The sequence below is a fragment of the Python bivittatus genome, unplaced genomic scaffold (assembly GCF_059951505.1).
Source record: "Python bivittatus isolate LINGU-HERP-01145 unplaced genomic scaffold, Pbiv_v1 ctg000690_np1212, whole genome shotgun sequence".
Lineage (NCBI taxonomy): Eukaryota > Metazoa > Chordata > Lepidosauria > Squamata > Pythonidae > Python > Python bivittatus.
The window spans coordinates 12,904,154-13,192,511 of NW_028277096.1; positions in this window are offsets into that span (position 1 = coordinate 12,904,154).

Sequence of the window (288,358 nt, forward strand, 5' to 3'; positions counted from 1 at the left end):
ACTTACCCCTCAAGTAACCTGTGTAGTGAAAAAGTAAATCCATGTAAAAATCTGCTTAATTAAACCCCACTAACTCTGATTGATCTATGTGTTCATTATATTCATCCTGATGATCCAGATAGTCCTTGCTTAACAACCACAACTGGGACCAGCAACTCCATCGCTAAGTGACAGTCATTAAGTGAAACATCACATGACTGCACCAGACTTACAATGACACAATGTCATTAAGCCAATCATCCGCAGTTGTTAAGCGAAACATCACGTGACCACAATTTACAGTTTTACTGCTTGTTGGAAACTGGTCGTGAAGTGTGCAAATGGCAATTATGTGACTGTGGGAGGCTGTGAAGGTCATAAATGCCCGCTGGTTACAAAACGCTTGAATCTTGATCACATGACTGTGGGGACACTGTGACGGTCATTAAGTACAAGGACACTGATGGTTGTTAAGTACAAAGGTCATAAAGTTACTTTTTCAGCGCCATTGTAACTTCAAACAGTTGCTAAACAGGGCAGTCATTAAGTGAGGACTACCCGTAAACCCTACATTTAAGGCTTCTAAAAAGATAAGTCTACTTCATGTTGATTCTGACTCCTGGTAACTTCACAGACATCTCTGTCATTTTCTTGGAAGGCTATGGAAGTGATTGGCCAGTTCCTTCTCCCAGAATTTTTATTTTCCTTCTCAGTCTAGTCTACGGCCCTTGGATTTCCTGGTGGCCTCCCATCCAACCATAGAGAAAATCTATCTGTGTGTCTGCTAATGGTTGACATGGACCTGATGGCACATAATCACTCATGCACTAACCAAGCCCAGCCCTTCTTCAGAAGACTTCTAAACAAGTCTTCTGAGACCAGCTAGCTGAGTTTGCTGCTTCTAGTGTGTTGTAAAAATATGTTACTGGCAAATCAAAATCTGCTCTTTCCCAGTTTGTAAGAAAAAAGTGCTGCTGTTACCCATTACCCCCAGCAGAGGGCACTGTTGCTTCATGTAAATCCTCATTGCTACCTTGAATGAATATGTCATTCCATTCCGCCCCCCCAACCTTTCAGTTTTTGCCAAGCTTTCTTTTCAGCTAGACAAGAGTTGTTGCTTTGTTAGAAGGAGCCCCAGGCAGCTTGGAAACTGCAGAGGGAGAACTTTGTGGTTTCAGAGGAGGTCCGGCGTTGTCCTTGGAGGACACGCTTCTATTCAAAACCCATATACTCTTTCCGTGGATTTCTCTGGTGCCAGTGCCAGTCAAGCAAGGTGGGGACCATCTAGATCCCCGGGAGGGTGGCAGGGAAATGCTCTTCCACAGGGCAGAGTGGTGATGGAGAAGGCACATCTTCTGAGCCCCATCAGGTGACACTGAATGATGGGAGCCAGATCTTATCAGATGGGCAGAAGTCATTGGAGAAGGTGGTGCTACAAATAGCCCTTTAATTCGTGGCTTTCCTGGCTGGGGAATTCTGGGCATCGAAGTCCACACATCTTAAAGTTGTCGAGGTTGAGAAACACTGACCTAGGGGTTTAACCTGCTCACATAAGCAGAGGTATCTGGGGAGGAGGTCAAGAAAGTCAAAATGTCAGCCGCAACTATGTGATCAAAGTCCTGCCCTTTATCAATGCATATAAACAAGGGGGTGGGGACTCGGTCACCATCTTGACTTTTTTGACCCTCCGTGGACAGGGGTGCACATGAGGTTTGAAAGAGTTTTGAGGAGCAAAGGTTGATTTCCAGTGATCGCCAGTGCCCCATTTCTACAGACTTTCATAGTTTAGCCTCAAAGGTTTGCAGGCCCATGCTGGAGTGTGTGTGGAAATGGTTTTTTTGTTTTAAAGAAAATATTACAATACATTTCTATTTGCTGCATGCTGCTGTGATGGCTTTTGCAGAAAGGGTGTTGAAGAACAGGATGAAAAATCAAATATGTGGATACAAGCTGTTAAAGATTTTAGGCAGCAGTTGTGGCAAACTGTGGTCCAAAGCAGGCGAGGTGACAATATTGTGTGTGTGTGTGTGTGTGTGATCCAAAATATTTAGATTGGTGGGCTCATGAGAGATTTTAAACTAAATGGATGTGCTGAGCCCATCAGACAAGATGTACCTATTAGTTGCTTTTTTTATTCTGCTAAACACACAAAAATGTAATTCGACCAATTTCAGTGTTTTGTTGCCACATTTCACCAGCATGATCTGGGGTGGCTGTTGGGGTGTAGGGCCTACCCACGGGATCCCTGCGCGACTTCTGGAGGCTGCTCATCCTGGGCTGTGGCCTATGGTCTCCCCTGCTGCGTGGGAAATGCAAACTCCAGGCCAGGTTTGACCGCCATGTGGATTTCCCAGTTCCCTTTCCTGTACTCCTTGGCACGTGTTCCAAGCAGGACGCCACCTCTGCGTATTTTGCCCATGCCTCTCTGCTCTTGCGTGGATTGGCATGATTATAAGCTGCCCATTCATGTCCTTCCTCCTCCCCTATGTTCCAGAAGTGCCCTGGAAATCATGAAAAGTTAATGCCCATTGACGACCAGAATTGATTTCCAATTTCCTGTGGAATGGCTCTATCGCTGCTTCTGAACTCAGGCAGTTTGGCATATGGTACGGCTACCGAAGGCTGCAGATCACTGTGACGGGGCCGCATATATGCATAGCATGTGGATTTTTGGCAAGATCTTGAAAGAGATTCTTATAAAACTTCGTAGCAGCCCCATGCTTTCGGTCAGCCCCGTGCTTTCGGTCAGTTCAGTATAAAGTGTGTTTATCTACAGAGATTAGAAGTACAAAGGAACCCTTAATTTAATGGAATAATTGATCGGGGAAGAGGGTGTCCACTTTTTGAGAACGTCCATTGAATTCCAAAGGAAGGTGTTGCAGGGACTGGTGTCATGTAAGTCAATTACATCATTGTATAATTACGGGGGCACATTTGCGTAATGACGTCATCGTGTTAATGACATAAATTGCAGTGGAAGTTTGGTCCGCTGCGTACTGCTTGAAGCCAGAGGCCTGCAAGAATGCAAATAAAAACAATACCAGGAATACAGATATTGATTTCCCAGCTTCTTACCATTCAACCATGAATATTTATTAATTCAATTTAGTGCAGTCAAAGTGATGAGCCTGTAATTAATATAGTGCTTTTCCAGCAGAAGAATGCCAACGTGTTCCCTCCGAGCTTTTGTTCTATAACGACTTCACTCTTACGGCAGATCCGCACTTCCTGGTTACTCCAGCGTGAACACAAGTCACTGGAGTTTCTTGCAGTGTCCAAATGAATAATACTTTGTCATGGGGAAGTGCTGGGGGACCAGTCCCCCCCTTCCCCATAATGGCATGTGGGAAAGACCTTGGGAGATGGGGCCCAGAGATGCTGCCAAGGGAGTGGTCAGATAAGAGGCAGCATAGCCCGCAGCTGGACAGTGGGTGAGTCAAGAGGCTCAGAAGAGAATCCCTCCCCTAGTTTCTCAGGCTGTAAAGGAGACAGAGGAGAATTGTCCTTTCAGACTTGCAAGATTCTGTCTATGTAGCTTTACAATAAAGTAGAATTAGCTCACCTGGTTGTGATTCCTCTCTGGTACCCCGTGAGGCCGACATCAATCTTGCAAGCCTCAAAGTACAATTATCCCCCCCCCCCCGTCTCCTTTACAGCCTGAGAAACTAGGGAGGGTCTCTTCTGAGCCTCTTATCACATCCATAATCTAGCTGCGGGCTCTGCTGTCTCTTATCTGACCGTTCCTTGGCAGTCTCTCTTTGCCCAGTCTCCCAAGGGCTTTCCCACATGCCATTACATTCCCCACCAGTTCTCACAAACCTTTCGTCCTTTCTCTTTGCAATATGTGCAAACGTATTGAGCTTTATCTGTTCATAAAACTATTGAAACAATACAACTGTCCCTGAAGATAAAGCATGGATATCATTTTGTCGATATCATGACAAAAAAAATTCCACGCTAGCTTATAGGGCAGAAAGTGACTTAGGACAGCTTACAATAATAAAAATGCTAAAAGGATCACTGTGGCATTTAACTTCTGAGGTTTCATGTTTCATACCCTTTTTTTAAAAAAAAATTATTTAAATTATATGCAATGCATTCCGTGATAAGTGGGATCGATGTGTTGTAAATGAATAAACTGTACAAGAAAAATACTATAAGGTATCAGTAAAACCTGCAAACCTGCACAGTAAAGGCATCATGATAAAACATGACCAAATCTTACAAAATATAATAATAAAACCATGTTTAAAATTGCCTGCTGTTTACAACTTCTTGCCATGATATTAAAATCAGTGCCATCTAAAACCCAGAACAAGCAACGAGGCTCCGTTCAGGGGAAGATGAGAAAATGAATCGATCTTACGGGCTTCTTAAAAGTTGGCAGGGAAAGGCCTGATGCATAAGTATTCACAGCGTGCATGTGTGTTGTGTGCGTGTGTGAAAGAGAGAGTCACAGACCTCATTGTGCAAATGACACAGATTATGGACTGTGCATATGGAATGGAGTGTGTGTTTCCCTGTGTGTTGCAGAGGGATGTGGTAGGCTGGCCCCTCTGGCTCCCTTATGTAGGGTACCCTAAACCCCACAATCCCTACCCTTTCACACACTCCTTGGGGGATCCTCTCTGGCAGGAGGCTAGTATGCCCTCTCTTTCGGAGAAATTCCACTCTGTCTCTTGACGCAGAAGGTGGCGTTTCCAGCTTTCGGTAGGGAAGCAAAGTGGCTGTCATTTGCCAGAGGCCAATTTTGCTGTCAGAATTAGGGAACTAATTCCAGAAGAATATACAAGTCTGTTATTAGGTACATTAAAGTTAAGGAACTGAGGGTTGAAGGCAAAAGGAGAGGAGGAAAAAGAAAATAGAAGTCCTGCAAGCATCTCATAGTGGTTAATCTTCCAGGCAGAAACACACATGCACACATGTGTCTGCACATACATATACACACATACATATACACACAGAGGTAGACTAAAATAGGACTAAGGATGGGCTTGCTTGCTCCTCCCTCCCTCCGTCCCTCCCTCCCTCCTCTATTAATATGGCCACTCATCTACCGAGAGATTCTGGATGGTGGACAGATTAAAATGCAACAAAGTCATGAAGCGCTACATAAAAAATAATGAGTTGAGGCCTATCTCACAAGCATACACCTGCATACATTACATACACCTGCATACACCTTTGTCCACCTCAGAGCTCCATTAACACACTGGCCCCAGTGCCTGGGGGCATAGTTAGATCTTCATGGTCTTCCAGTAAAGCCAGCTGAGCCAGCCCAGTCTGCATCTCAGAGGAGAGGCTGTTCCACAAGATGGGTGGCATGGCAGAGAAGACCCACTTCCTGCATTCCATCAGGTGACACTGCTTCACCATGCCAACCCTGCCAGATCTGGTGTGATGGGTAGAAACTGTTGGGGAAAGGCAGTCCTTCAAGTAACCTGGCCCCATGCTATCTGGAACTTTAAAGGTGACAACCAGCATGTTGAATTGTACCCGGAAGCCTGCTAGGAGTGTAGAGAGTAAGGAAGATGACCTTGATGCAAATATGCAAGAACCATTACCTAGGCAAAGGCAGCTGAAACATCTTCTAAGCCCTGAGAAATGAGATAACATTCGGAAGCGTCTTAGGCAGAGCCTCCTTGATTCACCTGAGTATAAGAGAGGGAGGGAGGGAGAGAAGCACAACACAATCAGACTTGCAAGGTTCTGTTCTTATAGCCAATCTCCATAAAAATAGTTCCAGTCTTCCTGTGGAGTTGATTTCCTGGTCTGGTCTACCTCGTGGGGCTGACAGGAGCCTGAGCAGCAGAGTTACGTGGGCATAGTGTGGAGTGCCCAATACTGCACTTGCTGCTCTACTGTATTCTGGACCAGCTGAGATGTCCTCTTCAAGGACAACCCCACGTAGAGCATGTTGGAGTAGTCTGGAGGTGATTAAGGTATGAGTGACCATGAGCTGTGCTTTCTGATCTAGAAACGGGTGCAACTGGCACTCCAGATGAATTGTGCAAAGGCTTTCCTGCTGTGGTTGGCTCCTGTTTTTTGAACAGGAGCTGTAATTGCAGGAGAAGCTCCACGTGAAGCACCACTCTGCCTGGGGGAGCGTAATCCCACTCAGAATCAACGGTGGAAGATCCCTGGATCCAGAGGACCCTAAAACCCAGATCTCAGATCAATCCAGAAAACCAGTTAAGCAAAAATCCTATTCCACATCTGTCTCCACTGTGTCCTATGGCTACATTCTTCTGATTCTCTAACCCTTCTCTAGGCTGGGACAGTTTTCATTCTTGACTGAAGACAGCCTGGGAAGAGATGCCCTTTTCTTGTGATAGACTCCAAAAGAACGAAGGCAAAACTGAGTTTCTCCTGCTCCTGATGGGTTCTTTAGAGTTTTATTTGGGCTCTGTTTAATCCTTCGGAGCTGGTGATGAGTTACAACCCCATCTAAAACCAGCTGTCTTAGACCTCTGTTTTCCTTTCCCTAAAATATGGATTACATTTCCATTTACCACCCTAAATGGCTGGTGGATGCTGGCTCATTCTTGGGTGGACCATGGATCTGTCTGGAGCTCTCTTCCTGATTGCTGCTGTTTGCACAAATATTTCAGGCAAGTCTTCTCCATTTGCATTTTTTCAAAAAAACGTCCTGGTTTGGTACCCCTTCTAATTAAAGCCAGGAGACATTTCCTGTAACTGATATTCTACTGGGGCAACTCCATCAAATCAGGGTGATCTTAAGCCTTGGGATTGTTCTGGGAATTGGGGGCCTGAAGAGACTTCCTTCCCCACCCAGTGCTATTTTCCCTCTGACTGTTCTTCACCTGACCGGGAATTCACTCAGTATGATATGCTAATGGATAGGGAGGATTAAAGGTGACAGTTTCAATCGTTCGGTCCTGTCAGATACATGCATGTTAAATGGTGCTTTGGAGTACTTCTCTTCTAAAGTTTCTGATCAAAGCGAATGAACCAGACATTACCCACAGGCCCAACATAATGATGGGAGAAATGGATTCGATTAATTCTGTATTCTGGTCACATACTGCTTCCACGCATATCTTTCTTCTCTCATTTTGGTGCTTGCAAACCAAGGATTAGTACAGTTATTGATGAACACTGCTGTTCTAAGGCAGTCTATTTGGAAAACTGAAGTCTTAAAACATTGTAGTTCAGTTTTCTTAAAGGATATAGAAATTATAACGCTGTAATGTAATTATATGTACTGTATATAAAAGCTGAACTAAATTAATGATGAAATCTTTGCAAAGCTAAGAAAAAGAAAAATATATTAAAAACAAACATAAGAACATAACCATCTTGTCCAGCAGTTTGTCCTCACAATGGCCAACAATCTGCACGAGGAAGCCCGCTAGCGTCCCAGCAGATGGCCTTCAGAAGCAGTCCCACCGCCATCAAGGCTAATTGTAACACTATGATGAGAGGGGGGAAAAAACAGAAAAAAGAAAAGAAGTGAAAAAAACTAAAAATAAAACTAAAGCAGGGTACAAATCTGTCAGCCCTTTAAGGTAGGCCAGGGCAGGAAACAGACACTACAAAAACTCTAGAACTCTATTGTTATAGGGTGTAATAACAGCATCTTGAAACCTGACTGCATTTCCCCTTCCCTCCCTCTTATACCAAAGACAGTCAAAGTGGGGCAATCTTGAGTTTCTTTCTCACATCTTCCTGTTTTCTCAGGCTAAGTTCATGTATTTATTTGATTGATTGATTGATTGATCATATTTATATAGCCACCCCTCTCACAAAAGAGTGACTCTGGGCATGTACAACACTCAATTAAAAACCCATAAATACATATAAAAACAATAATTGAAACTATAAAACCTATAAAAAACACACAAAACAGGAGGGGATAAAATTAATAAGGGAGCCATTGCAAAATCTCCCTGGTCCCCTGGGAGCCTCAGGCCTGGTCACATAGCCAGGTCTTGAAGGACCTGAAGAATGTTAAGAGGGATGGAGCTAATCTCGCTTCTGGGAGAAGAGAAGGCCAAATGTAATTCTCTGGCAGACGGGACCCACAGTATGCCTTCTCTGCCAGACCTGATGGGACGAGCAGTTGTAATGAGGGAGAGGCAGTCCCTCAGGTAACCCGGCCCCATGCCATGAAGAGCTTTAAAGATCAAAACCAGCACCTTGAATTGGACCCAGAGGCAAACTGGCAACCAGTGCAGCTTGCGGAGTAGGGGTGTAACGTGTACTGCCCTAGGGGCACACATAACTGCGTGTGCCACTGCATTTTGCACCTGCTGAAGCTTCCAGATACTCTTCAAGGGCAGCCTCATGTAGAGCACATTACAGGAATCCAGACTGGGGGTGACTAGGGCATGAATGACAGCGAGTAGGTCCCTCTGATCTAGGAATGGGCACAACTGGCACACAACCTGAAGCTGTGCAAAGGCCCTCCTAGCCACGACTGCCACCTGCTCTTTGAGCAGGAGCCGTGAGTCCAGGAGGACCCCCTGATTGCACACAGGGTCTGTCTGGGGCAGTGCAACCCCTTCCATCCCCAAAGATGGCATAGCCCTAGCACCAGAAGGCCCCAAAACCCAAAGCCACTCCATCTTGCCAGGGTTCAGCTGAAGCTGATGTTGTTCCCCATCCAGACCCTCACAGCCTCCAGGCACCAAGATAAGACATTCACAGCATCACTTAATTCGCCAGGGGCAGAGATGATGGATGAGCTCACCCAGTGGCCTCATGTAGATGTTAAATTGGAGGGGGGAGGGCATTGAACCTTGTGGCGCCCCACATAACAGCCAGGAGTTTAACCAGCCAGGAGGGGCATGGATCTAAAGAGCAGGTGGCTGAGCTCACAGCCCCAAGGACTCTGTCCACTTCCTCAGGTCCAACAGATATTGCTAATGACATCTGCATACCTTCTCCCAGGTCATCTCTGTGCTCCTCTACACTTACTCACAGGTTATCACTGGAAAAATGTTGTCACCTCTTTTTTCTCAGTGAAGGTACGACCTCAGTGAGGTAGTAACTCACTCTACATAACTATAATAAGAAAAAAGCATGCTCTTTCTCCCCTAATCGGTATTATTTTAATGTTATGCAGATGAATCCTGATTGACTTGGAATGCTCTGACGTCAGAGCCTCTGAAAGCTTCTATTGGCTTCCTTCTGGCACATAGATCACAATAGAACACTGTAATTCTGTTTCCCATTCTTTGTCAGCTGTTATTTGTTAATCTTTCCATCCCAATTTAATGTTGGAAAGAAATTATCGGAAGGGTTTCAAGACTTGATCTATCCATCTGTCTATCAGCAGTAGAATTCTCCAAAACTGGAACCGAAGGGGGTCAAATTTGGTGTGATAGGAGAAGGTAGCAAATGTTAGAAGATGGAGTGGATCTGGCTGAGGGTTGTAGAGAAAAAGAAAAAATCAGAAAAATTTCCCAGTTCATCCTTTATGGGAAAAGCAGTTGGGCTAGAACTTGGTGATAATTATCATTATTTATTTATTTATCTTATCATATGTATGCTGCCAAATCACTCACAACAAAATGAAACACAATAAAGCTGGCATGACAAAGAAAAACAATTGCAATAAAACATCCACAGTAAGAAAAATAGAAAATAAAATTAACCCCTAGCTCTAATAACACCAGCACCCAAAAACAACTCTAAAATAAAAACCAATAATAGCAATAACCATAATATGACTGCTCCATTCGATGCCCCACTTCTTCTTCCTTCCCAATCAGCTCCCCTAGAAGAGAGCTATTTTGAAGGGGTTAGAAAGATTTGAAAAAAATGGGCTCTGCATGCTTCCCCACCTTGTCTTAAGAATGACCTGCATAGAGATCTTTTTGAGACCAGAGAACAAGTGAATGGCAGTTTGAGGGCTGGGATAAATGGTTTGGTGGGCCTGGAGGCACTTGGTAATGTGTCCATGGGCTGGTGGTGGCAATGTTTGGGGGAGGTGAATTTATCGAGTTTTTAAAAAATGCTGGTGGTGGGCTACAGCACTCTGTGGGCCATAGGATATGCTGGCCTGGTCTAAAATCATTTTAACAATATGGTGGATTTCAGCCCCAAGTGAGTTATTGTTCCAATTCCACCTCCAACAGGAAAGTTATTGCAACCAACAATATTAAGTGTGCTCAGAGATATCCAATATTCTTGAAATAGAACTTCAGGTGGTATTACCCTCATTTTAAGAAAGAAATATCCCCAGCTAATATAAAGCGGCCTTCTATTAATTTATAAGAACAGGGCATTTTTGTTCAAAATCCTAAAGGTCACATAGTTTATATCAATGCCAATAATTTCCTTCAGCTTCTTATAAAATAGATTACGCACTGAGGAGCCTCTGTTGATTCTTCCAAACCCTCTAAGAATGGTGGAACTTTAAAAGTAGCAAGGACATTACTAACCCCACAGTGTTCAAATAAGTTGAGTAAACTGGACATAAATATTGTGAAGTAAATCAAACTTGGTTTTAAGTTCTACAACACTTTTAAAATCAGCTTAAAACCCCTTTTTAAAAACACTTTAATTAGAATAGAGTTGTGAGAAGCCCAGTGTACTACCCCTACAAAAGATAGATGTTCTACACTTGTAAGCTTTTCATGGGCAAAAGAGTAAAAATTATATCTGTGACCCAGTATATTCTATATGTCTTTTGCACCAATAAGTGTAAGTACTGAAACTCATTCCCAAACATGAGTGAATCCCCATAATTGCCAGTATTTCAGTATGATCTAATAATAGCTTTCAAGCTGAATTCAAAGAGGAATCTATACAGGACTACTAAAACTCTCATTCTGTTTATCTGTATGTCTGTACCCTCAAATTAGCCCAAACAGTGCATTGTACCACAACAATTTTTAAATCAAGGTACCTAAATTCACTAATTTGAAGAATGCATAAAAAATCTGGGACCCATTACTCCTGTGGAATTGAAATTTCCATGATGTTCAGACCAGTTCTATTCGCAAAGTTGTGGCCATTGCAGTGTCCCCATGGTCACGTGATTGTGATTTCTGACACTCCCTGCTGGCTTCCCACAAGGAAAGTCAATGGGGAAGCCAGCAGGAAGTCGGAAGTTGCTCCTGCTACCATTGCTTTTTTGCCCACCTGTGGTTGTTCTGTTTATCTGTTTAGGTAAGTAAATATTGACTTATTACTGAAGTTTGTTTGCCAGTACAATTATTTTCTTATTTATGATATATACTCTTCTTAGATGATCACAGGACCATCCAGCATTAGGGTAACAAAATATAGTCAGACTGAAATTTAATGTTCATTCTGGTCACATCAGACTGCACTACCTTTCTCTCAAAGGATGACCGATTGGGTCACAGGGTTGTCTAGTTAGAGCAGGGTTTCTCAACCTTGGCAGCTTGAAGATGTGTGGACTTCAATTCCCAGAATTCTCCTCAGGAAGGCAGATTCTGAGTTTTAGGAAGAAAACTCCCTAATGATACAAACAGAAATAGTGGATCTTGGCTCCACCTGGCAGATCATCATCCATGCTAGCTCCTCTTGAGAGGCCACATTAACAGGCCTCCTTCCTAGGGCCTCCTCCCTATTTGGAATCAGCCAAGAAGGAGAGAATCGTTGGTGTTCCTGATCCTCCTTATTTTTCTAAGCCTTGGCTGAACAGCAGAAAGCCTTGGTCTTTCATCTCGTCAGTTTGTATATCCACTTACAAAACTACTTTTTTTTTTTTTTAAATTCTTGAGACAGCCCAGTCTAGCCTCAAGTAAGGTAGGGCATCCACATATCTTCAACAGCTGGACAATTCTGCTGCAGATCCTCCTGACCGCTTCCAGACAAGATGTTTCTTTCCATGCAAGAATAACCTCAGAATGGTTGTATTTCATTTGCAACTATTCAAGAAGGGTGGGCTTTCTAAGTCATCTCCCCTCTTCTACCTCCACATGCATCCATGCCAACGTCCTTGTTTTTAATACACTAGAGTGGATGAGAGCTCTTGAACCTCCTCCACATTCTCCTTCGAATTGATGAGCCACCAGGCTAACCCAAACCCTTCCTGTTTCCAAAGCAACTTGTCCCAAGTCTGAAACTTAAACAATAGAAGATTCGTTTAAAGCAAAATAATAAACCATCTCTCTTGCCAGTCTAACTCTGTCACAGCAAAGATGGAAATCAAGAGTGACACACCATGAATAAACAATCCCCAAAGGTATAGTCGGCAGCTATAATTTTATCAAAGGATTTGTGGTGAATATAAACAGAAAATGCAGACTGCAATAACGGCCACAGTGTTTTCTCAATGGCAGGTTGTGTTTTATTGATGGTTATAATTCTAGCCATTCAGCAGTACCAATACAGGCAAATGTTTTAACCACAGGATAAAGATCAGTTGTTACTTGTCCCCAATCTGGTCTGTTTGCTGGGAGGAGTGACGCGCTTCCCCCTCTCATCCATCCAACCCACCTTCAACACCCCAGGCTAGCCCACATGGTGGCAGAACACAGAAATATAACCTAAGCATGTAAAAAACAGTGTGCATTGCATGTCTTAGATATCAGGCACATCACCCCATCACAGTTATAATTTAAAGAAAGGCCATTGTTCACTTGCAGAGCATATGTTGTGCACAGAGATGATTGAAGATCTTTGGTTCATCACCGGTATCTTCAGGTAGAGCTGGGGACACCTCTTTCTGAAATATTTTAACTGCATTTAACTAGTTGATGCAGAACACCAAAAAATCTGACTCATAAGACTCATAAGACTCTTTCCTATACTTTTATTTACATCGAACTCCAACCTTGATTTACATTTTAAGAGAAATATATTATATAAATTAATTCTTTCACACTATGTTGAATGAATTTTAATGATATTAAATAACCGTGAGAGGGGTCGATTGTCCTGGCATAATTCATGAAAGGGAAGGTGGATTTACAGTAATTCTCTACCTTTTTAGGCTAATGATTTTCTGAGTTTTTGTTGTTGGATGGAAAAAGGAGTTTTAGGATCTAACAGTGTTTCTCAACCTTGGCAACTTGAAGATATGTGGACTACAACTCCCAGAAGACCATTGAAACACAAGGGAGAGGGTCCCCCCCCCAGATACTTGCACTCTGGAATGATAACATATTTATTGATTGATTTGATTTGAAGGCTGCCTGATTCCCAGATAACTCTGGCAGCTTACAAGGAGGTAAGGAAATAATGCAATAGAAAAAAGAAGCATACACATCCAGAAAACACCCCCCCCAACAAAATAACTGTCAGGGACTTGGCAATCATCCTCATCCTGGACCTGGGAGCAAAGCTATATAGATCTCTGCTGTGCCAGAGGGCAGGTGACATGACAGAGAAGGGGTGTTTCCTGGGTCCTGGCAGATGACATTGTTTAATTGAGGGGGCTTGCAGTGTGCCCACCTTGCCTGATCTTACTGAGTAGGCAGAAACATGAAGATAGCCAATCCTTCAAACAGTCAGGCCCTATGCCATGAAGGACTTTTTAAGATGAAAACTGGCACCTTGCATGGCACCCAGAAACCAAATGGCAACCAGTGCAGCATGCCAAGTAGTGATGACACATGGGCGTGTTGTGGCATGCCCACAACTGCCTGTGCTGCCATGCTCTGGACCAGCTGTGGCTTCTGTATATTCTTCAAGGGCGGCCCCATGTAGAACACATTGCAGTAGCCCATTTGTGAAGTGACAAGTACAAGATTTGGACCTTTTTCTGTGACCTTCTTCTTGACTTTCATTCAGATACTTGAAAAATATTATATGAACCCCTCAGTGTTTTTTCCTCTCAGTGTTAAATAAACCAAGTTCTGTCAGCCTGTTCTTGTAAGTCATAGTTTCTAGTCCCCCAAAGATCCTCATAGCCCTTTCCCACACCTATTCCAGTTTCTCCAAATCCTTTTTAAGATCTGGTACCCAAAATTGAGGTGGGGCCTGATCAACATAAAGTGGAACAGTTGGTAACCCTAATTTAAAAACTATATAGTCTAAAATTACATTTGCCTTTTTTTGCTGCCCCATCACACTGATGTTGATAATTCATTGATAATCAACTAGGCTTCCAAGAGCTTTTGCACAAAAACCTTTGCCAAACCAGATTTTACCCATTTGATACCTGTGCATTTAATTTTCTGATTCCTAAGTGAATAACTTTGCATTGCCTGTGTAACATTTTGTTCTACTGTTTTCATTCCTCAAACCTGATGTGGCACCATTGATGAGCATTCTCTGAACATGATTTTTGAAGCAGGTATGAATCTAAACTGTCATGCTAGCCAGCTCACACTTTAATTAGCTTTCTGCTCAAAATGCCATTCATTCTTTGTTAAACGCTTTGCAGACATCAGGATAGGGAATGTCTGTAGTATTCCTACAATCTGTTTTAAAAAAATGACCTGATCAAAATTTGATAAGAATAATCTGTTCTTAACAAACCAATTTGTGGTAAACATCACATTCTCAGGGTACTTATAAATCAATTACTTTATGATCTACATTAATGTTTTCCCAGGTATCACTATAAAATTTGAACAGTCAGTATTTGCTTGAACCTTCTCTTTCCCATATTTAAAAATAGGAACAACTTTTCCTCCCCCCCGCCCCGACTTTACCCCTTCTCCAGGATTTCTCAAAGTTCATTTATAACAGTTTGGCCACACTATTGGGAAGTATATTCAGAACTAGAGGATGCAATTGATCTGTTCCTGGAGATTCAAACTCACTAAAACTAAATAGACATTTCTTAATCACTTTCTGTCGGTGTCAAGCATCAATCCTTTTTTCAGAAAAGACTGAGTTGAAATGGTTCTGGTTTTCTTTTCTATTTATTAGGACTTTTTTAGGGGGGGGAATAATGTTCCTCTTACATACATGATGCTGAACTGCACAGAAGGCAGAACAGGCAAACTGAAGTTACCTGATAACTCTGGAAGGGAAGGAGGCAGGTAAAGAAAACCAGGTTGTTGACTTTTTTGTGGTGTGAAAGGAGTCCATATATGGGCATAATAAAATACATTGTTTATATTAGAAGATGCTGGTATCAGCAGAAATACTGAGTCTCCTTAGAAGTGCAGAATGTAGAGGCACCCAGTCAGCCCATAGTAAGGTCACCCCATGTTGCTATCAGATCTACATTCCTGCAGGAATGTCGTGTTATAATTTACATTGCTTTTGTAAGTCCTATATATCATTTCAGAGGGTATATAGCCTGTAACCTTGTAGGCTGTGGGGCTCTTCTGCGCTCCTCTGACAAACAACTCAGTGATCCCTATAGCTTTGTATGCCAATAAAAGATGCTTGGTTGCATCTGTCTCCAATTGCTTTAGCTCCTAAGTTAAGTTAACGTTTTTTTTACTACAACAGCTGCCTTCAGTGAGTACATCGATTCCTTTCTGTTTCTTTTGAACATGCGTGAAAAAGTTATTTTTGACAGGAACAATATATTATCGCGAGCCGTACCTGCTGTAATGCAAAATGTTTTGGAGTGGTTTGGAGTAGAGAATTACAATTCATTAGCTTAATGAATCTTAATGGGAGACATGAAAGCTGTTAAAATTGGATATGTTGCCTAAGTTCACACATTACATTAAGTATAATGTTGTGTGAACTGAGCCATTTTGGATTATTCAATCAATCAATCATGATGTTTTTGTGTGATATGTAAATTGGATCTCTGTGAAATCTTCTAACTCAGATTAAGGGGGAGGGGGAAGGGAATTCCTATTTCACAAATATGTATATAGTATAGTACCCATACGTACACCACAAAACAACTCTCACATTGTTCTCCATAGATATAGAGGTAAAAAAGGTAGCAATAAAAGAAGGTAAAGATCTTCTCGTTGAACGTTTTTCTGGTAGTTTGCTATTCCCTTCTGTTTTTTTGATTTCCCCATCTAACCTATATTTTGGTGTCTCCTATTCAAATGTGAACTAGGTCCAACTGTCAGACCCAGCCCAAGAACAACGGTGAAACAGTCCAGTCGAGTAAAGTTCCTTTATTTGCTTACACCTTATAGACAGAATCTTGCCCAACTAAATCTATAGTACAGCAACTAGTGGATATACCCTGGGAGACTGTAGGGAGGGGCTATCCTGAACCTCTTTTGCTTCCCACACTCCCCTTGAGGACTGTATTGTCTCTTGTCTCCTTTCCCCTCCTGGAATGCACCCCCTCCCTCCTGTTAGCCTTGATCTCTCACATCACTCTCCTCCTTGTAGATCTATTCCATCACACCAACCTTGCTTAAGTACTTTTTGAGAGATGAACCACATTTGCTAGGTCAGTCATCTGTTGTACAGCTCTGCATTTTTGAATTCTTGTTGAGGACTGGATGTGGAGCACTTGCATTTAAAATGCGCTGCTACACTACTGCGCCTGGGAAGGATGCAGCTTGGCTTTGAAGATGGGAGTCATTTTGGGTGGGGGCAACCACCATCCCTACAAAAGAACCCAATGGCATTTTTGTTTAGCTTAGAAAGAAGGCTGGTAAATGGGAGTGTAATCCTGGGATATTCAGTCATGTACAGCATGGAAAATCTTTCTCTCTCTCTTCAAAAGTTAGAACATCATAGTCATTCATTGATAGTCAAATCTGGAGTATTTTAGGATAAACAAAATGAAGTACTTTTTATCCAAATGAATAAATTATGGAATACCGTATATACTTATAGATAAGCTGAGAATATTAGGTGCCAAAATACACTCCAAAAATTGGGTTTGGCTTATCTGCGGATGGGCTTATCTGCAAGTATATATGATAGTTTTTTCTCTCAACTTTTTAAAAGTACTGTATAACCCGTATACTTGTGTATAAGCCCATCCGCAGATAAACAGATCCTTAATTTTTTAACCAAAATACCACGAAAAATGTGCCATCCGCGGATAAGCCGATTGTAAAAATTAAAGCATACAAGAATTTCAAGGGTTGGCTTATCTGTAGGTGGCACACTTTTCATGGTATTTTGGTTAAAAATTTGAGGGACTGCTTATCTGCAGATGGGCTTATACATGAGTTTATACGGTACATTTGCTGCCATCAGATATGATTGTGATCATCGCTTAAGATGGTTTTAAAAGAAGATTAGATACAATCATGAAGGATTGTGGCTCTCAATGGCTATTTGTTTTGATGGTGGCATACTTGTTCCTTCTCTTGAGAAGTCTGTAATGCTGGGAAAGGGGAAAGGAAAGAGGAGCATGATCCCGCAACAAGGGGATGAACTTGATTACAGAGGTGATGGGTGCACTCTTGGAAGATCTGAAGGATCAGGTTGGGGACAGATCATTCTGGAGAAGGTCCACCTATGTAGTTGTCAAGAGTTGATGCTGACTCCATCCATCCATCCATCCATCCATCCATCCATCCATCCATCCATCCATCCTTGCTTGCTTGCTTCCAGTTCATGGGCAGTATTCTTAAATTCCAGCAACAGTAGATGAGGGTCCTTGCTTTCCTGTTTAACTTGCAAATGCTACCAATTGGCCACTGTATGATACAGAATGCTTTGACCAGATGGGCATTCAGTCTGATCCATCAGAGCTCTTTTTATGTTCTCGTGATATTTCTGACTCTCGTTCAAAGTCTTTTGGCTATGCTGCTTCAGATGTAATCAGTTCTATCAAAACGGTGAATCTCCCCTCCCCCCTCCTGCTTAAAGTACATAATAACAAAGTTAGATTTAGCTTTGCAGACACTTCCCTTAAAATACAATTTAGAATTTAACTTGCCTCTTAAATTCATTACAAGAAATAAGAAGGATGTACTGATGAATGAAGGTTAGTTACGAAATACATCTTTGAGGCCATTTATGCAAGACTGTCTCTTAAGCTGACATGGTGGAGTATAAAAATGCAGAAATACAAAGAAAATCTCAGTTGAAGGGAACAGAAAATTGATAAAAGGAAAGCATTCCAAACTGCACATCTGGAAAAAGAATAAGACCGTAATAGGTCATGGGGTAGTTAAAGTCTACCCCTGTTACCATTAGAAATCTCCTGATCAGGAATTTGAAAATGAGTTAAGGATGGTGGTTCTTGCTATGTTGATTATAGAAAATGAAAACCATCAAAGAGGATGAGTTGCTAGTGAGCCAGGATAGAGATTGCATGGCCTTCTAGATGTCGCTGAACATTCTCCATCAAACATCTGAGGGATCCTGCAGTAGATACAAAGTAGATCTATGGAAGGGATTTTTGCTCAGAACGTTTCACTGCTTCCAGGGTTTGCCAGGCACTCAGACAGACTCTGTCCCATCCTATTGAGATCCAGTCCTTACACATTTCTTCCTCACCAGCCCAAGTCATGTCACAACTGGAAGATGACCTAGAAGAGTATTTCTCAACTGGTGGAATGCTACTATTGGTGATAAGCAGAAGGCCCTTGGGTGGAATGTGATTTCCCTCTCCAAATCTTTACATAGGAGAGAGAGGAAAGGAGAGGAGGACAAAGTAGTGGGTCTCCAGGCAGTTGGGTTGAATGGTTGTGGCTGCTTCAGTAGCACTACAAAAGACAGATGGAATTCTCTGCTGTGGTTTCCAGAAAAGACACCTCTCCAGTTGTCTCCAGTGTGCGCAGGAGAAATGTGAGCATTGAAGAAAAAGCAGGTCTTGGAAGGGGCTACCAAGCACATGCAGAGATGCTGCTGGCTGTAACATGCTTTTGGTGTTAGGTTCTGGTTGCACAGAGGTTTTTTTGGACTGAGACAAGCCTACATTCATTGTAGAGTCTGTTTTCTGACAAACACGTCCACTTCCTGGCTTTACTACAGTGCATGGAGGGATGTGATTTTCTTCTGGCAGAGATGATAGTTGGCAAAGTGGCATCTCAATGGTGAGTCTGAATTACTCTCACATCTTTTCTGAGCATGAACTAATTCCTTATCTGTATGATTTACAGTTACAACAGTAAAGATTATGGTGAATAATATTACTGTGTTCTCCTTGTACTTAAAACGTACTGTGACTGAGAAATGTCATAGCAGAATTATACTGTATTTACATTATCGATGTAAAAATATCTTTCTATGAAAAATTGCATTACTTTCTGAACATATAAATGTCTTTAAAAAAAAAAGGGGGAGGTTACTATCTTGGTGGGTCCCAGGATCTTTGATAGCGTGATTGAAATGTAAAGCATCCAATGTTCGCTGAATTCACACATTTTGCAAAACCATTGTTTTTATGCTCAGGGTTTTAAAAAATTAAGCCATAAAAATGGTTTACAGTATAAACCGCAGAAGCTGGGTTTACACATAGTCCTGCTCAGTCAGCTGTTAGTGTCACTGTAAACCATGGTTTATGGTATCAATGACAGTCACTCATGCCCTGGTCATCTCATGGCTTGACTACTGCAATGCCCTCTACATGGGGCTGCCCTTGAAGACCACCCAGAAGCTTCAACTGATCCAGGATGCAGTGGCGCAAGCAGTGATGGGCACGCCTTGGTATGCCCATGTAACACCTCTGGTTTGTGAGCTGCACTGGTTGCCAGTGTGCTTCTAGGTGTGATTCAAGGTGCTGGTCACTACCCCTAAAGCCTACCTGGTATAGGGCCTTGTTACTTGAGGGATCGCCTGTCTCCCATAGCATCTGTCCAGCCAATCCGATCCTGCAGGGTTGGCACACTCTGGGTTCCTTTGATTAAATAAAGCCATCTATTGGGACCCCAGAAGCACATCTTCTCTGTAGCGGTGCCTGCCCTCCGGTATGAAGTTCCCCCTGACCTTTGAACAGCCCCCACCCTACCGGTGTTTCAAAGGGCCCTGAAGACCTGGCTCTTTGCCCAGGCCTTTGGAGAGGATGACTGATACCCTCTTTTCTTCTTTTTCTTTGTTCCCATCTGGGTTAGTTATCTTTGCTAACTTTGTTCTTTCTTGTTTTTTTTTCTTGTTTTAATTTTTTTTTTTAACATTTTGTAAACCGCCCAGAGTTTCTGGGAGTTTGGGCAGCATATAAATCTAGATGATGACAATATGGGTTGGTGTATTGTATGAACCCAGCCAGCTGTGGTTTATTCAGTAAACCATGATCAGACATAAGGCGATATGTGAAGCTTGCCAATAAATGACTGGCTAAGTGTGCTTTTGAGTGATTGCCTGTCCCCCAGAGACATTAAATGACAGACCGAAAAACTTTGGCACAAAACATATTGCCTGAATATTGTATCTTTATTCATGTAACTTGCCTCCCCTTTAACACTGAGAGTGCTTTAATCTAGTTGTATGCCAGTTTATATGAAGCACTTAAAACCCCTCTGAGAGAAGAGGGGTGCAGGAATAAATGGCTATTAATAATAATATAAATGAAGAAAAGCACTCTGAGATCACGGGCTCTTAAATTAATTATTCCCTGTTACAATATTACAAGTTGCAATGGAGGCTGCCTAAATGTGTAATAACCCTGACAGTCTCTCTCTCTCTCCCTCCTCCCAATCCTTATTAAATTAATTATATTTCACATCTTCTTATGGACAACATTTTTCCTTTTTTCCCTTCCACATTGTTTTTAAAGTTAAAAGTAGCAATTATGTAAATTGAGAACCAGAACAGCTTCTCAGAAGTATTACACAATAGTGTCTCCCAAATTCCAGTTATCTGATTAGAACAATTAAGCTTCTTCACAAGTTGCTCATTTTGATTTTGTAACAGTTCACCTAGCACAAGGGATTAATAAGAAACTGATATAACAATCTAATGAAGAAAGTCAGACATATTGGAATGCCACATACAGATAGTCCTCGTTTAGCGACTGCCTTGTTTAGTGACTGTTTGCAGTTATGACAGTGATGAAAAGTAACTTTATAACCAATCCTTGCATTTACAATCTTCGCAGGTCTGTGGTAAGGTGAAGTAAGGTCATAAGCACAATTGTAGTTTCACTTAGTGAAACTTAGCAACCACTTTGCTTAACAACTGAGTTGCCGTCCCAATTGTAGTTGTTAAATGAGGACTACCTGTAGTAAGCTGAAGTAAGATTGTAAGCATAGTCGCAGTTTCACTTAACAACCACTTTGCTTAACAACCACTTTGCCTAATGACCGAGTTGCTGGTCCCAAGCTGAAGTAAGATCGTAAGCACAGTCGCAGTTTCACTTAATTACTTCGCTTAACAACCACTTTGCTTAACAACTGAGTTGCCGGTCCCAATTGTAGTTGTTAAATGAGGACTACCTGTAGTTACTTTCCTAAAGACCTTTGTCCAAGATCAGGAAGGATGGTTTCCCTGATGCTAAAATGCAGTCCACCTGTCCTTAAAGTATCACGAATCCCTATCTTGCTTCCATTCTCACGTGCCCCAAATAGTGGTGTCCTGATTTATCATGTGCAGAGCATGTTGGATGAAGTGATTGGTGGATGGAATCTTCTAGCTTTGTCTTCCTCCTCACCTCCAACTAGAGATCTCCCTGAAGGGACATCTTGAGTGGGGTGCCACATGGCTCTGTCCTAGGCCTGGCATTGTTAAGCCTGTTTTTAATGATATGCATGAGGGAGTTGAGGGAATACTTACCAAATCTGCAGATGATACGAAGCTAGGAGGGGTAGCTAACACTGGGAGGAGAGGGCAAACATTCATCAAGACTTAGGTTAGAACATTTGTAACTGCTTGTTTCTGAGTTGAGGATCCAGTTTGGGACTGCCACTGCTGAGATGCTTGTGTAAAACAACAGACTCTGGGTTTTTTTATGGGGGTAATGGCATTATTCGAGACAGGGAAGGGGGGTAATTGGGTCAAATAGTTTAAGAACCACTGCTCTGTGGTGAGAAACATCAATCCATTATGCTAGTGATGCTGGGATGGAGTAGGATCTGAGAATTGTGGCAGTATCACTTGCAATGAGAAGTCTGGTAGCTATGATATAATTGCTCTGTCAGGTGGGGAAGCACTGCTTTATCTAAACATAATCCTATCATTATTATCACTGCAAAATTGCTTCCATAACTTGGAAGGTGTCAAATGAGCCTTTTTTTGGTGGGGGGGGGGGCGGCTTGCCACCTTGATGGTACCCTGATCCCCTTGTGAAAGCTGGTAGGAGACTCCTGCTGTGCTCAGCAGATTCATGTTCTTCTGCTACACTGTGATCTCAGGATCATCAGTAATCAAATTAATATCCAGATAAGTGGGCTGGGTTGGTACGCCTGGTAGTTGGATGTGAGGCTATAATCTCACACCTTTTTGCCTGGTAGTCAGTCTTGGTGAACCAACAGGAGTTGTTCTTGCAGAAGGTCTCATGGTCAAGTACCATGGAATCAAGCGGGCCAGAGCTAATCTGCAGCAACCTGTCTGGTTGGGAACAATGGGACTTGTTGTCCATGACATTCAGATGGCCCTGGGCTGTAGCTCTCCTAGAAGAAAGAGGGAGAGAACCCAACATCTCAGGAGCCTGGAGACGAAGCTCCCCTCTCTCCTTCAGCAAATTGCTAGATCTGAGTCTCAGGTCTTGTCATGGGGCCCTTTAACCTCAAGAAAGATGAGGCATCAGCTAAGGCTGGTGAAGTTGTAAAACATAAGCTAGAAGACCACTGCTGGCATTCTGTTGGAATGGTTTGGGTTGAGATACTGAGTTTTGGTCCGTGTGTGATCTCTGTGCATGTGTTTGGGCCCTGTTGATACTGAGTTCCAGAATGAATTTAAAACTTCTGTGTTTGTTTCAGTTGATTTGTTGAGATTTTGTGTATGGGACATGCTCTGTGTTGTCTACTGTTGATGTGGAACTTCAGGATGTATTTAAATGCAGAAGGTATGTTTATTTATCACTGTTGCAATGCAAATGTTGTTATTTATGGGGAATGGAATAGCAACAATATTGTGGAGTCCTTGGGGTTCTCTGAGCTTGGTTGTTTTCTTGCAAACGTTTCATTACCCGGCTAGGTAACATCTTCAGGGCTAGAATGGAATGGGGCAAACCCCATCCCATTCTAGCACTGAAGATGTTACCTAGCCAGGTAATGAAACGTTTGCAAGAAAACAGCCAAGCTCAGAGAACCCCAAGGGCTCCACAGCTCAACCCTGAGCTACACATATTCACTTGTATTGGAGCAACAATATTGTTGCAGCCATGAAATACAGACAGGTACACATGATTACAAGCAGCAATGCTCCAGTTGCTTCTTGTGGGCTTGGGTCTGTGATATACACAGGAATCTTGGCAGACATCAATGGAGGTGTCCTTGGATCCCTCCTGGGTGCCATATTGAAGATCCCAGGCTGTAACCAATATATGAACCCAAACTATGATTAGTCTGTGAGACAAATTGCCATAGTTGTTCTGTTTATTTTGCAGAGATGATGCTTGCGGTTAAAAATAAATCAGAAATAACCCGAGTTGAAAGAATAGTTTATCTCAAATTCAGCAGCTGCAGAATCTGTCTACCTGTCCCCATAGAGTGAACACAAGAGTGACACACTAACGATGTTTTAACCTTTCTCACCCACAGGCAAAATTGAGACCACATGGGGAGGGGAGGTGAATCAGTTTTTAGGAACAAATTCCAGAAAATAAGAAAGATCCCTGATCAATAGGACAGAGTAGAATAGATGGCTCCAAGTGCCATTTGTTGATGGAAAAACAGGATATCAAAGGGAGGGAGGGAGGGAGGGAGGAAGGAAGGAAGGAAGGAAGGAAGGAAGGAAGGAAGGAAGGAAGGAAGGAAGGAAGGAAGGAAGGAAAAATAGCTTCTCCTGATGTGGCATGTACTCTGTCTTTATTTTATTTTTGCAAATCCGTTAAATTATGCACACATATACATACATGTACATTCTCTACTGTACAACTTAGGGGGCTTGATTAAGTCTAGCCTTATTACAGTGCAACTAATTTACATTTACATTTCCCTATTCAATTGAGAAAGGTTTTCTCAGAATTCAAAGTGACAAGTCTTACTTAATATCCATGAAATATTTGGCATTAAGTCATTCACGGCATGCTCATTTATGCTTGGCAATTTTCCATATGGCCTGACCTGAAAATTATGCTACTGTAGTTCTCTTAATTCCTTCTATCATAGCAATTTGTCTTCCCCTGACTTTGAATGTCATCTGTGAGCAGACTAAAGTAGCCAGTAATGACCGGTGCTTTCACTTTTCTTCCTCTGTGACAGCTTGAACTGTGAGCACTTCCAGACGCCAATTTTTCCCCACTTCTTGGGCTGCACATACCCCCATTGATCACATTATGTTTTCTGCAAACAAGCACGAGTGCCATGCCAATTTCCTAAACCTCCAGCTGCTTACCATACATAAAAACTGGCCTGTGCTTTCTCTTCCTTGCTTTAGGGATAGATGGGACTTGCATTCCCACAAATTTATCCAATGGCTGTGAACATTTGTTTCCCCACTGGAAGGGCTGGCGGCCAGGCATGAAATGTCCTGCTCCTAGCCAGTGTTTCATGGAGTGCAATTGTGGGAAATATATTTTGCTAACATGTTCCTCCACTTGCTGCCATGCAACACTCTCAGGATTAGCTGGAATGGGCTTGCTAGAATGCTGTCCTGGTATCATGGAGAACAGAAGGCTTTTGAGGCTTCTTCATGCATTTGTCGTCAGGCTCACTCCATTTGTTAACAGTTTCAAAAATTGATCTTACCTTGCAATTGCTCACCTAGCAATCTACTGGAAGGAATGCTTTGGAAATGACTGGACAAACCAAAGCAAATCTATGTGAACAAAACCATTGGTTCTGTGTGTGTCTGGGAAGGAAGGAACCTTGGCACTTATTTCTTAAAAGAAAAAAGAAAAAGAAGGGGAAAGTCTATTAATTCACATAGCACTGGAAATTCTGGGAAATTGTGGAAGAATTGGCTGGTATTCTCTATGCTCAACTGTTGGCTAGCTCAGACTAGTGAGTGGCTAAAGAAATTCTCTTTGAGCTCTAGGCTCACAATCTATACTGTATAGACAACATCCAGGTGAAGGCATCTATGATCTGCAGAGAGTGAGGACAATGTGAAAAAATGTAGATTGACTTTCCAGTGCTTTAGGAGTGATTAGCAAATGGAAAGGCTGATGATGTAGAAGATTTTTGTACAGTATTACCTTCCTCCCTTTGCTGATTAAGTGAGAAGTTTTGCAAGGAGCTGGAACTGCTCAGCTTCTTTTGAAGAATGGAGCACAGGAGGTCCATGGAGTCTGGGTAAAATATGTTCATTTGTTTCTTTCTTAGATTGTTATCTCGCCTTTTCTCTAAGAGCTAAAGGCAGCTTACATAGGGATCTCCCTTATTTTATCACCACCACAACAACCCTGTGGTAGGCGAGGCTGAGAGACAGTGACTGGCCCAAAGTCACCCAAGGTCCAAAGTTACCCAAGGACAAAGTCACCCAATGACTGAAAGTAGACTTGGACCTAGGTCTCGTTCTCCTAGTCCATCTTAACCACTGCGCTAAACTGACTCTTGCAATGCGTAAATCTCAAGATTTATTGTTCTATAACTGATGGATGTTATGAGAATCCCAGACACTCTGGTGCTTCCTCCAAAGAGAAATTAGGCATCCTTGAATCTGCTTCTGCAAGACAGAAATCCCCTTAGCAGCTTCTTCCAGATAGGTCCAAGAACTGAAATGGTTTTGTTTCCATGGAACTTGGCAATTTTTGTTTTCTGTGCATCAGTTTTAGCTTCCACCCATGCAAATCTAAGGATTTCATAAAAATACCGAATCTTTCCTATTTATGAAGTGGAACTGATGGTTTAGAAACAGCTTTATAAAAATCCAAGTTTTGTATATATCATTGTTCAGGCATAGTTGGTTCCAGTCTTCAATACTTGAAACAAAGCTGTTTGCATGAATATTTACATCAGGATTCTTTATGTGTACCGTTCGTGGAGGTGTATGCACAGTTGAATGCATGAACGAAACAGCAGCAAAAAAATTGATATTGTATACATAACTATTCTCTGTGTGTGACAGAATGCAGAAAGTAAACACCATCTGTCATCCTGCCACATGATCTCCCAGACATACAAGCCATACTTGTAATATCTTAAATCTAGGAAATACTAAAAGAAGAACAGATAAGATTTTCACACACAGAGAGTCTCTCATAGAGAGGGCAGTTGAGATCTGCTAAGGACTTAACAGGAATAGTGTTAGAAATTGACTCACAGTAGAAGGGGAAAGAAAATTGGCTAGTGAGGAACAATGGCTGTTAAAGAGATGCAAATTTCAGGGTGATTCAAAATTACCAAAGAGGAGTTGGCATAGAAATTGCTATGCAGGGAAGCTAAAAGGCTCAGTGCAGGATCGGTCTACCTGATGTAGATTTCCAAGGCAACAAGAGGAAATGCCCCCCCCCAAACGAAGGTCAAGACTACACCAACAGTGAGAAGTTGCCAGCTAAATTTTAAATGAAGTCCTTGATTAACACTTTGAGGAATTTAGTCATACCTACCTATCTAGAGTTTAAGATAGGCACACTGTCATATTAGTACAGGCTGTATTGTTGCAGACACAGAAATAATTAATCTTGGAATGGAAAAGCAATTAGACCATAAAGCAATTTAATGCATTCCATTCTCCTTGGAGAGCAGACATGTAAGATAGGAAAGAGGAACTGAAGCTCTGTTTGTATGTATTAGCTGAGTGCCACTTGCGTGCTTATCTGATTGAAAGAGTCAGTGTCTCAAAGAAACTAATATTTTTCTATCCTCGATTATGCTACCAATAAAGAAAAACATTGAGCTGGTTCACCAAAAGTCCTTGCACGCTCTGTGTTACCAGGTCAATCCTAAACTCAGACCAGAATACTCTTTTAGTAACATACAAGAAGACATAATGATGATGATGATGATGATGGTGATGATGATGATGACGATGATGATTTCTGATCAATCATGTCCGATTCTTGGTGATTCTATGTTCCAGCTCTCTCCACATTTTCAGATCTTGTATGGCTTCTTCCAGTTGTTTTATGCTCTGGTTGGTGTCCACTTTGATCGTGTCTAGTCACTGTGGCCTCGTTTCCTTTTTCTGCTGACCACTCCGAGCATAACTGCCTTTTCCAGTGAGTGATGGCATGACATGGCCAAAATAAGTAAGGCAGAATTTTGTGATTTTGCCTTCCAGTGATAGGTCTGGTTTTATTCGCTCCCGAACTTGCTTGTTTGTCACCTTTGCTGTCCAAGGAATGCACAGGAGCCTTCTCCAACACCGCAGCTCAAACGAATCGTTTTTCCTCCTAAGTTTTTCATGGTCCAATTTTCGCAACCATAGTTAGCTATGGGAAATGTGATAGTGCAGACTAATCTGCATTTAGTTGCCAGGCTGATGTCCTTGCTTTTCCATATTTGATTCATGCTTATGCAACCTGGTGCGATTCGGCGCTTTATTTCTGGACTGCATTCACTGCTTTGATCAATCTGCGATCTAGGAAAGGGAATTCTTGCACACACTCGATCTCTTCACTGTCAATTGCTATTTTGACATTTCCATTCCTTGCAGTGGTCATGAGCTTGGTCTTTTTGATGTTCAAGAGGAGGCCAAATTTCTTGCTTTCTTCTTTAATCCTTTTGATCAGACGTTTCAGGCCTTCTTTGAAGAAGACATAGGCATTAATAAAAGAAGAGATGGAATGCTACATGTAATCACACGAGTAGTCCTTTTTTTTTGAGTGGGAGGGGTGGCTGTTTTTTATCATTGCAGACCTGAAGCTGCCTGTAGAAAATCAGACGAATGGTTGTCCGGCCAGCTCTGCATAATTTCAACTGAAACGTCTACCCCAGTTTACCTGAAGAAGTTGGAGATTACAATTGGGACTTTTTATGCAGGAAACATGGCTTATGACTGAACGCATCCTTAATAGAAAGAAAGATGCAAGTGAGGGGAAGGAACTAACATTAATGGCAAATGATGCATGTTCTCCAATTAAGGAATTAATTTTAGAAATTCTCCTTGAGCTAAAGGCACGAAACTCAAGAAAATAGGATCCAGAGGGACTGCAAACGAATTAATGACGGAGACCAACTTGTGCCTAGCAAACTGGATGGGGATCTCAGGCAGATGCTAGAAGAGTTCCCCTGGGGGATGCCAGACATTTTGCTGCCAGGGGCAAAGAATAATTCTGCAGACTGTCATGTGTATCCTTCAACGCTGGGAGAGCATCTTTCACCGCAGCACCGAACACCATGCTATCCTTCCCAAAGCAGGCTGTGATCTTCCAGAGCCTCCCATCCAAGGTAACTGCTTCACTTTGTCTAATGGTAGGGCTGGTCCTCATTGGCTCCTGATCTATCTTCACTATTGCATCATAAAAAACCAAGGAAGGAGCAACATGAAAGAATGCAAGAATATGTTTGCGTGCTCTAGAGAGAAGCTCGGGGGAATTCTACAGCTACTACTACAATTAAAATAATTATTTTGAATTTTTATTTAGCTAGCTTTCAAGATAAATTATCCTCTGAAGGGGATTTATGACTGTCAGCAAAGCGATCTAATAAGATTACACAAAACCAATTGAATTATAATGTTGAAACAACAACAGCCCATAAATCAAATAAATCAGCTAAAACAATCACACATAAACATGGGAGCAAATAAAAGCAACATTAAAGAGTTGGGAGTGGATAAAGCAATTTATGGCATAGTCAATCATGTTTAATGTTTTTAGAGTGGGGCTACAACCCATTCAGATGGCAACACCAAGCTGACTATGGTTGACTTTGAATGACAACAACAAAGAAAGCTAAGCAGGTGATACATGGATGGGAGACCATCAGGAACTATGAAGGCTGTAGACTGGAACATTTAAAAAATATTCCCTCCCCCCCGGCAAGGAAATGGCAAATCACTACTGTCGCCAAGAAAACAATATGGATTTTTTCATGTCACCAGTGAAACTGAAGGAGTATTTACCTTTTAAAAACCAACCAAGGAAAAATAGGTTCCTGGCAATGTATGCCTTCCTGTTAATGCATGATGGGCAAATGGATTTCTCTGGGGTGGGAGTTCCAGTAATCCAAAGTTGAGGTGGATTGTCAGTGCAGGGCACCAGATAGTGTTTGGCACTACAGCTGAGAATGATTGATTAGCTAAGTCTAGAGGTGCAAGGTAGAGTAGCTTTAAGGCCATCAATGGGACTAGTGGTGGTGCTTCTGCTAAGGAACTCTCCTAGCCAGGTGAGATCAGGAAGTTCAGCACAGTCTAGCAGTGCCCACCACCTGCTGGCAGGAGCCCCTTGTTTCCCTGATGGCAATGACTGTCACCACCCTCCATTCCTTGTTTCCTTCTCATAAAAGACTTTTCAGGGCAAGCTGCTGAGTGGGTGCTCTGCGACCCAGCTGGCCTCTTTCCTGCTGGGGCTGATGCAACCCTCCCAAACACACTGCAAATCTTGCTCCAAGGCAGTCTTCCTCCAGGGTGAGGCTCCATGGACTACATGGCCCTAAAAGCTGCCTAGAAGTTGTTAAAAACCAAGCCAAACCAAAACACAGCAGTGGGGTATCTTAGCTCTGGCCCCCTCCCCTCTCTAGCACTCGGCACAGGAGGTCACTGCTTTAATTGTAATGGTAGGGGTGAATTTAGCCGAGATTCAGTTACAGCCTCCATTTATCAATCTGTCCCTCTTTCCTTTAATATACCAATGCGAGTCTGGCAATAAAAAACATCAGGATTATGAAAGAAGTCCATCCAGGATTTGCTTGAAATTTATGTTAACAACATATGCCCTGACATCTTTGTAGAAAGAGAATCTCTGAACTCTGCCAAAGAGATTTTTTTTTCTCTTAAAAAGATTCCCCAGGGCTAATAATGAAAGCTGAAACAAGGTTTAATTTGGCAATTGGTGCCACAGTCTGGAAATAGTTAGCTTTTAATTGTGAATTGGCTGTTCTCTTCACCCAAGGTGGTTTACTGTTTACTCGCATTTTAAATGATTTTTTTCCTCTCTCTCTCTCTCTCTCTCTCTCTCTGTATATTTTAAGAGAGGGAAGCTGGAGAACTTCTCCTGAGAAAGCAAACCCTATGTTGAAAAACATAGGAGGGAGAGAAGGAATAAAGAAAAGAAAAAGGAGAATCAAATGGCCACAGGACTGCAAGAACCAGCCATAAATAATCGGTAGAAATAAAAGCACAATAATGTGTTCCACATGATGGTAGAGATGTGGTTGGATTTACCCCTTCAGAGCTTGCTTTAATGTTCTATCCTTGGAGGTACTAGAACAAAAGTAAAACATCCCCATCTCTGAGTAAATATGCTCATGGAAAATCAGCAGACCTCAACGCACCTCAGTGTTGCCTTACAACAGGTTTCCAGATTCTGATTTTATACCCTTGTATCTAATCCAGCAGAGCAGAGAAGGGTAACAGCCACCTTTTGTTATCAACCTAAAGTCCTGAAATCCTCAGGAGGGTGGTGAAATTTCTATCTGTTGCCATTGTATCGCATCCAGCTTAGGACAAGCCTATTCCATATTGTGGTTTATGAACATATTGTGTTTTTCTTCCCTTTGATGGTTTTTCATTGTACTTTTTTCCAGTAATCTGATTTTTCAGTATAGTCTGATTTTTGCTGGAAATGAAAACTAAGTTACTAAGTGGATTTATCCCTCCAAGTCTGAAGGTTGTTCTTTGTGAATTGGGAATGACAAACTGGAAGCCCCCCCTCCCCCCCCAAAAACACATTCTGTGGTAGGGTTTTCAACAATGGCACAAAGTTCAAAGATGAAGTCCTGCTTTGCCAAGATGAAATCCCACTCACTCGGAGGGGAAATTACATATTAGGACAGTGGCTAGCTAACCCAGAATGAGGACTTCATACTGGCAGCAGAGTCCTAAAACCTTTGGTGAATAATGGATGGGCAAGTAATGGATTAAATGCAGCAATCAAGCAAAGTGTTCTGGAACGCTTTGAAACAAAGGAAATGCAGACCTAAAGGAAGAAGAGAAGCAGAGAGACTCTATAACCCATGATCCTGAATGACCAAGGTATGGATAACAAGCAAGATGATCTGGATGACATGAGGCACAAAGGCGAGCATAATGTAACAGAGCTTACAGAAACAAGATGGGATACAGGGCAACACTGTACTTTTTTTTTTAGATTTTTTATCCTGCCTGTCTTATTTTTACCAATAACTCAAGGTGGTGAACATACCTCATACTCCTTCCTCTTCCTATTTTTTCCACAACAACAACCCTGTGAGGTGAATTGGACTGAGAGAGAGGGACTGGCCTAAAGTCACCCAGCCGGCTTTCACGCCTAAGGCAGGACTAGAACTCACTGTCTCCTGTTCTCTAGCCTGGTGCCTTCACCACTAGACCAAACTGGCTCTCTGTGTGATGGCTTGATGGCTACACCTTGTTTCAGAGGAACAGGCAGCATAAGAGGACAAGTGGTGTAGCACCATGTAGCAGGAATGAAGTTACCTGTTCAGAGGTCCATTGGACTGATGGTAATATGAATGTTGAAAGCATCTGGTTAAGATAGAACGACAAGTCAATGGAAGGGACAACTTGCTTGGAGTCTGCTACAGACCACCAAACTAGTCAGAAGAGGTAGAGGAAGATGTATTAAAGCAGATAAATGGAGCCTCAAAAAACCATGAAGAGTTGTGATGGGATGTTTCAACTACCCAGATGTTTGTTGGAAGTCTAAATCTGCTAGACACCAGAGGTCAGATGAATTCTTGTGTTGGTGATCGTTTTCTTTTTCAAAGAATGGGGCAGGATGCTTTAACTGGTTCTCTTGCACATTGCAATGAATTGGAATAGTTGGTCCTTGCATGCTGGCTGGGGAATTCCAGGAGTTGAAGTCCACACATCTTAAAGTTGCCAAAGTTGAGAAACCCTGCATTAGACTGTAGGATCCTGCAGCTAAATCAACATTTAAACTAGCACAAGACAATGTTTTTAACACAGACACACAGAGAAACACACAACTCAGAAAGAAACAACAAACCCTGCTCTTGTCTGTCTGTATCCTGTCATAGGTAGGCCTTCAGGATTTGTCTGAGCGCTCTGATGTTGGGGCTGTAACCAAGTGGGCTTAGGCAAAGCTGTAAGGACAAAGCTTGGACATGGGACATCAGGTGAAATGGAGAAAAGTATTCTTCAACAACTCAGAGAGATGGAATATACTGCTATTAAGGGGTGGGGAATGTGATATCTACTACTTTATATAATGCCTTGGCTTCCAGTAGGTTACTGGTGCAATTCAAGGCACTGGTTTTCACCTATAAAGTCCTGCCTGGCACAGGACCAGGTTATTTGCTGGACTGCCTGTCTCCCTTTAGTTCTGCTCACCTTGCTAGATCTGACAGAGTGGGCATGTTCCAGGCCCCTTCAATGCTATCTGATAGGAGCCAGGAATCATGCCTTTTCTGTTGCACTTGCCCTGTGGAACAGCTTGTCCCCTGAGATTTGGATGGCCCCCCAATTTCTTTTAGCCTTTTGTAAGGCTATTAAGACTTGGATGTTCCCTTCAGCTAAAGTGTTGCGTGAGCCCATCTCTAGGAAGTGGGATTGTATATTGGTTAATGTCTTAGACTGCCGATTTGTTCTGCTGTTTTGATAATACTGTTCTTTAATAATTGTTTTAAATTTGATTGTATGCCACACAGAGTTGCTGTGTGTAAATGGGAACATTGTGACCCGTCATGTCATCGATGGCAGCCATGTTGTGAACAGGCAACTTCTCCATCACAGCTCTTTGGTAAGAGACTCCCAAAATTTCAAATGTGCTTCTGTCACTGAAAGATTGTCTACCCTTGAGGTATGTGTTAAGTTTGGTACACTTGCAAAATGATCGATTGATAATGTGCCATCAAGTTGTTTTCAACCCCTAGTGACCACATAGATAGATTTTCTCCATGACAATCTATCCCTAACCTGGTCTTTCAGGTCTTCCAATGGTGCACCCATCGTCATGTAACTGAGTCTATCCACCTTGCTGCTGGTTTTCCTGTTCTTCTCTTTCCTTCCACCTTGCCCAGCATCAGAGCCTTCTCCAGAGAGCTGGGTCTTTGCATAATGTGTCCAAAGTAGAATAATTTGAGCCTGGTAATTTGTGCCTCAAGTGAGAACTCTGGGTTGATTTGTTCGATGATCCATCGGTTTGTTTTCTTGGCTGTCCGTGGTATCCTCAGGAGTCTTCACCAGCACCAAAGTTCAAAGGTTAACATTAATACTCTTCCTATCCTGCTTCTTCAAAGTCCATCTGTAAAATGACAGATGCTTTATGTTTAGTTCTGTGATGGAAAGTAGAAGGGGAAGGAATGATTGAACTGTTGTGGAGAGTTTCAGAGAAGATTACTAGGTCCTGAGAAAAAGGAAGGTGTGAGAAAGAAACTAAAGCATGAGAAATAACACTGCCTGGATTTTGTTTGGTGTAAGATAAAGATAAATTTTGATAGGCATTTGAAATTCTGTTATTCTACCCTACAACAATAAAAAGCATTCCTGGAACCTCTGTTGTGCTTGTTTCTTGACCTGACCTACCTTGAAGGGCTGACAAATGTAGAACATAATTCATTCTGGGCCAGATGCAAGTTGGCGGGACATGATTGAAGGAAATTTCTTCTTGGTTTGCTTCTTAATTTTATTTTGATAAATAGATCAAGGGGAAATGAATTCTTGATTCTGCACTTCAGCTACGAAATTGCTGTTTGTTTTTCATGGTTATAGATATTATCTAGTCAGCAGTGCCCCCCTTTGCCCCCCCCAATAGGCCACAAATGCTAATTGGAACATGAGTGTCCCATCATCACTGCACAGCTAAATCATGTCAAGATCAATCTAGCTGCTCTGGAGTCTTCCGGTGAACAAAATTAAAGCCTGTTTTTCACTGAGGCCAGATGCCAATCATAAGTAGGGGACGGAGATGAAATTTTAATTGCAAGATTGTTTGGTGCAAATGTAATGAAATGAAGGAAGGGATCTGAGAATTCTAGTGCGCTCAGCTCATGCATAATGTTGACTTTAAACTGTCTGTTTTGATGGGCAGCCGGGAATGGCATCAGAAGAATTTATACGCTGATAAAGTAAATGTACCAGGTTCCGTAGGTTAAGGTCATAAATCAAAATCATTTAACCGCCGTTGAGTGACTGCAAAAGATGATAATGGCAAAGAGAGCATGATCCATCTGTGAGCGACGGCTCAGCTTGCATTACTCAATGTTCATAAATCAGTGATCATTAATTCCCCAAATAGTTGCTGTCAGCTTTCTAAATACATTCCCCGTTTGCTAATTGAGATGGAACAAGACAGGTAGTCGCCAGCCCAGGATGAAAGCCAATAAAGAACATTGCCTAACATGCCTTGGAGACACTTTGGTGGCCTGGTGAGTAGAAGGCAGGGGCTCAGGCAACTACAGTAAGTGAACTGTGCTCAGGATAAGCTCTACAAGCAGGTAGGAGTGTCCCGCTATCTCCTCTCTCTAGCAGGAGCAGAATCGTTGCTGCCAGAGTTAGTAGCTGTGTCTTATTTATTCTTGCCCATTTTGTTCCCAACACAGTTTGAGAAAACAGATTTCACTTAGCTAGGAAACTGATTAAGGGAGAATATTATGCCTGGGTTCACTACCATATGAAGCCATAATTTGCTTAAACATGATCTGCTGATTAAGCCATAATAGCTTGGGTTCAGTCCCAGGGACATCAACAGGATGGGTCAAAAACGTCAAGGTGGCAGCTTTGATTGCATGGTTGTAGCTATCGTCTTGACTTTTTTGATCAGTCCTGCAGATGGCCCCAAACCATGTCTTATGAATCATAGGGGCTGGGTTCCCATATGGTAAACCCAAAGCAAACCACACTATGTTGTGTGAACCAGGTTACTGCTTGGCAAGTTTATTTTTAGTTGGTGGTCAAAAGAGAGAGATGAAGGAAACTGGCTTTCTGGTTGAATATCTGTTGTAAATGAGCCATTTTTGTGTTTTATTTTTACAAGGTTTTTTTTTTAGATCTTTCTTGCCATTCCTGGTTCAAAGACTCCCCTTGAGAACTATTTTAAAGAGCAGGTGAGTGTCATACAGGGAGGAATCACCACTAGTGATCCTTGGGTGGTTACAAGGCCCTAGCAATTGCAGAGGACTATGGGCTGCCTATCTCTCTCCCCACCTAATATTCCTTTTTGGCCCTGAATTCCAAGGAGGTACAATCACCCTCCCTTCCCATATCACAAAATATTTGTGACATAATAGCTTTGCAGCCCCTAAACTGGAGCTGGCCTTTGGTCTGATTTCAAAAGCTCTCTCTTGAGCTTGGTTGAGGCTCTGGCTAAAAGAAATGGTTCCCTTCCTACTGTCTGCTGCTTAGGAGAGAAAGAGAGAAGGTGTCAGAAAAAGGATTCAGAAAAAGAAAAAGAAGGTATATCAGGGAGCCAATGCAAATGATCTCCACCCATTTTTGACTCTGGCTCCACCCACCATTTGCTTGAGCTCTGCCTACCATGCAGCCCCAAACAGATTCCGAGGAACATTGCTCACTAGGGCCTTGTTAGAGTTTAAAAAGATGACTAGACTCAGCTCCCTAGTGTTGCATAACTGATGCTATGTTTGGGTTTGCTCAATTTACTTTATCTGGTGACCATATCAACCCATGTCCTGCATTTGCAAAATACATTGAACTATAAACTCACTGAATAGGCTGGGTTCACCCAACGGGCTCAGCCACAAGAAAATTAACCAAGGTCAACACTAACTGAGCTTAGTGTGATATGCAAATGTATCTGCTAGGGCTTTAACTGAGTGGGTTAAGCGTGTTGTGTGAATGCAATGTACAAATGAGAAGCAAAGCCCAGGTCAGGATGGGTCATGCCCTCAGCTCCTGAAGGGTCATACTTTGGCTTGAGAGAAGTCTTGAGGTAGCCTTCCCCCTCTGTTACAACTCCTAGCCCTTCTGATCTCTTCCTCCTTTCTCCTGCAAATAGGAGAAAGTCCTCCTACAGAGGACTCACATCCATTGGAAGCCACGGAGGGCAGTTTTCCCCCTTTGATCCTTTGGGAATAAGCAACAGAGTCTAAAAATGGTAACACTCCTAATCCAGAGGAATGGCTCCTTGTCCAGGGTACAGAGTGCCTTAGATCTGATGCCAAAAAGGCATCCTTGAGTATGAAAGGTTCCTGGAAAAGACATAGCTGCTTTGATGCACTGCAGACAGATGCAACATGCCTATTCCCACATTCTCTGAATTGCCTTTTTTGGAATCTGAGTTTTTTTCTGACGACAGTGGTGGAAAATCCCTCATTTTAAGAAGGAAACCCATGAAAACCTGAGTAGACACTCTAAAATAAGCTTGTCTAATTCACCTCTCCCCACTCCCAATTCCAAGATTTCTCCCACCTAAGACACATTGTCCCTTCCATCTGCTGTGAAATGGACCCACCCATTTTGGCTTATCAACTCACTCCCTGCATCCTCAGCCTTCCAGATATGTTGAGCGGAGGCAGAAGCAACCTTGGACTGTAAAAAAGATGGAGGCTGGAATGTTGCAAGTGAAGCCCTTGCTCCTTCTTTATGTGACCATGATGCACATTTAAAGAGGTGGGGCTTCGATCATGTGATTCTGGCTGTCATTTTCACTTTTTTTTAACCTCCCCACCCTCTGTAGATACCCTGAGTGGAAGGCCTCAGCCATTAAAATGTGCCTATCCCTGCATTAAATAAATATGTACTTCTATGTACATGCGCATCTGTGCTATGGTTTGTATTCCAATCTGTTCTTTATTTTAATTTTGGCATCCTCTCCCCTGGTTTGGGGTATGTTTAAATTCTGGCTTGTTTTTGGCAAGGGAGAACTAGTGCCTTCAACACAACTATAATAGCTTTCTTTCTCGCCCCTTGGAGATAGCAGGCTGTTGCATCTCAGTGCCAAGTGAGCTTTGAGCGCGTGCATGTGTGACTCCTCTGTCTGTGTGGCATCCTTCGTTGAAGAACGCTGAACCGTTTTGTCTGGCGGAAAAAGCTTTAATCACACCCACGTTCCAAGCCATCCATATTTCCAACCAGGAATGCACAATCTCTTTATTAGGGCTGGCGGAGCTCAGTGGGCCTATGAATATTTCTGGCTGTAATTCCTGACAACTGTGTTGAATGTCGTTCACTGATAATTGGAGCCGAGCTTCATACAATCAGTGTTTTGTCTTCTCTTTGACTGGACTCATTGGCAGAAAAGTGGGGGGAGATAATTGTTGCTGTTCTTGTCTTGTTTATGGCAAGAACTGTCAGTCTAACTTTGATGGACAGACAGGGCTTAATGAGATAAAAGAGAGAGCTAATCATATGTCAATTACTCCTGCAGCAAGCAGACAATGGAGAAGAGAGATTAGTTTCCAACTTCTCCTAATTTAAAGAGAGCTCGGGATGTATTTGATATCTGTATTACTGCAGAGGTATAAAGATGAAGAATGGATTCATTTTGAATGTTCAAATCCCATCAAATTATATTGCCCCTTTGCAGTCTACAATCTCTCCTTGTGTTTGTCCCAGTCCCTCCGCCTCTGTTTAATATTAAACCTGCCATAATTTGATCTCTCTAAAAATTTCAGTGTAATTGGAAGAGCATTGAAGGAATGAAGCAAATATTTGCATTGGCAAATGCCACTTGATGCAATTAGTTTGGAGAAGACTCTTTAAATTTTAATGCGTGCATTAAGTGCACCCTTGCCCAGATATTCCAACAGCTCACGGAATGAATGAATGAACAAATGGAATGAATATTGATTGTTCATGAGAAGGTATGCTACCAGAGCTTTTGTTCACCAATTGTTTGTCTGCAAAAGCCCCATTTTTTGGCGGGGGGGCTGGGGGTATGGGGATACAGGTATCATAAGAGTATCTTTCTCTCCCAATACGTGTCCAACTCTGTAGAAAATGAACTCTCTCCATATTGTTCTGTAGACCTCTGTCTCTGCAGAATGTGGAAGAGAAGATTCTCCACTTGATTTCTAGAATGAACACAAGAGAGAGATGAAAAGCTTTGTCTAACTTCAACATCTGGCTCAACAGTAGGGAAATGCTTAAATATGGGGCAGTGCAAGAAGGTCTGCTGGAGGAGTCAGAAGAGGAGATAGATGTGGAGGAGGCCACCCAGGTCACCTGAGAAGCCATCTCCCCTCAGCTGTCCAGATAGCCTATAAACATTTCTCAAAGTCTTCAGAGTGAGTTTAAATTTATTAAAATATATAGTAACAGACCAAACACATCCTCAGTGATGTATCGTGAGGTAGGTATCCCAACAGACCTTAACTCATGGATAAGCTTCTTAGGTTTAAAAGCTGTCTAGTAGGTAAATTTCTGATACAAGTTTCATTAATGGTCTGGAACAAAGACTTGCATTTTTTTTAAAAAAAGAAAATGTCTGGAGAAAGTAAGAGAGAGAGAAAAAAATCAAGATTTACCAAGCAGTTTTATTTTTGAAGTCTTTCTTCCTCCCAGACATCCACAGCTATACCCGGTGATGTCAAAATAACAAATGAAATGTTAGGGCATCACAATGCAAACTCTGTCCTCCCATGCTTGTGTTGCAACGTCACACATAACTACGTCAGGGGTGAAGTTTGTGTTAGGACGTGGCAACACCTCTTTTGTCACTTGCCTCCCCTGCCTCTTTTTGCAGGCCCCTCTTCCTAAGACATGAAGCAAAGGAAAACTAACAATAATCTCAACCATATCAGATTTCCAACTAGTTTCCACTCTTCTCACACATTTGCATCAGGTGGTTTTGCTCTTTATTTTTTTTTCTTAATTCTTTAATTAGGGATTATTGTTTACTACCCTAGACCAGTGTTTCGCAGCCTTGGCAACTTTAAGATGTGTGGACTTCAACTCCCAGAATTCCCCAGCCAGCCATGCTGGCTGGGGAATTCTGGGAGTTGGAGTCCACATGTCCTAAAGTTGCCAAGGCTGAGAAGCAGTGCCCTAGTTGAATGGCTTCTATATGTATATATGTACATATGTATGTAAGGATGCTTACATAGCTTGTTTATCACCTGGAAAACAAAGTCATCAGATTGTCCAAACCAGTTATTTTGATTGCTCTCAGTAAATGGTTGGTTTTAATTCGGATGCAAAGTTGGTGGAGGAAAACCGATGACTTCGCTCTTCTTAATCCTGCCTGCTCCTGCCGTAGGTTAACAGCTGGTTTCTCCCATGACATTGCATTTCCAAACTGCCAGAGTCAGACTGGAAAAGTTCTGGCAGAAGGTATTAAAATTGCAGAGATGAACATAGCTCAGCATTATTTATTCCAGGAGTGAGCAATATTTAGTGACGGGGGCTGCATTTAACATTTTTTGAAGGGGTATCAGTTGCCCTGACGATGATGTAAGATGGGCAGGGTGATACTGGGAGGTAGATGGGCCAAGAGTTTTTGGATTGCCTTTGCTAAAGTTCAGTGGGTTGTTTTTTCCCCTTCCAGTTTGACAGCTAGATGGAGGCAATTTTAGAACTGACCCTGGGGTGAGAAATACATGCCATACATCGCTCTGTTTGCAGCCCCCCTTTGAGGGGGCAATAAGGGTGCACATAGGAGTGGTTTGCACTCCTGCTCTTATCCCTACTCAGGCCCTTCCATCCTGAAAAAAGGGAAGAAAACCTATTTCATCTCTTCTGGTGATGTCAGAGCATCCCTGGGTAGCAGTGATGACTCAGGAAACTCAGCCTGCAGACCAGAATGCTCAAATGTTCAGTCCTGACTTACACCATGAATATTAGGTATCCCTGGATTTGAAAAGGCAAGAAATTGCTGGTTTTCAGCAACCGTTCCCAGAAACATTGCTAGGGTTTGCAAAACAAGGAAGTTAGGAGCCAAAAGAGGACAGCTCACCCTTGGCTTACACTGGTTGGCTCCCTTGGAAATGCAAGAGATTAAACCAGTGTTTCTCAACCTTGACAACTTTAAGATGTGTGGACTTCAACTCCCAGAATTCCCCAGCCAGCTGGGGAATTCTGGGAGTTGAAGTCCACACATCTTAAAGTTGTCAGGGTTGAGAAACACTGGCTTAAATCAAGGCATTTCACATGTGAAGTATGTACTCTACTATTCATATTATCCCAAATTCACTGGTTCCTTCCTTTCGAATATAGGTTGGTGGGTTTTTTTGATGCCTTCAAGTCAGGGTTAGCTCCTGGTGACTGCCAGGACTGGCCCCTGCACTTTTCTTGGCAAGATTTTTGGAAGTGGTTTGCCTTGGCCTCCTTCCCAATGCTGAGAGAGAATGGCTGGCCCAAGGTCACCCAACTGGTTTTGGGCCTAAAGCGGGACTAGAACTCACACTTTCCCAGTTTCTACCCAGGAACAAGTTTTTCTATGAGAGGTAATCGAAACCTGAGGTGAGTTAGGAGGACTTCATTAGCTGCATGCTAGATGGGCCCTGTCTTTACTTGAGAAATATTTGTACCTGAGAGAAGCCAAGCTTGAGTTGTCAGAAAGAATAGGGAGAACTTTATATTAGACCGAGGCAGATCCAAAAATGCAAGCGAACTCCTAGAGGCATGGCGCTCTGGATGAATCAGTGATTAACAGACTAATTGAGATAAGCTCCATCTACAGACCGTTCAAGAAAGGAAGCAACAAAAGATTGAAAAAGGCAATCAGACCTAAACGCATCCTTCTTTATCACACACCTACTAATCAACACCCAGATAAGCAGGAATCAACACCAAAAAACCTCAAGAACCACGAAAGAAGAAACAAAAACACAATCAAGGAGAATAGGACAAGCTACCACATATAAACAGCCAGAAAACTCCACTCCCCCATGCCCTGACGATGCTGCCTAGCCTGGTAATGAAACATTTGCAGGAAGAGAAGCAAGCTCACCGAGCCCCGGGAACCCAGCAATTCAAATAATCTATAATGAGTGGTAACTATAGATTGTTCTGAGTAACACATTTCTCCAAACAGGGCTGAGAAATTCCAGAGGTGCAGAGGAATTTCTCATTTGGTTGCCCTTGGAAGAGATCTCTGATGGTTGAAGTCAGTTTGGAATATCTGTACTGATTTATTAATAAGTTGGTTGGGCAGAAGTGGATGCAAAATTCAGGCTGTCCCACAGAGGTACAGATAACCCTCGGGTTACAAGGGCAATTGGGGCCTGGATGGCCATCGCTAAGCAATGCAGTTGTAAAGCGTGACATCATGCTACTGCATCACTTAACAACGGCAATCCAGGCAATCCCGGTTGCGTTGTAACCCCAAGGCACATAGGTCGTTAAGTGGGAAGTGGCGGGAGTCCCAGGTAAGGCGTGCAGGGGTGCCGTGGGGGTGTGAGGCCCTGGGAGGTCCAGTACAGGCATGAAGAAGTTGGGGGAGGGGGTGCAGTGGTGTGGCGGCTGAGGGAAGGAGGGCACGGGTCAGTGTGAGCTCAGGGAGTCTGTGGGAAGGAGGACATGGCGCAATGTGCAAGAAGGCTGGGTGGTGGTGGAGAATTATCAGAGCGACTTACGACCTTCCCTGCTGGCTTCCCACTGACTTTGCTTGTGGGAAGCCAGCAGAAAAGGTCACAAATGGTGATCATGTCACTGTGGGACACTGCAGCCATTGTAAGTGTGAGCTGGTTGCCAAGCACCTGAATTGTGATCATGTGACTGTGGGGGCACTGTGATGGGTAGAACATCGAGGACCAGTCGTAAGTACCACTTGTCCAACGCTGTCACAACTTTGAACAGTCACTGAATGAGTGGTCGGTAAGCGAGGACTACCTGTACCTCCTATCACTACAGCAGACCTTTCCAATCTATATCTGTAGATGTGTTGGTCCTAAACTCCCATACTTTCCAACCAGCATAGTCAACCCATCCCCTAGCATGGTGCATTTTTACATGCCATGATGATGATGATCTGAATTTGACAGTCAAAGAACTTTGAAAGCATATGGATGTTCATTGTGTGGGAGAATGTTAAACTAAATAAGTACTTGACCTGATCCGACAGTGGTCCATTTAGGTTCTTATGTACCCGCCCCCCCCAACAAGGCTCTTTTTTCAAGAGGTTTGATTAGCCGAATAGGCCCACACGGATATAGATTGACATCTATAGATTACCTCTGCAAAATGTGAACTGTGTATCCTGTCACTACTGAAAACTCTCTATATTATAACTCCGGGTTTCTCAAGCTTCACACTTGAAGGTGGGTGGACTTCAACTCCCAGAATTCCCCAGCCAGCATGCTGGCTGGGAAATTCTGGGAGTTGAAGTCCACCCATCTTCAAACTGTGACGCTTGAGAAACACTGTCCTAACTGATGGCTTTGGTTATATCAAACCCTATTGTAGAAGCAGAAGTTACTGATTAACAATGGCATGTGTGAATGGGTGTGTCTGTGTGGAGCTTGACCGTTGCTTTCAAGCTCTGCTCAGTTTTTTCTGGAAAGAATCCAACTGTCCATTGTGGGAAACAGGCAGCTGGACTCACTGGCATTTCAGGCTGATCCACGAAGAATATTCTCATGTCCTCTGGAGTTCACAGCTGCAGATGTTAGCACAGACCTTTCTGCTGAGTTGTTACAGGAAAAAATATTTAAAACAAAGTGAATGTTACACGGCGGTGTGCATCTCAGAGAGAGAGAGAGAGGTGTGCTCTTTTCATTCACACCCAAAACACACCCACGCTCACACCACATACTTATTTATACAATTTAGAGGCTGCCCAACTCCGAATGACTCTGACTGGCTTACACTTTAAAAAAGGCAAACACGATAAGAATAAACAGGTCCTACATGTCCATCTATGTGGATATGTGTACCCACCTGTGTATATGTATATAAATAAATACATAAAAAGCCAGGTCCAGAGCAGCCCCCATCCCCTCACGAAAACACGGGAGCCCTGCATTTTATCCTGCTACGACACAGTTGAGTTTTGTTTTCTGTCGGTGTCTCAGAAGACGGGAAGTTTCATCTTCGGCAGAAGGTGTTGTGTGTGCAGATTACTTAGACAAGCGCTGAGGTGAATGGCTGAGTAGCAATGCTGCATAATGAGGTGTGCAAAATCCCTCCGGAGGTTGTTAAAACAGACAGGCAGCCTGTGGTAAACAGCGAGGAAGTTGAGGTTTGCAAGCAGATGGCTTGGAAAACCTGGTGAATGGCAGTTTTTGGCATTGGGGGAGAATTACAGCAATCCCATTTCACTCCAAACAACAGCGAATCCTCCACTGATCCCCAGTTTTAGGGAAGACTTTTACAGAGTGTTTTGTTCCTCCTTCCTGCCCTTGCCCTGAGCTGCATTGCTGACACACTAAGGGGAGACCCTATTGACCCTGGTCTCCAGCGGATCTGTTGGAAGGGTCAAAAGAGTCAAGATGGTGGCTGTGACCATGCAATGGAAGCCCCGTCTCTTTTTTACAGGCGTCGCGATGTAATAAGTGTGTATTTGCAAGAACTAGGAAAGCCCCAAAGGAAAAGTCTAGCACAGTGTTTCTCAACTTTGGCCATTTTAAGATGTGTGGACTTCAACACCCAGAATTCCCCAGCCACTGGGGAATTCTGGGAGTTGAAGTCCACACATCTTAAAATGGCCAAGGTTGAGAAACACTGGCTAGCAATTGCCTTGTGTAGAGTGTAGACCTTATTCGTAGGGGGAGCAAGTTTAATTTTTGCCCTTTTTTCTCCATTTGCAGGGAGCAGCAGGCGGAGAGCCTTGCTCTGGCGTGAGAGGACTAGAAGCCATTTGTAGATTGTTGTGATAATGGATCAGCTGGGCTTCAGGCTGCTTTGTTTCCTTTTTTTAATAGCAATTTTATTAAAAATTACAATTAAAAAGATAAAAACTAATAGAAACTAAGAAAAATAAAAGAATAAAAAGAAAAAATAGTGCAGAAAAGAAAAAAATAGAAAAAAAAGAATATAGTAAAGAAAAAGAAAAGAAATATATAAAGAAATGACTTCCCCCTTCATCACAAGAAGTGTAAACAATTATATCACCTTCTCTTAAAATACAACAAATGATCTCTTCTGCCAGTATCCCATCTCTTATCTATAAACAAATCTTTAAAACTTCATCATTTCAGTCCCGATCAGCAAAAGTCCATTAAGGGTTACCAGAGACAGCAACGTATTTATTTTAACCTTGATCAAATAAACCAACTTTATATTCCTTCCTGTTACTTTTAACCATCTTGATCTTTAGTCCCTTCCAATAACGTCCTAGAACTTGATTTCTTTTCATTTTTGTTTGTTTGTCCCTTCTCACAAAATTCTTCAAAGCTTTAACAGGCCTCTTTTGTAAATCCAATATAGGAAAATTATCCAGGGCCCTCTCTTGGTTTGTTATTTGTATATCCCTTTTAATTATTAAGACATCAGCCACTTTCTTTGTCTATGTCCAGTGTAGCATCTTCCTTCATATCATTCTTGTGGCCTGTCATTTTTAAATCCACTTTCAAATCAGTCTCAATCTTGTCAGGTAAAACTTGTTTCTCTTTCATAACACCTTTTAAACACTGTCTATTTATAGAGGCAGACGCTCTTAAAATTAACTTCTGAGTCCCTTGTTCAAAAAGATCCTTCAAAAATATTCTTGGGCCTTGAGAAGGCACACCCAGTGTTTTTGGAAGGTGCGCAGGACCGTGAAAGCACACACCCATATTCGAAGAGTTCAGTTCTTTTGGAGGTGGTTGTGTTCACAGCAATTGTGAGTGACAAAGAAAATGTATCTTTTGTTTCTTGACGTTGCTGCTAGACAAATTTACTGCACATGGGGGTGGTATTGCACCGTCTGGATGTTTATAGTACCGTGTGGCTCGTCTTACACCAAGGAATGAAATTTGAAATGCTGTTCTTAACACTCGTTAATGAACCACATGTTGGCAGATACAGGCAAGGAGTATTTTTATTCCCATCCAAGCCTAATCTTGAGCAATAAGACAATCTGCATCGAGAGGATTCTATTTTGGCTTTTAAAGAGGCTGGTGTTTAATTATACTTGCAAATGTTGGAGGCACCACCAGCATTTTGTTTGTGCTAATTTCATTGGAAAACACGCTCTCTCGCGCTCTGCTATTAATTCATGCAAACCAGCCATTTGTGAATTGAACATGAAAGTGAATTTTGTTCCATTTGGGTGGGTGGGTGGAGATAATTGGATGGAAACTCGTTATCTTGTTCTCTCTTGCAGCCTTGGTATATTTCATCCAAATGCAGATCCAACCTTAGGTGCTCCGTTCTGATGAAGTGTGGTGGGCAGTCAAACATCAAAAAAACAAAAACAAAACACCAAAACACCAAAACAACTTTAGTGGTGACCTCCCAGCTGCCAAGAATTTCCCCAAAGGCCCACCTAGTACCTATCTTAATTACTGGTGCCATGGAGGAACACATCACTGCTGTTCAGCTAAGCGTGGGCTTTACGGCATGAGAGTTCTTGGTTGCTTCAAAAATGGAACTCAGATCAGATTTGCAGGGAGGAATTGAGTGGAGTGAACAAGGACATAAGCAGCGCTCTGCTGCTTTGGACCCTGGCCCATCTAGTCCGTCAGTCTGTTCTCACATTGGCCAACTAACTGTACAAGGAAGCCCACTAGTCTCCCAGCAGATGGCCTTCGGAAGCAGTCCCACTGCTATCTAGGCTAAGAGCCATTGATCCTCAGGGCTTCCATGAATTGGTCCAACCCTTTTTTGAAGCCAGTGAAGTTGATAGCCAGCACCACATCTTCTGGTAGCGAATTCCAAAATCGAATTATGTGTTGTATAAAGTAATATTTCCGTTTGTCTGTCCTGATTCTTCCAGGGTTCAATTTCATTGAGTGACATCTGCTTCTAATATTTTGGGAAAGGGAAAATAGTTTCTCCTTGTTCACTTTATCCACACCTTCCATAATTTTGTACACCTCAATCATGTCCCCTCTCATTTACCTCCTTTCTAGACTAAAAAACCCCAAATTGCAAAGCTCCATGCACATGGATCAGTCCTAGGTTCTCTACTCTTCAATATCTTTATAAATGACTTGGATGAAGGGGTGGAGATGATGTTTATCAGATTTGTAGTTATCATAGAACTGCATGGAATAGCTAAAATGCTAGTAGTCAGAAATACATTCATTAGGAATATGAAAGTAGCAAAATGAAATTTAACAGAGCCTGCTGGAGTTCTTCACTTAGGAAACACAAATCAAAAGCATAGATATAGGATATATCTGGCTTGGTTATAGCCTGTGTGAAAAAGATCTTGGAATAGTACTTGTTGTAAACTGAATATGAGCCAGGAGTGTGATGTCGCTGCAGAAAAGGCAAATTCAATTGGAGGCTGCATCAAAGGAAATTTCAAAACCACTGAAAGAAATCACTCTCTTTTCTTCTGCTTTGGTGGTACCCCAGGTTCAGTACTGTGTCCATTCTGGGCATCACACTTTCAGGATTCAGAGAAGAGCAACAAGGATGATCAGGGACATTAAGTCCTATGAAGAGAGATTGAAGGAGCTGGTTTTATTTAGCTTTGAGAAAAGACTGGGGCTGGTGGGGGGTAGATATGATAATGCTGAAAGGAGGTCAAGACCTGTTTTCCCATTTTTCCAGAGTGCAGGACAAGATGTAATGGGTTTAAGGATTCCATTATTCTTTAAATAATGCCTTAGAGCAGCATTTCTCAATCTTGGCAACTTGAAGATGTCTGGACTTCAACTCCCAGAATTCCCCAGCTAGCATCCTATCAAATATTAATACATTTTTTTTTAGCCTAACAGCAGTTTCACAATAGAACCAGCAACTCAGAAAAGTGGGGGCCTCCCCTGCATGGCATGTTCAAACTGAATCCAGATGCTTTCATTTGGATCTCCCCCTCCCCCCAGGATCGGAATGGGCTCAATGCCCCATCTGATTCTAGGATGTGTTTAGAATGAGTCAAAGGATGGACAAATACAGCAGGACTGTGTGGCTACAGTTTGAAGCCATTAAAATAATATTATCATAAATTTCTCCCCCACTCCCATAAAGACATTTGTAGTAAGTGAAATAATACGCAGAAACTTCTGAAGAGGGCTGAGTCTAAATTATGCTAATTTTTAATGTTTTTCTTGTGTTACTCAAAGCCTCTTTCTTTCTTTCTTTCTTTCTTTCTTTCTTTCTTTCTTTCTTTCTTTCTTTCTTTCTTTCTTTCTTTCTTTCCTGAGGCTTTGTCCTTTGTGGGCCAGTTTATTATTGTTTTATCTCTGTGGATTTGTGAGGGTTTTTTTCTGCTTTAATTTTTGTTCACTTCAGTTTATTTAATGCTGCAGCTCTGATCTTTGGCACTGGGCTTTGAAGTTGTTCTTTTGGCCCTCTGTTAGGTGACTTACTATATTTTACACCATGTTCCTCGCTGACTTAATTTACTTTTCTCTCGCAAGCTTTCCATAGAACGTCTGCTATGGAGGAGTATGAACTGTGTAAGTGTGTGCAAACACATACACATGCACGCACGCACACAAACACACAAACACACGTATGGTTCCTGTTATCTCACTCCTGATGACACTGACAGTTTTCTTTGTTCATTTATTCCATTTTTAAAGTGCATCTCAAGGCCATCCCAAAGTAGCTTCCAAAAAACATAATACAATCACATTATTTAGAAACCATTTTGTATTACAGCAGATCCAATAAAATACAATTTAATAATACTCATGAGCAGCAAATGTCTTTTCAACTTCCAGCCAGAAACCAGGGCAAACAGATGGCGAAATAATCTGTACTGAAGCAAAATTATTTGGAGGGGGGTGTGGGAGGGGAGTGGGTTCAGAGAATTGGAATTGCTGGTTTTTTGCTTTCAGGCCTTTTCGGCTGACACGCAAACCGGTGTCTTGCAGTTCCCTTTTATATTCAGGGTGTTCGCTTTATATGAAATAGGAATCAGGAATGTAGGATCAAGAAGTGTCCTGATTTTGGAAAATGAACTCATAAAACATTACCAACATTTTGCAAAATGGCGAAGCCTCTTCAGATTTCCGTAGAGGAGATCTCACAGCGTTTTAGTGATTTGTGTGACAGAATATGCAATTGTGGAAAAAACAACCACAACATGCTGGTGTCCTGACTTAAAGCACGTTTTGTTGTTATTAACATGAGTATTACCCCCAACTGAATTATATTTTAAGAGGTCATTCCAAATAGACGTTAAGATGTTAATTCCAAATAGATGTTTTGCTCAGATAGACAGACTATGGAGGAAATTTATTTGGGAAGATAGACCACCAAGAATTTCATTGCCTAAACTGAGACTTTCTTTTCACGAAGGTGGTTTTCAATAGACTTTCAAAAATATCACTAGGCCTTTATTTTATAATTTATATTTGTGTGGAATGAAAATTTAATTGAATCCCAACCTTTATGGGCTTTTATTGGAAAGTTATTACTTATTTCCACTAAGATCTTGGCAATTACTTGGATTGACATGCAGCAAAAAAGGTTTTCATTTTCTGGTCTGAGAACAGCTAGATATTTCTGGACCCTACTGGGGTGTAGATTGGATTTTCATGGTGAGTCTCATGAATATCTAACTTTATGGAAGAATTCTACCTTAAAATTGGTGGTAAGACAACTTTAAATCAATTACTTTGTAATGTTTCTTTTAAGGAATTTCAACGTCAGATAGATTTTATTTCCCTAATATACAGCAGTGGCAATATAATAAACTCAAGCAAATTTTGATAACCCAATATGTACCAGCTGCCTCAAAGAAATCTGAGATGCTCTCTTTTTTTGATAGAGTTTGTTTCTGAAATCATATCAGTTTTATATCTCTATCAGAACCTAAGAATATCTTTAAAATTGAAATTACAAATATTTATGATTTATGGAATAAACAGTTGAAATAGCCAGTAATGGAACATCAATGGATGCAAACCTTAAAACCAGTAAGTTAGTAAGTAAGTAAAAGTATGTTTGTTTCTTTGGACTTGAGGTTGAAATTCATTCATCAAAAGATTTTGAGTTTGTTGGCTGTCCTGAAGAATGCATTTTAGATGGACTGTAGATTTTGTGTGGGCCATGTAAAAAATTGAGGGTATGTTAATCTATATGATTGGGTCTTGTTCATTACTGGATCCTTTTTGGAATAATGTAAAATATCTAAGTTGATTTTCCAGGCTAGCAAAATAAAGCCTAGGATCATCCAATGCAGATTAGAGTCCTATGTGGAAAAAAAGGTGCCAGATGTTCAGGCTAGAACTCACAGTCTCCCAGGTTCTAGCCTGGTGCCTTAACCACTACACCAAACTGGCTCTTGTGCAATGGTTCAATGCAGTGTTTTTCAAACTGGTTGCTGGGGAATTCTGGGAGTTGAAGTCCATACATCTTAAAGTTGCCTGAGCAGGGATCGGACCAGGTCTCTTCCAATTCTTACATTCTAAGATGTATATCAGCCAGGTGGAATCATGGCTGCTAAATAATTGCTGAGGGGCAGGAAGTGCCCAGTGTCTTCAGACAGCTGTTCAATATATAAGGTTAAAACGGTGGATTGAGTTCTGTGTTTTGACCGGCAGAGATGCAACTAAATAAACCTTTCCATTGATTTGGCTGAAATGACAATGATCTGGCCAAGATCAAAGAGACCCCAAGGCTCACTAGATTACTGCCATCTCTCAGCCCATCTTGTATCACAGGCCAGTTGTGAAGATGGGGTGGGCAAAACGGTGAAGAGCACCTTCTCCAGATCCTCAAGGGAGGAAAGGATTAAAATGTAATCCATGAACACTGACAGTAAGAGTGTTTTAGGCATGTTCTGTCATTAATTGATCCAGATGTGGGCAGGGGAGGAACTGTGAGATTGCCAGTTGATATTCCTCTACACAGAAGAATGCCCGAGGCAGGATCAACTGAAAGGATATAATAGGCTTTTGTTTTTTAAATAATTCACCACTATTGACTCAACGTTACAGCAGTGTCAAGGAAACGAGCTGTGAGGCAATTAGAACAAATAATACCTAGGTGTTCGGTGCTAATTATCTTTTTGAAGCACTTTCAGTTTGCTACTAGGATTGATGGCAGCATAAATTAAAGCAACAATCTATATTTTCAGAAAGCACTTCAATAAATGAGCTTGGTCAGTGATGACCTGGTCACTGCAAAGGAGGATACAGGTAATGTTTCAGAAAGGAGTTTTGATCTACTACTGTTTTCCCCCACCAGATGCCTTCCAGATACATTGGACTACACCTTTGATCATCCTAGCCTGCATAATAATATTTTTAACATCTTTTTATTCTGTTTTATTTTGCTTTTTATATTTTTAATGCATGAATTGATTGTTTTTAGCTTTGTTGTACACCGCCCAGAGTTGCCTGTTGTGAGACGGGCGGCTATATAAATTGGTTTAATAAATAAATAGTTGTTGGACTCACTGGCTGAGAATCTGGAGAGCTGCAGTCCCCAAACCTCTGGAGGCTGGATGCCAGATTGGGACAACTCTTCAGGGAATTACTTCCATTGTAGAATCACTTACCTAGAGGTCTGTTGACTCCAGCTTTGTACCCAGAAAGGGGCGAATGCAAAACTGGCTTAAGATGTTTGGCTAATCCAGAGATAAATGTGATATTCCCTCCTATTCCATTCACAAATTGGATAAATTGGCGGTTCACTCTTTCTTTGATACTAGTGATGGCACGATGTTCTTTAATTTTCTCTGGAATAGCCAGCATCCTGAACTTCTTAGATACCCCAGCGGTTATAGATGGCTGTGGTCACATAACCCTCTTCATGTGGGTCCTGTATTAATCTAGGTTTGTGAAGGCTAGAAACCTAGCTTTTGAAATAGAAACTAACCAATAGGCTAGGTTCTGACAACACCCCCAATGAACCAAGTTAAAACAAACCGAGTTTACCATGTGTATGACGACAAACATGAGGTTGTGATAGGTCAGATAAAAGCTGATATGTTAGAATGATAGAGTTGCTGAGGTAGATATCTGATCTGAGTAGGGGCAGTTTGATCTCAGATGGTTCTTTCTTCATCCCTCCCATCCACTGGGAATCCCTAATTTTGGAAGGCTGCAAATAGAGACATGTTTAACAGTAAGGCACAGCAAGCAGTGGATCTGTGGGTGTTAAAAGGCATTCTGACCCCTCTACTGTCAAACAAGGGGAGGATTTGTTTCACAGAATGAGTAGAAACGCCACTGTCAGGTTCAGCCCAAAGAACTCCCCAAGACAGCGCAGATACAGTTCTGTTGCGTTTATTAGCTTCCACCTCAAGACAGAATCTCTCCAGACTAATCTAACTTCCCAAGCCAGCAAGCCACAACACCATGAATTCCTTAGGGTGGTGCCAGTCTCATTTTCTTAAACTTCCCACGCTCCTGTTGAGGGCTAAGGGAATGCTTGTCTCCTGGAGCACGGCCTTCATCCAACCATTCCTTCACATCCACCCAGTGTAGATATGTCCTGGCTTTGCCCTGCTATTCTGCAGCTAGAGGCGGTTTTGGAAAAATTTGGTTGGCTCCAGCAAACTCTATTGTTGGTTTCTTTACTCAGTTCTGTAGTCTCTCATCCCAAGAAACCACAATTTTAATAAGATGTTGATAGTAAAAACTGTCACTATCAGATGTTTCCATTTCATTAGTTATTAAAAAGCCACGCAGCTCTACATGTTTTACATTATATTATGGCCCTGTTCTTTGTTCTCTGTGGAAATCAACCCCTCCTCATTTTTCTCTCAGGCAGTACATTGTAGAATTTGAAATCGAGAGTTCAAACAAACATGCTTTGAAGGGGGTTAGATAACTACTACACAAGATTGGTATTTCCCTTGGTGAAATGAGGAGGAGCTGATAGGAGGCAGAAATAAGGAAAGGATCAACGGTTTGTTCCTTTTGCTTGCTGTAAAAGGAAGACATAATAAATTAGATGGGGTCCACGTGTCAGTGTTGCAGATAATGATGGACCTAGCTGTTTGTCACAGGGTGGGCTTGAGAATAATCACATTTAATGCAGCCCCCAAATATATTTTGTTTGATCACCTGCTACATTTTTCAGCTTGCAAACCTGCTTACTCCATTTAAATCTTCCTTCCTTTCCATCTGCATTGTTTCTCTTCCTCCTTGATCCCCCAGCTGGTTCCAATGTGCAATCTTTTTCTGTGTTTTGTAAAGTTTTTAACCAATTACAATCCCTCCTTCAACTTGATCTATGTCCATATTTATGCAATTTCCTTGAAAATAATATGGAAGAGGTTTTCAGTTGCCTTTTTTTTGGGTACCTTGTGATGTTCCAGTCTAGCTTACATGGATATGGGATTTTCAAGTATTCCCAGTTTCAATCCCGCATAGCTTCTGAGCCCAGACAGGTTCAGCCAGATGCTGCCACCACTTGAGGCCTATAAAACACACACACACACACACAAGGGGGGGGGGGGGGAGAGAGAGAGAGAGAGAGAGAGAGAGAGAAAATATGAAGCAGAGGTAGGCAACCTTTTAGTGCTAGGGACACATTTTCAGAGCACCTGGTGAGTGTAGTCACAAAATGGCTGCCCTGGTGGGTATAACTTTTTTAGGGGGTGCCTTTGAGTCAGTTTATGACTCCTGGCAACTGCCTGAACAAGTCCCTGCAGTTTTTTTTGGCAAGGTTTTTCTGGAGTGGTTTGGCATTGCCTTCTTCCTGGGGCTGAGAGAGAGGGACTGGCCCAAGGTCACCCAGCTGGCTTTCATGCCTAAGGTGGGACTAGAACTCACTGTCTCCTGCTTTCGAGCCTGGTGCCTTAACCACTACACCAGACTGGTTCATGGGCATAACTACTCACAAACTAACCCATTTACTAGGCCTACCAGATCTAGGCTGAAAAAAATCTGGATAACCACTATCCAGGTGGTGCTGAAATCAAACTAAATACATGGGAATGGAGAGTTATAATTTTCTGCATTTCTCCACTGTCATCTAATGGCGGTCTGGAGTTCTGCATTTCTGAACTGGTAGTCTTACATTTCCTGGAAGGTAAAACCCTCCCCCCCCCAGTGCTAGCAGGGTATCTGTGAGCTCCAAAAGGATATTTGAAGATAAATATGATGCTAGAGGCTGATGCTTCCAAGCCATCAGAAAATGATCTTCCCCCCCCCCGCATATATGTACCATTGTCCGAATTCTATTTTTGCTTTTGTTTTTTAAAGTTAATTTAAGAAGCAGTGCTAATTCCCATATTTTGTTCCCTTTGAAACAGCATTCCATCCGAGGACAGTTCAACCCCAAACCTGCTGGCATGTTGGAAAGCCACTAACACTTTTGGGATGGACAGTGTTGTGGCTTCCTCCTTAAGCTGATGACTGGTGTTATTATGATGGTTTTCTTTGGTCTGATCACAAATAGGAAGGTTTCATGGTTGTTACAGATTGTTGGTTTCTTGTTATAATTGTGTATGTTATTGTTTTGATTTTATCCGTTGTCAACTGCTGAGAGAGTCTTGGAGAATTCAGGGGCATATAAATTGTGGCAATAAATACATAAGGAATAAATATTTTCTTAGACCCATTCTGGGTCTTATACCAGAGCATCTGCGGGGGAGCGTATCTGCATGTGTCAAAAAACTCAAGATGTTGACCATGACATGTGATTGTTTACATATATTGTGGCAGCAACACATGTAGAAAATAGGCAGGGCTTCATTCATGGCCACCATCTTGATTATTTTGGCTCTCTTCCTATGGATGCTCCAGCCCTGAAGACTCCTCAATTGATTTTCCAATTTTATCTCTTTCTTAATGAGCTCCAAATAGATGTGTTAAGGTTCTCATAGCATTAACATACCTGCTTGAAAGAAAAACAGATCTGGCTCAGATGTCCAAACATTTGGGCTCAGATCCCTACAAAGTGGTGCCTGTCTCTGGCCCTTGAAGGTGGCCCTAAAAAATATAATAATATTGAAGGCCTCAGATACAAGAAAGAAGCTAATTTCTGGGTCAGACCAATCTGTACAACTACTGCTTTCCAGTAATGCACAATGCAACTTTTAGTTGCTGTTAATAACATTAACATAAGTTGTAAATCTACGGTTTGTTTTAAATAGCACATTTAAAATCCATTGATAACAGCCTCTCATCAGGCTCTATAAAAAAATGTGAACAAATAAACCAAGCAACTCAGCTTAAAAAAAATGCAAAACTGAAGAAATAATTGCCTTATTACTGTGCCATGTAAGAGGGGGGCAAATCCTATTTGCATTTCATTCATCAGTCATTAGATTTTCTGTTACATGAAGTTGATTGCTTGATGCAATTTGAATGTGATGTGATTTGAATTCCAGCTCCTGGGTTGACCTATAAAATTCCAAATGTTCTCCACCACCTAGAAATGATCTGCTTCCATGTGTTCCACTGCCATTTTGGGGAAGCAAAACTCTTATCCCCTCTGCATTAATTTCTGCTGAATTACATCTGATACTTATGACTTTGCCTGTAAGATGTCTCGCACGTGCACCAAAAAATCCATTAGGGAACAGACTACAGTTCATCTCTTGTCTACAATGCAGCAAAACCTGGTATACTTAATCTGCATAAGATGTAGGAAGCTAGGCCTGTGAAGACATAGCCTCTTGAAACTGCCTATTCTGTTTCTGGGCAGAGGCTCGCATAGTGGCATGCAGAAAAAGTATATTGTGAATTTATCCCATCAGTGTGCTGAAAGAGAATTTGCTTTTGAATTTACTCTCAAAGCAAGAGAGAATCTTGACAAAATTCTCATGGTGGAGCTCCATATGCAAAGTTGCTTGCATTTATTTGCTTATAAAATAGCAAAGGCGTCCATGTAAATGTCTTCTCTTTCATGACAAAATGTACTTTCCAGTGGTCTACAGCCTCTCTGACTTCCAAGGCTTTTAATACACCCAAGAGAGGAAAACTCCTGCCCTGGGCTGTTGGCAGATTGGGAAGTAGGAGCAGCCAAGGAAGCTGCAAAGTGACAGATATGGTGCCTTCTACCACTTTGGACAAACAGGTTATGTTAATTTGAAAAATTAATTGGGGAGTGAGCATGCTGCAAAGTACAAGTTTTAAGAATCTTGTTTATTTCTAAGAAGGACGTGGGTAGCTGGTTGCAACCTGGGCTTTGTCTGGAAGAAGGAAAAGGTCCAGGTTAAGCTGACATGGTAGAGAGCATCATCAAAACAAGCAGGGTAGAGGGGATGGCAGGGAGTAATCTTACCAATGTGTTTTTGTGATTAACCATGCCCTTTGTGGCTACCATTTTCTGAAAGCATTTATAACATTTGTGAAAGCATCTACTAGCTCCCCAGAGTTGGGAATATTCCCTTTTGCATGTGCACACTCCTTCTGCCTTGTGTTTGCTGGTTTAGAGCATTCATTCATTCATTCATTCATTCATTCATTCATTCATTCATCCATCCATCCATCCATCCATTCGATTTCTATAGCCACCCTATTCATTTAGGCACTCAGTTGCTCACTCATTCAGTAATAATAATAAGAGAATATGCCAGTGATTAACATGCTATCCTCACCACCCTTTCCAACACATTCAATCTCATTCCGTGGGTTTGTTGTTTCCATTTTAGCTATGAGGGCTTTATACCTTTTGAAACCTGTGAAGATGTAATAAGGATTGATAGCTCAGGGGTTAAGAAGAATTGATCTCCACAGCCTTTGCTCACACACCATTCCCTCGCCTTGTCCTTTGAAGGATAAATGTCTTATTCAGACAAATCCCAATTGCTTTTCCAATAGACTCAGATTGCGGTGGCTCCATGTTTACTATCACCACATAAAAAAGCACTCACTCAACCATACAGCATTCAGCAGCAAGCAGCAAAAGATGGAAATGGCTTATTTTGGGCGAGTCCTCATCCTTGAATGAACTGAACTTTAACTACTGCAGTGCTCTGTACACAGATCTTCTCTGGAAGAGAGTAGATTGGTCAAAGCATGTCATATAGATTTGGAACAGGAATTGGGGTCTGCAGGTGGTGGTTATAATGGGCAAGATGGTGAAGATAGCATTAGGATGCAAGATCTGCTCCTTTGAGTCTGTGCACTGGCAATAAGTCACCGTTTGCCAGTATACAGTGGAACCTCGGTTTACGAACTTAATTCGTTCTGTGACTCTGGTCGCACCCCGAATTGGTCGCAACCCGAAGGAAATTTCCCCATGAGGTTCAATGTAATTACCGTTAATCCGTTCTGGCGTGGAGGACAGGGAGGCGGCTATTGCTTGGAGGGAGAGTCCCCCTCCCTACGACCACGTGTCGGGGCAGAAAATGGCCGCGGACCACGTGTCAGGGGTGGAAAAATGGCCGCGGACCACGTGTCAGGGGCGGAAAATGGCCGCGGACCACGTGTCGGGTGGAAAAATGGCCGCGGACCGTGTCACGGGAGGGAAAATGGCCACGTATCCTGTTTGTACCCCGAGGCAGAGTTCGCAAACTGAGGTAAATTTTTGCGGCTGGAGCTGGTCGTAACCCAAAAAGTTCGTTAACAGAGGCGTTCGTAACCTGAGGTACCACTGTATATGGTTAGTTTGTTTTATTTACACCATGAATGTTTCATACCATAACAGTAGTTTTTGGAGCAACGTTTGCTAACCTCCAGTATAACTGCTGGCTTTCAGGATAGAAACACTTCAGTTTTTTTCTAGTACCCTTCATCTTTGTATGTGTTCACCCTATCTCGATTCTGTCCTTTTTCTGCATTTTCTAAAATTCACAATGAAAATTTCTGCTTAAATAATTTTTCAAAAACATATTTTGAAAGGAATACCTACCTACCCTGTCTCAGAATTATGGAATTGCAAAAGAAAGATGGTACAAAATATGCCATCAGTTCACACCACTATACCCTAAATTAAAATCCTCAAGCATTTCTAACTGTTCTATTATAACTCCCATCTCCATCCCAGAATATTTAGGCCAATTTAAGAATTTCCTCCTCCCTTTTCTATTGAGTTTCTGCTCAGCTTTTGGGTTGCTTGTTCTCTCTCTCTAACAACATTAGTGGAGTCCAGGAAGAAGATGCTTTTCAGTCATGGCAATAAGATTATGGAATTATTTCTCCTTTTTTCATCTTGCCTTTTAAATAGACAGGGAGATCTGTGTTATTTCAGGTGCCTTTTAAAAAATTAAATTTCCTGTGAGGATGACGATGATGATGTTATGTGTGTTCTTATGTTTCAGCTATTTTTATTGCTGTTAGTTGACTGTCAATAGTTTATCTTAACCTTGGTGAATGTCATTCCACTGTAAAATATTGTAAGCAGTGATTGTCCTGAGAAAGATAGCATGTCAATGCTAATAAATTATTATAAACTAGGGCCTAATACAGTGCCTTTTTGGGCAGGACCTTAAATACTATACGTCATCAAACAGATTTATACATTTTGGAATTCCAGAAATGAGACTATACTTAATAAGTAATCAGCACCATTCATAAATAATATTTGAGGCTAATGACATATAAGATATTTAAAAGTTGCCAGTATCAGTTACATAGACGTCTTAAACAGTAAATGGGGAATTTAAGATATTCAATTAAATGAGAGAAAGATAATTAGTTCAAAGAAAGTGGGAGAACCCAGGGATTATGAAAGTGATTCACTTCAATGGAGCCCACACAGTTCAGCCACAGATTCAGCCAAAGCAGACAAAAATAAGGACATAAAGATAAAGTTCCTTGCCACTTCAAAGGAGGAAAAGTTTATGGCTTCTTCTACGAGGAAAGAAAGCAGAGAGTTTACAAATTGTAGAGTCACAGAGACACGCATACACAAAACTGCCCAGAGTTGCTGGGAGTTGGGCAGCATATAAATTTAAATAATAATAATAGAACGACTATGGCAAAAGAAAGCAAATATAGTACTAATAGTAATAGGTGCCTTGGGTGCAATCCCAAAACATCTGGAGCACCACCTGAAGACCATTGGCACTGGCAAAATCACCATCAGTCAACTGCAAAAGGCAGCTTGACTTGGAACAGCTTCCATCCTGCAATGATACCTTTAACACCATCATACAAGAACACCTGCCTATCCCAGGTCCTTGGGAAGGACTCTATAGGTGGATAAAAATGCCAAATCCAGTCTAAACATCTGGCTGACTGTGCAACTAACAATAATAATAATAGTAATAATTTACTTCAGTGTTTTCCAAACTTGGCAGCATGCTGGTTGGGGAATTCTGGGAGTTGAAGTCCACACATCTTAAAGTTGCCATGTTTGAAAAACACTGATTTACATGCTTAAAGAGGAACACTTTTTGCACAGGCCCAGCATTGCTTCAGAATGGAGCATATAAAAGACACAAGGCTGTGTTCCCGGGGAGAAAGAAGGAGCAAGGCTTTTTAGGAAGAAGATAGAGAAAGAGAGATAAAAAATCACTTTGCAGCGTGGGATAAAGGAAAAGACTGAGAACAAGAGGAGAGTTGTTGGCTGTTGTGTTCTCATCTGCATAAAAAACAAAAGGATAAAAGAGAGGGAGAAAATAGTTTGGCTGAGCTGGACCTCTTTCTTCTCATCTTCTGACTTGGTAGATGGTCAAGGGCCTTTTTAATATCTTAATATCTTGGGGAATCTGCTAAATCCAATTGAACCCATATTAAATTTTCACTTTAGGATTTAGGATGTTGTCAGTAAAGTGTCAGGCAAAAAGAATAATTATCCTTCTGGCTGAGGGGAGAGGGAAAAGAAGGAGAAGATTCTTTAGCAGAAAGCTTGTTGCAAGACAAGGCAATGAGGATTACCCCAGCAAAAGGCTTAAGTGAAAACTTCAAACCCTTGACAAAATTGAACCTTGGAATTACAGATTATTCTAATTTCAGGATTTAGTCTGTTATTATAAGAATCTCTTTCTCTCTCTGTGGTGTGTGTGTATTCAGAGAAAGTCAGTACTTAAGAAGTAATTTCTTCAAGAAGGATCAGATGCTGTTTCTACTTGAGCTAAGATATGATTGATTTCTAATACTGCCTTGATTTCTAATTCTTGATTGTAAGTAGCTGTTGTTGCAAGATGTGAAAGAGATTGAGGGGCAGATAGAGAATACAGAGAATGGAAAAGTGAGGAGGAAAAGTCATATCTTAGTTCCTAAAAACAGTTATTAATAAAGACATGTAAGATAAAAAGGTCGGATATAAATTCAATAAATAAATGTAAAAAGGGGATGTTGTTGAAGATGTGAGGATGTGCATAACAGCTTCAGTGTCTAGTTTGGTTAATGGCTTCTCCTCTGGGCATGAGCCAAGGATAATGACCAATAAGAAATAAAAATTAGAGTAAAACCCATCATGTGGCCTCTGTCTTCAAGTAGTTCACCCATCATTAGGCTGCTTCCATTCAAACATGCCCTCCTTGCTGATTGATTGATTGATTGAAAACAACACCATCAAGTTGTTTTCAGCTCCTAGCAACCACATAGATAGATTTTCTCCATGACAATCTATCCTTAACCTGTTCTTTCAAGTCTCCCACCTGTGCACTCATTGCCACTAACTCAATTATCCTACTTGGGACACATTATGTGAAGATCTAGCTCTCTGGAAAAGGCTCTAATGCTGGGAAAAGTGGAAGGAAAGAGAAGAAGAGGATGACCATCAGCAAGGGTGGATGGACTCAATTACAGTGGTGTTGAGTGCACCATTGGGAGACTTGAAGGAATAGAATAGAGACAGATTGTCATGGAGAAAATCTATCTATGTGGTTGCTATGAGTTGAAAACAATTTATGGCACATAAGTAGTCAATCAATTGATGAATCAAGACATTAGAAAAGGCTTTCCTCATCTCCCAGTGTAGGAAAAGGTAAACCCAAATTCTACTAGATTAATTTTCTTTTGACATTTGCCTTATTTTTACCCTGCACCAGTTGGACCTTAATTTAGCTCTTAAGTATGGACTCTCTCATAGATTTATGCTAATCATCTTTAAATTTGTGGGTGCCAATGATCCAAACGAATGGGAGGTTTCCTGAGCATCTTCAATTAAAACGTCTGGATGCAGTCCAGCCCTTCCGATCCCTTCCTTAAACCAGGAGGGAGTGATAATGAGCAATAACTAATAGAGCTATAAAACTCTGTATTTGCATAAGTAATACAGTGCTAATGCTTGGACAGAATTAAATTTGAAATGAAAATATTATTAAAACAGTCATTAGTGAACTTGGAGAAATTATGGGACAGGTATATTTGGCAGCTGGCTGGAGAAGATAATTCCAAGTGGAAGTCTACTTGAATGAGAATTCTATAAGGTGCTGAAGCCATTTTCCTCTATGACATTTATATAAAAGTCATTTATATTTTGACATTTTGATATTTGGATTGGTGCTACAGGGTATCAGCCATCCTTCCATTTCCCCACCAAACTTGATGCAATTTTCTAATTAAAGTTCCATCACTGAACAGGCAGTAATTGCTTTAGCTAATCATGATTTGCATATTGTGAATTCTAGGTAAAATAGGCCATTTGGCAAGGAGAGTTATTGCAAAGTGCACCATGCTCCTAGGAAGGAGTAGAGATCTTCTGAAGCAGAAGAAAAAAGAAATCACTTCCAGGTCTTGGCACTCTTAGGATTAAATAACAGACCTGTAATCCAGGAGTCTCAAAATGGTTAAGTGGGTGGTGTGGTAGTTATAGGTGAGATGACAGTGGTATAGGTGGGTGGTAATGGAGAAAATCTATCTATGTGGTTCATGGCTCAACAGGTTGAGGATGTCTCTTTTTCTTAGTTCCTTTGGATAATATCAAGTATCTAATCCATTCTCTATTTTCTGAGAGAGTACATTGAAAAATATTGGAAGATTTTGTATTCTGTCCAACTGAATGGACTGTTGCAAAGAAATTATGTAAAGAGGCTCAAGATTTTCTCTGTCAGTTTGCCAGCGGGATAACTCCTGAGAACAAAGCAAACAAGACTTAATCATTTTCTCTGATATCCTTTTATGTATTTGAAGATTGCTATTGTTTCTCCTCTCGGTTGACCTTTCTTAAGAGTTCCCTCAATCTCTCTTTTATTTTCCTTGTAACCATTTGACCTAGCAAATCCTTTGTAATAATAAATAATTAAGTTCCCAATGATACAGCAAATCAATCCAGACTTTTCACTTGAGGCACAAATGACCAGGCTCAAAATATCATATTTTGAATGCGTTATGCAAAGACCTAGCTCTCTTCAGAAATCTGTAATGCAGGGAAAGATGGCAGGAGTGAGAAGAAGAGGACAATCAGCATCAATGTGGATGGACTCAGTTACAGAGGCGATGGATGCACCATTGGGAGACCTGAAAGGCCAGGTTGGAGGCAGATCATCCTAGAGAAGGTCTATCTATGTGGTTGCTAAGAATTGACACCAACTTGATCATCATCAATCAAGCATTTCGAGAATGTGAGTGGTTGTTCCCACAGAATCATAGAGTTGAAAGTATTTCACTAGGTCTGCTCAGCGCACAAATCCAAATTGAAGCATCTCTCATAGATGACTGTCTAGCGCCACCTGAACTCATCCAAGGACATGGAGCCCATCCAATTCTACTGTTGATCTAACTACTTCCTCAATAAATCTTCCTTGAAATTATTATCTAATTAGCACAGACATTTGAACCATTATAAGCAAATTCTTTTTAGAGTATGGGAGCCACACTAAATATGTTTTGAGGAACTGAGGGCTTCAATGGTGGTGATGCCAAGTGGCAATGGCGGCTTGTTGTGGAAGGTTTCCTTTGCTTTTGGTTTTAACTAAAACTTTGTTAAGGCTATTTGATAGTAAATGTAGCAGGCTAGGGGGAGCACTAAAAAAAGAGGTTTGGGTGCCACCCGTGCAGGTTTGAGGCTCCCAATTGTCTATTCTATCCATAATAAGTGGCTCTGGGACAATGTGCATCTTGAAGCTCTTTGAAATTTGATCTGCTAAGCAAAGACTTATTCAAGTTGTGCACTGTAATGGTATGTGGGAATGACCTTGGGAGACAGGGGGAAGAGCCACAGACTGGACAACCAGTGTGTAAAAGACATCTCAGCCCACAGAAGGAGGAAGGGTGTGGGAAACATTTCAGATGGGACCCTCCCTAGTTTTCCGGAGAGTAAAAGGAAAGGAGGGGATAAATGCTTTCAGCCTTGCAAGATTCTGTTAATGTAACCTTACAATAAAGATAGAGCTAGTACTCCTGGTTGTGCTTCTTGTCTGGACTACCTCACAGGGCTAATGTGCACTAGGAATATTCTTTTCAAGCATTGTGGAGGAAATAATGTGTCTGAAGCTCCGTGGAAGCAGACAAGTAATGCAAACATTGTTTAAAAAAGAATTTGTGACTCAAGAGAGCAGGGAGCAGTGTCATGGTGAGTAACCTTACTGCCAATGATGTGGGTGTTGTCAAAGGGTCCTGTCCCTTTGGACCTGGGTGAACATCTACATTAGGTGGCCTTTTTCATGTACAACTGTACCTGTAGAGACCTTTCTGTGAACTTCCTAGTATAAGAGTTGGTACCCAGACTGAGAAAGATTCTGGGGACATATAAACAGGAGTTGCAAGATTCCCTATTATCAGTGAAGAAATTCACCTCCTTGACAGATCATAGGAAGATTGTAAGAAAGAAAAACCTACACTGCTTAAATTCTACCTTTTTCTATTTTGCTCAGTGCACCCTTGAACATCAACAATATAATCTAATTTGAATTGAATCCAGTTCACTCCTGAAACATTTACTTGTCTTGAGTGGCTGAGAGACGCTTTTCTTTCTGTTTTGAATCCATATGGATCATTTGTATAAAACTGTTAAATGCTAATCGGCTAGTGAGGGTGTGCAAAGTTTCATTTCAAAAAATGTTGATTGGAATGGCAATTTTCTTGTCAACTCTGTAATTAATGCAGAATACATTACCAAAGGCGATGGTTAGTTGAGATTTCTGGGAGATTCGATTCAAGTTGAATGACTGTTTTAAGAAAACATTTGGCAGACTTATTACTCTCTAGGGGATTCTGTCCATCAGAGCTTTTGCATATTAAACCCCAAGTGGGCAAATGCAATTCTGTATTCTGTACGGCAAACAAAGATATATTATATTTAATAAAAATTGCAGTCTAGGCTTTGTCTCAGAAACCTGTCCTTTAGCAGTGGAAAAATTGAAACTTTTTCCTGGTTCTTCTCCAGTGGCTACTACTTCTAAAACACCAGGTTCCAACAAGTTATATTTCTTTGGATAACAATGCTGTTGAAATTTTGATTGTTGTCTCTGCTTTGTTTTGCAGCTGTTTTGGAAACTGAAAAATGTAGCAAAGAGATTTCAAGTAATACCAGAGTGAAAAACCAATGACTATCCAGATGTTGCAGAACTACACCTGCCAGCTAACCTGCTGTTAGCTATGCTGGTTGAGGTAGTTCAGAAACATTTGGAAGACTACAATTTCCATCTCTGTGATCATGTACTCAACTGTATCTAGATCAATAGCGTTGGGAGGAGTCTCCCTTTGAAAATGACTGTATAAGGCAGAAATGAGATAAAGGTGGATCAGGCTGAGCTGGAGGATCTTGGTGTTATTAAAAAATAAATGAATGAACAGATTTTGAACCCAAGGAAAAATGCAGAAGTACAGAGGATGGTGAAAAAAAAGGAAGCCACCAGTCCAGATCTGGATACCATCTACTACAGATAAGAACTTCCATGCAGAAGGTCACAAGGAAGCAATATCCATCAAGACCAGGTAAGGTCCAGAATGACAACTACCAAAGGTAAAAACTGCCATGCAGGTCACGTAGTGGTCAATGAAAGGCTAAGATGACACAGAAAGAAATTATAAGGAACCTCATTCTGAAAGGCTTCTCCATTTGTGCATGCTACTACCAGATTTTGGTGCCTCATGTCTGTCTGCCAAACCCTTTACAGATTTGGCCAATTTGTAGTGAAGAAATGCAAGTAGGTGAGTGTGCGTATGTGAGTATACAGTGGTACCTCTACTTACGAATGCCCCTACTTACGAAATTTTCGAGATACGATCAGCTCCGGCCCCAAAAATTTACCTCTACTTACAAATTCGCCTCGACTTACGAGCCATTTTCCGCCCGTTCCACATGGTCCATGGCCATTTTTCTGCCCGTGCCGCGTGGTCTGCGGCCATTTTCCCGCCCATTCCACATGATCCGCGGCCATTTTCCACCCGTTCCACATGGTCCGCGGCCATTTTCCCGCCCGTTCCACGTAGTCCGCGGCCATTTTCTGCCCGTTCCACGTGGTCCGCGGCCATTTTCCCGCCCGTTCCACGTGGTCCGCGGCCATTTTCCCGCCCATTCCACGTGGTCCGCGGCCATTTTCCGCCCGTTCCACGTGGTCCGCGGCCATTTTCCCGCCCGTTCCACGTGGTCCGCGGCCATTTTTCCGCCCGTTCCACGTGGTCCGCGGCCGTTTTCCCGCCCATTCCACGTGGTCCATGGCCATTTTTTCCACCCTGCTGCGTGGTCAGTGGCCGTTTCTCCACCCCTGACGCATGGTCCGTGGACGCCGGAACGGATTAACAGTAATTACATTGAACCTTATGGGAAAATTTACTTCGACTTGCGACCAACTTGACTTGCGATCAGAGTTACGGAACGGATTCAGTTCGTAAGTAGAGGTACCACTGTATATGATGCTTAAGCAAACTGTATCCAATAAAAACTTCGTAGGTTAACAGAGACACTCTATGTATTGTGTGTTCTGTATTTCTGTTGAAAGTGTGTGAGTGTAACCACTCATACCCCACCCCCTCCCTCTCACTGCTAATGGCTATCTATCTATCTATCTATCTATCTATCTATCTATCTATCTATCTATCAAATTTCTCTCCACCCATCTCCCCCCAATGGAGGACTCTGGGCTGTTCAGACAAAAAATTAAAACCATAAATACATATAAATACATAAAACATAAAAATTTAAAAAGATTACTAAAAAAGAGGAAGAGAGTCCAAGAAGATGAAGGATCTGGGGCTGAAGACAGCAGGCCTCTATGGGGCTAGCCATCCCCATGCTTGAGGTATTCCCTCCCCACCCCAGGCCAAGTGGCAGAACCAGGTCTTCAAAGCCCTCCAGAGGGGGCCAATCTCACCTCTGGGGGCAGAACATTCCAGAGAGCGGGGGCTACAGCAGAGAAGGCCCGCCTTCTGGACCCTGCTATGCACTACTAAGCCTTTATTGCCCCCACCAGGCCCCTGGTAGGCTAGGGAGATCACAAGAGAGGATCTACATGTGTGTTTCAGCAGGGAGTTTGCAAAAGGAAAAGTATGAATGAACTACAAATGGAGGAATTTGTAACATTGAGATGATTTGTTTTGGATTATCCACAAATGGATATTTTCTCTCTAAATTAAGTTTCTGAAATGAAGAAAGTGTGGGAAAACCAGCTATGAATTTTGAGTGAAATAAATGATAACATTCCATTTTGGTACTAAACACAAATCCTGGGGTACATAACATCAAGCTACTCTATCTTTAACTATATATCTCTTTTTGGACATGGCTGTTTGGTGGCTCAAGCCCTTCTCCAAATTTTCTTCTCTGTCTGAGCAGTATGATGTGCAAAATGCACTGATTCCAGAATGGAATATTCTGGAGTATGCTTGGTTCCTCCTTCATACCACACTCAAGGTCCTCCAGATAAGACCATTCCAGAAGTAAATCCTCTAAGCACCTCAAGCTATCCCAGATGTCAAGGCACTCTATTATCAAGGCATCCATTTTCCCCTTAAAACTCAAATATTCCAAAATAATCAAAAGAGGCCCATCTTTGTGTGTCGGGGCCAATGGGAGGACATAGAATGGAAGCTGGGAGGCACACTGTTTCCAACCCTGTGACAAGACTGCATTTCATGCATTTTAATTCCTTTGCTTATTGAATTATAAAAAACAGACAAGTTTCTATTATGCATAAATCCAAGAAACCTCTATAACTTGCTGGAAATTGGTAGCAATGACATTTCTGTTTGGAAACTCCAATGCTTTATTTCTGTGTAGCAATGGATAACAATAACCAATTATTGTATCAAGTGTTATGAATATTTTTGGCCTTCAATAGACCTTGTTATTGCTATCTGCCTTGTAACGGAATGGTTGCTGTTGAGCTGACATAAATTAAAATGTAACACTGTATGTTTGACCTAAACACTACAGGAATAATCAGAGTTCTTTTATATATACTGTACATTAACAGGTTTCTCTGAACATAAACGCTTGGGTAGAAATTACCATAATTTTAAGTCTCATTTTATGATTATATTGCATAGATTAATGCTTGGATTTAACCATTATTTGTATTTTTAAAAATAATATATTCAGTTATTTAAAGCTAATTAATACTGACAATTTTATCCTAGTTGTATGATGCTTAACACTGATAAATCCCTTATTTTTCTTTTTTGCTTCTATCTTTTCCCCTTTTTTCTGTTTTTCCCCCTTCTTCTTGTTCTCCTCCTTTTTCTTTTCAATAGGTAGGTAGGTAGGTAGGTAGGTAGGTAGGTAGGTAGACAGACATAGATACACATAGATACCCGTACACGACACCTTAACTTTATTTACACTTTGTGCTTAAGACTCCAAGAGGCATAACCTGCCCCCACCCCAAATCTCTGTGGGTGCCCGGCACACGAGGCAGGGTCACATAATTAGATTCATTAGGTGGAGGGTTAAAAGTCACAATTTAACACACTCTTCCACAACTTTCTTGTATTTCTAGATGTGCAGACCAACTCTTGGGATTTTCTAGCTGGCATGATAATTGCTCAGGATTCTACCAGTTGAAGACTACTTATCTGGAGGGCATCTGAAGATATGGAAGGCTCAATGAATTACAGTTTCCCCCTTTAAAGGCAACTCATGAAGTCCAATAACCTATCCTGGAAGCCACTCTTAAACTACTTCTTGGGTAAAGAAGAAGACAGCACTTCTCCTGCAGAGTTAGGGAATCTTGTTTCTGTCCTGTCCTGTTAATTGGCTTGACTTCTGGTGGTTTGATAGACTCGTCCATGGGATGTTCTTGGCAAAAGAATGGAAGTGGTTTTCGTTGCCTTCTTCCGTATTTTTTTTAAAAAATAACTGATTAATATTTAATAGATTAATCATACCCCTTAATCAATTAGCAGTGCAATCTGGTAGGTGTCTACTCAAAAGTAGTTCCCACTAGTTTCCATAGTGCTAATTCTTAAACAGCAACACCTGCTAAGAGCTGGAAAATAGGCTCCATCTTCTGTTAAAATTCCTCCCACCCTTAAGTGACTTGACAACTGAGGAGGCTAAACCTCTTTGTCCATTCTCAGGTTCTTCCATAGCTCACCGTTTTTGGCCCCTTCCTCCATACATAAAGGTTTATGGAGCAAGCTGAGTCTGGAAGGTAAGCTTCAGAGAACGGGTGGTAAGCCAGATGGTGCGATCTTGCAAATTAGAGCTGGTCTGTGAGTCAGAGATTCTGTCCTTGTGGTGAGTAAAATATTTCATATTTGAAACATTTCACAATTGAAATGCTCATTATGAGGTCAAATGCTCTGTTATGAGCTTGAAATAGCTCTCCTGAAATGGTTCTGTTTTGATTTCAAACCACTTGATTTCAACTTGAAACATCTCCAGAATGATCAAAACAGTGTAAGGCCATTTCCAGAAAGGTTGGAACAAAACAGTTTCATACTTGGAACAACTATTTTGAGCTTGAACTGCAGCATTTTGAGATTGAAATATTTCCAGATTAACACCTTTGCCCAACTCTATTGCCCATTCCTGGAGCATAGGAATGTCCCTTATATCAAGTCAGATTGTTGGCCCACTAATCACAATACTGCAAATATTGGTATTGGTTGAACTGGGGGTCCTTGGTGTGCCTAATAGGTCAGCGAATAATGGTCCACTCCCTGAAAGTTTGCCATAATTATCTCTTTACATCAAGGAAATATTGGCAACTGCAGTTCTTCCAAACAGAACCAACTGATTCTGTTGGATGATTAATCCCATCATTTTAGCGTCTGTATTTCCACTTAATTTCTTTTTATCCATACACAAATGGAATTACTATCATCATCATCATCATCATCATCATCATCATCATCATCATCATCATCATCATCATCTATTAATAGTATTACTATTTCATAAAAGCCTCTTTTGCAAATCAACATATCAATATGTCTTTCATAGCAACAAATATATATACGAAAAAAGGAAACTCACGTGGAAAATTCATTCAGCAGTCTCAAAAAGCCCAATGAAGGATAATTACTGTGAAAACAATGTAGTGGCAATCACAGCAAGATAGATCACGTTTCTAAATGTATACATCCTTTTTTTTTAAAAAAAAAATGGAAATAGCAGGAGGAGAAAATAGCACAGTAAAAAAATCATGATGAAGATCACAGCTAGAATTGTCAGGATTGATTAAAACGGGGAAGTTGCATAGGCAGAATTTTGAAAATGGCTGTTTTCTACTTGCATCGCCATCTCTGATGTATGATATTCTCTTCTATTGATATCTTGAACTTCAATATGAGGTGATTACTTCCCCCTTAAAGAGCTTGGCCACTTCCTCTTGGTTAGGATTAGACCCTGGATAGGTGAGTCCCTTGTTTCTTTTTCCATCTTCTCAAAAATGAAACTGTCAGCAAGACAGATCAGACTTCTGTGGGACTTACCTCTGCTTGGTGAGTTTTTCAGCAAGTTTCTGAGTAACTGAAGTTTCCTGATATCACTACTGCCTGTCCTCTTGAGTGAATTTAGCAAGGGAACATCAATATCCCCTACCTGGATAGGTGGCCTATAATCTATTCCCACAATGGTGTGTATCATGCATTATGTCCATGGCTGCCTAAATAATTGGGCCTCTCTGGGATATGCTGTCCCTCTCAGTTCTGCTACCTAAGTACAGAGGCAGGTAAATTTTTGATGACTAGAAGAATTACTGCTCTTTAACATTTTTTTTAGCCTCTGGAGATTTCAGGTGGCATAAATGTAGTACAAGAGGGGGACTTGAAGTTAATTCTTAACTCTCTTTTTTTTCTAAAGAAGAAATCATATCCTGTCTTTCAGTGGCTTGCTACCAAATTTCTGGGGTGCAGTTAGGGATATTCTAGGGGGCCATAAAAAGAGTGCTCTGGGGCTGCAAATTGTCCACCTCTGTGATGGAGGTTAAAGCTAGAACCATTTGCATGTACTGTATTAATAGAGCTTGATTGCAGTGTGACTCAACTGTGGTTCTTTCACATTCTTGACATTTATATGAGTCACTTGCACTAGTCTGGAGGTGGTTCATCACTTCTGTCCTGAGAGAGAGAGACATTCTATCAGCAGTCTGGGCAGAGTAAAAACAGGGAGTGGGTGGAGTCCCTGTTTGAGGAACATTTGAGGTAACTCTGCTTAAAATCCTCCAGTCCTTTCACTGGGATCCATATTTGCAACAGAAAACATGTATGAGATGTATGAGTAGACCCATTTCCATTAAGAGTATCTAAAGTCCAGAAGGATAGCAGGAGATTCAGGTTCAGCTCTACCCTCAGCTATGGAAGGTCACTGGATCACTTTAGGTCGGCCCCTCTCTCTCCGCCAAACAACTCACAGTTGCAGTTGTAGGAAAAAATAGGAGGAGGGAACATTATGGACACCTCTTTGAACTCCTGGGAGAAAGATGGATAAACATCTAACAAATAAAACAGCCAGTGTGGTATAGGGGTTAAGAAGTTTGACTAGGAGCAGAGAAACCCAGGGTCAAATCCATTCTCAACCGTGGAAGTTCACAGGGTGACTTTGGGCCAGCCACTTCTTCAGCCCAGCCTACTTCATGGGGTTGTTATGTGGAAAAACAGGTGGAGAGATGCTGTCTTGAGCTCCTGAATGAAATATGGAATATAAATCTTTCTGTTACCATTGCAAGGGAAAGAGAAGAAGGAAGGAAAAGCTTGTATGAGGAATACTTCTGGGAATGAAAAGTGTGTTGGGCACATGAATGTACCTGTACTTTTTATGCAGATGATGCCGCGCTATTGTCTGACAATTTGCATTATTTGCAGAGAATCTTAGATAGAATTGTATGATGCAATGAGGATTATAGATCTGAAAACTAATGATCAAAAACCAAGATATTTGGCAGGAAAATGGAGTAAATAATTGCCAGTCACATGCAAGTGGTACTAGAGCCAATAGATGAATTTATGTATTTTGCTAGAATGTTTATTAAAGATAGAAAAATGATGGGGACATTTTATGATATGCAAATGCTGATAGAAAGGTAGTACATAGTACGTGGTCTATTGTGAAGATTGAATATTTGTGGAAGAAATGAATGTTGGGGGTGTCAGGAGAAATATCACAGTACATTAAATGCAGTGGAAGTGGGTTACTGAAGAAGTACCGGTGGTAAAACAACAATAGATGCAGCCAAGAAGGAATGGGGGCTGAACAAACATTTATGAAATACAACTGTGGATGATCGGTGTGAAAGTAGTACACGGTAGTGATTTGTTCATATAGAGAGAACGATTAAATATGGAATTATATGGAAGAGCAAATAAGTCAAAAGAAGGAGAAGACCAAGGAACTCATGGCTGGGTAGAATTTATGAGCTCATTAAACAAAGAGAGAGAGGTGAAATTAAAGAACAAAAGGCAATATATAAAGAAGTATATGGAAGTGGCAGAAACGAGGATAGTTTGCAAGGATACAAGGATACGGATAGGTATTTAAATTGAGTTTTTGTAAATTAGCATTAACTATGTTTCCTTTCCTTTATCTTACCTCATGCCTTTACTTTTTTTGCCTTAGAATTTCTTATTCCTTTTCTTCCTCTTACCCTCTACTCTTCAAGATTTTGTTGATTTCACAGTCAGGATCTCACTTATTGTCATGTGAGAACCCTGAAACTCATTCAGTGTTGACTACCATCCCCTGGTATATTGCAAGAACGTTGCAAACTCATGAAATCTGTTGATTCCACAAGGGCCCTGCTTGCTCTGCTTTTAATACTCCATGGCTGGTATACCTCATGTTTCTGATCTTTCTTTGGTTTTTCCATCAGTCCTGCCTTTTGATTTGTCCTATGAACTTGGCTTCTCAATCCTAACACCCAGATGCCAACAACAGGATCCTGCAGACATAGCAAGATATGAGATGTTGTAAGAACCTAAGATGTACCATGCCAGATCAGGCTAAATCTGTAAGGGTATGTGGGAATGACCTGGGAGACAGGAGGAAGAGCCGCAGACTAGACAGTGGTCAGATGAGTGGCAGTTGAGTCTGTAGAAGGAGTGGGGGCATGGCAAACATCCCAAAAGGGACTCTCCCTAGTTTCTTGGACTGTAAAGGTGAGGGGAGAGAGATGTATTTTCAGACTTGCAAGATTCTGTTAATTCTGTTAATCGCAATAAAGTTAGAGCTAGTACTTTTGGTGTGCGTCTTATCTGGACTACCTCGTAAGGCTGACAAAAATCTGACATTCTGTGCTCCAGGTGCACCCAGGAAATTGATAAGCAGGACTAGAAGATAAGAACCCTCTTCCACTGTTGCTCTCCATCAGCTGGAACTTAGAGTCAGGTGGCTTTGATTCAGAAGCTAGTTCATAGCCATCAAAACCAGCAGCTGTAGAATAGTCCAATCCTCCATGGATTTGCCTTTAGAATTCTCTTGAGCCATTTCACAGCATTCAGGGAGAGATGCATATTTTGGAGAGAGAAGGGAAGAGGAGAAAGGTCTTTAATCCTCCCTCTACCCCTCTGCCACCACCAAAGTGGTATGAAAAGTCAAGAGTGGGAAGGATTTTTGAGGCAAATTGTTAGAGGTGAGTTCAGTTCCTGCTTGGATTAAAACCTGAGCTATCGTTTGCAATGAAAAATGCTGCAGCCCAAATATTGTGAAATCTGCAGCTTCCTGGTTGTTGGCAAAAGGCTAGAAACAACAAATGCTGGCATTGTTCCAGCATCTGGTGTTCCACCAGCACCATTTGTGAGTGTCTCAAGTCCTGACTGCCTGCTGTTAGGACTGATAGCAGCCACCCCTTCCTCAAGAGAGAGCTCCCTCTGAAAAAAAAAAATTAAGGCATGAACACATTTTTATATAACTCATTCCTCTATGTTTATGTTCAGATAACAGGGAAAAAAATGGGAAGAAGAATAAATGCAAAAGAAAGACAGCAGGGGAAGCTATTATATTCTAGCCACAGCAGATTTCATAATCAAAGTCCTGAACTCCAAGCTGACACCATGGAATGAGTTTTACACCATTGCAGGAATAGATCTGTATAAGAAAACACTGCTGCGCTCCTTTGGCCCTGCATGGCACTATTAATCAAGATGAACAGGCAGGGAAATGGCTGAGGAATGTGGTGCCCAGTTTAAGAATGGGCCTGTAATAGAGTGGTGTTTGGATTCCCTGCACAACTCTTGCAAGGCCATGCATATTTAGATCTCTTTGTGGAAAGAAGCAGAGGGGAAAAGATACACACTTCTCTTCTCTTGTCTGTCTGTCTGTCTGTCTGTTTGTCTGGAGGAGGAGGAGGAGGAGGAGGAGGAGGAGGAGGAGGAGGAGGAGGAGAAGAAGAAGAAGAAGAAGAAGAAGAAGAAGAAGAAGAAGAAGAAGAAGAAGAAGAAGAAGAAGAAGAAGAAGTTTAATTTGAGTTTAATTCACAGTGCCCATGTTGTTTTCCTGGCAACATTATGGAAATGGTTGATACTGATTCTGGGATCTTTCTTCTAAGAGTCTAACCTTCAGCTTAGAAATTTCCTGGTGGTCTCCCATTCAGATTTTAAGATCTGACCCTGCTTTGCTTCCAAGCTCAGACAAGGATAGCTAAGTGCTGCCATGTACTGAAATTGGACAACCATTAATGTCTTGCCTCAGGGGAATATCTCTCTTTAATGGTATGAGAGGGTGGTATTGATTCCATACTCCATTAAAGCCCTGAGTGAATGTTGGATGAACTAGATAGGACAGAGAAAAAAATGTTATGTCAACATTGCACTAATTGCAGGTAAAGAAGCGAAGGTGGTGTTTTGTTGGTATTGCAGAAGGTGCAAAATTATTCAAGGTGAAACAATGTGCATAAGGGATGGATATTGTCAGGGTGCGTGGTGATCGCCCGCCTTCCTTCCTTCCTTCCTTCCTTCCTTCCTTCCTTCCTTCCTTCCTTCCTTCCTTCCTTCCTTCCTTCCTTCTCCTTCTCCTTCTCCTTCTCCTTCTCCTTCTCCTTCTCCTTCTCCTTCTCCTTCTCCTTCTCCTTCTCCTTCTTTTCTACTTTTGCCATAGTGGGAAAAGTGTAGGTGGTGACAGAAGTAAGTTGCTATTTGTGGGGGAGGGGGTGAGATTGGTGTCAATAAAGCACTGGAATTTTATTCCTCTGCAGGGTGTCAAGAATGAGACAGTAGATGCAAAATGACCACTTTCCCACATGGACAAAAGTGGAAGGGAAGGAGAAGGACCAAGGTGCCTTTTACCTTCTTGCCAACATGGTGCTGGGCACAATTATTCCAAAACACACTGAGCATCTGCAAGCCATGTCATGGAAATAGCCATTATGTTACTCCCCTTTCCTTTGGAAAACCAGTATATGTGCAGTATATGTATCTGGGGCTTCTCCATTCTGCATGGCTTGATCTGAAAGGTTTCTACCAGGCCATGGATCACACCACAAAGAATCACACCACAAATTCTGCTGGGAGTAAATTGGGATGGTCTGCTCCTGCTAAATGTCATGTGGTATAAACACTAGCACTGAAGTTCTGTCTTTGTTTTTTCCAATTAAAAATCCCCCCCCCCAAAATGTAAAAAAACAGTTATGGTGTTCAAGTTGCAAGCCAACAGGGATAGCTTTTTTAAAAAAATGCTTATAGCAGGTGAAGCTGCATTTGGACAGCCTGCATCAGGAAAATGTAGGCATAAAAGAACAATAATAATATCATCAACACAACAAGGTAAAAGGGGGAAGACAAATTCAAAACTGTTGTATGCTGTAAACATTTACAGTTACAGATTTTTCCATTGTCTTTTTAAAAACAACCTAGAGGAAGACACCACACACAGAGGATAGAAATTACACTTTAATAACCTGAACAGAAAAATGGAGAGGAACAGGAACTCACCTATTCTGATTCACAAGAGGGGAGCGGAGGATGATTACACTTTTGGCTTGGCTCACAAAGGTGGAAGAAAATTGTGGCATTTGCACAATGCTAAGGCAGCATAATTTGAATTTTCGGGGTCCTGCTTCAGCTGCCAAATAAGCAGAAGACCGGCGTAAGAAGGAGCAAGGGGGACTAGAGTTTTTATTCTTGCTGTGCTATGTTTTTATCCACAAGAAAACCATAGTGAAGCTCTACTGGAGCTTCACAGAATCAGAGTTGGAGGAGGATATGGTACACAAACTTGTCCAACACTGCCCTTCCTCTCGGTACGGGAAATCCAGAGCTAAAACATCTTTGTCACTGAGAAATGATCAGGGCAATGACCTGAATGGCCCTTTCACTATTTGTTTTTGGCCAATTACTAGAGGAAGCTATAGAGGGAAAAAATAATCAAGCTGTGGCTAGAGACTCCTTCCTGCGATAGGCTCCCTGCAACCAGTTCATATGCAATCATTTTTTGGGAGCTAAAGGTTGCAATCAGCTAAGGTTCTTTGCTTAAAGCCCAGGGTGGTTCTTATGAAGCCATCACTGAGGACGACACAATTAAAGGAGAAACCCGGCATGCGTTACAAAGTGAAAGTCCTAGAATGCGTGGTTGAGATTTAGGTGCTAGTTTGCTCTAGGTGCTAGTGTTTCTAATGATAGGGATTTCAAAAGGATTAACTCCTTTGAATTTAGGCAATAATGATTTAAATACTGCATTCAGATAATTCGACTATAACTATGGAAAAGCAAGATGGAAGCGTTAATCGTTTGGGGAGGAGAATGGCAACTCAGGCAACCATATTGATTGGGATTCCTGCCCTGAGCAGGGAGTTAAGATTGACTGACCCGAATGGCCCCTAGCAAGAGTAAGATTCGATGAACCATTAGCACTAGGATGAAAGGCCAGATCACATTTAGAAAGTTTGAAGGTTACGGCTGTAGAAGATCAGACCTTTGACCAGATGTAGGAGGGACCCATTTTCTTATAAATCCCAGGAACTGGCAAAAACATTGTGTAGCGATTCAATTAAACCGTAAGCTTAATGTGGCTTTCAGCTGGTGCCATGAGGTCAGTGGTGATGTATTTATTTTTGGGTGAACTTACTGATATTTTATTAGGATCAAATGCAAGTTAGTGTGTGCTGCCCTGAGAGTTTAGGAGGAACTGATTTTCTGTCAGGAAAGATCAGGTTTAGTGGCATTCTTCTCCTTCCAAGATAATGCTAAAACATTTATTTAAGGGTTCATATGTTCCCTTGGCCTTATCTGTATTCTGAGCTGCTTGTCCAAGGAAATAAGATTCATTTGCACCTTCCTTCTCTGTGTTATTGACAAAGTGTAAGCATTATGTGACTGGAAGCCAGATTCCTGCCTGTCAAGAATCCCTCTGTCTTAATTCGTCGGCACGGATTATTTTATTGCCATTTTCATGCTTGTTTATGTAGGTTGGCTGGGTAAATCCTGGTTTTTCCATTGCCTTTTTGAATTAGAGTAAGGACAATGTATTAAGTCATACTTCGCATGGAAAATAAACCTGCATTGAATGTGGCTCTTCTAAATCTTTGGCCTATGGCCACATCTGCTTTTTTTTTTTTAATCTGGAGACCCCAGGATTGCATCACTGAAATTCAGAAACAGCGATTCTGAAGGGTAAGCAATTTTCTTCTCTCTCTCTCTCTTTTCAATTTAACCAATAAAATCAGCGCATTAAGTCTCCGGGAGCAGAACTTCCTTGTTTTATGTTTCTTTTTAAAAACAAACCCATCCCAGATCCTTTTTGAACACCTGCTATAGTTGGGGCATATAGGAAGTTTTCTAAGTAACTCTTCTTCTTTCTTGCGGCCCTATGTGGCTGCCACTATCCTGAACCTTGACACAGTTGTGTTTTGATCCACCTTTGCCCATGACGCTTTTGAACCAATTCTTTTTAGCTCGTCACCTGCTGAAAGGAGGGCATTTTCAGCTGTTTCTTAAGCCAACCTCAGAGATTCCAGTCAGGATTGCAGTGAGTTGACAGTGGGGCTGGTGCTTAATCCAAATCACGACCACTGCAAGATCTTTGTGGCTTGCCCTTCCACCCATGCCTGTGGACTGGTAGAACGCATGATATGGTACCCCAGATATTGACTGCAAACTGTATTGGGTCTGGCAAATCCAGGACATCAGAGGGGCACTCACAGAAAAAGCCGTGTGGTCTCCTTGAATAGCTTTCTTCCAAGACATTTTGGTTCAGAATTGGAACAGGAAGATGGTTGGGAGAAGGGGAATTATGAAGGACCCAATGTTGGTTTGATGATTTAATGTTTGAGCAGAAAAAAAATCAAAACTTTGGAGAAAGGACATGTACACCTTTTGAGGCAAAGGATGGAACTGTCCATATTTTTACGTTGTTTTACTTTTTTATGGCATGAACCCCATTGCCAAATTCTGAGGAGCTCAGATTTTAGTGTGTGTGTGCATGTGTATTCTGCACTCATCTATATACTTGGAAAGCCTGAAATGAGCATATTTCATCCAAACATTCTGGTTGGCCAAATTTCTCATCTATCCCTAACCAAACCAACGCTCAGACTTCATCAGCGTAAATTTTATTTCTGATTGTTGTTGTTGTTTACATTGAAACAGGCTAATCCAGGATGGCCTAAGCAAGAAGCCTTTGCTTTTGAAAGAACTTGGTGCTATGGGGAACATGCTAGCCTTTAAAAAAAAGAATTAAAGGTAGAAGAGAATGTTGGCCAACATGTGCAATTCCAATCCTTCTCATTATATATGTTTTCCTGGGAAGGAGGACTTCATTCTGGCCAGTCCAGAACAAAGAGAGACTGTGGTGTATTGGTGAAAGTGTGAGATTAGGAGTAGGGAGATCCAGGTTCTAGTCTACCTTTAGACACCGACATCAATGAGCGATTAAGAGCCGGTGTTTTTTTTTTTTTTAAATTTAACTGCCTCACATGGTTGCTACTGTGGGGAAGAATAAGAGGGAGCTGCCTGAAGAGAACACTATTTACACTGCCTTGTACACCTCTTGTACAAAGATGGGAGATGCCTCTTCTTCAATTAGATATTTTTTCAAATATATATATGTCAACTCAAGGCAGCAAACATACCTAATACTCCTGCCTCCTACTTTTCCTCACAACAACAACCCTGTGAGTTGGGTTGGGCTGAGAGAGAGAGGCACTGGCTCAAAATCACCCAGCTGGCTTTCATGCCAAAAGGAGGCCTTGAACTCACAGCCTCCTGGTTTCTAGCATGGAGCCTTCACCACCACACCAAACTGGCTCTCCACCCATTCATCTTATGACTAAACAAATAATCCTAATCCCACTGTGGACCCATCCTGACAGCCAAATCTCCAAGTGCATATCCACCAGGACCTGTGAGGGAATACTTTTTAATCCCAACCCCCTGTGACATGGCTGCTATGAAACAGCAAAGGAGAGCAAAATATTGTTAAGATGCTCCTATTATCATGATGCGGTAAATGTCCTGTTTGGAGCTCTGGAGGTCTGCACAAAAAGAATCACTACAATATCTTTCTGCCCCCATTTTTGTTGCTTGTGAATGAGGCAAAGTGACAGGAGCTCCCTTGCAACCGGTAGTTCAGTATAAGTTGAGATGCATGCCCCATAGGTTTGTGCATCTCCATAGGTTGCTGTTTCCCTTAAAGATGAGGGTTTGTGCGTTGGAAACTCCAGACCTGTATTGCTTTGCTGAAAGGCATTTGTGGACTCAGAAAACCACCACCAGCAAAAACAGGGAGGTGCGACGCATTTGAGAACATGAAGCTCTTCTGACGAGAACAGAATGTGAGTGGTGCTTGTCGATCAGATACTGCTGTTGAAAAATGACCTCTTTTGACCCTGTGCTGTTATGTTCTAATCCCTCTGGTGCTGTTTCACAAAGCAGACACAAAGAACAAATCACAGAAGGCCTAATTGAACAGTGCACATCACTTCAAGCTGCTGGTTGGTCTCTCTCTCTCTCTCCCCTTTGTTTTCAATGGAGGGAGTTTAATATTTATAACACAAGCAAACTTCTGTCATTCCCAGGATTGAAGACACCGCATTTAACATAACAGCTGAAGCCAAGGGTTGGAGAATGGCTGACAAATTATCTCCCGGGCTTTGGGCTAGTTGGAACCCCTTCTTGGGTGCATGATATGCTCGTGGTGCATCCAATTCGTCATCTTCTTTGTTGTTATGGGGGAGGTGCTTGCATTTTATCGGTTGGGTTTTTTTTATGCTGTGAGCCATCCAGAGTCGATTGGAGTTGGTAATGTCTAAGTTGAGTAAAAAAATCATAAAATAAAATGTCATTGCTCTTTTGATCCCCATCCCCACCTTTAGCAAACATGGTATTCTTGGCCTTGGCTAAAGAGGGCTCCCCAGAGCCAAAGCAAAACAGAGATGACAGCAGAGGATGCCAAAGACCGTCATCTGTGACAGATGATGTTGTAATTGGCGGTGTGCACAACAGAAACAAGTATACAGCACAGAGAGTCATGTTGGCTACTTTGTCACACTCACAAGCAGGACGTCGCTGAACACCCCATCCTCAATTTGCTGTTTAGTTCACGGGCTGAGAATTTGGGATAAGAATGTTTTGGTGATGGGCAGCCCGATGGGGACAAAGAGTGGGTCCAATTTATTGTTGATTGTGATTGTATTTGCTACTGTTGCTGCATGACTAAAAAACAAAATAAAACAAAAACTCAGAAGTAAATGAGGACAGGATGTTTGGTCCTCATTCTGAGTTGTCTTTGTGAAGATACCTTGCAATTATTTCTGAAGCCAAATCAGAGTGAAGGCATTGCTGTGGATTTCTTATGGCTCAGGGCAGGGATTACACTAACAAGCTGAAAGGCAATATATATATAAAAAGCTAACATTGGTTGGATTGTTTTAGTAACTGCTCAGTCAGGAGTGGACTCAAGACTAGTAATGAGATTCAGTCGAGCAACTGGTGTAGAAAAATATAGCTCCAGCCTTGAGAAGGACATGGGGGAGGCAAAATGACTGCTCAATCCTAGGAAAATAGAAAGCATGAGGAAGAGGTGTAGAACAACCCTGCCTTGACTTTGTTATCTTGAAAAAGCACCCCCCCACACACATACAATCTCTGATAGATGGCAAAGAGGAATGTGGAATGGAGTGCATTCTGAATTCTAGATGCAGGAGGAGAAACTTAGAATATCTGATTGATTGGAAGGCCTGTCCTGAATCATTGTGGTCCTGGGAGAGGGTGATCCATGTCCATGCACCACACCTTGTGCGTCAGTTCCATTTGCAAATTCTTCACAGGCTACCACCCCTAACCAAAGACAGTGAGACCCAGGATGAAGAAGAAGCAGTGCTTCCTACTTTAGTGGATCCTCTGTCATGCAACAAAGGGATGGAGGTGCATTCCAGCCCTTCTCTACTGGACTTATCAGTTGAACTGGGTGAGCTGCCAGGTCCACCAGGTAGCAGGGAAGGGGAGAATGACTCTTTCTCCATTGCTGTGGATGAGTTGCCTGAAGGAAAGGTGGAGTGATTCTGACAGGGGAAGTGGTATAGGAATATACTGTAGCTCTGGCCTTGAGAAGGGAGAGGCACAATGGTTGCTCAGTCAGTGGAAAGTAGAAAGCACGAGAAAGAGACTCAGAATAGACCTGCGTTGTCCTTGTTTACCTTAAAAAGGAGGCAGTTGAAGATTTTGGAGAAGATTTCAAAATTCTGATACATTGACTCAGCCTACCTTGAAGGTCTGACAGTTGATAACTCAGAAGATAATTATCAAGTGAGTAAGTTCAGACAGTAGGTAGAAACCACAGTCTAGGAGTTGAAAGGGATAAGATAAAAGGCAAAGTCAGAAGTGAATGGGTAGCAGGTTACTTACTACTACTAGTGGTAGAACGATTAGACCAACAGAGATGTTTTTTCAGCGCTGATCTGCTTCTGCCATCAGAGCCTCTGGACAGAGAGAGTTGTAGCTCCTTCAGTTCTAACTGGTCAAAAGGTGTACACGGGTTCTCAGGTTTGGTTCCTGAATAGCTCTATTGTCATAAGGTCTTTATAGATTCATGGGACATGATGCAACTCATAGCTCACAAGGTATCTCTTGTAATTTTGTTCCTCTTTTATTAGTACAGCAAGCAACCTTAAGCTCTTAAGTTTCATTTTCAGGTATGGAAAATAATTTAGGTACTAAAATTCCCCTCCCCACTCTCTGATAAGTAGCAGAGAAAGACAATAAACAGGCTTGATTTATGTGTATCTGGCTGAGCATTTGAAAGTTCTGTTTCTCTCCTGGATCCTACCACGTTGCCTCAAAATATATGTGTGCATTGTTATTTCTGTGTTTTGTATTCCTACTTGAGAGTTAAGAAAGGGGTAATTACACTGGCTGACCAAAGATGATCTCTCCCGTCTATCTTCTTCAGCTTCCCATGAAAGTGGTAAGTGATAAATAGAACTTCCTCCTCCTTCAGTGAGTCTTCTTCTGAAACCACCACTCATCTTCGCTTCAAGAGCCTTGTCTCAGGATCTCTTGGATCCAATAACAAATCTTTACCAGCTAATATTGTTTAAAATCCACTTTGGTTTGCCAGTGATGACCCTCCTCCTCCTCCTTCTTCCCAGAAGTCTTTCTTTTAAGTTTCTACCTTTTTCCTCCACCTTGCCAACTGCAGTTGTGAAGCCTTGCTGAATGCATTTATTCTATATCAGCCTCAACCGCCAGATTCCAAAGTGTAGTAAAGGTTAGCCCTTGATAGGCTTCTGATGAAGATAAAAATTCTTCTGGGGGTAGTGGTGGTGTGATGGTTATCGATATTATCTAAAAGGCTTCCATGGACTGAATCTCCTTTAGCTGATGGATCTGAATCCCAGCCTCATTATAACATTCACAGACACGAGCTGAGTTGCTCATTCAGCTCTTCACGTATACCTAGATCATCTCTCTGAGTTCCCAAGAGCTTAATCTATGCAAGGATTTACAAGAGCTGAGCCTTGAACAAACAGGTTTTCCCCATAGCTCTTATTCAACACTGAGCAATGTATGCTACTCCCCTTGTTAAAGCACTCAAAGGCCTCATGGAATATTTCTGTTGGGTTGCTATTTCTGTTGGGTTGCCTGCAGCAATAATACAGGGATAAGAACCCTTTCATGGCCTTTGAACAGCATGCCCCTAACTACACACAAAAACAAAAGCAAAACAAAAACCAGATGGGGCCAAGCCAATGAATGTATGTAATTTATTAAATACAGCTGACATAATTACTTCCTATATGAGTAATAATTTTCGTTTTCTGTTACAACTTGGTAGCAAACTTTGAGAAGCTCTGGGGGTCACAGTTAAGGTTGGGGAGGGTCTTGTATGTAGCATTGGGGTTTGAGGTGGGCATCTCTGCTTTAAGCAATAACTTCAGGCTGGATCCTATTACATTTAGTTGAATCCAAGTCAATGAACATAGACTTGTGCATTAACAGTGGCAATAGCTTGTTGAGCTTGGCTGACCTCCAGTGCTAAGCACATTCAGACCCTGTTCTATTATGAAGGAAGACCCCTAGGACATCCCAAGGGTGTAATCTAGACTAGGAAGTAAAAATAAAACCCAACAGCCTGGGATCACCCATCCAGCTTTGGAAAGAAAAAAAAATACACACACACAGAGACTGTGTTTCTTAACTTATGGGAAGTAAGTGTTCCACTCAGTTCTGCTCTGGTCAGACCCCATTTGGAGTATGGTATGGAGTTATGGCAGTGACAGGTTGGAACAAGTTCAGTGGAAGGCTACCAAGATGGTGAAGGATCTGGAAATCAAGCCCTATGAGGATCAGTAAAAGGATCTGGGTATGTTTAGCCTGCAGAAAAGGCAACATAAATATGATAGCAGTCTTCAGACATCTGAAGGGTTGTCACACAGCAGAATTTTCTACTGCCCCATTTTCTAGTTTTTCTATTTATTTATTTATTTATTTATTTATTTATTTATTTATTTATTTATATTTCAAATTTAGATACCATCCATCTCACAAAAAGTGACTCTGGGCAGTTCACAATAAAACAGCAATAAATATTACAATACAGTAAAACAATATAAAATACAATAAAAATAGAATAAAACCCCAAAAAGTGACTGTAAAGGTGAGGGGGGAGAGATGTACATTCAGACTTGCAAGATTCTGTTCATGTAACCTGACAATAAAGTTAGAGCTAGGACTTCTGGGTGTGCTTTTTGTCTGGACTACCTCACGATGCTGACATCAATCTTGCAAATCTGAAAGTACAGCTCTCCCCCACCCCGCCTTTACATGCCACGAAACCAGGGAGGGTCCCTTCTGAGACGTCTGCCACCCCCCCATTCCTTCTGCGGACTCAGCTGCTGCTTGTCTGACCGTTGTCTAGTCTGTGGCTCTTCCTCCTGCCCCCCAAGGTCATTCCCACATACCATTACAAGATCAACTCAAAAGCAGAAACGGGGTAGAAGAAAGGACATGTTGGGATGTATGAAGGCAATCATAGTATTAAACATCCTTTTATTCCCCAGATGTCCCCTCAAAACAGTGATATTGATGGGAGAGAGAACTTCTAAAAAGTAAGCTGAGCCAGTGAAAAATATCATTACTGAAGTCCAATCCTGCCCTCCAGAAAACCAGGGAGGAGCATTACAGGTTCTTCCTCTTTCCCGCCCTGGATTGCTCAGTTTGTCTTCATTGTGAAACAAGAAGAGAAAGAGAAAAAAAGAAGTACATTTCTACAACATAAATCATTTTGTCTGCCTTCTCTCCTCGTGGCTCTTTATATCTCATTCTCCTCTTGCCCCGACTCCAGAGATCTAATTACTTAAGATAAATGTGTATAAACATGAGCTTTAAGCTTTCTAATCGCTCTTCTGCTTTGCTTGTTTCCACAGAGGTCAAGACGATCAGTTTAAATGTTTCTAAATAGCAAAGTAGAATACATTTTTCTTTTTCACATGCCAGATGCAATTTATGACATTTTATTAGCAACTGCAGAGTTAAGAAACTATTATCTTTTGATTGGTCTCATTTCAGATCAGGGCTTTTATCTAAAAGAGAACTGTGCCAGCATCGACAACAGCTGGTAAAAAGATTAGCGGGGAAAATAGGATATATTTTCCCAAAGCATTAATTCTCTCTCATTCTCTCTCTCTCCCCCCACCCCCCAAGCTCTCTCATAACTCCTCACTCCTGATTTACAGAAAAGGCCAATACATTATTATTCCCAATGCCTGAAATTCAATTATGGTCAGATTACATCTTCCCTTCTTGATCCTCCTTTAAAAACAAAAACATCAAAACCACCTTACTTTCACCAAAAGGATAGAAATGATTTCAATTTGAGATCACAAGGATATAGACACCAATGCTTTAAAGACCTGACATTTTCTTCTGAAAGATTTTGCTAATGCAGATTGAAGTTCATAGTCACAGCCAATGACCCCTGGGTAGATCTGCAGTTAGGGCTTGGGTGTCAGGGTAAGGCAGGCACTAGGCCCTGTTGATCAAGAACGGAAGAGGGATGTGAGAAGTCAGAACCAAGGATGATGATTATATAGCTGTTCTCTGAGACCTCATCACCATCACTTTATTAAGTAGGTGGGGCTGAGCTGTCCCAGTGAACTCCGTGGTTGAATGGGGATTTGAATCTCCCCAGTCTTGGTCCAGTCTTTTCACCACTATACCAAAACCAGGAGGACTCTTTTTTTGGTGCACACGATGTCAGAGAAAGAAATCTGTTTCTTCTCTTCCATATTTGGCCATTTTGGGCAGTCAGAGAAAATCCAGGACTGAAGATCCCTAACTGCTTAGTGAAGTACTTTATTGTGCACCTCTGAGGTCTTGATCTATGGGTGATTCTTGTGGACCAAAATATCTACTGCTGTACCAAGCCAGCAGAAAAGGGAATTAATCAGCAGTCCACTCTCTCAATTATTTCACCAATCAAATTACTTTCTTCCTTGATTTACTGCCTTTACTGCTTTGGACTGTAACTGCATCCTGGCCTTCATAGCTTGGAAGATATATCCCCAGGGTTTATTTCCTGTCCAGACAACTGGTTCTGCCTTGATTGGAGCCTTGTCATTCTGCTTCATTCTGATCTATAAAATAGAGCAAGAATGCATGTAGCTTATAATCTGAGCAAAAGTCCCTAATTTGGATGTGATTAGCCTATACCTACATATGGGCATTCATGGATACAGCAGAACTATTGAAGAAGAAGGGTTACATTTTGTAGGAGAGGCCATCTGCTTGCCTGAAGAAACGTGGGAAGACAAAGCTCTATCTAAAGGTTGTTAGTATTAAGTTGATTTGGGGGGTAGGGGTATAGGTCTCAGCTGTGATTCGAAACAATCTTAAATTAATTCTTTAGGAGCAGAGTCTGTTCTTATTCCTTATTATGGAATATTGCCTCTTTGGGGCATTTGACTAGTGATGGGTCTACCCCTATGGTAGCCCTGTGAGGTACTCCAGACAAGAAGCACAACCAGGAGTACTAGCTCTATCTTTATTGAAGGTTACATTAACAGAATCTTGCAAGACCGAAAGTATTTCTCCCCTCTTTTCCTTTTACTCTCTGGAAAACTAGGGAGGGTCCCTTCTGAAACATTTCCCATGCTCTCTATCCTTCTGTGGGCTGAGATGTCTTTTACATGCTCATTGTCAGTCTTCGGCTCTCCCTCCTGTCTCCCAAGGTCATTCCCACATACTATTACAACCTAGCTCAATTTGGAATTGGCTCCAAATCTCTGAGGGGATTTTTTTTGCTAAAATCTTACCTGTTTTTGAATATCCCCCTTGGTCTGGTTTAGACGACAGATAACTGCCTATGATCAGTCTCATACAAGCCATTTCTTCATTTCCTCTAGATAAAGTGTAGAATGAACTCTTTAGTCATATTTGAAACTCAGATAAACCTCTGCTGAAAATGACTGTTTGAATGGTCCACCATCAGAACTACGGTGATTTTTACTGGAACCTGAATCACCCACTTAGGATTTTAATGGGTGTTCTCTTGATGTTTGAACTACAAGCAAGCCATAAAAAACCCTATTATTCCCCCAGATTGTTTGTAATGGAGATTGATTGTCTTGGCCAAACAAGTAGGAGGAAGTCATTACTAAGGACTGTACCGCTGCTTTTGCCTCTCTGGAAATGTGACAGAAAACAGTTCTTGCTCAGGCGGTTGCATGATAGAGGGCAAAGTTGTGCTTGATAAGGGGCATTACTTGCATTTCACCAGTGATGGGAGACCATTGGAAATTGGAATTTAGAATCCCTGAACGTTCCAGAATTTTGAAGACACAAATGGTATGCTCCTTGCTTTTGGAGGAAAATAACAATAGAACAGTGCGATGCTTCCTGCAAATAATTGATGTGCCTTGTAATAAACCTATATAAACACAGCACATTAGTTTTCCCTGTTTAAGGATTGACAGATCTGTCACTTTTGCTTTCTTTCATTTTCAGATTGCGAAAAAGAGAGGACGTTCAGCAAGTTCTTATTTAAAAAATGAACAAAGTTATTACACATCCGCTAAGACAGTGGAGAAAATTTGTGAGTGAGTATAGGTTGTAACAGGTTGCCACTTCCAACTCAAGTTCACAAGCATGAGCGTGCACACACATGGTACAGGAAAGGGGGGGGGAAACCAAATACAAAAGACTGCCCCATATTCTGCAAAGATTGGGTGAACCAGTAAGGTTATAAATGAAGTAGGCTCCCCCCTTAATTTTTTCCACTGTCCCCATGGTTACTAAGATTAGTTTGTTGAAAATTTCCATTTTGCAGGATTGACAAAGCTTGGCATTCTTTCAAAACTACTTCTAAATAACTGTTTTCGTGCAACATGCTTAATCTGGTTACTGAATTAATCCAATTTCTAGGTTTGCACAATATATTGATTTAAGTGGCTACTCCACAAACTGTGGAGCCCTTGGTGCTCTCTGAGCTTGGTTGGTTGCTTGCAGACGTTTCATTACCCAACTAGGTAACCTCATCAGTGCACTGATGATGTTACCTAGTTGGGTAATGAAACGTCTGCAAACAAACGACCAATCTCAGAGAGCACCAAGGACTCCACAGTTCAGTGATAAGCTACAGATATTGTCTTCTATTGTAAGCCACAAAAATGTAATCAAAGTTGAAACATCAAGCTTTCCTTCCAAGACCAAAAAATAGTGCAAGGTCCATGCTTCCATTTTTACATCTAGATAAAGAATGGTACTGAAAAGCTTTCCCTAATGACCAGTGTCCCCCTCTGTCTTCTGAAAAATAACATTGAATCCATGTAGAAAAGACACAGCCTAAGAACCACAGCACTGCACACACATAGCCATTCTTGGCATGATGGACAAGAGCTGATTCTGCTGTTCCTATCATTTTCTCGGGATTTGTTTCCTGATTAAGGCACAAAGCCATACAAGTTAGCTCTAAAAAGAAAATAAAGAAGCTGTCTTAAATTAAGCAGCAATCTACATTATAAAAATATTTACAGTCCTTTGACAGTTATTACCTTTTAAAAAACTACTACTGTTTCCACATGAGCATGATTTATTTGCTAACTGTGCCATTTTGGCTGGGAGAAATTCCACCGTGTGTCTTTCTTGATGTACATTCTGAAAGGTCCCATCTGTCTTTCTGCGATCCTTCTGGTGCCCCTTGGCTAAGAGATGTATGCATATGGACTGGTGCAACAATGTCATTAGAATGATTGATGATCCCAGCTGAGCCTATGCTTGGAAGAAAGTAGAACTGCAAGGATTTTTATGCTCCAGGACAGAGTCCTATGAAGGGGACTAACAGGTAAATGAATGATTTCTCCCTATGGTCACATTGGGTTGCAAACAAACACATTCTAGGAGTAGGTTTTGTTCATAGAGATGGGATGAATAAGGTAACTTTGATCTAGCTAAAGAATGGTATTAGAAAGGGAAGATAAGAAACATCGTGCAAATTTCTTCATAAATGGGATGAAATATGATATGAAAATTGAATATGGCAGAAAGGAAAACTTAACTGATTGGACTGCTTAATTCTGAAAAGTTTGGGTTTGAATTCTAGCGAGTTCAGCCATGTTTGTGATTCTGTGTTGGGATTGCTACAGACGTGTTCTTGTCTTTTACAGATCTATGGAAAGAAGATCCAACACAATTGTCTTCCAGCCAAGACTAGATGTAACTACTGGCTATTGGCTTTAATGGATTGAAGTGGGTGAGGATTTAGTTTGCTTTTTCTTTTTAATATTGCTTACCGAATTTTCAATTATTTTCATAAGTGGGATGAAAACAATCTGGAGATGTATCTGAAGAAATGAATGCAGGAGAAAGCAAGAGTGACATTTCTCTATTCCAGTGGTTCTCAACCTTGGCAACTTTAATCTGTGTGGACTTCAACTCCCAGAATTCCCCAGCCAGCCATCTGACTGGGGAATTCTGAGAGTTGAAGTCCACACAGCTTAAAGTTGCTGAGGTTGAGAAACACCGCTCTATTCATTCTAATGGAAGAAAAGGCACAAAGCAATTTATTTAGTAGCAAAATAACAGAGAACCACCACCCTTTGACCAGCCTTCTTTAATTAATGAACTCCCAATAAATTGGATTACAACTTCCACATTTCCTATCTATAATTCATACCTGGCAAAAAAGCTGTACCAACTCAAGATAATGAACATTTTGCTCAAATGCATCTGAAGGGCTGGAGGAGACTGCCTAATGTGAAGGCTAAAACTGCCAAGGGCAGAAGCAAAGAGCATGGGGCCAAACAGATCTGTTATCAAGAAGCAGAGAGGTTTCCTTCCACTTGGATTGCTCAATTGTTCAGTAGGTTGATCTTCATTATTAAGGTTTCTTGTGTAATAAAAGGAATTTATTTATCAAAGCGTTGCCCTTGACTCTTCTGTTGCTAGCTCTCAAGCGCTGTTGGAATTTCTGGAGAGAGAGATTTATTGCTGTGCTCTGGGTGAAACTCTAACTGCAAGATCATCTACTCGTAACCTCAGGGGAAAAGAAAATACACCCAGGACTCCAGGATTAAACCACAAGTGACTGATCGTCATGCACATCCATTGACCGTGGATCAACTCACCAAATCTCCAGTATCAGAACAGTATGGCGACAAATTTACTACCTGCCTTGCTCAATGTGATTTATACATTTCTCTAAGACTTAAGGATTCTCCCTGGACAGATAATTGGCCCCTTGATAGAGAGAGAGACACACACAAAATGGACAAACTCTCTCCTGCTGCAGAACGGCCCAGAGCCCGACAACGTTGCCAATTTCATGAGATTCCAGAGCCGAGATGCCCACAGGGTGTGAAGCTTTTGTCATTTTGACAAAGGCTAGCATTGCGATGGGGAGGGACACGGGGATGGGCAGCGCTGCTTTCATCCTTTACCCACCCCTTGACTCTCCTTGAAGATGCCTTTGCCCCTGAGAGCTCATTTTGAAGAACTTATCAAACTGGTCACTAACGAAAGCCGTTGTCTAAAAGAGGGTCAGCTTTCTGTGAAAAAGCATATTGCAGATTTTCATTTGGTCACTCGGGATATGGGCTGGCATAAACAGGGATTAAATGACCTTTCTAAAACACATGCACACACACACAATCAGATGAATATGGGATGAGCAGATTATTCAGGGGACCTGAGAGTTTTCTCTGCATTAATCCAGCTTTGCTTAGAGATTGATGGAAGACTTGAATAGCAGCAGTATGGGTGTTAAAGGAAAATTCTACTATTCCCTTTTGTTCCTTTCTCCATCCCCCTCCCCACCCCTCATCAAAAGTTTTAGAAGTTGAACCCATGCATCTGAGAGCTAGAAGATTCCATTCTTTGCCTAAGAAATCAGCAAAGCATGCAAGGGCTATGTTTATATTGTGGAGAATGTAGCCGCCTTGCACAGAAGTGATCTGCCAAGACCGTCCCTTCCAAAGTATCCACAAAGTATTGTATTTGCGGAGAAAGGGTGACATTTGCAAGCAGATGCACTAAATGGTCTAGATCCAGCTTATACAACCTATAGGAATTGTCATTTAGTCATCTCTGTGATAGTTCAGGCCTAGACTTGTCATGTAATACCACTATCTTTAGTGGATTCTGGTGTCCTGAGCAACTTCATAGAGTGTTCAGTTGTGTGCAAATATGCTTTGTTCACTGAAAGTGTTAAAGTCCCTGTGAGAGTAGAAACTATTGATGGCACATCTGGGTTGATTTGTTCGATGATCCATTTGTTTGTTTTCTTGGCCGTCCACCGTATTCTCAGGCATCTTCTCCAACACCCATGTCATGGGAAGGTAATTTTACTGTGCTGTTCCACTTTTGCTTGCCAACAAACTGAGTTTGATCAGTCTGTTTTCCATTTCATCCTGGTTCTACTTTTTAAAGAAATAGCAAAGCCAGCGTGGTAATGATATATACTTTTAATGTGTTATCATTTACAAAATGAACATTTTTGTATGAATAATCTCGTACAAAGTGAGATTAGCTCCATCCTTCTTAACATTCCGTAAGTCCTCAAGACCTGGCTATGTGATCAGGCCTGGGGCTCCCAGGGGACCGGGGAGATTTTACAGTGGCTCCCTTATTAATTTTATCCCCCTCCTATTTTGTGTGTTTTTACAGTTTTGTATGTGTAATTGTTTTTATGTATTTATTTTTTAATTGTTGTGCACTGCTCAGAGTCACCTTGTGTGAGATGGGCGGCTATATAAATGTGATCAATCAATCAATAAAAATAAAATAAAAAATACATATATTTGTGTATGTGTGGGTGTAGGTGGGGGAGACTTTCCATCCTAAGTGGTGGCTTGGGACAGCCTCTCCTTGCATTATGTGAACCTGATCAAAATTGATCCCTTCAGCTTAGTATTACTTTTAAATCTCCCAGATGTAGGATTGCTAACTATCCAGTGAGAGCCACACATTGCTTGATTCTTACAGTTCAATTTTAGGTTTGTGTATTCATAAGAAATTAAAAGTAGGTTTTCTGGGTCACAATCTCAGTAAGCAATAGAGCCTCACTTTTCTCCCCAAGAAACTAATTTAAAGAGGTTTACAGTCTCCATTACTAGAGCAATCACAATCATTCTATCAAGTAGCTGCTGTGCTGAGAGCTTTTTCCTCTGTCATTTTTTCTAATCCCCTTTGAAAGCCATTCAAGTTAGCACCCATCTTTCATCCGGTGGCAGTGAATTCCACAAGTTAATTGCACACCATGGGAAGAAATCCTTGTGTTTTGTTCCAAATCACTTGCCACTGATTCCAGGGATACCTACTCCCAGACAAGTGAGCATACTCTAGGATTACAGCCTTTCTATATGTGAAAAAGGAGAACGTAAGAAGAATATGGGGTGATCTGATTTTCCAGCCACAGGGAAGAAAGGTACCTTTGACAGTATGAATGTTGTAAACCAGCATTATCTATGGTATGTCATACTAAGTAGGTATTGAATTACAGTTGTCATTTTCTATTTCTTTTTCTAATTAAATATTTCCTAAAGGACCTCCAGCTTACCTGTCAGAGTGGTATAAGACTCCATGTCTGAAAGTGTTAAATGGAAGCAAATTGTTTGACTCAACCCTGAATGATAGAGTCATTTTGGAAAGAGATTGGAAATCAATGCTTGTCATCCCCCAAAGCAGAGTGCTTTCTTCAGAGCAGCAATTTGTACAGTGTGATCTGCCCTGAGTCCACAAAGTTACAATGCCAAGCATAGCAATTTTAAAATGACAGGCTGTAAAATGTAGGCTTATCATCACTGGATTCATAGGAACAAGAGTGAACTTCATAATAATCATACCACAAAGAGATAAAATAAAAATCCAACTCAATGTGATGAAGCCAGCTTTCCTCCTTTTCTTTCCATCTTAAAGACTGGGAAATCAGATTGAACAGAACTGCTCTACTGACGGGGTCAGAATGGAGCTCTGTAATTGTAATAGGCAATGAATGAAGGAGGTACATGAATGGGAGTAAATGGAGTAAGTGTGGTTATGTTAGTCTCATTGCCGATATCCCCACCCCCCCTTTTGAGTGGGAATTCAGTTTCTCTTCTTGCTCCCTTGAACACTTTAAAAAATCCACAGAAATATGCATCTGTTTTTGTTTGCAACTTACCCTAAGATATGATGGCTTTGTACGCAATCTTTGGTGGTGCACACTGTGTGTAATACAGAGTCTCTCAGAAATTTTAAAGCAAATTTCCCCGATGCAATTCTTTGTTATGTAAATCTCCCTGATGCAGACTTTTAAAACACAAGCCTTGAACAACTGTAGCAATTTTTTTTTTTTTAATTGTGCTCCACTTTTTCAAGTGCATATACCACAGACAAACGGGCCTTTTTATTTTTGGCCAGAGAAAAATGAATGTTTATGAAACAACATTCAATCCATGTCTCTGCAAAGTCCATTTTGACTTTCACAATTTTGTTCCCATAGACATCCATGTCAGATTTCTTAAACATCCCCAGTTTTATTTCCTTTCTAGGAAATGCAGGTAGAAGCCCTGTTTGGATTTCCTCTCTTCTCATAGGAATGCTGGGGACATGGAAGTGATCTCTGATGTTCCTTAACCATAATGCGAGAACAGGCTGGCTCAGCCTCTCATCTGTATTTCCATATTCTATTCAGCCCTAATGTCTACTCAGAATTACTGTCTTCTTGCAATGAGGTAGTGACAGAGTTAGACAACCTATATTATAATTTGGTTTATTCTATAGTCTGGGCTGCTGCGTGACACCTAAGATAGGACAGGCTGTCATGTAGATCTTTGAACTGAGACCTTGTAACAAAAGCTAAGGGGAAATGTTGAAAGCTACTACCATTTTTGAGAGAACAAAACCATCCTTTGATATTTGTGGCTGTAGATAAACTAGAGAAGACTATTTTGTTCCTAACAGTAGCGTATACAGTATTTCCAATGGCAGGCTGAAGAACACATTTGGCAGATCATATTATTCACAGATGGGTCAGGGTTGGTACATACATAATTGGAACTATGTGGAATGAAATGAGACACACTCTTTTGTGCCAGCTGCCCAACTAGAAGCATATGTACAGAAATTACAATGGTGGCTTCAAAAAGTGAAGCATGGGTTTTGAAATTATCTGTAGTATTAACTGGGTAGATTTCTTACATGTGTTGGTTAAAGAGAAGGCCTATTTCATGGGAATGGGTAGACAGGTTGGATCCTGAAGGTCTCATCAGGCTATTACTGGACAAATATCCTGTCATTATCAATCATTTGGCCCACAACAATTCTCTGGGTGGACTATTCATCAAAAGAAATTTTGTTTGTTCAGTAGTAGACCATGTTAAGGATGGACTCCATTTGGATCCTGCATCCAAATCTTCTTTATTTTACCTTCAGCTTCTGAACTTCTCTTTGCAGGAAGATTTTGAGTGGTGTCTAACCCTCCATTTTTAGTTAGCCATCCATGTTCCACCATCCTTTTATTATTTCCTCCATACCTCCCCTGGAGGAAGTAACTTGATAATATTATTCAATTAATTGTGATGAGATTTTGAGTTCATAAGGTAGCAAAATACATGAATTAGTATCAGAAGGAATAATAATAGCATGACAGAACAGTGGTTGTACCATTTCAGAAAAGAATTAGAAATTTGGGGATGCCTTACATCAAAGAAACAACTCAAGAACTCAGCTGGGAAGAATTTTGGAAGCATTGTTCCTGTAAGAAGTTTCATTGCTTTGTAAGGACTTCTTAGAGGTGGCTAGTAAAGGGGGAGGAGGAGGTGTTAGTCACCAATTTTAACCCATGGATTACCAGGTCATTAAAAAACCCACTATTTTAATCAGTCTGCAGTTTCTAGGATGAAGCGGATTAGAAAGCAGATTGGAACTGGGCAGGGGGAGGGGGGAGAACCTGCATCAATGCTTCGTTTTATGCAACTGCTATTAATTTGATTTTCCAGAAACCAAAAAACTCACAAAACTACATTAATGTGATAAAAGCCCAGTTTGTAAAGCAAAGATAGTTAAAGAACAGCCCAGCTGGAAGTTCTGAAAACAGACAGAATACAAGCTAAGCTAAAATGAGTTTTTTTTCCTGCTTTAAGAAAAAGTGAATTTAGTTGTTAACTGCAGTTACTCAACAGCATTTGACAACATTTTCTGGCTGCTGTATTAGAAGTAGGATGTGGGTTTACAAACTAGTGGCACTGAAGTTTCAAGTTAGGAGAGTGGAATAATCAATAAGGAGCTCTTATACATCTTGTTTCTTTCTTTTCTGACATTGTTTAATCACCTGTGAAACACTTAAAAGCTAACGCCACACAGTTGTAAACTTAGATCCTACTTTTCATTCTGGTGAAGCTTAGCTTGCCTTTTGAAGTGTATACGTAAAATCTGCACCTTTTTAGCTCACTGAGTGATTGGACAGAATTAGTCAAGGAACACCAATTCTTTAAATATCTGCCAGTAGGTGGGCTCTTCCTTGATAGGAGGTTTCAAGCAAAATTTGGGAAATTCTTAACTTCAGATTTATTTTATTTTATTTATTGTATCAAGCAGAAGATTAGATCACCTTTCTCCAACCAGAATTGTACAATTCAGCTTCCAGAATTCTCAGCCATGGTCATGCTAACTCCCAGTTTACATCGTCTTATTCTCTCCCTCTTCTTCCTTTCCTTTCCAAGCTGTTTTCAGGAAGTTCTATCTTCAGTCTAGAACAAAATGCAGCAAAAACTATCCCAAAGTATCCCTATTCAGTTAATCCTTTTCTTAAGACCAATCAAACACCAGTTAAATGTGTAAGCCTTTGAATTCTGCAGAATTCTTCATCAGGCTAAGTGGTTCAACACAAGAGATAATCAAATCAAATTTTTATTACAGTCAAAGGGCAGCATAAGGAGGGTGGGAACACAAGAGATAAAGGAAAAAAAAAATACTCCAGAGCAGGTCAAGTGTTGTGGCTATGAAGTTTGCAACTTAGAAGATGGAGATTGCATGGGAAGGTAGAAGACACCAGGGATATGAGGTTTCTCAGATCCATTTTATTCTGCTGCTTGCTTTGGTAGGGCAGCTTTTCAGTTCAATGCATTTTTTTAAAGTCCAAGTAAATATTCACTGGACCAAATGGAAGCTGACAAAGATGGATGGATGGAGAAGTAGAGAGTTACCATCTGTTCTTTTAAACCTTTAATAGCCTGGTATGTTTCCAGCAGCAGGAAACTTATTTTAGAGAAGCTTCTTTTCTTCTCTGGACTCTTCCTGGAATGATCATGAACAATGTTGCTTCATCACTTGGTCATTCCCACTTGAGGAGAATTTCTTTTATATCCTCGTGAGCTGGAAAGTGTTTCAGATATCAAGATGCAAAGTTTAATTTCCTAGTTATTCTAAAATTTTGTATTGATAAATCAGAAGAATAGGCATGGATTCACCACCAACCTATACTTCTGACTTTTCTTCAGATAGTTGATTCACTGGAAATCATGGCTCATTTCTTTTAACATTTGCCACACTTTGATCATGCAAATCTCTTGTTGTCATTTTGTTCTGGCTATTTTTGTACTTGTTTTTTTTTAAAAAAAAAACAGTACTTGCTTTTAGAGCAAAATTTGGAATTGGTTTCCTTGTGCCCCTGAAAGCCAGCATTTCAAGCAAGTTTAATCTATCCTAATTCAGTACCTAATTGTCTTGCAATACTGGGTAATTAAACGTTCAAAGAAGTGATAAATGGAATTAAATTCCTCATCAAGGCACAAAGAATTAGTCAGACCAAGAGATCCCAAAGTTTGTAATCTCTTACAGGAAAGCCTTTGTGCACCGTTTGCGTACAGAAGGTCTTCTGTTAAAGGATTGGCTATTAGGAGAGGAGAATTTTTTTGACTGTGGAAGATAACTTCCAGTCATAGTAGCAAATGCTGGGTTAGTGAGACTCATAAGCTGTAATGTGATTGGTTTGGTCTTGGCTTAGGGAATAGATGGGCAACTTTGTGACCAAGAAGCTGAATGTACTTGACCCATCTTATTTTAACCGCCTCAGCGCTTCCAAAGCGTGTGCTGCTGAAGTACTCATTTTTCAGAAAAATACCAGTTTTCAGTATTTTTTTTCTAGCCAAGTGCAGCTATTTTCCACTAACCCACCTAACACTTCAAATGCATTGAATATTTAGCCCCACTCCGCCAGTGACATCACAAGATCATTGGCACTCCCTTTTCAGTCCTTTGAGGCCAATAACTAAATGAAGCACAGATTCTGGTCATCAAACATTTAATGTTATGTGGAAATCTAACCAGTTGTGGTTGACTCAAAAAAACCCAAGCTTTTTCTTGAAACTATAGCTTAGTGTAAATATGTGAAACCAGCCATTGCAAGATAGCATCATGGATGAGATAAAAATGGATGTTTTAATATAATAGTTATGAAGGCCAGAAAAACCTCTAGAAAGCACCCTGAAGGTATCTTTGCACATCTCTTAGTCAAAAGACTTAGGGCAAGACTGAATTGCCTGGATAGAGCATATAATATGATAATGAATTGTAATCTTGGGTTGCAAGGCATGATGGATTGGATTCTCTTAAGGAGCTTTGGAGTGCATAGGAGCATTAAGGTAGCACGCCTGTGTGCTCCGGAAACCCTTTCTGGAATCAAGTCTGATGCCCAGTACAGCCCTCTTGTAAACCATCTTGAGAATCTGTCAGTGGAAAGATGACATATACAAATAATCCTCAATTTATGACCATTCGTTCAGCGACTGTTCAAAGTTATGATGGTGCTGAACCAATGGTGGTTATGACTGACCCTTGGAGTTCTGGCCATCCCAGCACTCGCGCAGTCATGTGATCGTGATCTGGGTGCTGCAACCGGTGGTAAGTGATCATGTGTTTGCCATTTGCAACCTTCTGTGTTGGCTTCCCCAGAAAGTCAATGGGGAAGCTGGCAGGGAAGGTTGCAAGTCATGGGGGTAAGTCTCTTCCACCTGCACTCCTCCCCCAGGCCCTCTGTGCTCATCCACGCCAGCCACTCATGCACCCTCCCTGACCTGGCTACACCCTCACGCACCTTCCCTGACCCTTGCCACACTTCTCGTGCATCCCCTTGCACCCTCCCCTCCCTGACCCACTCCGCGCCTCTTGCTCACCCCCTCATACCCTCGTGTACCCTCCCTGACCCACACCATGCCTCTCACACCCACTCTCCCCCACCTGGCAGCAGTCACTTACCTGCCTGGCAGCCTGGGACTTGTAACTTCCTACTGGCTTCCCACTGACTTTGGTTGTGGGAAGCTGGCAAGAAGTAGCCTTGCCTAATGACTCTGGGATTCAGTTAATGACGGCAACTGGGACTGCAGAGATTGCCTCGCTAAGTGATGCAGTCATGCTTTATGACGGCGTTGCTTAGTGATGAAAATTCTGGCCCCAATTGCCATCGTAAGTCGAGGACTACCTGTATATTCTTCTAAAAGATATATAAATATGAATATAAAATTAGCCAAAGTTTGTTTCAACTATAAGTTACAATGTGTATCTGTGTATCTGTGTGTTTAATCCAGATTTTTGTTTGCATTTCTATAATGTTTGCATTTCTATAATTCTATCCTGTCTAGACTACAGCCAGCCCAATGAACAAGCAAGCCAATAAGTGAAGTCAGTAATGTAAAAAAAAAAAGTAAAAAGCAAGCTATAGATTCAAAAGCCAAGCCAAGTTTCATAAATGAGGTTTAGGCAGAAGATGAGGTGTCAGTAGATGAGACATCAGAGCCAAAGTCAATCCAAGCCAAAGTCAGTCCAAGCCAGATGTTGATAAACTTTAACTCCCAGCATTTTTCTCCACTAGTTATCCTGGCTGGGGCTGCTGGGAGTTATTGTCTAGTTATCCAGAGGTCATTAGGTTCTTTGTCCCTGATTTAGCATGATGTCCAAACATGGTATACCTGTGACACTAAGATGAAAACTGGAGGATGGAGGCCAAATATAAGCCTTAAGATAAAGCAGGAGGGCTGTCAATGCATAAAGCAGAATTGTAAAGCATGAAGAGAATGTAGAATCTGTGCCAAGTGATTCAGGGACAAAACAAAACAATAAAATGGTAAAAATAGGAAGGAAATCATCTTGGCTTTTATGATGATGGCTTTATGGATTTTATTAGAGAAAAATTGGCTTCCCTCCCTTTTATTTTCAAATTGCAGAGTTGCTTTTCATCATAAAAGAAGAGCAATAAACGAAAATTGGCCACAGGGCTCAATTCTTTTCCTTACTGTAATAGAAGACATCTTTCCCATTGCAGGAATGCCATGGGTGGGAGAGAAATTTAAGGAAAGAAAAGCCTAATTTTTCTTTCAGTCGCTTAGGTAGTTATATTTGGAATTCGGGATGATGTGATAAACCATTCCTCTTCATGAAATTGTGGTGCATCTTCCTCTGCCCCCCACCACACACAGTTGTGGGAAGTATGAAATTACAAATATTTGATTTAGACCTGCCATTTTTCTACAAACGATGCTCTTTGAGGCAAATCCCCCACAACCCTCTGGATTCTTAGGAAGAAACAAAAATTAAACCTCCCCCCCACTTCCAAGGCATCCATCTTTTCTACAGAAGCAGTGTGTACAGCCATTTGCACCCCCCCCCCCCAGAATCTCTTGCATTGTTCTTAGCAGAGGTAAGGCAATCCGCTACTCAGCTCACTGATAATTGGGGGAAGCGATTTCATTTTCCCCTCAGCATTATCTTTCATAAACAAGTACATAAAAGGTAGCTGGAAATGTGGGACAGTCTTGGAAACACCTTCCTTTACGCAGATATAACACACATAAAAGATGGAGCAAGGTTTTGCTCGCATGGTTAGGGTTGCCAACCTGATTGTTTTGATCTTTCCTGTGAACACTGCTGGATGCAATTGAGTGCAGTATTCCGGTGGGATTAAACAATATGACATTATATACACAAAATCCCCTTACACTACTTTTGCAGGAGCTAAGGGAAGGCATCATTTTTCACTGGGTCTTTCAAAAAGATATCAGATGGCATCTCCATGGTTGACTATGAGCCATGCTGGTTCTGGGAACTGAAGCCTGCCATTGCCTTAATCTATTATTTCATTCAGATAATTTCCCCCACATGTCCACTGTAAGCACAGCACAGAAGGTGGTGGGATTTCAAAATAAGTCCAGAACAAAGGAGAATTAACTGGTACAACCAAGCACATAGACACTATAAACCAGAGATAGCCTTAGGGGATGAAACCTCCGTGAAGGCAAGACCACCATGAATGCTCTTCAAGGTAGCCAACTGAACTGTTGCTGACGTAAAAATACTGGGAGGAGGGAAAGAAGAGAGGGGCCAGGACTCTACAGGCAAGACGCTCCTTAATCCAGGTGTGGTCACAGAAAAGCCCCTGTGGGCAAGTTAATATGAGAGAAGAGGATCCATGGGCTTGGACAGCATGAAGCAAAATGATGAGGTATCGTTTTTGTCATTTGGGGGAATTTCTGGTGATCAATAAAAAGATGAGCTAACTTTCACATCATAGTCAAGGCAACCAACAGCGGCCCAGCTTGACTGATGAATGTCCTAAGCAACCGCCTGATGGAGCTCATGCTTGGCATAAAAGAACTCTTGGCATTGCCAGGTAGGTCTGGGAAATATTCCAGTGTGAAAATGTGGAAAACCACTGCATGTCCAAATTGAAAATACTGGGGTAGATGAATCTGGCTCAGTGTAAAACCATTTTCCTATATTCCTATGTGGATCTCTTTAGATAAATGAAGACCATTAATGAGTCAGAATGCAAGGTTTTGATATTAAAGTGTCGCTTGTATATTTCCAGCTGCTTGTCCCTGTAAATCAAATTCCAGTTGAGTTACATGGCCAGGAACCAGCACAATTGTTTGCCCTCCTGTTGATTGGTCTATTCCTGATTACATTAGCAGACGCTTGATTGATGTAAGTGAAGGTTAGAATAGCAAAATTGCTGTCCAGAAAATTTAAGGTGTGCCAAAGCATGCCCACTGGACATCTCATGGCTACCCCAATGATCTGACTGCAACTCCTTTCCTTTGAAAGAGCAAAATGCTATGCCAAGCCAGCCTATTCATCATGTTAGATGGAAAGACCTCTGGGCCCCTTGGTTGCAGGCGCAAATCCAGGAACTAAAATCCTCTTTAAAAAAAAATCATCTGTTGAAATGGGCAACTTGCTTTCATTAGAAGTGATTACTGCTTTCTCCCATTAGAAGCTCAGCTGCTTCCACAATAGGAAATTTTACTGGCGAGATGGTAGCTTTCTAGGCTGCAGCGAGGAGGAGGAGGAGGAGGAGGAGGAGGAGGAGGAGGAGATTGGCTGTAATTGCATTTCAATTATACAGAACTGTCACCAATCATGTCCAGGATCCAAAGATTGGCTTAATTAGTTACCTGTGCTAAAAGAAGCTTTAGATGTGTTCAGTGACAAAAGGCATTTGAAGCTAGGGAGAGCTGTAAAATTAAGTTGTGTGATAAAAGTCTGCTGTTCAGTGCAAAAAAGTTGGTCATCAGCATTATTGCCACCACCACTATCACATTGGGTCAGACTTGGCTTGGGCTTATCCCAAAGCAATGGTAGATCTTGGTGTCCTCTGAATGTTTTGGACTACAACTCCTATCATCCTTTACTATTGACCATGCTGGCTGAGTTGAGGAGAGGAAATGAAAATATCTGGAAGATGCCAAGTTGCCAACTCCAGGCCTAAAGATCCCTGCTAACTTTTATTGAACAAGAGGAACATTTTTTTTATGTTAGAAGACATTTATTTCCTATCATGGAAATGCTCTAGGACATTTCAATTACTTTCAGAATTGCTTCCAAAATATAGAGTTCAAGTGAATGTAATCTTGACACTGTAGAGATACTGTGGAGTCCTTGGTGCTCTCTGAGTTTGGTTGTTTGCTTGCAGACATTTCATTATCCAACTAGGTAACATCATCAGTGCTAGTGAGTGTGGGGTTTGCTCCCTGTTTATATACAATAGTTTGCCCTGCCAGTGTTGGTGGGGCTGTGGTTTTCTCCTTGGTAGTTCCTTGGTTAGGGTATTGTTTTCTGCTTGATTGTTTGTCTGGTGTTAATCCGTGCTTATTGTTATTGGTTGGGTGTTGGTTGTTGGAGAGGATGTGTTCTGGTCTTTTTGTTTCCTTCTTAGCTTTTTTATTGTCTCTTTTGAATGATGTGTAAATGTGGTTTATCTCTACAGTTAAACCCTGAGCTACATATATTCTCTTCTACTGTACAGATATTCCAGTAGGTCTATTCAAGGATCTAGACAGCCATAGCACCAAAGTAGGGACTGGTTGAGAAGCCTGGTGGTCAAGTCAAGTGCCAACACAGTAGGCCCTGTTAGTTTCTCTACAGCAGGAGAAACTAGATGGAAGATGGGATGAATAGATATACTTTGGAGCTACAGAAATACCCTGTTCTCTGAATATTCCGACTTGTAAATATTACATAGGAAAGTAGCAGACAAACCACTCAATTTCTAATTTTATTCTAAGTGATCTTGAAATGCTGAGTGCAGGAAGCAAAATTAGAAGGCCACCAGAGGCCTTAGCAGGTACCTAGCCATGGTTTGTGATTTTTGGTATGGTCAACTGTATCATTTGAAGAATTGTCTCAAGGATAATCAATAACTTAATAATCTTCTCTTGATCATTTTCTCTCTTTAGATGAAGTTTATATGTGGTATATTAATTTAATGCAGACTCAAAACTATATATCTTCTTTCTTCTAAACAGTTTCTTAAATTCAAGACATAATCTCTTTTGAGATTACTATGTTACTCTAAGAAAATGTCCATATACCATATGGTAATGATTTGCATTTTAATTTTTTTTTTTGGCTGTGTACAGTTCTATAGGAGATATATTTCTGTGCAACAGGTTGATGAAGGCTCCTTGTGGGGCCACTACCCACATCTCCCTAGCATGATCCTCATCTCAAGGTGGAATAATTTGTCATATGTTCTACCATCACAAATGAGTGAATAGTAAGTGATCATCAACTTTTCCAGTTGTGGACAATCTTCTCTAAAGTTGGATACACGATCACCTTCAAGATTTGGCTACCCCAGGAATATTCAAGAGAATCCCAACAGGGTGGCTTTCTGGCCTTAAGCTGACTTCTGACATTTATTTATTAGATGTATATACTTTCTTTTCTCCAGAAGCTCCAGGAAGCTTACATGAGAATCTTCCTACATCTTATTTCTGCAGCAACTTTGGGCTGGTCTAAGACAAAGTGACTAGCCAAAGTTGCCAAGTGAATTCACATAGCTGATAGTGGACTTGCACAGGGTCTTCCCAACCAGTACATTAACCAGCACTTCACACTGTCTTTTTAAATATTTTTCTCCCAATAGATTTGAGAGGGTGAAGTCTTAGGTTTGATACTATAAACCGTATGCTTCTGCCCCAAGCCAAGATTTTGTCAGAATGACAAAATGCACATTGCAACCTAAACTCCACCTATTAAGCACTTATAATAATATTGTGCTTAATAATATAATAATAATATATTAAGCACATTGTAATACTGTGTATAATAACAGTATACACTGTTGCAACACAAGTACAAAAGGAGTGGAATTTGCATTGAGACAGCATGACACACATCTAATCATCTGTTCCTCTAGCCCTCCCATGCTATGAGCCTCTGCTCTTTCAATAAATATCTCTAAGCAAGGAAAGATATGTGAATGTGAGTATTTGACTAATAACTTTCACACAGTGGAATAGTAGGGAATCTGTGGCCACCCAGATCCTGATGAACTACAATTCCCAACTGTCCAAACAAGTGAGCGATACAGGGAATTCAACAACACCTTTAGGAGTACAGATCTCCCACCACCGCCATACTGAATCTAGGGTGTGTCCCTCCACTACTTTCTCAAATGCAGTTTTTGCTTAGGGCTGATGGCTCAGCGTATCGTTCTATCATTTTTCTTCCCACTGAATATTTTCCTCCTTATGCAAACTGTCCAAACTGTATATAGGGCAGGATTAAAAAAAACAAAAGGAAAAACAAAACCCTAAATAAGGTATTTGAGGTGTTCATACACGCTGCGTGGCAAATTCAGCCGTTCATGATTTGCAAAGGCAGCCATCTTATCTGAGCTGCTGTCTGTAGCTACAGGGAAGGGCCACTAGATGGCCCATCCCATCCTCATGAAGACCTTGTCTCTTTCCCCCTCTGCTGCTTGGCTTCATTGCTTGAGACAGCACTGGACATTTCTGTTTGAAAAGAAGCTATTAAAGAGTTCAGCCAATTGAGTTTGTGGCACTGTTAACAGCCGTTAACGTAGATTAATTATATATTTCATTAGTTAAGCCAAACCCTATGTCCTGGCCACTGGCTGGAAAGCATCCCTGAATTAAATCAAGGAAATTGAAGTAAGAACCATTCAGTGACAGCAATTAATAAACCATGACTAAGTAACTAGAAGGGAGCTAAAAATAAAACTCGGCGTTCGGTTGCAAGCTGGAGGCATCAGAAGGCGTGCGATGTTGCGGTGCAAATTAACAAAAACGTCCATCTGACTTACTAAGCACCAATAAGAGACAGATGGGTGCACAGGTTGGCATACCACTTTTGTTGTAGGAACAGATTTTGCTTTATTTATTTATTTAAAAGACTTAGATGGCCTCCTGCTTATGTGCCATAACCCTGGCTGGCTCATAAAACAATAGTAAGAACTCCCCCAAACCATAAAATGATGAGAAAAATTCCCAGCACTCCAAAGGAAAATATTCCTCTATACATTGACGTTCAATTTTGCTGGGCTTCGGACTCACCTTACCTCTGTGATCACTGGAAGAGCCATCTCTCCAAGGGCTTCTGGAAGGCTGGGAGGATAGGGGCCTGCCAGGTCTTAGCAGGAAGAGTGTTCCTCAGGGCATGGGCTATTGTGGAAAAGTCGTACTACGTGGGTCTGTGATGGACTGGAATGGGAGAAGGGGAGTAAAAACAGTGCTCTCGTCTCCAGAGCAACACTCTGGAGATAAGCGTAGGAAACTGGCGCATCCCTAAATATTCCATGATTAAGGAAATAGTTGAGCCTGGGAACTGGTGTTCAGTCTGAGAAGATTTCTGTAAACAGGCACTGGCTAATAAACCTTGCTGATTGAACCTGCATGGTCTCCTGGAGTTCCTTGGGCTAGGCCTGACAGGGTCCCACCAGATGACAACATTTACAGGAAGGGACTGGAGTGCGCCCGCCATATCTAACCTGGAAGAATAGGCAGATACTTTCAGAGAGAGATGGTCCAGTAAATAATCTGGCCCCCTGCCATTCTTTAAAGGTGATAACCAGAACCTTGAATTGCACCTTGAAATAAACTGGAAGCTAATATAACTTTCAGAGCAATGGTATAATATGGGCAAATCAGAGTGCCCAGAACTGTGTGTGCCACTGCATTCTGGACCAGTTGTAACTTCTAACCACCCTCTGGGGGAGATGGGTGGCATACAAATTTAATAAATAAACAAATAAATATGGTCTTCGGAGGCAGCCCCATGCAGTACGTGTTGCAGTGATCCAACTGGGAAGCGATCAGAGCATGAGTGTAGAGAGAAAGGAAGATCACCTTGATGGAGATATGCAAGATCCGTTGCTAGGGTGACAAGGGGTGAAAAATATTGTAAGTCCACAACAGAGAGGTAATACTTCGAAGCAGCTCAGACAGACACCTCCCTAATTTACTGGATGGTAAGTAGCAGGAGGAGGTACAACACAGTCAGACTTGCAAGACTTGCAAGTCAGCCCCATCATGTAGACTAGACCAAGAAATTAACTGCACAGGAAGGCTAAAACTACTTTACTGGGATTGGCTCTAGCAGCAGAATCTTGCTAGGCCAGAACTGTTTGGAGTTGGGTGGCATCAAATTGAATAAAATGATAAATAAGTAAATGAATGAATCAATGAATCAATGAATCAATGCAACTTGACATCTCTACCTTAACCAATCATGGGAATCCCAAGGGAAACATGGACCATTCTAAACTTCTTGAACTACAATCAGATAATCTCCTTCCCATGGGCATTTATAGCAGAAAGGACTCATCTTTTCATTTTCTATCTCTGTAATCTGACTTCTAGGCACTTGTGTAGTTATTAGCCAAGTTATAGATGCATTCCTTTGTTGGGGGTTTGTACTGATATTGACACAACACAGTGGAAGGCACTAGTTTGTGTCACACTTTCTTGGCTTCCTGGTACAACTAGAATATCAGGAAGTTAAACCACGGTAGGCATTTTTCTTGGGCCCAGTAGGAAATTTGAAATTATGTCAGAGGTACTGTCCAAAATTGGCTGTGATGGGAAGCTTATTACTCACCAAAGAGCTTGCTATGGTGGGTACGGCTAGTTGTAAAGCATCTGTTTAACCAAGGTGTTGCTCCTACTCTCCTCTCTAGTTTTCCCAGTATAGTCTATTTTACCCCCATTCCATTGTCTTTTTTTCTGAGGAGGTGGTCACCCTTCCAACAAAGGACAGACCACCATCATTTTTATTTTCTAAATATGCCTCTGAGATCTATGTAAAGCCAGGGAGATTGATGGAAATATGCTTTGCTGCATGCCAGCTTCTCCTACGTGTTTTTGAGAAGAACCTTCCTCTCTTTAGAGTAAGGTAAGGCAGGGCACCTGCTGCATAATATATTGACTAAACTTGAATGAGACTATGTGAGTAAACAGGGACATTTCCCATCAAAACAAGAGATCCAGAATTCATAAAGGTGGCCTAATCTATGTTTTTTATAGCCTGCAACTCCTTGATCAGTTTGGCAACGGATACTGAGTCTGATGGAAATCAGTAGAGAACTCATCCTCTAGAGCAGCCTTTCTCAACATTTTTACCCTGGAGGAACCCTTGAAATAATTTTTAGGTTTCAGGGAAACCCTTGGATAAAAATGAGTATATCTACATTAAGCATAAAAAAGATATATATGTTTTTTCCAATCACAATCTCTTGTGGAATCCCTAGTGATCTCAATGGAATCTTAGGTATTCTGTGGATCCCCAGTTGAGAAAGGTTGATCTAGAGCCTCATAACTCAGAAACTGAGGCTTACCTCCTGCATAGAACTTGGTGTTAAAGTTAATGGGAGGTAGAGCTTTGTGGCAAAGAGGAGAAATCATATTCCTGGGGCTACCATATTCCTGGAGCATTGCCAAGATATGTAGTAATGCTGTAACCATATGTAGTAATGCTGTAGTGGAGTTTGTGCGGGGAAGCAATTTTCCTAGTGGCGTTTTGGGCAGAAGAAAAGTTTGAGCTTCAGGGGATGGACCTAGAGATGCAGCAGAACCATAAATTATGGAAATTGGAGAAATGCAACTTGATCTGTGAGCCAATGAAAGTGTTCAGTAAGGAAGATGGCGGTTGGCTTGATCCATATGTATGGATGTAGAGATCAACGTACACTTGGTTCAGACTGGTGTATTCTATCCTGCAGACCATCTTGGTAAAGTAGTTCTTTGATCTGTCAGTTTTTCATGGAGAAAAGAAAATCTGGGAAAAAAAATGCAACTTTCCCAAATATAGAGAGCTTTTGTATGAAATGTCCTCTAATATATGTATTTTAAATGTAAATGCTGTCAGAATGATATATAAAATGCAGATTTCTCTGTTATCAGGCTTTGTTATGTAAATTACTCCAAGGTAAGCTTTTAAAATGTTAATTTCTTAAGCTCTCTTTCTCTTTAACATAATTACATCTACTGTAAGTTATTGTATGCAACTTTCAGAAATATGCATTTATCTTTAGAAACCTCTCGCACAAACTAATTGAATAAATTCTTTGGTAGAGATTTGGATCACAGACAGATGATCACTAGTGGATCTCACAAATGCACTCTTCTATACATCTCTAGATTGAGAATTTCTTTTACCCCATTTTTTGATTCATTCAAAAATCCCTTTACTGCTCAATTCCAAGATTCTGGGTGGTATACAACAATAAAAATAATGTAAGAGAGATATCTAGAAGCCTCAAACCAAATGTAATAAAAAAATACTTGGTGCCCCACCACTATAACTTAGGCATCAACAGCTGTTTAAAAAAGAAAGATTGTTGGCATCCTGTTAAAGAAGACAGGGGAGTAGGCACAACTCTGGGTTAGGATGAAAAAGACCTGCTTTCTGTTTTATGCCCCTCTTAGTAGATATCATGATGGGATTTTAAGCAGGCTCTATCTAGTTGTCCTCATAGGCTGGGCAGGCCCACTTTAGATTTGGTGGTTGTGTTCCCTTAAGTATCTAAGTAGAGTATTGTATAAAATAGATGAAGATAAAGGCATTGTTGCCTCAAACTTTGCCTTCTTCCGGGGTCTATATATTTTAACTTCTCAGTTTAGTAACTGCCCTGGAATTCCCAGGTGATCCCCAGTCAACACTAATCAGGGCTGACCAAGATCAGCTAAGGTCACCTGCTGAGTCTTTGCGCAAATAGGATATATAAATTAATAGAATCATAGAGTTGGAAGGGGGCATTTAGGTCATCTGATTCAGTACAGGAGTGTAAATTGAAACATCCCTGGAAGATGGCTGTCCAGTCTTTGCTTGAAGATGTCCATTCTGGGTCACTGAATCATTGATTAATAGAAATCACAATATGTAAGTGTTTGGAGGACAATAAAAACCATCTTGTCCAGCCCAGCTCAATGTAGGAATCTACTTGGGATGGTGTCCTTTCTGGGAACTGGTAGAAACCACTGGGATGAACTGAAGTTTTTTCTCCCCTTGATGCAGGATTTATTGTACAAAAATAAACACTTCTCTACAAACAAATCTAAGGATTTATCCACTTATTTCCAGAGTTTTTCAATAGATTTCTATGGCTCTTCCTGATCTGCCCACTGTTTCAATAACTATTTTGTTTTTATCTCCCTATTTTTATTTATTTTTGCAAACTATATATTATTATTATTTTAAAAGAAAATAATACCAATAGAAATACAAGTTTAAAAGAATATTAAAAAATAACAATGCAAATATTTAAAAACCCAATATAAATGATAAAATATGGCCAGGTAACCAACAAAACTAAAATATTGTATGGCTAATATATTCTAGTACATCATTTAAAGCTGGAAATACTATAAGATATTTCACACCCATTTTCTAATCGAAACATGCCTCTATTAAACTTTAGAGACACTTGGTTAACAGAATTGGAATCACTAAAAAGCTCAAAGTAAAACTGTAGGTAATAAACCACATACCAAACTGTACATTTTATGTAGATTCTATATCATATTGAAATAGAAACTCTAAAACCCCAATTTTGGATGTGGCACCGTTCCATGTATAATTGATAACTATTTTCTTATTTGTGTTTGTATTTATTTCTAGATCTGATTTCTCTCTGTAAATTACTATGTATCTTATTCTTATTGGTTTCTATGGGTTTTTCTTCTCTCCTCTCTCTTCTTTCAAAGCAGGCTTGGATTGACACTCCTGTATTAATTACTGTATTAGGGCTACTCCTGTCCTTAGCTATTCCTCCAATGGTGGAGTGCAGAGAAACTGGTTCTTTTCTGCTTAGACCAAGTCCTCTTTTTTGGGTGCTTTCGAGTCAGTCTTGGTGACTACCAGGACAAGTCCCTGTAGTTTTCTTGGCAACACATTCAGAAATCGTTTGCCCTTGCCTTCTTCTTCCTAGGGCTGAGAGAGAGCAACTGGCCAAAGGTCACCCAGTTGGGGTTGTGCCTAAGGCGGGACTAGAACTTACGGTCTCTTGGTTTCTAGCCTGATGACTTAACCATTACACCAAACTGTCTCTAGCCTAAGTCGTAGCCCACCTTTAACATCTCAGTTGTCTACTCTTGCCTGCAATGCTCCTTCTCGTCCCTTCAGCACAAACCATTTCCTACCAACACAGCCATGTTCAGGTCTGAATGGCACCTCCTTTCATGCTGGAGCACAGGGGTGGTCCAGCTAATTCAGGTTCCTCAAAGTTCTGGAGGGAAAGAAAAGAGTCCCCCCCCCCCGCCTTCTACCCTGCTTCTACACCAGTTTGTTCTATGGATGAAGTTAGGATGTTTTCCCAGGGTTCACCTGGAGTTTGCCTTCCTGTGCTGTAGCTTAGTATTCAGCGACTTGCAATTTGGGCCCATCAAGAGCAGATTCTAACCTTCTTCTGTGCAGTGCTCCTTCAAATGTGATCCCATTCTCTTATCCACTGTTTTTCTCAAAGCTTAGCATGTTCCCTTAATCTCTGCTCACTGATTTCATTTATAATCCTCTGACTATCTTTGCTGTCCTTCTTTACACTTCTACTTTGTCTGACTCTCCTTAATGACCTAAAAGAGGATACAGTACAGCCCTGGCCAATGCTGAATAACACTAGTACTTCTTCATGATTTGGAAACGATACTTCTGTTGCAACCTCCTAAAACTGCATTTGCCTTTTTACCAGCCACGTCATGCTGATGGACCCTATTCAGTTTGCAATCAACCACTATTCAAAAATCCTTTCCACCTTACAATGATTTTAGCCAGAGAGCCCCTATCCCACACCTGTGCATTTTCCATAAAATAAATTATACATCATATCCATGGAGCAATTGGGTGATAAAGGCTATTTCACTGCATTTCTCCAGGCAAAAAGAAATTACCCAATAGTTTGACATCCACATTGGTGGGAAGAACAGATTCTTTCCTTTTTCTTAGGCTTTTGAAACTTTGATATTAAAAAGGGCAGCAGTAACATTTATAATGACACCTGGGCAGCATTATTCTGGAGGCAATGTTGAAAAAATGAAGAGAATCACACACATACACAAATATAAATTAGCGGTGAATCTCTTTTTAGGTAGAGAAGTAGAAAAAAAGGAACAATAGCAAAAGTTGTCTTTGAAAATGTATGTTGAGAAATTTCAGCTCTATTCTACTGGTAACCCACTTGCACTAGCCTGGCTTCTGCAGGAACTAAGTTTATTTCTGTCCCTGCAACTTGAAATCCTGCCCCCAGAGCTGTATTTCTCAACCTTGGCCACTTGAAGATGTGTGGACTTCAACTCCTAGAATTCCTCAGCCAGCCAGCTTGCTGGCTGGGGAATTCTGGGAATTGAAGTCCACCCATCTTAAAGTTGCTGAGGTTGAGGAACCTGATACAGAGTATGCCTGAAAACCATTCTTGCCAAAATTTGGTTCTCCACGTTTAAATTCCCAGTCTGATATCATTGGTAACGTATCCCTTTTCCAGTGTTGTGCTAAAATTACCCTTGCTGCTGTAAACATGTATCTTAGTAAATGGTGGTATTTTTTGTTAAGATGCGTTGGAATTACGCCTAGTAAGAAGAGCTGTGGTGTCCGTTCAAATTTGATTTCTAAAATTGAAAACAAGAAAAAGAAAAAAAAGAAGAGTATTCTTAGGCCCTTAGCGAATTTACACAAACCGTATACGAAAGCTCGGTCAGTTAGGGTAGGTTTTTTAAAGGGTGTGGATTTTTTAAAGTAGATTTCTCTGCTAACACAAAGAGCAAATGGACTAGTAGTCTATTTAATGGCCTTTTCCTTTCTTTCTAGAAGCAGACCATGGATGCGTTTAAGAAGCCGCACTCTGTGATCTGTGTGGGGTTGATGCTACCTACGTTTAGTTGCTTTCTCCTGTCCTTGTGTAGCAACCCCTGGCCTCCAAGGAGTTGTAGTTCAGCATGCTGAGGAAGGGCAATCTCTCCCAATAGTGTCATTACCAATTCTTAAGCAACAATCTTCATGCTGCAAATCACTGGTGTTTGTAGAAGCTTTAAGAATTAGGAAGATTTACTCCGCCTCGGGATAGGCAGTGAGTGAACAGTTGACAAATCCTTCACCTGAAAGAAGACAACTTACAACATACATTGCACTGCTTTGCTGCTAGGTTTTGCTAGTTGCTCTTCTTATAGCCTTCTCTAAGAATACTAAAGAACCTCCCAGCTTTTTTTTTAAATAAATAGAAAAAAGCATTGTAACGGTCTAGACTGTTGGACCTTGAAGAAGCAGGTTAGGAATAATATTCACGCCCTTGAGGTTTGGTGCTGGAGAAGACTTCCGAGAATATCGTGGACAGCCAAGAAAACAAATGAATGGATCATTGAACAAATCAACCCAGAATTCTCACTCGAGGGACAAAAGACCAGGCTCAAATTATCCTACTTTGGACACATTATGTGAAGACCCGTCTCTCTGGAGAAGGTTCTAATGCTAGGAAAGGTGGAAGGAAAGAGAAGAAAAGGATGCGAGAGACACGGTATAGTGTGGGGAGGGTGTGTGAGGGTGCACAGGGGTGTGCAAGAGGCGTTGTATGGGCCAGGGAGGGTGCGTGAGAGGTGCCGCATGGGTTGTGGAGGGTTGAGGAGGGTGTGTGAGAGGTGCTACATTGGTTGTGGAGGGTGCGTGGGAGTATGTGAATGGCCGGCACAGCATGAGCACAGAGGGACTGAGGAAGGGTGTGTGGATGGGGAAGTCTTACCCCAGTGACTTGCAATCTTCCCTGCAATGGTGGGGTGCTTAGCAACTGGTCGTAAGTGTGAATGGGTTGCCAAGCACTGAGACTGTGTTCACATGACCACGGGGGTGCTGGAATGGTCGGAACTCCGAGGACTGTTCGTAACTATCATTCATTCATTGTTGTTATGACTTCAAATGGTCTCTGAACGAATGGTTCTAAGTCGAGGACTACCTGTGTAGCTGTTCCAATAAAAGTAGTTTTAGACCTATATAGCATTGGTTTCTTAGTCTGGTCTAACTTGGTGAGTTTTTCCCTTAAGCAGCAGGAATAGAGTGACTTTGGAATTCAAGGAAGGAAACTGAGCCACAGCAGGGCATTGATCCAGCATTGTGGTTGCTAAGCCATGAAATGAAGCTACAGTAGAGTCTCGTTTAACTGACCTTCGCTTATCTGACATTCTGTCTTATCTGACGCCCCGAAAAATAACACAACAACACGCATAAATCGGCGGCGAGGAAAGTGTGCCACTTGTTTGCGAGCATGAGTGTACTCTTTCTTGTTGCTCCTGACGGTGCAGCGCTGCAACACAAAAATTGATTACAACAGGTGCAGTGGATTGGTCTTTTTTTTTTTTTTACCACACTCAATCGTTACTCTGTGTTATCCGACATTTTTGCTTATCTGATGTTCTGCCAGCCCGTTTATGTCGGATAAGCAAGACTCTACCGTATGTGGTACACGGGCATCAATATGTCTTTTCCTAGTCAGTCTGTTCACCCCACTTTCCTGATTGTGGCCATGTTTATACTTGCTGGTAGTCTTTGTTAAGAATAAGGTGCCTTGTGTTGCCAAGAAAACTCTGCATCTTGGTTTCAGGATCATTCCTATGACTATTCTTGAAGACCTGGTAGTGGTTATGAGTGGTTCAGTATCAGGACTTTGATTCATCAGGCCCGCTTTGTGAGTTGTTGTTCTAGGGTTGTTGTCCAGAGTATTGTCTTCATTGTGTTAATTATGCTATGGTTGGTGCTCAACAATGGAGGCCAAAGAGAATTTTGGCATTTGATGTTTTAGATGTCTTCTGTGTTTCAGTACTGATATATAAACTAATGCAATGGAATTAACCATTAACAGATGCTGCAGGTTTATTACATCTAGTATGAAAAGCAAATAAAGGTTTCTGTTGAGCCATGGGAAGGATGAGAAAAAGACACTGCTGAGTTTAAATTAAGAAGGTAAAAGAATGAGCAGGAAATGAAGATTCCTTCATCTGAGTTTTGAGATTTCTGTAATGTCACAAAAGTTAGTGTAGACCACCAGTCTTGCTTTATTTGGCAGCTCTCTGTTAGAGAGCAAACAACTGTCTGTAGTGGATTATGTCTTCCTGTGTAGTAAAGATTATTTACTATCCATGTTGTGTTCAACATCCGGGAAGCTTCAGCTGAGTTCATGTCAACTAAGGGACAGCAGAGCACACCCTTTGGAAGCTGAAAACCCAAAACTCTTTTCCTAAAAGCCTAAGGACCTGCAACTAGTGGACACGATAGTTGGACTCCTGGTTAAAACAACCTGTTGAGTTGGTGGATAAAGTCTGCAGAACATGTTGTGCATGTGCTCTTAAAATTGCTACCTTGTACAGCTTGTCAAATCACAGAAGAGTTGCCATGACAGGCATCTTTGGTTATAAAACAGTATTTTGGAAAAAGATAAATAAGCAAGTTTCCTCTTTGTCTTGTTCCCATTTCCAGGATGTTCTCGTCCACCTCAATATACACCTTTTTCTTTTTTTCTGGGAGGGTGGGGATCCTTTGAAACACAGCACTGGGCTACCACTATCAGCATATCATTCTTTTAAATTGCTTACAGGCATATGAGGCTCCAGGAACATGACTGCACATCAAGATGATACGAGAGATTAATTAAAAGAAATTTTAAATAAATTAACACCAGGGAGAGAACTGTGTGTGTTTGGGGGGGGGGGGAGAGATAAGCCTGCCTACCTCCAAGCCAGATTAACATATCTCAGTGGCTTTGTTCACAAACATGGTTATTGAATTAAAACATGTTACAGGGTTCCCACAATACATTTGACCTTCCATGTAACACGCTACGCCATAAAAAAAAGCTAACAGGGGTTAATACTAACCCAGTTTAGCATACTCTTTTTTCTTTTTTTCTAGTTTTCTTCAACTTTTTTTCTTTTCCTTCACTTTTTGCTTTTTCTTTGATTCCTTTCTTTTTCTTTCTTTTCCCTACTTTATATTAGTTTTTGTTCGTTTTTCTCTGCTTGTTTAAAAGTTTCAATAAAAATTATATAGAAAAACTAACCAAGTTTAGCATACTCTGAGATTGCAATTGTTAGGCCTTAATGTGATCTGGTTACGTATGTTGTAAGAAACGGATTCAGCAGCCTATATAAGCAGTTGTTATATTTTTACATTCCTAAAAGGGTTAATAGGGTTGCATCTTAACTGACACAAATTCTATCAGGATTAACCAGATCAGTCAAATCTAATGGCTGAGCAAATGTCTATTTTGCCTTTTCTTACCACAGACATTCCCAAATGCAGCTGAAAATATTTTCAGTCCTTGCATCTTTCTAGCCTTTTGTGATTGTGTATGCTTGGCACAACCTCCTCTCAAGACCAATTATTTCCTTCGGAAACGGCATGACAAGTGGGTATAAATATTCTGTCTAATATCACAACCGTTATTCCTCCTTTGATTTATACCATGTTCCTCTGGTGTTACACACAAAACAAGCTGTTTGTTCATTTCACTGAAGCTGTATGTACAAGTTGGGGGAACACAATGTTCCATAGGCCATTGTCGCATCTTTTCTGAGCCAAACACTTGGGACCTGTTTCTTTAACTTGTAATCTGGTATTCTCCTGGCAGTAAGAAAGGGCACAGATATCGTTCCACAACACAGCTGGGCAACATGATACCTAAACTGCAGAATTTAACCTGGTTTGGTGGCCCATAGAGCCTCTTCATATTATCATGGCCAAAAATTTGTGATTTTGACAGAACAAATGGTTCTGAACTCCCCTCATCAGGAAAAGAAAAATAAGAGATCCTAGTCCATAGTGATGCATTTATCTCCCTGTCCCTTGCAGCCCTCATACCTCTATATGGGGCCAAAAGGTTCCTCAGTTCTGTTGTATGGAAAGTTGAACTGGCTCTTTTTGCTTTCTAGCATAACATGCCAGTTGTGACAGTTGCTCCTTCTCTTCATTACAACCCAATAGTTCCTTACCAAGCAGAAAACTGATAAGCAAGCACAAAGCGGCATCTTCTGATCTACTGCTTCTCATTCATGCCACCACAGTTGCCTAGTCTAAAACAAGAGATGACAGAACAAGCAATTTCTATGGTGGAGGTGAGGGAGAGGTCCAGGAAGAGCCTTGATAGTGGATCTCCTGTTGAGGTGTCAGTTCTTGGATGCAAACATTCAATGAAGGTCCAAGAAAGGACAAACTTCCTTTCTTAATTTCCTGATTAGGAAATGAAGGTGGAAGCCAAAAGTAGTAAGAGGATCATGTAAGATCACAGCTAATTTAGGTCCTCCATATTATGGCTCTCTGGTTCATCTGATTTGAACCACAGTTATAAAGAACTTCTCTTATGATTTATCCGAAAGAAAATGGAACTTTTTAAAGATGATTCATAAATAGTGTCAACATTTTATTCTCTGAATGTCCTTCCGAGACATTGCTAATGAACATAGTCCTTGGCCATCCGTTTTTAGTGAGAAGCATGAAGAAACAATATGAAAGAGCTGCTTTAGGCCTCACCATCTTTTAATTTGGAACATGCAGAAGAGAACCAAATTCAACTGGTATATCCACCATTTGCAAATGATCCTAGTAATTGGCCAAGAGAAACTAATAGACCTTTAAACCCCCACTCTCTCAGAATTCCTATCCTGAAATATAGCATCTCTCAAATATCTGAAGAGCTTTCTTAGAACAGATCAGTACTGATCTAAGTTACAAGAGGGTAGGTTTTTTGGTTGAAATACTAGGAGAAACATATGGTTGGTAACACAGTTGGGCAACAGAACATGTGATCTAAACAGACGTTGGACTTTTCTTACTGTAATAGTCTAGCTGACAATGAATTGCTGGGAAAGAGATTGCAGTAGACGATCTACATGGGCTCACCCAATTTTATGACCATCTCAGAGAACAATTGTTTTCTATCTCAGAGGTTGGCTTCACACAACGCACCAAACTCTAAACCTGGGTTTTCAAAAAAAAAAAAAAAAAGCAGAAAGGGATGGAAAATAAGCTGAAGCCAAAAAAAGGGTTAATGCAGACACTGGGAATCCCAACACATTGGAAGTTCAATCTTTGCTTAGAAGCTCCTCCAGGAGAACCCTCTGCCCTTCAAGCTTCAGCCATGCATTCCTTTATTTCTTCCCTAAATTTCCCACTCTTCCTATCCTCAGGGAAAAGCTTTCCCCCTGAACAGGAGTTGATTGGAAATAAGAACTTTCCCCCACCTGGCCAAGATTCAAATTACAGAAAGAAGAACCAATGGATACTTCAAAGAAGATCTTCATTAGCATTCCAGGAAAAGATAGGGCAGATATAGATCTGTTTAGTTGCTGCTTGGCTACTGTTGGTGCAATGCTTTGGATTGTTCACCTCCTAGATTTAATTAATATGTTGGCTGGACGCTATAGACTTGCTCTTAGACTTGTAACACTGCTTTCTGGTCTAACTGATAGAGCATGGAATCCAAGTCATAAAGCTACAGTGATGGAAACAAGAGAAAGACTCAACCCCCTCCTGAAATATTAAATTGCTCTCATGATCAAATGCTCTCAGGAGAATGCCAGGAAATGTTTACTCTTTGTCCAAATGCTCTGATTATAGGAAATAACTACAAATAGAATATCTTCACTTGGATTGTCTCTCAATTCTTGAAATCCCTATTTCCCACAAGTAATTACCATCTTCTAATTGGTTTTAAAAATAAAAGATTTATGTTTCATTGAAATCTGGGGCACTGTGACTCAAGTAAAACAGGCACTTTCTGATTCAGAATTTCCCAAACAAATTAACACAAACACCGATGGAGTTCTATCAAAGAGTTCTAGGCAATTAAGGACAGGAAATGGGGGTTGTTTCAGGGCTTTTGCATTGCCAACATTGGACCAAATGGATGCGAAGCCAAAATGGCTTGGAGTTTTGGCAGAAGAAATATCATTGACACACGCATGGACTCAGAACAAAACCAACCTAATTTTGTGGGGGGCCAAAGTGAGGCTGGTTTTTACTGGGGTATCATGTACAAAATATATCTTGATGCACTTAACATTAAGTAAGGGCACACTGATACTATCTTTCCATCCATCCATCCATCCATCCATCCATCCATCCATCCATCCATCCTTCATACAGGAGACAGAGGTCTATGGGTTCTCCAGAACGACTTGACTACAGAATTGTCCTCATCAATCTTGCTGTTAAAAATTTACAACTGGGTCAAAAAATACTGAGATGCTTTCAAATGTTATCAGTGAACATGTATCTTTTGATAAAGCCTTATAAAAAAAGTGACCTAGATATATTGATGTATTGTACCATTTATTGTTCGCTTTTATCCTGGACAGACCAGCAGACAATTTTTGTTTCAGAGGAGGTAGTATCCTAGTGTTTTTCTATTAACTTTTTGCTATTAGTGAAACAGCTGTTTCCTAAAGCTTGATAGTCAATAATTAGATCAAAACTTGTATTGATGTATCCTACTTATACAGGATCCAGGATAGAAGGAATGAAACAATTAAAATTTTAAAAAATGCCTTTTCAGTTCAAAAATCACAATTTGCAGTGACCTTGTGCCAGAATCCATTACTACATTGTGCAAATTAAAGAGTCTTTTCCCATAATTGCCACCGTGCTGGTAACATGAAACATATTAAGCATTCATGAATTTCCGTATGCTTGACAAAACACAACATAGGTTTTCTCTGCGCCTGAGAGTGTGGGAGATAATAGCTTTTTATAAGGAGATTTCATCAGGCTCAGAGGTATTTCTCTTTTTAATCCTTTGTGTAAAACATTGACTTTTCTAATCAATTGCATGGGGAGCAGAAATAAATCCTTTGGATTTGCTAGATTATACGTGAAATGCAACAGGGAACACTTAAGACTTATCAGTAAATAAACAAACACAGAAATCAAGCATCAGGGAGAGGAAAAGAGAGAGAGAGAGGTTGGAGAAACTCTTCGTATGCTATCTTGGCTTCTATCCATATTTATTATTTAATTTCCAAATGACAAATCAATAGCTAAATAGAATTAAGCATAAACACATGGGGACTGTTATTTGCAGGTGAGAAGGTGCAGGCCTTACTCGATGCAAACCCAGACTGATTTATTTTTGCAGTGGTGGGGTTGCATAACTGGTGGACTGCTTTTGGAACACAGACTGTGGGAAGGAGAGTTGTGATTGGAGCCTTCTGTGGTCGAAGCCCAAAGGAGATGCAGAAAGATGGAAGATGTCACGTTTTTAGGTCCCAAACAATGGGAAAAAGGTTTGCAATGGGGTAGTTGGTACCTTGTATGCCCATTGCAAGGGAGATGCAGGAAGAGAGAAAATGAGGTTGTGTTAGTATATTATTTTGATCCCCAACACATCATCTCTGGATGTAATGTGTCTGGTTAATCTCTCTCTTGGTGCCCACCAAACTATGTGTCTCTTATTTTATTTTATTTTATTTTATTTATTTTACTTTTGCAATTCTCTTATTTAAAACTGAAATGATGGGAAGCTAAGACGCAATAAAGCAGTATCCTTCAGGCATATGTATTTCCAGTAATATCTCTGGACTTCACAGAGATGGAAGAGGTACTCTTAGGAAATAGACATGCTGAGTAGATTCAGCTGCATGCCATGAAAGTTGGGCCATCTATATCCCCGAAAGTCAAAATTAAGCTGAGGTGATAGAAAACATCCTGGTATACTAAGGGGTGGTGGTGGTGGTGGTGTCCTGATTAAATTTGCCCTCTAGATAATAAAATGAATGTTTTGTGATTGATATTGGCCATTATGTAAGAGCCCATTGTGTGAGAGTGCCTAAGATGCTGTCAAAATACCAAGCGATTCCCCAAAGTCATGATCCCTGGTGTAGACCACAGTGAGCTTGATGGAACCGGAGCTGTAGTTGGTAGAAGGCAGCTTCCTTTTGCCCAGCTGAAGAACACTTTCTTGGTTGAAGGCTTGACTGAATCCTTGCACCAGCTCTATAGGATGGTGGAATGGCTACTTCTCAAACTTTGGAGACTTCCTACCAGTCAGTGTAAGTTCTCCTTTCCTTCCTTGGAATAAAATGGATGAATGGGAGGCTCTTAAAGTTCTCCTTGCTAATGTCTTGACTACATCTTCCACTCTACTATGGTTTATGGTTTGTGTGCATTGGATATGAAAAGCAGCCAGAACTTTGATCACACTGTCACGGCCACCATCTTGACTTGCATGGTGGCTCTGGCCAGTTGAAATCATTCAACATTTCTTCCACACCAACCCCTTCTTTTAATTGCATTGTGTTGGGAGTTAATTCAGTATAATTAAAACATATAAATGCATGATTATTATTAAATAGGTATATGGAGATGCTGAAGTTGAAAATTAGATGGATTGCTGCAGTACTTATATGGGAAGAAGAACAAAACCCATGTGATTCAATTGCTCTTGAATATTTACATACATCAACTAATCCTGATTCTGTGTTTGTAATTTTTCAGATTCCCTTCACCCCTTTCAATGTGTAGGCTAAACAATGTGTAGGCATGGGGGCTAAACAATTTCCTACACTTATGCAATATTTTTAAAAATAAGGATGTAGCATTTAATATAAAGGGAAGTTAATTGCTTTCCATTTGATCTGACCAAAGTCTAGGTCATCAGTTCTATATTTGTGGCCCTCCAGATATTGATTGATTACATGCCATCAAGTCATTGTTGACTCTTAGCAACCACATAGGTAGATTTTCTCCATGACAATTTGTCCCTAACTGGCCCTTCAGCTCTTCCAACAGCACCCGCATCGCCACTGTAACTGAGTCTATCCACCGTGCTGCTGGTCATCCTCTTCTATTTCCTTCCACTTTTCCCAGCATTAGAGCCTTCTCCAGAAATTCCTGAATTACAATTTCTAGCAGCCCTGGGCAGTTTGACTGATAGTGAAGGATGCTGGGAATTGTAGTTTTGCATAGTCTGTTGTAGCATCTGCCCTCCGGAATGTGGCTCTCCCTAAGATTTGGGTGGCCTCTACCCCCACTTTTCTCTTTGCTTCTTAGATCAGGATGCTGTAGATGACGATGATGTAATAATTTAGGTGTTGGATCAGGGCTGGGGAGATGTAGGTTTTGGACCACTCTCAGCTATGGAAGCTCACTAAATATCTTTGGGTCAGTTACTTTCTTTCAGACAACCTGTCACACAGGGTTGTCCTAGGAAAAATGTGGAGGAGGACATATTATGCATACTGCTTTGTGTTCCTGGAAGAAAAGTAGACTATACATCTAATAAATAAATAAACAAACTCTAGGTCCTAAGGCCAGGTTCTATTTTATTGGTCCTGCACCTCCAAATTCTTATTGACTATGCTGCTATTTAGTCAACAATGAGTAAGATTGTGGAAAGCAGAAAAAAATACAGTTGTAGTGTAAAACCCCCAAAGAGATTTACTATTGTTTTAAAAAATCTCAGCTTCCCCCAGAACTAGAAAAAAAGTTCCCACCTATCTCAAGGATCCATCTCAAGGATCTCCCTCTGTCCACTTTGTATTACTTCCCTACTCACTGTGGTTCTCACATTTCAAAAATTACTAAGCTCGGCCCCAAGATCATTCAAAATGATCTTGCAATAGTAGCAAAATGGACTGAAAGGGAAATGAAATGAAATAGGGACAAACCAATGTTCATCAGGCAACAAAAATCAACTGTGTGGATAGGGGAAGATAATTTTGCTTGCGAAAAAGATCTTGGAATAGTAATTGATGACAAACTGAATGTGAGTCAGCAGTGTGATGTGGCTGCAAGAACAGCGAATGCAATTTTAGTTGTGTTAAAACAAGTTTAGTTTCCAAATCACATGAAGTACTAATCTTCATGGTCACACCTGCAACTCTGCTCATCTTGGTGTCCAGTTCTGGCCACTATCACTTAAGAAGTATTTAGAGAAATTAGAACAGGTTCAGAGAAGGGCAATGAAGATGATCAAGTGATGAGAAACGAAGTCCTATGAAGAGAGATTAAGAAACTAGGCATATTTAGCCTTGAGAAGAAAAGAATACAATGGACTATGATGGCATATGTTCAAATACGTGAACCAAAGTCACATAGAAGGTCAGGACCAGTTCTCTCTTGTTTCAGAGTGGGGAATCCAGAATAATGGACTGAAGTTAAAAGAAGGCAGATTCTCACTGATTATTAGAGAAATCTTCCCACCAGTTTAACTGTGGACCCAATGACCCAGAGAGATGGCAATACTCCCCTTCATTTTGATGTGTTCAAGTAAATGCAAGACAGCCATCTATCAGAGATACTCTAATTGGAATTCCTGCAGTCATTTTCCTAAATGGGCACTTCCAACTCTACAATTTTATGGAAGGTTGCCCATCCCTCGGCTGGTAATATGTAAAATGCACTATGACATGTGATCTCTGTGAAGTGTGGATGTACGATCAAACAAGCAAGAAGATTAGAAATGCCTTTCCTTTCTGTGAAGATTCATGCAGACTTCATTGTGTAATCAACCAGAAGGTGGATGGTTAAGAGTCTTTTTCCAACAAGATGACAGCTCTCTCCATCACTCAGTCATCTTGCAAAGCATATTCCCTAAATTTTCAGAGCTGTTTCATATTCCAAAGTGCAGATTATTTCAATCTTTGTGAATTACATGCATTAAAGCCTTGTTCTCTCCCCATTTTCTTTTTTTCACCTCCTAGTCTTGCAAGATATTCAAGGACACCACTTCTATATTATCTCCCGCGCTTTTTTTTTTTTAAAACCCCCCAACATATTCACATCCCTTTTTGTAAATTTGTTTCAGTGGTAGCTACATTGACATTCCTGAGCCAGCAGAGGGAGCCTAAATGCACACAACACATATTTTGTGTGCATTTCTCACTTGTTCTACTCCGTCCAAGAAAGGTCACTTCCACTTAGCCTCTTTTGAAGTGGTGGTTAAAACTGATGCTGATTCAAATGATTCTAGGTTTGCTTTCCACCTTTTAATGTTTGAGACTTCAGAGGGCAGGAGAATCCTTATTCAGTATCGCCTCTCTTCTTTTTGAATGATCCCAGGCAATCACGGACCACATATTAACTGGGATAACATCTCAATGTTATGGAGATAATAGAACTGGCTAAATGCCACAGTCGTCCTGGTAAGATTTTCGCCATCCAGAGTCCCTTGGTTGAGATGGATGGCTATAGAAATTAAAATAAATAAAATAAAATAAGATTTAGGCTTCAGCTTTCTGCAGCCAACAGTGCCATATGAACTCAGAAAGAGCACACACTCACTCAAGTCCTTTGGGTGACCCAAATCATCGACATACCATTCTCATAAACTGAACTGAATGGCTTAGGTACTTGCAACATGTCACACTGCAAAAAAGCAAGCCAAGGTTAATGCTAACCAAGCATTGCATGTTATACAAATACTGTCATTGTCAGTTGGTCTTTAACTGACCTGGTTAATGGTATTACAAGATACCATCATTGTTGGTCAAGACTCACCGAAATTCCAATATTAGTGGTACCAACTGATTGGTTGGTTTGGATTCCTCAGGGAAGAATGGACAAGAACAACACATGGGGGGGGGGGGGAGGTCAAAAAAGGGAAGATGGTGATTGCACAGCCATCAACGCTTTACCCCTTTGTATGTGTGTGCAACATCGACACATGTACAAAAGAATGAGGCTTCAGTCATACTGCCACGACTGCCATCCTGCCTTTTTTGAGTCTCCCTGCAGATACCTTTGAATAAGAAGTTAATTTCTTTCTCTTCTTTTTCATACAAATTGCAAGAATTAAAAAAAAAATGAAGAAATGTGCATTGTGACACAAACACCAGCCTCTCGTATCCCCATAAATACTTAAGTCATTTGGTTTGTGTTGTCATGGCACTATAGCATATGTTTCATTATTTGTCCCTCACTTGCATCCTGGTCCATTTTCCTTCCTTCCTTCCTTCCTTCCTTCCTTCCTTCCTTCCTTCCTTCCTTCCTTCCTTCCTTCCTTCCTTCCTTCCTTCCTTCCTTCCTTCCTTCCTTCCTTCCTTCCTTCCTTCCTTCCTTCCTTCCTCTACCTCCCCTCCCTCACTTCCCCCTCCCCTCTCCCTCCCTCCTTTCCTCTCCCTCCCTCCTTCCCTCCTTCCTTCCTTCCTCTTCCTCCCCTCCCTCACTTCCCCCTCCTCCCTCCCTCCCTCCCTCCCTCCCTCCCTCTACCTCCCCTCCCTCCCTCTTCCCTCCCTCCTTCCTTCCTTCCTTCCTTCCTTCCTTCCTTCCTCTTCCTCCCCTCCCTCACTTCCCCTCCTCCTTCCCTCCTTCCCTCCCTCCCTCCCTCCCTCCCTAATTCTACCTTCCCTCCCTCCCTCCCTCCCTCCCTCCTTCCTTCCTTCCTTCCTTCCTTCCTTCCTTCCTTCCTTCCTTCCTTCCTTCCTTCCTTCCTCTACCTCCCCTCCCTCACTTCCCCCTCCCCCTCTCCCTCCCTCCTTTCCTCTCCCTCCCCTCCTTCCCTCCTTCCTTCCTTCCTCTTCCTCCCCTCCCTCACTTCCCCCTCCTCCCTCCCTTCCTCCCTCCCTACTTCTACCTCCCTCCCTCCTTCCTTCCTTCCTTCCTTCCTTCCTTCCTTCCTTCCTTCCTTCCTTCCTTCCTTCCTTCCTCTTCCTCCCTCCCTCACTTCCCTCCCTCCCTCCCTCCCTCCCTCCCTAATTCTACCTCCCTCCCTCCCGCCCTCCCGCCCGCCTTCCTTCCTTCCTTCCTTCCTTCCTTCCTTCCTTCCTTCCTTCCTTCCTTCCTTCCTTCCTTCCTCTTCCTCCCCTCCCTCACTTCCCCCTCCCTCCCTCCCTCCCTCCCTAATTCTACCTCCCCTCCCTCCCTCCCTCCCTCCCTCCCTCCCGCCTTCCTTCCTTCCTTCCTTCCTTCCTTCCTTCCTTCCTTCCTTCCTTCCTTCCTTCCTTCCTTCCTTCCTTCCTTCCTTCCTCTACCTCCCCTCCCTCACTTCCCCTCCCCCTCTCCCTCCCTCCCTCCCTCCCTCTCTCCCTCCCTCCTCTCCTCCCTCCCTCCCTCCCTCCCTATTCCCTTTCTTTCTCCCTCCCTCCAAATCAGACATTTCCCTCAGTATACAGGTGCCATGTCACGCTGAACCAGAGTCCTGCCACTTTTCTCAGACAGACATCTCACTTTTAACAGCTCTACAGTTGGCAAGTTAAACCTGATAATCTGCATGCTGGGTAGGTATGGATAATCGATAGATTATGGGCCATCAAGTTGTTTTTGACTCCTAGTGATCACATAGATTATCACCATGTATGGATAAATGTATGTGTTTATTTACAATATTGGTATATTATCCCAGAAATTTTGGAATTGCTGTATCCATTGAATTTGATCAGTGAATAAGAGGCCAATTGTTTTTAAAAAAGTATTTGAAATGTTAAATTTGCACAGTTCTCCACACATGGGGCTGGAAAATACTTTTAGGTTATAAAACAAAACAAAACACTGAATATAGAAAAACATGAAGTTATCCAAACTGGTTTCCAGCATTTACACGGGAGGCTGGCAATGCAGTGCTTGCAGGTTGCTCACAAATTTCCTCCACACCACTACACTTCTTAAAAAAAAGTTACAGTCTTGTAAGATCTCATGCGAGAATGCCAAAATCTTGCAACATCTTTTTTGTTGTTGTTGAGGTGGGTATACTAGACCAGTGTTTCTCAACCTGGGCAACTTTAAGCATGCTGGGTAATTTTTGTTCTGAGGTGTAATTTTGTAATTGTAATTTTGCAGTTACACAGCATGCTGGGTAATTTTTTTCTGATGGCCACATGGCTTGCCTTTGAACCTGAAGAAAGCAGGAATGATTAAATTAAGCAGTGATGTTTTTTCCTCTCCCCAATTTCCTGTATTTTATCTCCTCATCGAAGACTTATTCGTTCAAGCCCCCTTCAGGCACTAACAGATACCATTTTCTCTCTTTCTTTTCAAAACCCCTGTTGTTCTCCGGAGGGTCTATAAATCTTTACGGTTGCTATTAGTGCATTCTGGATTTTGAAAGCCACTTCACTCATCCCTAAGGACTTCCTTTCTTCCAGTAAAGATTTGCTTCTCCAGATCCAACCATACGCAACAATTTTTACCTGCTAGAGAGCGACTTCCTGATATTTATTTGCTAGTGAAGGGGAGGCTCAGGGCATAGAGATGTCCATGGGGAGAGGGTCAGAAAAGTCAAGATAGCCCTACCCCTTTGTTATATGCATCATGTAATATGCATTGCATGTTAAAAAAGGGACAGCACTTCAATGGTGCGCTGGTGGCTGCCATTTTGACTTTTTTGACCCCCATCCCCACCAATGTGCCTGCTAGTTCATGTTTTCTCCCTTGTTCCCCATCATTTAATTTGTCCTTGTTGCACTAAAGGGAGAGGTCTTGTCATTTGATGAGGGATCTTTTCTTGAAGGCCAAGAGTTACACCTTGACCTGGGTGGCCAAGTTAGCATGTGTCTAGCTAGCCAATCAGTAAGGTGGCCATCGTGTGCCCTACTTACAGAGAACAGCCTTTTTTCTGAAGCCTGATTAAAGAGAAAGACCTGAAAGAAGGAAGAATAGGAGGAATGTTGCAGTTAGCAAGTAGAAGGAAATAACTTGGTTATGTCTACCCATTAGGGTGAGATGGATTGTATTTCCATTTTACAGATTGGATCTCCCAATTGGTTTCTGAGCAATAATATTTTATGCAGACGTCTTTCTCCTCTGTCCTCATTCTGCTTTACCTTTTCTCCTCACAATGGTGTCCGCTGGTCTTGGTCAAAAATGTCAAGAAGAAGGCTGCAATAGTGTTGTGTAAACTCTGTCTGTTTTTATAGGTGTCACAAACAGTTGGAGCTTCCTTCACACTGTCATGGCCAATGTGACAAAGACAAAAAACAGGTGAAGCTTCATTCATATCACTGTGGCTACTATCTTGACTTTTTTGACCATACTCTGGGACACCCTTGTCTCCTCCTTATTCTTCCATCCCTCCTTTCACTTCCTTGTTCTTCCCTTTTCCTTTCTCCCATTCTCCTTCTGTTTTCCTTATGTATTCCACCTTTTTTATAACAATTACAACCAGGAAACATTTTAACTGGAATGGCTAGAAGTAAGCAGAGATGCCATGGGCTAGGGAATCGTTTTATTCCTCAAGCAAATGACATCTTAGCCTAACCCAGGAAATCTTCAGCTATTCCCGTTGAAAAGAATCAGAGGCCTTTTTCACACAGCTGTTGAAAAAGCTTCAGTGGCTGGTTTCCTGTCTGTTAACCGGCTAGAAATGAAATCAGCTTAAGAATTTTTTCCATTGCTTTGGCCACAAAGATGGCTTGGTATTTGCTATAGCCTGATTGGTTTATTCTCCTGCTTATTTCTCTTTCCTTCTCACCCACCCTCACAAGGAAGGAAGGAAGGAAGGAAGGAAGGAAGGAAGGAAGGAAGGAAGGAAGGAAGGAAGGAAGGAAGGAAGGAAGGAAGGAAAACACTCTTTTCCCATTTTACCTAGGGAGAAAGTGGTAGAATTCTTGCCAATTTCATAAGGTTGGCTTTAAAAAAAAAAAAAACAGCCAAAAAGATTGTTCTATCCTTGGGCTGTTCGCTGAAAGAACTTGTGCCACTGGTCAACGTGTAAAACAAACAAACAAACAAACAAAGCGGTAGAAAGCAATGACCAGTGACCGGAGGGGAGCTGGCTTTCCCACAACAATAGCCAATGAGTGAAGAGGTTTATAACAAGGAATTGAAATGCACCACATGCACTGGATATACAGTTTGAGTCAGTATAAAACAGGAGATAATATGTTGACGTGGAGCCACAAATCACAGACAGAGGTTACATTAGTTGTTGGGTTGGAATGAGGATAATGACAAGCATACCTCCCTCCAGAAAACGATGGGGTAATCTGGAAGTAAAAAACTGCCCAATGCCCTCTTAGCGCATCCTTGCTTAAAGGAGGCAATTATTAGAGCTTTCTGAAGAAGCCTGAACCTTGGAGTAGGTTGGTCTCTAACTTCCCATAGTTAGGTGGGTGGTCCTAGAGATGGCAGGTTCTTTAGATTCATTTCATAGTGGCTTCAGGGCAGGCTGTTGGGACTGCTTTAGTTGGCCTGATGGATGATCTTTGTCTTGGGATTGAAAGAGGAAGTGTGACTCTGTTAGTTCTTCTTGACCTCCAAGGCTTTTGATGCCATTGACTATGGTATTACAGGTAGTCCCCAGTTTAAGAATGAGTTCTGTTCCCAAGGTTTGTCCTTAAATCGAAATTGTATGTAAGCTGGAACAGTAGTAAGTGGTATTGTGTAATGAGCTTGAATCAGTGTGTGTTTAACTCAAATTTTGCTACAATAGGCTCCGTTCTCACCTATGGGTCATCTGTAACCTGGGTATTCTTAACCCAGGGATTACCTGTACTTTGGATCACCTGAGATTCTTGGGAATTGGAGGCATCCCACTTTTCAATACAGTTTCATTTTTGTCTCTCAGGTAGATTTCAAGTGGGGTCATTAGTAGACAGTTGCTTGTCAAAACAGAAGCCATTATGTAGTGTCCCTCAGGGATCCATGCTCTTTCCAGTGTTTTTCCATTATCCACATCAAACTGCTGGGGGAGTTCATCATGAGAGTTGGAGCTGGGCACAATCAATATGCTGAGGACACTCATATCCATATGTTGATGATAGTCCATTCAGATTATTGTCCTGCAGTGTACATGGGGCACCCTTGAAGAAAACCCTGAAATTGCAAAAGATCTAAAATGCAGTTTCCAGGCTTCTGTCCAACAGGTTAACGTGACACCTCTTCTGACTACATGGCAGTAACTTCCAGTAAATGTCAGAGTTAAATGCAAGGTGATTGTTATTACATCAAAATCCCTTAGACCTTGCCTACTTCAAGGAACACCTTCCCTTTTATTCTATTTTCTGGAAAACACTATCTTTATCCAAGGTCCTATCATGTGTGATGATTGAGAAGAAGGCCTGCTTAGCGTAGATGAGAGCTGGGGCATTCTTGGGAAGCATTCCAGTGCTTTGCTCTGTTAGTTTGATCTTCTACTTCTTGCCTTAATTGTTGTGTGTTTTTTGTCTGTTTCCTGGATTTTTATGAAAATGCCATGTATTATTCATTCTGGTTTTCTTTTTTGGATTATTTCTTACTTTAATGTTTTATGATATTTGGTTTTGCTTTCTATGCTGATTATTGTTGATTTGGAATGTTCAGTATGCGGATGCAATCCAGTCAATCAATCAGTAAAAAATAAAAATAAAAATCAGTGCATCTGGAATCTCATCACTGTCTAGGAAGATGTTCCAAAATTTAGTTCTGGTGTTCCCCAAAAGACTCACTGTTGGCTAGAGTCATCGCCTCTGGCACGTTGGGAAATTTTCAGTGTAGCCCTCATCTGGTGTAGGTCTGGTTTATGAAAAACAGAGCTTAAACACAACATGGAAAGAAGCCTGGGATGATGGCAGGATGTCTGTAGTTTCTGTTTCTTCTTCAGTGTCAAGAAATAGACTGTGAATACTATTTTCCCAGGCTTTGTAGAAGGGGGTAGGTGAGCTCCTGTAATATTTTGTTCGGTTTTTTCTTTCTCTGGATGCACCCAACTTTGTTCCTTTAAACTCACTGTTCTGGTTTTTTTATAGCGTACAGTGCTCAGAGTCACTGGGAGTTGGGTGTTTTTTAAATCTATGTATATATACGTATATATAAAATAACTCCTCAATCTTCTCCCAACATTCTTCAGTTACAACATGACAGAAGAACCTCTCAGTGTTGTCAACCCACAACTTCTAGCAGTCCCAGAGAAGAAGGCCAATAGTGAAAGATGGTTGGAGCTTTAATTCAACAATTTTATCTGCTGGTCCATAAAATCTCTGCCCCAAGGTACTTGATGGCTAGAATGGGCTAGACTCCAAGATATACTGTAGAATAATCCTGGATATGTGCATACACCTTGAATTCAATGACCTAAGATATATCAACCTTCCCCCTCCCCGAAAATTCCTGGGAAAATTCTGACTTGTTATTGCACCACTGAAAACAACCACATGAATTATAACTGCCCATTGGGCATCTGATTTCCCAGAGTGGCTGTCACTGCATTCACTTTATGGGAAATTAAGAGTATATTTCATCTGTTCTTTGAAAAGTGGACAGGGATTTGAAAGATCCCCACACCTAGCCTTGAGAAAACCTCTTCAGAAGTACCCCTGCTGGTTGGGGGTGCCCATCACCAACTGATGGATGCTGAGAAGGCACGGAGGCATAGACAGGGGCTGTGTTTGTATTATGGGGGCCAGGGACATATATCAGCCACATGCCCTGCCAAGAAACCGAACTCAGCCCTCTTGGGAAATGGAACCCACCCAGTTTAGGTGGGCTACTAAACCGGGGACAAGTTCTGGCAACTCAAACCCAACCCACACCTACCACATCATCTAAGCACCTAGTGATCTTGTTTTGTTGAACCCACCAGGGAAGCCTGCTTTGGAAACCCGGGCCACGGTTGACTCAGGGGCTACTGCTAATTTTATGGACCTTAAATTTGTGGAGGACCAGGGAATTCCCAAGTATCCCGTTCAACCACCCCTGGTTGTGGAGACCATTGATGGCTGCACTCTGTCATCTGGACCAGTGACCTGGGCAATCAAGAAACTACAGATGTAGCTGGGGACTCACTGTGAAGAGGCTGAATTTTGTATAGCTTCTGCACCTCACTTTCCCATTGTCCTGGGTTTGGAGTGGCTACAGATTCGTGATCCTCATATTGTCTTGTCCACTGGTACCATAACATTTGATACCCCCTGTTGCAACAGCCACCTGGTGGCCCTTCCTGTGACTCTAGCAGCTGAAGTAGAGGGAGAGACATTTCATGACCTTCCATTTAAATACCAAGACTTTGCAGATGTATTCAGTGAAGAGGAAGCAGATCAGTTACCACCTCACCAACTGTATGACTGCCCTATTGATCTGGTACCAGGGGGCAAGATCCCAGTTGAGTGTCTCTACTCCCTTCTCAGAACCTGAGTTGGCAGACTTGAGGGATTTCATTGATAAAAAAAAAAATCTGAAAAGATGCTTTATTCAATCCTTGTCCTGTTCTGCAGTGGCTCCTGTATTATTCGTCAAAAAGAAATCGGGAGAACTTAAAGTTCTGCAACACTTAGCGGCAACTGAACCAGATTACTGTGCATAATTGTTACCCACTGCCACTCATCTCGGAACTATTACAATGCCTATGCAATGCTAATATCAAGTCCACAATGTCCAAACCCCAATCCTGAAGAAGTCTCATGAAACTAGGCCTGGTTCAGATAAATTCTCCTTTATTTTGTGGTACATGTAACTTGAAACAAAACATTGCTAAAACTAAAGCCTTGGAAAATTTCCCTCTATTTATCCCCCCTCCCCTTATTGCCCTGGCGCCTCAATTCCTCTTCACCTGGTGGTGACCTCTTTCCTTCCTCCCGTGGATACATAGCTCCTTCCTGGCCATCAGGCCCCCACTGGCCTTGCCTGCAATCCGACCCGGCCTCATTGCCCATATAAGGTTAAGCTCCTCACCATCTCCTGTTACTACTCCTATTACAACCCTTAACTACTAGCCCCCCTCCCTAGTCACAATTGGCAGAAGCAAATCAATCAAACTCCCATTGACTGCTATGCTTTGTAAATTAACAATTGTTGGTTGATGCAGGTTCTGACAGCTAAAGTGTTTACTAAACTAGATCTCAGAGGAGCATGCAACTTAGTGCACATAAGAAAGGGAGATGGAAGACAGCGTTTCGCACTTGGTACGGGCATTTCAAATATACAGTCATGCCTTTCGAATTAACTAATGCTCCCGCAGTCTTCTAGCATTTCATGAATGATGTGTTCCGAGATCTCCTGGATCATTATGTCATTATTTATCTTGATGATATATTGATTTTCTTGACTTCCATTGCAGAACATGAATAACATGTAAGAACTGCATTACAGAGACTCAGGGAAAATCATTTGTTTGCCAAGCTCACCAAGTGTGAATTTGAGAAGACCACTATAGACTTTCTAGGCCTTCGCATTTCTTCCACTGGTATTGCCATGGATCCTGGTAAGGTGGATGCTATCTTGCCTTGGCAGCCTCCACACAAAGTCAAGGACGTACAATGCCTACTGGACTTTGCAAATTATTACTGGTCTTTATCCCTTGGTTTGCTGAAGTCACAGCACCATTAACCAACCTCCTTTGGAAGAAGGTCCCCTTTCAATGGGATGAGAGAGCTCAGATAGTTTTTGAAGCTTTAAAGTCTGCATTTGCCTTCCAGCCCATTCTTCGTCATCCAGATTCAGCAAGGCCCTTTGTTATAGAGACTGCTGCCTCTGAAGTAGCCTTGGGAGCAGTGTTGCTCCAGGTGGACTCACACCCCTCCACTCTGTTTCCCTGTGGGTACTACTGTTGGAAACTGAACATGGCTGAGAAAAACTATACCATCTGGGATAAGGAACTGCTAGCAATTAAAGCTACCTTTGAAACCTGGTGACATCTGCTAGAAGGGGCCAAACACCCACTGGAACCTTGAACATCTCCAGACCACCAGGAAAATGAATCAAAGACAAATCTGGTGGTCAATGTTCTTTTCTCACTTCAACTTCAGGATCACTTACATTCCCAGCAGCCATAATAAACGTGCCAATGCCCTTTCTCAGGAAACCTAAATATGAATGCTCTGACACTGATTCCCAGCTGGTCACTATCATACCACCCGAAAAATTTGCTGCTACCAATGTTCCAGCAGATCTGCTTCAGGAACTACAGGAACAGCAATGCCTAGACTGCTATGCTCAGGCCCATCAGAGGGAAATTGAGGCCACACCTAACAACCCTCCATGATTTTGGACATTGGAGCAGAAACTTTTACTCTTTCAAGACTAGTATTATGTTCCCGCTGGACCCCTTCAGGGTACAGTCCTGAAGCTGTGCCATGACAGCCCAACAGCAGGGCATTTTGGTCACTTTAAGACTCTGCACTTGGTGGCTAGAGATTTCTGGTGGCCACATCTCAGGACGGAGGTACAGCAATATATTGCTTCATGCCCTGTTTGCCATTGATCCAAAGACGTTCCAGGGAAACCAGTTGGAGAACTCCTACCATTGCCAACAGTGGAAAGACCCTGGCAAGCTGAATCATCATGGAGCTACCTGTCAAAGGGAGCAACCACCATATTAGTGGTCATGGACACTCTCATCAAGTTGGCTCATTTCATCCCCTTCAGCATTGTTGTCGCTTACAGTACCTGGTGGACTAGAAGGGTTATGGCCCAGAGGAACGATCCTGGGAGGATGCACCGTGTCTTGTAAGTCAGTTCCATTGACGATACCCCCAGAAGCCTAAACCCCCAATTGAAGGTGAAGGGGGTTCTGGGGAGGGGCAAGTGTCATGGCCCAGGATCAGGAATCAGATTCTGAATCTAAATCTGAAGAAACTTCTCCAGCTGAATCCTTGGAATGTCAGCCTCAAGAAACATCAAGCCAAGAGTCACAAGAGCCTGACCTGGACAGCTGGAGCAGTCAGGTGAGGATGACATAAGGCCACCCAGCCCCCACACCTGGTGAGTAGAGAGGAGACCCAAGGAGAGGTATTCTGTGAGGCTTCTTGACAAGCAAGGGAGTAAACCTTTTGATTAATGATAGCTGGCTGCAGCCTGATTTAAGAGGCAACTCTGATCCATGTTCCTTTGCTGGAAACAACTGTCTGATCTCTGGCTTTTGTGTAATGCTTGTGTGTGGAATCTGCCTGTGAAATTCTGACCTTCGGACTGGCTGACAACCCTGACCCAGCTCTTGGAAACTTGGACTGAATCTGGACTATTTTTCTGCACCCTCCTGTTAAAAGCAAATTTTTCATGCAAGCTATTGTCAGAGACTCTGTTCTGGTTTGCATTATTTTGTCATCTCTTGACCTTGAGTAAACTGTGAACTACCATAGCAACTGTGGGTGAGTGAGTAATTGAAACCAGAAGCAGGACAGAGTGGTGGTTAAGTAGGGACTACCTATATATAAATTTGATAAATAAATAAACCAATTAATTAATTCCAAGGCAGGGTGTATGTTATTCCATAAAGGCAGAATGATGAAGCGAGAGACCTCCTATCCTCCATTCCCCTTCACTCTGGGCCCTTCTATACTTGCAAATCTGTATATCGATACCATTTACTTCAGTGTTTCTCAAACTTGGCAACATGCCGGCTGGGGAATTCTGGGAGCTGAAGTCCACACTTCTTAAAGTTGCCAAGGTTGAGAAACACTGATTTACTTCATCATATAATAGATCACTCTAGGAATTACTTAGACTGCAGTGGACAGATATGTGGGGCTAAGTCTAGTATCTAACCCACAGTTCATGGATTTTTCTCAAATGGGCGTGTGTCAGCGTCTTATCTGTCTTCAATTCTAATTCTGAAATTTTGTGGGGCCTTTACCTTGGCCAGGTTGGATGCATTACCCTCTGCCATCCTGTGGGGGCAGTATAGAAACATTTATATACCAGCACTTATGCTCATGTGGGGATGACTCTGTGGAATCCCTAAGTCACAGTCTCCTTTGTTGACTCCTTTACAGGGAATCTTGGAAGACATACTGTATATCTATCCTTTTTTAAAGAACTACCCTGATAGACAGCACAATGCTTATCTGTCACTTTTTTCATCCGATCAGGACTCTGGTATATCTTCCACCATTTGTCCCATGCGTTCTACCTATGATTGAAATTAGTACAAATTTTGGTGATTGTCACTGTTATCTGTATTATTGTTACTTTCTTAATTTATTTGATGTAATGTTATTGCATTTTATGCCTACTTTTTAGTTTTATTAATTGTAAGTTTATGTATTTTTATTGTAGTGTCCTCTGGCCTAAAGGCCATAATACAGGTTTTGACTGATCAGCAGTGGACAATTCCCATGAAGATATCCAAAAAGAAAGTCAGTTGCTATTCTGTTTTTGTAACATGGTCAAATCAACATTTTCAAGGGAGGCTCTTCAACCTTTCCGTCGTGAGCTACGCAGGGATATGCCCTGGGGTGAAGCACACAAAATGCTGAAAAGAAAACTGTTTTTAAAGAAAGAAGCCCTGTGCTTTGTTTCAGCTGACTGTGAACATTTTCATTAGTGTATTTATTTATTATTTATTACATTTTTATTGCAAACATTTGTATGCCGCCCGATTCCCCAGACTTTAAAACCTTCATTCAAGTGTTTAAAAAAAAAGAAAAAGAAAAAAAGGAAAGGGAAATAACAACCCAGCAACACAAACATATTTAACATTTTTGTATTCTTGGATTTGGAAGTGTCCTTCCAGCACAACGGTACAGCTCTCCTTCTTCTGTAGAGTTATGATTTGTAGGTCCGCAACGCTGACTCATGTGCTCACATTTCATGCACTAAGCAAAAAAGTTTTTTTTTTTTTTTTTTTTTAAGAAAGCACAAATAAGCAAAAAGTGGAGTGAAAGTCACAGCTCAGTGCTAGTGGAAAGATAGCCAGCTGGAGAAAGCAGAATGCATTTCTCGCTGGTGGGCATCAAAGGGCTGAATCAGGAGATTAAACCAGGAGTAAATTTGGATGAGTCACGTCATCCGCTTTCCTCGCTCCACCGGTATTAGCTAGTTCAGCATCCAGCACTAGAACACAAATTTTAGAAGTGTTGCTTTCATAGCTTTGCCTGACCCACAATTCACCACCATCTGGGTTTTCTAGTCCTATTTCACCTTTCCTGTTCCGCAAGAAAACTTCACATATGGACCCAAATCTTGCACCAGGAGAACATCATTCCCCCAACACCATGTCTGCTTGGGGTTATTATGAGGCCCAAGGGGCATTGGCTGGGAAGTATAAGAAGCTACTCAAACCAAAGCCAGTGTAACAGAGTACTTAAAGTGTAGTAGAGTATTTAAATGGGAGGAGAACTCAAAAGACCAAGTTTCAAGTCCCCACTTGACTATGGAGCTCACCCAGTGGATTTGAACCAGTTGCTCAGTTGTGTAGTTTTTGTTGCAGGAGTAAATCAGGCAAAGCCCATGAAAACCACCTTGAGTTTCCAGAAAAAGGGCAGAAAAGAAATGCAATACCTAAACAATCGAACAATTAAAATGGAGGAGGGAACATAAACCCTTCATAGGGTTATCTACCAAACATATGTTTTGGAAGATTCCATAAGCTGTGGATCCTAGATTTGGAAGGAAGGGATGGTTGAGTCATAAGTGCAACTCTTTGCTCTGTCCAGGAATTTAGTTTCTGTTCAAATTCATCTAGCACCTCCCTGGTCATTGGGGCCACTGCTCTTCCCTTTGGGGTTTTCCTAACATTCAGCCAGAATTCCTGTAACTTAAGGCCATAATTCTGTGTCCTGCATTGTGGGACGAGACAAAACAGTGCAAAGGGATAGAAGCTTTCCTGGGATGTTCAGGTTTGCTTTTAGCTCCACAACATCTTGCCTACAGTTCATTTGCAATTTAGAGTTTTCCCGAATATCAGTACTCCCTAAATACACCTGGCTTTTTACTGTACCAAAACCAGCTTCCAGGATTGATCTCACGTTCCTTATAGCAGCTCACAATCAGGAAAACAAGATTCTCAGAGTTTATTGGCAGGTTTATTGCAGTGAGCAAGGGGTTTGGCTACAGAATCTTGGAAACTGGCCATGTTTACCTTGGACCTCAGTTATCAGCGGATACATCAAGGCAGAGCGGATACATCAGCGGATACATCAAGGCAGAGCCTCCTTGTTGCCTTGCTCTTCTTTCTTATTGTGTCTTGATTTAATGAGGAGGATGCTAATTGCTTGTTTGATACTGCAGATGTACCCATCTGTTTTTGTTCTGCAACATTTTGGAAATGTCCATTTTTCATTCCTGGAGCCAGAGAGTTCCATCATAGCAACCCTACAGTAGTAAAGTCTCCTTTAAGTTGAACTTAACTCCTCCTAGTGATTTCATGGACACATCCAGGGGTGGTCTCCTTCTCCTCCTTCTCCTTCTCCTTCTCCTTCTCCTTCTCCTTCTCCTTCTCCTTCTCCTTCTCCTTCTCCTTCTCCTTCTCCTTCTCCTTCTCCTTCTCCTTCTCCTTCTGAATTCCCTAGTGTAGTTTATGATTCTGGCATTTCCTAGTGGCCCCTCATCTAAGGTCTGATCTTGCTTGGCTTTTTGAGAACAGCTACATTTGGCTAGGAGCAGCCTGTTGGAGAGTTAATTAAAATGTCCAGCAACACAATTTGCATACTGCTTGTTTTCAAGGCCATATTCTGTCCTCCCTTAAGCAACCGAGCTTCTTTGTCTAATGAAATCTGAGAGGGAAACTATCTGGATTGTCAGGGATGGGTAGGAGAAGGGGAAAGTGATGAGTAGGAAGGAGGTATTTGAGCCCCACAAAAATACTTCATGAGATCCTTCTTTCAGTTTAATTGCCCCTTAATTGCCCTTTCTCTGATTCAGTAGCCAAAAAAAAAAAAAAAATCCATGAAAAGGAAAGAATCTCTTTGAGACACAATGGCTGCAATTATTTCTTGATTTCTATATTAAGCATTTAAATTAAAATGCTGCCTTTTTATCCTTCAGGTAGGTTACTAATAAGATGCAGAGTACAGAAACCATCCTCCATGGTTTAAAAATAAAATAACAAAGAAGAAACCAAGAGCTTTCTAAAAGTTGCATAGGCAGACCCCAGGTTACTGAGATCAAATTTCTTGCTTACTGGAATCCTGGAGATTCACCCAGGTTTCAAAAGAGCAGTGTGGGCAGACAGAGATGCAAAAGGATGGGTTGAAAAGTGGAACTAATCACTCACTTTATCTCCTAAACCAGGGTATTCCTCAACTTAATTTCATGTTCTTCAGTTTAGTTGCAAAATCTTTTTGCAAGCAGGCAGGTGAGACTTCTGGTAAGAACAGGTAGAAAGAGAAAGAAAAGAAATTGGATTTTGAGAAGAGAACAAAGAGCATGCCACTAAGTGAGAGATTTGTGCTCCCCCCAACATTTCCCATTTGCCCCACCCACTGTTAGTTCCACTGAGTTTTCTATCAACATGCAGTGTCGCCTCAAGAAAATATTCTGGCAGGAATGTGATGCCAGATGAATATTGTTACATGGAAAGTAAAGATAACCCTAAATTCTGGTCAATACCTGGTGATGTATGGATACAATCTTCTAGGAACAATGAAGAAATGTTCCTAGGGCCATTTTCCAAGATGGTTTTGGAATCTATGTGTGTATGAGCCTTCGAGTCAGTGTTGACTCCTGTCGACTGCCTGGACTAGTCCCTGCAGTTTTCTTGGCAAGGTTTTTTAGAAGTGGTTTGTCCTTGCCTCCTTCCTAGGGCTGAAAGAGAGTGACTGGTCCAAGGTCACCCAGCTAGCTTCGTGTCTAAAGTGGGACTAGAACTCATGGTCTCCTGGTTTCTAGCCTGATGCTTTAACCACTACACCAAAGTGGCTCTCTAGAGTTTAATTTATTAGGGATGGTTGGGGGGAAGCCCTTTTGCTATCCTTCTTGAATAACAGCTGGTTATTGGAAATCTTTGCCAGTTGACTGAAAAGCTCAAAGTTACTTTCAGTTAGAGTGGCATATAAGCCACATCAAACAAACAAAAACAATTTGGCAATCTATTACTTATGTTTTATTTATTATTGTGACCTCTGTTTTGCTTCAGTCTAACCTAACTCTATTAATAAAGAGCTTTCCATCTTGGTGCTCTTTAGGTGGACTTTGACTTGCATAGCCCTTCAACCAGCATGTGGTTGACTAGGAGATTCTGGGAAGTGAAGCCCAAAGTCAACCAGAACCAGAAGGCACCAGGCTGGAAAAGGACAATTCCTTATTTATAGGGCCTGAGTCCAATTGAATGTTTGCAGAGCTCTATTTCTGATTTGGAAATACTGGAAATCATATATATATAGCCACATACGCACACATATATATATTTCACACACTGCAGTTTTTCAGAGGTAGGTGAAGTCTGAAAGGGAAGGCGTTCTGCTAAAGCTCTCTCTAGTTTTGATTTATGGATTTGTTCCAGTCAGAGAGGCTCAGAGCTTCTTTTCGATAAGGGCTGGAAGTGATTAGAAAGTAATGAACTATGGAAAAGGATCAGAAGATGCTGAGATTAGATCTTCTCTGCCGGAAAGAAGCTGGCGATGGAACAATCTGCATGAAATGTCGCTTTGGTGTCAGCTTCTCAAAAACATTGAATTATTCCTGTTATCTTTACGTTTTTCTCCCCAAAGAACAAGATAGCCAGAATTAAGTCAAGGATGATAGGGACATTTCCTCACAGTTGTTTCCATTTTCCTCACCTTGAAGGTTCCCCCCCCCCCCCCGCTTTCTTAAGAGATCTTCCTTAGCTACAGTAGAGTATCTTTCCACCATGTAAGCCTCAATAGGGACAACTTTCCCAGCCTAAACAACCTCCAGACATGAAGAGATCAACTCCCAGAATTCTCAGGAATGGCCACATAGCTTGGAAAATTTGGGGAGTTGAAGTCCACATACCTGGGGTCATCCAGACTGGGGAAGTCTGCCCTGGGGTGTTTCTCAGTCATGGATAACATAGAGTGCCCCTGTATATGTGTGCATTTCATCTACTGGATTACTTTAAGGAAGAACCCCAGGGCTGAGTCAGGGACTACCATCAAATGGGGCAGAATTGTGTGGGAAACAAAGCTGAAATATCTAGTTAGTCAAGAATCAGAACCAGTCAGGAACATGGTAGATGACAGCTGCCTAGAGAGAATATGATCATATTTCTCACTGAGATGAATTTGGATGAGTAGAATGCCTTCTTCGGAATCTTTCCCTGCCCAGTGAATAATCCAGATGGTCTGGATGATGATGATGATGATGATGATGATGATGATGATGATGATGATGATGATGATAATAATAGGACCATCATCACCATCATTATAGGGCAATGGTTAATTCCTGGTGCCTTGGTTCCAGCTAAGGAGATGGGTAATTTGGAGTTAGAAGACTGAGAACTTGAATGTTCAGATTCAAGATGCTGATCTTGACCTATAAGACCTTCATGGCGTAGGACAATACCATTTCTTGTATGGTTCTACTCATATCTGAAGATGATCCTTGGAGGCCCTGACTCTGTGTGCCTCCCATGTTGACGTATGGTGAGTGGTTGCATAGATGCTGCTGTCTCTGTGGTGGCCTCCATGGTGTGGTATGCTCTCTCCATGACACACATCTGATGCCTACCTCGTATCTTTCTTAATTCTCCCTGACCTTTTAATATCGTCATATTTTACATGCAGATGCTACAGTGAAGCCTTTCTAATGAATCCTCCTACTGTTTATGCTTTTATTGTTTACAGATTGTGCCCCTAATCACTGTTTCAGTGTTTAATATTTTTTAAAACCTATGATCCTGAGGTGCTGCCAAGCTACCTCGGGAAAACCCTGCTTTGAAGGAGAACCCCCTGACCCTAAAAAAAAAAAAAAAAGTAAATAAAATCAGCAAGCTTTACAACTCAACCCTTTGAAAAGCTGTAAAGCTTACGGGAGAGGAGAATGTCTATCTGCACCTCCCTCAATGCCATAAATCTGGTTATTTGTTGGCTGTGTCTAGCTGCCTCGATTACTCCCAGCAGCCTCCCACATCAACCCCTAAGCTTTCCCCAACTCTGCCCAGAGAATCTCCCTTCTGGACCCTCTTAATTGCCTTGTTAGTTTAGCTTGAACCTACCTGCTCCTGCTTGCCTAGCTCACTAATAGACCGAAATCACACAAGCTGGAAAGAGATCTCTCCAAGTCCTAAGCAGACAAAGGGATTTTGAGAGTGGCACTCTAGTTTCTCTCGTAAGTAGGTCCGATACCCATACTGGTGATTTCAGCTCCCCCAAAGGACTCACAAGTGTCCATAGGTATAGTCAAGATGGCAGCCCCTGTGGTGCAATTGAAGATCCACCCATCTTTCACCATCCTTGTAGACACCCTGGAAAGTTCTTAATACATGAGGGCTACCAGGTCTGGGCTGCAAAATTCTAACTGACCACTAGATGAAGCTAGGCTTTAGTGGTGGTCTGGATTTTGCAGCCAAACAAAGTCCTATAATATGCAATTGTGGGGAGGTTGTATCTGGACTGGTCACAAGACAGGTGAAAGATAGTCTGCGGGGTTAGGGAATCGTATCATTCTGGACACTGAAGAAGAATTTCCCCCTCATCTTACTCACTTTAGAGTATATTTAAGGATCTTGGAGAAACCTATCTCAAAAAGTCAGCCAATCACATGATTATCTCTAAATAATGTTCTTTTATCCCAAACACATGTATTAGGTATCACAGAAGGTGCAGGTACATGAAAGAAAAAATGAGATAAATGCTTTTCTGGCCTCCAGCTTGGGCACAGAAGCCAGCCATTCTCTCTTAGCCCAACCTACCTCACAGGGTTGTTGTTGTAGGGAAAATACAGGTAGTCCTCGTTTAATGACCACAATTGAGACAGGAAACTCAGTCGTTAAGTGAAACAAACTGCAACTGTGCTTATGATCTTACTTCAGCTTTCTTTTGCTTTACAGACCTGCGAAGATCATAAATGCAAGGACTGGTTGCAAAGTTACGTGTTCATCACCGTCGTAACTGCGAACAGTCACTAAATGAGGAGTCATGAGGACTATCTGTAGGCAGAAGGAGCATTATGTACACCTCTTAAAGGCAGGATACAAATCTAATAAAAAGCCAAATCAACCAAATAGAATCATCAGAAGAAGATTCCTTTTCTGAGGAAGCTTTGGGAGGTTTTGTTGTTGTTGTTGTTGTTGTTATTTCCTTAGGTGGTTCATCACCTCCTTTTTGGGTTGTGGGGCATGTTCTGGAAATCGTGAGCAATTACATAAAATGGTAGGAGGCTTTGCGTGTCGATGAAATAGTTGCTTTAATAGGAACGATCAGTGAGAAAACATCTATTTACTGAAAGGCAAAATAGTGAGGCCCCTCCACGCCACCTCCACTGTCCCATCCCTGCCACGATACATTTTCTCACTACACTTTAACTTTATTTTTTTTTCCTCCTGGGTACGTGGATGAATTTCCAAGCAATGCACTGGGTTGCAGCCAACACCATGCCTTTTATGCTAAGATTAATTTTTTAAGAAAAGAGGGGATGTTACAGGTTGGTACTCTGCTTTACAACATGCCAGTTTTCTGATTTTTAAAAATAAACTTATATTTTAAACATGAAAAAGTGAGTGGGCAAAGAACATTCGCCTTAGAGGAAATTTGTTTGTTCATTTACCTATGCCATTTGAAAACCACTGCACTTTTTTAGTCATTTAGATATTTCTTTATTCATTTTCTATTTTCTTTTCTTTTCTGCTGTGATCACTATTCTCCCCTGCCCCCCACCTGCCTGCAACTTGGAACAATGCTAGATCTGTATCGAGACACCTGATGGTAACTGATAAAGCTACGTTCTCACAAAGCCTGTTTAGTCAGGCTTATTGCAAGGCAAATGGAGTTAGGTTATAGAATCTTGGAAATGGAATATGTATATACTTGAGCCTCCTTTCATCAGCGAGTGTGTTAAGACACGTCTTCCTTGATGTCTTGGATCATTTTTCTACCTCTTTCAGTTCAAGGGGGAGCTGGCTATCGGTTGAGAAGATACAAGCGGAATGTCCATCTCTTCTTATTCTGCAATATTTTGCAAGTATCTATCCTCATTCCCAGATTCAAAGAACTCCATTACTTTCTGGAACTTTGTGAAGAACCTAAAAAATAGGGACAGGGTGCCAACAGGCCCTGGTGCTTAAGAACAAAGTAGGAAGAAAAAATAGGAAGGAAGTGCTATTCATCACGAAGAACATCAGATGAACCCTCTTGAATCAAGCTATCAGGTGCATCTTCCTGTGTCCCACCACAGCCTATTGGAAGCTCACAAGCCTCAGCTGGCTGGCAAGAGTCCCCTTCTACCCCTGTTTCCCACTAACCAGTATTTAAAGTCTGCTGTGTTTCAAAAGGTAGCACCCAGCCATCAAGATTACTCATCCTTATTATCCAGATCCTCCATGAACCTTCAGTCTCCTCTGAAAAGCACCCATAACTTTAAGCAGTTAATTCCATGGGTTAACTATGTGTTTCTTTCTGTTGGTTTGTGTAATGTGAAGAAGGAATAACCTTGAGGAACAGGAGGAAGAGCCTCAACCAAGACAATGGTCAGATAAAAGAAATTTGAGTCCTGGACAGAAATGTAATTTGAGAAAACACCTCAGACAAGACCTTTTCTAGTTTTCATGAAGACAAAGGGAGGGAAGGGGGAGGAGAATTCACACATGCAAGATTCTGTTACTATAACCTTATAATAAAAGTAATATTAGCTTGTGTGTCTTTGGTTTTCAAGTTTGGTCTACCTTGGAGGGCTGACAGTCTGGAATCCCTGAATTTAGTTTCAACTAGACAACCCTACGCCTCATTGGGTCATCCTTTGAGAGAAAGGTAGTACAGTCTGATGTAACCAGAATAAACACTAAATTTTAGGCTGAACATTTTTTGTTTATCCCAATGCTGAATGGTCCCGTGATCATCTAAGAAGAGCATATATCATAAATAGAAAAATAATTGTAGTGGCAAATGAACTTCAGTAATAAGTCAATATTTACTTACCCTAAACAGATAAGTAGAACAACCACAGGCGGGCAAAAAAAGCAGTGGAAGCGGGAGCAACTTCTGACTTCCTGCTGGCTTCCCCATTGACTTTGCTTGTGGGAAGCTGTCAGGGAGCATCGGAAATCATGATCGCGTGACCACGGTGACACTGCAATGGCCACAACTTTGCGAATAAAAGTGTCTGAACATTGTGGAAATTTCAGTTCCACAGGAGTAACGGGTCCCGGATTTTTAATGCATTCTTTGAGTTAATGGATTTGTTGTAGTATAATGCACCATTTGGGCTAACCAGAGGGTATGAACAGACAAAAAGAGATAAACACAATGAGAGTTTTAGCAGTATATAGATGGATGACCTTGAGTTCTAATGTATGAGAGTGGGAGAAGAACATCTCTCTCTCTCCCTCTTGTTCTCTCCATTCGGGATTTTATATTGTTCTCCTTATCCTTCACCATTGCAAGCTAAAGACCTAGACCTACTGCCAGCACTAATGGGGACATCCATTGCTGGGGAACTATTCCAGCCTGTCCGGCATTCTGGAAGCAAACAATCTTTTTCTTCCAATGTCATTTCTCTCCCTACAATTAGGGCAGGGGGAGAGAGGGCAATTTGGAGACAGTAATCTGAGACAGTGAATTGGCCTAGATTTGCCAGGCACAGATGTCCCTTGTTGAGCCCAGGGTTTCATGACTACTTTGAGGAGCTTGTCAGGGACCTCACGCTAAAAAGTAGCTGAGGCTGGGTCATTACCTACATTTGATTTTAAAGTATATTTAATTTGAAATTAAGTGGATTCTAGTTAGGCTGATTGTATTTAATAGTATTCCCCCCTTTGGTCACATGAAAATTGCAATTTAACTGGCAATATTTGGAAGGGTTTTGGGGGCTGGCCCTTTGATTGTAAGACTACCTCTGACTCTCTGTTATTATTGTATTGTATTGTATTGTATTGTATTGTATTGTATTGTATTGTATTGTATTATAAATATTATTTATTTTTATTAAATAAAAATTCTTATTTATTCTGACTGTTTGCAAAACAGTTCAATTGCCTGGTGAACCAGTTTAATTTTGGGTGAGAGATACTCACCAGATCTTGTCAGTGAGTTTGGAATAATACATACATACTCAATTCAGCAGATGGCAGTATCTGGCTAACTTTGCGTGGACCAAGAAGATAAGCTGGGTTGGCCCATTTAGTACTTGGATAGGAGACCACTAAGAAAGCCCCAAAATGTAGACTACTCTGGGAAGTTAAAAAAAAAATTCTGGAAGAAATCAGTGATTAATTCTTTCTGTGTTATTGCTCAGAAACCAACATGTCAGTGAACTCACCAGAAAACGAGTTTGACTCAAAGGAAACCTTATTAGATTCAGGAAGATTCAGCTGTTTGATATAGTATTGCTTGATGTGTTGGAATAGGATTGGAGAGATCCAGATTCAAGTCCAGCATCAGTCATAGAAGCTCTTTGGATGAGCTTTTCTTTCTCTCAGCCTAAATGACCCCAAATGTTGTTGTCTGGGATAGAGTGATCTCCATGGAAGTTCCTGGATACAAGGAGGGTTAGAAATCTCAAGTACAAATAAATACACTGGAATTAGGACAGTTAATGCTGAAATTTGAACCAAACCAATTATGTGCCATATCTAGGCAATAGGCATTGTTCCCAGCAACTAATATTCAGACATGTTCTCTCCCATCCTGGAGGTCCTATATCTTCTATTGATCATTGACCTTCATCATCCTTCTTGAGAATTTCAGCTCCACAGCAGAAGAAGCCACAGAGGCTACAAAGATCTGGAGGCTTCAGGAGTGATTAGTCCAAAGAAATGGTTGAGCATTTATTCCTGATGGAATAATTCTCAATCCAGGGGGTTGAGAAGCTGCTCCGTTTATTGTGACGGCACCTTGATTTGCTAAGTAACACCCCCAAAATACTGGCATTCAAAGTCTTATTCATTCCTTGGGAATTCCCCACTAACTATATTTTTTTTCTTACTTCTTAACTGATACGGGTGCGCTGACCAATGGATCTTCCTGCACACTGTTTCCTGCAGGCGCCAGTAAATCTCAGCACACATAATTTAAAACAAACACTGCATAAGAGCTTGTAAAATAACAATACACAGCAGCTTTAAATTTCCCAGGTGTCAAATGGAGTCAGTTTGCCTGGCAGAGCTCCAGCTCAGACCTTTGAGCTGTTCAGAAATTGTGTGTGCGTGTGTGCGCGCGTGCGCCTATACACACATTCAGATATGGTCTGCACACATACAGATACATATTCATTCATTCTCTGGATATGAAATGGAAGGTACAAATGATGTGCCTCAGGAAATGTCAAAAACCACTTATAAGAAGTCAAAAATTCAGGGTCCAAATCCAATTTGAGTAATACTGAGCCCGGGATAATTGCAAAAATGAGTGTGTGCCTAATGCATGTTGGCCAAAAAGGTTGATAGCAAAGGCAACTTATCATCATCTTCATCCCTGGGAAGCAATGACTAGTATAATAAGGCACAGCAGGGCAAAACCATTAGCACAAATCTGTGCACTGCTTGAGACTCGATTCTAAAAAAGGGCTTTGGAGTGGATGGAGGTGCAGACAGAGCCCTGTCTGCAACTCTTTAAAGCAGCTAGGACTTTCCTAGGACTGTGGGATTACCACTTCAAAAATGTGGTGGTCAGATGCCCCCTATGGCACACTCGTAGTCCAACCCCACCGTAGATGGGTTTACAGATGGACACTAGATGGCAGCAAAGTGTGTCCCTTTGCTGTCATCGAGTGGTGGTCTGGGTGATTGCAAACCTACAGTCTACCTTAACTCCAGGCTAATAAAACTTCATAAAACACTTCCCATGAAATGCCTTGCTCAACAAATAAAACACATTATTGCAGCGTTTGGCACCCCACGGCCTGCGGGCTGCATGCAGCCCTCAGCATCCTGTTTACATCCTCTCAGCTCTCTCAAGAGTGCATGCTTAAAAGTTGGTGGTGCAACAGCCTCTTCTCAGGAGCAGCATCTTTTATGCCAGTGGGAGGGAGCCCCACTGGGAAACAAACTGTGCCCATTCCCACCCTTAGCTGCCCCCCCCACTTTTCCATAACAGCTCAGAATGGCACTGCTGAAGTCTGGCCTTTTGGTGCTGAATTCAGCACTATGAGTAGAGGGTCATTTGAAGGACATAGGCAAGTTTTAAGGGGGGACAGAAGAGTGATTTGCCTTCCAGAGCCATCTTGCTCCCATTACCTCTCAAAAGGCAGAGGAAAACAAGCCAAACTAATTAACTTCACCCATTCCAGTCATGTCACCCTGTCTCTGGAAGGGATCCTGTGTCCCTCAAGGAGTGAGTTAGGGTCCCCTGTCCAGACAGTATAGTCTATCCCTAGTTTAAGGCCTAGTTTACACACCACATCTGAGTTCCTAAAAGAAGGTGAACCACAAAGTACACAATCCCATTTTAGCCTAATCAAGTAGGGTGTGCAAAGCCAGTGGATGTAAATAGTCAATTATTTCTTCAGAATTTGAAGGGTTCTTTTGACACATCTGGTTGGTTCATAAGACTCCAGAGATCCAACCTTCAATTCACCCCCCAAGAGTTTGTATAACAGGCACTCTTCTCCATAGTCCTCTCCAAAATTGGTGCCAGTAACATGAAATTATCTGGCAAATCTTTAGCATCATATTTATTTTGCAGCGATGTCTCTGGGCCCCAGAAAGATTCCATTGGGAGAACAGAGAGTATCCTGCAGGCTAGTTCAGGTTTTGGTACAGTGGAACCTCGGTTTACGAACTTAATTCATTCCGTGACTCTGGCCGCAACCCGAATTGGTTGCAACCCGAAGCAAATTTCCCCATAAGGTTCAATGTAATTACCGTTAATCCATTCTGGCATGGAGGACAGGGAGGTGGCTATTGTTTGGAGGGAGAGTCCCCCTCCCTACGACCACGTGTCAGGGGTGGAAAATGGCCGCGGACCACGTGTCAGGGGCGGAAAATGGCTGCGGACCATGTGTCAGGGGCGGAAAATGGCCACGGACCACGGGTCAGGGGTGGAAAAATGGCCGCGGACCATGTCACGGGAGGGAAAATGGCCGCGTATCCTGTTCGTACCCCGAGGCGGAGTTCGCAAACCGAAGCAAAATTTTGCGGCCGGAGCTGGTCATAACCCGAAAAGTTCATTAACAGGTTCGTAACCCGAGGTTCCACTGTAAATGGGTGTGATGATACCCTGACAATCATTTTGAAAGTAAGCAAGTCTCCTATGAAGCCACCTTGGGAGTAGATTGAAAACATACCTAAAACTTGGAAATGTGCCCTCACCTCCAAGAGGCTATGCTCTTCCAAGTTCCATCTAAGTGGGAGATGAGTGGGTGGGAGAACCTGTCTGGTCTTTCAAAACATTTGAGGGCCGACTATTCCAGAGTAAATAAATACAGTCACAAAATTGATTTTTCAGGAGATGTAATGCTAAAGTGCCAGCAGTTTTCAGATATGAGTTATTGGAATGAACCATTGTAAGGCTGGACACATTATTAGAAACAAATGTTTGTTATTAAGTGCAAAGCACTGCACTGTAACTTGGGTAGTGTTATAGCTTTCACCTGAACTGGATGGGTGAAGGAAATCTGTGAAGGGCAGAAAATGCCACAGGCTTGAGGACGTGGAGCTTAAAGCTGATCAGAGAATGGATGATGTAAAGGAATTTGATTTATGTTGGCCAAAACTGTCAATTAATTTTTTCCCTTCCCTTCTTTATAGTAAATATGCATGCTGTTCATTAAAAGATCTACAATTACTCTAATGGCTATGCATTACAGGGAGATGAACTGCTTAATTTTCATCTTCCAATTTAAATGTAATTAGGAGCTTCTTCATGATTACAACCAAAGTTTGTCAGGGGTTCCACTTGTATATATATCTTTTGAACCAGCACTTGCCAAAATGGACGTGTAAGTTGTTTAATTTACCCCATCTTTTCAATAATTAAGATGCAATCAAGGGACCTTCAATCTTACTGCCAAATACTTGTTTGGAGTTAGAGGCTCAGCAGAGAGGATTCTGAAAGCTGCGAAGCTTGAGGAATAGAAAATATTTGGGGACTCATCATTGGATAAAGTCATAATTTGCAGAATATGATCAACTACTGTTTTCCATGGGATGAGAAATGGGCATCCTGGTGCAGTGGCCAGGAATCCAAGATTTAGCAGAGGATGGATTCCTGCAGGAAAGCCAAGGGTGTTTCTGTCTGACTGACATCAGCATCGTGATGGGAGTCCACCTCTTTTCTACATGTATTGTGACATCACATGCATGCCCCAAAGGGGTGGAGCTTTTGCCATGTGACATTGCAACACTACTTTCCTCATTCTGACACTAAAGGGGACATTATGGAGTTCTCTTGTGCTCCCCTTGATTTGTCCCCTGAATTGCAACTCTGGGTAGTTCAGAGTAGTGGGAATGCTGCACCACATTTGGTGACCATGGCCATATTGCTCCCACAAGTTCCCAGCATGACTAATTGTGTAGCATTGTGGCGGTTGAACTCTATCCCTTCTTTGGGATCATAACACAAGCTGCAAAGTAGATCAGTGAATTCCGTCAGCTCAAAAATCGAGCTCTGTGGGGCTCAGCTGGTGCAAAGAGCTGTATTTGAAACAGCTTATTGTGACTGACTGTAGTCACTCTTTACATTTCCCATCATGTCCCAAATCCAGTTTTTCCAGGGGCACATGGGAAATGAAAATGGTGGCTACAGTCAGCCACAATAAACCAGGTTAAGCAGCCACACTAATCTCCTTTGCTAAAGAAACCAAAAAGCAGACAGAGAAAGGAATAAAAACCCATACTCTCCCCCAAACAGAAGCTTCTTTGTCAAGATTAGCTAACCTGGCATTTAGAAGGCAGATGTGGACAGACTGTTATTTTAGCTGAATGAGTCATAAAACCTATGAAAAGAGCTGGCCTGTAAGAATCCAGATGACCACTAGATGCCAGGGATGAGATGAAGATACCCTTTGCTGACTTCCAGTGGCTGAGCAGAATTTTTGCAGCCCAGATATAGCAGCCTTCCTTCTGAATACCATGCCATCTCCCCACTGCAGCTGCGAATGAATGAATCGTAGGCCTGGCGCACCAGTGTGCTGTGAGACTTAATTAATGTTTGAAGACCCTCAAGTTGAAAACCTCACATGGTACAAAAGCCCAGGAAATGGTGATCATTATTGCTTCCATTTGCATCTGCAAGCTGTAATTAGCCACGGACTGTGTTGCAAGGCACCTGAATAATTTAAATGTTCAGCGAAGAAGCAGCTTTTCCTTTCTAAAAAATTCATAAACTCAAGCCACAGGTAGGTTAATAACTTTTTTTTTTTTGTTTTGGTCTCTCTTTCTAGACTATCCGTATTATCAAAAAAAAAGAAAAAAAAAGAATCCCAAATTGAATTTCAACAGAATTGATCTAAAAGAATCATTTCACCCATACTCTGAAGCTGTTGACATTGGTTGGTCTTTGGAAGAGCTAGCATACCATTAGTGCAGCACATGGCAAAACAGGGTAGAATTATTTTGTTGGGCCCTTCCAGGGGGGCAGTTCTGGCTTATGGAGCTTCCTGTTTCAGGAGATGAATCTGACTTTCTGTGTGCCTTTAAATATGAGTGATTGATTGGTTATGTGCCATCAGGTTGTTTTTGACTCCTAGTGACCACAAAGATAGATTTTCTCTGTGACAATCTGCCCCTAATCTGGTCTTTCAGGACTCCCAATGGTGCCCCCATCGCCAGTGCAACTGAGTCCATCCACCTGGCTGCTGGTCATCTCTTCTCTCTCCTTCCACCTTTCCCAGCATCAAAGCCTTCTCCATAATGTGTCCAAAGTAGGAAAATTTGATCCTGGTCATTTATGCCTCGAGTGACAGCTCTGGGTTGATTTGGTTGATGATCCATGGGTTTGTTTTCTTGGCTGTCCGTGGTATCCTCAGGAGTCTTCTTCAACACCAACCTTTCAATCTAAATGATAAAATCATACTAGAGTTGGGCAACCTGCTGGCTGGGAAGGTCCCAGTGGATAGGGGGAAGAGGTCAAGTGGATGAGGTCATTTTGGGGATGTGGTTAGGACAAGGATTTTTTCTTAGGTTTTTGAGAGGGGCATGAGTGAGGGGTTTGTCACTGGTTTAGGGCTACCAGATCTAATCTACAAAAATGATGAGTCCTAGAGTTATTTTTCAGTATCTCCATGCTGCCTCTGGTATTTTTGCAGACCAGTTTGGATAGTTCACTTAGCTTATACCATGCCTCTTTCAAAGGGTTTATCATGAGTTTTTGCCTGTCTCCCATCTCAAAATGGTGAGAAGCAGTGCTGCTGATGTTAATCATTGGCAGGGGTTCTGTGGACTACTAAGTGTGGTTTCGAGAGTGGCGTAAAGTCCTGGAGCTTCAGGTTCATTGTTGAACTATCCTGTTCTATGGTCTTTTCAGTTGAAGATTCTTGGGGAATTTTTTTTTTTCATTTCTTTTTTGTCCTTTCCACTTGTTGCTTTGATCATGGACTGACTGGGTGGCTGTTAAAATTATTTTAATAAGTGACTGATCAGCATCACTCTGATGATTGTCAGGTTCGGCCGGCACGGCGCCTCGGGACTCGGGACTCGGCCTACAGCTGCGGCGCCTCCGGGAACCCATCGCATTCAGCCAGCTAGACGGCTCGCTGGCGGGGGGGGGGCAGCGCAGTATTACACCAAGCCGGTCCAGATGACGATCGGGAGACACCGGGAAGAACTAAGATTCGTGGTGGTCTCGGTGGCCGACTATGCGGTGGTACTCAGCTTGGTGTGGCTGCGGCGACGGAACCCACGTGTCGACTGGACAGCGGAGGCGGTGCGATTCGGGGTCGAGGGGCTGGCGGAGCACGAGAGCAGAGGGGACCGGCTCACGGCGACAGGCGCGACCGCGACCACAGATGGGCAAGTGGAGGATCCGAGGCACGGGGAGACGAGACAGGAGCAGATGGAGCTCGGGACTTGGGCGGCAACTGCAGCAACAGCAGCGCCGGAAACCTGGAGGCTCATGGCGATCCCGAGGCATGGGAAGGCAGCAGCGACTAGCGGGACGACTGCGGAACAAGGGCCAGAGTCCGGGGAACCCACGGCAAGCGGCGGCATCCCAAGGGAATATCGAGACCTGGTGGTGGCGTTCGGGGAGAAGGAGTCCAACCAGCTCCCTCCACACCAACTCAGTGACTGCGGCATTGAACTAGAGCCAGGGGCAAAGCTGCCCAAACCGAAAATGTACTCCCTGTCAATGAAGGAGATGGGGGCCCTGCGGGAGTTCATGGACAAGAACCTAGCGTGGGGATTCATCCAACCCGCGAAGTCACCATTAGCGGCCCCGGTACTATTCCGGGAGAAGAAGGATGGCTCGCTCCGGATGTGCGTGGACTACCGGGGGCTGAACGCAATCAGCACCGAATACAAATACCCCCTCCCCCTGATGAAGGACCTAATGTCGCACCTATCCAAGGGGAGGGTGCTCACAAAGCTGGACTTGCGCGAAGCATACTTTAGGGTCAGGATCCGCGCAAAAGATGAGTGGAAGACGGTGTTCAACACGCCGCTTGGAAGCTACCAATTTTCCGTGATGCCGTTCGGGTTAAAAGGGGCCCCGGGGGTGTTTATGCAGCTAATAAACGAGGTGCTGCATGACCTACTCTACTGGGGCATCCTGGTCTACCTGGACGACATCCTCATCTACACCGAAACCCTGGCGGAGCACGTGAGCCTGGTGCGCACGGTGCTCCAGAGACTGCTGAAGGCGCAGCTGTACGTGAAGCTATCAAAATGCGAGTTTCATTGGAAGCAACTGGACTACCTCGGCTACCGTATATCCAGTCGGGGGATTGAGATGGACCTGGCGAAAGTGAAAAATGTCCTGGGCTGGGAAGTGCCGCGAACCCGGAGGCAACTTCAAAGCTTCTTGGGGTTTGCGAACTTCTACAGGCAGTTCATCCCAAACTTTGCCCAAATCGCTCTTCCCCTGACAGACTTACTAAAAACCAAGGGCAGCGGAAAGCCCTCCAAACCCAGCATGGCACTCGCGTGGACTGCGGAATGCCAGAGGGCGTTTGAGGAGCTAAAACGGCGGTTCACAGCGGAGCCGATCCTGCACCATCCCGACCCAGATCGGCGGTTTATCATCCAAGTAGACGCATCAGATGTGGCAACGGGGGCGGTCCTGCTCCAACCCAGCCCGGAGGGGGCCATTCACCCATGCGCCTACGCCTCCCGCAAATTCACGGAGATGGAGAGAAGGTGGATGGTGTGGGAGAAAGAGGCGTACGCGGTCAAGTGGGCGCTAGCCACGTGGAGGCATCTATTGGAGGGCGCAGCCGAACCATTCGAGGTATGGACGGACCACAAGAACCTCGAGGCCCTGAAGACCCCACATAAGCTATCCCCCAAACAGGCGTGTTGGTCCCAATACTTCGGGAGATTCAGTTTCACCCTAAAACACATCCCCAGGAAGTGTAACTTCCTGGCAGTCGGGTTGTCTCGCATGCCCCAGCACGCCAGACTACGAGAGGAAATCGTGGACTCCATCATCCCTGCCAGCAGGCTGGCTGCAAAGGCGGTAACCCGAAGCCAGACCAAGGGGGAGCAGCGGGACGCGGCGCCTGAGGTAAAGCAAGGGTTTGCGGAGGTGGCGGAGCGGGACGCTTGGCTCGAGCAAAACCGAGAAGTGCTAACCAGCCAAGGGGGGTTGTGGTGGCACGAAGGGAAGCTGTACGTGCCCGAGGAGTGCCAATGGGGGTTCATGGAAAGAGCCCACGACAGCCGGAATGCGGGGCATTACGGCTTCGTGAAGACGCTCCACTTAATTCGGCGGCAGTTCTGGTGGCCAACGCTCCAGAAGGATGTGGAGGCATATTCGGGGGGTTACCCGGTGTGTGCGATGGTGAAAGGGGCTAAAGGCAAGCCTAGGGGGTTACTCCAGTCGGTAGCGGACCCCGACGGCCCATGGCAAGAGATCGCCATGGACTTCATAGTAGAGCTCCCAGAGAGTAAGGGGAAGACCGCCATTTGGGTGGTCACGGACTTATTCTCCAAACAAGCGCACTTTGTAGCATGCCGGCGAGTCCCCACGGCGGAGAGGCTGGCGAGGCTGTTCGTGCAGCATGTTTACCAGCTGCACGGCGTGCCCCGATGGGTCATCAGCGATCGGGGCGGCAACTTCATCGCGCGGTTCTGGAGGGAGTTCCTGAAGTGGGTGGGGACGAAGCAAGCCCTTTCCTCTGTGGTGCATCCGCAGACGGACGGAGCCACGGAACGCCTGAACGGGGGGCTCGAGCAGTACCTGCGCTGCTACGTGGGACACCAACAGGACGATTGGGCGGAGCTACTGCCGTTCGCGGAAGTAGCATACAATAACGCCGTCCACAAAAGTACCTGCTTTTCCCCATTCAAAGTAGCCACCGGGAGAGATTTCATCCCCATGCCGGAGTTGCCTCAGCCGGCATCCCAAATCAACTCCCTGGATGCCTGGTTCGCCCAAATCAACGCCACCCGGCGGGCGGCGCACGCGGCATTGCAAAGAGCCAAAGCCGACTACAAAAAACACACGGACTGCAAGAGACTCCCCGAGGGGCAGTGGAAAGTGGGGGACCAGGTGTATTTGTCAACCAAAAACCTAAAGACACACCAGACATCAAAGAAACTCAGCCCGAGATTCGTGGGGCCGTTCCCCATCGCAGAGGTCATCAATCCGGTAACCGTCAGGCTGACGCTCCCAAAAAGCCTCGGGAAGATCCACCTGGTGTTCCACTGCAGCCTGCTAAAGCTGTACCAGCCGGGGAACACCTGGCACAAGGCAGAGGTGGTGCCACCACCCATCATGGTCAGTGGGGAGCAGCACTTCGAGATCAACCAGATACTGGACGCCAGGAGGCACAAGGGGCAGGTCCAGCTCCTGGTGCAATGGAAACATTTTCCCAAGTCCCACAGCGAATGGGTAAGCAAAGCCCACATAAGAGCGCTGAACCTAGTGTGGGACTTTTACAACAAATACCCCGGGAAACCGAAATAAAGTCGGGGGGGATTTGTTTTCAGGGGGGCGGTATGTCAGGTTCGGCCGGCATGGCGCTTCGGGGAAGCTTGCAGCCAGACCGCGCGAACTCCACCGGCGGTAGCTAGCTGAGGGAAAGAGGAACTGAAAGCGCTGCTAATTAATGGGCCACCTGCGCCCAGCCAAACAGGAAAACCGCAGCAGAAGTTTTAACTCTACACTGATAACGATGCGAGCCAACAATGAACGGGGCCGCAGGCAGCGAAACAAGATCGCCACGCAACGCAGAACCCTCGGGCTTGCACGTAACGAGGGGGGACCAACCCAAGCCGGGGGGGACTGCCAATCAAGGACAATGGACCCTGGCCGAACCTGCCATCATGGACAATTAAGGGGGATTATTGGGGGGCCGATAATCCGCAGTGGTAATGCGATCGCGGGGCGAAAAAAGCGCGGGAAGGGGGGAATATAACGAGTGATGCAAATGTACCAAGCCAGTCCTGGCTTTGCTTGTGACTGCTACGTTACACATGAGTAAACCTCTTTTGTGAACCGCACATGTCACGGGAGTTTCTCTGTCGAACGGGGCAAATCTTACAATGATGATAGTTGTCTAAAATGTTGGAACAACAAGCAGAATGCCTTGAACTCCAGATGCTGAAGGTAACAGTTCCTGAAAGCTTAGGTTAGTCACTGCAGTACTAAATGGGTCACTGCCCTAAACAACAACAACAATAATAATACCAATTCTAATTTGCTCTTTGAGTCAAACTCTTTCCAAGCAGTTGTGCAGAACAGATTACAGGTAATCCTCGCTTAGCAACCAGTCATTCAGCAACCATTTGAAGCTACAATGGCACTGAATGAGGAGACACACAGCCAGTCCTCACAGTTGTGGCTGTCACAGCATCCCTGTGGTCACGTGATTGTGGTTTGGGTGCTTGGCAACTGGTGTGTAATTACAACAGTTGCAGTGTCCCACAGTCATGTGATTGCCATTTGCAACCTTCATAGCCGGCTTCCAACAAGCAAAGTTAATGGAGAAGCTGGGAGGAAGTTGCTAGTTGCAGTCACGTGACATCACGCTTAATGACCACGGGTGATTTGTTTAACGATTGCAACTGGAACTGATGTTGTCAGTTGGCACGGTCACGTGATTTTTTGCTTTATGATTGCATTGCTTAGTGATCGAGTTTCCGGTCTCAATTATGGTTGTTAACTGAAGATTACCTGTACAGAAAATAAAGAGCAACTTTATCCAATAAATGATACAGTTGCACAAGGATTCCAAAATGATGCTGTGCGCAAAGTGAGTTTTGGGTCCCAGTAAAAGTGGCATTGGTTCATGCACATACAGAAAAAGAAACCCTCAAAACAGCCAGGTCGATTTTCCAGAGGACTTGGCTGCTTTAATGTTTCAAGGATGGGGGCTTTGCTTGTGTCCATGTGCTCTGCAAAGTGTTCCTGTAAAATGCTTGCACAGCCCTAATAAATAATACGCTCCATGAAAACACATGTAATGTGCTTGAGGCAAGGGAATTTAGAATGGAGGAACTTGAAGCTTAAAGGAAATTACTTAAATTACTTATATATAATTTCCTTGCATTACATCCACTTTTCTAGCCCCAGTGGGTAGCTTATAATGCTACTGTCAAACCACAAGTCCACATCATTGGTTCACATTATTAGTTATGATACCACAGCTGCATGTGAATCCAGGCTAAAAGTAGTTCCAATGTTCTAAGAAAGTATGCTAGCGATATGCCAGCCTGGAGCTTTTGTGGAGTATTTTAGAAATGGTTAACGGAGAAGGATACACAGGAAGGGAAGAGGGCAGAAAGAACTGAATGAACTCAGATGCCGAACTCCAGGCAGTCCCAACATGGCAGCAAAGCCTTAGATTTTTCTGTCTTTCTTTCCTGCTATCTACTGCCATCTAGATTTTTGCAGCCCAAGTATAGTGACCCGAATGTAAGGAAGGTGTGAAAGGTGCATTAACCTGCATGTAAACAGGCAGGTAAGATCAGAATTGTGCAAACCATGGTGTTCCCTGTGTTCCTCTATGGAAGTGAAACTTGGACTTTAAAGAAGCAAGATAGGAAGAGTATTGACGCTTTTCAACTTTGGTGTTGGAGAAGACTCCTGAGAATACTGTGGACAGCCAAGAAAACAAACCCATGGAACAAATGGAACAAATCAAACCAGAGTTCTCACTCAAGGCACAAATGACCAGGCTCAAATTATCCTATTTCAGACATATTATGCGAAGACCTAGCTGTCTGGAAAAGGTTCTGATGCTGGGAAAGGTGGAAGGAAAGAGAAGAAGAGGATGACCAGCAGCAAAGTGGATGGACTCAGTTACAGTGGTGGTAAATGCACCATCGGGGTACTAGAAAAAACAGGTTAGGGAAAGATCATCATGGAGAAAACCTATGTGGTCACTAGGAGTTGAAAATGATGACACATAATCAAAAAACAGGCAGGTATGGGGAAAGTGGAATAATTGAGGAACCCCAGTGAATGACCTTCATGTTGGAACTAGCCTGGTTAATCCAGAAGCTCCAAAACAAAGGAGAATATTATGAGCATTCAAAGCCATTTTGATCTGATTTCACCCCACTTTGCTTTCACTGAACATGGCTGTCCTTTAGTTGATTTTCTGTTCACTGACCCAACTGTATGAGTCACTTGGGTCATTTCTGAGACCTTGTTATGTACTTTCTTCATGTGATTAGTGACAGATGTGATTATCTGGGGAAATCTAAATTGCCTCTCCTTGAGCTAATAAAGTACTGTACTACTGTGTGTGAGGAATTTGAGGACAAGATGGATTTATTAATGAGCTCCTAATTAAAGGGACATTGTTGAATGTTCTCAAGATCCCCAGACAAAGACTCCTGCATCATTCTTTTTCTCGGCTGAGATCCATTTGTTGATTTGCTGCATTCCTCTAACCCCGGATGTAAGAGATCAAATTTCAGAATGATTGAATTCTAAACCATAGCCTTGGAAATGGCTATTTATGCCATCAATCAGTGCAGGAATCCAAATTAAAATCCCAGACTGATAGAAATCCAGCTTCTGATTGAGTGCACATCATGAAGGTGAGTCCATCACCTTTTTGGATCATTAGTAGTTTTTGTATAGCAAGGATGGGTGGCTGAGAGGCACCTTTAACCTTTTTGGGTAGCCAAAGCTGGAGTGGGTAGACACTGATACAAAATGGCTGGAACCAGGATTTAATTTTGCAAAGCTTTGGGGAGACAGGGTATCTTTAACCAGGTTAAACCTATTTGAGGGTTAAGGTATAGGTTTTCTGTGGCTCTTGTCTGCTAATAGTGAGAAGCTGTGTGGCCAAATTTGGGCAATTGCTTTGATGGTAGTTGTCTTCTAGAGTGACTACTATATGGGCAAATGGTAAAGGGGAGGGCATATTTGTGAATATATCAGATCAAGTGGAAAATCACAGAAGTGGCTCTTCTTCTTTCCCCCTTCAGTGCAAAGCAAAGAGTGAAAACTGAGGTTCAGGACCCAGTTTTGTAAAAACATACACAACACTGAAATCAAAGCCAACTACAGGGAACTCATTGTTGCTATATTAAGCTGATTGGAACCCAGATGAAACTACTGGTTGTGTTTACACAACATGCTTAACCAGATCAAGCAATAACACCTCCATTTACTGAAGTTGAGCTTGATTGCTTGGTTGACTGATTATGTACCCTCAAGTCAGTATTGACTCCTAATGATGACATAGATAGATTCTCTACATGACAAACTGTCCCCAACCTGGTGCTTCAGGTCTTCTAACAGTGCACCCATTGTTGGTGAAACTGAGTCCCTCCACCTTGCTGCTGGTCGTCCTCTTCTTCTCTTTCCTTCCACTTTTCTCAGCCTTAGTGCCTTCTCCAGAGAGTTAGCTCTTTGCATAATGTGTCCGAAGTAGGATAATTTGAGCCTGGTGATTTGTGCCTCGGGTGACAACCCCGTAAGCATTAATTTTGGTTCAGCTTATTTGGGGATTTAGTGTGTTCTGCAGCCACAGTCCTTTGCTTCAGTTATGACCCAAAGTATTGTGCAAACCCAGAATATGAATTGATCTAGGAGCAGGTTAAGCCTGTTTTATGAATATAGTCATTGAGGGGGAACTCAGAGATTTTCAGAATGATAGGTGCAGGTTTGTCATCAAAATCTCTCTCCTTTTCCCATGTTTTCTCTATCTATACATAAGAATCAAGGCTGGGCAAGCGTGCCTGCAGGAGGAGTCAAAAAAGTCAAGACGGCATCTGTGATTGTTTGACTTAGGCTCCATCCCAGTTTTACAAGTGTCGCCTGTGCAATGCACAGAGAAAATAGGAAGGGCTTTGATTATGGCCACCATCTTGACTTTTTTTGACCACTGTCACGGAGACTCTTGGGACTGGGTAAATTTTAAGAACTTTAAGAACATTTGGAGGGAGACTTAGACCCAGAGTAGATGGGGCAATGACACAAAGGGGGTGGAGCGTTTCTCCCTCTTGGTTGTGAGGTGTTGGTTACATCCTCTCCATTCACCAAATTAGCTGTTGTTTTTTCATGGCGTAGAATGGAGGAGGGATCACCTGATAGCTCACCTTCCATCTCTATTGGCCTGCCATTAGGTATATCAAAACATTAAGACTGGAATAACCAAGGGCCACTGAATTTAGAACTGTCCTGCTAATTATTTGCAGTATTTTTTTTCTCATTCCTATGAAACGTTCCATCCCTTTCGATATATAGAATTACAGTGAATGCAAAGTCTTGCCTGTTGTACATGCCTCTCTCTGTCCCTGGTTTTCCCTGCCTTATTCCATTGTACTTGTTTGCTGATATTTAATAATACTTAGTGCAGGCTAAACTGGAAATCACCCACTGTAAATTTCCAACATGGGGAAGGGGGTATCGCTTTTGTTTTAACAGTCAGCTCAACCTGTTGCAAGTTTAAGGCGAGCGTGGAAGTGCCTTATTGGTTTCATGATACTGTATCACAGAGCCTGGGTTGCCATTTGCCCCCCTCCCCTTGCCTGCCCCTCCCATGGACTCCTGTGCATGCTGATTCTTCCTGCCTCTCCTCTGTATTTTCATGCTATTTAGAGATCCTTTTAACAGGAAATAATGCAGTGGGCAAGGGTGCCCACAGGATGTGGTCAGAAAGTCAAGATGGTGGCCACAACAGTGTGATCAAAGCTTTGGCTGTTTTTTATGAGTGTTGTAGCCGCCATTTTGGAAGCGTGCCCTTCACATGTGCTCAGACTTTGAATTGGCTCATGTCTCTAAAAAGGATGGGAACACCTGATAGAGATTTAGATATATTTACAGGTTATAATGAGAGAATTTGAAATGTTGGTTGAAAAGTAAGCCCTCCTAAAGTACAGTGGTACCTCGGTTCACGAACTTAATTCGTTCCACGACTCTGGTTGCGAGCCAAATTGGTCGCCAACCGAATCAAATTTTCCCATAAGGTTCAATGTAAATTAGGTTAATCCGTTCTGAACCATATGTATTTTTTTTTTAACCACAAAAATATGAAACAAAGTACGGTACAGTACAGTATGACGAGAGAGAACACTAACCTTGCTTGAGGCGACACCAAAAAGCTTCACGGCAAGTATCTGTTTGCGACCGCGATCTCGCCTAGAGGAAGCCACGACCACGTGTCAGGGCAGGGAAGATGGCCGCGGGTCTGTTCGTCACCCGATGTGGAGTTCACAAACGGAAGCAAAATTTTGCTAACACTACTGTTTGCGAACCGAATTGTTTGTGAACAGAAGCATTCGTGAACCGAGGTATTACTGTATATGTGTGTGTATGTGTGTAAATCTGGAGAGAAGGATTTTATGCTTTTCTTGTCGTAGGAGTGTAACAAAATAGTTGCACTCCTCTGCATGGCTGCCAATTGGTCCATGAGTATTCCTAGTATGTAGTTTATACTTTTATTTAACCCTAGCTGGTTAGCCCTCTGATCAAGGACAAATAAAGGAGCAACTTTTTCCATCTCTCAGATGATCTTGGGAAGGTAAAATCTTCTTTACAATTAGTTCTTTTGAGGATTCATTCTTGTTCTTCTCGTTGGGGGCAGAGTAGTAGATAATGATATCATTGGAGAGAACAGGAGCAGAAATGTTAATCTATTTCCTCTAATTTGGGGCGGGGATGTCAGGTGTACATTAAGCTATTAATGTTTCCACCTCCCTTGGTTCCCATTGAAAATTGGGAACAAAAGTCAGCTGCCAACTCTGGAAGGTGAGGGTCAGGGGCCACATATGGTTTTAAAGTGGTGGATTACCCACGATAATAATAAAATAATAATAATAATAACAACAAGAATGTGATAAAATGATACCTTGCTTTTTTACAAAAATAAACCACAGGCAGCTGAAAGTGAACAAAAGTGATTAATGTTTGAATATATGAATATATGAATGAGGTAGAAACTGATTTACTGTCTCAGCTTAAATTTACCTGCCTTTGAATGAAACTAAGTAGACAGGTATAAAATGTACTTAAAAGTGACAGTGACCTCTGCAGAAAGAAATGAAATTCTCCACGGAAGAGGTGTTTCCCCAACATGAAAGAATGGCTTTCTAATGGCAGATAATCAATCAATCCGTTATTGGTTGCTCCCTTGCCTTCTTCAGCTGAGCATCTGGCTGGGGCAGCACATCGCACGATAGGCCAAAAAGTCTGTCTTTTCACTGACCATCTTCCTCAGCATCATCTCAGTTCCTTCCTTTTCTCCTAAGGGCCTCCTTCCCTAAGTGGATTATCCATCACCATAAAAACTGCTCATTCATTCAGAAGCAATTAGTTTTAATTATCTTGGCATGGACTGAACAGGCCATGGTTTTACTTTTATAAAGACGGCAAGGAGCAGAGAACGTCTTGGATGCACTAAACAAATGTTGGAATATCAGCCAGTTGATTGCGCAGGACTGATGCCCATCGCATCTTATGTTTTAGTAGCATTTTCTACAAAGTGATAGAGATCTAGTTTTAGAAATGAAGAGGGCCTACGGTTAAGCCAAAAGTCCTTCCCCATTTTCCTCTTTCTCATTTTCAGACTCAGGAATTCAAGCGTGGCAGAATGGAAAGACTGTTTCGCTGTTTCCCAAGAAATTGCAAAAGTAACCAAGCTTGGAGGGAGATGATGACAGGGCACCCACAGTTTGGGTGGCTGGTGAAATGTGTCTTTCTCTGTGGTCCATTTACTTCATGGTTGGCTTCACCAGGAATGTTCAGCCTGGAGCTCCAGGCCAGCATGTGGTCTCCAAGAGGCCTGGGTATGCCTTCTAGAGCCCCTTTGAAATTTGCTACCAAACTGTCATTTTTAATAGGACAGAAGGAGGAAATTATTCAAGACAGCAGATTTACTGCATTTAATTATTTTCATTAAACTTTGATTAAATTTAAGGTAAATCTGGCTGAGTTTGTCCAGCTTCCTTCCATGTGGAGCCTAGCACTTATACTGTGATGCCTACGATTCAGAAAGTTGTGTACTGTACAGCCATCAACGCTAATAAGCAGCAATGGCTTTATTCTCATTAATCTGACTACTCTTTTTTAAAAATTTGATTTGTATCCTGTGCAAGACTCTCCACATAATGCTCCCTCCTCCTATTTTTCCCCATAACGAGAACCCTGTGAAGTATGTTGGGGCGAGAAAGGGATAGACCCAAAGTTAGCCAGTGAACTTCCATGGTTTAGAGGTGACTTAAACCTGGGTCCTGCCACTGCTAGTCCAGTACCTTCATCACTACATCTCACTGGCTGTTGGGCCAAGAAAGAATAAGTTGCCTCCGGTCTCCACATCAATTTCTGTGGCTGGGGAGGCACTAGAGCCTGGTCCTCTTCTTCCTAACTCAATACACCACACTGGCTTTAGAACCATCTAACTAAAGACCATTATATCTGATGTTAACACATTCAGTGCTTCCTTTTATTACTTCTGAATCTCTCTACATTTAATTTCAGTGGGTAACCTCGAATTCTCGAATAGAGATGGGGGAACCTCTCTATTCACAGTTTCTATACTTGGCTTGATTTTATATACTGCTATCATGACTCCTATTCTCCATCTTTACTCTATATAAAAAAGCTTGAAACTGTACAGAATTTCCTGTTTTAGCCATTTAATAATTTCAGTTTCCTTTTCTAAACAATCAATGCATCCAGAGGGTTTCTACACCATGTATAGGCAGAAAATTGAGCTAGGTCTACTGATGCAGCTCTGATTTGCAATACATTAGAAAAGAATTTTTATTTCCAACTGGTTAACTGTAGCAGCAGTTAAAGGACCCCAGTCCAGTTTATGAACTGAAAATGAGAACGCAGTGGGTTCCTAGGGATGAATTTTTTTATATGGAAAATTCTGTATTCCATTCGGTTCTGGTATTTAAAACGAAATACCACCTGAAGTGAAACAATGGCAGATATGTCTCCATCTCCTGCTTGTGAGTTATCTGGCTATAAGAGAAAAAATGCTAAACTAAGAGTTGCTCTCTGAGTGAGATTGAAATATAAATAAATAAATATAAATAAATAAAACCTGTAGAGGATGAAGGATGGCCACTAACCTGGATGGTTTTAAAAGAAATTTGATAAATTCATGGAAGGCAGGACTGTTGAGGGCTATAATTTTGAGTCTCAGTGTTACCATGCCTGAAGGGGAACAAACTTGGGGGCAGTATATATCTTTATTTCTTCCTTGTGAAGGCATTTGGTTGGTCATTGTAAGAAACAAAGTACTGAATTAAGATGGATCTTGGCATGATCCATCACTTATTCCAGTGAGCCTGTGTAGTATAACAGTTAGGCTGTTGGATCTGAACATGGCAATAGCAGCTAATTTGAGAATTGGGTAAATTGTATCAAGAACTATTGGTCTTGAAGATTGCAAAGTTATCTGTGGGCTAGGAGAAGCGTGCCTCCAAATACCACTTGAAGTGAAACAATGGCAGGAGAGGGGTACATCTCCATCTCCTGCTTGTGAGTACCCCAGAGCTATCTGGCTGTGAGGAAAAAAAGTGCTAAACTAAGATGGGTCTTGACAGGGTTAGTCTTAAACTCTTCTACTGAGCCACCAGAAGGGTATACCAACATGACATTTGCTGTCCCTGTTTCCAGTCTCTACCCAACCTTTTTTGCATCTATATCACTGTTGAATGGTGCCCTGATAGATGACTGTGCCACTCATTGTAGGTAAGGTGATTGGTCTTCTCCTCTGTCTTTGCTGCTGTCCCCCTTCTGCTGGTCAACAGAAAATAAATCCACCAAGGAGGGCACTGCAATATGAATGGAAAGGATCTGAATTTAGGACTCTGGGATTTTCCCCACTAGATTTGGTGGAAAACCATGCCACCCTGACATTTATTGTCCCCATTGCCAATCCTTGTCCTGCATCTATTTCCTCTCATCCTAGTCACTGCAGTCAACTGAGTTCCATCTAAGGGGATAGATTTTATATAACCTGAGGCTGTCATTGCAGAGTGTTGTGTGGTGGTAAAAAGTCCCCCCCCTCCAGCTGGAATAATGGGTGGGGAGTAGGGGGAAATTACTTTAATTCAGGTTCAGTTTAGAATAATTTAAGGACAGGTCCACACTTCCACCTTACAGCAGTGCGAGCATGAGCCACCCATCCTATCTGGAGGATAGGCATGCATGATGTCGTCCTCTATCCAGCCCCAGCTAACAACGAAAGCAACCTCTGGCCAGGTTTTCTGGCTCGATGATAAAAGTAGTGTTTACTATCTTGTACCAGCTCAAGTTGTGTCATCCAGTTAGCATGTTGCATTTAACGTCCTTGCAATAGCACCCCAATTTGGCTACTGTGCCTATGGTGAGAATGTCCCCTTCCCTATGGTCACTGGTCACTGCTCTTCACCAGTAAAACAGTGAAAAACTCTCCTCCTCCTCCTCCTCCTCCTCCTCCTCCTCCTCCTCCTCCTCCTCCTCCTCCTCCTCCAGTTCATTGATGGGAGAGTGCAACCATACACTGGTCATATCACGAGGACCTAGACTAAAAAAGATATTTCCAAGGCATGCTTGTGCTGTGGTTAATGCAAGGAGAACACAACCACGGTGAGATGTTCATAGAATAATATATCATTCTTACATGCTCGCAATGGTAAGAATAACATTCTGGGTGGGAGAGGGTGGTGGGAAAATATTCCAATTTTCCCCAAACAGTACGGTTACACTGTTTGACTTGTGAGAACATTTAATGAGTTCCTGGCAAAGCAATTCTGCATCTTTATTGTGTGGAATGAATGCAAAAACTCCCTGCACTCTGCAACACCATCAGAAAGAAAGAGGAGGGGGGAAGGCCAGATGTTTTGTGAGTCTTGCTGCTAATGAGCTGCAAGTGCTTTAAGTTTTTTTTTTTTTTTAGCCATCCCTCTTTCTTTCTGCTGCATGTACCGCGTGAGAAAATTATGATTTTTTAAACGCCCCCCCCAAAACAAATGGTTTCTAATTACATTTAGTCCTTCAAAAAGGAAGCTGACATAAATTTGGGAGATTAATGGCATAATCTTGGAGGTTTCCTGGCTGCTAAACTTGAATAACTAAGCTCAATACATTCCCCCAGTGGAAAGCATCTGTAGTGACAAGAGCAGTGTGGAAGATGAGCAAGGGGATGCTGGACGAATTCAAAGCAGAGGGGGCCGTTTGCAGCAACAGTGAACCAGACAAAAATTACAAGGTAATGGAAAACACAGCAGGAGGCTCTCCAGCTCTGTGATTAGCTAACTCCTGCCATGATTGCCAAAGAAATTGCTTAGCTTTGTGTAATCAACAGATGCTGTTTCTCCACAATACCTTTTCATCCAGCAAAGCACAAAGACAATTTAATTAGATCGCAGGAGCTACCCGGGGTGGCCACAACATCTAGAGGTTGATGTGGAAGAGAAGAGGGTTGCAATGGTCCCAGAAACCAACCCAAAAGCAGAAGCTAATCCCTCCCCCGTGGCCATGGCAACCAGATCAAGGTGCTAGCAGGGTTCATAGTCCTGGAACCAGCATTAGGAGGAAATCTCTACGTAATGCTTGTTTATCAATCTGACTTGAACATTATGGTCTGATGGCCCCCTCAGGTGTGATTTAAGCTAGAGATGAAGTCTTCACATGGTTCCTCTGCAATGCATAAGATGTTTGTTGAGGAAAGGTCTTAGATGAGATTTAGAAATCAAGAACAGCCATACTGAGTACTGTATGTGTGAGACTAAGAAAAACTCTGACTTCTGTATTATGTTATGTTAGAAATCTGCCTTGCAGTTTCAGCAAAGTTTTCTTCCCCTGTGAAAGAATCTCAGGATGCTTGAGAATTTAATTTCTCTTGAAGGTCTTTTTGACCTTACTTGGTTATTCAAGGAAGCAGAGGGATCTTCTGCTGAGGTTATTGTTTTCTGTGACGCAGCTTTCCATCATTCTGAAATCTCCTTGGCTGTTCACATTTCCCAATCTGAAAAAGCCCCGGTGGGAGATGTTTTTTCCTGATGTCTTCTCTTGGGGTTTAATGGAAGTGAGGGAAGCAGCTCACTAGAGAAATGATTGTACAAGATAAAATAGGACATTCGTACAAATCCCTTGACACAGTTATAAGTACAGGAACACCATATTCAAGCCACATTCTCTGAAATTCTCTGCTTCTTTGCAAGGAAGGTTGAAAGCAAATTCTCTTTTCGTCAGATTGAATGTGAACTGGTAGGAAGCAGCATTATTTTAGTAAGACCCAAATACAGTGGTACCTCGGGATACGAACTTAATCCGTTCCGTGACTCTGGGCGTATCCCGAGTTGGTTGTAACCCGAAGGAAATTTCCCCATAGGGTTCAATGTAAATCTGGTTAATCCGTTCCGCCCTCCGAATTTGGTGGCACCCCGAGGCAAATTTCCCCATAGGGTTCAATGTAAATCCGGTTAATCCGTTCCGCCCTCCGCCTGAATTTGGTCGCAACCCGAGGCAATTTCCCATAAGGTTCAATGTAATTACCGTTAATCCGTTCTGGCGTCCACGGACCACGCGTCGGGCGGGAAAGCGGAGCTGGTCGTAACCCGAAAAATTCGCAAGCAGAGGCGTTCGTATCCCGAGGTATCACTGTATTATGGCAATATCTTTACTGTGCCAACAAGAAGGCTTGCAAATTCCTGTGCAAACTTTCAAGTTTCTAAGAACTTTACAAAGCAATTGAGGTTAAACTAAAAGCAGATAGAGATCACTTGGTGGGAGGAGAAACAGTTCCCGGTGGTTCACTTGAAGAATGGCACGTAATCTCCCTGGATATTGGGTGAAAAAATACAGTAGGGACATGATGTCAGGGTCAGCGCCCCCCTATTGTAAGGGTTATGATCGGGGAAATAATGCACTCCCAATAATATGGGATATGTATAAGCCAACATAAAAGTAGAACTTATCTACATACATCCAAAAGTCCAATAAGAATCCTTCTATGAATGGAGGATCTCAAGATGCATGCATCAGGATGGCTGTGTTTATACATTACACTTAATCTGGTTACTAAATTAAGCCATTTGATGGGCTCACACAATATAGTGAGCCATAAATGTACCAGATAGCCTGGATTTGGACTATGTACTAAGCCACCAGACCAAACCAAACCTAGCCAAGTTTAAAATCAAGACGTGACCAAAGCCAGAGTCTAGAGTTCTTCCCAAGGCTGACTGGCTGCATGGGCAATGTGGAAATTGCTGCATCATAGGAACTGGGAGTCGGGAGGATGCAGCACTGGTGTGAGCCCACAACCTTGGGTGAGAACTCTGTTCTCCTGGTGGCATAAAAGTACAATCAGTCAATCAATCAATCAGAGGGGGGCAATCGTAAGGAACTCCAGGTAGGCTTATAATTTCAGGCCTGATATGATAAGAAAGCTTTCAAACCTACCTGTCTGTCATCTTTTCTCAAGGCTCTCATCTCTCTCTCTCTCTCTGAACCTTCACCTCTGTGCTCCCTCTGCCTTGATCTCTACACCACGACTTTTGCCAGAATGCAATATCTTCTGATCCCCGGGTGTGCACTGACTTATTTAGACTTGTTTAACTCATGTTCAGTGAGTTCAATGCAAAGGGACAGCCACAGAGTATTCCTGTTTGGGGCATTCTTTCAGCCTCTGTTTTTAGAAGGCTATGGGAGAAATATCATATGTGGGGGTTAATAGCTTTCAGTTAAAGCTCCTACCTTTCCCCCCATAATTCAAACACAGTGTAACTTCCATAAATATTAGATTCCACTTTTATTTGTTTTAATTTTTAATTTATGTGCTGTTCTGCAACAGTTGGCTTATAATTATAAGTATAATGAGCAGTTTGAGACATAATTACTGATTTCTGAATTACTATATATATATAAACGGTGAAGGAATTTTGTATTTATGAAGTACCGCTTTTCCATAAATTTTGAACTTTGTTAATGAACATTGGAAAGGACTCATTAACATTCAGAGGGAGATAAATAATGAATGGAAGAGTCACTGTTTATTCATTAAAAACAATCACAAAAAAAGGGGAGGAGAGAGAGAAAAACCCCTGCCATTTTTTATTACTGACTCACTATGTTTAATTTTTTTTAATGAGCTTCATATTAATTACTGACATTTAGTATGATTAGTGAGAAGATAACATACAGACATATTTTACCCAGTGAGTTGGACTTCAGAGGAGTAGAAACGGATATGAGCCTGAAGCTAAAAGATGTCTTGATTTAGCAGATCTCAGATATTTGATACAGGTGACATTTTTTTACTTTGTTTTTTGGATTAAAGTTGGAAAGTAATGATAGATGGAATAATCTCTTTTTCCAGCCAGTTGCACGTGTATTCACTCATAACTCCTTTTCACTGTTTCTGCATTGATCTAGAATTGAACCCTCCAATATATATTGCATTTATTTGTTTTTCCCCAAAGATGCCTTTCTGTACACATTTTATCCTAAAATGCACACTTTTGTATATGCATCCTTGAGTCAAGAATGGCATAACAGCACTCAGAGAAATGTGCTTCTCCAAAGGATAATACTGTTTCCCAAAATACAAATCAGGTCAATTCATTATAAATATGGGTCACAGGAAATCCTCCAGTATCCCAGGAATTGGATCTAGGAAAGGAAAGACCAGGGGCTAGACATAATCCCAGGGCTGGGAAGATATAACCAAAGGACAAAGGCAGGAATGTAGTGAAAGTGAAAATGGTTGGTCAAGGTGGATGGCTATATGGTAAAAGAGAGATTGGATCAGAAAGTTGGGCAGAGAACTACAGTATCTTGCATGGGTGAGGTTGCCTCATTTCTCCAGTGGGGAAACCTTGGTCTCTTACTCCAGGAGTGGGCTGAGCATGGTCCTCTAGATATTGATGGACTTCAAGGACCACCACTTCCAAGTTCTGTCACCACTGACCTGATCACTGAATGATCAGGAATAATTCTGGGATCCTTGTGGGCTGAAGAAAGCCATTTTTAAGGCTAGGATGCCTTCCAACCTAGTACAGAAAGGACCTCTTATCCATATGAAGCCACAGGAGAAGCACGTGCAGGGTTAACTAGTCCACATTAAGTGGTCTTGAGAAAAATCCTGGAAAAGCAGTGAAAACCTCAACAGAAAATCGGTCTTTCAGTGACTCTGTTGCTTAGGGAGCTTAATTTTTTTTAAGAATCTTGCATGCATGTCTTTCAATCAAGTGGAAATGGAAGGACAAGCTTTATTCATGTCTAGCTCAGGGTTACAAATGAAAGGTGGGGGGAGGAGTAGCAGGACAGAGAAAGCGAGAGGAAAAACTCTATCTGAAGCTGCAGCTGTTGCTTTCCTTGTAATGGGGCTTGAGATCTGTAATTTCACACAGGCCCAAGTGAGCTAATCCAACCTGTCATGTTACTGCTATGTTTGTAGATCAAATGGGATTAAAAGATTTAGGCAGAGCCTTCTGAATGCATTTTAAATAACATGGTGGAGCATCTATCGTGCAGGGTACGTACAGTATATTTTGAAAAAAAGCATCAGTTGGAAGCAAGAATAGTAGGCTCTGAAGGTAGAGGATAATGATGTATGTGTGTGTGGTGTGCTGTAGTGCACACTTTGGTGCCTACATTCTAAAGTAGTTTGGACCGTTTGCTCATTCTAAGCTGTCACTTGATTGGCATTGGTGAATTCAAGGAAAAATCTGGTTTCCTAGTGGGGATCACCTGGTAAATTGGAGTTCTACCATGATTAAAAAAAGAAAGGCGCTGTTCAGGATGCAGATGTTTGGGCAAACCAACGGATTTGAGCAAGTGGGAACAGTCATCAGGGATTGATTCATTGATTATGTGTCATCAAGTTCTTGTCGACTCTGAGAGACCACATAGATAGATTTTGTCCACAACAATCCATCCCTAACCTGATCTTTTAGGTCTTCCAGTGATGCACCAATCATCACTGTAACTGAGTCCATCCACCTTACGGCTGGTCATTCTCTTCTTCTCTTTCCTTCCACCTTTCCCAGCATCAGAGTCTTCTCCAGAGAGCTAGGTCTTTGCATAATGTGACTGAGATAGGATATTTTAAGCCTGGTTAGTTGTACCTCAAGGGAGAACTCTGGATTGATTTGTTCAATGATCCATTGGTTTTTTCTTGGCTGTCCACAGTATTCTCAGGAATCTTCTCCAACACCAACATTCAAAAGCATCAATACTCTCTCTATGGGTTAGTTATAGTCCTAAACTGGAGGGTGTCAGTTTGCTGAACCCTGCTAAAACTGACCTATATGCCAAGGTGAGCATAACAAGGTCTTTTTATCATCCAAAGGGATCTGTATAGCTCTCATTCTACAAGCTGAACCTGTTCATAGATGAAGCCAGTACAAAGCAATGGTGAGAAGGCCATGGGGACTGGAACTGAAAAAAATTATATTGTATTTAATGCTGTATGAAAAAAGCCACAGAACAAGCATTTATGGGCTAAATTACACAATATTTGGAATACATACTGTGTCATAATCCTTTTCATATTAAAATGGCTGCCCGAGTGCCACTATGATGTGCAACATTTCCCTTTTTCCTTTCTTCTTCATTGTTAGAAGGACCATTTGGCAAGTCAATAATGAACTGATTCTCACTTGCAGGGACCCATAAGCCTTTTCTCAATAAAGAAAAAATAAGGAGATTTCGCAAGAGCCTGCATTGTCTGTGGGATCAGTTTAAAGTTTAAAAAGGACAGGAGCACTGGGCAATCACCAGCAAATAAGGACCACTCCCTTTCACCAAGAGTTTGGGCACCAAGAGTTTTTCTAAGAGTTTGGCTTGCAAAAGAAAAATAAAAGTTACTGCCTTTGCACAGAATAAGCATTTCCAACCCTGGAGGGTTGGGGTGGTGGTGGTAGCATTTGACTTAGTCTTGATTTCAGCTCCTTGGGTACTTTGGTCTGTTGCTTACGGTACCAACCTGATGCAGATACAAGCTAATAAATATTGACAGGCACTGCTCCATTTAATTCAGCTGAGGAAGCAGAACTTCTTGGAAAACAGGAAACCATGAATTTCTCCTAATAAAAAATTAGCACTCTTACAAACAGTGTTACATGCCCAGAATATCTTATGCATTTTGCTTTTTTTTTAGTTTGTTTGTTTTACTTACCATTTTGGGCCATGCAGCGTTTAAATACTCTGCCTCTCTCTCTTCCTCTTGTACACACACCCATTTAATTTAGGAGTATATTCTGTCAGTTTTAGCAGCTAAGAAATGAATTCTTCGGGCATAACTTAATTAGATGAAAATTGATTTATCATGTTTGGGGGAAATGTGTTAAGAAAACATGTGGCTTCAGTGAAATCATGTTTTTTGCAGCAGATATCACATGAGACTAAAGATCTTATTTTGTCTCTCCCTCTATTGATCTATTTTTGTAGTGTATCTTCACACTGTATCTGATCTTTTTTTTAAACCCCAAACCCCAAGTGGGGCACAGCTCAAACATACTTGCGTGCGCGCACAGACATACACACACACACACAAATGCATTAAACTAGCATAAGCAAGAGCAGCATTTCAGTGAAAAGTTTCCTTTAAAGAACAGGAGTTGGATAGTAGTTTTCAAAGTGCTTAGATGGCAAAATTCTGTTCTGTGAAATGAAATCCATCTATATAAGATAGATTGCCTAATGTTGGTCCTGGATGCTATGCAGTCCACTCCTGTTACATTCCAGACCATTGGCCAATGCACAAAGAGATATGAAGATCAGTCCAAATCTAGACTGCATCTTTTGCCTTTGGTCAATTTCTCTAATATTCCTAGTTTTATATATATGCCCTAATGTCTTAAATTTCCTTACTGCTCCGTTTTGAAACATAGATTTTCAAAATAGGTCTTCCTTTTTGGATGTATCATTCTCAGATATGGACTTATTTGTATGCTGTTCAGAGCAGAGAGTGATGGGCATTAGTGTGCTCCTTCCATTGTCATTATGGAGAGTTCTTTGAGGGGTGGTGCCATTTAGTTCCTTTGGATGACTATAAGGACTTATTTTAAATGACCAGCTAGTGTAAGATTTCATAGAGTTATGTTACTCAAATGGGGTTAGAGTTGTTTGAGGAACACATATCTAGGGACTTTCTTCATAAGCAGTGCCCTGCTGGATTGGACCCCTGGCCCATCTCGTCCAGCAGTCTCTTCTCACAGTGGTCAACCAACTGCACAAGGAAGCCCACTGGTCTCCCTAGGCTTTCTGAGGCAGTCCCTCTGCCACCAAGGCTAACCCCCAATCTGCATTTCAAACTTATTGTAGGGTATTTGCATTTTTTTGAATGCTCCCAAAGTGATTCTCAACTCCAAGACTGCAAGAAATACTGTTATAAAGCACTCTGATAAATATGGTTCAACATGAGTGGTTTTGAGTGAACATCCACTTGGAAATATCCAGCAGGAGGCAACCCCTACTTGACCATGGCTTCTCAAAAATCTATATGGAGCTTAATGCAATTAGGGCTTGAATGAGAGACCACCAGGATATACCAGGCCTGTAGGCTGGACTGGGAAGTCCAAGAAACTTCCAATGCAACTGTAAATCTTTCAGTATTGTTGCCAAAAAACCTCTGTATGGACCTGCCCAGTTACCAGGAGTTGAACCTGACTCAAAGGAAACTTGACCTTGTAGGTTTGTCTCTCATGACTCAATATTGCTTGTCTCCAGTATATCTGTGATGGTTGGGTGGAGGAAATACTAATCAAAGAATGCCAACAAAAGGCACTTTCTTCCAGGTTATATTATAAGAGTCAAACTGATTGTGGTGGAATATACATTTATATTTTTATTTATTTATTTATATTTCACATTTATCATTTCCCAACTCCCTAGAAGCAACTCTGGGCAGTCAGTCAATCAATATTCCAGCATGAGGAGGGAACTGGTGGAGATGGATTTAGGGTCAGCTCCACGAGGTAGACCAGACCAGGAAATCAACTCCACAGGAAGTCTAAAACTTCTTTTATGGAGATTGGCTATAATTAACCAAAACTTGCAGATCTGATTATGCTGTACCTCCTCCTCCAGTGAATTAGGGAGGTGTCCCTAATGGTATCTTGTTTCTCAGGGCTTAAAAACTGTTTCAGCCCTTTTGCCTAGGTTCCTGTGTATCTCCATGAAGGCCATCTTCCTTACTCCCTACATTTAGAAGGTACAGGCAGAAGGACAGGCCTGAGAGAGGCCTGGGAAGCAGGATTTGAAATAATTTCAGTGCCGGGGTAGACTAGCATTGACATCCTATAGATACTTAGTAGAAGTAACTGAGCCTGTTTTCATATCATTTTTGCTGTTTCATTAGTCGATTCATTCCTTTCTTTTTATGTTAAGCAAGTGCCTATTTCATACCTTCCCCATCATGGAGGTGCAAACAACAAAACGTGTGTTGAAGCCAGGGGTATCCACGGAGGATGCTAAAAGATAAAAATCAAGATGGCAACACATTATAAAACAGGGGGAGCTCTGATCATGCCATTGTAGCTGTCACCTTGACTTTTTTGACCATATGCTGTGAATTTCCCATTGCAGTCCAAGTTCCACCCCTTTGGCACATACGTTGCAGTGTTGCTCACCAGCACGAAAGTGGCGAAGTCCCAAAGCATCAGATCCTGAGGAGACCTGTGAGGATAGGTGACACGGAGACCATCGGAGACCACAACTTCCCTCCCCTCATCTCACATTACTGCGTAACCAGGCCTCCTCAGGGACGAAAGCAACCTCTCTCTCTCGCTCTTTCTTGGGCAGAATGGAGCATGTGCTTAGTGTCTCGCATGGGGTGTTTAATTTTCCTTCTGTATAATTAAAAACACACTTGCGTTTTAGGTTAAGCATGACAGGGCTAGGCCACCAGTGCTCATTAAATCAAAAATTACTTCCTGCCCATTGTCCTTTTCACACCTCACCAATGCTCACGTAAAGACAAAGGTACAGTAACTGGCCTGCGTGAACATACCATAATTAAAAGGTTGAGCTACCCTTGTAAACAAATTACCACGAACAAAGGGGTTTACAAATGCTGGCTAATTAGTTTGAGTTCCCTGAAGCTTTTAGCTGTGTGTGTGTTTAATTCAATAATGCAGTGTAAATTCTCCAGCCTGAGACGTCTAATAGGAATTGGCAGAAAACTGAATAATTGATATTGTCAACAAGTTCAACAGCCCGGTCCTTGAATGTGATTGTCTGGCAGGAAGTGTGAGTGCCGTGATTTCCTGAGAGGATAAAGAACTGGTTTTAATAAATTAACAAGCATAATGGTTGACAGCTGGCTCTTGATGCTACCTTGAGAAGCAATGCTTTTAACCGGCTCAGAATATGAGGAGGGAAAAAAAAAAATCCTCCCTTAGATTCTTGCTTGAAGTGCAGCTGAATTTTGCAGAGATGATAAGCCTGTTGAAATTTCAAGATTTTAATACTTTGAATGACAAGGTGGCAGGTTCTCTGGAATGATCATGGAATCATCGAGTTGGAAGAAACCTAAGAGGTCATCAAGTCCAACCCCCTGAACACTGCAGGATTCACTACACCATCCCCGATAGATGACTATCCAGCCTCCATTTGAAAATCTCCAGTGAAGAGGAAGAAACCACTCCATGCGGTAACCTATTCCAGGGTTCCTCAACCGTGGCGACTTGAAGATGTGTGGACTTCAACTCCCAGAATTCCCCAGCCAGCCATGCTTACTAGAAGTAACTGAGCCTGTTTTCAGACCATTTTTGCTGTTTCATTAGTCGATTCATTCCTTTCTTTCTATGTTAAGCAAGTGCCTATTTCATACCTTCCCCATCATGGAGGTGCAAACAACAAAACGTGTGTTGAAGCCAGGGGTATCCACGGAGGATGCTAAAAGATAGAAATCAAGATGGCGACACATTATAAAACAGGGGGAGCTCTGATCATGCCATTGTAGCTGTCACCTTGACTTTTTTGACCATATGCTGTGAATTTCCCTGGTTGCCCCATTGCAATCCAAGTGCCACCCCTTTGGCACGTACATTGGCTGGGGAATTCTGGGAGTTGAAGTCCACCCATCTTCAAGTCGCCAAGGTTGAGGAACCCTGACCTATTCCACTCATTGACAGCTCTTCCTGTCAAGAAGTTCTTCCTCATCTCCGATCTATATCTACATCCCTGAAGTTTCATCCCATTAGTTCTAGTCTTACCCTCTGCGGCAAGTGAGTCTGAACCCTCTATAATGTGACGGCCATTCAGATATTTCGAGAATACTTTGAATGATTGGTGTTCATTACTCTGAATGCTGCTGGGACCACTGGGGGGTGATGCACTTTGGTTTCTTTTACATTAGTATGCCTCCTCCTCCTCCTCCTCCTCCTCCCGGTAATGACCTCTGGACGGCTTACCACAATTTCAGTGCAAAACAGAAGGAATTGCTTTGACTGAACTTTGAGGGGCAACTCCAGCTTTCACAAGACACTCTGTGCCTGGGTTCACACCATGTGCTAAGCCCTAAATGGAGGTTAATATAATGGCTCTATTCATATACACACTGTCCCCCAATAAATAAATCCCATTATAGCTTAACAGGAAGGACTGGTTCACACAGCTGGCTAAAACAATGGCTGAATTCCTACAGTATATTGATCTGCAAATGACCAAACCTCATTTTAGCTTATCTAGCATGTCATGTGAACCCAGTTCGAGTTGGGAATACTAGATGGCAGTGCTGGACAGAAGCAGTAGTGTATTTCTCATGAGCAACTCTAGGGCAGGAAGATTTTGGGGAAGGCAAAATAATATATTCCATACGGCCAGTGCTTGGCTCCATTTAAATTTTCAGAGTTTGTAATCGACTGATGACAGGTCAGCTAAGGTTTAGCTCTACGTTAGGTTTTACCTAAGGAATGAAAGGAAGGGGAGAAAGAAGTGTATCACCCTTTTTGTGGCATGTAGAAATTGATCACACTGTTTGTTGGCGGCAAAAGTTAGATTTAAGGCAAGATGGAAGGGGAGGTAAAGCCTTTCAAATCTTAAGGAGGAAAAAAAAAATCTCAGAAATTGTTTTCAGAATATCCTGTTCTGGCTTTCATAATGCTGATTGATCGACTGATATTGACTGACTGATTGACTGACTGATCGTTACAACGGAGAGACTACCAGCTCTTAAGGAGTCTGGGCAGCTTACCATTAAAAAAGGAAGAACCATACAACAAACAAAACAAATCATGAGTGACCAGAAGACAAATATGTAAACCAGCCCCTGGCCACACACCATTCCAGTAGGCCACCACCCTACCCCAAGGCCTAGGAGAATAGCCAAGTCTTTAATAGCTTCCTGAATGTCATCAGGGTGGGAGCCAGCTGGATCTCACTCCAAGGGGCAGGGGCAGTGACAGGGAAGGTGTGCTTTCTGAGTCATGCTTGATAACACTGTTTAATTGATGGGACCCGAAGCATGCCCACTCTGCCTGCTCTCACCAGATGGACAGAAATAACCAGAGACAGGCAGTTCTTCAAATAACCAGGCCTTATGCCAGGAAGGGCTTTATGGGTGACAGCCAGCACCTTGAGTTGCACTGGGAACCAACTGGGAACCAATGCAGCCTGTAGAGCAGTGGGGTCTCATGGGCCTGATGAGACGTGCCCATCACTGCCCACATTGCTACATTCTGGACCAGAATTATTAGCTTATGTTGTTTGTCTGATATGAATCCCTGCTTATCTGGGTGTTGGCTGCTGGAGAGGCTGAAACTGTGGTTGAATCTGCCCATGTGTAAGTTGTAAGATTAAGGAGTTTTCATCGGGTCATCTGACTTGGTGTTCATAGATGTGCTCCGCCAGTCTTCTGCCTGTCTGTCCTACATAGTGGCTGTTACAGTTCTTATACTGTATGTTGTGGATGACTCCTGTTGTTTCTTCTTGGGCTACTGGGTCTTTTTCTTAATCTCACAGCACATGGACAGACTCAACCACAGTTTCAACTGGGAAACCATTAGCAACTTAGACCAGGCTAAATTCAAAAACATTAAGGAATTCCTGTAAGCTTGGCATTCAGACAAATCAGCCATCAATAAACACATAGAGATAAACCACATTTACACACCATTCAAAAGAGACAATAAAAAAAGCTAAGAAGGAAACAAAAAGACCAGAACACATCCTCTCCAGCAGCCAACACCCAGATAAGCAAGGATTAACACCAGACAGAATCATGCAGAAAACAATATCCTAATCAAGCAACTACCAAGGAGGAATCCACATCCTCACTAAAACGGGCAGGACAAGCCACTGTATATAAACAGGGAGCAAACCCCACACTCACTTGCACTGATGATGTTACCTAGTTGGGTAATGAAATGTCTGCAAACAAACAACCAAGCTCAGAAAGCACCAAGAACTCCACAGTTCAACCTTGAGCTACAGATATTCTTTTCTATTGGAAGAAAATGCATGCCCGATGATCTACTCAGTGCAAGGCAGAGATGTTTCACATGGTGTTTAATGGTGTACTTTTCTCCATCAGCCTTACAAAGAGAACCTGATGTCACCAGGAGGCAGGGCTTCATGAACATTCTTTTAGGCTCCACCCCCTGGTGTCACATGGCCTCCTGGGCAAGGTTGGAATCTGCTAAAGACCTCCCTGGATCTGATTCTCCACCTGGATGTTTCCTTGTGGGAAAAGCTGCAAATGATTGTAGAGGAAGCCTCTCTTTCAAAAACATGAAAGTTCCATGATTAAAATGCTAAATAGCTCCCTCCTTCCTTCTGACATTCCAGATTGTAATTTTTTAAAAAGAACATCCATTTTGACATGTCAGACATTTAAGAGAGATTAATTGCTAACATTTGGTTTTTAAGAGGTGCTGCCAGAGATCCTGTCTGTGTCTCCTTACAACTACTGCAACATAATATTTACACAGTACTTGAACATGTATTAATTATTACATAATGAACTCTCTATCCGGGTGCTTGTGCCACTGTAAAAGTTTTATCACCCTGCAATGAATGGGAAATGCTTTATTATTATTTTTTTTTTGGGGTCATGCATATTAAACACAGTTAAAAACTAATAATAAAGAAAGGAACAAAATCGATGAAGGAGGGGGAAAAAGTGGAGAAAAGGGGGCTTTCAGAAAATCAGAGGTGATAAATAAGATCCTTCACTTTTACCAGTGTGTTTCACAACCTATTCATTACTCTGTCTCTCCACTGGAAAACTAGTTGTTACCCTGACAGTGGAAAGCAGTCAGTGAATATCTGTGCAGCTAACCATGAAATCTTAACAAATTCAACATTTATTTCCTGTGGCTGGTGAATTCCCCCTCTCCCCCTCCCACAATACCACTTGAACAATTTGGTTATAGAACCCAACACTTCTGTGTCTTCATCCAGGGTAGCACATTGGAATCCAGTCAGTTTATTTCCTGTGCCATCAGTGTGGTGTTTCTGCCACAAGAGTGGCGTGCCAGCCAAATTCCCCGAGAGACAGTCACTATTCACTGTCCTCTCTAAGGAGAACCCCTGAGGTCAGAACCTTCAACTCAGTGATTTGTCGTAGATCTGCTTTTCCCAACTCTAGACTTTTCCCCTGATTCCTTTAGAATAGGAATACATGACCAAGACAGATTTTAATATGTGTAATGTAGGTTTTTAAAGGTGCAAAATAGATGTCTCATGCTCTGCAGAGGTTCAAAACAACTAGTTTGCTCTTTTTCAGCTTAAAAGCATTAAAAACCACAGATTTCTACCCCTGCATTTTGGTGAGGGGACTCTGAGATCAGCTGAGGTTAACTTCTGGTGGGCAGAGAAATTGGGAGATGGGAGCACGACAGAATTATTCTGCCACATTTCTGGAGGGAAGGGAGAAATCCTCAGTGATTGAGCTCCTTGATAATAACCATTATAATAGCAACATCTGTTTTTTATTTTCTCTTGCTTTCATTTTCTTTTCTAATTGCCATTTCATAAAATAACAGGGTTGGAAGGGATCATTTAGGCCATCAAATCCAACACCCTTCTCACTGCAGGAATTCGGCCAATTTGTGTGAATTTTTTTCCACTTTTCTTATCAAAACATGAACAGAGCGACTTTTTTGACCATGTTAACCATACTGTCGTTTCCTCTCTGGACTTTTTTTTTAAATTGCTTCAAGATGATGATCATTATCACCATCATTATCACAACTGATAGAAAGTCATTCAGATGTCTCCAGCAGCTTCAAAACATGGACCTCTTCTTGGTGGCAACAAACATACAATGGCTGCTGTTCATTTGGAAGTTGTGGGCCAGGAACTGAGCAAATCTAGTTGCTATGGCAACTGGAAATAACACTTCCCATCAAGAGCAGCAAAAAGACCACCCGCATCATGGTTACCAGGACAACTAAAATGTTTCCATGGCTTGAGGTGGAGGTCTCTGAGGGCCTTGTATTTCAAGGAAGATAAGCTTGGGGATAGGGTTGGTCTGTCTTCTTTCAAGGGAAGGGGAGAAGAATAAAAATGTGATCTCAACTGTCTCTCTTCCTGAGGCTGAAGAGGTACATGAAAATGTAGTGGTTGAGATGCCAACAAGATAGACCCAATTCCTAAGTCACATTCCCCCACTTAGTAGTATTTTAGTATTTTATTTATATGTAGTTAAAAAAAAATTATGCCTTCAACTCAGTTTTTGACTCCTGGTAACTGCCTGGACTAGTTCCTGTACTTTTCTTGGCAAGGATTTTCAGAAGTTTGCCCTTGCCTCCTTCCTAGGGCTGAGAGAGAGTGACTGGCCCAAAGTCACCCAGCTGGCTTCGTACCCAAGGTGGAACTAAAACTCACAGTCTCCTGGTTTCTAGCCTGATGCTTTAACCACTACACCAAAGTGGCTCTCTGAACTGTATGTACTTATACCTAAGCACAATATAAAAATACAGTAATAAAAATCCCAACATTATATAGAGTATTTGGAAACCTTTAGATGTCAGTTTCTTCATGCATGTGGTAGTAAATACAAGGTTCTATATGAAGGATTTTCAGGTATATGAACATAAGAACCTATTTGGATCATTCCATCTAAACTAATGTTCTGTTTCCAGCAGAGACCATCCAGTTGCCCTTGGAAAGCCCATGAAGAAAGTTGAAGAAAGTTGCCTACTGCAAATTGTATTGACTCCATCCCCCAGTTGGCATTAATTGTCCAATCTTCTCTTATGGATTTGTTGCTCGTCCCTTTATGAAACAATCTAAGCCCATGACCATTGTCACGAAAAAACCACTTTCTTTTACTGATCTTGAATTTGCTGCCTGCCAGTTAGATTCAGTGGATGTCCCTAAGTGCTATTGATATGAGAAACAGAGAAAACCTCTTGTCTCTGTGCCTTCTCCATATCCCACTTAATGTTCACCCTAATTCTCTTCTCCCTCTATTAGAAAATCCCTAAACTTTAAATCTTCAGAGAGTCATCAAAATGAAAAGGGTTCTTGGAGGCTGTCTTCTCCAGACCCTGTTCACTGCAGTGTAGGATGCAATGCAGCATCCAGAAAATGGCTATCCACCTTTGGCTTAAATTTCTCCAGTGAATGGAGAGGCTACTATTCCCCAGCAGAGTCCATTCCCCTTTCAAAACAGTTATTCCCACTCACGATTCTTTCCTTGTAGGCAAAGACGTCATAGAAGGAGACCTTCGCTGCACAGGCTAAGTGACCAATTGTTTTAAGTAGTTGTTGAGCCAAAGTAATTAAATGATGAGAGGCAAGCAGCTACTACAGATCAGGAGAATGACGTAAGGTGCCACAACTCTAGAGGCATTTGTCACATATTTTGTTCCTTGCATCAGATAAATTGATGCCTCAGAAGAAGCTCTTGTAGTATCTGTCTTGGAAGACAAGCTGGAAATAGATTTACTGAGCTACAAGCATGTCGTTGTAGAAGATAACAAATGCCTTGCTCAACAATACATCAAATATATGGATGTGGAAATGCGGAGAAATCCAAAGAAAAGCTTGAGAAATCTGTAAATCAAGGCACAGGATGGGAAAAAACTACCTGCACATTCAGCACAGAGGCTGTCAAGTTGGTATCATAGAGAGGTGACAGGACAATCACAGACATTATGCCGTTTTGATTATTGCCAATAATAACTGGGTTACATAAAATTACTCATGGGAGGGCACCTGATCTTTATCTACTAAACTGTTTAACCCCTAGGGAGCCCCCTCTTTGCCTTGATTTTTTTACAGTGTTCCATTCCTTTTAGTGATGGCTCCAGAGTCTGAAAAAGCTGAGGTGTTGTGTCTTCTATGCTCCTGGCTCAGCTTTAGGGGAATCAGATAACCAGCAAGAAGCTATCCTAGGCTTCACACTCTGGCTGTTGAGGGCAGCTTCCATGATAGCACAGAGTTCCTACTTTCTCTCCCTTTGATGCTTCCTATCAACTTCCTTTTCCATGGGTACTTTTTAGATCAATATTTCTCAACCTCAGTAACATTGAGATGTGTGGACTTCAACTCCCAGAATTCCTCCAGCCAGAAGGCCATACATCTTACAATTGTCAAGGTTGAGAAATGCTGTTCTAGAATATTCTTATATTCTAGAATATTCTAGAACTTTCTGTTTCCTCTAACCAATACCGAGGCTCTCTTGGGTTTGGGATTAAATGGGAGACCTTTTGAGAACCCTGTCTCTGTTATGCTTTATGGTAGAAGTAGACCTGTCTATAAATGCAATGAATCAAGATATCTTTGAAGACTAGAGAACAGGTAGCAGTTATTTCTTGAAAACATAGTCTATGTTTCCTTTGGTGCTTTGGCACCAACTCTCTTCTCACAGGTTTCCACTTGATGGATAAGAAAAGTACTCATTTCCCACAGGGCAACCCATGAAAACACATGATGAGATTGTCCCCTAGATTTGTGGGTTCATGGACAAATGAAGTAATTTCCCCTAAGCTCTAGAGATTTGTGGAGTTAGAACTCAGTTCAGAAATTATTTTATCTTTTTATGGAAGCCAGGAATGGCAAACCAGGAATTCAGTTATTTCTTCATCAGTTGGGATGATCCTAAAGCAGGGTTTTCCATGGGGTGTGGTCAAACAAGTCATCACAGGCCATGATGGCTCAGTCAAAATTCCACCCATTTCTTATGTTGGTGCTCATAAAAAACAGGCACAGTCCCAATTGCACTGTTGTGTCCGCCATCTTGACTTTTTTGATCATAACCTGCAGACAACCCTGCCCTAAATTGAGAAGTCTGAACAGAAAGGACTTTGTACTTTGCATTGAAAATAGTTATGTTGAATTCAAGGGTTATTTTCCACCACCCTAACTGAAATCTGAAATCTTTTTCTTTTGGAATATCTATAGTTGTTTTTACAGAGTTCATCAATAGGACATGAAGGTAAAATGAATTCAGAAGAAAACAGGCAATTACCATAAAATGCATTTTTTGATCTACTTTTGAGACAAAATCAAACCTATATTATCTGTGAAGAAAGCAGAGATAATCATGTAAATTAAGCAGCTGTGTAAAAGACAGGTATTTCTTTTTTTAAATGAGGGATGGACTAAGGCAGACAGTGAAAAAAATGGGGGTTCATGATGACTGCATGATACAACTGGGATGCCAGACAGGATATGCCACAGTTGTCCTTGACTTTGAAAGCCATGTATGAAATTTCTGAAGCCTATGTTGCGTTGTGGACTTTGAAGAAGCCGGATAGGAAGAGTATTGATGCTTTTGAACTTTGGTGTTGGAGAAGACTCCTGAGAATACCTTGGACAGCCAAGAAAACAAACAAATAGATCATGGGACAAATCAACCCAGAGTTCTCACTCGAGGCACAAATGACCAGGCTCAAATTATCCTACTTCAGGCACATTAGACGAAGATCCAGCTTTCTGGAGAAGTCTACTATATTTTGCTCTCTTGACTGTCTGAACTCAAATAAATGAATCCCTGGGGTCTTTAAGAGTATTCCAGTTGGATTACTTTCTGGTGTTGCAACCACTGTAAATACTCAACTTGTTCCAAAGATAATTTGATTGGGTAGAATTAAACTCCAACCAATTCCCCATGGGACATATTTTTCATCTATAGACATATTATGTAATTGATTGTACAATACATATATACGTTAAATAGATGTGCTAGGTTCATAAGTGCTTCAGCTTTCCCCCTCCCCCTTGAAAAGTATTAGCAGTTCTGAAAGCCTCAAGCAGAGGCATATGTAGGTGGGTGGGTGGGAGTCAAATAAGTCAAGATGGCAGCTACAACTGAATGACTGAAGCCCCACTCCTCTTTTATGTATCTTGTGTGAAAAAGGAGCAGAGCTTCAATGGCATAGTTGTGGCCTCCATATTGACTTTTTTTACCTTCCTTGCAGACACCTCTGCCCTCAAGGACAATTACAGTATAGTTGTAATTACATCTGAGTAAATTTTATCCCATATCCAGGGTTGAACTCAGTAAAAAACAGCAGCCAAGCCATCTTTCAGCTGAATCCATAGCAATCCTGTTGTTATAACCCTGAGTTGTTTTTTTTTCATTTTTCATTTTCTCTTGTTTTTCAGCAGTCTAGGCAATATTGGTCTCCCAGGATTTGTGGCTTTCTGTTTTTCATTGCCACTATTCCTTACTCTTTTAATCCTAAATATACTAACTTGGGAGTTATTTATGTATGTATTTATTTATTCTATTTTCAGACAGAACCACCATAGCTTTCTGCATCATTATACAAATCAGAGGTAATATATACTACAAAATAAAATAATATACAGTAAACATCAATGTTGAGAAACAGAGTGAACAAGGATTTTGGAGGATGACAGTAGCCCAGGTGAATTATACATACTTTCAGTTCTCCAAAATATGGAAATAATTGACCACACAAACAGTAGAACAGCCAGGGAATTTCTGGAAACTCAAATAAAGGTGCCATCAACAGAACTGGATATGATCTACCACCTGCCTGAGTCAAACCATATATAGCAGGTCAGCAAGGCACCATTGGCACCATTCCCAACTACCAATCAACTGATACTTCCCAGGTAGCCTCTGATCACCAACTAACTCTAGAGCATCCAAATTCTGCACAGACTGCAAATACCGCAAGGTGATTCCCACTTCTAAATCATTGCCCTGAAGAAGCCTCACTGGAACACAAGGCAAACAATGCAATCTCTACTTCTGTACTGCTCTCCCTAAATAAAAGTACAGAACAGTAAGTAATAATAACAACAAAAACACTAGCACAATCAGAACAATAACACTCAGGAGAACAATGTGAAGTTTTATCAGCCCCAACAATGGCTTGTAAAGTGGGACACCAAGTGCTTACACTGTGTGTTTTGTGTTTTTAGTGATATTGACCACCATCACATACATCCTACTGGGACTTTTCAGCCAGATGTTATTCTGTGGGCTTCAAATCTTCTATGGGAATTGAACTCACAGATCTTTGTACTTTAAGAGGACTATATATAGTCCACTAACCTGAGGAGCTATCCAGGGCCTAGGGTTTATTGGTTGCAGGAGTCACCAAGTGATCATCAAGAATCATCAAGCCTGTGAAATAACACTTTCCACCAACTTTCTTTTGTGATCTCCCATCTCAGCAGAAGCTACCCCATGGAATTTAGGAAGATCTATAGGCTTATGCTGTGTATTAAATTATTCACTTCATTCATCAAGGTATTTTTAGACCAACTTTTAAAGTGAAAAGCCTTCTAACTTGGTTTCCTCAAATAAAAATACCATATGCATAATTTTATATACAAGGAAGCCACCATCCACTAAAACAGCAGGATAACCCACCAAAAATAACCCAGGCCATCAGAAAGCCAATTAAAAATAGCTGAAAGCAAAGGCATTCATAAGGGGGGAGGTGGGCAAATGATAAAGTTAGTGTCATGACACACATAAAAAACTGTTTTTGAGCACACCCTGTGGACGCCCCTGCTTCTGGCTGAAATATAATAAAGAACACTTCAGCAACTCTTTAGAGCAATGTCTTCATGTCATATTTAAGACAAGACCTTGGAACAAATCAGTTGAACTTCTTTTGGACAATAAAATCAAAGGGGCAAAAGTCAGAATAGAATTCAATCTCCTCCCCCTCCTCTCTCTCTCTCTCTCTTTAAGCTAAGTTCTTCTCTTCATTCAGTACCCATTCAGTTGTTGGTTTCAAGTTTATAACAAATCTGTACAAACAGTGCCGGCTCCAGAGCTATAAGTAAGGATCAGAGATGTCCTTTCCCCCATTCTTCTAATAGTTATCTGACTTTTCTGCTTTATATTTCACTCTTCCTGGGCTATATCTTGCCTTCTATCCCACTTTTTGGTTTAATTACAGTCCTTCTTTAGTTACTCCCAAATATTGTATTTGTACTAATAATAGTAATATGTAAGTGAGCATGCATATACATTCTCTTCTTACCTGACTATTTAATTCAGCAAGATCAGGGACTTTGAAGATGGGGCTAATCAGTGCATTAATGCTCACTTGGGCTTAACATCTGAACTGTGTATAGGAGAATTTTAAAACTGTCTGCAAAATGAGAATGTAACTCATAGATTTTGCTGTATCTTATTTTGCTACCTTGCATTTTTTCATCTTCTATGGTATTAATAAGCACATGCCGATCAATAAAACGCTGCCAAAATGAAGCTCATATGCGTCATTTCTCCCTTCCCTGTTATAGACATCAGTTTCTGTCTGCGGAAAAAAGCAATGTTGTTTATGTGTTTGTGTGGAGATTTTTGGGTGTTTTATTGATGCACCAGTGTGCTGCTGCCAACTGATGAAGCACAATGCTAATACGATTGTGATTCAGCTGTGTGTACTGTCACATCTGTACTGTACTGCTTTCTTTGTGTGAGGACATGGAGCTACATACAAAACATCTCAAAGAATGATGATAAATTGATACATATATTCATATCAAGATTGATTTGGGCTGTGTTCCATCTATAGCAGTGTTTCTCAATCTCAGCAACTTTAAGATGTGCGGACTTCAACTCCCAGAATTCCCCAGCCAGCATGCCAGCTGCAGAATTCTGGGAGTTGAAGTCCACGCATCTTAAAGTTGCTGAGGTTGAGAAACACTGATCTATAGTGAAGCTCACATCACACCAGGTATATGGAAGGGAAGCAACTAGACATTCCGAGATTTTTCTAACTTGAACTATATTCTAAATCTTTTGACTTTAAAAGCAGCTTCTTCATCCAAGTGAAACTAGTTTTTGTTGTTTTAATTGCTTGTTATGCAGTTTTGCATCATTATTTGTGAGTCAAATGCTTCTGATTACTTTCTCCTCCACCCCAATAAAAGCCTCAACCAATGCCAAGATTTTCATCATTCTAATTGCAAATGTGGCATCCAGGAAGCCAGCATAAAACTGGGAGATTAGCAATAGCAATATGGAATGCACATTAAGAGGGAGTTGCTGCATTATTCTGCTGATTGCTAATAGGTCCAAAAGAGGACAGGAGATTAGGGGGACTTGCCAGATCCAAGACTCTAAACACAGATATCACTCTCAACAAAGTATCAACATGCTTTACAACCTGTTAAGTCTTAATTTTATAACTCATACAGTATAAAGTCACTCTTTCATATTAAAACAGTCAATGCCTGTAGTAGCCTTCTGTCATGAAAAAATCTCTCTCATTTATTGTCAAGGGAGGAGAACACAATCCACAGGAAATCAAGTCTAATCGTTTGGATCCTTTTGGGACTGATTAAAAGAAAACAGTTGTAACCTAATTAGGGATGCTTCTAGAATTCTTTATTCATTTTTTCCCTGGGTTTTGGATTTCCAAACTGAGCAGTTTCTGAAATGAACTGATTTAGATTTTATCTGGATGTATATGCAAAGTGGCTGCACCAAGATTCTTTTTGTATTGTGCCCTATAGATGTTCAGGAATACTTCTGCAACAGTTAAACACTGCACCAAAAACATCATAATGCATTCATTCAAACACATCAAGATTGCTGGTGTAACTGTATATACAAATGTCTAATACCTAGAGAGGAAAAGCTGCAGATAGGCCAAAGGGATTGAATGATGTAAGAGAATGTGCATAATTCAATGCAGAATTCTAATGAACTTGGAATTCTGCATTGAATTCTGCACATTTTCTTACATTGTTCATTGAATTCTGGAGGAAGGAGCTGCAGAATAGATTGAAACTATAAAACAAAGTCACTGAGGAACTGGAGATACTTGTTAAGCCTTTCCTCTAGCAAAAGTACTCCTAGATGCAGTCTCAGCCATTTTGACCAATCTTAGATCTCAAAGTTCTTGAGTCAAGTCACAAAGATAAAGTAAACCAATAGGAACACTGCCTTTTTCCTTGAAGAATATTTGAATCACAACTGGTGGTGATCTGCAAATGGTTGCTTTTCACAGGTCATTTAATATCAAATAAAAAGAAATATGGACTCTCCAAACTCAGTATTTCCTTTATGGCCAAGACAATTGGATTGATTGATTATGCGCCATCAAGTCAGTGTCAACTTTTAGCAACCACATAAATAGATTTTCTTCAGGAGGATCTGTCCACCACCTGGTACACCCATCTGCAATCGAGTCTATCCACCTTGCTGCTGGTTATCCTCTTCTTTTTCATTCTACCTTTGCTTTCTTTGCTATCCATGGTAGCCAAGGACTGCCAGGAGTCTTCTCCAACACCAAAGTTCAAAACCATCAATACTTTTTCTGCTTTCCTTCTTCAAGTCCAGACTTTACTTAATCTAATACATGTCCTTTTCTGTTTTTCTTTTTAGAGATGTGTTATTCTAGCAGCTGATGTAGTTTCAGCATTCACAGCATGGGTCACTACCATCCTTAACTCATTATCAAAGCAAATGGATGGCTATATTCTGTTCTGTTTGTTTCAATCTGCAATATCCTGTCTTCTACAGATTTAAAAGCAGAGACATCCCTTGGGCCTGGCTGTGTGCATGTGAGTGTGTGTGGTAACATAGGCAAGAAGGCAGATTATCCTGCAGCCCAAATGGTACAGAATAGACTCTTAGCTATTGTAGAGTGTGAAATAACAGAAATGCTGTCTTAGTGCTTACATGGAGCAAGTAAAAAGCATGCATATTTGACATAGGAGGCAATTCTTAAGCTCCTAGTCTGACACATCTTTCTCCTCATTCTCTTGTGGTCCTTATTTTTGCAGTTTGGAGAGGCCTCATTAAAAACTGGCATTACCATAGCAGCTAGGTTTGTCGTCATCCATCCTCACATAGAGGCAGGAAGTAGTTGCAGGCTATCTCTAGTGTGCGTGCATTGTATCCTTTGGGCACCTGAACATTAAGACACCATCCCTTCTTTAATTTCCTGAAACAACCAAAGTCCACTTTGAATCATGCAGATTGTAGGGACTGGATCATAACCAAAACAGACTCTCTTCTACTCTTAAATGTCTGTTTAGCCACACTTAGTGCACCAAGTCTTGAACAGCTACATTGTCTTTTGCTTCATGTATAGTTCCAAGTGCAGAATTGAGTCAGTCTACAATAAAATGCAGAGCAAACACATTTCAATCCAAGCAGGGCCAACCACAGCCTTAGATACAGCGAAGCAACCACTTTGGGCAGTGAATGCGGAGAGCACAGTGGAAGTCCCTCAAGTTGTTCTGTCTAAGCATCCTGGCTACTTTCTCCTGCTGGAGAACAGAACTGTAGCTTCTGTGCTTCTTGTCCTGTACTTCCTAAACTGGCCAGTTGTTCTTATGTATAATGAAGAATTATCCCATCACTGGTACTGAAGAAAGATTCAAAGGGGAGCCAGTCGACCTCTGAGTTTGGAATGGGAAAGAATTGCCATCGTGTCTATGCCAAGCATTGGACTGGAATGTCTTAAGTGATTCGTCTGCATATTAAAGTGGAGAGGGAAGGAGGAAGGGATCAATAAAATAAGGGACAAAATAGCCTTACAGCTACGGATCTCCTTTCCTTGAGAGTCATAAGTAGCTCCTTCTTCATTTTCTGTTATATATATATTTTTTTTTTACTCCAGTCTGCTTTGAATTAAGAACAGAGTGATACTCTGGTCACTGTATATTGTTTTAAATGGCATGGGGTGAGTGTTTCCAATTTCATAGAGGGGCTGGCTAGCATAAAATTAATGGTTCATTTATGATTGTATTGCATTTTGTATTGTATTTTTTGACATCTCAATTTTGGGGGTTGGTTTAAAATGTTTATTGCGGTTTCTTGTACTTTCCTGAATAAGATCATCTGTATTTTGAAAAGCAGCTTAGAAGTCTGTTGAATGAATGAATGAATGAACAAATGAATGAATGCTCTGCATAAAAATTCTCATTTTTGGTACTGGTTCTCATTCTATTTGCTGCAACAGAATTTGCTTTTAACATTTCTTTCAAAGGAGAAGAGTATTTTGGTGAATTTCTTCTTATAAACTTGTATTATTTAGTTACAAGCTAACCAAAGATTGTTATGAATATTCTGCTTTTCAGTTTACACTCCTTTCTCTGGCAGGTGCAACCTCCTTGTCTTCTCACATTTCTATTAAGTCCCTAGAGAAGAGATCAACGGGATTTTCAAATTGGAAAGTGGGGGCAGCTAGGGAGACTTCAGAGTGATTGCAAGAAGTCTCACAGAAAACAGCCCCCCTCAATCAGGAATAGCACCCTCTACCATTTCCAACAATAAAGCAAGCACAAAAATTCATCCAGAGAAATTCAACAGAAATTTTCAAGCACCCTGAGAATAAAGAAGAAAAATGGAAGCCTCCTTTGCAGAGGATGAAGAGTTTTGAGGCAACTGTAAGTACAAGGCAGAGTTCCACACAGTGTTGGAATGACCAAGTACAAATGAAAGTAAAGTTGAAAATTAATTGAGGGGAATTGCAATAACCTTGTGGAACTTCCCAACCCATCCTCATCTCTTCTACTCACCATCTATATTCTATGAAACCAGTACTGATCACCTCAGAGCTACTTTGAAAGAAAATTAAAACTAAACCAAGGGAGATAGGAAGAGGATCTTCACCCACTCAAGTCACTTGAGTACAGCAAGAGAAGTGAGTTTTAACCCAAATACTTTTCTTTGAGTGGCCTCTGAGCATGCTGAGCTTCTGGGAAAGACCAATCATGATAACGAAGTGATGAAACCAAGCATAAGAGGATAAGAGAGTGATGGTAAAGCAATAAACATACCTGTTATAGATAAAATGAAAGAGGCTATACAATAAATAAGAAAAAGGAAAGAGCAAGTACAGCAGAGATGGGAAAAAATATATGTCCGTGGACAAGGCTTTCAGCCTGCATGGATCCGTGTAAAAAAGATTCGGCTAGTACAATATAAAGCCTCTGGGAACGGAGAAGGTAATTTATTGACAAAAGCAGCAGCTGGTGGAGAGAATAAATGTGTATGTTGGTGTTTACACCTCAGTGTTCAAAAAAGGTAGAAGGAAGAAACATGGCCGCAGAATGAACCCACCACTTCTGAAATACAGGAGGGGGTAGAAAGAGGAGCCATGTTATGAGGAGAGCATTACAGAAATTGAAACAGCTGAGAAGAGAGGATATGACAGGTGTGGGCAATCAAGAATATAACAACACAGGGCTTACATATAGCCTCTTAGGGTGGCCATTAAATTAGTGATAGTGCTTAAAGTTCATAATTTTTTCTGTGGTAAGCAAAACCTGGTGACTGAGGATCTGTGCATCCCTTCCATCCATCCAGTTAAGACTTAAATCATGCCTTTCCTTCAAGGTGACCTTCATGAGGTTCTCCCTATAGTTTATCCCACAGAAACAACTCTGTGAGATAGCCTGGGCTGAGAGAGAGTCACTGGTTCAAAGTCACCCAGTGAATTTCCATGGGTGAGGATGGTCTTGAACGTGGGTCTCCTTGGTCCTAGTCCAACACCTTCACCCCTACACCATACTGGCTTCCTTGTAATCTACAGAGGGACCTGTTTAGTTCAGTTGTAGAGCACACAATTGCCATGCATGGACTCTCAGGTTCACTCTCTGGCATTCAAGCAAATTTTCTACAATTTCCTTATCATCAGTGAGGACAAGGGTGAGCTACAGAATCTCCAGGGATGCATACCAACCCCAGACACCAGTTCTGCAGTTTCCACAGTCTCTTCCAACCATAATGGATAAGCATTATGAATTTTAGCACCATCGCTAATTTAATGGCCAAACAGTGTCAACTTAAGAGGCTATGTGTAAGCCCTGTGTTGCCAGATTAATCCATATTTTCTTGCCACACCCAGGTGCAGAACTGATGAAAAATGGTGAGGAAAGCTCTAAAATTGACTTAGCATAGCTAAAAATAGGAACACTCATCACCAGCAAATCCTGACTTTGCCCAGGTGTTACACAGGCTTGCTTATATTGGATCATTGCCACTGGTCTCTTAGAAGACATTGAGTGACTTCCAGACATCATTAGGATAATGTTACTCCTTTAATGTTCCATCTCCTGAGTTACTTTTCTGTGCCTCCGGTGTATTTATTATTTTTACTGCTTTTTAACATTTTTAATGACGTTCTTTATGTTCTTTTCCTTTTTGGCACCAACATTGGTTGACTTGCAGCTCATTTACCCATGTTTGGGTTCCTTGTTCATTCGTTCGTTCGTTCGTTCATTCGTTCATTCGTTCGTTCGTTCGTTCGTTTGTTCGTTCATTCATTCATTCATTCATTCATTCATTCATTCATTCATTCATTCATTCATATTTTGTTCTAGCCCTTTGGGCAAAAACTGGCACATCAATGTCACCAACATTCCAGAGTTGCTTTTCCTTGTGCTAAGATGGTCAGAACAGTACCAGTAATGCCCTTCCTTAAACATCCAGCTCTTGCTGTATAATTTTAGCTGCTCTATCTCCTTATTCAAGATCTTTTAATGGAAGTTTATAAGATGGACGCATACATTTTCCTGTGTATCAAGCTGGCTGCTGGTAGTACCCCACTTCTGTTAAAGGGGTGTGGGGCAGAGCACTGAAGTGTTACTTTTCCATAACAGTACCTGTTCTTTGGAATAGCCTCTCCATTGCAACTAGGTTTCCCAACACCGTGGTCTTGCTTTAGAAAATGCTCAAAGCTGAACTCTCCTATAGAGCTTTTGTTGATTGAGGTTTGAATGTATTTGCAAGCTCATTCTTGGTGGATAGTTTGTTATATAATTTGAAGTTTATTGATTATTACTGTGGATATTTTATTATTTATCTTACTGCAGATGTTTTATGGCTGTTTAGATTCAACTCTTATTGTGGATATTTTATTGTTTATTTCACTGTGGATATTTGTGTATGCAATGTTGCTAATGGCCAGGATTCCTACAGGATTTGGTTATATACTGGCTGAATAACTAAATAAATATACTTGGATTGTTTAATTCATTGATTAGTTGATCAAAAGCTAGGTGAAACTTTGGCAATTTTCACCTGCAAATTAGGGATACGCAATCAGCTATTTCCACTCCTTGCCACTTTCCTATCTGTTTATCTCTCATTTCCTTCCTCTCTGTTTTGAATTAATCCATATTTTTAAAATATGCATTGAATACATTTCTAAAATGCATTTTCTTTTAAAATGTATTTTGGATTTGTTTTTGAGGAACTGGGTCAGAATATTTCTAAAGTGTGAAAGCCTTAATTAAGTTTTTATCTAAATCTAGAAGTTGCATATCAGATTGATTCATTTTGGAATTTGCAAAGATCACATTCCTCTGGTATCCATAGGTATCTTCTGCCAGAGGAACCTCACCTGTGCAACATAGAAAAGGACTGGGCGACATCTTGGGTTCCAACTGAATGTTACAAAAAACTTATAAAAACAATTTGAATGTAGAATTGATCAGTCAGAGAAGTGGGAAGCTCCATCTGGCTGGAGATGTTAAAGCAGAAACTAGACAGCCATTTACCTGGGAAACTTTAAGTTAACTATACAGTACTGAGCAAGTCTCTGGACTAAATAGCCTTTCCAACACTATGATTCCGTGACATGCAGATGTGTCTGCTGGGGTGATCAAGGGGGGCAAATGACAAAAGCAACATCATGTTGGCATGACATAAGCTCTACACCTTTTGTATGTGCATCATGACATCACATGCATGTATAAAAAAGGCAGAGGTTGCATTGCAACAGCCTGACGTTGCTTTCATCATTATGAGAAAAGCAATGGATCCTATAGATGCTTCTGCCAACATGCTTTTGCATGCACACCTAGGACACAAGACATGCAGCTTGGCTGCAAACATGCACATACAAAGCCTCTTCTCCTACAGATTATTCTGATACCTCTAAGGTTTCTTTCTTTCTTTTTTTTTACAAGAACTTTATTAAGTTATAAAAAGCACACAGATAAAAGCGAACAAGAACTAATTATCAAAGAGAGGAGTAGAAAACAAGAGAGTTAGAAATAAAGAATACAAAAGTGATGAGAAGTAAAGAAAAGGGAAAAAAAGAAAAATGATAAAAAGAATGACTTCCGAATTCTTGTACGGCAGATATACAGTAGATAAATCATATAGTAATGTCTTACTCTAAAACTACATCTTAACATACATATGCTGTATAATCTATTATTTTAACTAATCATCAAATCCATAAATCATAATTTCATTTTTTTTTGTCTCCTGCAAAAAGTCCAAAAGGGGCTTCCAACTGGCATTAAAGTTAGTCGATGTTTTTTCTCTAAGCAAAACTGTCCATTTTGCCATCTCAGCTAACTCCATCATCTTCATGATTCATTCTTCCATTGTAGGTAAGGTTGAATCTTTCCACCTTTGAGCATATAAAAGTCTAGCTGCAGTTATCCTATATAAAAACAAAGGTCTGTGACGCACCTGAGGTTTCTAAGGGAGATAAAGTTCTCCCCTGCTTTTACCCCATCCCCATTTAGCACCTCTTTCCTGTCTTACAATAATGCAGCACTGATGAGTCTCTGTAAGGCCCTGTTGTTAATTAGATTCTTGGTCCACTGCATCTCAAGTACTTTAAAAGCACTGTACTGTTGGGTGGAGTTTTATCAGCTCTTGTTTTAGCTGATTCGTAAACATTTTGTGCTTGGCTTGTGTGCGATTCTTCCATTATTTCTACTACAATGCTGTGGATTCCACAGCGCAGGTGTCACAGCAGCCAAATGTATCTCTCTAGGTCAGTGTTGTCCAAACTTGGCCACTTTAAGATGAGTGGACTTCAACTCCCAGAATTCCCCAGCCAGCCATGGGGAATTCTGGGAGTTGAAGTCCACTCATCTTAAAGTGGCCAAGTTTGGACAACACTGCTCTAGGTGATGGAAAATGTAACATGCCCTCTCTGCTGGATCTGGTAGAACAGGCAGATGAACTTGGGGAGAAGCGGTCCTTCAGATAGCATCATATTCAATGATTAGTGTCCTTCTAGTGTAGAGTTGTCTAGCTTCTGTACTGAGAAGTCTTTATGATTTCTAGGCCTGCCAGGAAAAAAAACAACAACTTTTATGCACAGCTCAGGGACCATACAGCTGCTCACCCCACAATGAGCACAATTAGAGGGCATGACTTTGAATACTGTCAAAACCTGGATCTTTCAAAAATGGGCAGCAGATTCTAGGACTATCCAAATTCTGTGGAATATGTGCTTTGGAAGATGTGGTAGTGTGTATAAACTCTCTCTATTAAAGCAGCCGCGCCTTTTTCCAGGTTCAAGGAATTGTTTTAGAAGCTGCTCCTGGCTGTTTCTGCATGGACGTGCCTGCACAGCCACTTTGCATCATTGTTTTCCCCCGGTAAAGTGACATGGCTATGAATGCATACTTAGATGAGACAGCTGGAAAGGGATTTTAAGCAGCTGTTCAAGCTTAGAAAAAGAAGTGGCTGCTTTAATAATCAGTATCTGCTCCCACATGAACTGAAGCCCCTCTTTCAAAGAATTTGCCCAGTCCTAGCAAATGGAGCATAGGTAAATCAGGAAAAAACATGAAAGCAGGTAGAATTTAGATACCAGTGGCAGGCTTAATCTGATCCCTCCTGATCTCTGAAGCTATAGATTGTCCACTCCTGGCACAATGTGTCAAGTGGCTCTTACTCTGGAGGGAAGGGAAGCGGATACCCTATTTCCTATAGGCAACCCTGTGCCTGTGATCATATAATCCAAATTCATGGTACTTCATCTGGCCCAAGAGGGAACCCTCAATACAATAGTGAGCACAAGCCATCAACTAAATTTAACTATTGTATAATTGAGCCCTAGCCAATTTTAGCTCTCTTTCTTTCTCCCGTCCCTCCTTTTGTTTCAGCAGAGAGAGAATTTAAGAGTGCTACCCACCTTCAGGCTGGAGATTTTCTGGGTTTTGAGGAAGAGATTTTGGAGATCAAATCATGTGCTGATTCAAGGGAGCTGTCAGAAAGAACATCAGTTCAATCTACAATGGAATGTCGAAAGTATTAACCATCTCACAAATACTTTAGGGATAGCTGTTGTATATCTATTTTAAATTAACCTCCAGGGTACTTAGCTGTCCAAAATATTGAGTTCTTGTCATTACAAGTAATCTAATAATGGGCCTCTTTTTCCTCTTTTTCTCTTTTTTGGCAGGTAATTTAAACAGCAAGGTTAATTACCTGTGGAAGAAGAGACTAGGTAATCCAAAGTCAACCTCCACAAGCTAATTGATTTCCCACAGAAACTGATAAAAAAAGCCTTTCTTAATGAAGATGCACTTTCAATGTTTCATTTACATTTGTTAACTTTAAATTTCCATGCCCAAGAGAATGAATCAGCTGCTTCATTCATTCATTCATTCATTCATTCATTCATTCATTCATTCATTCACTCACTCACTCACTCACTCACTCACTCACTCACTCACTCATTCATTCATTCATTCTTGTAAATCTGTAGCTTCAAGTATTCATCATCTCACAATTGGCAACTCACTTCTCCACCTCCCTATTCCAACAAGGATGCACAAACTAATTTATGGCCGACGAGCAATAATTGAAAATGTATTCTCAAAACTATAATAATCTGTTTATTATTTTTTAAAAAGAGCGTAAAAATTGGCATTCTAAACCTGTATTTAAACATTTTAAAATGTTTTCTTCCAAATGCATATTTCTTTTTCATTTCTGTGAAGTGTTGGGTCAGAGCATTCAAGGAGGTATGAAAGCTAGTGGGTAACAAAATTCTAATCTGCTGGAAAAGTGTCAGTTGGGTCAATTTGCATCATAATGTTCAAAGAATGAATTCCTCATTGTGCCTATCCTGAAGGACAGCCTAGAAGAGGTAGATATGCGCGTCCATTGCTATGTTTTTGTGTGTATATAATTGGCTGAACCCTGAATTAGCTGCTGGACCGCCTTTTTCTTTTCTTCCATGTAAAAGTACTCCTATTAAATGAAAGTGTGGTTTGACAAAGGGTTGGATGAATCAGCCACGTTTGGGTTGCTCGTTCCTCTCTGTAAATTTCAGCTTCGCCACACTGATTTGCAGATTCAGCTTTGAAAAAAATTGCACACAAAACTTCATATGCATTTTTGTGAGCATTTCCTAGCACGCATGCCTTTCTGCAAGCCATTTGCTGCTGATAGCAAGTGTTTTTGTGTTTCCCCTAACATACTTGTTTCTCTTGGCTGTTGGTGTGAACGTCACGGCAGCATTCTGATAAATGCTGACTCCATGCATAATTGCTTCCCAGTTTGGGGACATGAGGATTAAGAATGTTTTTGCAAAGTTTTGGATTAAATGACTATTGCTTGGTTAAAGTAGGATTCATAGAGCTAGTTCAAAGGACTTGAAGTAGTATTAAGAAGCCACATCCCACAGTATTGGATTGGACTCAGAGCCACATCAGGAAAGAAAGTGGCTTTTACTTTTAGTTAAGTAAGGATTTTAATCACATTAGCCTTACTAATGTGAAGAGTGCCAACTGTGCAGCTTGAAAACTGGGCATTAGCTCATCTTATTCTTCATGATTCCTGACAAAGAATACTGATTTACAGTGTAAGAAGTATTGAGGGCAGAAAAAAATTAAGAATCACAAGCCTTTACCTGCAGACTTCATCAGAAAAATGTGAGAAGATCCTTACTGAATCAGACCAAAGTATCCCAGAATTGTACAACTTGAAACCTAAGGGTACTATTCCCACATCTCCAAATACTGGATGTAGCACCCAGAGTTAGTTGTAATTTGGGGGATATCTCAAAAACTAGAAGAAAATAATTATAAGGGGAGGAGTAACTGATTTTTCTGGAGAAGGCTGTAATGCTGGGAAAAGTGAAAGGAAAGACCAAGTTAGGGACAGATTGTCATGGAGAAAATCTATCAGTGTGGTTGCTAAGACTTGACAACAATTTGATGGTACATAATGAAGCAATAATTGAGTCTTGTGATTAATTGAATGGAACTAAAATAAAGTGGGTTTGAAATTAAATCAAATGCTTTGATTCATCTGCTTCTTTCTCCTGGACAAATCTACTTCTTGAGTGTGTCCCTGGCATACCACTCAACGCTCAAGGGTGGGTCCTCAGACAGAAGGACACTGCACAAATGCTCTAGTTAGATGTGGTTTTTGTTTTCAGTGGTGGTCCATTAGGTGCAATTAGAAAGTTCACAAGTAGAATTTGAAGTCAGCTACCTATTTTTGAAGTTCCCCGAGCATATGACTATCATGAGAAGTTGTCATTGATAGCAGCAGTCTCCATGGGTTTATCTTACGACAAGGAATGCTGGATGGTCCTTGTTTTATGTTTTAGGACTGAACTTTGTCTGCTAGTCTAATTGAATAAAATAAAGAAAAATAAGCAAATAAAAAAAAAAACCAAATAAAGTAAACTGAGATAAGTTAAAATTGTTGGATAATCCAGCATAGATAAAATTTTCCTCTGTTCATTTTCTCCAATGAGCTATTATTTGATACACTTCTGTATTGTTCCCTTACACCCATGTTGTGTTCCAACCATTAGCTCATTTTGTTTTCCCTTTCCTGCACTTTTGCTACTTTTATGATAGTCTTTCTCAGATGCAACAAGTACACAATGATCCAACATGGGTACATCATAGATTTCTATAACATACAATTCAGAGAAGAGCAGCAATCAGGAGCATAGAAAGGAAGTCTTATGAAAAGAGATTGAAGGAACTTGAAAAGAAGCCTTGAAAAAAGATGAGGGGGGATGCAGAAGTGCTCTTCAAATACTGGAAAGTATGTCACACCTGAAAGTCAAGTTGTCTTGGAGAACAATAACAGAAGCATAGAATTCAGATCATGGGAAGTAATAGTTCCGCTCTACCCTGCCTTGGTCAGATCCCATTTGGAATAGTGCATCCAGTTCTAGGCACCTCAATTCAGAGAGTGACAAATTGGAGCTACCAAGATAATGAAAGGTTTAGAAACCAAGTCTATGAGAACAGGTGAAGGATTTGGGTACAGTTAGCCTGTGGAAAAGACAAGTGAGGGGAGGAATGATAACAATCTTTAAATATCTGAAGGGTTGTCACACAGAAGATGGAGTGGACTTATTCTCTGTTGCACTAGAAGGCAGGACCAGAATTAAGTGTTTAACACTAAGGAAGTAGATTCGGAAAGAATTTCCTGACTCTATAAGTGGTCAGCCAGTGGTACAGGCTCCCCTGTGAAGTGGTGAACACCTGTAGAAATTTTCAAACAGAAACTATCAGAGATGCTGTAGTGGATCCTACACTGAACAGGGATTGGATTAGATGACTTTTAAGATCCTTTCCGACTCAAGAACATTAGGATTCTTGTTCTTGTTCTTCCTTGAGGAACAACAGTTTTATGGCCATTTCTACTGAACATTAAAAAAACACATTGCTAAGTGTAGGAGCAATTTGGCAGTGGAACCAATGACTGTAAGAGATGGTGGCTCCCCTTTGCTGGATGTGTTCAAGCAGAGGCTGGATAGATATCAGATGAGAGTGCTTTAACTTAGGTTCCTGTGCTGAGCAGAAGGTTGAACGTGATTGCCAAATGGTCCATTTCAATTCTAGGATTCTAGGATTCTATGATGAGACTCACGATGTTATTTTGGTTATCATTTTGTGAGGCAGGAGACTTCTGGGGCTGCATACATACATCAAAAGGTTATTGATGAGATCATGGAAAGTATCAGGGATGCATCCTCATTTTATTCCAGCTGTTGCACTATGTGGCAATCTCTGTCATTCAAGCTCTGAGCCTCTGATAGCACAGTTAGACTGATCTTTGAATAATACTTTTGGAAGCTTTCAAAAGAGCTGTTTACTGAATAGGTTTGAGCAAAGGACAGGAAAATGCAGAGCTGGGCATAGGCAGATATCCAGAGAGAGCCCTGTGCCATTAAATTCTCAAGTAGTAGATTCTGATTGATGCTCTTGAGTTGTGTACATCACTTTAAGTGCTAATGTCACTTTTTCAGATTTGACTGGTTCTTTAATTCCCCTCTGTTTTTCTCTCTCTCTACCACCCCATTTATTGGTTTGTGTTCAACAGCCTCTTGAAGAATTTGAAGTGGACATGTGGAACAGTGCTGGATTGAGTTGACAGCCAGCCAAAATGCTTATTTTATCACCATTTACTGGCTCCTCTGTGAATGAACGAATGAATAAATGCAGACTCATTGGCTTATTGGCAAGCTGCACTTTTGTATCTTCTAACATTTTTAATGCAAATGCAGCTTCTGTTTTGCATCTGGGACTTCCTCCCCAAGGAATATGTGACCAGCTGAGTCCAATCCAGATGGGCAGCTCAGCCTGCAATAAAACAGTTTCTGGAGTTCACTCTGGAAAGTGGCTACATTCAATGTCTTCAGAGCAAGATCCAGAGAACAGGCTTTTTTATTGGGAGATATGGTGGTTGGCAAATTAATAACTCTTGTTAAACATTACACATTGGCGTTTTTGCTTGGGAAGGTAAAATGGAGTGTATATTGGGGAACTACAAAAAATATGTTTTTATATCCATCAGCTTGACTTTGGGGTTCTCTTTCTACTGCTGCTTCACCTAGGAAATATTTACTGCTATAAATGCATTCAATTTTATGGGCTGTCAGCTGCACAGTATCCAAGCCACCAAATGCTTAACATGGAGACATAAACTTCTGCATTCATTTTTATTTGCAGGGATTTTGTGTTTTGTGCTTAATGTGCATCCCATTTAATTTAATGGCATGGGACCAGGTTACCTGAGGGACTGTCTCATCCCATTATATCAACCCATCCTAGTTGGTTGGGCAGAGACGGTGTGTTGTCGACCCCGTCCACAAAAGAATGTTGCCTGGTGGGGCCCAGGAAGAGAGCCTTCTCTGTTGTTGCCCTATGGAACATTCTCCCCCCAGAGGTGAGGCGGGCCCCCACTTTCCTGGCCTTTCAGAAAGGGGTGAAGACCTTGCGAGAGGAGGGGTACCCGACCCTGGGGGTGGTTAGCACCCTGAAGAGGCTCCCGTAGACTAATAACTTTTAATTTACCACCTATTCCTTGGAATACATTATTTATTTAAGAACACTGCTTTCTTGTATTTTAATTAGTATTCTTGTTTTTATGGTAAACTGCCCAGAGTTGCTCTTTGAGTGAGATAGGCAGTGTCTAAATTTGAAATATAAATAAATAAATAAATGTACATTTCCTATTTTTTAAATGGAATTTCCCTGAATGTATATTACTGCTACATACCTTTCCCTGATGTAAAATATCTCTTTCTTAACATAGCTTACATAACATGCAGCTTTCCTTTTCTTTTTCAGCTGCATTTTTTTCACAAAGAAATGTCTATCTTGTACATTTTTGACAGGAGAAAGATGGACAGTATCAGACTCAATTCAATTGCTGTCTATACCAGGGCAAGTCTTTTTATTGGATCTTACAAATTTACTCCCATCAATGTCTTCTCTGTCTGTCTCTACATCTTGTAAAGATATGAATTAATAGGAACACATCAATTCTTTTCTTGTTTGCTAAGTGATGAAGATCCTTCTGAAATCCAATGAGAAGAAATGAAGAATCCATTTGCTAATAATCCAACAGCTGAGGATGACATATTCATTCTGATAAGTCTCTGATGGTCTGTGCCACAAGCTCAAGAACGGGTCATTGTCAGGCACATGGCCTGCTGGTTTTGGTGTGCTACCGTGCCACTTAAATCCATCAAACTGCAATGAAGCTCGCTGGGGAGAAACTTTAAAAGCCTCTAAAAACACAACAGCTTTGGCAGTTACCATCATTTTCACAGCAGTCCCCCAAGTAAGCATGGGTTTCCTCCAACTCCAACTTCACCTTCCTACTGCAGGAGTAGTAAGGTTTTATCTCTCCCCAATCCTTGCACATAGATATCAGTTCCCACATCCAATTCCCTTGTCTTTGCAACATGGAGCTCCTACTTGCTGGGCAATCTTATTAACTCAGTGGTGGCATTCTAGAGCTCAGCCTTATTTTTATGCGGCCCTCTCTTGAATTTTAGAAGTCTACTTGAAGTAGTCCTCTAGAAGAATATTAATAGAGCCCTGATGGCTCACACCAAAAGCTTAATGGTCCAGCTTTCAGTGTCTAATAGTGGACAATCAGATGCATTTGGAAGCTCAGCAGATTGGAGACTGAGAACCCTCTTCTACTCCCATCCTCAGCAACTAATATTTAAGGCCTGGTGCCTATGAATCAGGAGGTAATAAACAGCCCTCTGTATAGCATACAGCCTAAACTTCCATGAGGATGTTCAACAAGATGCCTATACAATTACAGAGTTCCCCGAACATGGATGTGGGTGAATGGAACCATGTAAAAGAAAAGCATCAGAAATTTTTATGGGAGTGGATTGGTAATATTTGCTTTAAAAAACCCCAGTAACCCTCAGATGTGGCATGGAAAGCAGGTTCATAAGAAGTAAATGTTTAAAAAATCTAATTTTGAGAGAGGGATTTGAAAAAGAAAATGCAATTCAGAAAGTTGCATATGGAAAGCAATAGCTATGTAGAAAGAGAGAGTAAATGCTTACACTATAGAATCTGCATTCAAATCATGCATTGAGGAAAACTACGTAACCAAAATGATATTAGGGAATTAATGGTTAAAACAAAATATATTGGGGAAGTAGTTTTAACAGCTTCATACGTTAGTGAATGTTGTATGCAATTGCTCTGTCTGAACATTAAAAAGTCCCTTCTGAGTTTGGCTGGATTCCTGGTGTCTTTCTGGATGTGCCCATGTGGTTTTCTTGGCAACATTACACAATGGCTTGCGACTGCTTTCTGCCAGGATGTTTCTTTGATTTTCCAGTCTAGCTCGTGGTCCTGGGATTTTGTAATGGTCTCCCATCCAAGGGCTAACTTATTCTGCTAAGTGTTTTGAGCTTGGTCTGCCCACTTTCTAGGCTATTATGAACATAATATAATTATGGACAAAACATAGCTTGTGGTTCCTCTTCAAACCACAACTGCAACTCAAAGTTGAAAGCAGGAGTGGCCACCCACTTTGTCTTAATTCCCAAATCCCAGGGCAAATGATCCAACAGTTCAAACAAGAAGGATCATTCTCTTCCCCGACTGGCTGCTGCTGGGCAAGAAGGGTGTCAAGGAAAAGAAGTAGAAATGGTAGTGGTGGAGAAGACAAAGGAAGGGACTGTGGCCCTTCAAGGTAGACCAAACTAGGAAACCAAAGTCATGAATGCTAATACTACTTTTATCATAAGGTTACAGTATCTTGCAAGTCTGGATGTGCTCCCCGCCTCCCTCCCATTGTCTTCCGGAGAACTAGGGAGGGTCTTGTCTGAGCTGTTTACTCAAATGACATGTCTGCCCCAGACTCAGATTTCTTTTATCTGACCATTGCCTTGGTTGTGACTCTTCCTCCTGTTCCTCAAGGTTATCCCTTCTGCCCATTACAGGAACCAACACCTCTTGCTACTAGTATTGGCTTCAGCCTCCGACACCACCACCACGTAGCCACCAGCAGATTGGACACAACACTAGATGTTAAAAAAGACAAGTTTGGGTAATTATAATCACAGCGGTGCTCTGGATCATGTGATCAGGAGAAAGGGGAGGCTTGGAATGGAAGAGTTGGCAGCAATGCTGAGCTGCGGTCCTGTTGCCTCTCCCAAAGAGATGGATTAAATATATCCATTTTCTTTTCTCTACAGCTCCCAGCCTGATCCAGCCCATTTTCAAACTCAATCTTTCTTTTGCTGCGTTTCCCCCACCTCCAATCGGTCCTGTTCTGTTTCTGAAATACCGATGAACAAACAGAGAGACCAGAATCTTTTACATGATTTGTGGCAACATGTCATTGGATTGGAAAGCATAGTAAGGTAGGGAAAGTGTGCACAGCATGTTTAATTCTTGCCTTCACTTTTACCAGCAGGGACCATAGGAAGCATTTATACTTTCTCTTGTGTTTGTTGGTGTTTCTGTCTCCCCTCTCCAAAGTTGCATTTCTGTGTGTGTGTGTGCGCATGCGCGCACATGTGGGTGTATGCTCTGAGAAGCTGAATATACTCTGTGCTGGGTCATATGACCTGGAGGAGAATTGGGAGGGGCTTAGAATGGAGCAATGCAATGGGATACATTGGGGGGACTTTTTTCTGAGATATTTTTCTCTGCAGCTTCCAGCCAGATCCATTTTCAAGCTCCATCTTTCTTCTGCTTGCTTCTCCCACCATACCATATTTGGTCCCCTTCTGTTCAGTTTTTGGAGAGTTATCCTACAGATGGACAGACAGAGCTCTGAGCCCCCTTTATGCAACCTCTTTCCAACATTCTGTTGGGTTGGAAAGAATAAAAAAGGATTCTTCAACCTCTCACAGACTGTTGGAGTCTATGAACTGAGAGTAGATTTAGGAATCTGTTTGGGCTGCATAACAAGATTACAGGGAGAATGTTTTGGTTCACATTTTAATATGAGCCAATCTAATTCATTGTGCACTCCCTGATATAAAACACAACTTAGAACACAATTATCCTTCAGTTTTTGCAGTTCTCCAGATGTTCAGTTTTCTGACTGACAATTGCTGGCTCTTTTATAATTATTTTTAAAAAGATGCATGATTTGCTTGCAAAAATGCTGCAATTTTACATCATTATTTTTTTGCTAAGGAATCTTGGACAGCACCTTATGAGGTTAAGTTATTCTGGAAATATCATCACCTTCCTTTAGTTTTGGCAGTTTGTGATATGGGTCAACAGGCTATCTATAGGTTTTGCAAACCTTGGGGGAAACTCTCCCTGTGGTTAACCAGGTTCCCTTTGGTTTGTGGGATGGTGCTGATGTGAGATTAAAAGAGATGAATCTTCTGCACATGGGCCTATATTTAATTCTGTAGACCTTAAGAAGCTGTTATCATGGTAAGATAATTGACTGTGAAAAGCTATCAACTGTAGTAAGGTGAAGTACGCGACACTTAACATATCATTGAGGTCAGTTTCATGATTACGGCAGCTGCTTGAGCACCATTATTAGCTTCTGTTGCTCAGATTAACCTTTCCTGATGAAAGATCCTTCAAAACGAATTAAACTAAAGCTTAGATCTCTTCAGTTTTTTAACACATGAAGATGTTTCATAGCAGTGATCTTAAGATAATGGCCAGGCTGATTGCCTGCTAATGCAACTAGGTTTGATTCTACAATGCTTTCCACTGTTACTTTTTAAAATCATTCTTAACTACTTTCTGTCCATTAAGGGGATCTCAGAATAGCATTAATATTTGAGTTGATGGAAGATAGTGATGTTTACAGAAACCTATTATGAATTCCTCCAAATGAAATACATCAGATGCACCTGGAAGGTTCTAGGTTTATGAATCTGAGATCTGACTTGTAAAAGTAGAGAATCAAGTGTGGCTGAGCAGGGAACTCCATTCTGCCTGATGATCACAGTGACTTGTGTGGTTTGAATTAAGGGTAGGTTTAATTTGATGTCCCATTTTGTTCTCCTCTGATCATTATTAGAGTAACTGCTGTCTTGCTGAGACACATGGAAGCCAGTAAACAGTGAGCAAAAGCAAGGAGAATGCATGCAAGGACTGAAGAAAAGCAGGAATCAAAATGTAAATCAGGATGGTAAGTGAGGAACAGGCATTAAGATTCCAAGTATCAAGATAATAGATAATCAAGTGCAAAAAATTGTGACTGTCCAATTCCAGCAATGCAAATGGGTCTTTGAAATGTATTTATGTATTTACAGTGTAACTACGGCTTTTCCTGTCCGTACACTCTCATTACAGCTCATTGTAATGTAAAAAGATTCAGGGAGCCTGACTCTTCTTTCTCCCAGGTTGGATCCCAAGGGTCTTTCTCTGATAGTTAATATAAATACAGGCACGTGGACTCAGAGATGTTCCAGATTCTTAGAGTAGATAGCAATTCTTTTGGGGCCTCCTCCTTAATGCAGCTACATTCGAGGCAGAACTGGAAACTTCCCACGGAATTGTTCCCTGAAACAGCCCTGTTCCCTGACCAATCTCTCTCTCTCCCCCCCTCCCCACTCAGCCATCATGACCTCCTATTTTCATTGCCCGAAGATTGGGAGACAAGTTTTAGGAGAAGGAAGGATCTCAGCTAGCTGACCTTGCTTGATCCTAAAAAAAAGCTACAGAGAGTTGTTAGTTGGACACTGTCAATTACTGACCAGAAAATCTCAGGATGTAGGTTAGACCAATAAATAAATAATATTTTTTTAAAAAGGAGAAACATCAGGAGAAGATCCTTTTGTATTGCTGCCAGAAACTATATGGATATGTCTATGCTGGCATCAGAACTGAGTTCAAGTCAAGGGAGTCTTTACTTTTTTAGAATTAGCAAGGAGCCAAAGAGACCTAGGTCTGGTTTATTCCTGTCCCTTTAATAATTTCTTAATTTATAATAACTGGAAGGAGATTTTTTCCTAGTAGTACATGCTATTTTTATCTCTATTTTCACCCTGGTGTTGCCATGTTTAAACAGTACATAGTAGCTAGGAAAGATCATCACCAGTCAAAGTATTAGCCTGAATAGAAAGGTATTGTAGTCATTCATGTCCATGACCAATCTCTCTGCTGTCAGCTTCTTCTGTACTTTATTTATTTATTTATATTTCAAATTTGTCACCGCCCATCTCACTACAAAGTGACTCTAGAGAGATGTTTCAATTATTACCCTGATAGTCAACTGTGCTCTGAGCTAAATGTTTTCAGTTCTTATTGTTGACATTGTCAGCATACTTTTCATATATTATGTGAACATTTCAAATTGTTCAGAAAAAGTTAGATATGAGTGCTTGGACTTCACTTCATGTGACCAGTTCCATACTAGTTTCATCCACTGCCAGTTACATCAGCTACCATGGTTTGTTGAAGAACACACAGTTGGCTACATGAATAGAACACACTAAACCCTAAACATGGTTTACAAGCCATAGTGGTTGAATCTGCCAAACATACTAAGCCAAAACTAATCACATCATGGCTGAGTGTCACTTGTTCTAGTTAAAGTGTGGGTGCCATCAGAAGTGATAGCCACTAATTCAGATGATTTTCAAAGTGCTCTAGATAAATTAATGGAGTATCAAACTATCAAGGGCTATTAGGTTTCATAGCTGTATATTACTTTCAGAGCAAAAGCAATACGCCATAAATCTAAGTTGCTAACTAAGAGGACAATTATGCTCGTGACCTCCTAGAGAGCTTTTCAGAAGATGCTTTGAGTCAGCTATGGCATGGATGCTTGATGACACAGGCCTTTGGACTGGTCTGGCAAAGCCTTTCTTGAGTTCTGAAGGAGTTTGCTTGCCTCCAACAACATTCTCCATTATCTGAGATGGTATTTCTGGCATTTTTGGCACTGTAATTGTCTTCAAAGAACATCCAATGAAGGCTCACTAGGAACTCCCAAGCTTCTGAGATCCACAAGTTTGTGAAGAAATACTGATCATAAAGGGCTCTGCAGTTTCTTTCTTGTGAAAGAAGTAGATCATACGTAATGTGGGTTTTGCCTTCAAAAATGGCAAAAAGGTATATTTAAAAGCCCATTTGTTAGTTCAGTTCTCAAAGTTGAAGAATACAGAAAGGCAAAAGGTTTTTCTAGGATAAAAAACCCCTTGGATTTCTACCAGGATGGAAAAAAAATGTTCTTTGGGTTGATTTCATACTCCTTAATGGTATGTGGGAATGACCTTGGGAGACAGGGGAGAGTTGCAACCAGTGCAATAGTTGGATAAGCAACAACTTAGCCCACAAAAGGAGTGGGGGTATGGCAATCATCTCAAAAGGGACCCTCCCTAGTTCTTGGACTGTAAAGGTGATGGGGGAGAAATTTTCAAACTCGCAAGATTCTGTTAATGTAATCTTACAATAAAGTAGAGCTGGAGATTCTGGTGTGCTTCTTGTCTAGACTACCTCACAAGGCTGACAACTCCCTTCCCCATATGCTAGATAATTCCTCTAAAAAAGGGAATATCTAGATCCAAATATACCTGAATCCACATTCCAGGCTGATTTTTCTATGGTTTAATCTTATGCTGACCAGGTACTTGTGGAATCCCCTGGAAAACTCCTGCTCAGGTCATCCAAGGCATTGATTTGTCAGTTTGAATTTCCCTCCTTGAAGACTTACTTAAAAATTCCATGTGGGATGAATCTGATCAGTCTTGCAGAGTTTAGGCACTCAGTTGGATAAATTTTACCTAGTAAAGGCTAGGTTTTTTTTTTGACATTAGCCACCACTGACTGTTTCTGAACTCATCCATGCTGGATTCCTCAATAAATGCATTGTACTGGAACTTGGAATTGATTTAGTCTTTCTGCATCATCTGGAAAGTTTCCTTATGCCAGGCTAGGTGGCCGGATGTACACGCTTCCTTTGTTTTTAAGCAAAGAAGGAAGATGGATTGAGAAAGCAACCTGCTTTCTTCTCTAGAAGTGCAACCCTTATACTTGGATTTATGTGGGTGCAGGCTGAGTTTTACTAATTGTTGTAAATCTCACAAGAGGCGGCCGGGTTATCTATTTCAAAAACATAACACAAAGAGGCAGTCTGTTTTAACTCATAGGGTTGAAGTTCTACACTGCCAGAATCAGTAAAAATAATAATGATAACAATCATAATGATAGTAACAATCCTGCCATTTTGCTATCCAACTGTGCATCTTTTGTATTGGGATCATCAGCACTGGGGGAGGGGGGAGGAAGAAGAGGGGCAGAATGAAGAAAGCAGCATTGCACTGTTGTGAAGCCAGCCCTGCCCTTCCTTGCATGTACGTCTTGATTCACATACAGGCCCAAAAGAGGTGGACTTGTGGCACAGTGCCACGCTGCTTTGGTTATTTTGGTGAAAGTAGAAAGCTCCTGTGGATGCCTGTGAATGGGGTCTTCTAACAGATTATAAAGTTGATCACAGAGATGGGTTACAAACGGGATTTATTTGTAAATGAATAGTGGGAGAACTTGAGTCATGAGCAAAACTTCAGCTGTGATTTTTGAGTTCTTTTTTTTTTTTAAGAAAAAGTTTTGTTAAAAATATTCTATACCTAGGCATGTGTCTCTCTATGTATGTGTATTTGGTCACTCACATTCTTTAACCAAAAGGATCCTGACTGTAGGAGTAAGTAAGATGACCTTGATGGAAATATGTGAGCTCCATTATGAAAGCCACGAGGGGAGAAACATACTGTATATTAAGTCCACAACAAACAGGAAGTGTTTGTAAGCAGCTCAGACAGACGCCTTGCTAATTCACAAGAGTATAAGAAAGGGGAGCAGGTACAGCCAATCAGACTTGCAAGATTAATTTATTATAGCCAATCTGGATAAAAGTAGTTTTAGCCTTCCTGTGGAATTGATTTCTTGGTGTGGTCTACCTAGTGGGGCTGACACTGGCATGGCTTATGATGAACACTCTACTGATGGAGTAATGGTTACTAGATGACAATTGAGGAAAGACCAAAAGGAGTCTTTCTCTTACAGCAGAAGTGATGAATTAAGCCTATTTCTCTTCCATGGATTCAAGAGAAAGCAAAATGGTGTTACTGCCATTGCTTATAGAAAGACCTTTTTTTCTCAAGAAATAGCTGGACATTTCCTCTAACCATGAGGAAATTCCATGCAAAGTTTGTTATCTCTCCCCCAACATTTCTCTGCACCCCAATAAGATAGGGGTTCTCTCAAGAGCTTTGCTTCCCGAGTTGAAGGACAAGTGAGACCTTCCATGTACGGAAGCTGATTTCAATATTGGGGCTGGTCTAACATCCTCTAGCACATCTGAAGCTGGCAAGCTGGTTTAAGGGCTGGAGGGTGGGTTGGATGGTCCACCTGGCTTTGTCTTCCAACAGTGGGGAACAGTAGAAAGTCTCCAGAGGAACAGCCAATGTCTGCTCCTGCCACTCACTTGAGGCAGTTGCCTCACTCTGTTCATCAATAGGGCTGGCCAGTTTTAGCTTTTGTGTACTGCTGCAGGCAGAACTCAGTAGAACAATTCCATTTTTCAGTTTTAGTATCAGATGCTAGTTCTCATCATGCGTTCCACATGTACAGAACACAGATGTAGAGAGAAGTGAAGCTCTACTTTTGGCCCTGGCTGTTTCATGTACTCATGGTGGATGTCTGCAAATATGAGCACTGAGCATCTTTAATTGTTGATGTCAGTGAGAGACAATATTTAAGAGATGACTCCAACTTTGAAACATACAGGTAAGACAGAAGCAAAGGTAGGCAACTTAATGATCTCCAGAAACACTGGACTTTGCTTCTCAACAGCACTAGCAGCATAGCCAGTCACAAGAGATTATGGTAGTTGTAGTCGAAGTTGCGTACATCTGGGTGGTGGAGTGGAGGACAATACTGCTTTCTTTTCACTTCTTATTAAAATCAAGTATATTTTTAATGCACTGCATGCATAAATGACCATCCAGACACCTCTAAATATCCATGAAGACTTAATTGCAAATTTTATTCCAGGCCCATCCCTGGGTACTGATAAGAATTGTCATAGGTAAAGCAGACTAGCTAATTTCTACTGAGGTTTACATGAAGGAAAGTTTAAGTCCATTCCAGTATATTAAATGAGACTGAAAACACTTTGGATCGATAACTTGCTCATCTATGAAAAAAATAAAAGGGAATGAAAAGTGATAGTCAATTGATTTGAAATGCTTAATGCTGACTACAAACTGATGAGAGCCCCTTGTAAATAGCATTTTGTATGACGGCCAGTGAATTAAGCCAAAATGTGTGAGGAAGATTGAAATGCATTTCATAATGTTCATCTCCACTTTAGCAGCCTTTACAAAATTTGGAAGGAGGAGAGAATCAATCCTAAGAAAAAGAGAGGAGAGGCAATTGTAAAGATATAAGAGCAGGGCAGGCCATCTTTTTGCAACTGGGTCTACATTTTTGGCTGGCTTCCATGGACTCTAGGGCCCACAATTACCAAAATGACTGGAATTAAAAGGGGTGTGTGTGTGTGTGTGTATGTGTGTGTAATGGTGTAGCCATAGCTTTGGAAATCCCCAACGCTGGATAATTCATAATTATCATTTTAGCTGTTGGAGTCAATTGGGTGTCAGTATCAGGAGTTCTCATACTGCAGATATTTTCTGAGGGAGTAATATTAAAAACTATTGTCCATCTTGTTGCTATTAGGTTAGGTAGAAAAAAAAAAGAGATTTAAACCTTTGTTTATCCCATCAGTTTGTAGAGTTGGTTCACAACTATCAAGGCCCAAAAAAGTGGGAAAGTCACCCAATGATTTTCCATGACTGAGAGGGGACTTGTCCATGGGTCTACCCAGTCCTACTTCAACCTATTTTATGAATGTTAGGAAATTCTCATATAAATGTAAATAAACCAAGTGAACATTTTTAACCATCTGCACCAACTACATTCATGTATGATGTATGAAGGCCATATGGATGCTGCTGTCTATGTACTTGTTAAAAACAAGGAGACTGGGGGGGGGGGGGATAATAACATGGGTTGCTTAAGGCATGGCAGACAGAAGGAAGATTTCAAACCAATCCCTACCCCCCCCCCCCAAATTTCATCGAGAGATTTGGGGCCAGTCACTGTTTTCCAACCTAATCTATTTCAAGGATTATTTATTTATCTATTTATTAAACTTACAAAGCTGCCCATCTTACATATGGGATTCCTGGTTGTTGTTCAGGGTTTGAGCTTCTGGAAGAAAAGTGGGGTATAATATAACCCTAACCATTAAACAGAGAGTCAGTTTGGTGTAGCGGTTAAGGCATCAGGCTAGAAACCAGGAGACCGTGAGTTCTAGTCCTGCCTTGGGCATGAAAGACATCTGGGGGACCTTGGGCCAGTCTCTCTCTCTCAACTTTAGGAAGGAGGCAAGGGCAAATCACTTCTGAAAAACCTTGCCAAGAAAACTGCAAGGACTAGTCCAGGAGTCAACCCTGACTCGAAGGCACATAAATGAGTGAATGAATAGCAGTTCTATTCAAGACCAGCTGCTGAGGATCAGGTCAGGGTCTCCAGAAGCCTAACTCCTGGTGAATCTCCAGGCTTAAACTTGTAAGTGGCACTGCCTCCAGTTAATGGAGCTTTCTCCTGTCCTTATGACTTCTGTGAGTCCTCTACCTCACAGGATTTCAGCTTAGTTTGAGCAACTGTAGAATTTCCAAGGTTAGTACCTATATCCCCAAAAAATAATGTGGAAAGAAAGAAATTATTTGGAACATGGGAAGAAGTAAAACTGACCCATCGGTGCACAAAAGCAGTTGGAAAACATGGTTTAAAGCAGGGGAAGGCAACTTGCAGTTTTAGCTTTAAACTAATTTCAAAAGCCATGTTCAACTGATAGATTTATTAATATTTGAGAAGTAGCAAGAATAATTTTTTTCTTTCTTTGGGCAGCCCACTAGGCAATGATGGAAAGGGGAGCAAAAAAAAATCGCTTGATTGGAAGAAATGGCTTAATTTCCTTTAGCTGTCCTTCCCGTGTAGCCTCAAGAACATGTGGCTTTAAATTTTTTTTTTTATGGAACAAACACAACTTCCATATATAAGCTAAAAAAACCCAATCAAAAATTTCAAAAATAAACTAAAACCAAAGAATAGAGTAGAGCAAAAGCTAATTAGGTTTCTCTCTTAATTAGGAAGAATACAGATGATTAACATTTAATATATTTATCCCAAATGACATTTGCTCCATCGGTGTCACTCTATCAGACAAATGGTGTTAATATAAATTATTGTGATGGAATGGAATTATGAAGGCCAAGCTCAGGGAGATAAACATTTTCTTAGCTCACCAGAACCGCGTGGGAGGAACAAGCGGATGAGACTGGCATCTCCCTGAGGAATTCACACTGTTGTGGCTGGAGGACTTTGGGAACTGGGGTTTTAGTTTGGGAAGATTCTTGCTAGAGGTTGTAGCTAATAAACATAGCTGGACTGAACTGGAATTGTCTCTTGATGTTCCTTGGGCTAGGCCTGACAATTATAGATGAAGCTGATGCAGTGGGTGGCCTGGCGGACAGAGGCAACCCTGGCATAGGCAGAGGTGGCATTGAAGAGCTGCGGGGCTGAGAAGCCCCAGCATGGAGGTGGTGGTGGCACTGGAGACGGTGGCAAAACGTGGCTACAGGGTGAACGTGCTGATTCCTTCTTCATTCACAAAATCTACATCCATGGATACTGACTTTCCCAATAAAGCTTCTTGTGACAGAAGAATGCTCTACATGCTATAAATTATAAATGGGGTTTAAATATGACCAAACGTAGACTGATTTTTTTTTGCCCAAGCGATTTCCCACATTTTAAAATACCATCAAACCAGTTAAAATTGTGCTTTCCTTTCGTTGTTGTTGTTGTTCAGTCGTTAAGTCGTGTCCGACTCTTCGTGACCCCATGAACCATATTGCGCCAGGCCTTCCTGTCCTTCACTGCCTCCCTGAGTTTGCTCAGTTTCACGCTCATTCCTTTCGTAGTCTTTTGCAATAATTTATTTATTTATGTAGAATTCGTTGCAATCCAGAGAGACTCTGGGCAGTTCCTGTACATCAAATCTAGCTAGTACAAGGAAAATTGAATACATTTTTATGCAACAATTTTAAATCTGACTTTAGCCACAATCCCATTGTAGAATTCATTTTAAAAGGTTATTGTGTGATTTTCTCAAATTTCATCAAAAGCTTTTAAATGAGAAACTGGGTATTGTCACCAACAATAAAGTATGGGCCAATTTGTTTTCACCCTTGTCAGCACAATGTAAAAAGATTGCAATTAAAGTTTTAATGGAATATAATACCACCAATAAATTATCATTATTGCCATTTCTTAATGATTCACTGAAATGGATTTAAAAGGAATTTTATTCCATATAAAGTTGTCCTGAGATTCATCAAGTTCAAAAACCTAAACCCTGTTGCCAAAGTTTTTAAAGTGTTTCCAAAGAACTTGTTATAGCTGATATAAAAATATTACATAAAATTGGTGAGATTCCTTTATTATTAAAAGAAAAGAAGATACTCCACTTTTCAAACACTTGATGTGACCTATATCATTTGTGAAGAAAACATAGTAACTGCTTTCTCTGAAGCCAAGCTGAGCCCTGTTTCCATTCCCTCTGCAATATATATTCAGTGGGGACAGATTTATTCTGTGTAATTAGGTCACTAACTGTAATAGTATGTGGGAGTGACCTTGGGAGAGAGGAGGAAGAGCTGCAGACTAGACAATGGTCAGATAAGAGGCAGCTGAGCCCACAAAAGGAATGGGAGAATGGCAAATCTCAGAAAGGACCCTCCCTAGTTTCTTGGACTGTAAAGGCGATGGGGGAGAGATGTACTTTCAGAGTCGGAAGATTCTGTTAATGTAAACTTACAATAAAGTAGAGCTAGTATTTCTGGGTGTGGACTACCTCACAAGGGTGACACTAACATGTGGGTTCTTAATAGAAAGAGATACCCTACTCACAGTGTCAACTGAGCTCACCACAGGATGCTTTTTGTGCAGTAAATCAGTTGACCATCAATGACCATCAGTTCCATGGGGTGGTCATTGAAAACACCCTGAAAGAAATGCAGTTCATATTCCTCCAGTCAAATATTCCAGCATATATGGCTTTTTAAAAAATGGGCTTAAAAAAAAAAGAATCTTCCACTTATATCTTAGCTCCATCATTGTCTAGTACGGGAAAAAGCCAGAGACACCATGGCGTGCCTTCTGTGTTATATTTCCTAATGGAAATAAGCTAGTGATCAATGGGTTTAGCATTTGCATTGCCATGCTTTATTGTAATGGGAAGAAAAACCCAACAGATGAAGGCTGAACTGGTGGCCAGATCGGAGACACTGTTCCTTCCACAAGCTGGCCAAAGAGAGAAAGGTGCTGGAGCGTCAATATATCTTTGGATGAGTTTAATGAGAAGCAAGCTGCAAAGGCCCCGTGATTCACTCTTGCTAATTAACATTAACACTTCCCAATATTGTTTGTCCAAGAAGATGAGTTTCAGAGAAGGAAGCAGACAAGAAGAGAAGCTTTTAATCAACTTTAACAAAAGTCTTTTTGTTATTAAACATCTTGGGATGGAGTTATGGTTTTTCTTCTGTTTGATAAGCTTCCCATAATGTTATTCTAGACTTAGTCAAGTAAAGAAAACATGGGCCATCACAGTGTAGTAATTAAGTTGGAGAAGACAACTTTCTTGGATGAGGAGCATGTTTAGAATATTGATAATGTGTGGTAGACACATTCACAAAACGACCGCTATGCTAGGAATCATCAGTTTATCCCAAAATGAACTAGATTGCCAATATGATCTCTACCCATCCCAGTGGGACTTTCATGAAACCCAAAGGAATTCTTGCAAATCAGGAAGATGCTAGAGATTGGTGCTTTGTTTAGTAGCATGCTTGTTTTCTTTTTCTTTCTTTCTTTCTTTCTTTCTTTCTTTCTTTCTTTCTTTCTTTCTTTCTTTCTTTCTTTCTTTCTTTCTTTCTCTCTCTCTCTCTCTCTCTCTCTCTCTCTCTTTCTTTCTTTCTTTCTTTCTTTCTTTCTTTCTTTCTTTCTTTCTTTCTTTCATTAAAATATCTTTTAAGACAATCAGGTGGGCAGGAAACCTGATGAGGAGGTGTCTAGGAACATATGTCTTTCCCCAAAACATTGTATATTTTCTGTATTGTCTGTTTTTATTGAGTTTTTCATAGTAATCTGCCTTGAGTATCTCTAACTTCACAACCTTATACATTTAATAAACTATTTGTCATGATTATGATTGTGACCATGATTATGATTATTTGGGTCCCCATGGCTCCATGCCAGTTAAGGTGCCAGATTGGGACCAGGAAGAGTCAGATTTGAATCCCTACTCCCCACATCAATTGTCCTGAGCCTGCCAAGGAAAATCAAGATATAAATGTAAGGATGGGGGAAAAAAATAAGAATTCATTTATTTATTTTATCTGTTTAAGGGATGTGAGAAGGACCAAAGCTCATTAGTAGAGTTGGTGTTTTCTCTGCAGACAGTTTGGCATTTCACCTTGCAGAACGCAGAGTGAGAAAGCAAGGGTAAATGAAATGAAGGAGTGGGTTTCCCTTATGAGTGCTCAGTGGGAAATATATAAAAATGCCTGCTAAGTTAACCTCAAAAGCAAGCGAGACATGGATGGATGAGTTGGGACTGAAATCAATTTCAGCTGTGCGCATATCTTTGTTCCCCCTCTGCCTCCCTGATTGATTGATTGATTATATGCCATCAAGTCTGTGTCAACTCTTAGCAACCACATAGATAGACTTTCTCCAAGATGATCTGTCCTCAGTCCGGTCTTTCAGGTCTCTCAATGGTGTGTTCACTGCTGTTTTAATCTAGTCCACCCACCTTGTTGCTGGTCATCCTCTTCTCTTTCTTTCAATATTTCCCAGGTTTATGAAGTTTTCCAAGGAGATGAGTCTTCACATAATATGTCCAAAATATGATCATTTGAGCCTGGTCATTTGGACCTTGAGTGAGAACTCTGGTCTGATTTGTTCTATAATCCATTTGTTTGTTTTCTTGGCTGTCCATTTTATTCTTAGCAGCATTCTTCAATATCAAAGTTCAAAAGCATCAGTATTCTTTCTATCCTGCTTCTTCAAAGTTCAACATTCACTTCCATAGAATGTCACAGGGAAAACCATTGCCTGCGTAGTTCTGATTTTTGAAGGTATAGATATATCATGGCATCTTTTCCAAGGCCTTCATTGCTACCCTATCAAGTTCTAGTCATAGTGCATATTTCTTGACTGCTAGTTCCTTTATGGTGATAGCCAATCCTAAAAGGCAAAATCTATCCACAACTTCCGAATCTTCATGATCAACTCTAAAGTTGGTTCTTGTATCTGTTGTCATTAATTGGGTCTTCTTTATTTTTAATTGTAGTCACATTTTTTCACTGTGCTCCTTGACTTTCATTACTTGAGCTTGCGATCCTTTGCATGTTCAGCTATCAGGCTACCAATAAAATAAGTAAGAAACAAAATGGTATAATATGGTATTTCTCCAGATGTCAGCCAGGCCATTATTTTCTATTCCCAGTTTTCAATGTCTTTGTTTCAGGATCTGTTATTGAATAAGTATGTTACTCCTTATTGCCTGTGTTTGAGGTACCCTCAAGGACTTCAAATATTTTTCATTCTCTAAAAACCTCAGTCAACAACCTGGTGGTATCTTTTACCTGTGTTTGGGGAGTTCTATTATGGCACTCCCAACATAAACATCGGAAATAGAGGGAATGTATCATTTTGTAAGCAATAAGGCAATAGCGGGATTATAGAATTTACCTTTCATATAGAAAGTCATTTTTTTCAGAGTTTCAAATTTTGTTAAAGAGTTTATATCAGATAATGTGATGCCCTGACAAGAGCTACACCTACAACTGGTGCTTGGAAGGAACTGATGCTTTATAAGCAGACTGAACCATTAAACACACACACACACACACACACACACACACACACAGAAAAGACAGCTTGATGTTATTACCTTCCTGTATACAATTAATACCAAACTCATAGACCTCAACAACTTATGCTGATCTGATTGTCCTGTGCCAACTGTTTTTCTCTGTACGCATCTTGAAGCCACATTTTGACTCTTTATTGTCCATTTCCGTTTCACTTAGCAAATCTGGAGTCTTGCCAAAGGGACTTTTTCCAGATGAAGAAGCTTAGCCCTTTGGGATATGCAGCACCCATCTTAGAGGGGCGCCAATCTATAAAAAACCCAGTGTGCTGTAATATTGGGGTTGGTAAAGCTGTCACTAGTGTAACACAACAGCATATGCACACCTGTCCTTACCTAATTATCACAAAGCAGCTCACAGGCAGGAAAACAAAATACAATTAGAACATTATAATACCGTAGTAAAACATGTCATAGCTCAAGTAGCAAACACATTGGGCAACGCAAAGAGAAAGAGGAACATCTTTAAGCAGTATCCAAAATGAGATTATCTAAGAACGTATCACACCTTCAAAGGCTGGGAATTCAAGACAGAGACACAAGGACTCACAAGACGTTTGCTCTACAAAAGTAACCCTATAAGAATTCAGTAGATGGAGTAGTGTATGCTAGAAGCCATTCTAAAAAATGACATCGTCTTTAAAAGCTGTTGGGACTCTTATAGGTCAACACCAATCCCGTCAAGTAGGGCAGATTTGATTGAAGGCCAAATTGATTTAAACCATGATTTAAATCTCTAGTCAGGAAGAATCAAATTTAATAATTTAAATCTTGGTTTGTTTTTTGTTTTTTCATTGTTCTGGAAGATTCTATGATCATTTCTACGAGGACTGTATTCTTTCTCTTTATTGTAACTGTCAATGGAAAGATATAAATGTCATTTCCATAGGATATATTTACTGTAGAGAGCAATGCTCTGAATATATTTTGGATTAACTTTCATTTTCTAAAAAATGGAATGATTATTTTAGTGGATAGAGAGACTTCCTTCAGCATCTTCAAAGCTTGAGCAGCATTTCTCATCATGATGCTTCATTCTGGCAACAAGACCTTGAATATCTTTGTTGTACTATCTGTATTTCACATGCTTGCCTCTCTCACCCCAGGTACACAAAGTTGAAGTTGATAAAAATATTACCATATGGTCCTGTTTCATGACTTGCTGCAATGATTAGGTCTGTTTTGTACATTTCAGAGCCAGAATCTTATTCCTCAAATAGAAGGAATGTGTGTCCCCACTTTTTTCTCCTCCCCTCCCCTCCCCTCCCCCTCCTTTTTTTTCCAGAAAAGCATAAATGTCCATTTGTATTTATTTTTTCTTACAAATCAGGTATTACAATTTTCTAGGAGAAAATAAAAAGCAGAATACCAATTCAAATACAAATTTTAACAATTATAAATAATAATATAGTAGATATTTTGGCATTGAGCTAAAAAAGCTCATACTTCTTTCTGATATCCTAAAAAGAACTCAATATATTTTGCTTGGCATAGTCCATCTTTTATTAATCAAGCATTAACTGTATAACCTGAGTAATTCTCTGTCCATTTATTGATAATAACTTTTTGGAAAATCCACCTTGTTTTTTAAAAAAATAAATTAAAAAAATAATATAGGAAAATAGATAGTAGGGATGAGGATGAGGATGATGGCATGATTATCAAACTGGCAGAAATATCCAACAAATGTCAGATAATCAAACATATCTAAAATATCACATGGGTGATATAATTGCCTTCTTTATTAAATTTAATAAATTATTACATTTATATTGGCCACCCATCTTGCAAAGTGATTCTGGGCAGCTAACACAATAAAAACATCAATATGATTATAAATACCAAATATAATAAGTACAGAAAAGCAGAAAAGGAAAAAAAGAATTCCATTCCTTATTCCGGTCCCTTGCATTTATCTCCAGACTTCTCCTTTTCACCCAGATTGCAAATTCTCTATTCATTGACCTTCTTTATCTTTGTACTTGTAGAAAGTAGTCTGCTGTAGTCAGGTCACTCATCTCTCATCTCATCTTTCTATCTCATCTTTATATTAGCATTACCAAGTAGAGTACAATATAATTAGAAGTTATGTTCATGTTAATATCTTTGAGCTAAGGCATAAATGGATGGATCCAGGGGTTACCAACCCTTCTCTGAGGGAGGGAGTGATGCTGTCTGCTCTGAAGGAGATGGTTTTACTATCGGAAGGAGATGGTGAAAATTATCACGCATAGAGAGATCCAAGGATGGGATCTACAATAGATAGTTCTATGAAGATGCTATCCCTGGATCTTTCTATGCTTGATAATTTTCACCAACATTCCCTTTTTAAGGAAGCATTCTGTCTCCTTGGAGTACCCCCCCCAAATAAGTTCTTTCCCATAGATTTTGCACAGATTTTTCCTGTGGTATTTCTGCAAATCCTGAACTTTCCTCTATGATGAAATCTCCCTGTGATGTAACAATGTAACTGTTATTCTTACAGAAGCATGATGTGGGTATATCAAGAGCAAGACAAACAAGCTTAAGGACAGAGTAAAATAAAAGGCTGAAGCTAATGAGGGCAGAAGGAATAGGTGGAAGATAACCTATACTGGGTGGAGGAGGGTGTGTAGAAGGAAACTACACAAGGCAATATTTCTGTCTTGTTTGGGTTACTTTGTAGAATTTAGAGATGGATGTTCATCTTGAACAGCATCTACGCAATCTTCTGTCTGATACAGGAAAGCCATTACTGGAACACCCCAAATAGTTGAAATCCAATCTTTACTTAACATTTTCCTAAGTGGGTAAAAACAAACCAGCCTTCTAGAATATTGAATGTTTCTTCCTATTGAGAAATATATCCAATTTTAACATGGAGTGTTTATTCTATACCTTCAGCCTCTTGGACCTTTTGTATGGGGGACCTGTGATGATAATCCTAGACTAATTCCTGAGCCAGGTCAAATTCAAGGGATGTGCCTGCAATCTTCTGGACATCAAGGGCTGATCATACATATTCATTGTATTGTTCCTGGCATTGATCCTTTTTGTTAAGCAGTAAAAATTCTGAATGGATGTTAGAAAGAAGTTCCTATCCATAAAAGCAGTTGGACAGTAGAAGCTGAGGAGATGGGATGGGGACTCACCTTGGTTAGATGTGTTCAAGACAGCTTCTAGTTGGGTTGTCCTGATTTGGTTTCCTACGCTGAATAGCACTTTGGACACATTTCCTACGTTCAGTTGAAGTAGCATTGCACAATATGTTAAGTTTGGTTATTGTTAATCTTGAGTAGGCTTTTGTGTGCATGTGATTCACTGTATTATGCAAACCTAGTCCATCTGATAGATTCATGGTTTTATTTATTGTGCAGACCCAGAGAATGGACTGATTCGGTGACCAGGTTAAGCGTGTTGTCTGAACTCAGCCTCGACTACCTTGCAGGGCTAACGCATACACTCCCAACATTCTTTGCTCATCACTCCCAAGAACACCCCCTGCCACTGCCATGATGAGGCAGCACCGCAGGATTTGGGGGTGGGGAATATGGGGCACCTAATATAAACATGTTTGTACTGAAATAATGAAGTAAGGTTGTGCGTACTAAGAATGTAGGAGTCTCTTTGGACCATGTTTCTCAACCTTGGCAACTTTAAGATGCCTGGACTTCAACTCTCAGAATTCCCCAGTCAGCCATGCTGGGGACACATCTTAAAATTACCAAGGTTGAGAAACATTGGTTTTGATTAAAGCAACATTTTTTTTCTTGGAATTGCCAGTAGGAAATCTCTAGAAAATCCTAAATGAGATATGATGGCAATCAGGCTTCCTTGTTTTCCTTCTCCAGTAATTGGTGGTTGCTGGGTCACACAGTTTCATGTAAACCAGGGATAGGCACCATATGGCTCTCCAGATGCTGAACTCTAATTCCCAAGCCTAAATGATAAATGGTGATGGGAGTTGTAGTCCAACTAAGTTGGAAAGATCACACATTCCCCATCCCTGGGAACCGATGCTGCATTTCACGCAGAAAGGAGGTGGTTGCTAGGATTTGTGGAGAATCTTTGGCCCAATCCAGCTGAGATTCCTAGACATGGATGGGGACTCCCGACCACAGCAGACGTGCCATTGCTTGCAAATTGTACAGGTGTGAACCATCTCGTTTTTGCTGCCCTCTTCCATCCCCCCTCCTCCATTTCCTCAGGGCCTTTCTTCAAGAAAGAAATACAAATATCTGCATTCTAGGTGATAAAGTGCCCTCAGTCAAGTCATTTCCCAAAACAGATGATTTTGCTGTTCCTTTCAGTAGGGAAGCAGCCGGCGGGGGCGGGTAGGTGATTGCTAGCAGAAAGCAGAGATTTAAAAATATCTATCATATTACCGGTGCTGTGGAAATCACGGCTAGGAAATGATGCAAAGCACGGAGCGGAGATTCCTCTTATCCGGGGGAATGTTTTTGCATTAAATTAATTCCTGCTTCTCATGCCTTTTGAATGGGAAAAAGCTCTTGGCCGTTGGGTTGCCATAACAGGCATCCATTTGCATTTAGATGGAGCTGTTTGGAAAACAGAGCATGTTTAGAGGTGTGGGATCATTTCTAACGATTGAATCCATATAACCTAATAAAGTCTGTTTGGAGTAGCCAGGGATGAGATTCACGTCCAATAACTCAAATGCCTGGAAGGATAGGGTACCATCCAGATAATTTTCTGGGAGGCCAGGAGTACAACGTTCATCTGAGTCCCTGTCCCTGACTTCCTTCTTGCTGTTTCCATCTCCATTTCGTTTCCCCTGCCCCCTTTTTTTCCCACTGAACTCAACTGCCCAACTTCAAAACTGAAATAGTTCTTGGGATCCTTGTTTAATTGATTAGCTTTGCTCATTCATTCACAACACTTGAATGAAGAAGTATGAAATCACCTGCTTATTCTGAATAGCAAAATTCAAAGTAGGCATGGGACAATTCCCCATGCCAACCTGCCAAAAGATTTGGTTGATCCTCTATGCTAGAGCTTTTGGATCCAAAACAGTGAGGAGCCATCGGCCAAGAGTCTTGCAACCTGCTTAGCCAGATCAGTTAAAGTTTCAGGAGCCTCTCTTTGGACATCAGATTAGATCTCATTGTGAAAACATAAGTGATTTGGAAAACACTAAAGATGGAACTGTTCCAGAAGGCTGTAATGGGATGGGAGAATAACCCTGATGGACATGTGGAAGACCTGCAACCAAGGCAATGGTCAGATAAATGAAATCTCAGTCCCGAGCAGAAATGTAATTTGAGAAAATGTCTCAGACTTGACCCTCACAAGTTCTCTTGTACATAAAGGCAGGGAGGGGAGAGGCATGTTCAGACCTGCAAAATTGATGTCAGCCCTTCAAGTTAGACCAGACTAGGAAACCAAAGTTATGAATGCTAATACTGTACTACTTTTTTCTTTTTGGTGCCTTTGAGCCAGTCTTTACTCCTGGCAACTACCTGGACAAGTCCCTGGAGTTTTCTTGGCAAGATTTTGGAAGTGGTTTGCCATTGCCTGCTTCCTAGGGCTGAGAAAGAGTGACTGGCCCAAAGTCAGCCATCTGGCTTTATACCTAAGGCAGGACTAGAACCCACGGTCTTCTGGTTTCTAGCCTGGTGATTTAACCACTACACCAAACTGGCTGTCTTATTATAAGATTACGGTAACAGAATCTTGCAAATCTGAATGCATTTCTCCCCTCCTTGCTTCTATGTACAAGAGAACTTGCAAGGGTCACGTCTGAGACATTTTTTCAAATTACATTTCTGCTTGGGACTGAGATTTCATTTATCTGACCTTTGTCTTAGTTTGGTTCTTCCTCCTGTCCCTCAAGGTTATTTTCACAGCCCACTGCAAGGGCCTATGGTAGTCAAATAGTATCTCACTGCTACTCTAGTGTTAACATGGAATTATGGGGTGGGATGGGGTATCTGCAGAAGCTTCCTTTTTTACTTAAATTATGAAATTGGGATTGTGCCAACCCGCCACAAGCTCCAGCCCTTTGGGTTCTGTTTGTGATGTCACAAGACAAGTACCAAAGGAGTAGGTTAGTATCATGGGAACAGAATGGTGGTTTCATCAGTCTGTCCCTCTTTACCCCCTCTTGCAGATGCCACTGGGTGGAACTGTGGTGGGATTGTTGGAATAGCAATTTTTAGTATAATATGACAGTAGGGTATTATGTGTGTCAGGCTGTACCATGAATGCTCGATGTTTCTTGTTTCTCATGGATGGTTTAATGCTTCTCTGAGTTGAATGAAATTGGCAGTATACAAATTGGACGGACGAATGAATTCATTTGGTTGGTGTTCACCATAGTTAGATTTTTAAAAAATATAGCTTAACATGTTGCATGACACCAAACCATTTGTTTACTTTATGATTCAGGGTGTGATGTAAACTCCAAAAAGGATTAATTCAACCTCATGTAAATAGCAGATGCATCTGAGGGTTTGAGTGTGTTTCAAAAATGTCAAGATGTCAGCCACAACTCTGTAATTGAAGCACCATCCCTTTTTATATTCATGCATAGCACCCATGTAAAAAGGGTTGGGGTTTGATCGCATGATCGTGGATGCTAAGCTGGACCTTTTTGATACACTCCTCCCCTCCCAGATAGCTCTAGTAAGTAGTCTTTGCAGAAACCAAGTAAGAGATGATTAATTATTGTATCCCTAATTGATGCTCCACCCATTTCCTGTGTATCACTGCCCTGCATCTCCACTTCATTTCCGATAGCACTCTGAAATCTCACTTGGAGACTTGTTCAAAACTGCTTGCGCTTGTGTGTGTAGGGGGGCCTTTGGTCGGTCTTGACCCCTGGCCTGGACAATTCCTTACAGTTTTCTTGGCAACATTTTCAGAAGTGGTTTGCCCCTGCCTTCTTCTTCCTAGGGCTGACAGAGAATGACTGGATACACCACCTTTTTATCTGGCTTTTTTGGGGGCAAGTGGCCCTCTTTCCAGACTGGGCTATAGCCATCCATCCTTTTTATTTCCAAAGCAATTTCCAAATTTCTGTCCAATTTCCCCCTGGAGGGGACTTAGACATCTTCCAAGAATAAAGTTGATATGTCAGTCTGACCTTCTGCTTTGCTCAATGGGCAATATGCACAGAGTGGGAAAAAAATGTATTGGGTTAACTCATTATTCATGTTTTAGTGGATTCATATCCCATCTTTGATTCAGAAGCCATGTTGGCCAATATAACTTTGTCAGGTAGACTGGAGAAGAGACAATGACTGGCCCAAAGTTAATACAAAGAGTTTAGGATGACAGTGTTCACGGGGACACCGGAAAGTTGAGTGAAAAAGATCCCTTATGCTAAGACAGCATAGTGTCAGATTGTAGCAAATGCCAGAACAGGGAACATGATAATTCATAATTTTCCTTCCAAGGATAATCAATCTATCTTCCATCCAAAAATTAGTGACCTAAGTTGCCCTTGGAATTTGTTATGTCAAGAAAGGGGCTTGTTTGAACATGAATTCAAGGCCATTTTGCCTTCTCACCTGTTACATACTGTGAGAGAAACATTTTCCCACCTTCTCTTATAATAATTAAAATTCCTTCACAGAAGAAATCACATCCCCAAAATTGTCTTAATCTTTTTCTGCGTAGGTATTAGATTTGAATAACAATGGAGCAGTGCTTAATTTTCATATACATTCCTTGTTAATAATGAAATCTCTTTAATATGAGTTTAAAACTAAAAGCCTGTAATGGTTCTTTGGAAAGAAAGAAAGAAAGAAAGAAAGAAAGAAAGAAAGAAAGAAAGAAAGAAAGAAAGAAAGAAAGAAAGAAAATTGGATTGCTATAAGGATTCATTAATATTCTTAAGGATTTTGAATGGCCACTTTAAGTAGGCTCTGGTTTAAGCAGTAATATATTGCACAAATTGAATTTAGACTCTTGGTGACTATTTTAAGTGAACATCCACAGTCCTTCAGCATGAAATTAAACCACTTATGTTCAATGACTGGTGTATGTGAAGAGGTGAGTCTTCCCAATGGGAGAGACCTAAATGATATCAGCTCCCTCTTTCAAGCATTAATCAAATATACAGCCCTCTGATAAAGTTGAATACCAGGTTCATACTCACAAATGACACTCTCATCAGGTCATAAATATTGGTGCCAGTCAACTGTCTCCTCTTTTCTGTATTTTGCAAGAGAGTTGACTACATGCGAATTAGGAATCTGGTTGCATCAATGTTAGACAATCGTTCCCTTTTCTAATCTGATCATATAGTTATTTCTATGTTTACAAGAAAGTGATGGAGTATTTGTCCCAATTCAAATCATCATTGGACTTGCTAACCAAGCTATTTTTTTTTCCCTAGAAGGGATTTTTAGGTGTCAAGGGGAAAATAAATATCCAGGGTTCCAGAGCAATACATTTTATTTCTTTTCATTTCATATTCCAGTGACAGACCTTCGCTGCAATGCCATCATCCATTGACAAAGCAAATATTTTCCCTAGAAAAGATCCCCAATCCGTTCTCCCCCTTTCCAGGTAAAACTGTTGCTAGAATCTATGAAGAGTTTCTGCCAGTCACTGAAGAATAATGTGCTAGATGGAACAGAACCTTGAGTAATGATAGGATATCTTCTTAGATTTCTAATTTAGGAAACAGATTCTTTTTCACTGTCTCTCCTCTGCCCCCTGAAATCTTCCTCTTGAGCTTTCCCAGAAATATCCAAGAATGAGCCAGAGTTTTTTCAACAGATTACCAGGAAGTTCATAAATCCAAATATGTTCTGAACTGGACCACAATAAGTAAGAGTGAAATTCAGCTATGAGGACTGTGCATTTTTCACGTGCACTGTATGATTGTAGATTCAGAGAAGGTGAATGGTAAAGTGAATAGACTAGAACTATGGAAGGAGGAAGGAGGTGACAGTCAGCTGCTGAATGCAAGAAAAGTGGCATATGATGGAAAGAAAACACGTGTGAGAATAACTGAAATGAAGTGGTCTATGAGTATAGTAGAAACAAGGATAGCACAGAGAGGAAGATATGGAATAATACGTTGAATAGCGTTGGTGTAAATTATTTTTAGCCGTGTGGCTTTTTCTTGTTTTTATTTCTTGGGTTCCCATTCTTATTCTTTTTGTGCACTCTGCATAATGCTAATTACCCCCAAAAGGAAAAGCATAACGGGTAGGTATGGATACATGCATTAGAGTACTGTACATTCCCAGTGAAGCAAGGACCAGTGTAGCAAGTAAGAAAAGGTGAGTTACATGTGTGTGTGTATAATGTGTGAAAGAAGACCTGTCACTAAACACAAGTACTTTCTATTGGCTCTCCCGGGTTGCTTTTCTGTTTCTTCTCTCTGAAGAACAACCTACCCATTTTGCCTTGAGGGTTGGGAACAAGGCAGTATGTCTTGTGATCTATTATTGAGACTTTAAAATACAACAGCCTTGTGTAATCTTTTCCCTGTGATGTACTCCACAAAGAGTTGTCACTCCAGTGATGGACTACAGCATGGAAAAGGCCTCTCTTACACATACATCACTGGAACAATAGCACGTTGAGTTATGACCTGCCTGGGACATAGGCACAGAAACCAGAGGAGGTAGGATGACGTCAATCAAAGATCATCTCTGTTTCCTTTAGAAAGAGCTATCCAAGACAGTTGGCAATTGAATTCAGTGGCACCTTCGAGCAGAAGGATCTCCAAGTGCAAAAGGCCTGGGTCACCATATTCTTTTTTTTTTTAAGTTTTTTATTTTTTACAGCAAACACAAACATACATAAACAAACAAGAACATAAAAAACATAAAAACCATCTGCCATCTTAAACCGTGTGTCAGCCAGTTACCAATCATTTGTGCCATCCTTTCATAGTCTTCACTCACCATTTATATAGATTCTCATGTTATCTGTCCAACGTATATTTATATATTTATCAGTTATCAATTATTAATCATTTGTGACTAGTCTATCTATAACACCAGCTTTCATTATAAGATTTGTATAATTTTTGTCCATTGATTATATATATATATATAGTAATTTATATCAGTTTATCGAGTTTCTATTATATAATTTCCTAATCTATTACATTACTGTATCTTTTCGTCCAACCATTGATAAAACAAATCCCATATCATATAAAATTGTTTGTCTTCTTGCTCTCTAATTTCAAATGTCAATTTACTCATCTCAGCACATTCCATAATTTTCTTAATAACTTCCTCCTGTATACGTACTTTTTCATTCTTCCAATTCTTAGCAAATACAATTCTAGCCGCTGTCAAAACATTTACAATCAGATATTTCAATTCTTTACTGTATGTTTCTGGTATAATTCCCAGTAAAAATGTCTCTGGTTTAAAGTCTATGTGTTGTTTTGTCATTTTTTCCAACCATGTGTGGATTTTAATCCAATATCTTTTGGCTTCTGAACATGTCCATCACATACGGTAATATGAGCCGGGTATCTGATGACACTTCCAACATTTATCGGACTTGTTCTTACACATTCTCGTGATCCTCGCTGGGGGTAAATGCCACCTGTAAAACATCTTATACAAGTTTTCTTTATATGCAGTTGACATTGTCATTTTATAGTTTTGAGACCATAGTTTTTGCCACTTCTCTAAATCAATTCCATATCCAAAATTTTCCCCCCATGCAATCATTGTTTCTTTGACCTGTTCTTCCTCCATTTTAAATTCTAGTAAATGTCCGTAAAGTTTTTTAATCACCTTTTCATCAGTACCCATCAAAATTTTATCTAGAACAGTCAGCTTATCATAAATGCCTTCTGCTTTAAAATCTTTATCAAATCTAGATTGTATTTGCAAATATGAAAACCAATTCATTTTTATACCTTGTTCTTCCAACGCTTGCATAGTTTTAAGTTCACCCTTTTCATTCAATATCTCAGTATATCTAACTGTTTGTTCCTTTTTATATGTTATTGGATAAGAGAAGGCTTCAATAGTGGATATCCATTGTGGAACTTTTAAATAATATTGTCTTCTTGTCTTCTCCCAGTTTAAAAACAATGCCTCTCGAATATAATGCCTTCTAAAATAGCCCTGTGTTTTTGTTCCCTTATACCATAGGAAAGCATGCCAGCCCAACAACAGGTCATGTCCCTCTAATATCAATAATCTATTATTTCTTAAAGTTATCCAATCCTTTACCCACATCAAATTTGTCGCCTGGTAATATAATTCCCAGTTAGGCAAGGCAAACCCACCTCTTACTCTTGCGTCTTGTAGTAGTTTAAGCTTTATTCTTGCTTTTTTACCCTGCCAAATGTATTTCAATACAATTTTATTTAAGTCATCAAAGAACTCTTTCCCTAGACGAATAGGAATTGTCTGGAATAAATATAATATCCTAGGCAATATATTCATCTGAATGGTGGATATTCTCCCAATCATTGATAATTGTAGGTTCTCCCATTTTGTCAAATCTGTTGCAATCTGTCGTTTGAGTTTAACATAATTATCCTCCTTCAATGTACTACATCTTGGTGTAATATATATATCCCTAGGTACTTAACCCTGTTTGTGACCTGCATTTCTAGGACTTCTTCCAGTTCTTTCTTTCGCCTTGCTAACATACTCTTTGTTAATATCTTTGTTTTATCTTTATTTATTTTTAAACCTGCTACTTTTCCATATTCTTCTATCTTTTCAATTAATTTGGATGCTGTTTCCAATGGATCCTCTAGTATAAATACTAGGTCATCCGCAAAAGCTTGCAATTTGTACTCTTCCTTTTTGATTTTCATTCCTTTTATTTCTTTCTCTTCTCTTATATTCCTATTCAACATTTCTAATGTTAAAACAAACAACAGGGGTGATAGTGGACAGCCTTGTCTTGTCCCTTTTGCTATGCCTATCTGTTCTGTTAAATCTCCGTTTATCATGACCTTTGCAGTCTGCTTATGGTATATTGTTTGGGTCACCATATTCTAAAGTAAGTGAAAGGAGGTGCTTGTTGGTCCTCAACCTGACACTCTTTGGATGAATGGAAATAAAATTCCCCAAAATTCTTAGCAAGAGGAGCTATTTGGAAAAAGAAATACTAAGTACAAGGTTTCTTTTTCCTAACTCTACTATTCGGTAACTGCACCAGCGGAATCATTTTTTCTACTTTGCTGAATATTTCTTCCACGTTTCAATCATTCTCATTCAATTTGTTGGAAAAGAAATTCCTTCGGAATGAGTGTATGAGGATTTTATAAAGGAAAGTTACATTTTGGTGAAAGACTCACAATACAGTGTGGTCATTTTGTATTTACGTTCCTGAAGGAAATTATATGTTTATTATTTTTTAGTTTGATGGTAAACCACTGAGATATTTTATGACAACTGACCTATCAATGTAGATGGATACATGCAAACATACCCACCACACTATTTGTATTAGTAACTCACAAATTCAATTACCACTGTTTTCAGCTTACTTGTCGGTTTCTCCTGACATACCCAACTTAAAGTGGAAAGAAGCTCTCAACCATTTAAACCTCTTTTGACAAAGATTTATTCCTCTAAACAGATCACATATAATGTTCTACCTTTCTACCAGCAATTGCACATTTTAACATTTCTGCATTCATTCCCCCACCTTTAGTAAACATTCTATTAAGGTACACAAATTCATCTACTTGCTCCAGTTTTTTCCATTTATGTATAACATGCAGCAATTACTCTATTTTCCCTGTTAGATAATTATCTTGAATACATTAATTTTTTAAACCCATACTCTTTGTGGCATCGTGCAATCTGAAAATCATTGGATTGTTAGGTTTTTAGACAGTAACATGGCATATAAAAGTATAAAAGTATATGACACTCACCTACCAAGCTGGCATACTTCTACAGTTACCAAAGGAATTCTGTATATGTTAATCCATGAAAAGATTAAAAAACAATATTTTATGTTTTAATTCTCCTCACTTTGCTGGAAGATTTTGGTTAGGTTTTCCTCAACCTCTTCCAAACCAATGTCCATTATAGATACTCTGCATTTTTGCTGCCTCTTTTAATCTTGACTGTTCCTTGCCTTGGACTACCTTCTATTTATTCCTCTATTTTATATTATACAGTATTTTTCTCTCAACCTTATTTTTCATTCTCCCTTTCCCAAAGCCTCTTTCATTTCAACTTTCCACCAAACATCCTTTTTCATGCTTCTCATTAACATCACTCTATACACTTCTGTGGCACTCTAAATCAAACAACACCTACATCCTCTTTTCTTATGTCTGTTTTCCACTTATTAGGATATATGTTAATTATCTAGTAATACTTTTTCATGAACAATTCATGCTTTCTCTTCCTGCAGGCATTCATCTTTCACTCTTGGTTCTTTCTCTTATTCCTTTGATTTCATCCCCATTTCCCTCAAAATCCTCTCTTGATGTTATTGGAAAGTCTGTCTCACATTTAGAATATATCATCAGCTTTACATCCTTCACTAATTCTTTCACTCTTTTATTATAAACAGCCAGCCAGTCTTTTAGGTTTATATTCATTCCTTTGCCCTGTGTGTATGAAGAGACTTTCACTGAAACCACACATTTGAAACAAACAACTCTTTTTATAAGATATTCACCTGTCAGCATTCTGATCATTCTTGAGTGTCCAAACAGCCCAATCACTTTTTCTGTATTCTCTCATTTTGTTCCCATCCATCCATTCAGGTCACTGAGCAGGAAAAAATTCCCCTAGATCACATCAATTCAGAATATTGCATAATTTTTCCCAAACTCTTTTTTGGTTCTTCCATTATTACCATTCACAATTGATTGATTGATTGATTGATTGATTGATTGATTGATTGATTATGGGCCATCAAGTTCTTGTGGACTCTTAGCAACCACATATACTCTCCATGATGATCTGTCCCCAAACTGGTCCTTCAGCTCTTCTAGCGACACCCCCATTGCCACTGTAACTGAGCCGATCCCCCTTGCTGCTGTTCATTCTCTTCTTCTCTTTCCTTCCACATTTCCTAGCATTAGAGCCTTTTCCAGTGAGCTGGGTCTTTGCATAATGTGCCCAAAGTAGGATAATTTGAGCCTGGTCATTTGTGCCTCAAGTGAGAACTCTGGCTTAATTTGGTCAATGATCCATCAGTTTGTTTTCTTGGCTGTCCACAATATTCTCAGGAGTCTTCTTGAACACCAAATTTCAAAAGCATCAATACTCTTCCTATCTTGCTTCTTCAAAATCCAATTTTCCCTTCCACAGAATGTCACAGGGAATACCATGGCTTGCATGATTTTGATCTTTGTAGGAACAGACACATCACAGGATTTGAATCTCTTTTCCAAAGTCTTCATTGCTGCTCTACCACTTTTGTCTACAGTGTATTTCTTGACTGCTTGTTCCTTTACTCGTGATGGTTGATCCTAAATGGTAGAAGTTGTCCACCACTTCAATATCTTCATTATCAATTCTAGTTATCACTAACCTGTGGACTCCTACTTTCATACGCGATCACAACTTAGATGACACCAAATAATATTTTGTCAAAAATACTTGGCCCTTATAATCATAACCCAGTCTCCCTATCCCCCTTTCTGCATCTATTCACTAACTCCACTCCACAAGGTCAGACCTCCTTCATTCAGATCTATTATCTCCTTCTTGATTCTGTTGATTTCACACACACACACACACACACACACACACACACACACACACAAGATAGCTACTTATCTTTCTTTCATTTCATTTGTTGATTCATGTTCTCTACCATTTAATTTTCTTACATTCCAGGTGGCAATCTTCCATGTCCCATGGTCAACATCCAATTGACCCATCAATATTGAGTTCTGCCATGCATCATGATGTTGGTCAAACAAGGTTTTTACATAACACTTTTTGATAAGGTGAGAAGATGAAGGCTAGATTACTGGCCTTCATCATACCCATGCCAGATGCCAGATGCTCTGCTTATGGTAAAGAAGCACCAAGCAGTTTGGGCACATCTTGGACATTATACTATATGTGCAACCAAAACCCAGCTTTATCTCAAGTATGCCTACACTTTTCTTTGTAGCTAAGATCTTTAATACCCTTGCAAGCCTGGCAAGGAATAGGGAGAAGACTGGGAAAAACCTCAGAGTACAATATGAACTGCTAGGGAGAGGTCCCAAAACAACTGGTCCCAAAGCTAAACAGCAAGTACCAAAATCATCTGAGAGGATCACACTAATGCCAGCACTTCAAGGTAGCCCAGACAAGAAACTAAAACCACAAGTACTAATATTACCTTTATTGTAAAGTTGCAATAGCAGAATCTTGCAAGTCTGTTAGCATTTCTCCCTTCCTTCACTTTTACTTTCCAGTGAAGGGTCCCTTCTGAGGCACTTTCCACATTCCCATTCCTTCTGTGGGCTGAGATATCTCTTGTCTGACAGTTGCCTAGGTTGTGGCTCCTCCTCCTTTCTCCCAAGGTTATTCTCACAGACCATTACATCTAGCTTGAGGCCTACTAAATCCACACTGGGTCCTGGATCTGTGCTGGTTTCCAGAACCTGATGAATTCCTAAGTTCAACAAAGAAAGTTGATCCTAAGAACGTGCTGGATAAGCAATGCAAACAATAGAAAATAAGAGGCACTTCATGTACGAAGTTAAGAATTACATGTCTAAAGAGGGATGAACCTTTGAGAATGTTCTATGGCAAATCAGAGGCCTCTAAATAGGTAACCTATCAAGGTGGGCAGAGGCATATTTGGCCAGCCAAAAATGAGCAGTGTGGATATGAATGGTGTGAATGCAGCTGCTAGGTTTTTAACCTGATCTGGTTAAGAATAGTGTGTGAACACAGCCTGTCCATGAAGCTGCAATCTTATATACACTTAAGTTTGATTTAATTCAGTGGGATTTTCCTCTTAGGTACACTCTGATTAGACTTATTAAACTTGCTGTCTCAACATTAATAACTACACCAACCACCATAACAACATCCATTCAATGGATTCTTTTTCATGCTTCTGCTACCAAAGAGTTGAAGCCCATTCAGGCAATGAACAAAAAAGAATTTGCTTTCAGCATTAGGAGATTATGGAAATAAAGACTGGAAACGTTTTGCAAATCTTTGAGGGATTTGGAAATCCCTTCCGTGTTATTTCTGGATAGCAGTGACAATACATGTGGATTTACTTCCATTAAGAGACTGCACATTGCTGCTCTCCAGTTCATTTCAAACTGCATTTGACAGGTTCCTATGTTTTGCTGGGAAGGGGGGAAGATAGGATATTGATTCTGGGTACCTGAAATGGACTATTCAATAGGTTTCAAACTGGGGGACCCACAATCATTTGAGTAGAGGCCAAGCTAGAATCTTGCCCAAGTGGAATTTAAATTGAATACTACACTTTGTATAACACAAGGTAGCTGCAAACTATCTGGTAATTATCCCATAATTTTGGACATTTTTATTTGGTTAGAAGTGGGCAATCTTTTTTTCTCTTGATATCCTCACCTATTGGGAACTATATTTAACCTATATTTAACTGCTTATTTAACCTATATGCAGAATACATCATGAGAAGTGCCAGGCTGGAAGAATCACAAGCCGGAATTAAGATTGCAGGGAGAATCATCAATAATCTCAGATATGCAGACGATAAGACCCTAATGGCAGAAAGTGAAGAAGAACTAAAGAGCCTCTTGATGAGGGTGAAAGAGGAGAGTGCGAAAGCTGGCTTGAAACTCAACATTAAAAAAACGAAGATCATGGCATCTGGACCCATCAATTCCTGGCAAATAGAAGGGGTAGAAATGGAAGCAGTAACAGACTTCATTTATTTGGGCTCCAAGATCACCGCAGATGGAGACCACAGCCATGAAATTAAAAGACGCTTGCTCCTTGGGAGGAAAGCTACGCAAACCTAGATAGCATAATAAAAAGCAAGACATCACCTTGCCAACAAAGATCTGCATAGTCAAAGCTATGGTTTTTCCAGTAGTAATGTATGGCTGTGAGAGCTGGACCATAAAGAAGGCTGAGCGCCGAAGAATTGATGCCTTTGAACTGTGGTGCTGGAGAAGACTCTTAAGAGTCCCCTGGACTGCTAGGAGGTCAAACCAGTCAATCTTAAAGGAAATCAACCCTGATTGCTCATTGGAAGGATTGATACTGAAGCTCAAGCTCAGATACTTTGGTCACCTAATGCGAAGAGAGGACTCTTTGGAAAAGACCCTGATGCTGGGAAAGATTGCAGGCAAAAGGAGAAGAGGATGGCAGAGGATGAGATGGTTAGATAGCATCACTGAAGCAATGAGCATGAAACTGAGCAAACTCAGGGAGGCAGTGAAGGACAGGAAGGCCTGGCGCGATATGGTTCATGGGGTCACGAAGAGTCGGACATGACTTAACGACTGAACAACAATTGGGAACTATGGGTTGGTACCAGCGGAAGCCCCAAGTACTCAGATGGTCTCTCTTTTCTTTTTATCACTCTTCTCCTCTCTTAGCATCTGAGTGGATAAGAAGAAATAAGGTAGGATAGGAAAAAAAGGTGTGACTAGAAAAAAATCCATCACTACATTGTTGGAAAGCAAATGTGGGTGTTCTGCTATCAGCAAACCTTGCTTTAAGATCAAGAGAAATCATCATTTCTCTATTCTGTGTTGATCAGACCACACCAAAATATTACATTCAGGTCTGGGTGTTGCCTTTTAGGAAGGATATTAATCTGAAATATTTCCAGAGGAGAACATCCAAGATGACAAAGGGCATAGAAGGACATATGAAAAACAGTTGGAGCCACTGGGTATATTTAGCTCAGAGAAAAGAAGACTGACAGCAGACATGACAGCTCTCTTCAAGTATGTGAAGGGCTGTTATATATAAGATGGGGCATAATTAGTCAGGATTGTTCCAGAAAACAGGACAAGGAATAAGGGGTTTAATTGAAGTTCATTTTGGTTACACATCAGGAAAATTCCATAATGCTAACAGCAATTCAGCAATGGAGCAATCAGCATGAGGAGGTGGTCAGCTGTCATTCATGAGAAGTGTTCCAGCAGTCTGGATGCCATCTGTCAGGAATATAATAAGGGATTCTTCTCCCCTCTCCCCCACGATTTCAACCCGTCCCACCCGATCACACAGAGAGGGCATGCTCCGGACCCCCTTGGCAAAAGAACTCCAACTAGCGGGGTCCAGAAGGCGGGCCTTCTCTACTGTAGCCCCCACCCTTTGGAACATCTTGCTCCTGGAGGTGAGACAGGCCCCCTCACTCCCTGCCTTTCGGAGGGACTTGAAGACCTGGCTCTGCCATCTGGCCTTGGGTGGGGAGGGAGGTCATCAGATGTGGGGTTGGCTAGCCCCCTAGAGGCCTGGTGTTACTTCCATCGGCCTCCTGGATTTCTCCTTTTATTCTTTGTAAATGTGTCCTGGTATAAATTTTAACTGTATATTTATTTATTGTTTTAATATGTTGTAAGCCGCCCAGAGTCCCGCATCGGGGGGAGATGGGCGGGGACAAGTTTAATAAATAAATAAATAAATAAATAAAATTCTTGCACTAGGCATGGGTTGGGCCAGATAAGCTCTAAGGCCCTTCCAACCCATGCATTCCACGTTTCGAGAATTGAAGAAAACTCACAAGTATTTGTCTTTCACCACTGAAATTTTGCCCACAAAATAAAGTGTCCATCTATCACAGTGTTTCTCAACTCTGGCAACTTTAAGATGTGTGGACTTCAACTCCCAGGATTCCCCAGCCAGCATGGCTGGCTGGGGAATTCTGGGAGTCAAAGTCCACTCATCTTAAAGTTGCCAAGGTTGAGAAACACTGACCTATCAGATAAGTTAGCAGACACTGTGCTAACTGTAGCAGTGATGTTTTAAAGAGGAGTTTGACTCAAAAAATTTGCACTTTAAAAGCCTGCAATAAAAAATGTATATGTTAAAGAATAAAAGAGTGGTAAAAGAAATGTTCTTGAGTTAATAGTTACATAAAATAAGGGGAGATTACAAAGCCTCTGTACATTAACAGATGATGCAAATATCACAGCTTATAACACTTTCAGCAAAAATCTTGTTAATTGATATAGAAATAAGTGGACAATAAAGGAGCTGGAATGTTTCCTCATTTGTGCATTCCCAACTCTAACCCTCTAATTGCTTTTGGAATGCTATTGGATGTATTTCACTTTCTGGAGAAATTTACAAATGGTTGGGTAGATGGGAGAAAGGGAGAAGAAAAAGTGTATGTCGGTCCACAATAATTGGATCTCCAAATCTCACTGAATAAAGGAAGAAATGCTGCAGCCTAAGACACTTCTAAATCATTTGGGGACACTAGATAGCATTTTGAAGAATTGCCTTGGGCTGATTTAATAGAGAAAAGGAATGTAATTCATTTGGTGTCCTAAGATACCCTGAGACATCTTGTGGACTTCCAACTGTCTGCAGGCGCCATAGGAGTCTGTCATTGTGCTGACTGTTGTCCACACAGAGGACTAGTGTGGTCCAGCAAGTAAGGTGGTAGACTAGGACTAGGGAGGCTTGGGTACAAGCCACCCTGTCAGAGAAATTCAAGAGGTAACTTTGGGCCAGTTATTATCTTCCAGTCCAACCTAACTCCCAGGGCCATTCCTGTGAGGTTTATTGCTCTGAGGATGAAATGGGGAGGATAAAATGTGAAGAAGTTCTAAATGTACCATCTTGAATTCTTACAGCAAAAGCAGGATATACATCTGACATATCCAACATTTCTACATAATGGAACATCTGTTGTGTTTCCCTTTGGTTTAGTCAAAGTCTTACCCATTGAGGAACAGCTATCTCTGATCTGTTCTTGATTGAAAGATGACATGTAATATATGTTGCCATTTTAGTACGTTGCCCTGTAATTTTGTACCAGCCCTGAGGGAAAAGACCTTATTCTGTTCTGTCCAATTGCGTTAAATTTGCTTTGACGTGCAGTGCCTGACATTATCTCTTCTTTATGAAGGAGAACAGAATGGTGCTTTATCAGCATGGGACACATCTCTCATTAAGACTTTATTTGCCTTTTTCCAGTGAAGCAGATTTGGTGAGTCATGAGTCTACAGAATGTCCTAATAAGGTATGATAACAGGAGGACAGATAGGACAGAATTAACAAGGACATGGTCTCTATGTTATCTTTCCCCTACTCCAACAAGCATGTTTCTCTGAAGACCTGCATTTCATTGATTTGAGGGTAGACCTGTGTCTCAGTATAATGTAGCTATTTTTAATAAACCATCTATTGATAGACAACCAGAGGAACTGTGGAAAGAACTCAAAGAAGTTGTTAAGGATGAACGTGAAAAAAGGCTGCCAAAAATGAAGAAAGAGAAGAAAGCAAACTGGATGCCAGAACAAATCATGAAAACTGCCAAGAAGAGAAGAGAAACCAAAGCCAAGAAAGACAAAACTCTCAGGAAGGAACTTAACAAAGAATTTCAGAGAGCTCTTAGAAGAGACTAGAAGCAATATTACAACAGCATCCATAAAGACATAGAAGATGGAAACAGACATGTAAAAACAAGGGAAGTCTTTCAAAAGATCTCTGAACTCAGAAGGAGGTTCCAACCTTGAATTGGTATGTTAAAGGATGCCAATGGGCAGATAGTAACTGATTCAAAGAAGATCAAAGAAAGATGGAAGGAGTATACAGAAACACTATTCAGTAGAGATGTCAACATTCAAGATACCTTAGAAGATGCTCCCTAGTTACAAGAACATCTAGTACTAGAAGAAGTTAGATCAGCAATCCAGTCATTACCAAGTCAGAAGGCTACAGGAACTGATGGAATACCCACAGAAATATGGGAAACAACAGAAGAATAATTAGTAAAGGTACTAACTAAGCTATGCCAGCAAATCTGGAGAATGACACAGTGGCTAAGAGATTGAAAGAAGTTAATATACATTCCAATACCAAAAAAGGAGACTTAACAGTGTGTGCAAACTATTGTACAATATCCTTAATTTCACATGCTAGCAAAATAATGCTTAGGATCATCCAATGCAGATTAGAACCCTACATGAAAAAAGAGGTCCCAGATATTTAAGCTGGCTTTTGAAAAGGCCAAGGAGCACAAGGCATTATTGCTGGTGCACACTGCATAATTGAAAAGGCAAAGAATACCAAAAAGAGGTCAGTATGTGCTTCCTTGATTATAGAAAGGCCTTTGATTGTGTCAATCACATCAAGCTGTGGAATGTGCTCAGAAAAATGGGAATCCCAGAACTTCTCATTGTCCTCATGAGAAACTTATATACAGGCCAGGAAGCCATAATACAGACAGAATGTGGTGAAGCAGCCTGGCTTCGGATTGGCAAAGGAGTGAGACAAGGCTGTACACTTATATGCTGAATATATATTAAGGATGGCTGGATTGGGAAAGGATGAGTGTGGTTTTAAAATCAGAGGAAGAAAAATCAATAACCTGTGCTATGCTGATGACACTACTCTAATAACTGAAAATGTGAAGGATCTACAATATCTACTAATAAAAGTTAAGGGGCATAGTGAAAAAATGGGGCTAAAATTAAAGAAGACCAAAGTAATGACAACCAGGAGAACAACCAGCCTTAAAATTGATAATGAAGACACTGAAGTAATAGAGAGCTCCTGCCTTTTAGGATCAACAATTAACAGTAAAAAAAAAGTGGTCAAGAAATATGCCGCAGACTAGCACTTGGTAAAGGAGCCATGAAGGCCTTGGAAAAGATATTTAGATGCCATGATGTGTCTGTAGCTACAAAGATCAGAATAGTGCAAGTAATGGCATTCCCTGTAACACTCTGTGGAAGCAAAAGTAGGACTTTGAAGAAGCAAGTTAGGAAGAGTACTGATGCTTTTGAAATTTGGTGTTGGAGAAGACTCCTGAGAATACTTTGGATAGCCAAGAAAACAAACAAATGGATAATCAATTAAATCAATCCAGAGTTCTCATTTGAGGCACAAATGACCAGGTTCAAATTATCCTACTTTGGACACATTACAGTATGCAAAGTCATAGTTCTCTGGAGATGGCTCTAATACTGGAAAAGGTGGAAGGAAAGAGAAGAAGAGGACAACCAGGAGCAATGTGGATGGACTCAGTTACTGTGGCAATGGGTGAACCAGTAGAAGACCTCAAAGATCAGCTTAGGGACAGATCATGATATTGAAAATCTATCTAAGTGGTCACTAAAAGTCAACACCTGCTTGATGGCACCTAATCAATCAATCAATCAATCAATCAATCAATCTATCAGGGGTTTTATCATTCACCTTATTGCTAATTTAATCACTACCTTGTGAACTGTGGATGGATGGATAAATAGATATGTGCAGTGAGAGTAGTTTGATTATAGTTTAATGGTAGAAGAGAGCAGGCCAACTGACATTTTGTTGCCCTGACAATTTGGATGTCACCTTGCTTGCTTATGCATCCTCCCCCCACCAGGGATGTCCTTGTTCTCAAGTCTAAATATTTCCAGATCCCTCAATCTCTTTTCACAGGATTTTGTTTCTAGATTTCTGTTCACCTTCACTGTCTTTCTTTAAAACTTTTCTGATTGACCCAAGTTCTTCTTAGTGAACTGGTACACTAGTGAAGGTGGGGTCTGACTATTGCAGAATAAAGTAGTTGAAGTAGTAAAGTAAAATGATTATATCTCATGATTTAAAAGGCATGCCACTCTGGATTCAATCTGAAACTGCATTTATATTTTTTGTAGCCCCATCAGACTACTGACTTATATTTAGTTTAAAATGAACTAATATACCAAGATATTTTTCTCCACAAGTTTTGTTTGTTTGTTTATTTATTTGATTGATTGATTTATATTCCACCTTTCATTCAGGAGTATATTCTGAATGCTCCCTCTTCTCATTTTCTCCCACCATAACAACACACTTGTGAGATAGTTTGGGCTGAGAAAGAGCAGCCTAAAATCAGTTCATGAACCTTTGTGGCTGTGGGACATGAACATGGGTTCCAGCTCCTTAATTACTACACCACATTGGGTCTCAGTACACTGCCAAGTCAGATTCTCCCTTCCTTTACCTGTGCATTTGATTTTTGTTTCTTAATGGTAGAATTTTGCAAATTTGATCAGCATTCCTTTCATCTCCTTATCCAAGTCATTAATAAAAATATTACGTTTGAAGCCCAGAACCAAATCTTATGGTAGCCACTCAATACTCTCCTCCAGTTTTATGAGGACCCATTGATAAAGACTCTTTGAGTATGATTTCTGAGTCAGCCATGTATCCACTTAATTGGCATGCCATCCTGTCTATACTAATCTAACCTGCTAATTAGAATGTCACTGCTGTATTCTCCCATTGTAGTAAAAAATTTATCAGAATGAAACAGTATAGTATACATGACAGATATATTGTAATATATCTGTCCTTCTCTTTATGTTGCACCATTTAGGTTCTAAGTACAGCTTCATAGGTAATCTTCATGCCTATCCCTATCTGATAGCCCTTCATTATGGCCTTGAAGTGGAGCATATGAGGATCTGGATTCTTCCTCGCTCAGAGATGGAAGATTTTCGGCTTCCAGTTGAGCGCTCTAAATTTCATCCAGTACTTTCACTCCTGAGCACAACCTTCTCCATTTTTCTCAGGTTTTGCTGACTATCTATGTTGATGGCCTCCCTCCCAAGGCATCTGCCAGAATAAATGAAATAAAGATTGCAAATATTTGGATATGTCCAGAGAGCAGCAGATCTTGTATGATGTATCATCGCTTAGATAATCACAGGGGCCACTTGTGGCTCGGCATTCGTGTCTGAATGTTTGAATATAATATCTGACATCGTCTTCAATGACCTTTCCAATATTGCCAGCATACTGCAGAGCTGGTGTTTTGTGAAGAATTTAAATTAAATTTGCCCAGGCCAAAAGGAGAGAGGGAGGGAGGGAGAGAGGGAGGGAGAGAGAGAGAAGGAATAAGGGAGGAGGAAAAAATGGGGAAAAAATAGGGTGGTGGGAAGGAGGCATAGAACCTGGAGAGGCCAATATTTTTTCTTGCCTATTCTTTTTCTTAGTTTTATTTAAATTGGAAATTTTGATTAGCTCAGCTTTTCTTCATTCTCCTTGTTATTAGTCGATCTATTCATCAAGCAAAAAATGGAAGTTCAGGGAGACTGGTTAACCCAAGTGCATATTTTTTAAATGGATTTAAGGGACAACCTAAACTTTGCATGAAGATGGGCTAGACTCAGTCTCTGGCATTTATGTTTAAAAAGATTGGGAAAGACTTTTCTTTGCTGAGAGAATTGTAGTGCTACAGTTACGTAAATTTAGTCTCTGAAATTAATGGTATTATCAGCCTTAAAAGCATAGGAGACGTTGAGACCAACCTCCTGATCAGTGCAGGAACCCTAATCAACCAATAGCTGTCCTATCTCTGCTTGAACGTCCCATCACTTCATGCTTCTAACCTGTTAAAATAATGTGTCCTGCACTAGACCCATTTATCTCACTTTTTTTTTTTCCTTTTTAAAGCAGGATTTGTAAATAGTTACGTCACCCCACATTGAATCCCAGGTGGCGAGAGCACTCCAAATGATGAAACAATCAGCCCAAGGATGTCACACTTCCATTCTGCATGTGCAATCATGTCTCATTGGAGACCCGTTTATTTATATTGCAAACTTTCTCCATGCCTAAGCAAGGTGAAGCACAGATTGTAGCAGCAGATGGGCAGAATTGGCAAAAGACTGCTTGTCTGATGGAGCAAATTGCAGTTGTTTCAGCTACTATGTTAAATGTGCACACTTCTGGGAGAATAATAATAATCACCACCACCACAGAGTTGCAGTACGGAGTGTCCCTATTCACTGTTCCACTCAATTGTCCATGAACTTCTTTACAATATTCCATTTTATTCTGTCTCCCTCCCAAACAGGCCAGGGTCTACATATGACAAGTACCAGTATGTGCAGGGGAACATCTACATTTGCAAACGGTTTCTACGAAGCAACAACAACAACCTAAGAGGGGAAGAACATCTATGGAGGAATTTGGGACTCTCCCCAATATTTTTTTTTCCTTAAGAAAACAAACCAAACGTTTAAGAATCATCCAAACTAAACAGTATTTTTCTCTTCTGCATGGATGGTACATCCTGGTTACTTAAGGATCCATATACGTTTCTGAATTTCAGAAAGAGAGAAAATACGTTTAAACTGCTCTTGGGTGAATCAGCTGTTCCATTTTGTATAGTTTTCATTTTCTCAGTCTTGGATTGGTTTCCAGTTTTGCATCAGCTTGCAATTCAAAAAAAAAAAAATCTGGAAGGACACCACTGTGCATTTTGTACATGCCTTTCCCAAATAAGTGTTGTTCATTAATACTATTTTTCTACCATAATATATGCTGAAGAAGGTTCAATTATTCCCCTCTAATGAACTTGTCAAACAGATACTTCAGACTGATAAAGTGATCACTCCGCTACTTGATGAACTTTATTTGTTTCTTTAGAGATTCACATTCTAATTCACATTGTCTAAGAAATAGACAAGGATCTCTGTTTTTCTATGACCAGTTTGGGCACATCCATTTCCTTTGCCATCTGTTGCCATTTTGGATGATAACCAAGATGTTGCTTCACTCATCCTTTTTTTGTTTCTTGATATCTTCCAGCACAGAATGATCCCCTCACTTGGTCTGGTATTTCAAGAATTTCTCTGTATGGTGTCATGTTTCCAGGAGTTACATTTTCAGGAGTTGGCCACATGGCACCGAACTATATTATCAGGTTAAAAAGGATCAACAGCACTGCTCTTTTTAATCCCTGCCTTTTTGGTGTGATTACTAAGGAAGAGAACATCCCACAAGAAAGCCACACAGCTGACAATTGTTTCAAGTACAGAAGCTTTTGTGTTTGGTGATTATTCATTATGAAATGAAAACGTGACAATAAGAATCATGAGCACTCCAAGAAAATAAAATAATGAAACAGTGCGTATTATAGCTAGGAGCAAGCCTTGATACCACACACCAGTTAATAGATTCTAAGCCTTCAGTTCTAAGTTAATTCCACACCAATACGAGAATAATGATCTTACTCACATTGGAGCACAGCTAGGGGAACAGTATCATAGATACTACATGCTCTTCTTTTTGTGACCCTCCCCTTTCCTCTTTCTCAGAATTGTTTCAAAGGGAGTTTCTGCTCTCTCTGCAAGATTTGCAAACAAGATAACTAAGGGAGGCAACTTCAAAGTGTCTCCCTGGAAGAGGAGCTCCTGGCTAGGTTTTCCAACTAAGTCCACATACCCTAGTGATTTCTGCCTAGGTTGTTATCTAAGTATGGTGGCTGTTAGATTTTTTGACTAAGTCAGTGTGCTATTTTCACCCCTTTTTTATCAGAGAGCTCCACAGGAATGTGCCTGCTTTCCATGAAAACCAACCATACAACCTAGCTGGTGCTTTAGAAAATGGCTGAGGAGTTATCTTTTTGTGAAATATACTGACAATATCATCATAGACAAATGGTGGAACGTGGACAGCTCCCCACTCCTAGCATATAATTCTATATCAACTAAGAGGTTCACCATAGCTTCAACTTTTACATCTTTTACTCCACCCACTTGGAAAGTCATCTCTAAATTCATTGAGGATAAACAGCAACAAAAGCACAATGTGAGAGATTGTAAGGATGCTGGGAGTTTAATGGAAGGAATGTTAGACATAAACATCTATGAAATAGAAGGGAGTCCATTAGCAGCTCATCTCATAAGGGCAGCAAAGTCCAAGTAGCAAGATACTTGGAAAGAAACTATTGAAAACATTCCAAGAGATTCTGCCTTAATGAACTCACTAATAAATGAGGGTTGGAAATTCCTCTTGCAGTTTCCAAGATTTTGAATTTACCCTTAAAATATTACCCTTAATATTAGCATTAAAAGCACCTTAATATGTAATTCTTGCTTCCTTGATCTTGCCCAGCTGTGTGGAGCTGGATCAACTAATTGACCAATAGTCCTCAACAGTCATTGTATACAGCTGCAAGGAATATTCTGCAGTGTAGTGCAATTTTCCTAGCTTACGATTTTTTTTGCATATTTTTGGACTTGCAACATTCAGAAAAGTGTAGATATCCATTAGGAAATGCATTCTGCAGGTGTAAATCACTTTTTAAAGGCTGAAGGTCACAGTTCACCTGTGAACAGCATGTTGGAGACTGCACTCCAAATAGGTGGAATAAGAATCCAAATTCAAATTTTATTGAATTGAATTAATTCAATTTACATTTAACATAAATTAAATCCAGTCAGCTAACTAGTGGCAACATGACTCCCTCCTTCTGTCACATTAAAAATTATAAATTTAATCAGTTACATACAATTAACAACTATTCTCCATAATGCTAATTAACAACAACAAAAAAACTATTACAGTGTGACTGCAATTTGGGGAGGATTATAGGAAAAACTCAAGGCTTTGAGGGATCACAGTTTTGAATCAACAAATGTCTACTCACAAACATGTTGACTGAAAGTTGTGGATTCAGTCATTTGTATCCAGACTGATATATGAACTTCTCTTCTTTTCCTGTTTGGGATAGGTAAAAAATGAAATTGCAGTGATTGGAGAATCCCAATGTGTTTGTTTCAAGGAGAGTTCAGAAACATTTACTTACCTGATTGATTTTTGTGGGCTCTATTTTCTTTCAATTTATAACCAAATGAAACTAAGTGAGGAATGAAAATACAGCATTGTCGGTCGCCTGTCTTTTCTGATTATAAAGAAAAATGGGAAGCTGCCAGGCTCCCAAATGTGCCAAACCCTGGGGGGAAATGATTACGTTTGGCTTGACATTTACTTTAATTTCCTGAAAGTTTGTAATGCTGTTATAAATAATCATAATAAAAAGATCTGCACGGGAACATTGTTAGTGGCATTTATTTTCATATGCCTGGTGATAGATGGAATGTCTGGAGCATTATTATTAAATATTATCATTTCATATTGTGCTTCATTTTCATTTTCACCCATCCTACACACAGAGAACTTACACCCTGTTCACCATATCTGAGGTTAGGAGGAACTTCTTGAGTTTTGGGGCACTAGGAAACCCAACAAGTCTATTTCTTGGAGATGTTTCCAGATTCCTCTTTCCCAAGCTCCCTATATTAAGAGTTCTAAATTGACTGCCATTGTATCCTCATCAAAATAAAGTATCCTTTGAGTCTTTAGTCAAAGCTGATGAGTTCTTATGGCAAAAACATCCCACAAGCCTACCAGTAAGGGCTCTTCATTGACCCATCCTCACTACCTGAGTTTTAGCCTCTCTGGATGAAGCAGTTTTCCCATGTAAAAGAGTTCCACCCAGCTACACCCATCTATTTTTGGGGGGAAGATGACAGCCACCTTCATCTGGAATTTAGATGGATTAAGGAATGGATTAACTCATGTGAAAATCTGCCCAGTTAATCCATAGCTCACAGGCAGTAAAAGCAGACCTTCCACCTAAGAGTGTGGACCTACAAAATAATAAAGAGAATCAGAGGAAGAACGTTTGCACATCTAGAATATATTGCTGACAACACTTCATGCAGTTACTCTTAACAGCTGTATCAAAACCCACATAGCTCACTCATGCTTATGAGTTTCCTAACAGAATACTGGACGTAATGGGACTTTGGCTTGATCCAGAGGGTTGTTCATAGAATCATAGAACTGGAAGGGATCTTAGAAGTCATCTAGTCCAGTGTTTCTCAACCTCACCAACTTTAAGATGCATGGACTTCAACTCCCAGAATTCCCCAGTCAGCATTTTGGGAGTTGAAATCCACACGTCTTAAAGCTGCTGAGGTTGAGAAGCACTGACCTAGCCCAACTCCTTGCACAGTGCAGAATCCACTGGAGTATAGCATCTCTGATAGCTGTTAATCCAGTCTCAGTTTGAAGACCTCCAATGGAGAAATTATCACTGACTAACAGCTTGTATAGTCTGGATGTCTAGCCAGAAGTTCCTTCCTTGGAATTTAATCCACTGGTTCTGGTCCTCATATCTGGGACAACAGAGAATAAGTCCAGTGCCTATTCTATACTTACTTATATGTAGGACACTACTGTGTTGAAGCAGAAGAGCTTCTTCTGCTGGTCTATATCACAACATCCCACACCAAGTCCGTTCCAGCCTACAGTGCTGTCCCTGTTCAATTAGAAACTAAGAGATGCAGGAAACCCATGGGGTATGGATGTTGATGTTGAAGGTAGGATATTGGACAAACAAGAGAGCACCACTTTTTATCAATTCCCTATATCTGAGCAATGTGACATAGGGCGACATTCTCCAGTGGGAATTCTATTACAGAACACCTCCTCCACCCCTGGAAATATTGCTAACTTTGAAGCTAATTTCTAAGTATTCTCTCCATTTATGTAACTAAAGATCGTTCCAAACATTTCAAATCATGTTCATATCCCATTCACTGAATAATTTGTGCCATGCTTTGTAGTATCCTGTAACATGCAGATTCTGAGACTGTGACTGTAAAATGAAATTCATAGGTTCCATAATATTTTATAATACTGAGCAAAGAGCCTATGCTAAGTGATCACAGAACATGAGTCTGAATAGGGATTAAAATGAGGTCTGCCCAGAATCCTAGTGGGAGTGAAATGAAGCATTTTGTTCCCATGGAATTTCTGACAGGACAGACAGACCCAGAACTAGCTAAATTCATCATGTCATCCCAAAATAATCTCTAGTGGGGATTAGAATAACTTTAAATTTCAATAGTGAACCAGGGCAAGTTGGGTCTATTTTTATTTAGTTATTAGGATCAGCTTTCTAATATAACAAATTTACAACTCATTTTTTAAAAAAATTAAAAATTTAACCAGGAGGTGGTTCAATTTATATTAGAGCCTATATAAAGTGACTGAGAGGCTCCCTCACCTTTTTAACATTCAAGACGGCTACTGTGCTTAGAATGATGCTGGTTAGAGGTGACTGGGATGTGTGTGGGTGTTCAAAGACGCCAAGATATTAGCCACAGCCACACAATCAAAGCTCCACCTTAAATTGAATGAGAGTAGATGACAACCAAGATCAGAATCGTGCGAGCCATCCTATTCCTTGTGACACTCTATGGAAGTCGGACTTTGAAGAAGCAGGATAGGAAGAGTATTGACGCTTTTGAACTTTGGTGTTGGAGAAGACTCCTGAGAATACTGTGGACAGCCAAGAAAACAAACTGATGGATCATCAAACAAATCAACTCAGAGATCACACTTGAGGCACAAAGGATCAGGCTCAAATTTGAAGTAGAGTAATGTGTCTACTTCAGTAATCTGAGGTAGACACGTTATGCGATGACCTAACTCTCTGGAAAAGGCTCTAATGCTGGGAAAGGTGGAAAGAAAGAGAAGAGGACGGCCAGCAGCAAGGGGAATGGACTCAGTTACAGTGGTGATAAGTGAAGGTGAAAGACCAAATTAGAGACAGATTGTCATGGAGAAAATCTATCTATGTGGTCACTAGGAGCCAAAAATGGCTTGATGGCACATAATCAATCAATCAATCAATCAATCAAAGATGACAACCATTCAACTTTGTACAATTTAGTTGTGTGTGTTTCTACCCACTGTTCTTTCTTTGCCACAAAAGTCCTTGTGTGTAATTCCACAAGGGAGGACAGCATACTTGTTTTAGGGCTGTTGATTTTATACAGTTTTATACAGTTTTATATTGTTTTAATGATTGTAAGCCACCCAGAGTTGTTTTAAGATGGGTGGCTATACAAATGTTTTCAATAAATAAATAAATAAATTTATTTTAATATTTTTATTTATACATTCAATTTATTCTCCGCCCATCTCCCCCCAATGGGGAACTCTGGGCAGCTCACAAAGTATATAATCCTAACAGTGACTAACAATTCTTACAATTACAAATCTACAGTGCTATATATTACACTATGTGACCAGCAGTGGTCGCTAGGGGGTCATCCGGGCTTTTCCTCCTCTGTAGTTCTTTTGCGCCGCTCGCATCGATCGAGTGGTGCCGGTTGCATTTGGAGTTCGGTCCAGCCCCGGTATTTTGCTCCCCTGCACAGCACTGCTGGTTCCTCCCATCTAGACGGGAGTCCCCATTTATCTACTCGCAGATGGAATTGCTTTCGAACTGCTGGGTGAGCAGAGGCTGGGACAAGTGACGGGAGCTCACCCCGTCCTGTGGAGCCGGGCCCGAACCGCTGGAGTGCCGACCATTTCTGACTGGCAAACTCCAACATCATTAAGCCCTGCGCCACCACGTCCTCAGATAAATGCCAACCCTCCTGGGTTGATTATATTTGAGATATAAATGCCCCCCCCCTTTAATTAATGGAATCTTGAGAACATTTGGGCTGTTCATCTTTGGAGTAGGACAAATGCCTTTTCCAAATCTTTATTTTAATCTCTTTAAAAACCACTTCAGTGGGTAGTCTATGCATACATAATGTGACTTTGCTAACAAGGTTAAAAAAAAAAAATCGCAACTGAAAACATTCGCTTTAAAAAAATCAAAATGAGAGAAGTTAGGCATCATTTTAGAAATCAAATAAAAAATTAAGTAAAATAAAATAAAATAGGTTCTGCTAACCGGGCTGATTAGGAGCCTGAATTTTGAGGATATTTTATCAGTTCAGCTGGTAAATGGCTGAAGTGGTCTCCTTGGAATATCACATCCTTGCCTTTTTCTGTTTGGCAGATGCTTTTAAAACAAAGGCAAATTTCATCAGGTGGATTGCTTGTAAAGAGAGACAGAGTTATTTTCTAATGGAGAAAAATCAGACTGATCTCTTCCTCCCCCCCTCCCTCCCTCCCTTTCTTGAATATCTATACCTCCTATATCTTTCTTATATCTTCTTTACCACTTTTTAACATTTCTTAAGAATATTTCTTTATTCATTGCAACTCCAGAACTGGGTATTGGTTTTTATGAGCACCCTGCATTCCTAAACTGCTTGAGCTTGGTCACTCTTGTTACATGGGAAATTAGTATAGCTTGTTTAAAAAGCTATTCTGGTCTAAGAGGGGCCTCCTGTTCTACTTCATTCAGATTCCAAAGAAATGGGGCTCCTCCCCACTCAGGAACAGGTGACGGCTGCTTAACTTCCAGACCCAGCTGGAACCCTTTCACCTGGAGAAACCATCACATCCAGGCATCATGGAATTCAGGTAAGGGGCGTGTGTGGCCTGGCTAAACAGGGCAGCTGGTCCTGGGAATCCTGAGGCTTGGGAGGATGGACCATCCATCCAGGAAGGTATATGGAAGATTTGTGTTGGGTCTTTGTCCCAAGCACCTGGCCACATGGACATTTCACCATCCCTGCAAAAGACAACAATGATTTTAAGACAGCAGGATTTGTTTATTTGGGGGGATAGAGGAGACATTTATGAATTGGGTATCCAGAATTGAGGCAAATGCTGAGTTTATGTAAAAATGAAAGGCAGCGTAAGAAAGAGGAAAACAGGCATCAAGGTGCCTTTTCTTTTGAAAGATGAAAACAAAAAGGCATCAGCACCTGTGATGGATGCGATATTGCGAGCTGGGTTGACATCATTTACATACCGTGGTGACACTAGGCACAGCGCTCGATCTCTTTTCCCCTGTGAATAATGCTTTCCATTGACATGAGGATATAACAAGTCATCTTTTGGGGGGGGGGAAGAGAAACGTATAGTTTGATGGTTAGAAAGCATTTGGATCCCAGAATAGATTTGTAAAGCCTATGAGGCACCTTGGCTCAATTCAGGGGATATGGTAGGGATATGCCAATAATTGATTCAGAGTTTTGATCAAATTCCCATGCTGATTTGATCATCAAATCCGAAATGGAATTCTCTCTCTCTCTTTTTAATAATAATTTATTCAATTTTTAAAAAGAACAGTAAAAACTAACAAGACCTTATATTAAGAGAAAAAATAAGAAGAAAATTGAAGACAAAGAAAATAGTAAAGATCAGAAGTGCAGAAGAGAAAAGAAACAGGAAAAAAGAATTCTGACCCTCCTTCAACAGATATAAGTAACAGTATACATCAAAATCTTACTCTAAATTTAAAACATAACTTCCATTATTTCTATTAACTCATATTATTTCTAATCATCAGATCCATACAACCTAATTTCATTTTTTTGTTACCCACAAAAAGTCCAAAAAAGGTTTCCAGTTAGCATTAAAATGACACAATGTCTTATCTTGAATCAAAGCAGTTAATTTTGCCATCTCAGCCAACTCCATCATCTTCACCATCCATTCCTCCACTGTAGGTAATGTCTTATCTTTCCACCTCTGTGCATATAAGAGTCTTGCTGCTGTTATCATATATCAGGAATGGAATTCTCAAATTAGCAGTGAATCTGCTTTTTTTCCAAATCAGGTAAGAAATCAGAGGTTAATCTACCCAGTTGCAAAAAATGAATCAGATCAGATTGATTTTTCTAAATCAATTCAAGCTGTCTAATCAAATCCCATTGATTTTTCAAATTGCATCAATGATTCAAGTAGGATTTTTCTTGAATCTACACAGGCCTAGTTTATCCCTCATGGAAACAGGCTTTAGGTCACTGTCAAATATGGTGAGAATAGATGATCCGAACTGAATTCCAATGGAAATTATGGTAGAACATTAAAAAGAAAAACAACAACCCCTAATTGGGAGATATTTAAAAGAAAATTTTAAAAATGCATGGACGTGTGGCAAATTGATCAAAAAACAAATACTGATTACTGTATCCTTGTATCGGGGGACCAAGGTGCCCTGAAATTTTCATAGTTAGTGCTAGAGTCCAGTGCTTCACTCTATAATCTATTCATTCTTATTTCTAAAAATCTTAAAAAAAAAGATTTTTTTTTTAATCAAGCAGAAGAGGGAGCCTAATAGACAACAGAAGAATGCTTATGAACTTAATGGTGCTCATAATTACAGCATCAGTAATTCTAGTAGATAGTTCTTTTGGTAAAATTTAGCAAGTTAATTCTTATATTGTTCCAGTGAAGATTTGATATAAATCGTGATCTGGATGCTGAAGCTGATTTTAGGTGAGGACTTTGTATTTTGTTTTCAAATACCCAGAAAAGCTGTGAAAAGATGGGTCATTGGGGTCTATGGGCAACACTGAAGATCTCCATTCTAGGCAGGATATTCTGAATATGGTGTTATAATTAGTGATTTCCTGGACTGGAAGATGATTTGTGATTCCATTGAGAAGTTTTGATTGCACCATATATCACAAGGGAAGAAAATTCCAAGAAGTTCAAATAATAGATTGACAGTTTGGCATAGGTCTGTTTATGGCTTGGCCCAGAAGAAACTGAAGATTAAGTTTGGAGGACATCAGCTCTGGGAATATCTATGGACTCTAATTTAAGCTATTGAATTTCTTGAGCCAAATGGTACTCATGTACTCTCAGCAGGCACAATGATGCTAATGGCCAAGTTTTGAAAACTCAAGAAGGGGGTTATGATTCTCAGGTGTTTTGTGCCAGCGATGGGTAGCACTAGAGACAGTAAATGGGATGTGAACTTTTCTCGCTCTGTTTCCGCAACCCTATTTCTGTTTCTCATCTGTCAGAATACTATAAAAACATGTGTTTTGGCCCAAAGCACTTGACAAAACACTATCCCCCAAACACTTACCTATTACAAAAAAATTGTGCAGGATTTTTTGGTACTGTTTCATCAGTGTTGTATATCAGATTCAGCCAATCTGGTTCAGGCGTGAAGAAAGGTCCTTAAAACCAGATTCCACTTCCTGCTTTTTTTGATTCAGAGTTTCCTTGAAGCTCTAGCCCTGATCTGTTTCTGTGGAGCTGTCAAAAAGGATTTTTTTTAAAAAAAAAGCCTATAATTACTTATATAAAATATCACAGTGCTGAAGGCCTTGAAATGGCCAGTGATGGCCAAAACGGCCCTCAAATGGAGGACTGTAGCAATCCGCCATCATTAGTTATCATCCCAGTTACTGTATCCCGTGAGGTGAAACAATACTGGGAACTAAGAGAAACTTAAGGTTTTTGTAGTATTTGCATCATGGAGCTGTGCCTTGTTGCCAAGTGTTTTTCATCTTAAGTGATTATGGGGTGTTATTCTCTGAGCTGCATTAGGTACCAGTCTTAGGCTACAGCTTGCCGGATGCTTATCAACCACCAAGCACTCTGTGACATCTTATTTAGAAACTCTGAGGATATCATCCATCATTTTCAGGGCAATATTTCCAGCGAAAGGAGATAATGCAAAAGAATAAGACCATGCATTCCTTCTGCGACAGACCCCATGATCATTAGCCCCATGGCATTCCGGAAGAAGCTTCTTCCTTCCTTATCAGTTTCTCTTCTCTGCACAAAAAACCCTCATCCAATCTACATCTAAAACTTGGCTAGTATAAATGCTAATCTCATCACTTCCTTCAACTGCAAAGAAACAGATTTAAAGGCATTACCTTGAAGCCCATGCACTGATTTTTATAAACATTGGCAGGCTTTGCCACTTCAGAAGACTGTTTTGTCTGCAAATTTAATTGCTTCTGTGAGAAGCAAAACACCTAACAGTGGTCTGGGGCTTTCCCTATCTGAGATTATGGTAGGGTAAACCTTGGTTTTTCTGGATCTCACTGCAGATCTGGGCATCAAGCTGAATTACTCCAGCATAACACAAACTGGACTGACCAGCCCATGTCCTATTCTCTACATCCCAATTTTTATCAATGCATTTCTGTCAAACAGTAACAAATCCAACTGAACTAAAGGTATTGAAAGGGTAGCAGACTCTGTTTATCCCTGAATTAACTTTTAGAAGTTGCTAAAAGGATTCAGAATTCGGGAGAAATAAACCACAGGTCAGATCATACCCAGAGAAGGAAACAGGAGAAATTCTAACATCCTGGAACACTACAGCTAGTGTTAGGGGTGTTAGAGGTGTGTGTGTGTGTGTGTGTGTGTGTATGTATGTGTCTGTCTGTCTGTCTGTCTGTCTGTCTGTCTGTCTGTCTATCTATCTATCTATCTATCTATCTATCTATCTATCTATCTATCTATCTATCTGTCTATCTGTCTATCTGTCTATCTGTCTATCTGTCTATCTGTCTATCTGTCTATCTGTCTATCTGTCTATCTGTCTATCTATCTGTCTCAAGATGGTAGCCATGACCATGCAGTCACAGCTGCCACCTTGCTTTCTTTGGACATCCCTGACTGGTGGTGGCACACAGGCTTTATCTGCTAAAGGTCCCAGGTTTAATCCCAACATCTGCAGATGGGTCTGAGATCCTTCTTCAAAACCATGGTAACATTCAATACATTCGTATCAATTCTCATTCATTCCATTTGCTTTCAACATTTTTTAAATACAATGTTTATGAAAGATTTTTAGAAAGGAGATAAAAACTAAGACAAGCTAACACAAAGTAAGGAAAAGAAAAGAAAAAGAAAGAAATAAAAGAGAAAGCTAAAAATGCAAGAAAGGGAAAAAAAGTAAAAGAAAAATAGAAAAGAAAGAGAAAAGATATAAAGAAATAGCTTCCAATCTTTACAGCAGTTATAAATACAATTATACATTTACCTCTTACTCTTCTTTCTATAATCTATCCCGTCTAATCATCAAAACCATACATCATACATTCATTTTTTCTGTTTCATGCCAGAAGTCCATAAGGGGTTTATAGTAGGCAATAAATGTAGATATTGTCTTTTCTCTGATCAAAGAAGTCAATTGCTTTTTAACATTTTTTAAAGAACAGAATTTCAGTGAAGTCCTTATGGGTGCTGCATGATGTTCTTGCACTTACTTGGTGTGGAGTTCTTGGAGTTCTCTGAGCTCCACAGTTCAACCCTGAGCTACACATATTCGCCTCTATTGGTACTTACTTGGTGCTCAAGAGATGTACATGAAAGTCTTGTCTTTCAACATGCAGATCACTCCAACAGTCTTCAGCCTCTCTAGCTTTCCACACTTCCAGATTTTTCAGGTTCGGAAGCAAAGGGCAACCACAGTGATGAAAAATGATGGAAACATGTATTATGGAAACAGCATCTCCAGTTAGAAAGCTATCTGCTATCTGCAACAATAAACTTTGATATAAGAATCTAAAAGAAATTCTCAAGCTTGCTGAGATAGAAAAACAGGAACCTCTTTCATAAGGGGAGTTAACTTCTGAGGAACTGCAAGATAGATTTCAGCAGAGCACTAATATAGACCAGATTGAGGTAGGTGGACCAATGTTATCAGCTGATATAAGACAGGTCCCTATGGAAACCCAGTGTGATGCAGTGTTAGGTGCTGGACTAGGAAAAGAGAGATTTGGGGCCAGCTACTCTCTCCTTACGTCACAGATTATTGTTGTGGTGAGGATAACATTAGAGGAAGGAGTGCTGGTTTTGTTTCTTTGAATTCAAGTTGGTAAGATAGGATATAAATCTAGCAAATAAATTTTAAAAATGTTTCTGTGTGCCAGACTGAGAGATGAAGTGTTGCACCTTTTAAAAAACCATTAATAGGTGGACCCCCGTAGAACAACACAAATTCCCCAAGATGCTATTAAGGAAAACTTTGAAGTCTCTTTCATAGTTAAAGCATTGTTTCAGCTTCTGTCCAATTACGTGCCTTTCTGTTGACTTTGAATGGGAATAAGAATGTCCAATTGAGCTTGCCAGCTTTCATTTGTCATCATCAATCTTAGAGACACTTAAGCAGTTTTCCTCCTGGACTAACTATCCTATCACTCAGGGTCTCTTAGCAGCATGTCGGAAAGGCATTTGATGCAGTAAGTGTTCTGGGGGGGGGATACGGGAATGGGAAGGGATGCTGAAATGCTGAGTCAGACCTGTCAATACCCTCTCAGGAGTAATTTCCTCCATCTATCCAAAGATAAACTTCATCAGATATAAGTAAGTTCAATGAGGTCAATTGAGCTTGTCATATGATTTCCAGAAGGAGGTTTTCAAGAAAGATTAGACAGCCATTGGTCTGGGATGGTATCAGGATTTTTGCCCTGGGCAAAGGGTTGGATTAGAAGACTTTCAAGGCCCTTTCCAACCTTATGATACTAAGAACTGAGAATGAATCCAAATCAGAGTTGGATTCCCACTTGAATGGACCCCACTCTATTCTAGCACTGAAGATGTTACCTAGCTGGGTAATGAAATGTTTGCAAGAAAACCACCAAGTTTAGAGATCCCCAAGGACTCCACGGTTCAACCCTGAGCGACAGATATTCTCTTCTACTGGTATCAAATCAGAGTTGTTGTTGCTTGAGGAGTATCCCAGTTGCTAGCCTTTTGCCTCTATATATGTCCACTTAGGAAAACAGTTTAATGGTGGTGGTTCACTTAGCCTTAATCAGAAGAACTATTCATATGTCAGTGAATCCAGTGTGCTGTAGCCATTAAGGTACTGGATTAGGACTGGTTCAGATCCACCCTTAGCCATAAGACCTCAGTGGGTGACTTTGGGTGAGTCATTCAATCTGTGCTCAACCTACGTCATATTAATATTTTACATTCTTCTTTTACAAGAAGAGATATCTTCCTGTAACCTACCATTAGTTTTTAGAAGAAAGACAGGATACAAATTTACTGAACAAGTTTTTCACCCATTGATTCAGCTGGTAACACTGCACAGTAGAAGACAAGACAGGGTTGCATTCTACTCTTTAGAGCAGTGTTTCTCAACCTTAGTAACCTTAAGATGTGTAGACTTCAACTCCCAGGAATTCTGGGAGTTGAAGTCCATACCTCTTAAAGTTGCTAAGAAACATTGATTTAGAGAGCAAATTTATTATTTTTAGCCTCATATTGCTATATTTCATTCAGGTAATTCCTATGGCTTTCCTTGAGATATGGCTTTGTCTTAACAGAAGTGTCTCTCTTATCAGTTCATCAGTATGTTCATCATTACATCCCCTTGTTGGATGTATTCATGCAGAGGCTAAATCAGTATAGATGTTTTAATTTGGTTTTCTGCAATGATCAGGTGGTTGGACTCAGTGGCCTACATGGCTCCCTCCAAATCTGTGATTCCGTAATTCACAGGATTCAGTGAGAGCCACCAAGTTAAATGACTTGAAAAAAGGGATTAAGTAAATTCACTGTATTGATGTATTAAACATGACATTTATTGTAGTGGAACAAGGGGATGGCCTTGAAGGACAGGAGGAAGAGCTGCTACCAAGAAAATAGGCAGATAAAAGAAACCTGAGTCCAGGACAGAACTGTAACCTGAGAAAGCATCTCAGAAAAGATGCTTCCTAGTTTTCATGAAGATAAAGGGAGGGAGGGGGGAAGTGCATTCAGACTTGCAAGATTCTGTTATTATCTCTTTATAATAAAAGTAATATTGGCCTGTATAACTTTGGTTTCCTAGGCTGGTCTACCTTGAAGGGCTGGCATCTATAAGCTATTTACAAAATCAGACATAGCATTCTTCTGTAGAAATACAGTAGAGGAAGGCTCCTGTCTTGATATTTTGCTTGTCGGCATCCCAGGGGTCAGGTCATGCACTGTGGGAGACAGTATGACGATCTTGATGCCCCTTTGGTCTAATCTTGGCCATTTCTATGATGCTGATATTTTTTGATTTTTCTCATTGCATTCACTTTGTGTTCAGTATCTAACATCTGCTCGATTTCTTGAATCTTTGGCCAGTAGCTTCAGGAACTAGTTTAATTCCTTCCTGCACAGCATTACATTTTAACATTATGCCCTAAGACAAACAAATCAGGTACTTTACAAATTATCTGAAAACAAATAGTTCCTTTGGATCAACTTTGGTGTTCCAGGTGGGATTCCTGCCCTTGGAAGTTGACCTTGTCCCCCACCCCCTTAGTCATCAATGAGGTTCTTCTGTGACTTAAAAACCCTTTCCTCCCCAACAGTGTAAGTCTGTTTTGTGTTGCAAGCTATATAGAAATTACAGGGGAGGTAAGAAAATTATCATGTTGACACTTGCAAGTAAATAGATATTCTTCTACTTACTGAAAACATACATCCGGCTTGCTTACAAATGGTACCCACGGCCCATTTAGTTTCATATCCATGCAACAATCATTCACAGTCTGTCTCCCAAGAGCAACATAAGAGTACAGATGGGGACTAGGTTGCCTAGCGACCAGTGGGCCATCAGGATGCTCAGATAAATCAAATCAGGGTAGCTCTAAGTATTCAAGCTTTCAGAAATAAAATCGGAATCTTGTCCGCAAATCCCCAAAGCTGCTCGGTTCCTATCATCTCCTAAGAAAGGTGGATTGGTGAGTTTCTGTTGTTATATGCCATGTAATTAAAGTACAGGGAGTTTTACCAAGTTACACAAGCAATGCAGGTGGATCCTTGGCTACAAGGCATTTACAATCTAAGACAATGGTGGTGTCTGCACGGCACGCTTAACTCAATTACTGCTTTAGCTCATTTTCTGAGTTCATACAATATATGGAACCATGAGGAATCCAAATGATCTGGCTTTGCACAACACAGGAACACCCAGACCAAATTTAACCAAGGTCAAAACTAAGCAAGCTCAGCATGTGGTGTGAAATTAACTGCTCAGTGTTTAGCTGACCTGGTGAAGAATGTTGTATTTTGTAGCTAAGGACATTTAATGGAGGAAGGGAAGGAGGGCTATGGGGAGGGCAGATGGGTATATATGGGGATGAAATTTTAGATGATAAGCCAAAGGCCAGAAGAAAAGGTAGGGTTTGAGGAAGAGATTAAAAGAAGGAAGAAGAAGCGATAGTGCTCAGACTCCCCATTTGCACCATTAGGACTGGACTATCAGGTGAAATGTTGGGTCTTTTCAGCCTTAAGAAGATCTAAGCGCAAGAAACATAGAGGGTTGCTCAGGGTTCCTCCATCACCAGCACTACCACTAGTTTTATTTCTCTCCTCTAAACCTCATAGGAAGGAAGTGTTCCCACAATCTGCAAAGTCCAGCTTTGTGCCAAGAGAATACAGGCAAGTCTTCATTGTATCAATGGCTTCTTCATCCTTGGCCAGATAGGGAGTGGTGGGCATAGCTCAGACACAGCAGCCAATCAGTATTCAGAAGACGTTTTCTGGCCTGAACAGCAAGTCTTGAAGGGGAGGAGCCTGTGTTCTACACTCTACATCTGTTTTCCTTGGAGAACTGATTGGACACTGTACCAGAATTGACTGGGATTTGGGGTTGTAGCCACACTATTGACTGAGGGTGGGTAGATTAATTCAAAATTGCCCCATAGAGTTTTGGGTTAAACCTGCTCCTTTCCTGTCCCACTTCATACAACACACTAGACCTGATTAATCATGTTGAGTGAACTCAGCCTTTGACTGGGTTCACATCAGGCAAGACTAAAATGGAGCAGAATTGTTTATGGTTCCACATATGTAGGAACTGGGCCACCCCATTAAGCCATAATGGTTTCTTGGAGCATAGCATGTTCTGTTATTTTCACCCAGCTTTAGCCTTTAATAGGCTGTTTGAACCCATCCATCAAGTTTTCACTGTAGAGACTTTGAGTCATTACTGAGTTATTATTGTACAGAACTTTGAGTCATCTCTGAAGCATTTCTATCATCTGGATATTTTAGAGTATTGTGAGGACCAAGAACTATTTTAAGTACAATTGTCTGCCCAGTCCCCAACACTCATTTTCATGACTTTAATTGAAAGGTTGAAAAGATTTCCCTCCTTCCTCTTTTTGCTGAGTTTTAGGTGGAATCATTAGTGCAAAAAGGAGGAGAAACAGCAAGAGAAGCACTGCCAATTTTCTCACTCTCTTTATTTTTCCCTCTTCTTAAACTGCATTAGCCTTTCCTGGGCATAACTTTTTGTCCCCTCATTTCTTGCTAAGTGCTGTAGAAGGACTCTTAATTTTGCAGCTGCACTTACCATTTCCCCTCTTCCTCATGCTTTGATATCTTTGACCCCCCTGAGTCAGCACAAAATCTACGCTTTTAACCGCATCTCCATCCCTCTGGCCATAGACTGGTTAATGACGGATCCACTTCAGAATGACTCCCGAGAAGGTGCTCCTTCATTTGCCAACTTGCCCTCGCTGCAGCAAGTTGCTGTGAGCAGAAAATGCAGTTCTTAATGCCTCTCTCTGTCCCCTTGACCACCATCAATTTGTCACAATTTGGCCACGCTAATGGTGAGAAGGCCAGAATAGAACTTTCCCTGAGTTCAGGACAACTTCTCCACAGTTTTTTTTAAATTTCCACAGCAGCCATGCTGTTCTGCTCCTTGTGAAGTTAGGTGGCCTGTGACCAAGAGCACTGGGGCTGAAATGGGGTCATTGGGAAAGGGAAAAATAAAGAAGTTTCAACATGATCAAACAGCCCCCAAGTTAATCCTGAAATACAAAGCTCACAATGGGATAAGAGAGGATTGAATACATGAGGTGGCTTTACAATGTGTTGAGCACGCCTAAAAAACAAAAATAGGAAACTGGAGGTGGAAGGAATGAATTGGCACATTGGAACTGTTTACAAGGTATATATTCTGGGGGTGGACATGGCTGTCTAAATCTCTGATTCACAGCATTCCTGTGAGGAGTGTGTGATTCTGATACAACTTTTTGTTGCAGGTCCTATTTGGTCTCAGTTGGAAATCAAATGGCTCTCCCTCCCAACACAAAGCTGCAATCTTTAAACACCCCAAGGGTGACCCTACTTGTGTGGAAGTATTGTAAATTGAATACGGCTACCCACAAATCAAAATGCCCCAACTGGGAATGTTGAGATTCTAGATGTATGCAAATTTTAAGTAGTTGAGGCTGTTGAAAGAGGAAATGAGAGGGTTTAAAGTAGCGGCAGGAACTCATCGCCCTCCAGACATTGTTGGACTACAACTCCCATGAACCCTGACTATTTCTATGCTGGCTGAACTGCTGGAGTTGGTGTCTGTCTGGAAGATCATAGATTCCTCATCCTTGGGTGAAAGAAACAAGAAGGGAGGCAAATTATAGCCCACTGAAGATGTGTAGAAAGCTGACTCATGGGTTGGGGTGGGGATGGTCCCTTCTCTTGCCCTGCCCATAACAACATATATTCCTTCGCCTTCACCTCTTATATCCACATTTGTTTGTCTCTAGATTTATAGCCAGTCTTTATTTTTGTACAACTCCTGGCAGCATACATAATGCTTCTGCTTCCAATTTTCCCCACAACAAGCACCTGGTGAGGTGGGCTGGGCTAAGGGAGAGTAATTGGTCCAAAGTCACCTAATCCAAGGGAGGACTAGAACTCTCAGTCTCCTGGTGTCTTGTTCAGCATTTTAACCGGTACACCAAATTAGCTCTCATTGTCATGTTGAGTATGAATGCCTGGTAAGTGGGCATCAGAGACCCAATGTGATATAGCAGTTAAGATGTTGGATTGGCATTGGAGAAACCCAGATTGAACTCTATCCTCAGCCATGGAAACCCATTGTATGACTTGGGCCAGTCATCATATAATTTAGGGTGAGGGTGGGGAGAGCTGGAAGAACATGTGGGGATTAGGAAAGAGACCAAGAGATGGGATCCATCTCTCTCTCCATATGTTAGGCCTAAGCCAACAGCTTTTGTTTAGTCCTTTGGTAACTTCTGACTCTTGGTGACCTGACAGACATCATTTTGCCAGGACTGTCGATCTGTGACTATTTCTTTGGATTCTTGTACGCTCTTCCTTGTTCTGTCAATGAACATATCAACCTCCTTGCCTTTTACTGACCTCTCTTTTGAATGCCTTCAAACTTTCCAAGTTCAGGGTTTTCTTCAAATGACTCCTGCCTTGCAACCTTAAGTCTATGGAGGGTTATTGAGGAGTTGTAGATTGGCAGACCCTTGTTTTTGGCAGCCTGAGTTTGGTGGAAGGGAGAAGGAGTAGAGCCACTCCACGGGGCTGAAGGGCAGTGATCTGTCAGCTTGATGAGTCAAGAAAGGCACAGGCCTGAGATGAAAACACAGTGAAGATTAAACCATCTCTCCACTTGAGGTGAGCTATTGTGAACGTTCCCAAGGTAAACAGCTTTTGGAAATGGACATTTTTCCCGTAAGATATTTTCTTGTTTGAAGATGGTTCCACTGAACAGAATGTTCTCTAGAGTTTTTTTTTCCTTTTAAATCACTGATGGCAGGAAGTGGGAAGAAAAGAGAACATAATTACAGGTGGAAGCCTGAAGTTTTGATCAGATTTTGTCTGGAATAGAAGGCTTTGCAGTGCCAGGCACACATTTAAAGGTGGCCTGGTTTGTCTTTTCCCCTCCTCTTTTTTCAAGGCTGCAGTCAGCATGATCTCCCCTGTTATTATATACTGTGTGACGCGTCTGAGCAGCCAAACTGAAGTGCGTAATCACAGGTCCCAGACAGGTGGAATAAAAAAACCCACCCCCTCTTAAAACAAGCCAAGGTGCAAAGTAAAGTGGGTGAGGGGGGAGGAATACAAGTTAAACTGAATAAAAACATATAAATGAGCTGTAAAAAATGAGATTACAGAGGGTTGGAGAAGGTGGGCGGAAAATAAAAGAGAAGGGCTGGGGGGAGGGAGAATAATAGCTTTTAAAATGGAGAGGCAGTTGAAGAGAGTATATAAAGGGGTTGAATTGAGTTTTGAAAGTATTCTAGTATCTCAGTTAACACAAATAGAGCCCACTGGGGTGAAAGGTTAGTGGTAGCACACCTGCTTTGCACAGTAAGTTCCAGCTACAAAATCTGGCATTTATTGGATCATCTAGCAGGTGGTGAAGGAATAATTTCTCTTTAGTAATCCAGGAACAGAGATGACAAAACGAAGTCTTTGGCTCACATGTAACCCCCAACCCCCTCTGACTACAGTTTCTCCAACTGGCATCATGGCTTCCCACCATTTTGAACCAGGAACTACATGAAATTGAAATGCAGGATCTAAAATATGCTCAAGATGGGGGAAAAAAGGAAAGAATCAACCAACAAAAATTCAGGGGAAAAAGTGGAAAATCCTAACACTACATACATCTCTTAGATGCCCTGTCTATCACTGTACATAATCCTTTAGTTCTTGCCCTCCCCAAACGTTAGGTGTGGTTTGTGACCGCCACCAAATTACCTTTCTCTGCTATACAAAGCCATTGTTGAGTGGAGAAGATAAGGCTAGGCCAGGTGAACAGTTTGTTCTGGAATAAGGAAGAGCCCTTCTATTTTTAAATCCTGGTAAGTTTCAGATAAATCAACATGGACATCTGCAGAAGGGGGGGGGGGATTCAAAATCTGCAAGATGACTGGCATGACCCTGCTGTGGAAGTGCCACCCCTTTTGTGTATTTGTGTCACCACATGTACAAAAAAAGGTGGAGCTTCAGTGATAGTGGTGAGCTTGCCATCTTGCAGATTTCAACCCTCCCCTGTGGATGCTGCTGTAAATCATTTTTTGGGGGGTGGGGTGAGGGGAGGGAGGGGTTGATGCCAAAGGAATCTTTATAAATTTGGAGTAATTTATCTGGTCTCCAACTCAGACAAACAATCAAGCAGAAAACAACAGCCTAATCAAGGAACTACCAAGGAGAAAACAATCCCCCCCTGCAACACTGGCAGGGCAAGCTACTGTATATAAACAGAGAGCAAAGCCCACTCCTTTCTAGTACTGAAGATGTTACCTAGTCAGGTAACGAAATGTCTGCAAGAAAGCAACCAAGCTCAGAGAACCCCAAGGACTCCACAAGAATGACATAGTTACAGGGAATATTCCCATAATGTCCTGATGATATTCATGGTCAGACTAGCCCACTCAAGCCCTGCTCCATTTCAAATTAGAAATTGAGAAAATGAGAAATTGTACAATGGAAAACTTATTCATCTGACAGCATCCCATATGTGACTCTTTAAGCTGAGTCAGTTTCTGCTGGGTCTCTTTGAATCAACTTATTTATTATGCCAATACAGTGGTACCTCGGGTTACGAATTTAATCCATTCCGTGACTCTGGACGCAACCTGATTTGTTCACAACCCGAAGCAAATTTTCCCATAAGGTTCAATGTAATTACCGTTAATCTGTTCCGGCATCTGCGGACCATGCGTCAAGGGTGGAAAAACGGCCGTGGACTGCGCGGCAGGTCGGAAAAACGGCCGCGGACCACGTGGCAGGGTGGAAAAACGGCCGCGGACCATGTGGCACGGGTGGAAAAATGTCCGTGGGCCACGTGGCACGGGCGGAAAATGGCCACGGACCATGTGTCACGGCGGAAAATGGCCGTGGATCCGGTTCGTACCCCGAGGCGGAGTTCGCAAACCGAGGTAAATTTTTGCCGCCGGAGCTGGTCGCAACCCGAAAAGTTCATAAGCAGAGGCGTTCGTAACCCGAGGTACCACTGTAGTTTCTCCTTCGACAGCATTAAGATAATGTGCTGACTAAGGGTAGTATAATAGTTGCCCTGTTAGATATTTTCAGGGAGAGCCAGGATTCTCAGCCAGGTGCTGGTTGTTACCTATAAAGCTCTACATGGAGTAGGGCCTAGCTACTTGAGAGACTGCCATACCATCTGCCTAGCCAATTCGATCCTGCAGGGTTGTTGTACTCCAGATTCCTTTGATTAAACAATGTCATCCGTCAGGACCCCAGAATTGTGCCTTCTCTGTAGCAGTGCCTGCCCTCTGGAATGAGGTTCACCCCCGAGATCTGGATGGCCCCCACTCTGCTGTTGTTTAGAAGAGCTATAAAGACCTGGCTCTTCACCCAAACCTTTGGTGAGGGAGAGGGAGACCCCTCACTTCACCACACTTGCCATCCTTTATCTTTTACTGATTTGATAGTAATTTCCTTGATTGCTGTGAGCCACCCAGAATGATTGAAATTCAGGCCGCATGCAAGTTTAATAAAGTATTATTGTTATTTACCTCTTCAGTGAACTATGGAGTTCACTGGCCAATCTTGATCCAAGACCTCATATCATTATTGTGAGACTACATCCGTAGCACCCATCTGCCATTCTGAGCTCAGAGGAAAGGTAGAATTTATAGACGTCTGCTGGGGAGTGGGGGGAGCAAGGAGGAGTAGATATAGTAATGACAAGAATGTGATGATGATCACACTTCAGTTGTGTGATGACATGATTATGCAACCTGCATCATTAGTACACTAGGAGTATCATACATCATCTGTGTGATGAGGTGTCATAATTTGTATCATGTCCGTCTCATACATTTGTCATCATTTTGATGTCATTAAGGTTTGTTATGGAAATCACAGCTAGGATTTCTAATATGACCCATTTCTTGTTGGTTTCTTAGTTTGGTTTGCTGGCTGCCAAATCCACAGCAGGCTCATGTTTGGGTCTGGTTTACACGGATGTACAATACTTGTACAGTCCATTCATTTCACATGCTGTTAAAGCTCATCCTGAACTGATTAAGATAGATTGTGGAAGCGTTGCAATACTTTCTGAAGTATGTTTAATGCAGAGAACAGCCATTCTGGTATCTTTTTACATGGTGTAAGAAAGGTTGTTTCTGTTGTCAGGTAAATTAATGACTACAGCGTGTCCTGACTTCCAATCCACCAAGTTTATTAGACTAAGAAATTCTGTTCCTACAAATGACATAATCCCTCTAGCTATGAAAAAAAGCCCTGGAGTTGCAATTCTCCCAATCCTACGATCCTTGGATCTGTTTTGTTAACAATCTCAGGAAAAGATCATGTAAAGACAACAAATGTAATAGTACAATAACCAAATGAAGCTATTACAGCTTGGGATGCATGAATCAATTAATGTTGTTTTCCCACACATTTGTTTAAAAAAAAAAAACACACCCTTTCTGAGAATTTCAGTTGAATACAGCAATTTTGAAATCAAAAATTTGAAAAAATAAACCAAAGGAAATCCTTACCATCTGCACTGGTAAAAGCAGTGTTTTCTGACTTCTGTCATCCCAAGGTGTACTGTGTGGTTGGCCTGGTGTGGTTTGTTTTGTTGTGGGCAAACATCTCCACTCCAAGTAGCTATTGTGGCCTGTAGTAGGAATGATCTTTCCCCTCCAGTCACTGGTTGTTGCCTTCGATATATATTTTGTCCTGGGCTCCTGGCATGTCGGCTGTCTTCTGAAGAGACCTTCCCACTGTGGACCAATGGACCATTGGACGTTTTCCACAGATTCACCAGTGGAATGAGGAAATAGTAGACAATCCTTCCTTACCTTCTTTGGAAGTCTTCTTCTCCAACTCTCTGCCCAAGACAAGACAGGAAGAAAAGCAAAACTATGGTGCTTTATTTGGGGTGGGGTGGGGGGGAGTGGAGTGGAGTGGAGCAACAGGGGAATCCACTAATGTGAGTCTGTGGTAACCATGATCTAGGTATGACACCTGGCCAACATTGTTGCCAAAGTGGGAAAATGGACTGAAATATGGACAACGGCTTCTTAAGATGGCTTGGTTTCTAACCAGTTTCAACACAAGAAATGAACAGTTTAAGGTTGCTCAGTGGAAGGGTCTTTTCTCTCACACACATTTTTTAAAAACGTAACTTCTTTTCGACGTTTTTATGAAGACATTTTGCAAATGTTGAGCTCTTATTAAAAAGAATTTCTCACCCATAAGAATTGTGAGTGGTGCTCACAGGTCACTGAGGCACTGAGAGGAACTCCAATTCCAACTCATGAATTATGGAAACAGTGGGAAAAAAAACTCAAAACATTGGATCTGTGTGAATGGGATCAGTATATCACATTCATCTGGTTTGAACATAATTCTTCAAATTTCTCCCTTCTTTCAATTCCATGACACAATTCTCAGCTCAGAAAATATACCAAAACACAGTTTCAAATGGGATTGCTTTAGAATGAAATACTTCAGGAATGGTGTGCACTGAACTGGCTTATTATTATTAATACTATTATTATTATCACTACTACTACCACTACTACATATACTATGAGATAGCACATTCAAAAATAAGTATTGAAACTGCATTTTTAATAGTGTTTGTTTAAATGCCATTTAATTTATTTTAATTGGCAGATTAATATAGCTATTGGTCTTACAAATTTACAAAAGACCATATGAGAAAATTAACTGATGGTGTCAAATCCAAATCGCATATTGTATACTGCTATTTTTTTTAGATTTTTTATCCTGCCTTTATTATTTTTATAAATAACGCAAGGTGGCAAACATAGCTAATACTCCTTCCTCCTCCTATTTTCCCCACAACAACAACCCTGTGAGGTGAGTTGGGATGAGAGAGAGGGACCGGCTCAAAGTCACCCAGCCGGCTTTCATGCCAAAGGTGGGACTAGAACGCACAGTCTCCTGCTTTCTACCCTGATGCTTTAACCACTAGACCAAACTTTTTTTTAATGCTGAATTGGGCCATGTTTACAAGCCAGATTTCATAGAATCATCAGGTTGGAAGGCCTTCTTCAAGTCCAATCTCCTGATCAGGGCAGGAATTCTCATACCATCCTAGACAAACAATGGCCCAGCTTATGCTTGAAAACTTCCAGCAATTGAGAACCCATAACTCCAGAAGCAGGCTGTTGCACTACTTAACAGGTTTCACGGTCAGGAAATTCCTCATGTCGAGTTTGCATCTCTTACTGTAAAGCTTCCACTTACTGGTTCTTGTCCTACCCTTGGAAGCTATGCAGAATAAATCTATACTCTCTTCCCTGTGATGGCCCTTCAGGTAGATGCAATTATGTCTCCCTCAGCTTCCTCTTCTGTAAGCTGAATATACCCAGTTCCTTTAACAAGTCTTCATATAATTTAGCTTCCAAGCCCCTCACCATCTTTTTCACTCTTTGTCATTCTGGCTTGTGGGCTTCCTGTCACCCTGAGAAAATGCTCATGTTCTGTATTTTTTGCCAGTGACCCATGACCGTAACCCCTGTAAATGTTGCAGAGTAAGAGGAGAGATTTAATGAAAGCTGTCCCCCAGTACAGGCAGGAGGAGGGAAAAACCTTGAATCTGGTCATCCATGCAGTTAAGAATTGTACTGAATGCTAAAATAGAAGTTGGAGTCCTTGGTCCGTTCTGAGATGCCGTCTCTGTGCCAGTGTAAACTTTGAAGAGGATGAAACATTTCAGATTGTTAATCCATGTTGCAAGGTCATCCAGAGTCTCCAGTCATTAATAGAAAGGGGAGGCAGAGAGATGGACAATGCATTTGGGGGATTAAAAAACCCCCGATGATTCTTCTTCCCCCACATAGCTTGTATCCTTTGCCTTGCAAGATGAAGGTTAGTATTAAATCAGAGTTGATTGGAATGTTGCTTTTTGAATGTGCCAGGAAATGATTTTATATGAGCTTTATTGAATGTCTGATAATAACTTTACCTCACAGTTTAATCAGAAAATTATTGGTGAGAGACATAATTCTTAAGGAACTCTACAGTATTATATGTTAGGGGGAGGCAAAACTTTTGGGGCTGATCGGCAGTTAGAATGTTGAAGGAATGTTGTGGGTGCGTTCACAAAATGGCTGCCAGAGACATTGCCAAGTTATGAAACGACAGCTGTTATGGGTATAAGAGTCACAGTCATAAAACACCATTTACTAAAGAAGCTAATGTAGCCAAATTGCTTCTTGCCAGCTTCCAAGGATGTTCTCTAGAATTCTAGCTTATACAGTATATACCTTTTTTATGAGCAGGTCCCTTATCTCTGTTTTGAAAAGTCATGTTCCTCTTTGTTGCCACTGAAAAAGTTTGTGAATCCAAGCTGTCTATTTTAAAATCATCTACGGAAGTCCAGTGTCAGGGTCCCTGAAGATGCTAGTCCCTAACCCTGGAAAAGTGGAAGAAGACAGAGTTTTTTTTTCTCCTACGTTCCTTTGCACAAGGTCCAAGGCTATGTCAATTCCTCCTTGTTGGAGGTAACAGGGATTGGGAGAGCATCAGATTCAGAAGACCCATGTGCTTTCCCTCCTCATGCTTGAGTTTGCTCCCCTCCAATATGAGAATTCTAACATGGAAAAGGACCTACCTCAGAAGGTCTCAGGCAGATGTCAGGAAGAGACTTCGATGCCAAGTTTGGAGCTTCAGAGGAGGAATTCCAAAAAATCCTATGAGCTCTGAGATGCCCATGTTTGGAAAATGGGATTGTAGCATAAGCCTTTCAAAAGTGTGTTTCATGCTCTCTAAACTAGCTATAAGTTGACAAATGTGATAATTCAGTTGAGGGTGATGATGGTGATACAGGTCATGTTATATGTTGAATATAATGATATTATTCTCCTGTACAGGGCTAGCCCTATCATTAGACCTAGACAGCTTTAGGTAACAAATTAAGGGCATCTTGAAAAGGTAGCATATTCTTATTTTTTGAATTACCAGGGACAGAGACATATGTATGCAAGATCTTCTGTCATGCATCACAAAATAATATGCCACGTTTTGAACATAATGCACTTTTACTTGGATGAGTGGCTGGCCCCATTTACTGCTTCATGACAGGCAACAAAGTATTTTGGACTGATGTAATCATAGATATACCCAGATGGCCCATGTCATCAGATTTCAACTATTTCTCTAGAAGGTGTCAGAGGAACATTGGTAATAGCCGACCTAGTGACCTTGTGCTGTATGGAACTCTATCTTCCTAGGCCTTTTTTGCAAAAAAAAAAAAAAAGTGGCAGAAGAAAAATTCCTGTTTATGAGCAATGCAGAGAAGTTGCTCTGCAGTGAGATGGGTGATGACAATTTTGAAATATAAATAAATAAATAAACACATCCTCCAAAGTATAATTTCTGAGGGTCATCAGATGCTGTTGTTCTTCTGAGGTTTTCATCTCTTACAAAAAATTGTATTCTGTAAATTCAGATCTTAATATTTTAAACAGATCCTTAGCTTTATCTTTATTTGGGAGTGTGATATTTCTGCACACTTTTTGCCAGGCTGTGATTCCCCTATGATAGTGTTTCTCAACCTTGGCAGCTTTCAGATGGGTGAACTTCAACTCCTAGAATTCCCCAGCCAGCCTTGCTGGCTGGGGAATTCTGGGAGTTGAAGTCCACCCATCTGAAAACTGTCAAGGTTGAGAAACACTGCCCTATGACCTTAAGATGTTCTATATACAGGAGACTTCTTAAATATCTTAATGCAGGGAACGTGGGGGCCAGGGAGGGATCATTTAACCAAATTACTTATGGGGAATTACGCTTCAATAGTTTTCTCAGGAGCATTCACTGTTAGCAGTGGAAGTAATAATAGCTTCATTTTTAAAAAATCAAGGTGGTCTCCACCTTCTCCTGTTGTGGATAAACTGGGAAGCATTAGCAGATTGGACGTCATTTTGCATCTTTCATGATGCTCCAGATATTTCTGACATTATTTGGACAGAGGGATAAAGCTGAAATTAAGCTATGATGGAGAACAAGGGTGGGGAAACTGGTGTCCCCCAGGTATTTGAGACTTCAATTCTAATCATCTTCAGACAGCTTGGATAATGATAAGATGCTGTAGGACTTGAAGACCAAAGAACCGAAGGACATTTTTTGCCCTTGAAGGAAAAATGCTGGAGAAAACTCTTCAGACCCTCCCCCCCACAACTCTACCTTCTCCTTCTTCTAGAATGGAGGTGAGCAAAATGTCTCAGCTAAATGTCTTCTGTAATAGTTTGGCCCAGCTCCAGGATTATGCATTTCTATCACATGGATAACATGTACACTCACAGATGATTGTGCAAGGCTAGTACACATAAGCCCTGGGCCACTGATGATTGCATATTATAGATAAAATATCACAAAACACACTTGAGTGCATCAGTGTTGGGATAAGCATTTTGTGCAAAAACCATAATTTAATCATCAGTGGGGCAGGACAGGGTTATTTTTTTATTCCATACAACCTGGTTTATTTGAAGTTAAACAGCCCTTATTCACTCAACTTGTCAGCCCCACTAGGTAGTTTGATTGATTACTTGTTATCAAGTCATTGTCAACTCTTAGCAACCACATATATTTTCTCCATGACCACTAGATAGACTACTAGCTAGACCAGACCAGAAAATCAACTCCATAGAAAGATTAGAGCTACACTTTATTGAGACAGGCTATATATCAATAACAAAATCTTGCAAGTTTGATAGTTCTATACCTCCCCCCACCTGCTTCTTATACCCCAGTGAATTAGGGTGATATCTGCCTGGGTTGCTTCTGAATATTATCTTGCTTAACTTAAATAATGTTTCGTCCTTCTTTGCCTAGATAATGGTTCTTGCATATTTCTGTCAAGGTCATATCCCTTATTCTCTAGCATACTTCCCTCCCATCTCATTCTGGGCCTGTCCTCCATCTCATTGACTTGTCAGCTGGGCAGGAAAAGGAAAGTGACAGAACTCTGGTCACTATTGCTTCAGTTCCCAGATATCTTGTTTCAGTATGTGCAACTTTAGCAGTGAGTGGCCTTAGCCAGCACTGCTTGGGAACATCTCACAGAGTACGCAACATGGCATTGGAGTTTGCAAAATGATGCTGCCCCCCCACCTCGCCCCCCAAGTAATAATAAAAGAGTGGATAGCACAGTCATGAAAAAGTGTGGAATGGGAAACCTGTAATACACTCCTTTGGGACAGATCAAGTCACATATACCTGACAGAACCAGTTCTTTTTCCTGGTTTAAACTTATCTTCTAGTCATTGGAAGACATCTAGGTCTAGTCTTTTTTTAAAACATAGTGTACTGCCAGCAGCATCTGCTGGGGCAGCAAGGAGGGCCCAAAGATAAAGGTAGCATCATACCATCACAACCCATTATACTGTATGTGAATCATGATGTTACACGGACATATGGAAGGGGCGGATCTTGCATTGCAATATCATCATCTTGACTAAAGCGGTGGATCCTGTAGAGGCCTGGGTCTACTGCTCTTCTGAAAGTCTGTTAGACACATGTTAGGAGGAGCCTGCATATATAAGGAGTCCAGATAATACCTAAATGACACTTTGTGGAGTGCTAATCAGCTGCCTCTGCAGATGTCAGATACCCACTCATTCCTGCAGCCCAAGCCAAAATGGTCAGGTCCCTGGGAATGGAGAAGAGGGGACGTGCCCTCAGGAACCACAGGTGGCCAATGGAAACTGGACAGATCCAGTCTCTGATCAAGTCATCACTGACTTCATTAATAAGGCATTGTAGAATGTTTGTACATCAAGACTTTAATTAATTCTTTAAATGTATTTATACATTTATTTAAAAGATTTGTATGGCTGCCCATCTTAGAGCACATCTCTGGGCAGCTCAGAACGACAATAAAACCACAAAAGCAATTTAAAAACATAAAAATAAAGTCCAAAACCTGGTGCCTCAGCCATCCTTCTGGGATGCTCCAAATAAACAATTCAAAGGCTCCAGGGTCACGCTACCTTTGTGGCTGGGGAAACAGCCACCTCCTTATGGCCTTCCAGAAGGCTAAAAGGGTGGAGACCTGCTGGATTGCCAGGGAAAGGGATTTTACAGGGTAGAGACCACCATGAAAAGGCATATTTAATTTAGTTTAAAACAGAAGACTACATTCCCTTATTTTTATGCCAGGAGAAGAGCAACAAGACTACAGGTAGTCCTCACTTAACAATGGTAATTGGGAGCAGGAACTTGGTCGCTAAGCAACACAGTTGTAAAGTGTGATGTCACGTGACTATGCCAACTTACGATGGCAGTTGTGGCCATCCCAGATGCCACTGTTGGGAGAATCCCACTTGGTCACAGTGTCCTGCGGTCACGTGATCACCATTTGTAACATCCTGCCAGCTTCCCCACTTGATTGTCAGAAGCCCATAGTGAAGGTCACAGAAGATAATCACATGACCATGGGATGCTGTGACCATCGTAATTGTGAGCTGGTTGCTAAGTACCTGAATTGCGATCGCATGACCACAGTGATGCTGCGATAGCCACAACTATGAGGAATGGTCGTAAGTCCCCCTTGTTCAGTGCCGTCACACCTTTGAATGGTGGCTGAACAAGTGGTCGTTCAACGAGGACTACCTGTACTTTAAAATCAGAAGAACTAAAGATGAATGTAAACTGCCTCCAAGATGGATTGAGGATGAGACAGAGACTACTGTATGTCATGAGGCTATATCCTCTAAAAACAATTAGCAGGGCATCCTTGGGCTACAGTTAATGAGATGTAAGGATGAGTGCTGGGTTACAGATGTTATGAGAACAAGATACATCTATTCCTGAAATAAGCATTTTTTTTTTAAGGTGACATCTTCAGGATCATGAAATTTGCACCACAACCTCATTATCTTTCCTTATTAGGTGAATTGCAAGTTGTGACTTTTTTTTTTAACGTTCACAGTCAATAACAATTTAAATGATACTCTTGAATGCCCTTTGTTCACACCATTTATTTCAATCTCTTTATCTGATTTTGCCAAGAGAACTTAATTGGAAAAAGGCAGCGGTTCATCAGCAGGAGGGAGTTAAATACTATTAAGACATATTTTCTTTACTCCAATGAACTACCTTGCTGCATAAAAATAATATTGTACAGGTGTCACTGTCTGAAGATTCAGCAATGTAGGAATCTTTGTTGTCCTGGTTTTGCTTACATATATTTTAAGCAAGCATCCATTCATTATCCCTAGTATCTTGGACTGGGAAATTAATTAGTGTAATGAATCCCGATTTCATATGGATTAATGCTCTTAATCTATGTGATATCAGGGAGCTTAACTGGGGATGAGAATGTCTGGAGAAGATGGAAAGTTAGTAGCATTTTCAGCCTAATTTTCTAGCTTTCTTTCAAGCACAGTCACTTCACATCTCTTTCAAATGCAGTTCAGTTATATGTTATGTGAATATAGAGATAACATTCTGTCTAATGTGAATTGTCTGGATTCCACCATTTCCTTTTTTGGCCAAATTTCAGTCATGGGGTGCAGCAATGGCCCTTATAGGTAAAGCTATCTAAATGCAGTTGAAAAGTAAAAAATAAAGTCTTCTTCAAAGTGTGCTTGGCTCCTGTTGACTTCATGGATAGAACAATGGAGTTTTCTTGGCTATAGTATGGAAGTGATTTCCCATTACTTTTTCCTAGATGTGTTTTGACTTTCCACTTCAGCCCATAGTTCTGGGATTCCCATTCAAATGCTAACCAGACTAGAGCCTGCTTAGCTTCTAAACCCAGACAAAGTCAGCCAGATGTAGAGTAAGCACAGTCAAGTTGAGTATAGTCAAAGCAAGGCAAATAAGTCAGCTATATGCACAGTACACCAGTCAAGGCAGGTACAAGAGACCTGGCTAGTGTTCTGACCCAGAAAAGGAGAGGTATTGCTTCAGGTAAACTTCACAGGACTTCTGGAAGCTGGTCAGATCCATTTTGGAATGTTGTTCTCTCAATAGCTGAGTTCACCCAACACATTAACCTAAAACCAAACTATTAAACCAAAATAGTTAGATTCACACACCATGCTTTGGTTTAATGCGATGGCCTGGTTCCTACAGCATTGCTAAGACAAGATCTGGATTTCCACGAGACACAAAACTACATTATCCAACCCCATTGTAATGCAGTCTAGTGTGTTCTGGGAACTCAGCTTTCATTAGGAATAGACCATTCTTTCACTCTGAAGTCTTCAAGGGTCATGCGCTCTTGGTCTTATCTTTCTGGCATTCTCTTATCTCTCCCAAGCCGGAGGGAAGGAACAGAGAAAACTTCTGAATCAATCCTTTGCTGAATCCTTTGGAAATTAGGCCAAGAGACACATGAGATCAAGATCAAAGGTTTCACATATCCTACAAATTGATATTATGTGCCATCAAGTCAGGGTCAGCTCTTAGCAACCACATAGGTAGGTGTTCTCCAGGAATATTGACGGCCTATTCTTGCTTTAAATTATGGTGTGATAGAATTCTCTTTACCTTATCCCTTTCTTTGGCTCTTGCTGATTTTGAGTAAATAGCTTGACATTAAACTTAGACCCTTTAAAAGTAAATTAGGTAAATAAGAAGGACACTGCAGTTCTGGACCTCAAAAAGGCCGTGCCCTCTGGCTGTGATTGTGCAACCACAGTCTTGCCTGCATCTGGCTTTTGAGCAGTGTGCTACGATCATACTCCAAAAAGTACTGTGTGCAGCCAGGAATAAAACTCCAATGGACTTCATTACATTTAATTAACAATGAACAGACTTCCTATGATTACTCGCTAGTCAAGTATTTTTCCCTTCTATTATAATTAACTTTCCAGTCTGGTAGCAACTGTTTAAAATCTTGGGGCGAGGACAGACCTGAAGCATCCGAGAGGCTGAGTTTGTGTTCTTTTGGTATTAGAAGTAGAGAATATACCTGCAGGGCTTCGTTCACCCAACGCATTTAATACATTCACACAATTTTCTAAATGGACATAATCCATCCAACAAATTAACCAAAGGGGATCAATCTAGCTGATATCTAGCAAACATGAACCCTAACCAAGGTTAGCATGTTGCATGAACCCAGCTGCTAGATCTCTCTCTGGCCAGATTAGGCATGTTATATGAACAGAGACCATGTGTCATCTGTGAAAAGTTGGAAGATGTGGTGGTTGTATTTATTGGATTAGGTCATGAATACATTTTTTAATCCACCCTGAAAGAGTGAATGAAAAGAAGGGTAAACTTATTTTAGGACACCTTTGGTAAAGATCATATGAAGGGTAGGTGCAAGTGTGTGTGTGTGTGAGAGAGAAAGAGAGACAGAGCACATTTGCAAACAACATACTCAAGCTAGCTACTCAGTTTAGGGTTCAAACAAGACACTGGACCTAAATTCACCACATGGGTCAGGGTTGTATACCTTCCTGGGCCACAGAAAAACTAACCTAAGTTAGTGTATTGTTGAAGGCTTTCACGGCTGGAATACGATGGCTGGTGTGGGTCTTCCGGGCTGTGTGGCCGTGTTCTGGAAGTTTTGTTTCCTAACGTTTCGCCAGCATCTGTGACCGGCATCTTCAGAGAGCAGGATGCTCCTGTCTGTGCTCCTGCTCTCTGAAGATGCCGGTCACAGATGCACAGAAACGTTAGGAAACAAAACTTCCAGAACACGGCCACACAGCCCGGAAGACCCACACCAGCCTAACCTAAGTTAACTCTAACTCAGGTCTGAATATTGTGGGAATGCAGCCTCTTCGGCTTTTTGCCTGAGTGAGAATGAGCTTCGTTCCTGTTCCTCACTGAAATGAGAGAGAGAGAGAGAGAGAGAGAGAGACAGCCCTACAACATCATGGGATTTGAATTACATGTCAAGTATGGTTTTCTGTTGGCAATGCAAAGGCTTTGTTGGAACAAAAGCCGACATCTCCCACACCGCGCTCCTGATTAATATCTGGCCAATACGCTGTTTCATGCTGTTTTGATGGATTGCAGCTCAGAAGATTAACCAGGCCTTTCTCTCTCAGCTACCTGTTAAGGTCTGTTCGTACCATGTAAGAGCCATTAAAGTCCAGCACAGAAGCAGTCAAGATTAAATAGATCTTCTGCACCCTGTTTCCCCCCCCCCCAAACTAAAAGTTTGGAGCCAATCGTTCCACAGATTGCAGTTGGGATCAGAGTGTTTGCATATTCTGTGCCTTGGCTGAAAAAGATGATTTTTGAAATGCAGCTATTCTGGCTCCTCATTCCTGTTTGTGTGGGCTGATCCAAAATGACAAAATCTGGGGGATCTGCAGAGAAGGTCAAGAAAATTAAAAGGGCTGTACACGGTAGCTGCAGATTAATGTATGCACAGAGATGGAAAGATTCACTAGGTGGAAACACTAGCCACAATAGAGGAACGGCTGATGAAGATGGTGGAGCTATATAAATTGAATAAATTAATTAAATAAATAAATAAACTTGCTGAGATGGCCAAACTGACTGCCTTGATCAGAGAAAAGACAATATCTACATTTATTGCTGACTGGAAACCCCTTGTGGACTTTTTGCATGAAACAGAAAAAAAAAAAGGAACTTATGATTTATGGTTTTGATGATTAGACAGGATAGATTATGGAAAGAAGAGACTTATGCTGTAACCACAGAGTAAGAGGTAAATTTATAATTGTACTGTAGAGAAGATTGGAAGCTACTTCTTAGTATCTTTTTTCTTTCTTTTCTATTTTGCTTTTACTTCCCCCCCCCCCTTGCACTTTTGGCTTTCTCTTTGATTTCTTTCTTTTTCTTCTCTTTTTCTTACTTTATATTAGTTTTTATCTTCCTTTTTAAAAAATCTTTGATAAAAATTATTATTATTATTATTTTTTTTTATCCATTCAGTCATGTCTGATTCTCAGAGACTGCCTAGATATATATAGATATAGATATAGATATAGATATAGATATAGATATAGATATAGATATAGATATAGATATAGATATAGATATAGATATAGATATAGATATAGATATAGATATAGATATAGATATAGATATAGATATAGATATAAAGATATAAAGACACAACCATGTCACACATATAAAAAAGGAGAGGCTTGCAGCCTCCATTTTGTCCTTCTTGACCCATCCCCTTGACACCTTCATGTCTTTTACAAACTATGATCAGTTGAATGTGCCTCCCTTCTCTAATGGCTAAAGTTAGATAAGGTACCACTGCCTTTTGGATTTTACACTGCTTTCTATGTTGTAATTGTTTTTAAAAAAGAAAAACCCTGATTCATTTTTGTCAATCTCAGTTTTAAGATAAATTAGATCAAAATGTATACATTTAGATTACAAAACATATCATACTGCATTTAAATGCATTATATATTTTATTTTTTTTGTGCAAATGTTTGTGATTTTTGATAATAGAAAATCCTGCAGAAACAGGATAGATTGGATCGATGAATAAGTACCCTTACCCCAAACCATGGTTCACAGTTTATCTGTCAATCCTTTTGCAAAGCTACTTCTCAGGGATGGACACATTTCTTAGTTTTGCTGTCTCCACTCATCATGTTTTTAACAACCCCAGTTCTTTCCAACCTGTTTTGGAAGATATTTGTAGAGGTTCAGGCTAGACCTAAAATGGAAGGAGCCCGTAGAAGAGAGTGCCACATGAAGTGGTGAGTTCTCCTTTATTACAAGTCTTCCAACAGAAGCTGGATGTTCATCTTTCAGAGAAATGCTTGTGGAACCTACATTAAGAGGGAGTTGGACCTCATGACTTTTGAGATCCCTCCCAATTCTATGATTCAAGGAGAATGCGGTACACGGTAACCAAAAATGAATCAAATCCATTCCTCATCCATACCACCAACCAGGTTCAACATCTGCAATGTTTCTACCTGGGTGAAGCTACTTATTGTAACTGTCTATCCTATTGCTGTTAAAGATGAAACCTGAGTCAGAAAGAAAAAAGTGACCCCTGGAATTCAGCCCCCAAACCCAGCTGACTACAACCCCCCCACCCCAAACTGGAGGGATGAGCTTGTCCCTTGGACTTTCTCTCTTCTTCAAATGTTTAACATCTCATTCTTCCTGTCCTGCTGATGGAGAAATCTGCAAAGGCATCAGAGTGGGGTGGGGGCAGTGGGTGGCAAAAGATAAAAGCAGCCTTGTGTTGTGAGGCAAATTCATGGACATCGCATGCATGGACTGAAGGGCTGATGGTGTGATGCTGCTTTTTCACTTAGGCAAAAGCCTTTGATGCTATGGACACCCTTGGTTGTGACCTGATTTTGAAAATGAACTAAAGATGCTTCTCACCTATCTATACTTTGGAGTAGGTTTTCTCACCCACGTATGAGATTTATCCCCGTCTTTAATACTTTCCTGGGCTTTCTTAATCCATTTTATCCAAATCCAGCGAGAAAGATATATAGTTTTTGTAATGGTATGTGGGAAAGACCTTGTGAGATGGGGCAAACAGATGCTGCCTGGGGAGTGGTCAGATAAGAGAGGACATAGCCCACAGCTACATAATGGGTGGAGAAAGAGGCTCAGAAGGGACCCTCCCTAATTTCTTGGGTTGTAAAGGAGATGGCGGAAGATTTCTACTTTCAGACTTGCAAGATTTTGTTAATGTAACCTTACAATAAAGTAGAACTAGCTTATCTGGTTGTGCTTCCTGTCTGGTCTACCTGGGAAGACTGGCAGTCTTTTCATTCTCTCTCTCTCTCTCTCTCTCTCTCTCTCTCTCATTTATGAGGCCTCCTCTAATTTATGACTCTGCATGGCAGAAAAGTATAAAATCAATATAAGAAGCCACAACTGTACAGAAATAGCTGAGCAGGCAAATAAGCACTCAGTCCTCCAGCAGAATGTGTTCAATTATATTTGGCAGCCCTTCAAGGTAGGCCAGGTCAGAAAACAGACACTGCCCAAACTCCTGGAACCCTACTTTATTCTTATAGGGCAGTGTTTCACAGAGCTGCAAAGCCTTGGCTTTTCCCCCCTGCATTGGGCCAGGTTGGTCTAGAGCAGTGTTGTCCAAACTTGGCCACTTTAAGATGAGTGGACTTCAACTCCCAGAATTCCCCAGCCAGCCATGCTGCTTTTCTTGCTGGATTCTGGACCAATTGCAGCTTCTGGATGGTCTTCAAGGGCCGCCCCACATAGATGATGTTGTAGAAGTCTAACTGGGAATGGTTCCCTCCACTTACTTCTGGTCATTGTCATACTTTTATGCCTGCTTTGACCGAAAGATGCACGCCCAAAGATTTGGCATGCTTGAAGCATACAGCGTATGCCCATGGCCTTCTGCTTAAACAGCTGTGAAAGCAGAGGTGGCCGAGGGTATGTGTGTGTGTGTGTGTGTGTATGTGTGTCAAAAAGTCAAGATGGGAGCTGCAAGGGTGCAGTCAAAGACTGCCTCTTTTTTACAGGGGTCTGCAGAAGCTCCTGCAAAAAGCTTCAGCTTTTTGATCCTTCTGCAGTTCGTTGCTTCCTTTTTCCACATCATCCCCCCCCCCCCAACCTCCCCCCTGTAACTTTGGATATATTTGAAAACAGAAATAAACAGCCGTTCACTCTGGGCGGTTTTGATCATGGCAATGATTTGACAGTCAAGTCGAGTCACAAGATTATAATAAGTATCTCGCTAGAAACGCTGATCCCATTTCCCATCTGGCCGCTTGACCTTCGACCATTGTTCTAGCCTCCTGCCAATCTTTGTCTGGCAATACATCATCATTTTAATGCCCACTTCATGCTCAGAATGATGGTAATTTATTGTAATAGCATTTTGTGCCCTTTCTGGGAATTTTGCATTCAGGTTGGAAGTGTTTTCTCCTCCCTTCCCTCTTCCCAGGAGAGATGGAGAACGGCAAATGGAAGGTGGCAGGCTGGCCAACCAGAAAGCAAAACACTGAGAAGGTCACATACACTGGCGCTTCCCATATTAGGAAAGAATGGAGCAAACAGGCAGATTTCCAACGGGTGCGTTTGTAGTGAATAATGAAAAGGGAGTAGAATTGCCAAGCTGTTGAGCATATCAAGGAAAATGGCTCTGGTGTTTCATTTTGATAGGTTTTTTCTTTCCCCTCCACCAATTTCCATGCAGGCATGTTGAAGAATTGCAAAGTCCATGCTCCTTTTTCCAGGCCCAGTAATATTTCTGTGTACAGAGTGGGGGTCCCTGAAGCATTTAAAGATCCCGGTGGCCAAGGAGAGGCCAAAGCAACCCATTCAGGCATTTGAAGGTCATAACTACCATCACACCAAAAGCTGAGAAAATGTCCCAGATAGCATTTTTCCGAGGAAATACCTGAGTTTGCAAAGTTAGACCCAGCTGTACGACATCGGGGTAATCAATCTGAGATGCTGCTAAGGCTTGTAGGAAATGACTCAAGCATTATTTTTGTTTCCAGGAAGCAGGATCCAACGTTTGTTGATGCAGCACAATAATCCAGGATGGTTCAAATTTCCATCACACATTAGATTAGGCTAAAAAGGGATGGGTAGTTGATGAGAGACAGTTTGGTGGAGTGGTTAAGGCACCAGATTAGAAACTGGGAGGCCATGAATTCTAGTCCTGCCTGAGGCACAAAGCCATGTGTGACCTTGGGCCAGTCACTCTCTCTCAGCCCTAGGAAGAAGGCAAGGGCAAACCACTTCTGAAAAACCTTGCCAAGAAAACTGCGAGGACTAGTCAAGACTGATTTGAAGGCATCTTGGCACACATACACAAACACAAAAAGCAGGAGGATTAGTTACTGTGTGAATGAAGCTTCAGTGTTATTATGAGTAAAGGCGGGTAAATGTCATGTCTCTTTTAGAAAAGTCTCTTTGGGAGGACAAATAGAATGACGCTGGATTGGATTTGAGTCTCCCTGCAAAGAAGAGCTTCATGTTGACTGATTCTGAAAAGCTAAGCAGAGTGAGGCTTGGTTAGTCCATGAATAGGAAACTACTAGGAAATCCCAGGAGGGTAGGCTAAACTGCGATTTTAAAAATCCAGGAAGAAGAGACTGGCAAGCAACTTCTATAGAACTGCCAATGGACTGAGCCTAGCAGAGTCAGACCTGGTTAGTTCTTAAAGAGGAGAATAGGAGGCTAAACTGAGATTTAAAGAAAAATCCACTTCCATAGAGTTGCTAACATGTCTATGAAATCATCCATGACATGAGAGAGACATTACAGCTTACTACTGCCTCTGTGAAATTAAAAATCTTAGAACAGAATAATGAGAGCATTTTTCTCTCCAGCATCGTGGCATTTTGGAGGACAACAAGGAACAAGTTGTATCCTATGTTAGCAGCAGAGAATGTGTCTTAGCTGGACATTCCAATGAAGGTATGGGAGGTTCCTTGCATAGAGAGTGTGGACGTACCCAGTGACCTTGCTTCCATGGCTGCATGGTCCATCCCCCCCCCTGCCATATTGCTGTCCCCAGCTGAAGAGGAGCCACAGATAGGCTTGGCTTGAATACGGCTATGAATATCTGTGTGATCCCAAAGTATGCAGAGAATTTGATCCTGTTTATGTGAATATGAATAGGGCCTTCACAGTCCTTTCTGGGGAACCCAAGCAGAGTTTTCTCACCAGAAGAAAGGAAAACCAAAGGTGGGAGGCTGCTGAATGGGGTGCATTCTAGGAGGTGGCATGTTCAGGGAGATGGGTGTCAAAAAACCAAGCCAGAGGTGTCCACAGGGTATGTTTTAAAAAGTCAAGATGGCAGCCACAATGTTGTGATCAAAGCTCTGCCTTTTTATGTGCAATGCAGGTAACTCCCATAAAGAGAGTTGGGGCTTTGACCTCTTGCCCATGGCCACCACCCTCTCTTTTTTGACCCTCCCCTTGTGCATGCCACTGGAAATGGGCCCAGCATGCAAGCCCCGTTCTTTCAATTCAGGGTGCCCAGCTCATGGGTCACAGACTTCACACTGCCTCTACAACCACTGGTGCAAAGGAATTTAGAGTTGACCTTGGGGAAGGAATCAGAGGTCTTTATGGAGGTGGGAGAGAAGGATGGAGTTAAGCCATTATGATGGGACTTGGAGAAGAGATGACACAGTCAAAAGATGGAAGGAAGCACAAGAAAGAGACTCTTAATGACTCTGCCTGGATTTTGTTGGGACAAAGAGAAACTTGGACAGATTTCTGTTATTATATCCTACAACAATAAAATAGAATTCCTGGAATCCATGCAATGTCTGTTTCTTGATTGTAGCTACCTCAAAGAGTTGACACTAATTTCATCCCTTAAATATACTCAGTCGTGCACACACGCGCATGCACACACACACTAGACTAATTGTTTGATTCTTAATCCCTTCCCAAACTCCCCCCCCCCCCAAATGTTTTTAGAAGTTGGCCCATCCACTCTGATGTCACAGCGTCACTTGCCATATCCCACATGCCTTCAGAATTTCTGGGAATTGTGATTGTCAACAAGGAATGTTCATCCTGACCAGGGCTGAAAAAATAAAATAAATTTTAGACAGCTTCTCCAGTTTATCACTCAGAATCATAGAATCATAAACTCTGTGGGGTAGTAGGTGTCTTAGGGTCAAATACTCTGCCAAGGTCATCCTTGAGGAGGATCTAAAACATCCAGATGGTGTCCACAACTGTGTCATCAAAGCCCTACCCCATTTGTAAGATGGATGTGGCCATCTTGACATTTTTTGATCCCCTCTTCTTACTGTGAATGCTTCAGCTCCTTGCCCGCTGCAAAAATCTACTACTATGGTAATGGGTCAGATTGGGTTCCAACCTGGGTTAGAAAATTTGAAGATTTCATTCCATCTACATTCTGTCATGAATTGGCCTGAACCACATTTCTCATGTGAATATGAAGATTAGATTGCAATTCTACTTTGGAATTTGCACTTCTCTGAGTGGAGAAAACAGTTGACTACCTGTAAAAATCCCTATTTTTAGGACATAATGACTTTATGCACATTTAAGCACATTTTATTTTAAATAATCTAACAGGTATTAGCAAATTAACACAGAAGCAGGATGGAACAGACTCATGAATGAACAAATGTGAAAAAGGTAGTGTGCATTGTTCATTGGTGAAAAGGCTGGGGGATGATCTGGAGATCACAAAGCAATCTGTTCCATTTTTCTGTTGTGATAGAGACTTTGAGAGAGGCTGAGACTAAATATTCTTCAATTCTGGAAGTTAGAACTCTGTGTTCTGAAGATCTCTCTCTATATCTGTTCTATGGAACATCTGTCTTCATTAACTGGATTGCTTTGCTAGCTGCAGGCAAAAGGAGAACAAGAGTTGACCCAAGCAGACTTTAAAAGCAACGTACCAGACAAGTTTAACCTATTAACTGCTTTACCACAACTGGTTTAACCTATTTTCTGGATTGATTTTTTGAAGTTCCATAATACAATGAACCATATACCACTTCTAGGAGGCATGACTTGGCCATTGCCTTCTGAAACGATCTCCCCCCAACATATGGTCTGATGGGGTTTAGAAAGGCATAAAAAACTTGGTCCATTCCCCAGGCAGTGGGGCCAAGACGATAGGAGATCCTACCATATGAGGTGCAGTGCACATCAAGGGTATCCTGATGGCCTATTAATTGTTGTAGTAGTAGTTCAATTGTATTTGCATTTTCGTTTTACACTGAACTACAATGCCCTGAGTTGTATTTGTGTGAGTTGGACAGCTGTTATAAATGTCAAATCAATCAATCAATCAAAATAATGAAATGACTGGGTTCAGTTAACTGCTCAGAGTCACTGGTGGTGGGTGGCCTTAGAAATTAAGTAAATGAAATACATGAAAAAATACACTAAGTGGAAGGAGGGAGGGAGGGAGGGAGGGAAGGCAGGCAGGCAGGCCAAACCCAGTCTAACATTAACCAAGCATTGTGTTTTGTGTCCAGAGCAGGTACATCTGCTAACCTGCTCTAGTTGAGTGATTTGTATGAATGTAGCCAGTAAGTAGGAGTGCAATCCTGCGCCCTACAGAACGCGGGAGAACCCAGAGTATTTTTGCATGCACTTTAAGGTCCTGTTATAGGAATGTATCAAGATGGTAAGTTCATTTGATGGACAAGTTGGAAAGTGATCTGAAGTACAGAGATCTGGCTTCACACAACATGTTTATCCAGGTCAAGACCAAACAGCTTCATTTTGCAGGACATGCTAAGCCTAGTGATGTGAAGCCAGCCAGTTTGGTTAGTATATGATTCAGCTCATTGCGTGTACCCAGAATGTGGAGATAGGCATATTGTGCAAGCCTACAGTTGAGTTTCACTGATGGGCAGGATGACATTTTTAAATTTTTGTATTACGCCTAACTGTTGGCGATGCCCCAGTGGTAGGGGGAAATAATACTAAGAATTCAGCAATGAAGAGAACTCACTGCATTTTAAATACTCACTGAGCCTGCTCTTTTTAATGTCTTACAACCAATTTCTGCCACTTGTATGATAGCCACATCATCATGCAAATGCTCCATGCTTCTCTCAGATGGCAGGACGCAAGGAAAAATAGCAGCATTTGGGTGATGATGTCATCTTGTACATGCCATTATGACATCATCATGGTTTGCTGCAGAGTGCCTTCACAGATACCCTTTGGCTATCTCAGACCTACATAAACTGTAGTTTATGTAGGTCTGAGATGGCCAAAGGGTATCTGTGAAGGCACTCTCCTCTTTGGCATAATCCTGTGGTTTCCAACACTGCCTTTCAATCCTAAGGGAAGATCTCAGGAGGAAACTCCACCGGGGGGATCAGGGGTGGGGTCTTTTCAAAACGATCTTTGTCACAATGAAAGGGGTGTGCTTGCCCTTGAAAAGGCTTGTGGAATTTCTCATCTCCCTACAAAAGTTTCGCAAAATCATCCAGCTAGTTTTTTTTTTCCTGCTTTCAAATGGGCAAGAGAATTTTTGAAAAAGCCTCCCCTGAACAGAAGAACCAGAAAAAATAAAACTCAGCATGATAAGTAATTTAATCCACCTTGTTCCCAAAATCCTCACTGGGGAAGGGCATTTGTTGACAAGCGGAGGCTGCACATGAAAAACGGTGGACTTCTGAAAATATGGGGATGGGGCGGAAAAGCAGGAGCAATGTGAGAAATGATCTTTGGATGACCCATCTGATGCAAATGACATTGTTCACATCTGATCTGCATAGCTAGAAAATGTTTTTTCACCTTTGTTCAAAAATGTTTCAGGCAGTGGCTGAGAGCCCTCCCAGCCAATTTTCCCCACCATTCAAATGTTTGCCATTGTGATGAAGTGGTAATAAGAATCATAATTAAAGCTGCATTAAACACTTCCATTTCAACCAGAAGCATGCCATATAAAAGCATTTGTCTCTCTGTTGCATGACACACAGCTTTCATGTAGGTTGAACAAGCTACTTCAGCTGTCTCTACACCGAAACCCATCACGGAGACAGCTTCAAGCGGTATGTCTTTTCAAGAGCACAAACATTTACATAGAAGAGGAGAACAATGCATGCAAGCAAGAGCTGTCAGGTTTCTCAATCTCTCCTGGTGAAACCTAGTTCTGTGTAGTATGGATGGTGCATGTGGGCGCATGTATATATTTACAGGGGCATCCACAGCAGAGGGTCAAAAAGGGCAGGATGCCTTCCACAAAACGTTGGCTTAAACCACAGAAAAAAATTTAAGGACATTGGCGTAAAACCACCAAGAAGGTTGGAATAAACAGAAAAGGGGGGTATAAATTCCATCAGAAATAAAATGAATAAAGAACCTTGTAAAGAACAGAAGCCATGTTGTACTACTTCATTTAAAATAACAGTATTCCATTAAAAGGATTCTAGTATTGCCCCATTTAATAGATTTGTGATATAAACATCACCAGCTTGATGGTAGTGGATGATTAGGAGATGAAAAAAGAAATAAAAGTCCTTTTTCAGCAACAAGTCAAGATCAGAAATATGTTTCAAGGTTGGTCACTGCATTTTAAATGAGAACATCTGACAAGAAAGCAACAACATTAAAAAGAAACTTGAATTCTACAATTTGAAACTGGCATCAGCCTCTGGTGGTGGAGACAGAGGTCCATAAACTTCTGGATTAAGATTTAATTTTTTTTTCAGGATCTTACAGGGAAGCAGCATGAAAAAATGTCCAACTCATCCAGAATCTTCAGTGTTTTCCCTGGAGAAATTATATTTAAATTAATCTTACGAGGCAGGTTTATTCACATCTTTGGCTCAGACTGGACTAACACATCGTGCTAAGCCAGAATAGGGTTCGTTTGGTTTTGCCTTAGCCTGTAATGGAAACCCAGCTGCTATGGTATGTAAATCATGATTAGGGCTTAGCGCCATGTGTTAACTTTGGTGGTTTATTCAATAAACTATAGTTAAACAAATGATGGTTAACATAGTATATAAGCCAAGTTCCTCAACATGGACAAATGACCAGTGGCTCAAGAAACAGGGCAGAAGATGGGCTGTCAGAAAATGAAAACTGGAGGGTGGATTGGGCTTATGGCCTGCTTAAGCCTCTAATGTAGGTGTAGGCAACAGGTGTCTTATGGGTTGTGGACAATCCTCAGGAGGTGCAGATGCAGATCAATAGGGCATCTATGACCTCCTCCTGATCCCTTCCTAACTTCCTCCCTTATCACCATTGCAAATTTTGCCACCACAACCAGGATTGTAATCTACATAAGGCAACTAGTTTGGATGTAGCCCTCTAACTTCCTAGCATCTTCCCATCAGCCCGTCCAACCTCAGTCTTCCCAGAATCTTCCTGAAAACTCAGTTTTCCCCTTGATCGTTCCAATGTCTTCTTGCTCTCTTTTCTTTCCCAGCGTGTTCCTTCCTGTCTTGCCTACTACCCATTTTATGAAAGTTCCTAATCCTATTTTAGGACTTTTTATAGAATTGGAGACATCTAAGTCAACCTCAAGCTCAATGAGGATGTAAAAACTGCCTTCTTGACAGCCAAATGCCTGTCTAAAGAATTGGGGTGAAGGAAAGCATTCCACTTTTCAAGGCTATCTTTCTATTGTCAAAAAATAAGGTAACCCCGTCCCATGCTTATAGCTGACATCCATTTTGCTACACATTCCACTCAGTCACTCTATTTCCACTCTCTGGAACAAGAGAAAAATAGAATTTCTCAATCTTAAGCAGGCTAAACCTTGCAACATTTCAAGAGCTCTACCTTGTCTTTCTTTAAGTTTCTCTTCTCTGGGCTATACAGATCCATCCCATTCAATTATCCTTTGCTGGATTTGATTTCCAGATCCTTTCATCACAGGAGCTGTCTTAGCCACAAAGAAGGAATGGACTACAGGCCACAGTAGCTCTTGGGGCTAAGAGGGATGATGATGATGATGGTGATGATGATGATGATGATGATACCACCACCCTGGGATAGTATCTATAGAAAATTCCCCAGAGCCAGATGAATCCTGATAGCCATTCTTGTGCTCATTGCTTTGTCCTCTGGTTCAATGCCAGGACACAAACCACAAATGAAAGCACTGGATGGAAATGCTAAGAGGCCACCCCAGAGTGGAGGTAGGTCTTTCTGCTTCACTGCTTTGCTTCCAAGGAAAGAGCTTTGACTGGCTAGGATAAGTCCCCTGGATACAGGAAGAAGAGAGGAACTTCAGGACTAACTATGAAATCCTTCAGAAGCACCTGGGCATCCCTCCAAACTCTAGCTAACCTTATTCTATCTCAGCAGCCTCGTTCAGGACCCTGCTTTTTGTCCTTTGTCATGACCCTACTGTTAGACCCATGAGGTAGACCAGGCCAGGAAATCAAGTCCACAGGAAAGCTAAAACTACTTTTATTGGGATTGGCTATAAGAACAGAATTGTGTACGTCTGATTGTGCTGTATCCCCTCCTCCTTATAGTTCAGTGAATTAGGGAGGTGTCTGCCTGAGCCACTTGAAATATTATCTGGATGTTCTGGACTTAAAAACTGCTTTAGCCCCTTTTGGCTAGGCAACAGCTTGTATGTATCTCCATCAAGATTATCTTCCTTACTCTCTACACTTACTGAATGGTTTCTTTTCAGAAAAGGAGAAGGAAAAAACAAAACAAAACCCAGGATTACTGTCAACTTCAGTTGGGGCAAAGACTTAAACTGGAAACTCCAGAATTCTTGGGATATATTTAATTTTTAGTTGAGAGAAGGAAATTATTGCTGTTTCTGACAACAAGGAAGATGAAGTTCTATCAGACCCAAAAGAAACTGGAGGAAGTAGAGGTTTAATGGTGCTTGACTGTCTCACAATCAGACTGGGTGGATTGTTGGCTTACAAGCCCTTGGCTCTAGCCATTCACAGCAGTGTCTCATTCTTACACATGCTGTGCCTGATACCTTGTGACTCAGTTATGACCCCTTATTCTTGAACAGCTGGAATTTAGTTTACTTCTGGATTGTTTTATGACTGTTTCCCATGTTTTCCTTCTAGCTAGGTGAACTATTTTATATCCGGATCTGCCCTTGTTGAACTGTCTGATTCACCGTGAAGTTGAATTGGATCTGCAGGTCTTCCTTGTGTGAACAGATTAATCCTCTTCCTCTTCCTCTTCCTCTTCCTCTTCCTCTTCCTCCTCCACCACCACCCTCCTCCTCCATCAGTCTCAGCTTATCATCTTCCCTTTAGAACTGACTTGTTTTCATTTTTCCCTCCCCCGGTTTTCAGCTCTCTTTGTACCTCCTCCCCACCCCTCTTTAGTTCCCTTTGAGGTTCTTAACGCCTGCAGCTATCAGCATGCCTTTCGTCATGTTATTTTATTTAGAAATTTACATGCTGCCCACTCTCTTAACAGCTCTTGGTAGCTTACAGAAATGAAATACAAACAGTCATAAAATAAAACCTTAAACATGAAAACACTCTTGCCTTTTCTACCCCAGCTTTCATTGATCAGCTGTTCCAGCTGTGGAGATCCATCATCAATCTCACCAGTACCACTCTGTTCTCCACAACTGTTCCCAATCTTTCAGTGCTCTGAATGGTTACATGTTATTGTTTTATGCAGATCAGTCAGAGTCATTCTGCAGTCAGATGGGTGGTGACAAATGTGAAACATAATAAATAAATAAATAAATAAATGGCATTAATTAATGTGATTTTTTTATTCAAGGGGGCTGTGTTTTATAAGCAGTGATTTTAAAAAAAAGTTAAATGTTTGTATATAAAATCTGATCTTGAATGGGCCTGATACTACTGCAGTATCTGCTGCTAGGCGAGAAGGTCGTTCACGGGGTGGGGGGGCTTAAAAAAGTCAAACAACCGTGCGATCAAAGGCCTGCTCTTCTTTTATGTGTATTGTACATGAGTCCCATGTAAAACACAGGCAAGGCTTTGGTTGTGCTGCCACCTTATTTATTTATTTAAAAGTAGAGGCTGCCCGACTCCAGATGATACCAGGCACCTTGCATGTTAAAACAAAAGACAATAAAAATGGAAAGGAAAAAAAAAACTCTCCTGAACATCTGGAAGGACAAACACAGGAGAAACCCCAAAGAAAAACTAGAAAGGGCTCAACACCCACCCTACCTCCAGCCTGCAGGGAAGCCCAGTTTTTAAGGACTTTTGGAACACCATCAGGGTGGCAGCTGGACAGATCTCCAGGGGATGCTGTTTTAGAGGGCAGGTGCTGCAAGAGAAAAGGCACACTCCTTAGATTGTGATGGATGATATTGTTTCATTGAAGAGACCTGGAGTGTAATCACTCTGCTCAATTTTACTGGGCAGGCAGAAAATATTGGAGATAGCCAATCTCTCAAATAATCTAGCCCTATGGCAGGAAGGGCGGTAGAGGTGAAAACCAGCACCTTGAATTGCACTGGAAGCCAACTGGTAACCAGTGCAGCTTGTGAAGCAGCAATGACACATGGCCATGTTGTGGTATGTCCATCACTGCCCACACTGCTGCATTCCGGACCAGCTGTAGCATCTCAGTGGTTTTTAAGAGAAGCCCCATGTAGAACGTGTTGCAGTAGTCCAGTTGTGAGGACTGGATGACTGCCTTGATTTTTTTTCTGTTTTCCACCCCCCAGACATCCCAGGATTGGACTACCTGTCTTCCCAGCTCTTTTCTGGCTCAGTGACTCTGTAACAGGGGATTCTCTGCACACAGAAAGTTAGCAGCTTTTTGCTTATTCTTCCCTGAAAAGATAACTTTCCAAGAACAGAAAGTATTATGTGTGAGAAATCTACATAGAGGTTTGGAAGCCAGTCATAAGGAGCTGGTGATACTTCTCATAAATACTTGGAATCATCTGAATATTTATGTTCCACAAGGGAGCAGTTGATGTGGCCCACAGGGGTTGAGTTCACAAAAAGCATTCAACCCTATACTTAGGTTATCAAAACACAGTTTCTGTGTTCACATCACATCCTTGGCCCAAAGATTAGAGGCTTCTGAAGCAGAGGTCATAAAAGTCACGTTGGCAGTCCTGGCAGTGCAACTGAAGACCTGACCCTTTTATACGTGTGTTGATGTTGCATGCGCATAGAAAGAGACAGGGCTTTGATTGCATGGCCACAACTTCCATCTTGACATTTCTGACCCCTCCAACCTGCAGCCATCACTACCCAGACCATAAACTATATTATGGATTAAGAAGATGATTCAGTTCACAGAACCTTCTAAAACTGTGTCTGAATTCCCACAATATACTATACCACAGAGAAACCACTCCTGGTTTAACCAAGCCTAGCATGTTCTCCCCCCTTCATGGATCACTGCCTTGTCGTGGTGAAGGGGCTTGCGTAACTCAGTGAAGCCATGAGCTATACCGTGCAGGGCCACCCAAGACGGACAGGTCATGACAGAGAGTTCTGACAAAATGTGGTCCACTGGAGAAGGAAATGGCAACCCACTCCAGTATCCTTGCCAAGAAAATCCCATGGACAATATCAAAAGGCTAAAAGATATGACGCCGGAAGATGAGCCCCTCAGGTCGGAAGGTGTCCAATATGCTACTGGGGAAGAGCGGAGGGCAATTCCAAGTAGCTCCAGAAAGAGTGAAGTGGCTGGGCCAAAGCCGAAAGGACGTTCAGCTGTGGATGTATCTGGAAGCGAAAAGAAGGTCCGATGCTGTAAAGAACAATATTGTATAGGTACCTGGAATGTAAGATCTATGAACCAAGGCAAGCTGGATGTGGTCAAACATGAGATGACAAGATTGAACGTCGACATCTTGGGAATCAGTGAATTGAAATGGACAGGAATGGGTGAATTTAATTCAGGTGACCATTATATCTACTACTGTGGGCAAGAAACCCTTAGAAGAAATGGAGTTGCACTCATAGTGAATAAGAGAGTGGGAAAGGCAGTAATGGGGTACAACCTCAAAAACGACAGAATGATCTCAGTGCGGATCCAAGGCAAACCATTCAACATCACAGTAATCCAAGTCTATGCCCCAACCACTGATGCCGAAGAAGCTGAAGTTGACCTACAACAACTTCTAGAACT